The 244,325-nt window shown below is 46.5% G+C and overlaps 3 protein-coding genes across 4 annotated transcripts; 1 reads left to right on the top strand and 2 right to left on the bottom strand.

Annotated features, from left to right (window-relative positions):
* Positions 1–1,110: 1,110 nt before the first annotated feature.
* Positions 1,111–18,741, bottom strand: PSEN2 (presenilin 2). The gene is made up of 11 exons (XM_061991528.1): positions 18,642–18,741; positions 13,074–13,270; positions 12,168–12,397; positions 11,028–11,169; positions 10,040–10,107; positions 9,021–9,241; positions 8,066–8,164; positions 6,231–6,308; positions 4,494–4,613; positions 3,855–3,973; positions 1,111–2,140 (listed from the first exon to the last, which is right to left on the bottom strand). The coding sequence occupies exons 2-11, from the start codon at positions 13,215–13,217 to the stop codon at positions 1,985–1,987; spliced, it is 1,377 nt and encodes a 458-aa protein (XP_061847512.1). The 5' UTR covers positions 13,218–13,270; positions 18,642–18,741; the 3' UTR covers positions 1,111–1,984.
* A 25,622-nt stretch (positions 18,742–44,363) lies between these two features.
* ITPKB (inositol-trisphosphate 3-kinase B) lies at positions 44,364–117,215 on the top strand. Its single transcript, XM_061991526.1, has 8 exons — positions 44,364–44,697; positions 46,030–47,116; positions 99,087–99,186; positions 99,821–100,034; positions 102,264–102,468; positions 109,669–109,770; positions 111,798–111,869; positions 114,792–117,215. Exons 2-8 carry the CDS (start codon positions 46,193–46,195, stop codon positions 115,005–115,007), a joined length of 1,833 nt encoding a protein of 610 aa, XP_061847510.1. The 5' UTR covers positions 44,364–44,697; positions 46,030–46,192; the 3' UTR covers positions 115,008–117,215.
* An 8,350-nt stretch (positions 117,216–125,565) lies between these two features.
* Positions 125,566–175,117, bottom strand: STUM (stum, mechanosensory transduction mediator homolog). Of its 2 annotated transcripts, none has more exons than XM_061990163.1 (4): positions 174,908–175,117; positions 140,921–141,100; positions 130,055–131,069; positions 125,566–127,596 (listed from the first exon to the last, which is right to left on the bottom strand). In XM_061990163.1, exons 1-3 carry the CDS (start codon positions 175,092–175,094, stop codon positions 131,035–131,037), a joined length of 402 nt encoding a protein of 133 aa, XP_061846147.1. In that variant the 5' UTR covers positions 175,095–175,117; the 3' UTR covers positions 125,566–127,596; positions 130,055–131,034. The 2 variants fall into 2 exon arrangements, with proteins under 2 accessions (XP_061846147.1, XP_061846146.1); XM_061990162.1 differs by having other exon boundaries at positions 130,055–130,889.
* Positions 175,118–244,325: the final 69,208 nt, after the last annotated feature.

Genomic DNA, 244,325 nt, shown 5'->3' with positions numbered 1-244,325 from the left:
ATAGAAATAATTTGTTTCTAACAATATCCTTCCTACAACCCTGTTAAACCAAGCAGGACTTTTCTGCTAGTACATACAAATATTTCACACCCTTTCTACACCATGCAATGCAAAGAGTAAAGTCATGTTTGCAAGTGACTATATTCTGATTTGGTTTAGTTTAAAAAACAAACCAAAATGAAACAAGCAAACAGAAAGAAAAAAACCAGCTCTCACAAACATTAAAAATCAGCAGACAGAGCTCTAGTGATTTGTGTTTCCAAAGGAAGTACCTTTTAGAAAGAATTAACTCTGCCTGCAGCTGTTAAGTCCAAACATTGCAAGTGTAAGAAAGGAGGATGGAAAACTATACAAAGAAAAAAACCTACCTATCCAAAGTGAGACACACATAACTCGTAAAAACTCTTACACAAACCCTTACACTTTAAAAAAAATGGTTTGAATCACCTCTGTGATGCCCTTGTTAAATATCAAAATAGATTAGTTTGAACAAGTCTATTGGAAAAAGCACTACCCTAATGTGTAGTTCAAAGCCTTATCTAAAAAGTATTTTCAGAAATGAAATTCTGCATCTCTCAATGGCATTGCTCTATTCACAAAACCTTGCATAATGTTATGTTTTGAAACACTGACATTGATCAACTGTCAGAGAAAACAGAGTTTGTTTGCACAACAGATACTCAAGGAAAAAGAAAAGAAGAATAAATATCACAGAACTTGCCTATTGATTTTAAAAGGTGAAGAAAACAGTAAGGTTCAGTCAGACCTGTATTTTTTTTTACTAGCAACAAGCACTGTGATTGTTTTTTAATGAACTCATTTTTGGGTGTGTAAATATCCCTAGCATTAATGACACATTATGGAGAGTAACAGCAGATTAAAGTTCGCACCCTCGTATTTTGATACAAACTCTGACAGAGAGTATTTCCAAAAGAATCCCTTTGACAGTAAGTAGCTATTTTAAAATTTGCAATTAGAAAATAAACAGTGCTAAAAAGTAGGTAAACCCAAGTCTCAATTGGTGTAAGAGGACCTCTTCATAAAGGGAAGGTAAATCCTCCTTTGTAGTAGTCACAACAAAGCACAGAAATGAGACCAGAAATACACACGAGAAGTTACAAATCTGATTTACTGGAATTGTGCAGTAACTGAGGATTGTGGTATGGACCCAGAAAAAGATTTCCAAAAGGAGAAAATGCTAGGAGGAGGCAGGAAAAAGTATCTATTTTCCCACACTGAGGATCTGATGGGCCGGAATGGGCAGCCCTGCCTTCATCAGCTGTTAGCTGCAGGGTGGGTACGCTCAGAACCAGAAGACTGATGTTTCAATGTCCCACCACTGACATCCTGCCTGGATCTGTTTCATGGCTCACTATGTCTACTGAAGGTCAGAATAAATAGGCATTTGGGGCAATTTCAACAGAAGTTGTGTGCATGGAGGCCATTACATGAAGTTCACAGCCTCTCTAATGCTGAGGGCCAGGTGTAACACACTGCTGTGGTCTGTGCATACTGACTGCAATGTTTTTCTAATTACAAGTCCAACTTATTTGCACCACACGTTTGTGCAATGCTTCAAAAGTGTGAAGCTTTCAAAATTCTAGAATACAGTTAAACTTGACTGCAGTTCCAGGGCTAAACCACCTTAGCTTCTCGAAGCACAGTTTGATTGAACCCTTCACACCTCTCCAGTGTCCCTTGCTACGTGCAGGTTTCTGTGCTCACAGCAGCCAGCATGTACATCAAATAACATAAAAGTAATGCTCTGACATCAGCTATGAGCCAGGCTTTTCACTGGAGTCCAAGAGTCCTGTGAAAAATCTCAGTTCAACATGTAACTATTAGATTTTTAGAACACCTGTCACAGTTAGTGTTTTCCTTACAGATATATGGCACTAAGTGTAAAACTTTAACTTAATCCAAACAGTGTACCATACTTCACAGCAAAGCTTTGAAAAGGATCCTCTAACTCCTGTTTCTTCTTCTAAATATACAGCTGGTGGGAGGCCAGGGTGTCCATGAATGGTCGCACAAGGTTGTCTGTGGAGAAGTAAAAGACCAAGCCAAAGGTGATAGAGATGGGAAGAGCAGGCAGTGCTTTCTTAAAAACAGCCAGTAATAAAAGAGTTAAACATAAACCCTGCCAGAGAAAAGAGAAAAAAAAAAACACAACATGAGATATAGTTAGAAGCCCAGAAATGTATCTGCAATCGACAATCTAATATACAAATAATAAGCTCTATGCATTGTATAGCAAGGCCTCCCTGAGCTACCAGTGGCATCAAGTACAGTTGCCCACAGCTTCACCTTTCATACAAGTTGGCCAGGCATTTTTTCAGCAATCTGGAGCACAGCTCACTGCTAAGAGAGTGGTATAAACAGCTAATGCTGACATACAGCTGACCACGAGAGGTGAATTTATTTACACATTACGTTACATTTTGTTCTATGCCATTATGTATGCACTGATCCAGCAGATAAAACTACTTAAATCCTAGTGAATGGATAAGGAGTTTCACTGGAGGACTCTAATACATAGCAGCAGGTACTTCTAACACCTGCCCAGTCTTCAAGGTCTCTTGAGGTTAAAAAAAAAAAAAGGAGAGAAAAGAAACAAGCCAAAGAAATAACACAAAAAAATATATCCACTGCTATTATTTTGTCTGAATTGCTTAGTACAGAATCATAGAACCTCCCCTGACACAACTCTAGGCTGTTTCCTCTTGTCCTATCATTCATTACTCCCATTACATTCCCCATTACATTCATGGGGAGGAGACCAACTCTCACCTCACCACAGCTTCCTTTCAGGTAGTTCTAGACAGTGATCACGTCCCCGGCTTCAGCCTCCTGTTCTTAAAAGTAAATGACCCCAGATCCCTTAGCTGGCTCCTCAGAAGATTTGTTTTCTATGCGGATATCAGGCTAAGATCTGTTCTTTGGAGCATGTGTGCATTTTGGGTAGACACTATGGCTAAGTGCATTTAGGTATGGATTGCTCTTGTCATCTGAACCCTTTCTAATTCTCCCATAATGACAAAACATCAGGAGAAATAAGGCTCCAAAAATATCCATTTATTTACATTAGCTTATTTCTGGCTCTCATGCTTTTTGATCGACAATCTTCACAAGTAAAAGTCACTGTCTTTCACTGTCTTTGGGATCTAAGTGGGGAAGTGAAGGCCAAATGAAGTGCACAATCATTCTTTTTATTTTACCTTCTAAAATTTCTGCCATTGCCCTTCTGGTAAGTCTCCATGAGGATGCTGAATGTAAACATCAAGTAATTACTTTCTACCTAGGTGAACACTCAATAGCCTGCAGTCATTAGATATGGCAGGACCGAGTCCTTTAGCAGTTACAGTATCATCATCTGCTTTTACTGTTTATTTCCATAGATTTTTAAGTCTACTTCCTTCCTCTTTTTTCCAGATTGAACCCTAGAACAAGGTAAGTCTTCATCCTCTTATCCAGCAGTGCCCCCCACTATAAGGGAGTTAACCTTTTCAACTACACTTGCTAAGCAATCTGGAGTTCATAATATTGACTCTTGTGGCTGAGAGAAGTCCCTGATCTTTCAATGCCAAAGCAAGCACAGTTCAGCTGTAACTGTTTTCCCTGGGGCTTTTTCAACCCCACCTTCTCCCCACTTGTCTCTGCTCTGATGAGTCTGTATCATTCAGCTTCAGGTGCTGTTTAAAGCTTGTCTTTATAAGCAGGGTAGTGGATGGTCTCTCCTAAATACCCAGTATCTTACCTGCAGTGATTCAGCAGTGCTTAGCTGCTGGTACTTCTGACAGCACTGATGTGCTGCTAAACAGGGTATAATAATTTTTAAAAGTTTGCCCACTTACTATGAGAATGGCTACAAAGCAGGCCAGTGTAGTATTCCAGTCTCCACTGGCTGTGGCAGCTGCTTTCCCAACAAGCACACTGTAAAATATGAAGTCTCCAAGGCCCAGCTTCACGCCCCCTGAGAGAAGTAGGAAAAGAAAACAAGTTTTAATTCTGCTGCTCTTCTTTTGCTTCCTCCTAAATAAACTCTTGTTCCCTGGAGGGCAGGTGAAGGTTCCTAGTCCTGGCTACCAACCTGGACCCTTAGCATCCTACATGTTACTGAGGAGGCTGAGACTGCCAGACCCCTCTCCCACAGCTGTTTTCGCTTGGCCTCATTCTCTTAGGTTCTTCCCTGGGCTGCTTTACAGATGTACCAACTGAAGAAGCATGAGGACAGAGAGGGATGGGAGACAGGGGGAAGAAGGAACTGTTTAAATTGTCCACATAGCCAAGAGATGTCACTGGAATCACAATTCCAGAACAGATTCTGCAGCAGCAAGAAGCTACACACAGACTCAAGATCTTTGTTGTTCAACAAGCCACAGCTTTTCAAATTAACTGCTATGAGAAAAAACTGGGGAACAGAACACTAACCACAGTGAGTAAAAACATCGGGCTCTTACTATACTGAGAACAAGGTATAAAGCTTCCCTTACTTTCCTCCTCCTCGAGCTCCTCTAAAGAAGTGATGGGGTGGGTTGGAACAGAACTTCTCATCTCGGGCGTTTGAGAGTCTGCATGTGAAGGGCTCCTGTTGTTCTGTCTCCCATCCTCAGCTTGGTTCCATAAAAACAGGCCAAGAAGAGCAGACCAAAAAAAACAAACAGAAGAGGTAGCTACATTTGTAACTCATTTTAATGTATGAAATCCACACTGATATGACACTTCTCTGGCATGAGTAAACCCTTTGTTTTTTGAGGTGTGATCATCAGGACCAATTCAAGCTCAAACATTTAGTGGCTTTGAGGAAAATATGTTTGTTATTATTTGAAACAGTTGGAAGGGTAAGAATTCACAGCTACTTTGGCAGCTACCCAGGAGTTCAGTGGCTTTAACAAACGAGTACATATGCAGAACTAATAAGCATTGCTCTGCAAAGGCTAGAGTGACAAATAACACCAAGTTCATATGCATTCCCACATTGTTATATCTTTGGGGTGGAGGTGCTCAGGTCTTCTCAAACTGGTCATATGACAAAAATGGATGAGTAAGATGACTCCCATTTATGAGAAAAGTATTACCCTGAATCACATTGACATTGGAGCTGTGTGCTTGCATGTAGAAAGTGGGCCCATTTATTTAGGGGTTTTTTTCTCCCCTCTGTTCAACACATCTAACAGAGCCTTTGGTAGTACTTTTGGAAGCAGACAGTCTGTGATATATTACTCTGGCAGGTCCCATTTTTCAGAAGCATTCATACAAACTTTCCAGTCCATGTCAGTCAGACAGAATCCTGCTGCTGCGGATGTAAGCACACCATGATCTGGGGGACACAGAGCTTCCATGGAGGCATTCTGTACACCTCAGCATGTAGTTTGTGCCTGCTCTGTGCCCAGTTTTGAAGCAGGATTATGTCTCTGTTGTTTGTTAGTATGTCAGCTAGTTAGTACATCATGAAATATGTGGCCTGTTCTATTATCAAACCTTAGCATTCATTTATTGCTTTAACATAAAAAGGTACTGTCATCTCTGAAGTGCAGCTGGAGCAGATAGGAAATCCTCCCAACACCACAAGTCAGATTTTATTCAATCACCTTAAAACTGCAGTTTAACTTGCATTTCAAGAAGATTAAAGCAAAGGCACTCAAATTACCACAGAACCAGCTAGAATGTAAATTTGGAACATATCATCTGCTGTTAGGTAACTGCCCAAACACAAGCCTTTACCCAAGAGTAACCATAAGGTTATCAATTTTCTTTGGCAGGATAAGCCATATTGCACTTACAGGTTAGTAAAAACATGTCTGCTCCATGGCAGTGACCTGAATGCAACAAGCTGTAACACACACACGTCCACTAGCTCATCGGCATTCTATTTATAAGGCTATGTTGTAATTTACCATTCCCAGCTAGTTAAAAATATAAACTCCCACTAGCCCACTTTCAGCTTTGATTTCAATACATCTTGAAGGTGTGTGTTGAGCAACACTTCTGTTCAAGTTTTTAAAATAAAAGCATTCTGAATACTGGAGCTTCCTACATCCTCTGGTCATTTTTGCTGATAGTCCTAACATCAAGTTTCAGATCATCACCAAGTTCTGCAATTAATGTAACAACACTGGAGAAAAACACATCTGTCAGGATTCAGGGGCTTACATTTACTTGCAGTCTCAAGCATACACATTATTTCCATGGGACACTGGTCTGTATAAAAGAATGACATGCAAGCAAACCTGCATCCCATGTGTGCTGACTTGATCCTCTTGCTGCTGTGTCTGGCTTTGCCATTCCAACTGTCCACATCATAGCAGCTAGAAGACGAGACAGAAAGTAAACAGCTACATAAAACATCACTCACTATAGCTCAGAGGAGCTAAGTATTTAGATGTTCCTAAGAACACAAACCCTTGCCCTTGTAAGGGCTTTTAAAACACTCATTCTCAGTTTGCTTCCCTAGGCACTTAACAGGTAAGGTGGAAGGAAATCAAAGCAGTGCATCCATTCATTCTTTAAGAAGGCCTCAGAGCACAAGCAGCTAAAAGCTAAGATAGTCTTCTCTGTAGGCGAAAGAAAGCAAAAACCCAGAACTAGGGTCCTCATCTCCTTTGTTTTCTTCCTGGATTTCTGACTCTTCAAAGGAAACAATTGCCCAGGAAATGATGGTAGTATAAAAGGTAACCAGAGGTTGACATACAGAGCTTATTCCTCATATTCAGCTAGAGGTAAAGCACACAAGCAAGGGAGATGGCAGAGTGGTAGTTTTCTCTGTGCCTGTTTGGTTTGCTGCTTTCCTGTCAAAATATTAGTCATTTCTGTTTTGGTTCCAAGAACAACTGAAGGATGTTTAGGGGTTTATTCTTGAGATAGATCTCTCAATTAAAAAGGAATACAAATCATTCTGAGATCAGTGGAAGGGAGCCCAAATCAGCTGTTTATTTAAGTGTGCATCAGTCTTCCTGTTTTTATAGAAGCTAAACTAAAACGAAGCCAAGGCAAACACGGTGCCTGCTTTTCCACTACAAGTTCAAACAGGGTGATGTTTTTGCATCTAAAGGGAGCCACAGAATGTGGTCTTGCAATGGAGACACTAATGTTCTGCACAGGAACTTTTTGTTCAGCATTTACTGTTTGTTGAATTGCATGGTCCTTTAGAGAAACTCTTGTTTGTTAACTACAACATATGAGAGACTTCATATACACTGTCTTAGATCAGTATAACAGAATCTCCAGTAAAAGGGAGGTAGGCTGAAGCCAACAGCTCTGCTTAGAGCATATAAAGTATTTATATAACATTAAATGCTTCAGGGGAATAAAAAAAATCAATTGGGTTGCAGGCATCCTCAGCTTAGCACCTAACACTTGGAAATACACATTTATCTTACATGTGATGTAACAAAAAAGTTACTGAGGCTCATTAAACACTTGAGTCCAGGTCCCATGAGCATTGAGTCACCTGCCTGCCAACTGTGTTAATCTTATGCACATATATACCTTTGTGAACACAGGCAACAGACACCATCATAGTTAAACAGCCCGAGAAAGCCAGGGAAGAGGTGGCTGATTTTGTTTGCAGAGAAATACATGTACAGAGCCCTTCAAAAAGCAAGCAGCAACACAACAGTAAAGCAATTGTATTCTAAGCACCACCATCCATACAATACACAGAGCACAAGGGGGCTACAGGAAGAATGGAACCTCAGCACACATTTAAAGTGTCTTTATAGAGCATATGCACAAGGAGTAAGTGTATCGATGGAGCATCATCTAATCACATAACTTTGCAAACACTACTGTCCATCTAACACAGATTTTTGTATGCAGAACAGATGGCTGTGTTCTGCACTTCGTTCACAAAAGGATTAATCTACTTTAATCTAACAAGGCAAGTGGGGGGCTCCCTTTGGCTAATTAAAGTTGGCAGCATTGTAACTGATAAACAAGGCCTTCTACATTCCAGAACATAAATGTGCACCAACCTTAGAACAAGGAAGTAACTAAAATAGTGCTCTTTAGTTTTGACACAGAAACAGGTTGTGGCTGAAAACATTAACATTCTAATCCTACTCACAGGAATATATTAATGCTGGAAAAATGGGCTCATTTCTCTCCTGTGCAGTTTCTACCAGCATTCTCAGTGGCCCCTTGGGACAAAGAACAGCCATCAAATCTGCAAAGAGAAAAGGGATGGGCAATCTTACCTCAAACTGTAATGCATATTTTACATTCCTTACCTTTAAAAAGCTATTCTCCTCTCAAAATGACATTTATCAATATTAACTGGCTTATTTCCTGAATGGCAGTTTCTGATACTGTGCTTAACTCCAGCTGTTCTAGTCCTTGAAGATGTTGCTCACTTAAAATACCATTCCCAAGCCTTAATGTAGTAATCTAACAGTTTTCATTGTGCTAATCCTATAAAAAGCCTCATGAGACTACCACATTATTTCTTTGAAAGCAGATGACAGCATTACATCAAGGTGTTAAATTTAATTAGAGGAGGACTGGGGGTATTTTGTTCACATTCCATAAACTATCACTACACACATTGACTCTGTGTTGCACATGAATGAAGGCCTTTGGTCCAGTTCCTCTTTCCCTCCCCTTTCTGCTCCATCAGAGCTTCTCACCAATCTGAATGTTACCTCCCAGCTACCTCTTGTTCTGCAGGTTCTCTTGAAGCTTGTAACTCATACCAAAATCCATGATCTCTCGATAACCATACACAAAACCTGCAGGACTATCAGGTTCCTACCGATAAGAATCCAACCACGCCTGCCACACGGTTAGATGTGGTTCAGTAGTTCCCTGACTTGGTGTTTCCACTCTGAAAGACATGGTAGTACAGTACCTACATGGACAAGTTAGCCAGACACAAGGCAGGGAGTCAACCTAATTCCCCATCTGTCTCTTTCTAAAACTGTTGGCACCATAAAGTTGTTTTTTCAATGACATGCAGAGTCCTGAAATTGGCTCAGAGTAACCTCTCCATGAGCCACACCTTGAGAGTCACAACTCAGACTTACCATAGATGGAGATTGCACCTAGAATCACCCATGCTGACCACTCAGGAAGATATTTAATGAAAACCAGTGCCATTAGAGCACTGATCATAATGAGATATGCTTGCTGGAGCTGCAAGGGACCTTTCCAGTGGATGCAAATCATTCCAACAGCTCCAAAATTCCAGATGACTAAGAACAGAGTAGGGTAATCCATAGCCACGTTGTACGTCTTCAATACTTCACTGGAATACAACAAAAAATATTAGCTACACAATAAAGGCAGCTGATGTCCAAAGCATCCTACTGGCTGTTGTTAAACAAGCAAGCCTCCTTCTACACCAGGAGGAAAAAGGAGAGAAGCAGCTGTCATCGTCCAAGTAGAACCTGCCTTGCAACCCATTGCTGCTCTTAGTTCTCTGTTCCTCCTGCAAGAGATGGACATGCTACGTGTGCAGACAGTAACCACACTGCCATAGTCCTGAAGTCAACAGTGATTCCAAGGGTGTGAGCAGGCAGAACCGCAAGTCTTAACTGAACGTAGGCCTGCAGCAAAGACATCATCTAAGAGTCACCCCACCAGATGCATGATGCTGGCAGTTAAAAATGAAAAGTTTTAATGATTGTCACCTGTAAGTTAAAAGCTTGGTTCTGCCCAAGCTGGGAGCTGAGGGAATGAGCTTAAAACCATCTTGTCTGAGAAAAAGGCAAGACACATCAGAGAACCACCTCAGCACATAAAGCTCCTTTTCACTTGCTTCCCAACATATAATTCAGGGCCTCTGTACCACAAAGTTCAGCTTGTTCATTTCGTGGTCACTTCCTGGTGATTTTTTGTAGGGTAGGCACTGTAAAATCAGACATAGCTTTCTTTTTTTTGAAAAATGGAAAATGGGGTCTTTAATAGGCAATCTCATTCTAACAATTCTTAAACCTACATTTGGAGAAGAGGAGATGTTCCTTTCCTTGTTCAAGCTGGGGATTTTCTGCAAAGAGTTGAAGGAGCCCTGAACTGCCAGGTTACCTGCACCACTCCCACTTACCCAAGATAGATGTAGGTAAAAAGGAAGAGCAGCATCAAAGAGGACAGGATCAGCCAGCCATGGATGAACTATCAAGGGCAAGAAGAGATAGTGATTGAAGGGGCTGTCACCCTTTGCTCAGGTCACAGTGCTGCATGTGCTATTGACAGAGCTGCCCGTTGTCCAGCAATCTCCTACTGCACTCCCCCTCCAGTTTCCAAAGACTCTGCCTTCCCCTCTGCCAGTGAGGAAGAAGGAACAGCCAGTTGCTCCTTGTTCTCCCAAGTTCTTTAATTTTAGATTCTGTGCCTTGGTCTTTGGGTTGGGTTTGTGATTTGTTGGGTTTTTTTTTTTGATTATGGGGGGAAAGGCATTCATATCTTTCCTATCCATTTCCATGAGTATCCATACTCGCTACTAGCTTAGACAGGTACACACATTCTCTCTGCTTCGTGGGGAGGAGGAGGGGTTTGCTAAAAGCTGTACCATAAATCCATTTCAGGGACAAGTTTAAAAAAATCAGCAATAGCCAGTGCTCAAATGCTGGGCTGGTACCATACGTAACAACTCTCTGGACACCACAAAACCTGCATATGTGCCTTTCCCACCAAACCTTGTCCCTTTCTACCAGAGGCAGGAAGAACACCAGTTGTTACAGAGTTTGGATGAAACTTCATAAGAGAAGGTATTTGTAGGAAATGGTATGACTTAGTTCCTAAGTACAAATGGCAGAACTTTCTGGTTGGATGGAGAAGACTCAGACTTGACTAACACAAAGTAGCAGGCCTCATTTTTATGAGCCTGCCATTAGTGACAAAGTAGCAGCAAAACATATTCAAGGGCACAGCTCTACCACCAGTAACAATGGCTTCTGTACAATATGACTCTTGCTGTGACGAAGATGTGGACTAGCCAGTGCAGGGCCTGCATTTCTCACTGACACGCAAGCCTCACCTGAACTCATGTTAACAGCATGTAGGTAGAAAAGGCTTTGGCATGAACACTTTACCTTGTAGCAGCGATATTTATAGAGCACCACTAGGAAAACGGTCATTACAACAATGACGCTGATCATGATGATGGTGTTCAACACGGAGTTCAAGAGACGCTGACCCACAGACGGGGTGTCCTCACTGAAAGGGGTGTAGATCCTGCAGTATAAAGCAAAAGCCATATAAAGTATATATTGTCTCTTCTAACTAACTGCCCCAAGATAAAGCCAAACCTCTCTGTGGGTGGGAAAGAAAGGGAGGTATGACTGCCAAGGACAGCAAACATGAGAGGTAGCCTCTGAAGGGGCTGCAGTTAATTGTCAACTAAAGATTAGTGGTCTCTATCAAAAGCACATTCCTACAGAGAAGCTGTGGTTAGCAGAGCTCTGAACAGAGACATAGAATATAAAATACTTCATTGAAGTTTAGTAACTTTTCTCCAGGCCGTGAATTTTTATTGCATGCTCTGGATCCTCTCCATGATAATTAGGATACATCCTAGGTGCTGTCCTGAAAGGGAGGGACCCTTTCTTTCAACACTTAGTAGGAGAATCTTGGAGTCTTTTTATCCCTTCTCAGCACACTTCACCACCCTCCCATTTTGTTTACTTTGATTCAGTTCAAGGGACCATCATCCCTGTTTCTCTGCCCAACATGTGAAGCACGTTTAAGAACCCCAGGAGTACTCTCAGGCACAGTCAGCAAGAGCTGCATGGAATTATGTATCCACACCATGAGTCTTTAAGAGCCAGAAATGTCATCAGGAAATGAGACACTCATTCAAATGAACATGCTATTCCCTGATTGCTGCCAGCTAGTGGGTGAACAGGCTAGGAGTTCCACTTGGGCCTTTTATGCCACAGTATGAAGCAACTCATTATTACTCTGCTCGCAGGATTTGCGTAGGTCACCCTAATGACACTGCTAACGAGTTAGTGTAACGCAGGTATAGAAAAACTCACACAGATGGACACAGCACACTTTAGTAAGATCTCAAGTAACATCTTTAGTATGTTTACACAGCCACCTTTTGCTGTGTAAAGGTCCTTCCGACCTGCCAAGGGAGCACTCTGCGTACACAGAGGCGCGTGTGTGGAAGGTGTGTGTAAAGCCGGGGATCCCATGTACTCAGAGGCTGTTTGGAAGACCCCACTTACAGCTGCCCGTTTTTCTCCGTATAGAAGCGCACTGACTTTATGGTGGCGACGACAACAATCATACAAAGGGTGACAGGCACAAAGAGCATGATTACATGCTTTGCTCCATATTTCAGAGTCAGTTCCTCTTCTTCATTTTCCAAGGTGCTTCCTCTCACTGGAACACCAGAGTCAGACATTTCCCCATCAGCAATATTGTGCGGGCTACGGCTGCTACCTGTTCGTCTCTTCTGAAAAGAAATATTAGCAAATACATAAGACACCTCTTTTCTCTGTGTTCAAAGCTTTATTCCATCATATTTCATGAGGCTGCTGTAGGCTACCACAGCATCCCAACTTGTTCCTAACAGAAAGGAACCAACTGAACAATACAATTAGAAATTCCATTCAAGTGGCCTCTTCAAGTGCAAACATACAGGTGGACATGTGCACACGAAGGGCAAGAGGCCCAGAACTGAGAGAGAAGAAATGTCATCTGAGGTGGCCTAAACATCACATTTTCGCCACAGCAGTGCAGTGCTTGCTTTACCCTGGTGCTTCACTGGCAGTGGGATTAGATTCTGTTCTAACGTCTGCTGCATTTGACCAGAGCAGATGAACGGTTTCTGGCAAAGCAAGAAGGCTGAAAAGGATACCCTGCAAGAGTCATATGTGCATCAGGTCTTGATTAAAAACCTGTATCTTTACCAAAAGGAAGGAAAAGGGAGGAGTATATATGGAGATTAAAAGGCGGAAAAAGTCACAGTAGAGGAAATAGAAACAGGCACTGCTGCTGCTGTCTAACACCAGAGAAACTACACCGACCAAAGCCAGTCCTAAAGTCCAGTCTGCCAGGAGGGATTGAAAGGACTACACTTCTCATCACACCCTCCATTTCTTCTCTCCCTGGGAAGGACGCACACATACCCTACGTGCTTGCGCTTCCCCTGCTTCTGAGGCTTGCAGGCCATCCTGGTAGGAGGGTACTGGAGGGCTCTCTGCAGACATCAGGGATGTTCTCTCATTGCAGGGCTCCTCCTCGCTGTCCGAGTTGTTCATGAATGTGATCATCGTCACTTTCCTAGGGAGCACTCAGAAGGGGCACAGCCAAGCACTACTCAAGTCTGAGGGAAAAAGCAGAGTGGATGAAAGAGAAACAGTGAACACTGCAGTGCAAACAACTGGAAGTCAGAAGTAGAGGCACAATTTCAGCAGGGAAGCTACAGGATGCTATGTAACTCCACCTCCTAACAGCAGCCTGCTGTCACTTCAGGCATGAGTCTACTCAGTTAAAGTCACTGTGACTTTTGCAGCCAGGGAAAATGGCAAATTGCAGCATTGAAGCAATTTAATACTTTCTTTGCCACAGCTTTCACAGTTGTTGCCTTTATTCTCCCTCTCCTCTTAGTATACCTTGACTTCCACACAGGAGGTATCTTGCAAGGACCAAAGCTTCACCTCAAATACTGGCTGCCTGCTAGCAAGCTGAGTGAGCTCAGCTCTTACACAACACTCCTGCAAGCATCAGCAGGGAGCAGAAGTTTCTTAGTAACCCAGAGCCTTAGCTTTACATAAGCCTCTAACCAGGAGTTACACGCTGTCTTCCCTGTCATGACTGTTTATTAACCAGATGAATTTACTATAAACAGTTCTCTTTGCCCATGGACAAGGAGAGGTCTGTGTAGAAAGGGAAGAGCTTGTCTCCTTAGGTGAGCCACTTTTTTTTTCCCTCCGTATGTTGCCTTGCAATTCAAAGCAAAACTACCTGAACAGGTAAAAACGTGAGAGTTTAAAAGTAAAGGCTATCAATCTTTGGCCTCTTTCCACTTCTGCTCTACAGAAAAGCAAGCAAAGTGGCACAGTGGAGAAAGGACAGGAACAGATCTCCTTTCCAGATGCCAGAAAAAGGAGATACACTGCCCTGGACACTGCAGAACAGCCTTAAAACCAGGATTTTACATAGCTCTAAAGGCAGGTGACAGGCAAATTCCTTCTAGCATTTATTACATCTGCTTAGCAGAGCAACTGGAGTAAATAAGGATGATTCAGTCACGTTCTGCTTTTCAGCCACCAGCCCATAACCAAAAACAGACCTCCTCTACAGTATCTTACCCAAGCCTGTATATCTTGGGAAGTATATCCACCTCAGAAGAGGAAGCTGAAGAAGCCACGTGAATTGAACATAGTCACTTAAATCTGAATCATGCATTCACAGTACATTATGCTGTCTACCAGCTAGCTTGAAAGGTCAGAGTGAAGATACGAGAGATAGTCTTGCTTCTCACTAAAGAAATTTAAACTCACTTTGGAGAAAAGAGAGAGGGAGGAGTGGGAGATTCTTCTTTCTTTCACAACTTCCTCAACATGTGGCACTTTCAAGAAATTTTAGAATGTCAACTCAATCTGCCTAAATGAAACATTTTTTTTCCAGACATTTGTTCCTCCCCTTCCTTCTCTTTAAGCATTTTCATATCATTTTGTTCCTCTTTCAGTGATAAATGTGGTACAGTTACGGGAAACAAATGCAGAGGCAGCCGTCAAGCCAGGCCTGGCAGCTTCACAGTAACACTGTTTTTACAGAGCTGCCTAACAGATGCATTTGTGTGCCCATATCTTACAGGGCCCACTGTGGGTGCTTCTGATCAAGCATGAGTGCTCACAATTTACAGTTGACAGCCTAGATTCTGGTTCAGTTATAGAATTTAGGCCTTTAAAGAAGTCAGGCAAATAAAATCATTCAGTCATGACATACCTCTGAATCTGTGAACGAGCTAAGTTACACGTGCCACAGCTCTGGGGCCTATGGAATTTAAATACCTCTCAAAACCTTCTGCCCACATCAGAGACCAGGGGAGAAATATTTACTCTGACAGCTTGGGACTAATAATTATTTTTTAACAACCCAATGAAAATATTAGAGAACTTTTTCTCCCAGTACTTAATAAACTGCCACACAACTTCTGCTATATGAACAGGGCAATTCTGCAGAGAATTTAAAAAGGACAGACAATTAGCCTACTTTTAACATCCTAGTTATGTTCATTGGAGGAACCAAACCAATAGCAAAAACACAGTGCTAATTACTAACCTCTATGATTATATGGAAAAAGAATCTCATGTTGTAACACAGCTGTTTTGAAGCTGGACGTTTTCTGGTATTCTCCCTCAACAAGGATATGGACAAACACAAAGAAGCAGACTCAGGCCTGAACACAGCTTTAGTATCCCTTATTTACAAGGCTTTGGTTTCAGGGACAACTGACACAAATAGACCCCATCATATCCAGGATTTTTACAGGAGCTCCTGAGGCAACCAGATCTGAAAACAAAATCTTCAGATACTGTACTTACAGTTGCCTTAAACTTAAACTGACCTAAATACATGGTCCTGACTGAGGGCTGTCCTACCACCCTCAGTCTGTCTCTCTCCTGCCAGCATCAGGTGCTAATCAGCTGTCTTTGGCAGAGACAATGGGGACTTGTTTTCCTTTGCTTTCACAGAGCCAGGTTCCAGCAGGACTGGCTCCAAGGCTAACTGTGAGCAGCCCCAGTGCCCACATGAGGAAAAGGGAATGCTGGGCCATTCCCCTTCCAGTAAGGTCAAGCCTTACAGTAGCAACCCCTCTGCTCACTCCCAGATAAGCAGCTCACCTTCACCTCAGGTCTGCAACATCTTTGGCATAGTGGCTTTTAGCCAAGCAGGAGTCTTTGACCTGCAGTTTACGGAGGGAGGAATACCAGCCCTCCTCCTCTGCCCCACCATGGAGTATGACTAATGCCACTATCTATTCATCAGAGCTACACTTTGAACTAGCACCACAGCTGGCCTGGCTGCCAGAGAGCGCACGGGTTTAAGCAGCCCGTCCCTCAGGGAAGGAAGGACCATCTTTGGGCACTCTCACATCCACATACCCAGCACATGAGCACCTTTTGGGTCTAGAGTGAAAGACGAGAAAGCCTGCTCTGGAAGCTAGTTTACCAAACAGAAAGGGAGCCACAGAGCACCAGGCAATCAAGAAAGGCATGTTACAAAGTCACACTGTTTTCTGATATAATTTCACTGGGAAGGGAAGGGGCCTTGCAGAGATGATTCCTGCCTTCTAAGGATGCTGGACACCCTATAATGGAAAGCATTGGAGCCTTTCCTACTCATTCACAGAACACTAAATACATCAGTGCACACTGACTTGTGTTTTCCTAGGCTAGGCTGAAAAAGAGGAAGGACAGTTCAGGAAAGGAAGCATGGAGAGCTGAGATAAGCATGCTTCCTTTCTGGCTACAGCAGCAGGAGTAGCTTTTAGGGTGGAGGGGAAATGCAAGCAGTTATTTGTATTCACAGAAGGTACAGAGCATGGTCTACCACATACAGTAAACAAAGGAGATGAACAACACATGCCAGAACATCGGCAAACTGGCCCAGTAGGTTGCAGGGTATCAGACAAGGTTTTCCTTGGGAGATGGAATCAAACCATTAGGTTCCATTCAAAAAAATCATATGATGTTGAAGAGCCAAGAGACCAAACTCTCAAAACTGTACAGCAAAAATGAAAGGGGATCAAAACTAGGTCAGTAGTAAGTGCTTCTTACAATGGAGCAGCCAAGTTGGGAATACAATGACTCCTGCTTTATAGCAGTCTTGTGAAGCCTGCAGGAGAGCAGGAGTCACCATTTCTCCCTTTCCAGATGTCTTTCGTGCAAAGGGACCTCTTTTCTCAACTTCCATTAAAACCCACAAAGCTGATTAATGGAAGTGGGCCAATTCACAGTAATGTTAGGATAGTTAGTGGTTTGCCTTTTAATTTCGTGCTGCAACATCACTGTGCTGCAAACAAACCTAAACCCTTTGTGTTGCACTTCATCCATCACAAATAATACTCGTATACAATGTACAGCACAGAACAGCTGCTGTAAGATGGCAGAATACTTCACCTGAGGGTTAAAATTCCTGCTTATACATATTGTTCTCTTTAACGGCAATTAGATGAAGAGAAATAGGTTTCCTTTGCTATATTTAGATCAAGAGAAAGCTTTGGGCTCACACTGAGAGCCTGATGTTCTTCTAAGTTTCATCTGTAGTAATCACTGCTGTTTGTAAACACAAAGAGGAGGAAAAAAACTTGTATGAAACCCTAGGAGGTAAGATTTCCAGGTTCTTGAAAATAATTAAAGCCAGAATGTGCATGCTGCTAAAATGACTGGGGACTTGGAACACATCGTCTCAGTGGTCAAAAAAGAACTTGCAATGGCCATCCACTTTCAGTCCCAGAACATAAAAGTGATGAGCTACATAAAAATGAACATAATATGAGCTACTATGGAAAGTTGTAGAGATTTCTAGCCCTCCTTCTCTTTTTCAGGGCATGCTAACACAGCTGAACTAGCACTGCTTTCTTTTGGCCCACAAGAGAGGCACAACACATAGCCTCAAAGGGTTATTTTACTGGTAAAGCTGGAATCAGGCCCTCCCCAAGAGCATCAGGAGGATTATTTTGCCATTGTTAAGCCCAAATACACTGTCTGTTGATCTCTCATCACAGCATAAAGGCCCTGCAGCCCTACTTACACCAGTAAAACCGCAAAGCCGGGGTTAGAAATCATGTGCAGAAGCAGCTGTTCCCCTTGGTCTTCATACAGCTGCGGGCACTTGGAGGTGACACACCAGGGACGCCCAAGGACACCTCTGTTGACGCTGGGTTCCCATGTCTTGCCCTGGTGCCTGGGGCACCCAGCGTCATGGGGGCACAGAGCCTTGGGTGCCCCCACTCCCCCTCGGATGGAGCCTTCCTGTCTGTCCCAAGTGCATGGCCAGCCCGGCCACCCACACAGCCACTGGCAGAGAGAGAGACAGCAAACACTTTAAAACACCAAAAAAAGCCAAAACCCACGCTGCCAGGCAGAGATTTTGCAGGAAGCCAAAAGGAGACGTTGCACCCATGCAGGCGTTTTCCAGAGCCGTCGTTTCTAACGCGTAAAAATTGGGTTGCCGTGGAAGGTGTGCTGGCTGCACTTCCAAAGGAAACCCGGGACTGTGGGCAGGAATGCCACCGCCCAGGAGAAACATATATATATGTTCCACGCACATATTTGCACAAACACATATATAAAAATATGCATTTTACATATACACACACATATATAACATGTACCTGTAAAAAAATATGCATATATGCATACTGCACGCGCACATACACACATATAACTTCCACCAGAACACGCCAGCAAAGCTGATGGACCTCCACCCCACCGCTCCCGCGAGCCTCTGTGCCGGGCCCCGGCGAGGAGCCCAGCGGAGGGGCCTCGCACGGCTCCAGCGGCGACGCGACCCGGAGCCCCCGCGCGAAAGGCGGGTGGCCGCCAACCAGGGCCGGCCCGGGCCGGGCCCGGCTCAGCTCGTCCCATCCCGTCGAGAGGGCAGCCTGAGCTCGCAGCAGCCCGACGGGCACGGAACCAGAGCCCGCGCCTTCCGGGGCACCCCGACCCGCCGCAGCTGTTTACCTGCTCCCGGCTCGGCACCGGCACCTCTCCGCTGCCATTGGCTCCGGGGCACTCTGGCCCCCAGCGCTGCCCGGAGGGACGAACGCGCGCCCCCATTCGCCCCAAAGGCTGTCGCTCGGTGAGCATCTCCGCCTACTAGCCACTCTCCTCCAATGGGACAGGAGGCTGGGAAGAGAGACGTCCAATAGGACGGCGCCTCTCCCTACCCTCCGCCTCGGTCGGTGAGGCAGCCCGTGAGGTGGGCGGTGGCTGGGCCGCCATAGTGGGGCGGTCGTGGGCGGTGACTGAGCCGGCGCTGACCCGCGCGTAGGCGGACGTGCTGAGGAGCCGTGCCTAGGTGCTGGGCTTCTCGCCTCGCTCGTCAGCGGTAGCGAGGGAGACCGACAGCATGGCTTGAGCCGGGTCTCCTCCTGCCAGGTGCCGTTAAGTGGGCAGGCGCTGCGTCAAGGGCCTGTGTGGAAACAGCAAGCGCGCAGGTGCCAGGCGGGAGCCGTCTGTCAGGCACCGACGGCGTCCCTTCCCGCTTAATGACTGCGTCTTCACAGCCGTAGGCGTGAGATTCCAGGTGCTGAGGAAAGGCGGTTTTAAAGTAATTGATTGAAAATGCCAGCCTTTACACCCACAACTCAGTTTTGACAGACCCTGTAAGTAAGAGCCACTGCCGGTTTTAAGGCATTTAAATGCTGGTTAACGGCCCTCTGTAAATGGGAAAGCTATGCGAGTGTGCAGATCCTGATTGAAATAAAAAGGTGAGGGGGAGTCGTGGAGGAGTAAATAGAGAAGCATGAGGAAATGGCCAAAGAACGGTTCTTCTGGAGTTGTGTCTGGAGGTTCCAAAGAAATACAAGGAAGAATTTCTTCACCTGGAACAGGCTGCCTAGACGGGTTGTTAACTCTCCTTCTCTGGAGATGTTCAAAACCTCCTGGAAGAGTTCCTCTGTGACCCACTCTAGGTGGTCCTGCTCTGGCAGGGGGGTTGGACGGGATGATCTTTCAAGGTCCCTTCCAACTGTTAAGATTCCATGATTCTGTGAAAGGAAAATTACAAAGCCAGGCTCAATGAGTCTTTGAGCAGCCTGGTCTAGTGGAAGATGTCTCTACCCATGGCAGGGGGCCTAGAACTAAATGGTATTTTAGGTTCCTTCCAACCTAAACTGTTCTTTAATACTGTAATTTGCTGTGGATGCCAAAAGTTCGTATTGTGATACTGTATATCTTTTCTTTTTTTTAATCTAGCGTGACAGTCCACAAGATAAGCCTGTAGATCGATTAAGCTGTTTTTCAGGCAGCACACAAAACAGTCCTGTGCCTCTGTTGTTCCCATTCCTTTATCAAACAATGACTACATGAAAGTAAGAGTCTGGCAGCTCTGTAGCACTTGCTCATCATCTATGGGGGCAGAGACATGAATTGGAATCATGATAAATTCCCTCTGCTGCCGTTGTTGCTTAGGGAGAACCTCAGACACAGAGTATTAGCAGAAGAGCTTGACCTTCCTCTTTGCTTTATGCCATCTAGGATGGTCTTGCATACAAAAGGAATGAAGGGTAAGATGGCAGTGAAGGAGACACAAGGTAAAATAAGTGAACTGTACCTCTATATATCATTGGACAAAGTGGATTTTTTTCAGATTCTAAATATAAGTTGGCCATCACATTCTTTCCCCCGAATTTCTGACACAATAATGGTGGCAAGGGATACACCTTTATACTCGTAATGTTTCTTTTGAGCCACTTTGCACACAGAAATAAGTTATGTGTAAAATTCTTTAGAGCCCCAGAAAGCTGCTTATCCAATCATAGCCAGCTGTCCTGTGCTAAGGTAAAGTCAGTCTAGGAGAAATGATAAATTGTGCTTGGTGGTGTTCTTCACTAGCAGAGTATTAGAGCCCTTCGTAGCAGGTTTCTCTGAAGGGCTGTGTCTATCTTTGGTCTTTGTGCTGAGCTGTTGAGTCCCTTTTCACTGAATGCTTGATCCAGCTGGAGTTTTCTTTTAAATGGGAATTTCTCTGATGAGTTGAATCCTTTGCATATTGTATCCTCAGCTGCTTGTCAAGTTTGTTTAATATTAGGGGAAGGAACAATTTTGGTTACACTCAGATTTTCCACAACTGATAGTAGTTGTAACACTCCTTTACTTTCACGTGGAGCTTAAGTATCTGACACAAATTTGGGTTAATAGTAAAATATTTAAAAACTATTTAAACATTTTACATCTTCAAAGCCAATGTATTGATTATCTGAACTGCACTGCTTTTCACCTCACTGGCAGATGGACAGTCCATCTGAGTCTGCAACAAGCAGGTTCCAGTGAAACACCTGGCCTGCCATAAATCTGTGCAGGCAATAGATAAATTGTTCTTAGGCTCCCTCTTCTAGGAGATGAAGGGAGGAGAACTGATTTTATTAGCCTACTTAGCCTCTCAGCAGCTTTAGAAGCTAAGCATACAGCTTTTTTACCTCTCTTAAAAATGCTGCTCTTGAGTATGAAGGGCTGTGGGAGATTACATTAACATGAACCATACAGGCCAAAATCTAGCTTAGTTTAGTGTTCTTCTTCTGTACCCTGAAATGGTAGCAGACTTACATTCTGAAGTGATAGGAAGACAAATCGTTGTTTTGGTCTCTCCTTGAGGGCTACTACCATACAGCTTTCAGTCACAATGCCCCTTCACATGTTTTTTTTCCTAACTGCATCACATGAGAAGCATCTGACCTAACAAGCGGAAAGGCTCTTTGCAAAGCCCCACACTGTATTGATATGGCTATCGAAAGTATTTCTGTTCTCTTCTTTTCTTTAAACAGAGCTGGGAAGTCATTTCCTTGAAGGATCTCTCACAGCTAATGGGAATTCTGCCTGTTCTTAGGAAGATCATGCGACATGCCGCATCAAAGCTTTTTGACTTGGGATTTCCATGCCTTTCACCAGTAGTGATTGTTGCCAGTCTGCTGGTGGTTCTCAACTATGTAGGGACATTCTGTGGGATTGCCCTAATGTGCTCCGTTTTAGTGCTTAGACAATTACAGTAGGAGATCTCAGGGGTTTTTTGGTCATAAACTGTTAACAGTCCTCCAAATATATCCAAGGAATTGGGACTGTTTTATTTCAGGAGACATAAATAATATCCGGAAATGGGACTACTGACACAAATTCAAACATTGAGATGCTCCCTTAGTTTTTGAATGGAAACAGACACAACATCATCTGTCAAAATAACATGAAAACTTCTTATGCTTACACAGAAGATAGGGTCAGGCCCAACATCTCTGAGGTTTTCTGCTAGAACAGACAGTACTTTGCAAGAGTCTTGTTCCATTTATTCCACTCTGTCAATCTGCAGTCCCTCAAGGAAAGGTCCTTACAAAGTAGGTATTTTTCTCAGAACTGAATGAGGTCAGCTCATTCCGTAGATTACTTAGCATGCAGCCAAAGTTCATGACAGAGTGCTACCCATGCACAGGTATTGTACATGGCTATCATGCTTCTGTGTTGATTTTTAAAGAGTGATCCCACCTTGGTGTATCTGTGAAACCTCAGATGCAACCAGACAGTTCAGACTTATGCTTCAGTTCTGAAGAGCATGGTATATCCTTATGTCTGAAATTGAGATAAAATACAGGTCCCAGAGTCCCCCAGACTGTGGACAACTGATCTGACTCCTGGAAGCACTCCTCCATCATAAAGGAATACTAACCAGTTTTGCCATGAAAGTTCATTCAGTATATATCTCCCATGGTGTTACATAGACCTGAGATCATCTTGTCGTCCATGCATTGCAGGGTTTGTAGCACTGTAGAAACTGTGTAGATGTCTGCTTTCCAATGCATGTAGAAATCAGCTAAACATGAGATCCAACTCAAACAGAAAGGCCAAAGTGGTGTGAGTGGAACACAAATTAAATGTGGTTAACTGTGCAGGCACAGAGCAATCAGTGATGCACCAAAGTCTTGCTTTAAAGCACAGGTCCTTTGCAGGCCCATCAAGCAGGACTGCTCCAATGGGAGTGCCCTGTGCTCCTGCTGCCGTGGTGCTCTCTGGACCACTGTCTCCTTCAGTTTCTCCTGCCTCCTTATGTCCTTTTTTTTTTTTTTTGTGCAGTTTTGCTAAAGAATCAAATACCTCTTTATAGACAAATGCACCAGCCTGAAAAACAATGTTATGCCTCTCAAGTTGTTGCTATCTCTTTGGCTTTCCAGATCTTGGGACAAATCCTTCAGACAATACCAGTCTCTTGAGAAGTCAGCAGACCTGTTCATGTGACTTGGAAAACTGTGAGTTAACACTGATCTGCTCTGCCTGAAGTCAATGATAAATCAGTAATGACCTTAACTGACATGAGATCAGCCCTGGGAAAAATGAAAATATGTGCCCAACATCTTTTAAAAATGCACGACAGATAAACCAAGACATTCCCCTTAACTGTGCAGATCATAGAATCATGCAGGGAACTTCCGGAGAGACTCCAAGGGCTACCAAGATCATCAGGGGACTGGAACATCTTTCTTATGAGGAAAGGCTGCAGGATCTGGGGCTGTTTAGCCTCAAAAGACTGAGGGGGGACCTCATCAACACTTAAAAGTACATAAAGAGTAGATGTCAGGAGGATGGGTTAACACTTTTTTCAGTAGTGTCCAGCTACAGGACAAGGGGTAAGAGACATCAAGTTAAAGACAAAAAATTCGACTTAAACACACGGAAACACTTTTTGCCTGTGAGGATGAGGGAGCACACACTGCCCTTGAGGGTGTGTGTGCAGTCTCCTTCTCTGGAGGTTTTCAAAACCTACCTGGACACCTTCCTGAGTGACCTGATGTAGGTGAACCTGCTTTAGCAGGGGATTCGACTAGATGGTCTCTAGAGGTCCCTTCTACTATTCTATGATGAACCTGTATGATTTATTTGGGCCCTCTGCTGGTAGTCATCGTGGGGAGGACGTGGGTAAGGCATGCCAACTAAATGTTAAGTCTCAAAGAAATCCTTCCCCGGTTGTACTTCGAAGAGGTTCCCTCATTCCCAGCATATGAGAGAGCCTTGCTCTAGTCACTAGAGGGCAGAGGCCTTCTATGTATGGCCATATCCTCAGTAGCTGAGTCAGCTGTTTGCCATAGATTATCTGCAGTCTCAATTCTGTTACACTGGGTAGTGGTCCTTTGAAGTGATTTTTATCATAATGAGACTCCTGCGAAACAGGTTAGGTGCTCCTGTAGCCTTTTGTGAAGGACTTATCAGTGAAATGCCTCATAATGCAAAACTCCTGATGCTACCAGAGCAATTATTTTGAAGCCACATTGCTTGCTGCATTCCACTGTGCTGTTGAGGCACTCAGATTCAGCCCAGCTTGTCTCATGACCAGCATTCTTGTTGCTGGAGCTACAGACATAGCAGCAATGCCAAGGAATCCGAGAGGATGTAGGCAATGATAAATTTTTCACTCCCCTAAGGGGTAAGAGGGAAAGTGTACTGTTTTGATTTTGGTTTAAAAAAAAGAGCAAGGTTTAATCACTTTCTGCTTCTGAACTTCACTCATGGACTCATGTTAAGCAGCATTTTTCCAAAGAATCCATTGTCGTACTTCTTCAAGGTTTTTTGCACAGAAGCACTTAGAATAGTTTATCTTACTGACTTTTAAAGTAAATTAAGCAAGTTTGTTTTAACCCCCTTCCCTATCAGCAGGAGTGGCCATTCCTAAAATAGCCTTTACTGGCGTTTAGTTTATTTAACTTTGCATTAACACCAGTTAATCAAGCCTTAAATTAGGTTTTGAACTAACTCTGTTAAACTGGCTCAAGAGTCTGATTTTCAGTTATGAAGTAACTGAAGAGTTTATTACATTTTAACATAAATGAAAGAGTTTATTACATTTTAACATAAATGAAATAAGAAAGTTCATAAAAGGATTTTCTACTGATCAAGCCAACCAGTTTTAAGGTAAATCTACCATTAAACAACTGTGATTTTTCAAAGCCTCGGAGCATTATTTTCCTCTTGTACAATGGAACTGTAAGTTGAAGCAAAAAAAAAGACTTATGTGCTAGGGAGGTTCAAGCATAAGGAAGGAAATAACAGTAACTAGTATCTCCTCGTCTTCTTTTTGACTTCCCTCCTCTCTTCCCCATCTGACAAGCAACAATTGCTTTAAGAGGAACTTAAAAAAATAATTATTTTAAAATTCTGCAAGGTCTTGCACTTTGCTAATGAATTCTACTCCTCACCTGTAATGTTTTGTAAGCAGTTAAGTTTGCCTTTTCCATTCCATTGCCATATTTCACCCAAGCCACCCTGATGTTCCCATACATTTTACCAACATTTTCATACAACAGTAATACTTGTTTCCAGAGCAGCAAAACTTTTGCAGGCATTATGAATGACACTCATCCTTTTTCAAAACCAGTCTTCATGAAACACAGTCAAACTGCAACTCCCACAGACAGCCAGAGTTGACTGCTAGTGGTGAATAATCCATTTGAATCCTGTCTGTAGTTGTCTTCCCAAAGCCCAGGTAGAGCCTGGAGATCATTTCAGCCAGGGCTGGGGTGAAGTATGGCAGCTGTTTAACAACTCACCTAGCAACATACAGTGGTCAAGGAGAGACAAATAAAAGAGAACAGCACATTGATCTGACATTGTTGAAGTGAAGTTAGCCTAGCAGAAAGTCATTTCCCAATAGAGAATTCTAGAGGAGAGGACCTGGCAAATAAATACAAGTCACAGAGGTTCTTTTGAATATAAGCTACAGATTTTCCAGAAGGTCTGTGGTATCTGTGGAGGTGTATTTTCTTTTTCCTAAATCCACATAAGGAACAAGACATTTGCACACATAGAAGCAGTGTGGTCCCAGAATAAGGAGGAGGGGAAAATAGCAGAAAAGACAATGTGCTGTGATAGAGCTGATGTGAACACCTGAGCCAAGAGGGGTGTTGCACCAGAATGTGGATCAGTGCTCAGTGATGCAGCCTAAATTCCCTGACGTTGGCTGTCTTCAGAGCAGCTCTGTGAAAATCTAAACCTGAGGCAAGCAGTCTGCTTGTTTTCTATTTGGTTCAGTCAGGAGTTTTTCAATGCTTGTAATCCTTGGTAAAAGAACACTACTGCTCTGTGGACACATTGCCTGACAGTCACCAAGCAGTTCAATTCCAGCATCTGTGCTGTCACTGAAGGCAGAATAAAACTGTAGGCAAGACAGAGGGTGGGTGTAGTTGCAATACCTATATCTACAAGAAAAATGTACATTTCTTCATGACATGTAGGGAAGATGCAGTTTCCTCATCTTCCCTATCAAGTCAGAAGAGTTTACTCATGCAAATGTTAGGAAAAAGCAAATGCAACTCCAGAAATACCTCCATGTTATTTGTGGATGACTTACAGTTTGTATTCTAAGTGGAAATACAAAAGCTGTGGTAAGTAGTATCAAATTCAGATATGTTATTTAAATAGGAGAAAGATGCCTTCACTGTAACTTAGAAAAGGAAACAGTAATGGTGGTGACTTTATGAGCAAGAGTAGCATGTGAGACCAGCATTTCCCGTGTACTCATTTCAGCTGCTGAATCCGAGACACTTTGGTCCTCATTCTATATATGCTGAGCAGATAATATCCCGCACTTCATAAAAGTTATGAGGTTCATGAAAATCATGGCTTGGTCCAGACTGCCCTTTCGGCTGTGCAGAAATAGAGACACCAAATATCACTGGCCAATTTTTTAAATGTCAGTCTTTACCTCTCCCTGCCTTAGTTTTCTCATCTACATGGGAAAGACAATAATTACCAAGAGTGAGAAGTACCTTGAGGCACTTGTCAGTGCCAGGGAGAGGTTAGCAAAGTGCTAATGTTAGTGAAGATGAGCAATGCCCACTGTACTGCACACAATGCCAACGCTTAGATCATTTCTCACCCACCTCTGCTTTCCTCCCTAAACTGCATTTCTGTCTCCTGTCTCTTTCTCAGAGCTTTTCACACTCCTGTTTATTTCAACATTTTTATAGGAGGTTCCATAACAACATCAGATTCATCTCTTTTCTCCACCCAGTGCAGCTATCTTAAATCATTTCACTTAAAGTAATTTCTTTCTTAAATCATTTTACGTAAAGTAATTTCTTGTCTCAGAAGACTGGTGTGACATGCTTCATAAGCTCAAAGCCTACTCTGATTCCTTGTGAATGCTGAATCAAGTCCAGCCTTTAGATCCCAATCTGAAGATAAAACAGTCGATGCCTCAGCAGATGCACTCAGCAGTTGATGGCAGATGACTTTTCCTAGACCTTGAAAATATGAACTTGTTCTCACTGTAGAGGTTATATCCGAACACAGAACCTCTGTTGATTCTAATCTCAGTGCTGAGCTAATATGTTTAGTGGTCTCTGAATAGCTACCTTGTGTACACTTACTTAAGGGCATAAGGAAGCTTGCTCTTCGGATAGTGAGAAGAGCCTTTAACCACTAGAAACGGAGTAGTTTTGCTGCAGAAAGGAAGCAGCAAGAAGAGCTTGTGACTCGGGCGCTGATTTAGGATACTAGTAGTCCAGTCTGGCTTCCTGGTTCCTTCACAAACTTCTCTAAATGTTTATATAACACAAAGATAGGGACTTTTCTGAGGCCTGACTTCTTTCTCAGAATGGACAAAGAGACTCCTGCTCATTACATACATGTGGTTTTCACATGCCAATGAGGCTCTGACTCTTAAGATCATTTGAATAAATTTTCCATTTGCTGGCTGAGCCAAATAAATCAGAGTTGGGCTGAAATCGATTTGAACAAGTCCATAGTAGAGATATCTGAGGTTTATTTGGGTTCACAAGAAAAACTATCAAATGTTGCTCTCAGTTGTGGAACATACTCTATTCAAGCCAAAATGAATTCTTTCCTCCTTAAAATACTTACGAGTGAAAAAAACTATATAGCAGGCTAAGATTATAATATTGCTGATGGCAGTGGCCACCTTTTCTGCAAATGAAAGCACTCGTGTAGGCAGTTTAAAACACAGATCTGTATGTCTTCTCCCTCTGAGAGGGATCTCACCCACATCTCCCATTTCTCACACAAGAGTCTTCCCAAAACTGTTCTACATCCACCAGATTTAGGCAAAGGGAGGAACCTTGCCTAGTGCTGTGATCTGGTTTGTCTTCTGCTTTGATCTTGTTGTAAGGCCAATACATTTCTAACATGCCAAAGTAGTTCTTTTTAATGTCAACAACATTAATGTAATTTTTGGTTCAGACAAACTGTGCTGCAAAGCTGATGGACAGTTATTCATTCTAAGCACGTGCTGAGGGGCCACTTGTCAGAGTCTCTTACTGTTCTTTGTTGGTTTATTTGATCTACCCAATAGACTCCTAGGAATGGGATATAATCTTCTGCTGAAATATGTAAGAGAGTGGAAAAGGCATACAAATGATACCAGCCTCCTGGGGACTTTCAAGAAGGACTTCTCCTTTCTTTATTATAAAGAAATATGAAGCAAAGCTTATGCTGAAGGGACGTACCAAAGACTTTCTTCTGAATTTTAGCTTACAGGATTGGGAGGCTTTTTGCTGTAAGATACTTCTTGTGAAGTCTGAAACAAGCAGAAGTTGACTCATTGAAGAAAAATTGAATCATAACGAATAGCTACTTGAACATACACAGCAATGAACCCAAACACCTCTGTTAGTGTCTGCAAATTGTAAATTGACTCTAAACACCGTGGAAGCTGACCAATCCCCAGCAAAGGAGAAAGAAGAGCCAAAAAGAGAAAGAAAGAACAGCAGATGTGACAGAGCATGGATAATCCAAAAACCTTTTATTCTACCTCCTTTAAAACCAAGACTTTTTTGGAGGATTGTAGCCCAATTTGTGCCAGAAGTCCTGAGAAAACACCTCAGACTTCTGAATAGGGACCATATTGCAAGACAGACCTCTAAACAAATACCTACATGGTTGCATTGCCCATCTCATCCCAGAAAGTAATCCAGCTTTCTTCATTCTTTTCTAATGTATTTCTGGGCCTCTCCTTTTCATCCTAACTCACAATCTGTCCTGCCAGATGCTGAGCTCACTCTGGTGCTCAGGCTGCCTGATGCCTCTTGTGTCAGGCTTGTTGACTTGAGTTTTGTCACAGGGTCTCTGTTTTCTTTGGTTTCCAAAGGCTCTTTCATGGTCACCAGTGTTACGTGGTGGTAAACCATAATATGAGCAACTTTGCCAGCTGTCGTTACACCCAGATGTAATGTAGGATGGGCAGGAGAACTCCAAGTCTGTGCCTTGCAGCCCCTCTCCCTTAGTGTGATCTGAAGGGAAGAAGAGATATTGACTCACCAAGACCCATTTACTCAGCCAGTGATTGGTTTTGTGTGAGTAGCCCATGGTGCCAGTGCAGCCAGTGGATTTGCCACCTGCTGCCCTTTTGCTGGGTTTTGCTGAGTGTGCTGCTTACGCCTGAGGCCTTTGACTTCCCTGGGCTGGAGCAATCCAGTTCATCTCCCTGCAGGCAGCTTCACTGGGTGTAAACAGTAACTGTGAGACTGTAGAGACAGGACAAGACAATTGGAAAATATTTATTTGAATGTCAGATGCAACCAGGGCAATGAGAGTATGCTGGAGCCTGGCAGCATGGCGGGCTTGGCAGGGCGGCAGCAGCACTGGCTGCTGCCAGCACGGACATTGCAAGCCATGGCTCAGAGAAGGAAAGCAGGCTAGCCCAGGGAGCCTGTATAGCTGCTGAAGGTGGATGCCTAAATGGAAAGGTAGGAAACCCCAGCCCTGGTGTAAAAAGAATGTGATGTGGTTCAGTATCAGATGGAGCAGAAGCTAGAGCCTGGACACTAACAGGGCCTTAGCCTCAGTGTTGCAGTGGTAGGAATGGGGCCTGAATGTCTCACTATCCTCTGCTGCAGCAGAGCCTGAAAGTGTCAGAGAAATTGCATGTGCAGATATACAGGCAATTCCAATCTGGATCGATGCTTTATCACATGGCTCAGTACATGTAGAGGTGCTGTGTGCAGATGACTGGATGTCCTCTGTGGAGCTGCTGCAAAAGGGTCATTTTCCTCTGCAGAAGCAGCTTATGCTGCTGAACACTTCAAGGGCTTCTCCTCAAGCAGCCTTTTTCTAATCTGCATCCAGTGAGAATGCAGCTGGTGCTGTGTTTTTTAAACCAGCACTTTGCTTCCAGGTGTGTAGCAGGTAGGGATAATCTCTCTTGAAATGGGGGTTATAATAGAGGAGTAACTGAAAAATGCAAAGGAGAGGAGCTAGCTGTCACCATTTACAGACTGAGAAGGACAGAAATATGATAACTAATCATTAGCCTTCCAAAAGACAAAGATGGATATTAAAAATATAATGTTCTTAAGGGCATTTTAAACCTAAAGTTGAGGATGAATAATATGTTACAATATAGTTCTGCTAAGGCATAACCCACCTTGTGTCTTTGTCATATGGGAGCAGAGAAGTGTAAAATTTTCCAAAGCATAAAAACAGATGTAGAAACCCAAAGGTGAGTGGTTTTCAGCCACCTCAATGTGGAATGGATATGTAGGTAATAATATGCTGCTGACATGTCTCTTGTCAGCATTCAGCAGATGCCACAAGAAGAAGAAAGTTTTTGGTATGGCACGATAGAGAGCGAATACGAAAAAAACACAATATGATGAGACCATCTTTCCATTTCCTGGGCTCAAAGTAACCAGAAATAACCAAAACCTACTTTTTTCAGCATTTGTGCACCTCAGAAGTATTGTGTCGAGAATGACTGAAGAGACAAAATCAGGACATTGACTGCCATCTTTTGTCTCCTGCCTTGTAAAGGCTTGCTGTATATGGGTGTAAGTCTATCCCACCAGAATATCCTGAGAGTTACTTCACATGCAGAGGGACTAACGTATCTTGCCAAAAGCAGAACCCACTGTTGCAGTGCTTGAAGTTCATCAGGTAAAGCAGACGCTGGAGAGTTCCATTCCATTTTACTGAACCCATGAAGATTAAGCTGACAAACAAACATTTTCATGGACTCAGTTTCAAAAATTTGCAGAGGTCTTCTTCCCAGCACTTCCTTTTTGAAGAATCTTTCAGCAACCACTGTGCAGTTTCCAGCATCACTCCACCAAATGGAGTAAAACCATGAAACCAATTGCTTCCAACAATTTTCCAAAATTGCTTCAGGACAAAGGGAGGTGAAAAGCATTTCAAGAGTTCTCCAAAAAATTAGCACCTACACTCATGGCCAAGGGTTAATCAGGCAAAACTTGGTCAGCTATTTCTTCTTGTAGAGGTGCATCACCAATGGCTCTTGTATCACATCCTGGAGGGACATCAGAAGTTGCAAATGCCAACTCAACTGTCTCATCTGGAACAGAAACACAAGATGTTTCTGATGATGAAAGCTCCATTTTCTTTTTTTTCTCGGTTTGACTAAAATTTCCAAGCTGTAGCCATTTATCTGACCAGATAGGCCTTATCCTCCTAGACGAGATGCAAGATAAAAAGCCATGGAACCCATCTGAAAGTTCTCAAATGTCACCATAACACCCACAGCACATCACAGTCACATCACAGCGTGGCCTCTGTCTCCTGGCAAAATGAAGCAAGGGCAGAGAAGAAGCTGCTGAACAGCAGTGGTTGATTTTCATTTATAGAACTGCAGATGTTTTGAGCCAAGGATCAGGAAGTAAATAAAAACTGTGTTTTCATTTTGGAAGTCCTGAAAGGCCAGAGCTGCAGGCCACTTGCCTCTGGGAACTGGTCTCTGGGGAAGAAGAGGGAAGGCTGCATCGTTAGGAGCAGCGATGCCCCAAACCTGAAGTTTTGCAGTTAAGCACCTTTCCCCCATGCAGAAATGTCTGTACTCTCTTTGTTGTTCTGGTGAAGCTCCTGCTTCACCACCTGGGCAAAGAGCTTTGATCAGCAGGACTGGGGCTGCAACCATTGCCTGACTGCTGTGCTTGTGGGGCTGTTCCTCCTCTGGGAATGGCTTCCCCTTCTCCATGCAGTGCCCTGGCTGGCTCCCTTCTGGTCTCCTGTATTTACCTGTGAGTTCACCAGGTGAGCACTGAGGTGATGCTCTCAGCTTTCAGCAGTGTCTCAGTGGCTGCTCCATAGGATAAACTGTAAGTAAAAGGCTACCTAAGTACATTTTGCAAATGAAATAAACAGGAGCCATGCATTGCATCAATTTCTTGTGTTGGCTTTCTATCCTTTCATGTGGTATTTACCCTTCAGAAACCAAACCAGCCAAACTTACGATCCTCTGTAAAGCTGTTGAATTCAAGCCTCTCTGCAGGAGTGGATGCTTTTCAGTACAGGAAGAACTTGATTGAGCATCTCTAGGAGTCAGTGATTCTCTTCTCTTCAGCATTTGGATCAGCCCTGGGAGTATTATGAGACACTGGCAGAAGTGTGAGGGCAATAAGCATGAGCCCAAGAAGCACTGGAATAGTATGGGCAGAGCTTATAAAAGCAGGTGTTTGGGCAAAATGAGAAGGATCTCCTCAAGCTGCCTGAGCACCACTGAAGGTCTGGCCCAGACAGACACATGGAGCAAATCATCTGGACTTGGCTATATGATGGAAAACAAGGGCTGGCCATGTGGGCTGAGAGACTGTGAGTGAGCCGAGCTGAACAAAGAGAGCTTGTAATGACTACTACAACAAGAGCTAATACAAGAACTGTGTTGAAAGAACACCTACTCACAGGAACTAGTACCAGTAATGTACCTGCTGTATGGGCTTTACTGAAGTTCATCATGCAAACACGACCATATGAAAACAGGAATGAGGAAAAAAGGCTTCAGCTATTACAAGATAATTAGCTCCATCCCTCTCTAAACACAGAGCTAAGGCTGCCAGTGCAGTCTCAAGACCCAGATATGGTTCTTGAGTGGGCCAGTGGGCAAGTCAGCCCTTGTTGCTCTCTCTTCAACTGCTTCCCCATGTTGCCTTGGGCATCACATTGTTGCTGCTCCTGCCCTCTGTTTTCTGACCTGAGCTGTGGGGAGGACTGACCTCCCCACTGCCAAATGCTTGTAGTTCTTCCACTTGTAGCTGCACAGTTATCCTTTCATCTTGTTTAGATCACATCAGCTTATTAAAAGATGGATGGAAAAAATGTATCTACCCAGTGGAAACTGGTTTGAATTCAGTAGGTTATTGTATGAATCCTTGCTTTCAATTTTTTAATAGTACAAGTGAAAACAGAAAATGTGGAAAAAGTACTTCCTTGGAGACAGTGCTTGAAGTGATTTTGAACTGAGTTCTGAAAGAGAGAACTTGGATCAGTTTCTACCCCAAAGGCAGCTGAATTTCTAATTTAGGTGAACAATATGAACTTTATGGATCAAGAACTGGTCCATAGCCCATATGGACCGGTAGGTTTTTTCCCTTCAAATGCTACTGGGTAACATATGCAGGCTTTCATTTCTGTTTCTTGCTACACTTGTTAGCCTTTTGAGCATTTCTCATTGATTATCTAAATGCCAGAGAAAGAAACAAAATGTATTTCAGGTGTGAGGTAATCCACTTTATGGGAGTCTTACCAGGGACTGATCTGGTTTATTATTCTCGAATTATTATGATTATTTCAAATGTGACCAAAATTAATTAGAGGCTTTCAAACCCTGCTGATACTCAGAATTGCTCCAATAATTTTACATTTACTTATGAAAAGGCTTCCATAATTGTAAACTCTTAAGCATATTAACAGAAAATATTTTACTGTAATCTCATCCTTCTGTAATGATTTGGAAAATTGATTGCTGTAATAGCTATTGTGAATCCATTTGCCTGCAGTACAGCCAATGTCTCAATTTAACAAAATCAACCAAAACTCATCAACATGTATACTGGCTGCCTGTTAAATACTTTTTGAAGTGTATGAAAACTAAAATGGCAAGTAAAGGAATCAGGATTATTCCAAAACCAACCCATCAAGACTGCCTTCTCAAAGACAGCATTTGTCATTGAGAACAGGTTAGACCAGATAGGTCCTTTTCAAACTGATACCTTCTTGGAGATAGTACTTGGCAAAAAACCACAGGTTTTAGAGAATGGGAGGTCTTACCTTCCCCTTTTACAATGTACTGTACTGGGCAAATGTATCCAAATCACTTCAAACTTGAGAAGGAACCCCTCTGAGAATAATTTTAAGCATTAAGAATGGGAGAGCATAGTTTTGACAGAGAAAAGGACAAGAGTCACTAGTTAGGCTTTTTAACAGAAAATGAAGTGCAATATTGACTCCAGGCATCATCCATTTCTGGTAAACCTGGCAGATGGCATCTATTAACAACTGCCAGGCAGATTTCATCAACACTAAAATGTCCTGCACTCTTCCTGCAAAGATCATCATCCTTCTTTTTCCAAAGTGGCCAAAAGCTGAGACACATTTTGTTTCCATGTAAATGCAATTGTGATGCTTGTTCATATTGACAGCTTGCATTTCAGGGACTCTAACCTCCTTCCATCCATCTTTCGTCCAAAATGAAAGTCTGTCCGATCGCCTTGGGACACTGAAGCTGCCCTAATGCTACTTTTCCTCTGAGGGGAAGGGGATGAATGCCTGGTTTGCTAGGGCTTTAAAGAGCCCTCTGGTCCTTGCAGTATGTTTTTCTTGGATACACTACAACCGTAGTTGCTACTCAGAGCCTTGCCATGGAAGTTAATTTTTCCATCAGAGAGCAAGCGAGCTGGGGAATATGGGAAAACAGAGGCAAGGAGTGTTACATTTCTTTGCAGAGACTCAGCTGGCCACCAGCCAGCAAAGCCATTGCTGCAATTGTTTAGTTAAAAACAAAAAGAAAAACCAAAAAAAAAAAAGAGAAATGTAATATTTGATGACAATCTAATGTCAGAGTCCATGACATCACCTGCTTCCAGCTGCTGATTAATCATGTAAAAGAAATGGATTTGGGCATGGAAGATTCATTGGAATCTAACTACTGGGACAAATAACAGCATTCAGAAAGGAAGTAGGAGGGAAAAATTTATCAAGTATTTGGTCAAATTAAATAATTTCTTTTCAAACATCCTCAACCCCCAATTCTGTCTGTCCTTGTCAGATTCATTACTACATCCTCACGGCCTGGTTGCACTCCTGTATGATTCAGTCTTTTGGCTTCCATGGAATTACTACAGGTTTCCCCATGAATAGAACTGGCTTGAACATCAGCTTGATGGAGAGGAGGTGAGAAAATGGAATGGAGGGAAAATAAAACCACTGACAATTTAGTAGTTTCAGCAAAGCTGAGCAGTGAGAGGGTAACTGGTATGGGTCTCAAGGGCTTTGAGGAGGCTTCCTAGGCCACTTACCACTTCCAGTAACATAGGCCATTTGGTGCTCTCATTCTCCTTATCTCAACTTTCAGAAGTATTCCCAAGAGTTCACAAAACCAGTGTATCCTTGTCACTTCCCATCCATGTGGATTTCCCTGGGAAGGGGAAGGGAAGAGGATGGGCTTGTGGCAGTGTGGGTTCTTCAGGGCTTTCAAACCAGGGACTGGAAAGTGTAAGATGCCACTTAAAAAACTCTGCAGGGGAGATCAATAAATGTGATGGCTGGCATTTTGTTAGTTGTCAGAGTTTATCTCCTAGTCTCCTGCGGTCTCCAAGTGGGCAAAGGAAATCCTGCTGCAGCAAGATGGAAGCTGATTTGTAAAAGGCTAGTTTCACTTGTAATTCTGAAGTCCTTTAGTAACCAGTGTACGATGACATCCAGTGGAGGACTGGACCCAGTTTGCTGAAAACTCTATTCTTTGGTTCATCACTGAGGCACTACTTTCTTGATTACTAAGGCAGCCTCCAAGTGTCCTTCTTGGAGGTTTCAAGTCTGTGTACACTGTGCTCTGTTCCCTCCAAAAACAGGCCCTGCCTGACTTGACAGCCTCATCTAGGGTCTGTTCCTGCAAAGGATCCAAATTTCCATTTGTCTAAAGTCTGTTCCACCAACTGTAATAAGTCTCAGCCTGCTCCATTCTTCCTCCACATCTCTTTTTGAAACAATAAAAATGGTAGATGGTTCCCTGATGACTGCTGTTGCTGGTGACGCAAATGGCACTTGGCTCACTGGATCCTGTTAAGTCTTGTTCAGCCCTATCCGTCACCTTCACAGGGAAGAAGAGATGTCAAGCAAACTGTCTCTTAATGATAGATAGGGCTGTAAATAAGAAACATATTTCATTGTTCCAACATTTTGTTCCTTTTAGGAAATGTCAGAAACATAAAACAGAAGGAAACAAAGTGGTTGGTTTTTTGGTTTGTTTGGTTTTTTGTTTTTTATTTTACGTAAAACACACTTGCAATCCAGTCCAAAAATGACCCTGAGGAGAGTTAAAGAAATTTAGTTGTGTAGCTAAGGAATGAAGTTAGTATCTTTGCCAACAAATGATGGGTGTTTCCAGGATACTGTTTCTCCTATCAAAAAGGGTCACTCCAAGGCATTTCTCTGGCAGCTTTTGTTAATGTCCCTCTCCTGAGCCAGAAGACAGGAAGATGTCAAATGACCGAGCTCTTGCACCATTCCTATTCTTCTATTCAGGACAAGGCTGTCCTCAGCCAGCAGGAGAACACGAGGGAACTGGCAAACCTCAAATATTTTCTCACAGGCAGACACACTCATAAAACTAATCCTAAGCACACTGTCCGGGTGCCTTCTTCCTGCTCCTCATAAACCAGCCCTGAAGGAAACCAATTCCAGTCTGTTCTCGCTGGAGAGAAGACCTCAACAGCTGCCAGCTTTTCCAGTGCCTTCAGCTGAGGGTGCAGGCTGCTTTCACAAGGTGAGCCCTCTCCCCACATGCTGGGCTGAACCCCAGATGGGTGAAGAGGCAAACTCACCACCAGCTGACACTGAGGCCAGCAGAGACACTCCAACTTTCCTGGGCCCCCCTCCTCCGTATTCTTATGCCAGGACAGGTGTCTCTATCTTCCCCTTGCCGGCCAAGTCCTGCTCATTTCAAACAGCAGAAGCCTGTGGGAAGAACAGCAGGAGTGTAGGTGCACAAGGGCCCCGCTGGAGGGAGCTCTGCGAGCTCCCCACCAGTGAGTAGCTGAGCTTCTTTGCCATTCCCCAACGTGGCACCATCTTCTGGCAGCTCCACCTGCCTCGGGCTAGCCCAAAGGCCTGTGTAACCTGGTCCTGAACGCTGCTCTAAGGGACCATGGGAGAATCTGGTTCTGACAATGAGGGCTACAGGTGTCTAGAGAGGAGAAAAGAGGAGAGAGTAAATGATAGAATAGGATTGAAGAACAACGAGGAAGTCAACAGAGGGCTTCTGGCGAGGACTTGCAGGCCCGACACCTCTTCTGCCCTCACTTTCACATCTCACTAAGTTACTTAGTCAATTAGGTGAATTCCTCTGGGAAGAACAGAGCGGCCAGATAGAACTCTGTGGCATCCATCTTCATCTAGCAGGAAGCAGGAGGCCAATATGTAACATTAGAAACCCATTTAGACCTGCGGTCTAGCTCATCAGGTCTCATTCAGCAAGACTGGAAATGGATGGTTAATGTCTCCTCTCTGGGCCAGATCTTCACCTTCCCTGGATGAAATGGAATTCTAGATATCTAATTTCAAGCAGCTGCTAGTACCTGCCAGACCATGAAATATCTTTCGCCTTTTCCAAAGGAAAAGAAGAATGCAGCACAGAAAGCCATGAAGTGTCAAACTTTATGGCAAGGTGAGGGACTGTCCCAGCTCTTCAAAGCTGTCCTCTTAGTCAGGCACCTCAGGGTGGATTTAGATGCTTCAATTTAGTTACAGAGGTGAAAATTCCAGCTGTAGAGACTTGTCCAGGGGTAGAGAGCACATCGTAGTAGAGTGGGAAATTACAATGATCTGAAACTCTCTAGTCTGTATTGATGGCTTAAAAATCTTACACGTGTGCCCTCTTTTAGATAACTAACTCTGCTGATTCAGAAGCAACCTGGAAATACTTGAGAGAAGGAGGAAGGGCAGCACAAGAGGGAGCCTTGTCCTGGACATACTAGCCAAAGTAGGTTGGAGCACAACACGGAAAATGCTGTGTTGCTGGATTTACTGCTCAAATCCAGAACTAGGGAGGCAGCTGGGAGAGCAGTTCACAGCTTCGCGAGTGGATTTCTCCAGAGCAAGGGCAGGGGGCAGCAGGGAGACAAAGTGCTGGGTAGTGCTAGCGCTGAGGATGCAGAAACAGCTCAGGGTAGTGTATAAATGCTCCCTTCCTACACTTGGGCACGCACATCTGTATGTATATAATCTTGTGGTGGGCCTGAACATTTTCCTAGGTGTTCTTTCCATAAGGGCTTCACTTAGATCAGCTGTTCAGAGGGAAAGCATGATCTACCACACGGATCTCAATCTGTCTGGGAAAGATGTTCTTGCTTGAAAGAATTTTATGTGTGGGGACTGGTGGTTTCCAGTAACTGGCATAATACAGCTGCTTGTCAGGGTCAGGGTCTGCTGACCTTTGCAATTTGTTGCATGGCAATGAACAGTGCTACATACAGAAAATAGCACAGATAATAAACTGTCATCTGGCAACATCATTTAGGAATATTTTCATAGCTCTATTGCTTTAGCTAGTCAAAATTATGAAGAATCAACCTAGAGCTGCTTGTTTATTAAACCATGCTACATCCATTTGAAGCTCAGCTTTTTTCCTTTCACAGACATATGAACAGACAAAGGTAAACATCTGTCCATTGTAGAAATATTATGGTAAATCCTTAACGTGTATTATTATACCCCAGGCAAAAATAGATTCTTGGAGACAGCTTTATTTTAAATTAAATGCCTACAGCCCAGGATGGGCTTTAAAATTATTAGTTGTTATCTTTTCAGTGCCCTCTCTCTTCCAGTTTTTCAAAACACAGATATCACTCATTGCAGAGTGGAAACTTGGACAGCTTTTCCTGTGATTCCACATTCAGCGCATCCGTAAAAGGTGCGGTGGAATCTCACAGCCCTGGAGGCTGAATATCCGTGTCTGCTAGCCCCAAAGCAGCCTGAGTGACTCTGAACACTTAAAAAATAGCTCATCTTTTTTCCTGCTGTGATCGTAGCTATCTCAAACAAATGCAAAGCTGCCCAATTATGGTTATGTGGTCACAATCCATGAATAGGAAAAACCTCTCCAGACAAGGAATCGGTATTTGAATTCTAATTGTTTTATCCCCTTGACCACAGATGTAGTTACAACTTTTAGTAGCCTCAGGGTCCAATGGGGAAGGATTTCCCCTTATGATTTTATTTTTACTGAACTTCAATAAAACTCAACAATACGTATTTCAAGTGCTCCTAGCACCTGTAGTTTGATCTCTGCAAAAAAAGGAAACATTAATGCTGAATCACGGGTTACTCCCCGAATATGCACATGTGTTTGTATTCTTATTATCAGCAAATAGCAACCATGTACTCACTTACCAATGGAAAGCCCTGCTGCAGTGCAGAAGACCACAGCTGAGGCACACGTTGACTGCAGAGCTGGGTACCAGGAATAACCAGGAATGGTGGCACTGAAAACTGATGGGCATATCCAGACAGAAAATCCACAGGCATTCACATCAGAGCTTCACACCTTCATCCTAGGGAGCTTAACAGGTGAGGGAAAAATAAAGGTACCCCTGGCATATATGCATTGCATCAAGAGGAAATGTAACTGCTTGTGCTAGGGTTCTTAGACTTTCTTGCCTATCATGTGTGTATATAATTCCTTGCTGGAGTACTTTGCTATGCATAGTATTTTCCATACATAAAATTCAAATCTCTTGAGCCCTGTAACAATCCTCCAAGGTCCTGCTGCAAAACCTGGGGCCTATGAGTCAACCTGACATTCTTAGCCCAGCACTAATGCTCTGCATACATGTGCTGTGCATGGATTTATAGGATGTGTCCATGCCTTCCTCCAAGGACCCCAAGTGTATACGACATTTCAGGCAGGTCACAACCCCAAATACCCTGGGAGACACAGGACATCTTGTACGGTGGGTGAACCCAGGCGGAGAGGCAATAAACTGCCTTGCCAACACCCCACAGCGTGGCAGGGGCAGAGCCAGGAACAGCCTGCTGAGGGCTTTGGCTGGCTTGCTTGGCTGCACTGAGCCTTATGACTTGGTGCAGCACAGGGCGAGGTGCAGGCAGGAATGTGTGGAGGAGGCGCCCAGAGAACAAAATTGGTTCCTTTGTGCTGTAGGTGGATGTACAAGCTCTGGCAGACGTGGGTGCAGTACACAGGCTGCCCTAAATTACTTTGACGTGCTACAGGTGTCTCTGCAGAGCCCTGTGTTCTTGCTCCCTGAACAGGAGCTGGCACAAAAAGTATTAACCAGTCACTGCTTAATTCTGACGTCACACGTGTTCCCGTGGGATAGCGGGAGGGCAGCAAATGACCAGATAACCCAGCTCGGAGGCCACTGGGAGCTGGGAAAAAAAGCAGTTTTCTGACCTGCTTTGCCACTGAAGCAATGCAAAAGGGCTGGTGCAAGACAAACATTCAGGCCTCCACTTCCCCTGCCAGGCCAGCTAGCACTGAAGTGTGCCGTGCCTGTGACAGCCACCTGCCTCAGTCCAGACAATTCTCAGCACATAATCTGGTGTTGTTTCCTCCTGAGCCCTCTGTGGTTCTTTTCCTTTCTAAAATATTAGCTGGATTTATTCTCTTCTCACACTAGCATAAACAAAGCATGAGCCTGGTGACTACAGAATTACTCTGTTTATCCATTTATTTCTGTACTTTACATGATTGCAAGACTCATCTCACTGGCAAGGAAATGCCAGAAGATACTGACTTCCACTGCAAGGATGCTGATGGTCCTTCTGATGCTGAACTGGATGAACAGTGACAGTTTGGACAACTCAGCTTTGAAACACAATGAAGGCTGTCTTGTCCAACCAGTCCAAAACATGACAGAGGGTAAGAATTTTTAAAATGAATCTTACAACAAAGGAAGAATGAAAAGAGGAGAGTATTTCAGGATCATAGTTTATTTATTATTAAATTGTTATGATTTTTTTTCTGTTTTTTTTTACAATTGGATTGATACTAAGTAGACTGTGATTCTTTCCTTCCTGTTCTAGCTTTATAATGCAGCCCAAGTCGTATTAATTGTGTGACTCCAAGGCTTCAAGTGAATAGGATGGCCAATATCTATCATGCAACTGTTTTCCTCTCTCTGTGGAAGGAAGTATTTCTGCAGAATAGGACCTTGTTTTGGTAAGGTGTTTTGGTTTTGGTTATGGGGTTTTTTTGCCTGTTATTGCAGTTTGGATTGGGGAAGGGGTTCTTTCTCAAATACAGTACGCATATTTTTCAGTACATGTCTCTGAGTTTTCCCTAGGGAAAGCAGTTCAGGGAAAAGAATTTCCACTTACAGTGGAAAGTGCTGGGAGTTGCAACACACCTCAGTCTTGGAGAGTCTGTTGCAAAGCCTCTGGCCCTCACAACGATGTGAGCGTCATTGTGCCAGAGGCCACAGACACTATCTTCATGCTCTGGCAACCTTTCAGATACTATCCCAGGGCTCAGCGTGGCAATCTTTGAGGTGCAGACCAGGACCTTGACTCCAGAGGACGACTGTGTAAGTAGCAAAGGACAGTTCTGCCTGTGCTTGAGAGGGTCACCAGCACCATTCTGGTCTGCTAGTGCTTCCCTAGCCCTGGAGGGCCATGTCTCAGAGCAAGCTTTGGCAACAGTCAAGCACATTAGCGAGGGCCACGGCAGAGGCTAAAAGGAGTAAACCAGCCTTAGCTGTACTGCCTGTCTGCTTTTCCTATCCAGCATTGGCTTCCTGCGCAGCTGATCTCCCCTCCTGCCCCAAGAGCCCTCTCATCCGGCTCGGGGGGGACACAGGCACTCCCGCTGCAAGAGCCACCACTCCCACCAGCAGCCAAACCTCTGCCCTCCATGCACTCACCCATGGCAGGGCCAGGCTTACTCCCCTTCCAACAGCCCCGAGCCCCGCTGAACCACACACGCTGCTCACTGGCTACAGCGAGCACATTTGGGACAACTATTTTTAAATAAGACATGATAATTAACGTGTTTCCCTCTGAGTGCATGGAGATGCTGGGACACCACTAAATTTGGCAGCTATGACATTCCAAATGCTTATAGCCAGTGCGTCAGCAGGAGATGTTCCACAGTCAGCACAGCAACGTGCCCTTCTGTAAGGAAGTGTCTGTCCTCCCTTTGTTTCAGGACTAAATACATCCTGCAGTGAACATAATACCCTTCCTAAAGGGAAGATCCTGTTCATTTTGATGGCCCCACTGTCTTGAATGAGGACGACTTGCCCACACAAAAGTTGGCTGGATCATCTGCTTGTCCTAATCCAGCCTGCTCCAGTAGCCTCAAGCACTGCGGGGGTTTTCTTTGGAAGCAGCAAGTATAAACTGAAATGAAGAATATGACTTACACAGAAGCAACATTATTTAAGACTAACATTGGACTTCTACTTGAAGAATGTATAACGAGGTTGCAAGAGAGTCAGAGTGGGACCATCTTTTTGTTCTCTTTGGAGAGGACGCCTCAGCAGCATTAAGCAACTACAGCAGTGCTGGTGCCTGGAGACGCCCGTCTATGTCTATGAAAGGGACTTGTCTCCCTTTGTGCCTCCCTCCTTGTTCCTGGATTGGACAAGCAACCTGTTTCAGTTTGTGCTTTCCATTTAAGCTAACCTCAGACGCTTGGTTTCCACTTGATTGGAAACAAGTGTGCTGAAAGCTGTCTGCTCTTTCTTCACCATACAGTGTGGACTGCTGCCTGGCTCCAGTCTGGAAACAATTATTTCCCTCGTGTACCCACCCATTCTGAAAAGTCAAAGACTTACCTCTAGACATTTTTTTCCTCTTTCCACTTTTATGAGCCTAATCCTTCATAAAGCAAAGCTTGTCATGTATACATATATATATATATATAAAGAGAAGCTGCCCACAGGACAGCTCTAGCTCGAATTCTGGATGTCACGTGTTTCTCTTACAAGACAAAAAATACTGCCATGTTTTAAGGCCAAGTCTCCCTCAGTGAGTTTGGTATCAGTAAACATGGAATTCACCACTCCTTCATCCTGTTCTCATAGGACGAATATATGACGGTGTTTGAATTTATGGGACTTAAAGAAAGGTCTTTAAGCACCCATTGTGGTTACAGTGGTGTAAATACTCTTAAACAACCTCAAAGAAGGGTCAAAACATCCACACACAGCTGTGCAGGACTGCTTGCAAGTACAGGCAGATGCTATTAGTAGAGCATAGTGCAGCTGCTGTAAAAAAAAAGAAGATACCTGCTTAGCCTAGCCCTGGATTTACTTTCAGTTGTTCTTACTGCTTGATGTGTGTATGCACAGTGAGGGAATGGAAGCAACAGATGGCCAGAATCTGCAGATTTTTACACACAGGGGGCAAGCTTATGCCCATGAATAGTGCTATTATACTCAGCAGGGTCACTCTTCTGAGAAAGATTGATCACATACTTTATTTCATGAAAGACTAGTTCCTGACCAAGTACAGACACCGAGGAAACACACTGGAGTGGAAAGAGTCTAAAAATCTCTTTTCCTGTACTGAATTCAAAATAGCATTTCTCTTACTGGAAAAACAAATATAAGATCATTTTGGGTGTCTCTGTCTGTCTCCTGTGGGATTGGCAAGCCACACCTTCTGCAGATTTGGAGACCTCTCTGCCTCTGTTTATGTTCTAAAGGTTCTGTCTTAATTGCAAAAAGCTGATGGGCTGTGACATCAGTTTTCCTCCCTAGGGGAAATTCCTAGCTGTGAAATCCTAGCAGAGATTAATTGCTCTTTTTTTTTTTTTCCTCTTTTTTTTTTCCCTTGGCCAGTCCAGACCAACCCCAAAACTGGCATCTGGGTTTGACCTTGACGACTGCTTTGAGAGCGAATCGCAGAGCCTGCTCTCCTGAAGTGCTGACATACACACAATTATTTCCAATGACTTATCTTGATACAGAAATCATTCCGTATCACAGCCAAGAGCCTGCTCCCTCTGCCAAGCGGGACCCGTGCCTGGGGGCAGCAAGGGCTGAGAAAGTGCAGTCTTGTGGCCTACTCTGAATCAAAAAGGACAGGCGGTGTCCTGGGAACGTTAGTGACAGCGCTGCCTAAACCCGGGCCAACGCTACAGCGAGTGGATGAGCCTATGGCCCTCGTGTTTGGTGCCCGGGTGTACGGGGGTCAGCTCCCTTCCATGGGATGCAACCCAGCAGGAAGGGCTTCGCACCAGCCTTGGTCTGGTACAAATGGCAGCAGACCCCAGCCGTTGTGCCTGAAGGAAAGGGGATGCAGCGCGAAACGGCCGGGCTAGCCGGTGCTTTCGGGCTGGGCGCATCCTCCGCGCCCCTCCGGGGTTCGGGCACCCGCCTCTGCCCAGCGCGCCGTGCCCGGGGCAGGAATGGGAAGGCTGGCGTGTAGAGGCAGGGAGGATGGGAAGGCGGTAGGAGCGCCTCCGACCCCGTCCGGCCCGAGCCCCGCCGGCGGTGCCGGGTCTGTGTGGGGCCGGTGGGCCCCGCCTCGCACGCGCCGAGCGGCGATGGAAAATGGCTCGTGTGTCTTTAACCCGCAGCGGCCAGAACGCGGCAGCGGTGGGGTGCTCTCTTGTGTTTTTTTTTCTTCTTAGGTAACAATGGAAACTTTTTTTTTCAGTATTTCCCTCCAGCCGAGCAGCGCCGAGCGAGAAAAAAAAAAAGAAACTTGTTCCGCTGAGTTCAACCCCAGACAGACTCACAACTTCCTTCCTGCTCTCCTACCCCCTCCCTCCGCTCTCCTCCTCCTCCTCGCCGCTCCTCTCCCTCGCCTCCTCCTCCTCCTCCTCCTCTCTCCGCCTTTCCAGCTGCACCGGGAGCGGGCGCGGGGGCCGCGGCACGGACCTGCGTGGAGCGCGGAGCCGCCCGCGCAGCCTCCGCCGCCGAAGCGCAGAGAGCCCGGGTCAGCCCGCTCCCTCCGCTGCGTCCCGCGAGGCGAGGAAAGGCGTTTGACTCCGCGGAGGGAGCGGGACTGCCGGCCGCGCCCCGCGCCCGCGGAGATGGTCCCCGCACCGCGCTGCTGCCGCCGACGCGCGCTGCCGGGCGACGCGCGCTGAGGGTGGCCGCGGATCCTGCTCCAGGTAAGCGGCGGCCGGGAGCGGGGGGACGCGGCCGCTCCCCCCGCAGGGGCAGCCCCTGGCAGGAAGGGGCGAAGTGGGGGCGGGCAGAAGGGGCTGGCCGCTGCCCCGCGCCCAAAATGTGGTCGAGCACCTTGTACCGGTGCTCGCTTACGCACCAGAGCAAGGGTGCTAGGAGCGTTGCCCTGCCGGGTGGGGGGGGGAGTTCCTGCAAGAGGGGGTGTCTGGGCTATACTGAGCCTCATGCTGCCTCCCAGCAGCACCCGAAGGGATGGGGAGCCTTTTGGTCACTCAGTCACTGGGGATTGCGCTTAGATGTGTGGGCATTTACCTGTCAGGAATCACGGGGATTCGTAGGGTACCCACCGACAACATTGCACACAAGCGCTTCCAAAGACATACATAGTCAGAGTTAACGGGCATGTGTGTAAACAAGCCTACACACTCATGTAGGCAGCATGTTTATTTAGATCTCATAGGTTCCCCCGTCCCAGCATGGGATGGAGATTGCAACTCCAGCAGCAGATGGAGGAAACGGACATGAAGGAAGGCATGCAGAGCACAGAGAGCCACCTCATAGCAGAGTCTCTCTCACACAGATATGCACTCGCACATAACAGGGCAAACAACACCACTTATCTCCATCTCAGTGTGTGGGATCTGGGCTGTGACTTGAAGGTGGTTCCAGCAGTCAGTTGCCCCATGAGGCAGACGCGTGCAGGGAATACACGTTTAGATTGAGCATGTGTGAAGATGTACAAAGCCATGTTATTGCACATGGTAAATTAGGGGAGCAGAGGAAATGTGTTCCCATACTTGTGTGAGCAGGGAGCCTTCACAGGTGTCATGGAACAGAAATCTGAGCTTCAGGTTTCATCTCGGTTGTAGGTGACAAACCAGAAGGTAGCAAATTTGAGCTGTTTGGAGTTTTTCCCTTCCTTCAGAAAATCTCAGCTTTGGGGGCCAAAAGCTGAAAGCCGCCAACTTTCAGCTCACACCAGCCGTAACTCCCTAAATTTTGTTGTGGGAACAGCTGCTGACTATGTGTCCTCTCAGACACCACCGCTGCAGCTGTGTTGACAGGCAGCCTGGGGAGGGGGCAGAGAAGGCAGGAAAGAGGGGAAACAGCCCCAGATTTCCTCTTGGCCCTGACCCTTCTGACAATCAGTTTGGGCCATGTTTCCAGGAGTAGCACACTGGGGATACACACAGGGACTGGTGTGGCACAGGGGAAGGGAAGAGCCTGGCCAGCTGTGTGCACAGCTGAGGGAGGAGTACAGAGAGGAGTGCAGAGCTACTCTCACCTCTTGTCTCTCTCTTTGCCTCTCTCCCCAGCTGTCCTGTTTTATGGAGCTGCAGGCTGGTGCCAGCCCAGCTCCACTGCTGCCTCCCGACGATGCTGCTGGTCCTGGCGTGGAGAGACGCTCGGCAGCCCCGTGGAGCCTGAGAGCCGAGGTGGCAGTGGCGGTGGCCCCCCTGTGTGCTCCAGCTGACTACTATGGCCGTGTACTGCTATGCACTCAATAGCTTGGTGATGATGAATAGCAACAGCGAGGTGACAAGCGGCAGGAGCAAGACACCACCTCCTCCTGGACAAGTGCTGCCCAGGGGCCCAGAGACACCTGGCAGCTGCTGCCAGCTCCCTGTCTTCAGCCCGGCTCCCATGCTGCCCCGCTCCCCGCACCGTGGTCCCACTTTCCTCTTCCCGCCACTCGAGGAGCCACCGCGGCAGCCAGGCAGCCCCGGTGGGCGGCGGGGCAGTCGGTCTGAGGGAGGACAGCCGGGATCCCCCACGGCACGGCAGCTTCAGCGGGAGCTGCACAACGTCCAGGTGAACCAGAAAGTAGGGCTCTTCGAGGCACAGATCCAGGCGCAGAGCTCTGCTGCCCAGCCGCCGCGGAGCCCCCGACTGGCCCGGCCCCGGCCTGCCAGCCCCAGTGCACCAGTGGTGGCACTTGGAAGTGGACCCCGGCCGCGAGCCTATGGGGAGAGTGAGACCCCTGCTGCTGGTGGGGTGCAGGTCTGCCCGAGCACTGCAGAGCCCTTGGTGAGGCCAGTGGTGATGGTGATCCCAGCTATAGGGCTGGCGGAGGGAAGCAGCTCCCCGCAGCCCTCAGGGCCTGCACTGCAGCAAGGTGAGGTGCTGGTGGTGGCCCCCACAGGACTTGAGGGCCAGTGCCCAGCTGTTGGCGGGAGCATCCCTGCCGTCATTGTCACGGACTTGGGGGGCCCGGAGGACGAGGCGGGCGCTGTGCCCCCCGGCAACCTGCCCGTCCGGAAACTATCGTCATCCTCAGCCTCTTCCACTGGCTTCTCTTCATCCTGGGAGGAGTCCGAGGAGGACATCTCCAGTGACCCCGAGCGCACCCTGGACCAGACACCGGCCTTCCTGCAGACCTTGGACCAGCAGAAGCCCCGAGTGGTAAGTCTTGCACTAGACCTGAGGAGGTGGGCCGAGGGCATCATCCCCACTCCAAGACACAGCTGCAGTGGTTTGTCAGAGCAGAGAAACTTCCCATTTGCTTGGCAGTGCTTACTTTTCCTCATGTGAAAAGCACCTCCGTGTTCCCAATGTGAAAATCCTCTTCTCACAGCAGGTAGCAGCAGCACCTGTCCCACCGTGCACAGTCCTTGCAGAGCTTCCCCGGCACTGTGAGCTGCCCACTGGCATGCTTAATGAGCACCCACAGACTGCAGCCTTCTGCTGACATGTGGCTGTGAGGCTCAGCCTTCCCTCAGTAGAGCTTCCCTGGATGCTGGAGGTTTCCCATGATTTACATGAGCCTAAGGGAAAATTTATTTCCTCCTTGGAGTCGAAACTGTGTGGGCCAGCTGTCTGTTAAAATCTATACTGATACCTATCACCATAGTGTGTCTGTGTGCCTTTCACATGGAATCAAATATCTCTAGAATTTCTGGTAATTCCCCTTTTGAATAAAACTTTTTGCTTGTGGGGTATTTTATATTTTAGGTAAGCATATTTTTTATTAAGTTCATTTGTTTCTTGATCTTTGTTGTGGGTCCAGCTGGGAGGCTTCAGGTGAGAGAAAGCATCAGTGTTGTATTAACCCTTAGAACAGAAACGTCTCCTCAGAGATGAGGTCTCAGAGGTGCTCTGCAAAGACTGACACTCAAAGGGTTTCTTGAATCCGCTGTGATGTTTGTTCTGTGTCTGAATGCAACACACAGGTTCTTTTCTCTGAGCTGTCACACCATTTGTCCAGAGGGTTTGGAACCACTTTACCCCAGGGTGTCCGTCACGAGGTTCTCTGATCAGCACATGGTCTTTCCTTGTGCTGTGAGACATTACATTGATTTGCTCAGCACTGGAGCCTCACACTGACAAATCTTGAAAAACACAGGGCAACCCAGTGGCCCATAAACTTTGAGTGATGTGGTTCACAATGTTTAACTTTCCGTAGACATGTTAGCTAAGCTTAGTGGAGGAAGACCGATGCAGGGAAAGATCCCAGTTAAAGTGAAGGTATCAAACTCCAGACTATGGCTTGCAAAACACTCAGCAGGCTGAAATAAATTGTCTTTGTTTTTCTACTTTTTTCGTCCTGTTCCAAAAACTCGGGCTCAGTTCTTCTCAGGATGGAGAAGCTGTTGAGTAAAAGCACAGTTAATGAAGTTAAGAGCCTGTGGCTCATCATCTTTGCAGACAGTTTTGTATTTTGGGTCTCTTGACTGATGAATTGGCTTCTTCCCTGTGGGAGCTGCAACAATCCCTCTGCTGATTAAATTCTGCTGGTTTTGTGTACATGAGCTGTAGTAATCTCTGCTCTATTCTCCATACTAATGACTGTTGCTAGTGCCAGATCCCACTGATTTGCTGCTGAAAACAGTTTGCTGATGGGTAAAATCATGCCTGATGCTCTTGTGGAAAACTTCCTGGAGCCTGAAGAGCTGACTCCATGCAGGCTCCTGTGGCCTCGAGCCATCTCAGCCAGGCTGGTGGCTCGGCAGTGAACAGGCAGGGCTCGTTTGTATTGCCAAAAGGCCTGGATCAGAGCAAGCTCAGATCAGGTCTAACACCAGAGTAACTCTGCTGTGCTCAGTGGGACTACTCCAAGCTAAATGAGATGAAGATCTGGTCCAAAGTGTGTCAGCTTGAGGAGGTGCACTTGATGTTGTGTTTCAGTGCCGGAGCTGTCTCAGCAGGAGTGGCTGGGCTCATTTACAGTGATACTTTCTGCTGGGCTCCATAGGTCCCGTGCAGGGCCAATCACTGGTTTTGGCAGGTCACAGGCAACTGCTCAGCAGGATTGTGTGCAAATGCCCAGTAATTCAAAGCTGATTCATATAAATAACACCCAACTTTGTGTACCGGTTGGCAACCTCTTTTAAATCCATAATGACAGCAGAAGGCGGCTACTGAAGCAGTCTCAGGTTGCACACTCATTTGTTTTCATGAACTCACTATTTCCTTTTAACGACACACAGTCTGGAAATGAGTTGTATAACGATGGAGAATGTGTGAGAAGCTCTCTCCGCCACTCGTGCTTTTCCATCAAAATAAATCCTAGGAGACCTCAGCTGACAGCAACTGACTTTGTGCCTCTGGGTTAAGTAGCAGGGAGCCCTGCCTGTCTGCACCGAATAGTACCTGAAGGAGGGGTAATGCTGAGTGGCAGGAAAGGCATTTCTTGCTGCAGATACGGTCTGCATCATGCATCTCACACAGCATGTTTACAGATTTGATAAACAGCAGACTTGCTTCTGCCCTTCCTTTCTGGAGGCCGTGAGGCTTAGCAAATCTGCTTGGGATGTCCGGCTGTCTATTGTAGCTCCTCCTGGCGTCCCTGGGAAATGGGCAGATCCCTCCGGTTGGCACGAACTCATCCTCCATTTGTATTTCAGGTGGGAAACTTCATTTGCAGTCAGGCCCACAAATTGGCCAGTAAGAAAATGATGTTGACTAGTGAAAGGGAAGGAGGAGTGTGGCCAGTTTTTTGGCCACTGTGACCTGGAGCAGCTCAGTGGCTGTTAACGGGCTCTGCCTTTGTTTGTTGAAACGGTTTGCTCAGTACATGGCCTGTCACTGGAGCGCTCTGATGCCCAGTGGGCTGCGCAGCACTGGGATACAGTGACCCCGCAGTGATAATAGCAGACTTCTGAATTGCAGAGCCAACAGGAGCAATATGATCTTTGGCTGTTGTGTAATTGCAAGGCCACTTAAGCTCCGAGTAAACCTCTGCCTAAGGGCTTTTACAGCTGTGGCTTTCTCTGGGCTGTGGGCTGCTGCCGGAGAAACCCCACACTTGTTTATTGATGCTTGCAAGGTTTCAAAAACACTTGAGTCATTACACTTCTCAGGCTGTATGGGAGAGACGGTCTGTCCGGGGAGCATGATGGGATGGGGACACTGCGGTTTGACCGTACAGCGGGCAGTGCTTGCAAGCAGCTTTGGGAAGGTAACTGCCCCAGCAATGACTGTTGGAAGGGCATCTGTCTCCATCATGGCATGTCTCATGCTGAGGAAGGATTTCTCTTTTGGCTGATCACACAGATTGGGTGCGTAGGAGAGTGAGAAGGTGCTCCCTATCCCAGGCACTGATGAAGCCTGAGATGATGGCCCAGCTCCTAAGGGGGATTTCACACCCAAATTAAGCCCAGTTCTATCTTATGACTGCCATTGATTTCAATGGGAAAATGTGAGTTTATGAGTTTTGCTGTTCCTGAGGACCTTGTTTGCACTTTCCAAGGGAGAGCTGATAGACCGAGATGTACTCAGCAGCATGAGGCTTGACCCTGGTCTTGGAAGCTGCCTGCACCCCTTAAGCGCACTCCTTCAGCAAAAGATACTCCTAATACTGGCCGTTGTCATTGACCTAAGTCCCCTCATTTGGCAATTCCTCGGCAGCTAGAGACAGAGGAACAGGCGAGTGAGGGAAAAGGGAGGAATTGTGCAAGTGCGTACCATAGAAAAATGACACGTCAAGAGGAAAAAACCCAGCCCTCCTGGAAAAACAGCGCAGGACACTGCAGTGTTCCTCTTCCTGGCTTTCCCACAGCCGCTGTGGAAACACAAGGACGTACGGCAGAATAGTAATCAAGCGGCTCTGGGTGCATTGTGAAACCTCAGCTCCTTTTAATGGGCAGAGCAACTTGCTTGGAATAAGAGACTTCCATTAACCTGTGCAAAATGGCGAGACCTTTTGGAAAAAGCTAATGGCCTTGCTGCTGACAGGCAGTTTTAAAAATGGATTTATTTGATTGACTCACAATGACTGTAACGCATTTCTGAAAGGAGCCAAGTTTAGGTAGGGTTAGTGTTGGCCAAGGGCCTGTGAGACCCTTGCTTATTTCTCTTTGAGATGTTCCAAGCCACAAGCTGACAACAGCAGTCCTTATCTGTTCCTATAAAAATAATCAAATCAAATCCGCTTTGATTCCCTTTCCTAGCTGTCACTGTGATCAGGAAGTCTCTGTGTAACAGAAACCATGACCATATGGTTATGGTGATGTATGCAAGCCTTGTGAATGCAAATCTTCATGCTGACTGTGTTCATGTATTTTACTCCTTCTTCTCACCATGTTTGTCTTAAGAGCTCCTAAGCTTATGAGCTTGTGGGTGGTATCACCGATTTAGTATCCATATAATGTCTGGCATATTAGGGCTCTGCTTGTTTGCTCTGGTGAGCGACTGTCACTGTAGTAATGTGTATCATTGCCTGGGAAAGCTGCTTAGCACCACCGGCTAAGCTGCCAAGGGATGCAGCCTCTCTCAGCCCTGCTGTGGGAAAACTAGGAGGAAGAGGAGAATGAGGTGGACACCTCTGTGTTTCCACTCTCAGAGCACCACACTGTGACGGGAGTGAGATGAGGACACGCCGGTGCCCTACGGGCTGGGCAGAACTTCAGGTTCTTCATACACAGAAGCTGTAGGCTATGGGAAGTTGACAACGCACCACTTTCTGTCTGGTGTCTTATTTTCTGCCTACTCATGTGACCTTCTCAGGGAATAAGCAGCTTTTTTATGGGCTTCTACCTGCAGAGGCTGAGCAAAGATGCTGTCACAACCCAGTGGGCAACAAATGGTGTTATTTCAAGTCCGTTTTCATCAGCACTTTTAATCTCATTAGGAAGAGTTTCTTCTCTACTCACATTCTCCATGATTGACAGCACAGGAATTACATAGCACATAGCAGATCCTTTTCATAGCGGGATTTACTTGCTAGCACAGCTGCTGTCTCTTGCATATTTTGATTCTCAAACAATTTCAGACTGAAAGCATTCATAAAAAGTTGCCAAAAAAAAAGCCCAAAGCATTTCCAAGGTGCAGGAAGAACAAACATCCTCCTTAGGGTGCCCAGCTCAGGAAACAGCCATCTTAGTTCCCTTTCTGATGGGAATCGCAGAATGTCAGGAGCTTGGCTGGTTGGACCCGTTGGACGTTAAGCTGAATGTCCGCAGGGTGAAGTTCCCAGATCAGCGGAAAGTTTACAGTTTTGTCTTTGCCTTTGTAGGGCCTTGCTATGAGGAAAAAACCCCAATCAAACCGTAGGCATCACCTGTCTCATGTTTTCCATAATGTTTCTGTACTGCGTTAGGATGGATTTGCATGTGAAGAAAATATCAGCATAGCGCTGAGCTCTCAGATACGGCACCACGACTGAAAGCCAGTGCTGAGCTAATGTTTTCTTTACATGTAAATCTGTTCTAACTCACTCTAGAAATAGTGGCATCTATGTATGATGTTAAATGTTGCTTCGGCTAAGATTAGTCTTCTGTAATTGATAGAGATAATTTTGTTTATACCAATAGGTAAATTTGTGCAGTAAATTTGACCTGCTTTCTTCCAACAAAGGCCAGCCAAGCTTTCTAAGAAAGAAATGTTAATATTTAACAGACTGTGAAAACTAAATGTTAACATTTTCAGATCACTGAACAGCTTTGCAGCCTACTGCCTTTTCCCAAATGTGACTTTTTGGGGAATGTGGGCATCCACACTTGCTGGGTCACTTGAAATAGCCATTTTATATATTTCATCTTGCTCAGCCTCATTGGATGAATTTGTTGATTCCCATGGGATCTCGAGGAGTGTGCTTAAGATGGAGGAATCTGTTTCTAAAGTAGTTGTGAATGTCTTCTATGAAATTCATCAGAATTTCATTGTTATTCATACACACAAAAAGCCAGGTCCTGCATAGCCTGCACAAGGGCTGCAAGTAGTTCAGGAAGCTGCTCTAGTCTGAGGTCTACCAGCTTCAAAAGCAAGTGCCTCTGATTTGGCTTTTAAATCAGTGTTTAAGCAGCAAAATGTGTGATTTACTCTCTAACTGGGTTGATCACCTAGCAATGCCTCTCAGCCTAAGTTGGTGTGGGTATGTTCAGAAGCTCAAGGTCTCCAGCTGCAAGTTTCAGCCTGGGTGTACATGCCACAAGTGCTGTCAGAATTGGTGGAAGCTTTTGGAAAATGTAGATTGCAGCAGCTTCTTCTTTCCTGGACACAGGGAGAATTGACTACCACAGAGCTGCAGTCCTGGCTGCCTGCCTCTGGACATCCTCGCTGCTGTGGGCAGCTCTGCGTTGTGTTGACTGGGTGCTGGTGCTTTCTGACCTTAGTTTCTCAGACATAGCCATTATTGGAGTCTGAACTTCTGCAAGTTGTTAAGACCCACGTTAGCCTTTGTCCCTCTCGTAATATTTCTTTTAACGTTACCCTACATTTCAGCCACGAGAAGAAAGAAGTGAGTTTTTTATAGCAAAGGACATTCCTTTCATTAATGACGTAGAAAAAGAGACAGCGGAGTAGAAGGAATTCAATTCTTCCTTTCAGATCTAAGATTTATTGCTAACCAAAACACAAGGATTGCTTTTGGAAGGAGAACTAAGGGGTAAAACAACAAGTGCTTAGCACTTACAACTTCTTCTTGTTTGCAGTACAGTGTTATTATCTGATCAACACTACACAACAGGAACTGCATTAGCATTCAGCACTGTTGCGGTTTTAAGTAATATTAAAGCATCCCTCGTCTCCCTGAAAGACATATGTGGGCTCTGGAGTGACATACTGACAGACATTTTAATGACTTTGATTGAAAAGACAGATGAGATTCGCTTCATGCATTTGATTTGCAGGGAGGTCAGCACCCGAGGTTGCCATGGCGTGGACCTCAGTGAATCGATGCCTTCGTCTAGGGTTTCACCCTTGGCTTCTGGGCTTTCATCCTCGACCTTAAGACTTGTACTTTGGATTTTGGAAAATAGGGCTCTTGGAGTGTGTGAAGCAGAGAGAAGTCTCAGATTACAGTCTTCATTGTCACCAAGTTCCCTTCAGCCCAAATACTTCGAGCTTTGCCTGAGTGAAGACCGATAGATCACAACCAGGAGTAACCAGTACAATATCTTGGTAGGATGGCTTATGCCAGGGAGCAGGTCCAGCCCTCTCTACCCTATCAGCTTTTGCAGAAGGGGCTGTCAGAAATGTGACAGCGAGTGGAACTTAGTGGAGGGCTAAACAACAGCAGTACCTACCTTCAGCATCACCTCCTCCTCCTCCTCCCCCCCCTTCACTTCCTGTCCCTTTGCCCTTGCTTGGGCAATTCGTCTGCAGCAAGATAGAATCAAAGAACCCTCTTCCTTTGCTAAACAATTTGCTCCTTTTGTTAGGGTCAGATAAAATGCTGATAAAAGCTGTTGTAGCTCCCCTGAAGCCAGCAGGAGCGTGCAGCAGATTTGGCCCTGGATTGGTTTTTTTTTGCCTTGCTCTCCCCTTTAGGTATCCAGTTACATCTTGTGGTAAATCCAACATTAAACTGAATTAAGGTAACAGAGAAGCAGTCCCCGCGGGGGTTTTGCCTGGTGATAGCCTTTGGGGCTTTTATAAACAGAAAGATCTGCAGGGTGGCTTTTTGGGTTGCATTGTAGGGTTGGGTGGGTTTTTTCCTCCTTTCTTGCTAAACAATCTGTGATCCCTGCTGCTTGGGAAAAGGGCAGGAGTGGAGCCCAGCATTCAGCTCTCCACCGAGAGCCTTGTTCATTGCAGCCATACTTGCACAAAGGTTTTAGAGAGGCGTAGGAATTGCTTTTATTCCATTGAGATAAATGCATTCAAACCACTTTTCTTAAATGGGTACTTAAATACCACAGTCAAGGAAGCTTGTGTGTACCCCTCAAAAGAGAGGAGACCAGGGTGCTGAGGAGGGACAGGGGTGAGGGGGAGGTGAGCAGCTGTTCTCACTATGTGGACCACAGGAATTGCTCTGCCAGCAGCCGTGAGCCCCGATAGATATGTAGGGGCATCCTCCCACTGCAAGCAAGGAGAATGAGCAACGTGTCCAAATGGAATATGGTTGCTATTACGGGTAATATATATTTAACACTCTGCAGGGACCGTTCAAGCCTGCATCTGTAGGAAGGGGAAAAAAGTCAGGTTTGCTTTTTTGGCAGACTGCAGATCAGAGTCCAATCTGCAATCTCTCTCTCAATATGTTTTATGTGGGTGGGTTTTGTTAAGTTACAGGCAGAGTTATTGCACCCTTAGGCTGCTCACATTCGATGTTTCTCCAATTTTGGCAACATTCTTCCCAGGCTCAGCTACATTTGTTTTTATCTTCTCTAGGGCAATTGATGATCGAAGTCTAAAACGCATAACTCCGCAGGATCTCCTGTTATATATTTCTTCCACAGCTGTAGCTGAATCAGGACAGTGTAATCCAATGACATGTGGTAATGCCTAATGCTTTCTTTAATACATTCCAGATTACAGGAGTCAGCAAAGTTTACATATCCAAAGTAATAAATTTTAAAAATAATAATGACAAATCCTAAACTATGATTATATCTTGAAAGCACTGGGATGGGTTTTTTTCCCTCCTATCTTCTCTGGTCTGGCTAAAGTCTGTTTGTAGGAAACTCAACAGGACAGATAAAAGATGATGAGACAAACAACTTAATCCCTTAATAATGTCAAGTGGAAAATCCAACAATAGATTGGCAAGGAACTCAAATAACAACTGCAAAGTAGCCCTTTACTGAGGACTACAGACACAATTTCAAAGGCCAAGCTTAGGATATAATTAGAGATGAACCTGAATCAGTGCCCACAGGTTCAAACATTTCTTTGAACTCTGAAATGGAGCCCAGTTCCTGTTTTTTTTAAAAAATCCATGCCTGTGTAGCATCAGCTTAGTTCCACTGAAGCCAGTTCAGCATCACCTCATACCTTGTGCTGCCCTTGGTACCCACAAAAAGTGAGCATGAAAGGCCCCCGGGTGGTATTTCCACCTCTGGGTGCTGTTGCAGATGGGAGGATGGGATAGCACACTGCACAGGTAGGCAGCTCAAGGAGAAGGAGAGCTGGGCGCTGTTTGCTGGCGTCACTCTGGCCTCTTGAGTCCCACCTTCTCATCTTGCTCTTGCTGGGGACTGGCACACCGTTAAGCTCCCCCTGCCCCTCCTGCCGGGCAGCAACCCCCATTCCAGATTCTTAGGGCAGCCATGGGGATCTTTCTGAAGCTGCCGGGCAGTTTCAGAAAGAGCATGTGAAATATTATCTCCTTGTAGCTGTATGTACTTAGAGCTGACAGCCCTTCACCCTGGGGTTTCGTGTTGGGAATGTCTTACTGGGGTGGAGTTCTGGGCATCCAGAAAGGAAACAAAGGAAAAGAGATTTTAGAACTGTATCTTATCTCTAACCACCTGAATTGCTGTTGTATTTTAAAAGAATATGTGAACCCATTGTTTGAAAAAGCCCTGTCAAGTGTGCTCTCCCAGCGCTATTGTTTTAATGTTCTCCTAGGAATTTGTATATAAAATGTTCCTGATCCAGTTTATCTCTCTCAGCTTGACAAATCCTGCATTTCCCTTCCGTACTTCATGCAGAGTGGGAACTAACCTTGATCTTTTTGCAAAGCCAACAGAATTGCCTTGTCAGGTGTCACGTTTCCACCTTCACACACAAACAGTGTGTGTTGAAGTTTTTGAGCCCAAGGTACCACCACTGAAAAAACAAAGGTAAAGCTCATGCTTTCAAGATGAACTTTTATAAACGCAGTTCTGAACTGAACCAGACCCTCTCTCAGAGGAGAGAGAAGCTCATGTCAGCTGGGTCTTGTGGAAGCCCCTTTGCACAGCAAGTTAAAATGACTGGTCTGACACCAGGGGTACAGCTCAGCTCCTCCACTGTTAGCAGCCCCTCATCTATGTCTCATCTCGAGGAGGAAAGACTTGGCTTCTCTCCTCAAGTCTCTGTTTTCTCATTTCACCCTCTGTTACTAGAATGACTTTTTCAAGCCAAGGAAGTCAGCATGAGAGTCCAGGTGGTTGGAAGTGACTGTGATGTTGACCAGGTGCCGGGATGGTAATGAGAGGAAAATGCAGAAGCAGCATGATGCCACCTTGTCTGTCTCTGTATGTACAGCCCGACCAGCTCTGGTGTTTGGTCTGTGGGCTTTTGGGCAGCTCCAAGACAGTTCCAGATCCCAGGTTTGTTCTTGTGGATGGGAACCCTTCCCAGAAGGGAGAAAGCTCGGAGGAGCCTGTTTAATATAAGCTGATCTCATGCTTGAGCATACGCAGGAGTTGACCTTTCAGTACTGAAATAAGAAGTGATGGGAATAGAATAAATCACAGCCTTGAAAAAAAAAAAGCCAAGTAGCTTATACTTGCACTTCAGGAGAAGGAGTCAAGGTCGGGAGGCTGAGAGAGCTGCAGAGGGGCCAAACGATGGATTCGAATAGCGATCTTGCAGCAGTGGGTCTTGTGGATCTTTGCAGAGCCAGCCTGCAGAGGAGAGGCTACTGAGACGTGAAATTGAGATATGTGGAGGTGAGCCCTGGAGGTGAATTTTTAGCTGGGTGGGCAGGTGGGAAGACTCTGTTAGGGATGTTATCCTGGAAAAAAACTACAAGACTTGAAGATAGCTTGGATGTGAGGACTGGCAGAAAGAGATCCAAGATTCCGACTTGCGAAAAGTTTCAGGGTAGGAGCAATACACTCATAGCTGAGAGCAGCAACATTTGCACTCACGTTGCAGAGTCATAAGTTGTTCTACAAATTGCCAGGCTGCAAAGAATCAAGCCTCTGTGTTACATTGCCAGCCTCAGAGCTGTCATGTTTCCATCGAAGCCAAAGCCAAAATTTCCATAAACATGATAGGATGCAGCTCCGAGCCCCCATGCTACACCCCTTTAACCCTCAGGGGACTGCTATTGAGTGCAAGTTTTTTCTGAGAGAACCAAAACTCGAAGCACTCCCCTAATATCCGGAAGCCACAGCCAGATGAGGAACTCCCTGCACATAGTGACTTCTGTTGGAGCTCAGCTCCCTGTGCAGTCTTGAGAGGGGGTGGCTTGGGGCAGCCACATTGGAGGGTCAGATTGCTCTGCGCCACAGAGCCGGTTGCTGCCGGGAGAGATGCACGGGGTTTGCCCTCCTGGCCCGTTCTTCCTCTGCACTATCTGTGTTGTGTCCACAAAGCAGTCAGACTCCTAGCCCTGTCCAGATAAACCCTTGCAGGACAGAAGATTGTAGGATCTGGTTGGAGCTGGAAGAACAGCTTTTTGGCAAAAGAGTAAATTTTCCGGCAAATGTCAAGGAGGAGGGGGAGTCAAAATGATTCACAAATTCAAACACATTTTTTGAATAGTTCTGGCCTAGAAAAAAATACAGAGGTGGGGAAGAGGGAGGGATGTTAAAAATAGCAATGCGTGTCATTCTGACACTTTCAGAATGAACTGTTTCATTTTGGGAATGGTTTGTTTATGTTTTGCAAGCATTTGAAATGTAGATTTGATTCAAAATGCCATTTTTCACTTAAAATTTGACCTCATCTTTAAAACACATTGAAAGAAGGAGAGAGGAGTTTTTTTAGAACTTACATAACACTTAATGAAACACCTTCTTTTGCTTTGGCTCCAGATGAGCCATTTCAGAGTTTTCCTTCCACAGCCCTATGATTTTAGCTGTGTTCAGCCCAACCTGAACAACATCTCCTCTCCCCTAGTTTTTTGGTCAAAACTCTGATGTTAAAAAGATCTGTGCTCCATCCAGCTCCCGTGCTGGACAACCTTGATGCCATGGAGCAAGTACTGTAGTTTAATCTGAGGTCAACCACACGTTGCTGTGATTCAAAGTGAAACCTGTGGTATCAAATGAATAAGAGCTGTAGGTTTTGTAGATAACTGGCAGCTTCTCCGGAAGATGCAATGTCGAACCTCATTTAGAAAAATAACCCAAACTCCTGGGGTGCTGAAATCTGATCTGAAAATCTTCAGAGAAGCCAGAGTTTGCAGACAGCTGAATGGCAGAGTTTCACTCCCCCGACACTCACACTGGTCTCATTTGACTGATTCATTAAAGGGAAATGAGCAAACAGCTAGTAATTGCTTTGCTGTAGCCAAAACGTGCCGCAGAGTTTCCCTGGGCAGAGGGAGGGAATGTGAGCATTTACTGTATTATGAGCCATTGCCAAGTTTACTCTTCCTCACTGTGTTTTCTGCCCGGCTGGGACACGTTGTGCTGCTTCCTCAGCTAAAGTCCATCCCTTGGTGCCTGGAGCAGAGCCAGCTTTGCTGAGATTTACCTTGACTGTCTTCTGAGCCCCTTCCTCCTGTGACTTCGGAGGATTTGGGTGCAAAAGAGGGAGACAAAAGACACTGCAGTGTGGGACAGCAAATGTTTTAGCAGCAGCCTCTTTTGGGCAGACGCCATGGGAAGACCTTTTCTATCTATGAGAAGCCTGTGGGTTTTACCTGCAGTAGGAAAGCGTGAGCATTTTTTCCTGTCCCTCTGTAATTTAAAGTTACTGAAAGGTGGATGTCACGGCGTGGACAGGATATGGAGGTTTTTATCATTGAGGCATGTAGAGGTGAGAGGCTGGCAGTGGCTGAGCAGCGGAGGGGGCTGTGCTCCCCACTGGCCCCAGCTACAATGGGGCTGGATGGCTCAGAGACTCTCTGGCTTGGCTCTAGGTCCCTCTGCAGCAGGGGGGGATTAGTGCCTGCAGCAGGATGAGAAATTGAGGCCAGTGTGCATGTACAAACTGCAGTTCCCACAGCCATGCTTTTGCTGCTAAAACAGTCAACTCGAGCTCTCCCCAGAACAATGAGGATTGCCTTAAAATGCACTACATGTTTTGGAAGGGTTTTTTTGAAGTGCTGGGTTGGTTTGATTTCTTCATTTCTGTGCCTTTAACTCACACTCAAGACAATTTTTTAGTCTTTTTTCAAGTAGAAACTTATTTTCTACCTGAATCTCAGCCACCTGACTGCGAGAGCTGAGGGCTGTGAGAACAAGGCAAAGCTCACGCTAAAACTGCAGGAGTGGGCAAACAGGCTATTGAAATAGCTGCTTCTCTCTGTTGAGAGCTGGACTGAATGGAAAGAAAGGCCAGAAGGGCAGAGCAAGTAAACTGATTCAGCTTTCCTGTAACAAACGGAGAGGCCAGCTCTCCTTTCCCGCCCCAGCCGAAACAAAAAGCCCATACACAACTGCAGCGAAATCTGCCTTCCTGTTTGTATGAGTGTCATGAAGCCTGGGATAGCAGGTGGCATTCGATCCTCGCATCCCCAGTGAAATTCCAGCTCATCTCCCAGGCAAAATCTGGAGGTAGGGGCACAGGTAGAGATACCAGCAGTCACCAAAGAACAGGGACCATACAGACTGCTCATGGATCCTCACACCGCTTCCCTGATGAATTTTTCTATAGAGCACAATTTGAAAACTACAGATAAAGGTGGTTGATTCGCAGATCTTTGACACAATCAGCTGCCAGGAGATAGGAAAACAGCTCAGACTATGTCAGTGTTAAAGTGAGGAGGCAATACAGAGCCCGCTGACCAGCATTTCAGTGCAGATTGTAAGATTTTAGCAAAACTCTTGACTTCCCAACTAAACAATTGCGTCTGGGCAATGATCTATGGAAGGCTGAATGCATCTTTTGATAGGGAATCTTAGACTCTGATAGTGCTCAAAGAATAGCAAGCTGGGTTGTTGAAGCGTCCTAAACTATCTTGGAATGGTGCAGGGGTGCTGTGTGAAGTGATGCCGAGTGCTCTCTAGCTGCTCTAAAGGTGTTTGGATTTCAGTTGATTCTCATCAGATAGGCTGACACGTTCCTCAGTTTGCCTCTTGAAGGGACATGCTGCAGTGTTCACTCTTTTCCTTTCCAGGTGATATATATGTGTCTTTGTTCCTCCAAGGGAAAGGAGGCAAGGGTGTTTTTAGTGTGTCCTTAGAGCCATTACATGTTTGAAGGGGATGAATCCCTAAAGCAAAGTCATAAATGTTGGGTGTATCCCGTTTCCACTTGGTGGGCTGTGCATTTTGCTCAGGTGCTCCATCTGCAGGGTTAACTTCAGCACAGTTGCACCAGGAGGGCAGATTTGAAGATTGTGTATAACACGCAGATGGTCTTTGGGGAGCAGCTGCCTTTGGAAAAGTAGCTAAAACTACTGTTGGCGTAACAAACAGAATTAGAATATTTCCAGGCCATATTATTAAGGGAGGAAAGCAGCTTTACTGGCTATTGTCAGAAGACAGAGGCTGGCGTAACAGCAACATTTTCCATATACTATGCAATTAAGTTACTTACTTGGGAATTAAATTGCAAGTCAGTTTAGACAGGGTGGCCAGCTGTAACATAACACATGTTACAACACACATACTGAATGTTATTGCTCGGTGTCAGTGTTTATTGAGCGGAGTGGGGATTTGAGAAACAAGCTTTGGCCCAGGAAACACTAACAATGTGATGGCACTTAGCGTCTCTGAAGCAGCACAGCTAGCGTTAGAATATTTGGGAAGAGATTCTCTCAAGATAAAATACTTCAGAAAATACCTGATAATCCCTTTAAACCCCCAAGACATATGCATTTTTATATTGGTTAAAGAAAAGCCACAGATCTGGCCACTAATCGTGAAAATCCCCTGTGGTTTTTGGAAAAGCAAGGGAGACTCCAGGTGTAGGTTCTGTGGCTGATTTTGCAGCAGCAGTTCCAGCTGATCTCACTGGAAAGTGTTTATTTGCTGCTGTCTGCTGGTCCCTTGCTGTCTTCTTTTGCTACTGCAGGAACCAGGGCCAGTGAACAGCTCTTACTGACTCTTTGAACTGCACTTCCCTCTCGTTTTTATGCAGAAGATAAAACGTCAGTTTTATGTCAGTTTTGTGTCAGTTGCGAAATTGGGATGAGATCGCGCCGAAATCAGTTGATTGGCTGCAACTCTGTTGAGCTCTGTTGAGTCTGGTGGGCTGGCATGAGGGATAAATCTAATCCAGAGTAAGAATAACACGAAAGACAGATGGGCTGGGTTAGTGCATTGTTTAGATAAATGGCTAGACCATGGAGAGCTGCCCGCATTGCAAAATCCCCCTCCCAGCTGTCTTCATCAGGGCTCCTTTGGAGACCACAGCATGGGCAGACCAGCAACAAAATGTGGCACAGAGACTGAATTTCCCCTCTCTTCCTGCAGCAGGTCTCTTGTGCTCTGAGTTGAGGACCATGGTGGCAGTGGTGCGTGGGCTCAGCTCACCAACTGTGCTGAACTGGCATCTCAGGGAGCAGCAGAGGTCAGATTGCCGTGCCCTCCAGTGGGAGTAAAGTTATAAATACATTTTTGGAACAAAAATAGGAGCTGTCCATCAGAGCTATTTCTGATGATCTCAAAGTAGAGTTTGACTTTTTTTCTCTGCTTCTCAGCAGGGCTGTTGAGCTCTCCAGCAGAACAGGAAGTAGTCTGAGGAGCTGTTTGAGTAACCTGAGTTGTCAGATCAATGGAAAAAAATTGTTTGAGTACATTTTGTGAAAGTGCAGTCAACAATTTTGAAATTACTACCGTTTCTCTTCCTAGATCAGGGCTGCTGTTGATGCCAAGGGGGCTTATGCCTACCCCTGCTGTGTCCGTAAGCAAACAGCGTTTCTTTTTGATGATGTGCGTGATGTGCACCCAGGGGTGAAGCGGAAGCCTTTCTCTTGGTGTCCTTGAATTGGGTTCCAGATGCATGAATCTCTCAACTTGATCAAAGTCCTACATAATTTTGAGATGCCTACCGTGCCATTTGGAAGAAAAATAAACTTGCTTTTACTGGGAGTTGGGCATGGAGAGGTCAGGGTAGGTGAGGAGGGTGGGAAAGGGTAAGAGACACCATTTTGCTGTCAAGGGGGAAGATGCACAGTTTTCAGTCTCAGGGTCGAGGCCAGTCCTACATTTTAGTGACACTTGCAGCTTCTTTCATGTTTTGCAAGCTCACCCGAGAATTGAATGCATGCCAAATTAATCTTTCAAGGGAAGCGGAGCTGAGTTGAAAATATCTCCAGCACAGATAATTCAAAGGAAGCACAACTTTTAGAAAAGCATGTGAAGTGCCTCTAAGAAACTACCTGGCTTTTCCTGTTTTCTTTTTTTGCTTTTTCTCTTTCCTCCCCTTAGTCCCACATCTTGCCTCTTTGCTGTCTCATCATGTCACCATTTCCTTTTTTTCCCCCCTTTAGTTGTTCCCACAAAGGCACACAAAGGGTTTGCGATCCCGTCACATGCTCCAGCTGGAACTAGAGCACGACTCTTTTCTGACTGTATTTTCTCCAGGGTTTTGTCAAGTTTAGCTGCGGACGCTCCCCAGCATTTCTGTGATTGTCTCTTCAGCTGTCCTCTGCTTGCGACACTGGTGTAGCAGCCGGGCAAAGGCCGGTTCAAGCTGCAAAGTGGAGGCGATGCCGTGTGAGTGCGGGGAGAGCAAGGGTCTGCGGGGGTGGCTGCGGCGAGCGAGTGGGGCGCGGCGGCGTGGGAGAGCGGGACTAGAGGGAGAGATAAGACGGACAGGAAGGGAGCAAAGGGGAACGGCAGGTGGAAAAGGGAAATGACCGCGGAGGCCAGGAAGACGAAAGAGAATACAAGGGAAGCTGTGAAGCCATCTGGGAATCTGCTTTAGCCACGTGGAAGTTGTACACGTCCTTGCGGCTTCCCGCTCTGCGCAGAGCACAGCAGCGCCCTGAGGAGGCCGGGCAGAGCCGGGATGGCGGCGTGCAGCTGCGTGGGGTGAGCCTGCGTGGGAGTCGGGCCGGGGCAGAGCACGGGGGGACGCAGGGGCTGGCCCGGTGCAGGTGTGGGGACAGTCCTGTACAGGTGTGAGGGCAGGGGGGTGAGGGGATGGGAGCGAGTGCTCTGAGGTGGGATGCAGGAGCAGGCAGAGCTGTGGCAGAGCTGTGTCCTGCAAGTACAGGGGCAGAGGTTGATGGAGCTGCCTCTGTGTCAGCTTGTGAGCAACCAGGGCAGGGCAGGTGGAGAGACTAGTGCTGTGGGCTGGAGATTGGGGAGAAACTGAATGCAAAAGCTGATCAGGGGATGGAAAAGGAGGGAACTGGAGTGAAGAGTTAAAGGCTTTGAGATTCTGGAGCTGTTTAGCCTAGAAAAGAGAAGACTGAGGGGGAACCTCACCAACACTTACAAGTACTGAAAGGGTGGATGTCAAGAGGATGGGGCAGCACTTTTTTCTGTAGTGACAGGACAAGGGGTAATGAACACAAGCTGGAACATAAAAAGTTCCACAAAAAGTTCCAGATTCCTAGATGTCTGTTCCAACCCTTACCATTCTATGATTCTAAGATTCTATGAAAAATCATGTGAAAAGTTGGAAAAGTGGAAAAAAAACATCATGAAAGGCTGACATAGAAAGGCAGGGAAAAGTGAAAAGAGCTCTGATAAGAAGATTTTTAAAAAGCACTTGATGTGCAGAGTGGTATTTGTGGCAAATGCCTAGATCTGAGCCAGGCTCCCTTTGTGGGGAGAAACAGGCCCCTGCAGAGCACAGCGTATGTGACCTGCCTGCACAGCACAAGAGGAGCTGTGGCTGTAAAAGGAGTTTTAACTATCATAGATGCAGTCATCCACACTGAACATGGCTAAAAATAGGTGAGATTACTTGCGTTCTCAAGGACAAAACGTTACAGTAAATGTATACAAACCATCTTATGTTATCTAGCCAAGTACATTCATACCTCTTCCATACATGTGCACAGTGGAGGTGCATGCTTGAGTGCAGGGCTTGCACACACTGAGTGCACATATGAACACCAGCACATACCTGGCTGGGACATTCACGTGTCATGTGCAAAAGTCCTCTGTGCCTCAAACCCTGGAAAATTGGGCCACGACGCTGGAGCAGTCTGTAGTTCCCCAGGTGCCTGCAGTTGGTATCATAAAATGTGTCTAAGACTCTCAAGGAAGAGCAGGGAGATGTGCTGTGGTGTCAGGGGGGAGGAGCTGCTGCTGACCCCATCACTCTCTGCTTTGCTCCAAAAAAGGGCTGCAGGGTTAATCGTGTGGTTTTAGTTCAGCTCTGCAGGCTGCCTCCACTGGCACAGGGCTCCTGGCTGCTTCTACCACAGGTGTGGGTGTTACTTTGCTTTAACTCATGCTGGGAGGCACCAAAGTGACAAGAAGAAAGGTGCCCAGTCCCCAGCAGTGCTGTTTGTCCTGTGCCACTTCACCAGCTCTCCTGAAGGTGAGACAATTCTCTCCTCAGGTGAGAGAACCTGTTAGGAAAGTGTAACACAGGGACACCTGTGGGCATGTGTGGTGGTTTAGCCCTGGCTGGGTGCCAGGTGCCCACTAAGTCATAATATCACCCCCCCTCCTAAACTGGACAGGGAAGAGAGAAATATAACAAGAGGTTTATGAGTTAAGGCCGGAGGGATCGCTTAGCACTTAGTGTCATGGGCAAAACAGACTCAACTTTGGGAGAAAAGGGTTTGATTTATTAAAGGAACACTAAGAACAGGGAGATGAGAAATAAAACCAAATCTTAAAATACCTCCCCCGCCTCTCCCTCTTCCCAGGACTCTCCTTCCTTCCCCGCCAGTGGCACAGGGAATGGGGCATGGGGATTATGGTCAGTTCATTACAGATGGACTTTGCCGCTGCTGCTTCTCAGGGGGAGGCCTCCTCACACTTCCCACTGCTACAGTGTGGGGTCCTTCCCCACGGGAGACAGTCCCTCATGAGCTTCTCCAGCGTGGGTCCTTCCCATGGGCTGCAGCTCCTCACATCCTGCCCCAACATGGGTAATCCACCGGGAGAACAGTTGTTCAGGTACTGACTGCTCCAGCCTCACAGGATCACAAGTCCTGACAGCAAACCTGCTCTGGCGTGGTCTCCTCTCTCCCCACAGACTCCCAGGTCCTGCTGGGAACTTGCTCCAGAGTGAGCTTCTCACAGAGTCACAGCCTCCTTCAGGCATCCACCCGCTCTGGCGTGGGCTCCTCCACGGGCTGCAAGTGGATCTCTGCTTCCCAGTGGCCTCCATGGACTGCAGGGGGACAACCTGCTTCACCGTGGTCCTCACCACATATCACAGGGGAGTCTTTCTTCCAGGGCCTAAGCTCCCTCCTCTCCTTTCTCCACTGACCTTGGTGTCTGCAGAGATGTTTTCACATTGTCACTCCCTGTTGCTGCTGCAGTTCAGCAACTGTGCAGCAACTTCTCCAATATATTATCCACAGAGGCATTACCTCAGTCACTAATTGGCCAGGCCAGGGTCAGCTGTGGGGTCCATCTTAGAATTGATTTGCATTAGCCCTATCAGCTACAGGGGAAACTCTGGCTGATCTTTGTTTAAAGAAGCCACCTCTGTAGCTCTCCCTGCTACCAAAAACCTGGCCAAGGCAAAACCACTACAGTATGCCAAGAGAAACACAGGTACATGCCGTTATTTTGTGGGAGCCCCCATACACGGACTAGGCTGGTGTGGATGGTCTGAGCAGGGCACAGAGCTGTAACCTGTCTGCTCTGGAGATGTCCTCTGGTTGCCCTAGCCAGCTCCCTGCAGGCCTGTTCTTCTTCCCACTCCCAGTCCCTGAGCTCATCCAAATCTCCAAAATCAGGTCTACAGGTCCCTCGCCTCATCTTCAAAACTCTCTGTGCAATTAACATGAACAGGCACGTCCTTGGCCGAAAACACCCCCAAAGGATGAGCAATGAGAGGATTCCGGCAGCTTGGCTATAGCTGGGGCTCACAGTTATTAGGAGGAGAAGCCGTGAATGTAGCTCTGCACCAAGAAGTAGCAGGTTCCTCAGGGAGGTCCTGGGTTTCTGGTGTTACCTGACTTTTAACAGTCTCCACTGTACATGAGAACTGAGTTTTAACCTGATGAGGGATACATAGAGCAAATACTTTTAGTGCTTGGGTCTGGTTAGTCGTAATTCAGCTCCTCTTTCACTTGGCTTTTTACTGCAAGGCTGCTCATTTTCATGCTGCGCATTTCCTCTGCCTGCAAAAGCACTTAGAGAAGCTTGGATCCCCAAGTCACATATTCTCAATGTTTATGCCCCCTGGACGATTTTCCAGGGAAGTTCTTAATCTTATGAGTCAAGAAAAGGCATCCATTTGTCAGAACTAATATAGCAAGGTGCAGAGTTCATTCTCGGGCAGTGGGTGGGTTAGAAAGCCTTGTTTTTGTGCAGCTAATTTTGGAAGAGCTCCCTCCCCCGTTCTCTGTGCTTTCATTTGTTTCTGTGTCATGGGGTCTCAGAAGGGTTTCCAAGGGCCCACGGGCATCTTGAGATCACTTACTGGCAGTGGCTACAGGAACAGCACAAAGGCAGCCATCCCTGCATTTCCACACTCGTGTTAGCTGTGTCTCACAAGAACTGTAGGGTATCGTCCCACTAAATTCTTTAAACTTTTCTCAAAGAGATTAGTAGCAACCCTAAAAGCCAGTTTGTGATTGCTATGATAGTCTCCAGATTATTTTGTTTAGAAGTCTATGTGAAACATTACTTGTGCCTTCCTCTGTCAGCCCTCAGGCCGAAAGTGAAATCGTCCGGGTAAAGAAGACTGAGGTCAGGAGATACACACAGTTTATATACAGGGGATTATTTAAGCCTGCAAACTAATGGACTTGCAGTGAAGTATTTTAAGATCATTGCGAAAACTCTTCCATTCCTTCCTTTCTACTTTGTCTGGTAATTAGACATACAGTTTGAATGATGAAATTGCAAGGATGTGCACACAGACTTGGAGAAGAAATCAGTTGTCAGCTCTGCACAGAGCCGTCCTAGAGAACCCTGTGCTGCGGGATGCTCCGAGCCCACCCAGCCAAGGGCAGGACAGTCTGGAGGAGCACCTGAGCTGCCCACTCACAGCTTTGCAGGCGAAGGTACACAGCCCCATGTGGGATTTCGGCAGCGACCATAAGCTGATCATGTGGAAGGAACTGGACGGGATTTCTGTGCTGTGTGGGTGGCATTGCACAACAGCCTCCGTGGCTGATGGGCTGGGGCCATCTTTGCTCTGAGGCTCTTCTCCATGCATGCCAATGGGGAGGGGGCTGCAGGGGCACTGCATGCATGGCCTGTGCAAAGGTTTTTCCCCAGCGTTGTTGTGAGCCCCAGCGCACACCGTGCGAGGCTTGCAGCCTTGCTACGTGTCTGCTGCTGGGAGGGTGCTCTCAGCAGGGCGTCTCTGAGCATCCTGCACCAGTGGGCTCCAGGTGCAAAGTCATCCCCTGGTGTGAGGTGCCCAAGCTGCCTTAGCTTCAACTCAGCTCTCATGTTTACAGCAGCTGAGGATCTGTCTGCCATCTCAAACAGTTGCAAAAATAAGGCAGAGCTTGAGCTCTGTTAGAAAGCCCCACCCTTTTCCTGCAGTTTTCGTTAGAAAGGCAGTGCTGCTGGTGATGCTTTATTGTCACAGAAAATGAAGAGAAGCACAGAAAAACAAAGTAATAGGATATTTGGGTTAAAGTAGGCAGGTGGGCTTTTCATCTAGGGAAGGGAAGAAGGTATGATCTCTTCACTAGGTGTATCTAGCTTATGTTTGTTTAAGCAAGGAGGAGTGAAGTAGACCCACTAATTATTATATACAACCTTAATTGTAGTTTTATTTATGGAAGAGTTTAAATGGAAGAGTTCATGTGTGTGCTGTCCAAACATCGCCTCACTTCTGGATGGGATATTCACATCAAAATAGTTCGGTACACATATGGCAGCTGATGAACCAGTGGCCTGGTGTTTCAGCAGGGCTGATACTCACACACCCTCCTGGCCCAGGTGCGTTCTTTGGTGTCCAGAGGTTGCCACTGTGTAGTTCAGCTCGCAAAGAGTGAGAGCAGCACAGCTGGGCTGACATGGTGAGGCTGGGTGGGAGGTCTTAAGGGTGAGTGAGAAGAGTTCTGGGGATTGTGTGGACCACACATAGGTAGCCACAGAGCACACTCTGTGACTTCTCAGGCCGGGAGATCTTTGCACCCCTGTCAGAAGATGCAATGGCTCAGGTCGCCACCCCCTTTGGAAGTTCGTGTTGGCTGGCTGTCCATCCACTCCTCTTAGATGTGTTTGAATTTTCTAATTCATCTGTTTCTGCTCTCTAGCTTCTGTACTTGCTTCAGTTACATCAAGCTGAGAAGGGACTTTATGAATGCTTATAAATACTTTATAAAGAGCGGATGTCAAGAAGATGAGTCTTTTTTTCTGTAGCACCCAATGTCAGAACGAGGGGTAATGGGTACAAGCTGGAACACAGTAAATTCCACTTGAACACATGGAGCAACTTCTTGGCTGTGAGGGAGCCCTGGCACAGGCTGCCCAGGGAAGGGTGTGGAGTCTCCCTGGAGTATTTCAAACCCACCTGCATGTGTTCCTCTGTGACCTGATGTAGGTGAACCTGCTTTAGCAGTGGGTTGGGCTGGATGATCTCTAGAGGTCCCTTCCAACCCCTACCATTCTATGTTTCTGTGAAATATTGCTATGGCAAAGCCTTTAAAGGTGGATGTAGGACCATAAGGTTCCCCACGTTTGTGCATACTATGTGGGCATCATTCAGAGACTTAGCAGCACTGGTCCTGGGCTCTCAGGTGGTTTGTATGTGGCTGTGTGTTGTTCTCTCAGCACAGGGACTTCCATTCTGCTTTGTGTAAGGGAGGAAACTGTGCTGAAGTTTGCCAACTGACCCAGAGATTGCTATGAAGTCTTTAAACAAATTCAATTGAACCTGGCTGCCAGGAAAGTCTCAGGATTGGAATAGGAACATTGTCCAGGGTAGGTCTGAGGCACATTGCAGGGCCTTCAGGCAGTAGTTAGTCCAGCTCATGCTCTTGGATGGGAGCTATGCAGTTGAGGTGCTGGAGCTGTGTATCAGCTTTCACCCCATATACCTGCATGCATCATGTGGATGGCCTGGAAACAACAGGATTTGCAGGTGCAGCTGGGTGATGGTTACTCGTTGATGAAAGAGACATTTTGCAGGGTGAAACTGATGCACTGGCACCAGAACAGAGGGTTGATGGGCAGTCCCATGGAGTCCTGGGAACCAACACATGTCATTATTTGCCAGGGATAGGCTTTACCAGGACTGAACAACGTGCTTTGTGAGAACTGTTCAGTGTTCACTGTTCCTTGCCATTTTTCCTTGCTTTGGGTAGTCCACATAGGCCTGCTGGATGCTGCTGCACGCTGTGTGCTGTGGGGCTGCAGTGCTTCCCATGCTTGGCCTCTCCTTCGCCAGACTTCAGGCAAGTGGTCACCTTTTGCTTCCTCAGTCCAGCAAAGCACATTCCTCCCAGGTGGGCTCTCTGGCCCTGCCAGCTGACAGCCCCCGTGTCTCTCTGTGTGCCAGGATTTCCACAGAAACTCCCCACTCCCTCCTGCACTGGAATTTTCTCCTCCAACCAGTGGGACTGGCTCTTTTCAGCATCCCATCAGGCTGGGAGCTGGCACCTCTCCCAGCCAGGCTTCACTGCCCACACACAGCCAGCATGGGACAATAGAGCTTGTCTCTGATGCCTGGCTGTTTGCTGCTGGGATAGGCAGCCCCAGGCTCTGCTCTGGGGAGAAGTAGCATTTCTCATCCTACAGGAGTTTCATGTCTTTCAATCAAGGGTCTAAACAGCTCCTTGTGATCATTAGCTCTATGATGACAATAGAGTCAATAGAGTTGGCTAGTGCTGGTTCTTCTCCTTCAAGGGTCACCTCCCAAAGTGACTGCCAAAAGAACAGATAGGTGAAGTGGGACGTAAAAGCAGATGTTACAGTGGTGTGTGACCACAGAGATGTACATTGCCTCGCACTGAGGGGAGTCCTTAGCCTCTCATGCAAGAAGAGCGAAGCAGTCTGTTTCCTTCTTCTAATGGCAGCTTGCCAAGGTGAACAGGTTAGCACGGGTAAAAACATCTCTCTCTGCAACCCTCAGCCTGGGCCATGTGGGTTTCCTCTTTGGATTTGCATTTCTCTCACAGCCCCTTTCAGCTGGCCCAATGTGCAGTAACATGCAAGTGGAAGAGCCCTTGCAACATGAGTTGTAGGTGACTTGAGGAGAAGAAGGAACGTGAGCGTGCACCCCCCCCTTCCCCCCCCCCCCAACAGATTTCCTATTAGGGCAGGTGAGCAGTGTTTCTGAGCATGTTGCTTCTCTCACCAGGCAGCTGCTCAGTGTGCTGCAGCCACTGGGAGTGGCAGGAGTAGTTCACTGGCACACATACTGCACACACATGCCACAGCACACAGACACACATGGGCATTGCGTCTGTGTGCCAGCATCGTTGCCAGTGCTTGGACCTTCAGAGCCAAACGTGAGCTTTTTGTCTGGGATGAAGAAAATCATTTGAGAAGGGGTTTACATGTCCTTTGTGTGAAGCTCTTGCATCTCAGTGACCAGAAGTGACATCCTCCCCTGTCAGCTTCTGCTCTGTTGGCAAGAGTGCTTTCATCCACACAACGACAGTGCCTGCTCCATGTTTACACCACGAGGACCTAATTCCACAAATTCCCTCCATCCTTACCAGAAAACAAAGCTCTCACTGAAGTGTAAGTGAAGTTTTTTTCCTAAAAAAGGCTTCAAGATTTGGTCCAGTAGGAAAGTTGCTTGGGTCCCAAAGCTGGGCTTGCAGACTGATGAGGTCTTGTTTTCTCTAGGGGGCTGGTAGGTGTAGCCAGCTGTCTACAAATGCGCTGTGGCACCAAAGGCAGGCTGGGACTGGAACAGCTTCATCCTCTGGAGAAAGCTGAGTGCCAAGCCAGCAGTTTGTGTCAGGGCTGCACCTCTGTAGCCCTCTCCCTTTGCTGCTTTCCCTGTTACCACAGCAGCTCCTACAGCATTGCGGTGGCAGCCTGGCTGCACCCTTCAGGCCTCTGTGCCCAGCCTTAGGGAAGCATGCCCTGGCTAGAGGGCAGCTGGAGACGGGAGTAGCCAGGCACGGGAGTCCTGCTGCAGCAGGAGGTGGGGCTCTGCTAAAATGAGCCACAATATGAAGCTAGTGCAGCCCGTCACCACGATGCTGGTCTAGCATCATCACCGGAAAGGTTGGGCACACCACCCTCCCAGCACCCTGCCCCATCCATGGGCCCAAGGAGAAGGAAGCTGCTCTGGGGGCAAATGTGTCGAGTCTTGGCTGTTGAGTGTGGTTGCTAGTGCCAGGGACCTTCCCTGGACTTGGAGTTTTTTTCCTGGGCATTGTGCTAGTCCTTACTGCCCTCCTCCTTTCTCTAACTTTTAATTACTGTCATCACCAGCTCTCCCCAGCAAATCAATGCCTCTAAACCCAGGCACCAAATTCAGAGGGACACTGGCAGTACTGGTCTACTGGGCAGGCTCCTGAGGGCTCTGCAACCTCCTTGTGAAAAACTCCTGTCCTTTGATGGAAGCAGTTTGGCAGCTTTTGTCAGTCACTTCTGCCTGCAGCCATCAGAGGTGCGCTGTATCTCTCAGGATTCAGTTTCCTTGCCTCAGAAACACGGAAGGTTTTATTAGATGTGCATTTATACTATAAGGTCTTGGTGGTAATAGATGATCTTTTTGTCTTTTTTATTGCACAGGATGTACCACAAACAGGTCCCAATTCCTGTTTACTTCTACTCTAATCACAGCATTACTACGCAAGGATTTCCTGATTATCTCTGCCTCTGCCAGAGCCCTTCCAGGTTTTACAGTGTTTTTTATTTACATATCACACAAGGCAAAGATTAGATTTTATAATAAATACAATGAGAACTGGGATACAAACTTTCCCAATAGAAAAGAGTTTGATGTGGATTTTTTTGTTCAGGTAAGTGAGGAGAGCTGGGTATGGCCCCACTGTGACTGCAAGTACTGGGGGAGCTGCCCTGCTTTTTTGGGAGCCCCTAAGGAAATGCAGAGAGTGGGAGTGAGTGTGAAAGTAGAGCTTCCCAGCATCTTCTCCTGGCTGACGTGGGCCTCTCTGTACTTTTGTTGAAATGAGACCCACCAGGCTGTCAGCACTTGTGTTTGTGAGCACATTTGTGTCTGTGATGAGTGTCTAGGACAGGCATAGGAGCCTTTTGCCGGGAGTTTTGGGGTTCAGCCCCTCAACTATGGACAGCAAACACCATCTTGCTACCAGGGCTCACAGCTCTGTGGGAATAATCACATCCCAGGCATCCCTGTTGGACAATCCAAGCACACTCCATTTTAGAAATGAGGAAGGCTTGGCAGAGAGGTCAGCATTTCCTCAAGCACCCATTCACTTTGGATACCTCTCTTTGGTAGCCTGTTCTGAGAGAGTCAGGGCTAAAGAGTAGTTATTGATTTGGACAGTGCTTCATGCTCATAAACACTGCCTGAAGGATGTCAGCCCTCTGCACTCCAGTGTAATGACCATGAGGGGAAAACTCTGGCTACAGTGAGCATATGCAGTGTCTGTTTAAGAGTACCGTTCAGAGCTGTCTTCTCCTCACTTCTCATCCCCCAGACTCACGCCACAGTCTCCCAGGCACACGTGGCTCTTTGTCAGGCAGCCTTTAACATGAGGCTCCGTAAACTCATTTTTGTTCTGTCTTATTTATGACTGTAAAGTGTGTTTTTTCCAGCCTGGCAGAAAACAAGGTTGATGTTAAAAACAATACGCGATTCAGTTTGCAGTGGTGCATCTAATTTACAGGAACTGGCTCCTTCGTACAGTACATGCTGTGAAAGAGCATGCCTGCCTTGGCACTGGCTGGACAAACAGAGGTGACGAAGCAATCCAATTGATTTATGGCAATAGCCTTGCACAGAAAGTCCGGGAAACCTCTGGGAAAACTACGTATAGCTTGAGGAGTCACCACCTGTGAATTATAAAGCCTCCTGGGCACAGCAGAGACCTGTCCTCAGAGCCTGAGGAGTGAAACATGAGGCAGGAGAGCACCTAGTTTTTGGGGCACTGCTTGTCCCAGAGCTCACCGCAGCTTGGGCTGCCAGCAGGTGAGGGAAGAGCCTTTCCTGGCAGGATTGCAATGCAGGAGGGCCCAAGGCGAGCCAGTGACGATGGGCTGCTGCAGCTGCTGTGGGAATTCCTGTCACAGGTAGGGTTGTTGGGGCAAATGAGGAGGAGGGAGAGGTGCTTGAAAAAGTTGAGGCACAGCTGATTCTTGTAGCAGAGACACAGGAGAAGGGAGGTTCGGGTGGATTGAGTGCCTTAGTGCCACAGGGCAGGGTGATGGGGAAGGACAGAGGTCTGGTCTGAGGAGTGCCAAGTGTCTGTGCTTCCTGGAAATGAGTGGGGCTTCAGGATGCTCATTCCCATGGCAGTGCAGTGTTTTCTGTCAGGCAAATTGTTGGCTACTGGCTACAGGCAGATACAGAAGAGGCTTTCATGAATATGGAGGCAAAGTTATTTACTTGATATGCCTTATTCTCAATGATAAAGCAGCCATCATAGAAGGGAATATCTGTGCAGTCTCTGAACACAAACTATGGTGTCTCTGCGGGCTGCCATTAGACTTTAAATTTGGCTTTTGTTTTGCCTAACCCAAACTGCATCCTCAGAAATGCGTCCCACAGCCCCATCACTCCACAGTTTAGGTTTTACTGGGTCGAGCTGCAGGGAGATTTTAATTCTCAGTGGCAGCCGAGAGTTACTGAACCAATGTTGTAAGAATCTATTTGGCCAGTGCAAGGCTTTTGGGTTAAGCAGAGGAGGGGGAAGTCAGTACAAAAGAAGTGGCTGTTTGGAGGCATTTATTCAGCGGGGAAGATACACACAGCTCTACAGCCCAGTGGGCAAGGGCTGCTCTGCCTTCCCTCCTCCTCCGCCTCCTCTCCCCACCCCCAGCCTCTTCCTGATCCAGTTCTGGGCTCCCCAGCTCAAGAGAGATAGGGAACTGCTGGAGTCCAGCGGAGGGCAACCAAGATGATCAGGGGAGTGGAACTTCTCTCCTAAGAGGAAAGACTGCGAGACCTGGGACTTTAACTTAGGTGAGAGAAGACTGAGGGGGAACCTCATCAACACTTACAAATACCTAAAAGGTGGATGTTGGTAGGATGGGGTGACACTTTTTTCTGTAGCTCCCAGCAACAGGACAAGGGGTAATGGTCAAAAGCTGGAGCACAAAAAGTTCCACTTAAACACAAAGAAACACTTATTTCCTGTGAGGGTGAGGGAGCCTGGGCACAGGCTGCCCAGGGAGGGTGTGGAGTCTCCTCTGGAGGTTTCCAGACCCGCCTGGACACGTTCCTGTTTGACCTGCTGAAGGTGAACTTGCTTTAGCAGGGGGTTGGACTGCATGATCTCTAGAGGTCCCTTCCAACCCCTACCATTCTTTGATTCTGTGAATCCCACCAGTGCTAGCCCTTTTCCCTCATCCCTCACCACTTTACATTGCAGCACAGAGGCCCTTTGTTGCCCTGCTTTCCTGGTGCCTTGCACTGCCAGTTTGTTATGTCATGGCCACCCATAGAAGTGCTGGCAGTGCTAAGGGAAAGTCGCCTTGTCTGAGTCACCACTCATCTCCTGAGCGCTCGGTGTGTCCATGCCTGTGGGACAGCTTGTCAGAAACACCCAACCACATTTCACGAGCAGCCATCGCTGCAAAAGGCCAGGTTTTCCCTGCTTGCCCCTCCAGGGCAGTGGCATCAGAGCCCTGGGGCCTGTGGCCTTTAATGCTCCTGCCTGACTGTCCCACAGGGAGGGAGAAACAGACATCCCACGTCATCAGGGAAACAGGGGTTGAGAAACAGTGAGTGCAGTCATTTCTTCAGAGGTAATGGGAAAACAAAGGGATCAATGCTTGCCACACTTCTTAGGAAAACAGGAGCACAGACTGGGAGGGACTGGCATGTCTGCCAGCTGCCGTAGCCTATGAAGTGGAGGGGCTGCTTCTGGAGATGCAGCGCTGTGTCCTGATGCACAGGGGGCATCATATTTGATAGGGGTGTTTGGAGAGAAAGGACAAAGCTAAAAATGAGGAGTTCACTGCTTGGACTGGCAAGTCTGAGTGCACAGGGTGTGAAATGCAGGATTTACCGGTGGAGGAGAGCGGAGGGCAGAGGGCAGATGCTCTGCCTGTTGATCTGGAAACAGGTGCTGTGGTATGTAAAGCACCTCAGGATTGCTCACAGAGTGGAGGAGGAAGGAGTTTGGCAGCATACCATGGAAATTACTGCCTGTCTCAGAGAGAGATTGATTAATGAGATCAGGTAGAGATGAGGATTGCCAGGTTGTAACAACTTTACAATGCCGTTTTAGTTTCTTGTGAGCCACCACCCAGAAACACAGATGGAAAATCCGCCTCAGGGCTGAGTTGGATGAGTGGCCCTGTTGCACCTCCGCATCCCTTAGATCCAGGGTCTCTGTGCTGGCTGTAAGACACTCGTCTCAGCTGTGAAGTATTCCTGCACATGGGAGGCTCTGCCAAAGTGAAATGGGAGCAGAGGGAGGAGGCAGAGATCAGCAGTCGCCTTGCACATCAGGATTGCCTCCTCTCACCCACATGCGCTGGGGCACTCGTGGCTGGCTCACAGTGACGTCCATGTGCCCTCCCCTACACCCAGGGGCTGGGGTAGAGGTTTCAGTCGGTGTTTGGGTTCCCATAGGTAGCCATTTGTTCACGTCCTGCAGCCCAGAGGACGCCTGATGGCCAAACATAGCTGCATGAAGGCACTGCATAGTTCATCAGCTTCTGCAACTACTGATGTCGTGTAATGAACTGTGCAGAAGGGCACTCGTGTGCTCTGAAACAGCTGATGTGAAGGCTTTAATGCTCATGTAGTCATTTTTCAGACCACAACTCCTCAGTGCATAAACTCCCAGGACCTTACAAAAGTTCTTCAACAAACCTCAAGGAAGCTGTGCAATAGGGAAAACTTGTCAGGTGGGAGTGGTGTTCAAGAGCTGCTTCTCTGAGAAGCTCTAACTTTCTTTTCTGTGCATTTATCTGCTGATAGCTCAGCTGTCAACCAAATCTCTTTCCTTCAAAACCTCCTTTTTTTTTTGCCAGACCCTGGGTGCTGTATCTGCAGAGGTATCTGCATTGCAATGTATGTGCATTTGGTAACTGTCTAGGAGTGACTGAGGCATTGGGAATGGGGAAGCGAGGGCTTTCCAAGCAAGCCAGTGACTTTATTCTTCTTGTTCTTGACTGATTTGAGGGTAGGTGGTTTCATGTTGGTTTTTTTAAAGTAATGGTAGAGTTGAATCAGTCTAGGGGCCAGGCTTCTTACCTACTGATTACTTTTCTTTGAAAAAATGTCGCTCGTGTGAAACACTGATCTCAAACTAGAGCTCTTGAGGGATTGAGGCCTCTTGCCTTTCCTGTTCTCTGTCTGTGTGTGTGTGTGTTGAAAGGAGCTTAATTTAATATGGTTGCCCTGTAGTTTAGAAACGTAGTTGTTCTAAATGGCTGTCTGCTAGATTGCTCTTGCAAAGTTTCCTCTGGATCCCACAGCAATAGCAGATGTTAATGCTCAACAGCGAAAGAAGAGAGCTTAAAGTTCAAAGGAAACTTTGCATCAGACTGGAAGGATGAAGCCAAATCTTGACATTTCCTTGTCAGAGCTTTGTGTTTGATAGTAAATCTTGATGATGCCTGTGACGTGGATACACGGTTCATCACCACCTGGCTTTTCATGTAGCTGTAGCGAGAAATGCGTGTTCTCATGTCTCTCCATTTGCTCTCTGAAGCTGGAGCAAGCATGTCCCAGGAAAAGAAGACAAACTGGCTTTTTCAGACTCAGTCACTTAAAATATGTGCTTTAGGTGGTGGCAGTCCTGGGATGCGAAAGATGTGGGCTCACTTTCGTCTGCTGCAGTATTTTGGTTCCTAGGAAGCTCTTTGTCAATGAATGAGGGCGGGTGACCTCACTTTCAGTAAACTGTGAGGCGAGGTACTTGCAAATTTTTCTGTAGAGATGTCTGATTAAGCCACAAAGTAAATAATAGGAACAAATATTTCAGAAGGACCTTTCCCATGGGGTTTGTTCCCACTGAGTCAGTCCCTGTTACATCAACAAACAATGCCACTTCAGTAAGTGCAGGAGTCAACAGGGCTGAGCGGAAATGGCAACACGTCGGGCCGATTCCTCCTTTCCCCTCAGCTGGGTCATCACCATGGCTTTCAGTTTCCAGCCTGCCACAGTACAAATGTGAGTACACATCACAGCCTGGCATTAAATTCAGAAAGCAGTGATCCAACTTGGATCAGGGTGATCCAGCCTAGTCCTGTGTCAAGGAACTCTTCATGGACATGTCCTGTGAAAGCTTTTGCTCCACATCATCCTCTTCAAGATGAACCCTGGGGTAAGCCACATGCTCCAGCAAGGTTGCCTGCCCCACAGCAAGCTCACTGTCTGGGCACTAGTGCCAGGGCAGCAAGGTTCTTGCCCTCCTCCTCCTTTTCAGTCTCACTTCTGCAATTGAGTATCTGCTCAGCCCTGAGCAGGGAGATGTTCCCTGGTACTGGGAGCATGCATCCGCTCTGGGCTCCTTGTGGTAGGTTTGATGTGTGGCCTTTAGAGGAGTGTTTTTTGAGTAGCCTGGCTGCCTGAGAGCTGCTGTGTATGCTACTTAATGGTTCTTCAAGGCAGGCATTGGTACTATAAACCAGACTTCTGTACACACAGTCTGTGCGGGGCTGGGATGGTGCCTGGTGTATATAGGTAACACACAGTTGTTTGGCTAATGGGCTGGGGACAGGATGCCCTCAGTTTTGTAAAGCTCTTCATCAACTTCCAGTCCTGGAAAGCTGTTCTCTTTCATGGGGAGAGGGACCATTGCTCTTCATGTGATACGAGTGCTCCGCTGGCCTGGCAGGGCTTCAACATGCCTCTGAGCACCAGCTGGAAATACTTGGCACGAAGGAGCCGTTTGCTAGCCCTATGCCAACTCATCTTCCTCGGTCACTGAGAGCAAGCACTGACCTACTGAGCTAACTGCTCTGTCACTGCTGCCAGAATCAGCTGTGGGGAGCAGAACAGAACAACTAGACTGCTGGACCTGGAGAAACTACCTGGTGTGAGGATCTCGCCTGTCTGCTGGACACCAGGAGCACAGCACAACTGGGAGCTGTCATCCCAGCCCTAAGGCCTGACAGCTCATTTCCGTAGGGAGCGAGCCGTCAAGTGAGAACGCTGGAGTTGGCCATCGCTGGCTCCTGCCAGGCAGCCTCAGTGTGTCGCAACACAAGGATGCACCAGGAGACTCCAGACCAGAGGATCCAGCTGAGGCAGCGGCCCCCGGATCCACGGGAAATGGGATTACGAATGGTTTTCCAGCCAAACGCCTCCGTGTCTATGCATTTAGCAGGAATACGATGGGGCAGAGCTTTTTGTGCGTAGATGGACAGCCCCAATATAGGGGCTGGAAATGTCCCATTGCTCTGCGAGAGGATCCCAAGGTGCTGGGTGCTGTCTGCTGTCAGCAGCCTGCGCTGGAGGCAGCTTTGGAACCGGCAGCAGGGGCTCTGGTTTAAAAGAAGCAGAGCCACCACAGATCTGTGCACCTGGACATTTTACGTTGCATTTGCCCCACGTGAAGGTCCAAGCTTACCAGGACGATGTCCTCCATCAGAAAATATCCAGAAAAGCCTACCAAAGAGGGAGGAGAGGTAAGAGAAGGAGCTCAATTGGGGAGGCACTAATAATGGCGTCAATGGAAATTATTTTCCAGCGAGCAAAATGCAGACTCGGGACAGCTCCAGCCTGCAGACTGCCGAGTCAGCGCCTTCTGCTCTCGTCTTGCTGCCCTTGAACCTCCAACCCTGCCTTCCTCCCTGGAAAGGGGAAAGGGCACAGACTGCTTTTGCTACCTTCTTCAAGGGCTTCAGATGAATTTTCCCAGTGTTACTGAGTTCTCAAAGCTCTGTGCAGAGTGAAGAAGCCCAGGGGAAGCCTGATAGCCGCAGGGGTAGACTGGCACAGGTTCAGAGTTAACAGGTTTTTGGTTCTGGGCTCAGAACTGCCTCTAAACATTGCTGGAAAATACTTTGGTCTAATAACATTTTTTTTCCTCTCCTATTTTCCCTAAGCTCACATTCCTTTTGTCTGGCATTGTGGCAGACTGTCAAATGGATTTATTGCTCTAATAGCAGAAAATTACCATCAGCAAATCCCTATGTTTTTGCTGCCTCTAAGGCAAAGTGCTCGTTGTTTCTCCATCCTGTGGAGCACAGATATTTGCAGGGTGATTTTCCAGCCTCCATCCACAGGCTGGCTGTGGAGGCCAGGCTCCTCCAGTGACAGAGTTCCCGTACCTGCGTGGCTGTGGGACGTGGTGGGGACAGCCAGGGCACGCAGCTGGCTCCAGCGTTCTTAGTGACATCGTGTCCTCCCTGATATGTGCTGTGTGCTGGGGAATCTGCTTCAGGCAGAGGTCAGGTTTGGCTTTCATGCAGAAGGATGGGATGTTTCCGGTGCACTTCCCCAAGCTTGGGGAAGTGCATTTCCAGGGCAGCGCTTTGTCCTCTATGAGGTTTTGTACATCCATACGCCGCCAGCAGCTCGAGCCATTTTGGATATACATGCTGGATGCAGCTGCGCTCATGTGACTTCCTGGGCTAAACTTTGTTACAGGGGAAAAAGCAAAGTCTTTGTTTACGTGTCTCAGTGGAAAAATTTAGTTCTGGCCTGAATTGCCAAGGAAGGAGTGTGCCAGAGTGATAGTACAGCAAATTCTGGCTGCTGGTGAACCAGAGAGGGAGCTAGCTGGCTGTTGGGCACGCTATCACAGCCTGCTTGCACAGGGCCACACAAGGCATGGGTCTCTGGGATGCAGTCAGCATCTGGCTCTTGGGTGGATCTCTCCATTGCAAGATACGGCCACAGCAAGGTGCCGAGCAAGTCTCTGGTGTCTGCCCAGCAGAAAATGAGAAGAGGGAGAAGCAAACACTGTGTATGCAGGATAGGAATGGATCAGGGAGGGAAATATCTTTCATCATGTATACACAAAGGACATAGCACAGTGCATGGAGTGTCTCTGATTGAAATGCCATTTTAATTTGAATAATCACAACTATGGTATTAACTCAGTCACTGTGTGCAACTGAGGAAGTGTGCAGCAAATGCATGCAACAACCGTTGTCTGCAGCCACTCAAAGAGCAAAGCTTAAACCCTGAGCTCTAGGACAGACTTTCACTTAAGTCTTTTTATTCCACTTCTTTCTGTCGTCCTTCCCCTTATTGAGGTGTTAGTGACTCCTGACCATAGGATGCTCTCCTGGAATGGCTGTTCTTTCTCAGGGCTGAAAGGCACAAGTTGCCCCTGTGGGTTTCATTTACATGGGTCAAAACTATTACAAGGTTCAATTACAGCTAGGCAATGCACCTCAGTGCTTTAAAAGTTACAGACATGTTTTGTGGCTCCAGAAAGTTGTTCAAATGGGGCTCTGCAAAGGGAAACTCATCCAGAGGCAAATTTACCTTGTGCTCTCAATGTGCAAGTTGCTCTTCTGTGTCAGCATGGATTCTCCAAATTACAGCCTTCCCACCGTGGTCCAAGTGCCGAACAGGAGTGGTGAGGGGCCCCATGCAACCTGAATGCAGTCTGGTGTACAAAGGGCAGGCTTGTCTGAAGAGAGGGTTTGTTTTTTGTGTATGTGTATTTGCCAGTGAGACCAGGAGACTGAACAAGACCCAGGTCTGACTCACTAAATCCAGCTCTCAAAATGAGTCCCTCAGAGGAGTAGACAACTTTTTCTGTTGTCCTCTTCTTGACCTAAGGAAGCGACGGTGCTGTGAAGCAAAGGAGCGTGCCCCACGTGCATTACCTGTCCCACTGCATCTGAAGCTTTCAGCATAAGACTGAGAGCCCACATGGTGAGCTCTGCTGCCAGTCCCAGATTCCAGCATTGGCTGTGTGCACTGAAACGTGGCTGCAGCTCCCCTCCTGATTTTGTCCAGATACTTGGTTCTGTGATTATTTCTGCTCCTTTTCCTTTGAAGCTGCTTGAACTGAAATTAACAGGCCCAAAGGAGACTGTTAGGTGCTTGGTGTAGCTGTCACTTTCCAGATACTTTCAATGACCCTTTTTTTAACTACAGCCCTCTACAGAAACCCAACATTTCCCCTTCCACCCTCCTCTAATCTAGTCACTATCCGTGGTGTGCTAGTCACTGACTTCTGAGTACTTCGTTGTTGTCTGGCACAGCAGCGGTTGTCACAAATAATCACCTCATCAAGAGGTGTTGTACCTGTAACACCCTGGCTGTTAAAAATATCTAATTAGTGAGACACTATTTCCAGCATACAAACTTTTCCATTCCAGAACAACTCACTGTAGTGACCTATAAAAGCTTACAGTTGTTTATCAGCTAAATAAAATAGAACACCTTCCACCTAATTGCGCCATGGCCCTCCCATGACTGCATGAGAGGGACAGACCTGTGCCCCCGTGTGTTGGTCAAGATGAAATACTTCTGTTTATGGGGTTTGAGTTCTTCTGCTGTGTCTATGGTACCACTGCCTGGCCAAGACCAGTTACAGGTGGGTTTTTACATCTGCCCTCATGAGATGGGCTGATGTTGGTGGCACAGCGGGGTGCTGAGGGTCCCTGCCTTCCCATCACACAGGGGTGCGTGAGCTGAGGTAAGGGCCCAAGCAGTCCCTAGCAAAGTGCACTGTCTTCACACAGACAATTACATTTGTGGTAAGGAAAGGAGAGGATTTAGCCATAATATTTGCATAGCTCCTGTGCAGAGCTCTGCAAGTGCTGATGTACAGTTGGTAGCTAACCCTGGGCTGGCAATTGCACTCTTGGCCCAGGGCCCATGTGCAGGAAGAGGGCTGGCAACAGTTTTGCTCGGCCATCTTAGAGATGCTGGCTCAAAGGAAATGAATCCTTCTCTCTGATATTGGCGTGAGGACACGTCCCTAGTTAGCTATGTAGTGCCTGGGTTTCATGAGCAAGGGGCTGTGAGCCTCCTCCACTCGTGTTGCTGTCACTGGGACACAGACATCTTGTGGTGGCCACAGTGGGAAGAGCTTTGTCAGCTGTAAGAGGAAGCACATGAAACTTTTTCAGCGATTCCTATAGCTGGAGAATTGGGAATGCCACTTTCTCCTCAGTAGCTTGTTCTTCAAGCTACTTGTTCTTCATACTGAGGGTGTTGGTGGTTATGCAGGTGAAGCAACAGTGAATCCAAAATGATCTTGCGCAAAAATGCAAATACAGATTTTATTAGTAGCTTGACATTTGTAAAGCAGGACAGCTTATCTGCTGCATATCTCTCCTCATTCCTTGTAATGCTGGGGAGCCTGTAACATTACATCACCTACAGGCCCTGACAGACATGTGCTGTTGCACGTTGTCGTGACTTTGCAGTAAAATATTAGGTCTCATCCTCCACAGGTCAAACAGTTCTCCAAACAGTGCTAACTGTTTAGCCTGGGGAAAGCTTCGTTCTTGTGAGGGTGAGGGAGCCCTGGCACAGGCTGCCCAGGGAGGGTGTGGAGTCTCCCTCTCTGGAGGCTTTCAAAACCTGCCTGGACACGTTCCTGCATGACCTGATGTGGGTGAACCTGCTTTAGCAGGGGGTTGGACTGGATGGTCTGTAGAGATCCCTTCCAACTCCTACCATTCTGTGAATCTGTACCTTGTGATTTTAGTTGATCTTGGTACTATTCAATTTGAGACTATGAAAGTCTCAGCCCTTTTTCTGTGGGGAGCTGGACTTGTTTTTCAGCTGGGGAATCTCCAAGGAAGATAGGGGGAACTTCTAGGGATCATCCCATAGGTGCCTTTCCTTAGCTTCCTTCCATTCCTGACCAACAACAGCAGCAGTTCGGGGGCTTGTACATGTAAATACATGTAAACTAACAATGACTTCTGCAAAGATATTACTAAGGCTTTCCTTTCCTTTCCTTTCCTTTCCTTTCCTTTCCTTTCCTTTCCTTTCCTTTCCTTTCCTTTCCTTTCCTTTCCTTTCCTTTCCTTTCCTTTCCTTTCCTTTCCTTTCCTTTCCTTTCCTTTCCTTTCCTTTCCTTTCCTTTCCTTTCCTTTCCTTTCCTTTCCTTTCCTTTCCTTTCTTTTCCCCCCTTTTTTTACTTTAGGAAAAAAATATTATCTAAACTAATATTTTAGTTCTACACCTGTCTGCTGATCCTTGACTCTTAAGGACAGGATTTTCATGCTGTGAGCCAGCACTCTGCTAAGTGGGGTAGCTTTGCAATTTCAGCTGCTGTCCCTTGATACTTGCACTGTACACCCCAAAGTGGTGCATAAATTAACCCTGCAGGGCAGGAGATTCCTGAACAGGAACAAAACACTGAGATTTCTGCTTCTGCCCACATCAGGGAGGCAGAAACAGGGTTGCAGACACAGCACAATAACTGAAAAGTGGAGGAGACTCTAACCCTAAAGTGATAATCCTGAATTGTCACGATGAATTTATACTGTGAGGAGATGTGTAAAACAGTTCAACAGTTAGTTGGACTTCTAGGGAGGCATCTTCCATATTTTAAAATGTTTGAGCTGTATTTGTAATTGGTATGCCCAAAGGCTGGCTTGATGGTCCCCAGTTGCCCATCTCCAAGGCTCTGGGAAACTTAAAAAACATATAAATTGCTGTATGTGTTGGCTTTTAATAGCTCATAACTCTGGTCGGCATTGAGCCGCTGTGGGAGATAGATAAGGTGTGACCAGAGGTGTCACATAGTGCTGGCTTTCTGCAGAAGGTGAGCAGGCTGCTGCCCCGAGCTGCTGCTTGAGGGACCACCTTCATGGTTGTGAGCACCCAGCACCGGTGAGAGGAGCAGGGGGAGAGGAATCTCGGTGCTGGGGATATGTTAAAATCAGGCCATGAACTAAGATGAATGTCTCCTGGAGAGATCTGACTTACGGCCACCAAAGATGGGAGGGACCTTATGGCAAGTGGCTGCTCCTGAATTGGGTCAAGTTTTTGCTGAGGCTGTGGCTGCTTAGACTCTGCTTGCTGTTTTCCATCCATGCTGCAAGGCAGAGGTCTGCCCCAAGCGTGCACTGAGCCCCTGGGGATAATAGCACAGCAGTGGGGTGGGCGTCTCTCTGCAAGTGGGACTCCAGTAAAGGGACTCCAGTAAAGGGACTGGCAACAGTGCCTGTGCTGTTAGAGCCACATTGCCCTCGCCCCAGCACATCCAGGTACCGCATGTCACACTTTGGAGTGAGGGCTGTGCCAGTGCATCCTCCCCCAGGAGTCACCGCTGTGCTCCCTGGGGGAAGCCACCAGGAATTCTTGGTTTTGTACCCACACCTCGCTCTGCTTGGGACACCTCAGCTTTTCTACGCTAGCACTCCGAGAAGTGTAGTAGTAGGTGTGCCCTGTTTCCAAGCTTGATCTGAAAGCGTGGGCATGTTGATTCTGAGTGAGTCAGGCGCCTGGCTCCATCGTGCGCTCCTTGGTTCAGAGTTAGTGTGAAGCGGCACCCAGCCGTGCCCTGCAGGGTCCCGCCGTCTCTTGCTGAGCTCTCGATAGCTCGCTCAAGAAACCTACCTCCTGCTCTGCAAGCTTCAGCACCATGTAATGGAAAAATATAGAAGTGTGGCCCGGCTGTGCGTCAGCGGGTGTCTTAGCAACCTCCGCCTGCGCTCGGCGATAGGCGTGCGGGACTGTCCGTCTTCGCGCAGGGATGAAATGTAGCATTAAGCTTTCCCCCCCACTTCTCCTTACGAGGGCGAAGAAGGAAATACCAGGGTTTGCTGGCGCTGCTGGAGCTTGCCGGGTGCTAACAAAGCAGTAATTTATGAGCATTGCAAAGAATTTCATCGGTCTTCAAAGCGGGACAGAGGCATCTGGCACTCGGCTGCTGGGTTTGTATCAGTACAGGAAAAAAGCTGAATTTCTTCAAAGCTTCCACAGCATTTCCTATTTTTAGGTTCACAATGCATGTTTTGCTGTACAGCACTAAACATCAAAATAGAATGAAGACCTATTTATGTTGCTTTGTAGTAAAGCTGAGGCAACAGGAAGCCCTGAGCCATCTGGATGCCTTCTGAGCCCTCCAAAACACCCATCCCGAGTCAGTTGTGAAATGCGCCGGGTTACTGCCACACCGGTGGGTTTGCTCTCTGATGGGGGAAGAGGACGGGTTGTGGGGATTGCCTTCCTGTCCTCAGACCCTTTGAGGTGCTTGCATTCAGAGGCTTTTTGTTTCTTACTGTTGTTTGTGCTCTGCCCTTTCAGGTTCAGGTGCAGTGCTGGTGCCTGCATTTTGCAGGCGAAGGGCCCGCACTCGCTGGTGGAAGGGACAGTGCCAGGGGCCCTCTGTGCTCTCAAAGAGCCAGAGGAGTTTGGAAGGACATCAGCTGTCCTGAGTTTTCCTACAGCACTGTTGGAGCAAGCCAGTTTTGGCAAAAGTGTCTAGCCTTAAGGACTCCTTCAATTCAAGAGATATAGTTGGCTTACTAAAATCAGCCTGAAGGGAAGTGTTGCTCTGACATTGGTATTTCTGGGTTGGAGAATGGAGGACATCCAAGCTGAACCTGTGGTTTAGGTGGCAAGGTTTCTTTTGCCTTTCTGCAGGAAAACACTTGGAGCGTGAGCGGTGTGTTAGAACACTGCAGATGATTTTACTGTGAGAGCAGGTACCAGCTGTGTGTAGAGGGGCACGAAGCAGATCTCAGCTCGGCAGGCAGCGGAGGATGCTTTGCACCTTGGCTTGCTGAAGCATCTTCAATCGAGCTGTCAGCGAGCGAGAGGAAATGCAGCGCCTGCTGTCTCTCCTCCTGCACCCTGCAAACACTCTCCTAGGTGTCTGCAGCAGCCGTCTGAGCTGTGAGGCGAAGTCGTGGCTGCTCGCTGCTCACTCCTCCCAGCCTCCTCCTCCACTGGCTGCTTATGTGGGAAGGAACCTCCTCTTTTCTTTTTTGTTTAGAGTTGGAAAAATAAAATCAGAGAAAGCCTGTTGGAGACGAAGTGACTAAGTGTTTCGTGTGCTGCTGAAGTAAATGAACAGCAAGATGTCTGAGGGGAGAAGATGACTAAGTTTTTCTACCTCCTCTTCTGCTTCCCGCAGCCTCTAAGAGAAGCTAAACATAGTCGCCTGCAGCAGGAGGAGTTCGGCAAGCGGCTGCTGCCCACAGACGCAGCCTCAGAGATCGTGGGCTTGTGCCTTGCTGAAAACCCAGTTGTCTGGAGAATCAGGCACCTTCCCTACATTCATTTTGCTTCTCCCGTGCTCTTCCCACATGACAAAATATATTTAGAAAGTCTTAAGACACAATGAGCTAACCTCTGGCTTTGCTACACCCATGTTTGTAATGGCTTCATTGTCTCGCTTCTGCCTGTGCCCTCGATTATATGCCTAGATATAACCACCTTTCATCCTCTTGTCCTTTTTTGGACCAGAAAGTGGCTTGAGCATCCTCTTCAACCATAACAGCGCTGTTCTGAGAAAGACTGTCTGGATTTTAATACGAAACCCATGATCTCCACATCTTTAAAGGATATTGCAGTCTTGCAGCTCAGCAAGAAGCCCCTGCTTGTTAAATCAGTACCTGGGGAGTGGCACTGGGGCTGTGTCCGTGAACAGCGTATCGTGCCGCTCGCCTTAAATATAACCTCTTTCAAATGTTTAGTTTAGATACAATTTCACTTTAAAAAAAAGTAACAGAAGCAATCATATCTCTCTTTATAAATGATGAACCTGAATTGCCTGGGTCATGCTTGGGTGATGCTGTATGCATCTGATGCGTTGCCAGCATCCCTGTGGTATTCAGACCTTCTCTTCCTGTGTCTGGGGAGGGGGATGCTGGGGTTTTGGGGGATGCCTTAGGGCACTCAACAAGTCTGCTGTTGCCTTGTCCAAGCAGATGCCCCCTCAAAACCTTAACGTCTTCCCCCTTGTGCTTGTGCCATCTTCGGCCCCCTAGGGTTATCTGGGGTCCCAAGTGAGCCATCAGCAGGGCAGGGTGTTTCTTCCCGAGCATCCTCTCCCCACTGCATGCCCAAGGATTCACCAGCCATTGCAGAGGCCATTTTCCACTATTAATGCTCAAAAGAAAGTTACATTTTCCTGTTTCAGACAAGGATTTCCCTTTTGAGTTTGAGAAACCTCTTCCTCCCCGGCACCCCGTGAAAGGCTGTAAACGTGTGCTGAAGCAGCACATTTCTTTGCTAACCTCTCTATTCCTCTTTCCACCAAAAGCTCAGCATCCCCCCAGCTGACATCTCTGTGGCGTTGCATGCCTCACCTCATGGGAAATCAAGACCATTTACATAGGAGCAGCGTGGTTTTTTCCTCAATTTCTTAGGAGTTAACTGCTGAGATCCTTTTTTTTTTAACTTCCCCCGCCCCACCCCTGCGTGTCAGCACGTGGTTGGGTTGGAAAATCCAACCCCACGTGCAACACCAGGATATAGGGTTGGGTAACCCTGTGCACGTCCCTGAGGATCCTGTCCCTTTCCCAAAGGGCTCCGGGGTGTGCCGGGGTGCAGCAGGGTTTGCCGGCTCCATGCAAAGGCTTCAAAGGCAGCGCAAAACGAGCAGCCTAGGAAACATCCGTGGCTCGTGGCTGGCAAGAAACCTCCTTGCCTGATGCTCTGACGGCTCCTTCCCTTTGCCTCGCCCCGCTGGCCTTTCTCCGGCTCAGGGCTGCCCAGCTGGCACCGCATGCTCCTCGGATGCTCTGGCAGTGGGCAGGCGTGGCAGGACGTTGGCTTTGGAGGTATGTACCCTGCAGAAGTCGAGCTGCCTCGCTAAAGCTGGCATTTTTTCGGTGACTCATAACTAAAATGGCTGAGGGGCGAGCGGGAGGTTTTAACTCTGAAAATAAAGCCAAGGATAAGATTACTATCAGTGCTGCGCTGGGGTCTGCTTGCTGTCAGACCTGCTGCTGCACTGGGCTGAGGGGGACCTGTCGTGTGCTGCTGACATGAATCCCTCCCTCCGTCCTGTTCTCCAAGGTTAGTCCTACCTGCATGGTGTGACAGGCAACCACGCACAGCCGGTTGTCTCGCTCTGCTGAGCTTGTGCCACCCACCTGTCCTCACCAGGCTGGGTGAGCCTGCTCCTGGGAGTGGCGGTGACAAGCACCCTGCCTGAGGGAACAGGGGCAAAGCTTGGGCCGGGAACAGGGTAATCTGGCTGAAATCCATGAAGGTTTGCTCACTGTTCACAGCCCAACGCTGCCGTAGGGGGAATCGGGAATGAGCAGCTGAGTGTGTGACATGCTCGGTGTTTGAAGGTGTTTAAAAGCTCTGTAATTAGTTTGGCCTTTAGTTTAGTTTGTGCTTGTGGGAGCCCCTGGCTTCAGCACAACTTCTAGTGGTGTGCCCAGTGAGGAAGGAATCCTTGTGAGCAGCTTCTCCTAAAGTGCAAGGTTTGTGCTTCCTGGACCCATTTGAGACAGTGCAGCCAGAAAGCTGGCGAAGGAGAAAGTCTCCAAGGTGCCCACGAACTGGGCACGTAAGCAGTCCATGACAAACTCCTGCTGGTCTCATTCTGGTGGAGAGAAGCCCCACGTGTGCCCACAAGCCCTGGTGCCAGGAGGAGCAGATACTGAGAGCTGTAAAAGCTGATCTGCACTGCCCTTGCTTGCGCATCACCTTGCAGCACACAGAGGGACTAGTGCATGGGTGCACAGTGACTGTCACAAGTCTTCCTTTGCCTTTGGGTCTAGATCACTCTTTTTAAGTAGTACTTGGGCTCAGCACTGTTTTAAGACCAGTGCTGCCAAGCCAGGCCTCCCACTCAAGAGAAACCCTTCAGTCGCTGAGTGAAATCACCCTGGGTGATGCTCTGGGCACTGCACGGTGTGTGTGCAGCAGATCTGCAGCTGCAGGAGGATGCTGTATGGCACGGGAGGTGTGTGCAGCTCCAGCATGCATCTGCAGCAGCCTGGCTGCTTGCATTGCCTCTCTCTGGGCAGAGACTTCTTTCTAATACACTCCTGTAAGGATCTGAAACCAAAGAACATCAAACTGCATTTCCACTCCTGGAGGAGTTTCTCCTGGTTGCTTATTATATCTAGGAGCTGCCTGGGAAAAAGAGCCTGTCCTATGGCAGCATATTGGAGGTCCTGGGGAGCTGTGAGTGAGGCATGCTGGTGCTCCCAGCAGCTCTCTGAGCAGAAATTCTTCTCAGCCACTTAGCAGAGCATTTGCGGTCCCAGCTCCAAAGCAGGAGAGACAATAAAACTCTAAATAATACTTTAAATCATCAAAGTGCTATCCAAACTTGAGGGACTCCAAACACAAATGAGAAGTGCTAAACAGATTTAAAGGAGAATTAAAAGGTCACGCCTGTTGAACATTCAGCTTTAGAGTTTAGTCATGTTTATGAAACTTGTAACTGCTCTTCTAAATCAACTTTTTACACTTCATATCCCCAGTAAATGTGGGTACTTCAGGGTTTATGACTAATTTTAAAAAATTTCTATTCTAAACAAATTACTGCAGTTGTAGCCTGGCCATTTTTTTCTTCTCTTCCATCTCTGCCTTCTCACTCCACCCAGAGGCACTTAAAACACATCTGAACATTTCACTTGCTCAAAGAGGAGGGATGCATTTCTCTCTCATGTCTTGCACAAGGTGAAGTTCACTTACGGTCAAACAGCAGAAGAGCGGTGAGCTAACTCCATGAGTGGGTAGGGCAAGGGGACAGCAGTGCAGATGTTTTCTGTATCCAAGACCAGTGTGAACTGATGGGGATTTCAGCAACAGAACAGCTCAAGTCTAAAAGCCAGACCTTTCTCATCCACCTTCACCTGCAGATTGCCTCATTGCATGACATGGCATGGCTTTTGCATGACCTTGCTTGTGCATCGTCAGTGCTCGTGGGCATTGTGCTCCTAGGGTATTATGTTTACAGTGTCTGTATCAATGCCCTCCGTGCTAATGCCAGAGGAAATACTTCAGATAGCTATAACAGCACTGGAAACCAGTGGCTGAGCTGTCTGGCCCGTGTCTACCCTGCCTGTTAAAAAGTCAGTCCATCTACATCTCTGTTGTTTGGGGGCATGAGCTCCGGGTGTTTCAGCTCATGGCCCATGTCAGAGAGCATGCTAGTCCAGTCCTAAGATTTCTGGGTTGCCTCCTAAAGCAGACAGAAAGAAATCGGTCTGAAAGAACAAGTTTTAGAAGCTGCTGTGTTCCTCTCATTGATATTGCTTCTGTGTTTGGTGTCTGGCCCAAAACGCCTCAAAGCAAACTGTAAATTTAGCATTCTGGTTTAAACTCCTAAAACTTGCTTTCAATTTGTAAAAGAAGCCATTTGACACCCACGTCCTGTTGAATGTATCTACCAGTCTAAATAAGCCAGATTGGAAATAATTGGGACTTTACCATCTCCTGCTGATCTGAGCATCTCTCTTGCTTTCCAACATGTCCTGTGCCAAGGACGTCCCTTTCCAAAGGAGCCAGGGATCCGGGCCACATCTCGGAATGACCTGGCAAAGCCTGCAGCTCCTCTCCCTCCTCCCTGGTGTGTGAGAGCACAGCTCTTGAGTGAAGGTTGTTTCTGGCAGGAAGGCTATGCCCTACCAAACCACTGCTCACCTTTAGGTGGTTGTGACCTTTAGGACTTTAATTTCTTCATGTATCTTAAACTGCAGCCCTGGCCTTTAGGCGGCTGAGCTGGACTTCAAGCAACCAGAGACCGATGCAGTTGTTTGGTGTCGAGAAGGACACGTCTTCTAGTCTCAGAGGGCAGGGGAGCCCACATCCCCAACTTGTGCTGTGCTGGTAGAGGCACCGACAAGCAGAAATGACATTTTGAACCAGAAAGGCAGTGGTGAATACTCTAAAACTGCTATAGGGATCAAACACAAGCGTCCAGATGGAAGCAGAGCGGTTTCCATCACAGCTGATGACAGGTTCCCTGATACAGGGTCACGTCTTTGGACAGCACATGGTGTTTCTCAGCTGGACGCCTGCTCTGGCTGCCTGTGGCTCTGTGCACCGCCATGTTGCACAGATGGGCCGCAGCACTCCGGGCCTCTAATCATCAGCCAGTTCACCGAGGCCCACTTTTGGCTACCAGCAAGTATTTTTATAATCTGCTGGCTTTTTGAAATCTCGCTGCTTGCTGGGGAAGAAACACTGTGAGGCTTAAGGAGCAGTCCACCAAAAGGGATTAGCTCTTTCTGAATTATTCACTTATCTTCTCCAAGCTGAAAATTGCTTAACAAGCCTGATTTGTGTGTGCTTAATGAGTAACAAATACGTTTCCAGAGATCTGGATCGGTTCCCACTCAGGAAAGTAGGCTGAATGTGTATAATGCTGGCAATTGATAGTTCAGCCAGCTTTATGGGAAAGTCAGTTATGGCTCATCTGCATTAAGAGGTTTTCAGCTTTACTGAAGTAAAGGCTCTCCATCAGGAGAATTGCCTCACGGAGACAACCAGAGCTTTGAGGCTCAGTTACTCTGAGTTCCAATGCAAGCTTTGCTTTCACTCTCTCACTTGTGCTTTTTTGTTTTCTTTCCTTCGTAGCCGAATTAGACACAGAGGCCTAACGCTGCCTCTCCTCTCCATAGCCATTAACTCTTAAGCATGGCACTGACTTGGATCTCATGCTGCTCCTGTGCTCTACTTGTGCTTTTGGGGTGAGAAGGTTGCAAACGTCCTTAGACACGATGGGCGCCTTCCTTGCAGCTGGCTCCCACAGTGCTCCGTTTCCTTCCATTGTGATAGGGGAGGTCAGACTGAAGGACTGCTGCTCACTCATCTGCCTTTGCTGCTTCAAATTCTCCTCGCCTCCATCACAAGCAGGAAGAGGGAGCCTGCAACAAGCTCCCGTGTTTTTTCCAATACAGTGGAATATTTTTTCTATGATTTGAGCAGATGTTCCTGGCTTTCAGGCGATTTTACTGAGGCTCCTGTATCGCACATGCCGATCTCTTGCAGTCAGCACAGAAGGCAGGAGCTTTATCTCTTGTGACACCCTACCCCAGATCTTTGGTCTTGATGAGACTGATCTCTGGTCTCAGTGGAGAAAAGGGCATTCCTCACAAAGCCAGAGGGGAGTGGCTTCTCTCCTGAGAGAGGCAAAATCCATGCTGGTTAAAATGAGACTATTCTGAAAAGCAAAGTATCTGAAGTGAAACACATAATGCACATATTAGCTTTTTTTCCTCTCTCTAAACGAGATGATGATCTTGGAAAGTAGCAGAAGCTCCTGTGCCCCAGCAGGAGCTTCTACACCCCAACCATCAAAATAATCTAGCTAGCGGAGCTTGGGGGTGTGGACTAGAATTCCTAGACACTCAGAAGTGCCTTTCATCAAACCGTATTTCCTTATATTGACTTGAGTGAAGTCTGTTGTTGGTCTTTATCTTTCCTCAACAACAGCCCTGGGAGCCTTACTGACGTTGCCTCTGCCAGGTTTTGGGGAGCTGCTGAAATTTTTATTAAATGCCTCGTGTGACTAAACCAGAAAATGCCCACTGATCCAAAGCCCTCCCGTTGTGAGCTGCTCCTCTGGCCAAAATGAGGCTATTTAGCCTCTGTGCAGTACAGGAGCAAATGCATCGATGAAGACGAGGGGAGTTTGCATAGAAGGAAGATGATTTAAAATATGGGCTGTTACTTGCTGCCAGCATTGGGATCCGTGGTTGCAGCTTGGTGCATGCTGAAGCAGTCCCTGGGCTCTTTTTGTTGCTGCCTGGACAGAGGTTGAAGTTCAAGGCAAAGCATAACCTCAGCTCTGCACCATGTGAATGACAGCACTCTGGAGCACGTCACGGGAAGGTTTTTGGCCAGGATCCTGCATTTCAGGCCCCCACATGCCAGGATGTGCCAGGAGGAGGCATCCCCTGTGGTACCTGCCAGCTCTGCCCCGCCGCCCTCTGTGCCCAGCGCCCAGCACAATGAACAAAGCTGGCCTCCTTGCCACTGCTGCAGTGACAAGGTTTTTCCCAGTCAAGGGAAACAATCATCACTAGGGAAACCTTAACTACTTTTTAAAGACCAAAAGAAAACACATTCATTCTTTTAAACGTGGAAAACTAAATGGCCTCTTTTTCCTTGGCAGCCTGTGCGTGGCTGTGGGGTGGGCTGACACAGAGTGAACTCTGTGGCCAAACACTCCCCCCACTTATTCAGTTATTGAGGAAGAGGGCTCTCTGGCACAAAACCTGCCCTTCTCAGCTGCGCACTGAGTTGTTTTTTAAACCAGCAAGGCTCGGGACATGAGGAGTGACTTGACCCTCCTACTTGTAAGCAAAACATCCCAGAGCCCTTCTGAGCTGTGCTGTAAGCCCCTTCCCACAGGGTCCCTTGGCATTGCAGCAGTGCGGGTGTACTTCTGCTTTTGGAAGAGCTGGAACTGAAAGTGAAGAGTGGAGAGGGCCTGTTGCTCCTCCCACCCGCACTGTCCCCACGGGAGAGTGGGGAGCCACCTCAGCACCCGAGGAGCGAGCGAGAGTGCTGGGCACAGGGCCTCTCCTCAGCCGCTGCGCTTGGCGATGGCCAGGCAGCTGGGGATGTGCTGGTGGGGCTGCCTGGCCACACCACCCAGGTCTTTGAGTTCTGCAGGGATTGACAAGGATGATTGAATGTCAGTGTGAGTGGGGCTTTCCCCAGAGTGAAGGGAGAGCCAAGGTGGCACTCACTCAAGTCCCTGGGCTGTAAGCAACTCCATTGAAGCTGTGGAAGCAGTGGACATTGGTGGCAATACCATCTCCTCATAGTTTTCCTCCATCTCTTCTAATCCTAGGCTATTTCAGGAACTTCCTGGGATAAAGGGGCTGCAATTCCTTTCAGAACTGGGAAAATTGTTAATTTAACGGTGCTCCCACTCTTCCATCCCCTACCTCAGCTGCATAATCTCGCCTGTAACGGTGCATGCTCTAGTTAATAAGAAGCACTGAAATGCAGGTCCAGCTCCCACTTTTTCCAGGAATGTTTGGTCCCATAAAACCATAGGAAATGATAATTTCAGCAGATTAAATCAGTTATGGCCTATCTCTGGCTGAGAGCATGGAAAGGGAAGAGCACCCCGCTGTCTCCGCACACAGGGAGTAACACCAGTCATGTTCCACCAGCATCCGTGCTGGGAAAGGGAGGCAACAGGCAGTCCCAGAAAGGCACGTCTCCTTCAAAGAGACATTAAAGGAATGCCATATGCTATAGGGAAGATGTACAGTGAGCACTGAGCTCATCAGTCACTTTTTGTTTAATCTAATTAAACACAGTATATCCTCTGACCTTCTCGGTTGGCACTAAATTCTCCTATGTTGTTCTTTCCATATGAAGCTCTATTGACAGATAGGGAAAGCCTAGAGTTTGCTTTAAGCTTCAGATAAGTAAAGTTAAACATGCAGCAGATAAAATTGTTTTCCCAGCACTCCTCTCCCACTGATCAGTGGTGGGTTCTTGCTAGGAGGGCTTAACTCCTCTGTCCCATATCCCACCCTTGGCTCAGGGCACCGTGCTCTGCAGCGAACAAAAAAAGGACAGGAGCAGAAGCAGAGTGCTGCAGAAACACTTTAAAGTTCATTTTTCAGGTTGGTTCTGATAATTGCTCAGCTTCATTTCCATGTGGCAGGCTATTAGGGAAACTAGTGTCGCTTCTCACTAAGTGTATTTCCAGAGTCACTAAATAATCTGCTACCTAACAGCTAATCAGCCAGCATTTGCCGATGCTGAAATGGGTTTTAAATAAAAAGTGTTGAATTACATCAGACACTTGGTGTTTGTTCACTGCTTATGCAGGCTACATGCAGTAAACATCCGTGTGCAGTAACAATCAATCAACATGACTTCATACGTTTTCTAGGGGGGAAGGCAGCCACAGAGCTGCATTTGGGGGAGAGGAGGACGTCAGGGTGCCTCAAGTAGACACAGACTTTGGTCATGTGAAAGAGTTAGAAGCGTGCTCGGCTTTCAGTGTGATAACCCACATGCTCATGTCCTTGCAGGCAAACAAGAAGAGCACGTGTCTTCCCTTCAACAGCATCACTTGGTAACACCACTGGCAAAGTTTTTCTTTCCAGTATGGTGAAAAATCTATTAGTCTGAGTCTGGGGAGTTATTGCAGGTAACTCCTGCATGTAAGTATAGCTGTGCCTGTGCTCCTCGGCCTACACACAAATAACTCCTTGAAATATAAACTTGAAGTTGCAGAAGAGCCTGTAGGCAATGCCCTTGCGGTACCCCATGGGATGGGTTAAAGAAGATTTCTTTACCATAATTAGCTTTAGTACTCCTTTAGTGCATTAAAAGCATCAGGCAGGGTGGGAGGCAGCAGCCCGCTGAGCACAGAGGGGCTGTTTCTTGCGCATGCCTGTGGAGTCAAACTGGAGTGGTGAATCCCTTTGAGATGTCTGAACGCATGCCAGTGTTTGGACAAATGCAAACCTCTCGCTGGAAGCTCTTAGCCATCCCCAGTGGCTGTCAAGGACCCTGCTGATGTTTCACAGCCATATAACCTCTCTCTTGAAGCTGTAGGGAAGGTACAAAGGATGACATTTTGGAGCAACTCTTAACCTGGGGAGAATTTTGTTATCTTCAGGCAAAGGAGGTGACAGGATGGCTGGGAGCATTGTCCAGTGTTTCTCTTTAATGGTCCAGCCTTCATCTCTCCTCTGCAGCATATTGGCAGCCTCACAGAGCAGGCAGAGGAAGCCAGGTAGCTGCAGTCCCTGGGTTTACTAGGGGACTAGTTTTGCCTCTGGCAAAACGCACCACCTTTTGAGCACCCCCACAACAGAGCAACTGCTCATTTTGTATTGATATGTACACCTCGCAATGCTCTGCAAAATGGGCTGTGCAGTGTGATGTGTGATGGGCTGAGGGCAAGGGAGAGTTTCGTTTCAATTAAGCAAACTGTCCCTCTTTACACTTGGAGGGGGCTCAGGTATAAAAGAAAACCCCAACATGACTCCTGAAGGAATTGCAGAGGGAATGAGGGTCCTTCCTCTCTCCTACAAGTGCCTGTGTGGTTGCCCCTGCGAAGCCAGGAGGGGAAGGGGCTGTGTCAAGTAGAGTTGCTAGTGACCCTGTGGAGGCAACAACTTGCCTCACAGTCTATTTCCAGCAAGCTGGGGGTGGCTTGAGATGGATGAAGCTGCCTCAAGCCTGACTCCATAAAACAAATCCTTAAACGTGTCCTTAAAACTTGGGCTGGAAATGCCTGGCCAAAGGTGTGCCCAATACCAAGTGATGCCTGGATGAAAACATTTCCCTCAATGTAAAGGGATTAGGATGTGGTACCTATTCCTCATGTGGTTGCGTGCCCAGTGGCTGCCTTTCTGCCTTGTGCAGCTCAGCAGAAAGGTTGTTGTGGTGTTCTGTGTCTCCAGAGGCCTTGAGGCCATTACCTGTGCTGGGAGCAGTGCCAGAGCAGGCTCATCACTCCTGGAAAGCCCCATCAGGGGGAAGCTGGAGTGGCTTGCCCTACTTTCAGGGCAGCTTGCCTTCATTCTACTTATGCTTTGAAGTTCCTCAAGGTTTTAGCTATAAAGCTCTAATCACTGAAAAACAAAATCTTGGCTTGGGAAGGCGCGTTGCCTTGGCATGTTTCCTGGGACTGAGTGACTTATGATGCTGTGCTGTAAGTGGGGGAAGGACTCCTTCTTGTTTTAGAGGAGGTGGGTCACAGTCATCTGGAGTCCAAACTCCTTCAGAGACTTTTTCTTCCCCCATTTTTTCATGACATCAGCTGGGACCTGATGTTACTATTTTAAAAACAAAAGGAGGGGACACTCCCCCGCTTCCCTGCCGCGCTCTGCCAAAAGGAGAACAAAGAACAGCTAAAGCACACAAGTTCTGGCACTCTGTTTGGAAATAAAAACATTCATCCTCATGTCAGGTAGGGAACTGCCCGACCCTTCTGCCAAAGCAAGCAAGCCCAGCAGCAGAGCAAACCTGCAGCACAGAGGAGGCTGGGCAAAGGGGATGCCCGGTGTCACCCCGTGCTTGGACAGCTGCTTGCCAAACTCCTCTGCTGTTGTAGCGGTGCCAGGACGCGCCGGGACGCTCCCGGCTGCAGGCAGTCGTCCAGGGAAGGGTCACCCTGCTCCCGTCAGGCTGAGGGGTGAGGAAGGACCTTTCTTCTTCCCCTCTGCCAGCCCCAGTCCCCAGCGTGCGGGCAGCCCATGCATCTCAGTGCAACACGTCCCCTCTAGCCGGCGCGACTGGTGCACGGCGCAGGGGTAACCCAATAACATTTCCATGCTTTAGACACTAACATCTTTGTCTGCCTTCTTCCTGACCATTTAAACATGTCAGCAGTTCCCAGCACAGATTCCTGTGCTGTGAGTTCACCCCCGACAAGCATCCAAACTTCAAGTTGGGGCTGCTGGCTCTTCCCCGCCTGTCTGCAAAGCGTTACTGGAACAGGGGCCCGTTCTCTGAACACGAGGAAGAGATTACTTGGGCTTTCTGGAAGGCTCCCTCCCATGCCTTCAGAGCAGAGCAAATGAGGATAATTTATCTGTGGGCTTCCAGCTGAACCCAACAGCTTGGAGCAGCCAGGGCTGTGCTGTCTGTTTGTCACAGCTCCTGCGAGAAGACAATTTTCCATTGTGACCGTTGTATATTGTTCGCCTGATTTGTTTGTGCTGTAGCCTTCTGGGGCTGAGATAAGAGGCCGTCCCCCTGCCTTTTACTGGAGGCATGTTCCCCAGAACAATCCAGGGAAAAACTCTCCGGAAAGAGCCTTCGAAGGAGGCTCTCGTATGTCTGACACAGCCCTCGTTGCAGTCATGTAAATAGTTCTGCATCGTCTATCTGCTGAAAAACATGCCAGAAGGGAATTGTTCTCTACAGTGTAGTTACGGACGGGCCAAAGCAGGCGGATCAGCCGTGTGCGGGTTGCCAGCTTGATGGACAAAGCAGCTGCCTTTCAGCGCGGAACAAAAGCCAGGCGGTGAGCCTGTGCGCGCTTGTGCGAGCCACGCTCGTTCCCCACGGGAGTTGAGTTCTGTGCCTGGGTAGAAGTCCCGGGCTCCCTCCTCGGCTCTGTCTGCTGTGTCCTAACACGGTACCAAAGGATGGGTTAGTGTCCCTGCCGCTGCTGCAGTGGAGACGAGGTAATGGGGATGGCCGGGCCCTCTGCGGTGGGAGCGGCCAACTGGAACAACACTGTAACGCACCATCCACTTCAGCGAAGTTGCTCGTGATTCTTGAGTATAGAGTTGAGGCCCAACAGCTCCGGCTTGGCACAGGACAATGGGAAAAAAGCAGATTCTCTGTTTGCTTCCATCCTGTGCTGGCTCGGGTGCCTCGTCCCCTGTCCAGAACAGCTGCGTGCTGCCCGAAGTGACTTTACAGGCGGCAAAAGCTTAAAACATTGCATTCACCTTCGTGATTTATTTTTTTTCCTTAGAGCAAATCATGGCGGAAGATCAAGAACATGGTGCACTGGTCCCCATTTGTGATGTCTTTCAAGAAGAAGTATCCTTGGATCCAGCTAGCAGGACACGCAGGTAGGAATGACAGGGAGCAGAGTGGTGGAAAGGCTCTTCGTTGTCTCAGGTTAATGGGTGTTGTTGGCCAGAATTGCTTCTAACCGCTACGCAAATGTTACAGGTTTCAGCTCCCACGTCTCTAGCCCAGGAGAGTGACACACCTAAGTGCTAGGGAGGGTGACACAAAGGTGCAGTGCTCTGTGCTTTCAGTCTCCCAGGGCCAGTAGGATATTACTGCTGCTATTTTTCTCCAGCAGCAGAAAGCTGAGTCCTTTGGGTGCGACCCAGGCCCTCTTACTGATCCACAGCAAAGCAGGGGATGCTGCCCAGCACAAAGACACTGTGCACATGGGCCTAGAGACAAAAATATGAGCCTACTGTGAGGTACACAGAGGCTGTGAAGCAACTGTGTTGGGTGCTGCAGGGCAGCTCTGTTCCCTGTTGGAGGTGTCACATTGCTGGTTATAATAAACCTCCGACACTACGTGTGAGTCTGGCAGCCCGAGCTTGTTAAGTCCCAGCCTGCAGGGACTCTTTTGGGTGCAGGTATAAACGGAGATGCTTCCAAGGTGTTAGGCTGTCCTTCTTGTTTTGGTGCACAGTATCATTCCCCATCCAAAGCAAGCACCATGTTGTCCCTTGTCACCCTCAGGTAGTTTCAAGGCAGCAGCCAATGGCAGGATACTGAAGAAGCACTGTGAGTCAGAGCAGCGCTGCCTCGACCGCCTGATGAACGATGTCCTGAAGCCCTACGTTCCTGCCTACCATGGTGATGTCGTGAAAGACGGGGAGCGATACAACCAGATGGAAGATCTGCTGGCTGAGTTTGACTCCCCCTGCGTTATGGACTGCAAAATGGGGGTCAGGTGAGCAGCTTTGGGGATGGTGTTTTGAGTTTTAAGATGGGCTGTTCAAAGAAAATGCCTCTCCTGGGTAAAACCGTCTGAAACACACAAGTGAGAACACCAGGCTCACCTGCCTTCAGGAGCAGCTAAGCCAACAGTGTGAGGAGAGCCACGGGGAAGCCAGAGTATAGGAAGGACACACTAAGCTCTTGTCTGCTTGTTGACTGCCTCATGTGCTGGGAGAACAGTTTGGTGTAGCAAAGGGTGCAGTACTCTGGGTATGACAATACCAGAATGGCACAGTAGCTTTTACAAGGATGGCAACCTGCTTCTCTCTGCCGCAGGACGACACAGCCAAGGAGCAGGGAGCAAAACATGTGGGTGATCCTGTGCAGAGTGCCAGAAGGGTGAAGAACACCCGCTTGAGTGGCACAACGTTGGTGAGCGAGAAACTTTCCTCTGCTCACCCTTTGCTCCTGTGCACACTTAGGGGGTAGAATGTGTGTGCTTAGTAGTTCAGTGCCTTTCACGCAAAGTTCCTGAAACGTTTCCTAACAGATGAGCAACATTACCCGTGTCCTCCTTGAGAACCATCTACAGATATGCCAAGATCCCAGGCTGCAGCCACTTGGCCAGCAGCAGTTTTTGAGCTAGCGATGCTGCAGATGACATGGGAGTCCCAGAGCAAACACGAGCAGAGCTGGTAATCCCGGGTGGCTGCCCATTTGGGGGCCACCGCTCGGTCCGGGGCCTGCGGCAGGCTAGCGGCACGGCAGGTTGAGACCCCCTTCGCTGGCTCAGGCACAGCCCAGACATGGTGGAGACGCTTGTGCTGCTGGAAAAGCTGATGATTTCTGTGGGAGGGAGGAATCTTTTTTTCCCCTCCATGTGAAACTCGAACTGGCGTGTCGGGCTGTCAGCAGGGAAGAGGCGAGGAATACTTTCCACCAGAGGGGTGGAGAGAAGGGCAGGGGGCCCCGGCGCAGCCACGTGGCCTCTGCTGACACACACTGTGCTGCCGCAGGAAGGAGACAGGACCCACTCTGGACACAGAGATGACAACCAGCAGAAGACCCGCTGGTCATGCTGTCCAGGTGCTCCTGTGCACAAAGCACAGGTCCAGTGACTTGTGCACCTGGGCTTTTGGAGCTAGGACAAGCAGAGCAGGCAAGGAAGCCACTGTGCCAGGGCTCTTCATTGTTAAGTAAGATGGTGCTGTGAGAGGAGCTTGTCAGGGAGGGTGAATTCAGCTAATGCTGGGGAGTGGGGCATCCCCGTGGCCGGGTAATAGAGGCTCTGGCAGATAAAATAACCCTCAGAACTGTTAAACCTGTCCTCTGAGCCAGCAGCTTGCTGACAGACAGATACAAGTTTGGTTTTTTACCTGCCAAGCTGACTTTGGAATATGGGAGCTCCTCCACTTACCCCTAAACAAAACTTTGTCTTTAAGCCCTGATGATAGCTCAAGCCTGGGGTCATGCAGTGAGGACCAAACCACAGATGTATATTCTCTGTCATTCTCATCAAAAGGAAATCTAGCCTTCTGATCAGCGTGAGCAGCACTTGTGAGCACACTTCTGCTTTTTTCTGCTGTTTTATTCCATCTGCCCAAAAGTCATGGGTTTGGTGATCTCAGCTGAAGCTTTTCATCACATTTATCTGCAGTGTTTTTCTAAAGGGCTGATGGCCTGGGGATGTCTGCTCAGTGATCATATGCTACCCTGAGAAAAGACACCAGTCTGCCTTGCTAGGCCTGTGGGAAACACAGGAACACCGTCCCACGTAGTCTGCCAATCATCTTCCCTTGCATTTTGCTTAGTTCTGGAGATAAACGTCACACTCAGTGCCAGGATTTTGGCACATGGGACATGGGGAGAGAACACAGACCTTCTGCAGGGCTGAGCATGCCTAGTGGAAGGTATAGAGCAGTTTGGATTTAGTGGGAAAGAGGTGACAGGTGGAGTCATTCCTGTATCGTTGTACTGGGATGTCTCACCGGCCTTGGCAAGTTATTTGAGGAGAGCCTGGGCATTTGCCAGGTTATCACCCAACTGTTTGTGATTCCTTGATGAACTGAAAAGATACTGTGTTGGTGATGAGGAGTTAATTAAAGCAGGATCAAGCAGGGCAGCTGGCTCCATTATTTCCTATGCTGCCTTACTCCCTAGGGATCACCTGTCCTGGGTAGGCCTGATTTCTGGACGTATTTTGTGTGTGGCCCTGCTAACATCTCCCCCTCACCCCTTGCAGGACGTACTTGGAGGAGGAGCTGATAAAGGCCCGGAAGAAGCCGAGCTTGCGGAAGGACATGTACCAGAAGATGATCGAGGTGGATCCTGACGCCCCCACCGAGGAGGAGAATGTGCTGCGGGCAGTAACCAAGCCCCGCTACATGCAGTGGAGGGAGACCATCAGCTCAACCGCCACGCTGGGCTTCAGGATCGAGGGGATAAAGGTGAGGCTGCTCCAGCTGTGCAAAGCAGGGGGAGCATTTGGTAACCAAACTCAGGCACAGCAGGCTGGTGGGGAAACTATGTCATGGCAGGACCTCCCTGGTCTCTGCAGCCAAACCGCCCTCGTCAGGCACCTGGCCTAGGGGAACACTGCTCTTCTGACAGTGCAGCTGAGCTCAGGGCCTTAGTGCAAGAGGCTGGTTTTAGCCGTAGTCTCTTTAAAGCAGCCATACAGTCAATTCCCCTAACTGTGCAATGTGAAGTGCCGTGCTCCAACGAGAAGGCTCAAAGTAGTTGTTTGCTTCTGACACTGCTGTGCTCCTCAGCTGAACCACGAATCCAAATCCCAGCTTGAACGTGTTGGAGCTCCTGGTTGGAGCCACAGTCAGTGAGGAGGCTGTGTTTACCTCCCTGGCTGGAAAAATTCAGCAGCTGAGCCCTACAAAGTGGGGCAAACACGGGCAGCACTTTCTGCTGTCACCTGCACATACACGTAACCCACTGACTGTGCTTGCTGAGAGCTAACGCTCACATTTCTGGACATACCAGCTGGGATGCTTTTGTGTCTCCTTTAGATGAGGCAGCCCAGGCATTTTTACTGCTGGCACACAGAGGATGTGCCAAGATGGCACCAGAACAGAGTTAGGTCTGTAATTGTGGAGCAGTTGCATTAGTGATAGAAGATTTGCATGAACGTTAACAACAGCGTATTCCTTTTGATATACAGCCAATGTGAATTAAAAGGTAATATCACACTTGAGCTAAGGGGTTTAGTGTGTGCCTGGGCATGGCATTGGCTTGGCAGTCAAGGGGAGCTCGATCAAGTTATGCCTGGAGTAATTCAAGGTTTCAGCATCGTGGGGGCCCAGGCAGTAGCTCAGAGCAGCTGCTTTCTTGATTTCTACATGTATCTTATTTGGAGGAGATTCTTTCTGTTGGTCACAGATCAGTTTTTCCAAGGATATCCATCTGGGTCTCTGTGGCTTTAAACTCTTGCCCCTCTCCTAACCAGAGATGGCAGTGTCAAAAGGACAGAACTAAACCTATTGAGCCTTTCCCTGAAAAAGCCTGTACACTGGATTTTGCACGTTTTCCTGTCAGCAGTTCGCTTGACCTCACCAGCCAAGCAGTGAGCAAATGCAAGCAAATGTTAGACCATGGGTTTAAAAGGTGATGAGCAGGAGGGGGTCACTCAGAAGGAGCCGCTGCTTCTGATTACCCGTGTACCAAACCAAGGATGGGAAGGGATCTGTCTCTCCTGCCGTGTGGGGTGAAGTCTCCAGGTTGTGGGAAGCCCAGCAGAGCGTGTTGTGCTCAGGGAGGACGCCTTCTTAGTTCAGCTGTTTCGTGGGCAGCAGAGGATGGTGCGTTTATCTCTAACTCAGCCACTCTCAGAAGCCCGAGGAGCAGCCCTTCAGCTGAACCCCTGCCCATGTGCCTTCCTGGGGTGCTGCCGATCATGTTCCTTCACAGCAGCTTTTTGCAGTGCCAGCATTGTGTTGGGGCACTCACCTGCTCCAGCAGCTCTTCCCTGATCTCCTCAGCCTTCCCAAAGACCTTTTTGTGCCGTGAGCACCCGCAAACACTCTGTGAGCTGCGCTGGCTCGGGACAACCCTTTGCCTAGTTTCCATTGCTGCTGTTTTGCATTCCCATTGCTGTTGTTTTGCTGGTGCTTGTTATAAAATTGAGGCTGTATAAAAAAGGAGTGGGATGGTTGGGACCAAAGCTCCCATGCACTGTTTTTTCTCCCTGCTTTCTTGCTATAATCAGGAATATCTGTCTATTTATAGTCCAACATGATATATCCTTGGCCTCCAGCGGTGCTTCTCAGCCTGTGATATGGGGACATTTATGGGACCTCACGGCAAAAGCAGGTCATATGTGAACCACTTGAAATGAGAAATGTTAAAAAACAAACTCAAGTCCTATTCCTGTGCAGGCCGAAAAACCACTGGGGAGGGAAATAAGAGCCATGAAGGAGTGGTGAGAGTCGCACCCCTGTTGTGTAGCTGACTCTAAGTGAGCCGCTGCACGATGCCAGCGGTGGGGCTTTTTCAAAGAGGTGAGGCAGCTCTTTAATTGAAAAATGTTGAAAAGTGCTGGCCTGCAGAAGTAATCCTGCTGCAGCTGCTAGGGCTGACTAATTTGATCATGGTTCTAATTACTGTAATTCTCTTTAAATCCCTCAGCTTCTGGATTATTTTCCCCTAAGCTAAAGCATTAGCAGTTCACGACAGTTCCTGGCTGGCTTTTTTTTTTTCCAGCAGGGCTGTAGAGCTGTTCATGTTGAGCTGCATCTCTGCAATTTGCCTTATTTCTGGGACTGGGTCTTGGAGCCCTGAGCTGCTCTTGAGCCCTCAGAGAGAAAATTTTGGAGAATATTGTTTAACAGTAAGTCTCCCCATGTTTTCTCTCCTGCTGCAGAAGCTTGCCTGGGAAAAGCAGGGGTGAATCTGCCCTCCACTTTGTTGGAGGCTGGTACAGGAAAGAACTTTGTCATGGAAGGAAAGGACAGGATTTGGCCCTGGATGTGTGAGCTGTCAGAGGAGCAGCAGTAGCCTTCAGGACAGTACGGGCATGTGAGGTGAAATGGCAGCTCAGGGCTGGGAGTGAGGATGGGGACCCTTTCCCAGCTGAGCTCTCACTTTCCTAGGTGGCCCCACGGATCTGATTCTTCTGTAAAATGGAAATTTTCCTCTGCAAAAGGAGCTAATAACACTCATCTAACTTTCTGGAATGGCTTGGAACTGTTAGAAGTGATAGCTATTAACAAAATTACCATGCTAAAAGTAATGGCTGGAGGAGGCTGAGAGGGTACCTTGTGAACACTTGCAGATACCTAAAGAGCAGGTATCGAGAGGATGGAGTGAGTCTTTTTTTCTGTAGTGCCCGGTGACAGGACCAGGGGTAACTGGCACAAGCTGGAACACAGGAAGTTCCACTTGAACGTGAGGAGAAACTTCTTTCCTGTGAGGGTGAGGAAGCCCTGGCACAGGCTGCCCAGGGAGGGTGTGGAGTCTCCTTCTCTGGAGGTTTTCAAACCTACCTGGATGTGTTCCTGTATAATCTGCTGGAGATGAACCTGCTTTAATAGGAGGGTTGGACTAGATGGTCTCTAGAGGTCTCTTCAAACCCTGATTATTCTGTGATGTTAATACAAGTGATCCCTGGTGTCCCAGTTGAAGCTTACTGGAGCTCACTCCAAGTTTTGTCCGTGAGCTCCTGCTCTGGTCTGAGTCTCACTCACCATTGCCTGGAGCAAGGCCACGGTGGGGTGATATTCCCTGGGCCTGGGGTGTTTGCAGGGTCTCAGAACCAGCCCTGAAAACCCTCACCTGACTCTCTCAACATGAGCAACTCGTGAGCCCCATCTGAGGCCGGACATGGTGCTGGAGGCAGAGCTGGCTGACCTGAACGCAGCCCCACTGACTCCAGCACAAACTGAAATCGCTGATGGGGCGGAGGTTGCGATAGCCCTTATCGGCACGCCTCACATTTCTGCCGTGTGGAAGCCAGCCCCCTCGGGGCCTGGACACCTGTAAATGTCATGGCAGTTGTCAGCCCCGCAGCAGAAGCGTCTGGCTGGGGGAAGAAACCACAGGAGGTGGGTAATGAGGGGAGCAGCACTGCGGATAGGCCATTTGGCTTTCGTGAAGCCTTATCTGAAAGGCCATCTGTGGTTTTTCTTTTATTTTTAGGGACACTTAGAAGTCCATCTCCTTTCTTGGATGCTGTGTGGAAAGTTGTGCTCTTTACATGTGAAATCAGTGCCATGGCACTTCTCCAGATTGATATCTATTGTTCCCTGGGGAGAAGGCGGGTTGATTTCAGTGCTGCCACGTCAGGGCTCACGTGATGGACATGTAGCAGTGTGGTACCCTTCCTCTGTACCTGGCACACGTGCCGCCAGAGCATCCTCGGCCGGGCCTCCTGCCTGCGCTGCTACGGCCTGCATCGTGATGGGACACAGCCAAAAGCAGAGAGGCTGGCTCTGCTTGGCCCTTTGGTGGGCTGGCTGCCATGGCAGGGAGCTGGCCAGCGAGGAGGTAGTCCCTAGCCCCTGCTGATGCATGCTCTGCCACCATAGCCCTTGTTACCTGTGTGGCGGTGGTCTATCTGGGTCCAGGGTGGTCTGAAGCCGGGTGCATCTCATGGAAACAGAGGTTTTTCTGGACACCAAAACCTTCCACATGTTGCTGTCATTATTACCTTTGTTAACACGTGCAGAAAATACAAGCTGGAAGTTGGGAGTGTGCTTTTTGATTCATCCTAAACTGCACAGCTGGTGTGGGTTTGGTGCTGGGCTTACCTTCCCTAGCTCTCCGCAGCCTGGGAGCTCAGCCCATCCCTTCACTGTATTATGGAATCATAGAATGGTAGGGTTGGAAGGGACCTTTAGAGATCATCTTGTCCAACCCCCCTGCAGAAGCAGGGTCACCTAGATCAGGTCACATAGGAGCATGTCCAGGTGGGTCTCGAATACATCCAAGGAAGGAGACTCCACAACCCCTCTGGGCAGCCTGTGCCAGGACTCCCTCACCTGAACAGTGAAACAGTTTTTTCTTATATTTAAGTGGAACTTTTTGTGTTCCAGCTTCATCCCATTACTCCTTGTTCTGTTGCTAGATACTATAGAAAAAAGGGATGTCCCAACCTCCTGACACCCACCCTTTAGATATTTGTAAATGTTAATAAGATCTCCCCTCAGTCTCCTCTTCTCCAGACTAAACAGCCCCAGTTCCTGCAGCCTTTCCTTGTATGAATGATGTTCCAATCCCCTGATCATCTTGGTAGCCCTGTGCTGCACTCTCTCCAGAAGTTCTCTGTCCCTCTTGAGCTGGGGAGCCCAGAACTGGACACAGTACTCCAGATGAGGTCTCACCAGGGCAGAGTAGAGGGGGAGAAGAGCCTCCCTCGATCTGCTGGCCACACTCTTCTTGATGCATCCCAGGATGCCATTGGCCTTCTTGTCCACAAGGGCACATTGCTGGCTCATGGTCAATTTATTACCAATCAGGACTCCCAGGTCTCTCTCTGCAGAGTTGCTCTCCAGCAGGTCAACCCCCAGCCTGTACTGGTGCATGGGGTTGTTCCTTCTCAGGTGCAGGACTCTGCACTTGTCCTTGTTGAACCCCATGAGGTTCCTCTCTGCCCAACTCTCAAGCCAGTTGAGATCCTGCTGAATGGCAGCACAGCCTTCTGGGGAATCAGCCAGTCCTCCCAGCTTGGTGTCATCAGGGAATTTGCTGAGGGTACACTCTGTCCCCTCATCCAGGTCCTTGATGAAGATGTTGAACAAGACTGGCCCCAGAACCAAATGGGTCTCTGTATGGGTCTCAAAGTCTTGCCAAAGCACATAAATCTCCAGGGCAGGTAATTTCCATGCACACTCTTCCTTCCTCAGCCTCTGCTCTGCTGCTTCATCTTTACTTCATGTTCCCCAGACCAGAGGATGTATTTTTGGCCTCTGGCCCTTTGCTCTATTGTGTGCAAACGAACTGTCTGGAGTGGTGGAATGGAACTCTGCTAGCAGAGCTGTGAGCATGAGCATGTGTGGTTTAAAATAGCCCTTGTATCCAGGAAGGGAGTTCTGCCTGCCTGACCTGTGGCCACTCTGGACAATGAAACAGGGCTATCTAAACTTCAGAGGCCCAGCAGGACCAGGGAAATGGGGAACAACCTACAAAGCTTCTCAGAGGCTCTGGAAAGGAGACTGGGTTGGGGTTGTGTGCCATGCTGTTCCCACATCAGCTCAGGCCCAGATGTGCCTCTGGGGCAGAGGCTGAGGAGAATACAAGGCTACTCACTGGATCTCAGTGCCAGGCTGCTGCCTTGGAGGGTTTGCTATCTCATTAAAGGACTGATGAGGTGGGACAGCCCTGGGGCTTGTTCATTGCCTTCATCTGCTTGCTGCAGTGATTTGTGGAGAACTTTGCATGGAGGGGTTTTTGTGCCTGGTCCTGAGATGTTGTCTCCATCCACCATCAGTTTTGTCCTGCCATAGTCATGCTCTGCCCTCCTTCCCAAGCAGGGAGTGTCAGCACGTGTGCTCAGCCCCAGCAGCGATGGGAAGCCATTTGAGCACAGGGTGGTCAGAAATGCGTGGGTCTCCAGCCTCTTGGCAGTGAGTGCTGGGTCTGTGAGAGGTAGCTTGTCCACATTGCTGGTGACCTCAGCAGACATGTGATGGTGGAGACTTAATGTTTGCTTTAGGGGCAATGCAGCAGAGCTGTGAGATTATTCGGGATATGCAAGCAGAGAGCTGCTGCCTCTGCTCACATCTCCATAGACAGGTCCTTCAGCTGCCAGAAAGGCTGGTTGCATCCTCCTCAGGGACTGGCTGGGGTGATGCACCAAGGCCAGTCACATGAGATTCAACAAGGCCAAGTGACGGGTCCTGCACTTGGGCCACAACAACCCCGGGCAATGCTACAGGCTTAGGGCAGAGTGGCTGGAGAACTGCCCAGAGGAAAGGGACCTGGGTATGTTAATCAACAGCTGGCTGAACATGAGCCAGGAGTGTTCCCTGGGTGGTCAAAAAGGCCAATGGCATCCTGGCCTATGTCAGAAATATTGTGACCAGCAGGGCCGAGGAAGTGACTGTCGCACTGTACTCAGCACTGGTGAGGCCGTAGCTCGAATACTGTGTTCAGTTCTGGGCCACTCACTACATGAAGTACATTGAGGTGCTGGACTGTGTCCAGATGGGTAAAAGGTCTGGAGAACAAGTCTTACGAGGAACAACTGAGGGAGCTAGGGATGTTGAGCCTGGAGAAGAGGAGACTGAGAAGAGACATGATCACTCTCTACAACTACCTGAGAAGAGGTTGTAGTGAGGTGAGGGTTGGTTGTTTCTCCCAAGTAACGAGGGATAGGACAAGAGGAAACAGCATCAAGTTGTACCAGAGGAGGTTTAGATTGGAGATCACGATGAACTCTTTCACTGGAAGGATTGTTAAACACTGGAACAGATTGCCCAGGGAAGTGGTGGAGTCACCATCCTTCGAGATAGTTATGTGTAGCTGAGGGACATGGTTTAGTGGTGGGCTTGACAGTGTTGGGTTAGTGGTTGGACTTCATGATCTTAAAGGTCTTCTCCAACTGAAATGATTCTATTACTCTATGCATGACTACCATAACACCGGTCATGCCACAGCTCTCTTCCTCCCCATCCCACTCATCACTCTCCCTTCTTTTCAAGAAAGAGGATGGCACTGTGAACCGGGACTTCAAGAAGACACGGACAAAGGAACAAGTCACAGAGGCCTTCAGGGAGTTCACCAGAGGGAACCGCAATGTTTTGGTGAGTGGGGAATGCTGTGGGGGACTGTCTGGAGAAGGCTACTCACACAGAGGCTGGCCTTGGCTCATCAGCTCCCTGCCCTGAGGGGCTGCAGTGAGAGCACCTTCTGTTAAAAAAGCCTGAAAAACGGCAAAGAGAAATGACATCTTGGCACAGAGGTGAAGAGAGAGCAGAGCAGGGCTGGGAGGGGACATATTTGCTGCAGCAGCCCTGCTTGAGCCAGGCTTGATCTGCTGAGGTTTATCAAGGGTTGGCCCCAAAACTTAGTGCAGAGGCACAGCCATGCTCAGCCCCCTCATCTCTGAGGCTGACTGCTGCCTCTGAGCCTGCTCCTTGTCCCAGTAAGTGGGCTCGCTCTGCAGGAGGGGTGACCAAGGCATGCCAGGCCTGCATCAGGCACCTTGCACATGAGCAAGCTGTGATCTGCGTTTCCTGAGTTTTCCTGTTGCCAGGAGAATAAGAAGTGTAGCTGTAAACAATTTACACTGACTGTGTTAAATACTCTGTTTGACAAAGTGCTCCCATTTTAAGCTACACTCTATAAAGCCTGCAAAGGCAGGACAGCAGCTGGAGCAGCCCTTGGCACTGCCTCCTCCAAACTGGCACATTCGCTTCGACAAGAGCTACGCAGGGATTATTCCTGGATAGGAAAACGAAGTTGCCTGGCTGCATTTTATCTTGAGCTTGGAGCACATTTATACCATCATACCCTGGCTCTGGACAGAGCTCCTTGGCCAAGCCATTGCATTAAGAAGAGTATGTCCAGCAGGTTGAGGGAGGTTCTCCCCCTCTGCCCTGGTGACTACGAGGCCTCATCTGGAGTCCAGCTCAAGAGGGACCGGGAACTTCTAGAAAGAGTCCAGCAGAGGGCCAGCAAGATGATCAGGGAACTGGAGCAACTCAGGAGAAAAGGCTGCAGGAACTGGGGCTGTTTGGCTGTTTAGTCTCAGAAGACTGAGAAGAGACCTTATGAATGCTTATAAATACCCGAGGGATGGGTGTCAAGAGGATGGAGTGAGTCTTTTTTTCTGTAGTGCCCAGTGACAGGACAAGGGGTAACTGGCACAAGCTGGAACATAGTAAATTCCACTCAAACACAAGGAAAAAATTCTTTCCTGTGAGGAAGCCCTGGCACAGGCTGCCCAGGGAGGACGTGGAGTCTCCTTCTCTGGAGGTTTTCAAACCCACCTGGACATGTTCCTCTGTGACCTGATGTAGGTAAACCTGGGGTTGGACTAGATGATCTCCAGACATCCCTTCCAACCCCTACCATTCTGTGATTCTGTGATACAGTGACCTCTACTTTCCCCCATGCAAAGTGTAAAAATTTAGTGTTGCAGTTCCCAGATATCTGCTGTGTGTGTTCCTGTGCTTAGTCCCTTTGTCTAAACCTCAAAATCAAATTTTCAAAGGGGCCCCCAGAGAACATTTAGTACCTTCCAGCAATCTGCTGGATGCTTGAACAGCTGCCTGGGCTTTGACCTGTATGCTGGCCAGTAGGAAAGCTGTTCCACCTACAGAATCAGTTCTGCAGAAGTGCTCATACAGAGTTACAGAAGTGCCTCCTGTTGCTTGACTGACTGATAAAATGACAGATGAGGTGAAAAGTTGACCTATTCAAAAAAGTGCAGGTGAAAGAAAAAAGCAGCCTGTCTGCACAGGCACAGCAGGGGCAGCTGAAAGCTGTTCCCTCCTTGGGAGCACCAGGGAAAGTCTGTAGAAAGCACTAGCTCGGCAAAAGCAATTGTTCTCACTAATTTGTGGAGCTCACAGGATGCTCCAGGGGCCAAAAGGATAAATGAATCCCAAATAAGAGGGGATACTCTCCCAGGGAACAGGTCTGTGGGAGGATGCTGAGCACAGGGCGGTAGAGCGACACTTCCAGCATCCCTTCATGCAAACGTGGTATCACAGAGAGGATGCTGGGAGGGGTGACTTCCTTGTTTGCCCCACGAAGCAGTCTTTATGTAGACTTCCCACAGCACTGACAGCTTGGGTTTTGTTTGTTTTTTTGTCTGTAATTCCAGAACAGCTACCTAAACCGGTTGAAGGGTATCCGCGCCACCCTGGAGACATCCCCGTTCTTCAAGTGCCATGAGGTAATACTCCTGTTTAGATCCACCTGAAAATGCAGATGGTTTAATCTCAGCTTGTCCAAGAAAGAAATAGAAATCAAAGTCAGAGGCTGTAAATTTCTGCAATGTTAAATTTACTCATATATCCGTATTTTCATATCTCTGTCTGATACTTACGTGGAATTACAGCTTATGGCTGATACACTGTTCATGCCTCTGACATGACCTTAAACCTACTGAAAACCAATGTTCGTACAGGTTAAAGGCAATCTAGAGGGAATTTGGGCTGCTCATAGGTTTCTGTGACCGGGAAAAGTCCTCAGTGTAGGGGTGTCTCTGGAGAGAAATGCCTGTCTGAATGCGTGTCAGGTGTCATTTGGCCACCAGTCGTTTCATGTTATCAAACAAAGCTTCGATGTAGCCATGAGTTGCAGATATCCCCAAGCTACCTTTGCTGAGGTGGTTGGGGCACCAGAGTAAGGATTCTTTCCCTGGAAGGACTTTCCTCCAGAAATGAGTGTTCACAATATAAATATTTCCTACAGTGAAAACTGAGTTCAGATGGGAAAACAAAGAGAAGGTGCTGCTGGTTTTGGCTGTTTCAACAGGCATTTGAATGCTCCATAATTTGATTAAATCATTTTAATGATTTAGCGTTGGCAAAGAGCATTTGCTATTGCATCTGCTTAACAAAACATGAGACCACATGTTGTCTACAGGTAACAGAGCCTCATAGGAACCCTCAACTCACAGAGAGCAGGAGCTGTGGCTCCGAGAGCCCACTGTCCCTTGGCTAAAGCCGCCTGAGCCACCTCGGCCTCGGCTGCACACGGAGGGTCCTGCCAGGAGGCAGAGGCAGATGGGGCTGTACCTCCCCATGGCAGCTCTCATCAGGCAATTGTAAAGGAAATGTCAAAACTGAGGGTTTTGGGTCAGTTCAACATGGGAAACAAAATGCTCCCTGAAATGAAGCACCAGGGTTTCGTTTGAAAACACAGGAACAAAACAGCCTTTCAAGGAGGTTTTGAAAGGAGCTTCCACTTCTTAAAAATAAAAAAGTAGCAGCTTTGACTTTCTGTCCCAGTTTGAGATGAAGTGCAGTAGAAGGTCTGCCAAGCTCTGCGTGTCCTTCCACGGGGCCCTCGCTGGGCAGGGCTCCCTGAGGAGCTGCAGGAGAATTCCAGCAACCCAGGAGAGGCGAGCAAAGAACGTCAGCAAAAGGCTTTTCCTTCAAGTTAAAATGCTCTTTGCTGGCCAAGGGAGGGCTTAGAAGAAGAGCTAAAGATAAGTGTTTCTGGGAAATAATACTGGAAGGACCTTGGATATTTTCCCAATGCACTGGAGGAGGAAGTCTCCTCCAAAATGTAAATTCATAATAGCTTTTGCAAACAGTTCATGCTTCTCATTCAAAACCCTCATTTAAAGGCAAACCTCAAACTAAACCCTGCGGTTAGCACAGACCTGAGAGTCCCCGGTAACATGAAGTATTGCTGGTTTTGAGGACTGACACCAACTGAATGTCCCTAGAGCTGCCCTACCATGGATCTGCACAGCTATGGCGTGCTCCTGACTCTCAGCACCCAGCTGTTGCACTCTGTTCACCAACATCCCTCTTTTTGATGTGAGCACAAGCAAGTTCGTGATGCACCAGTTAATCCACATCAGACACAGTTTGGGAAGCAGTCTTCATTTGAGACAGCTCTGAAGTGTGCCCTGTGGTGCTTTTCTGTAGCACTGCCTGCTAAAATCCTCTAACTGGAGGAGCAGATTCAGCACAAGGGCATGATGGTGAGTGGCCTGAAACCAATACATGTTCCCCAAGCACCAGGAAGCCACAGCAGAGCTCCTGCTAGGCACGAGCCAGGGTGGGACAGGGGGTTGAGCTGGAAGTACCCACTGCTGAGCTCCTCTCTGCTCCATTGGTGGTGAGCATTGAGTTCATAGGGTCTCATCCCTGCAGTGATGGGGCAACACTGTTTTCTGTAGCGATCAGCAACAGGACTAGAGGTAATGGACAAAAGCTGGAACACAGGCAGTTCCACTTGAATGTGAGAAGAAACTTCTTTCCTGTGCAAGTGAGGGAGCCAGGGCACAGGCTGCCCAGGGAGGGTGTGGAGTCTCCTTCTCTGGAGGTTTTCAAACCTGCCTGGACAAGTTCCTGTGTGACCTGCTGGAGGTGAACCTGCTTTAGCAGAAAGTCAGACTGGATGATTTCTAGAGGTCCCTTCCAACATCTACCATTCTGTCATTCTGCTGTGACAGACCTTGAGACTTCTGCTGTCAGAGGCGATCTGCTTCACCACCTCAAATGTGCCCGTGGGCTTGCCCACGCCAATACTTCCTGCAGGATTTACCTAAAGGCTGATCAAGCAAAGCAGATGCAGCCGAGTGAACTCACGGAGAAGGAAATTCATGTACGTGCACCTCTGTAACTTGCATCCTCAGAGCACCATGAAAGCCAGGAGGATATTCTAAGGGGAATCTGAGTGCAGTTGGACAGTTTTTCAGGCAGGAGATAGCACACTGCAAGTAATTCATACTTGGAGCGTATCCATCCCTGTGATGATGTCTGCAGGGCTGGTGAGTGTGAGTAGCACAAACTGGTCACAAAAAAACAGCCTTGGAAAAAAATCCCCATCTGAAGGCTGAGACAATTCATCTCATTCCTTCCCCAGGGACCCTGACTCCATTTCCAAAATGACATCTCTGCCTTTCATGCCTGTGTTTTTCTGACCCTCTCCTTCTGCCAAGAGCTGGGATTTGTATAAGTAAATCGGCTTGTCTGAATACCCCATTTGCATGTGCAAATGAAGAGCTGGCTTTTGCTCATGCAAAATCTCAGCATCACCTCTTGCAAATGCAGCCTGAGCTATAGTGTCTGAATGGCCCGCAGCTGGCTGAGAGTGAGCCACAGGAGCAGTGCTGACCGGTCTCTCCTCTCCGCAGGTCATCGGGAGCTCCCTCCTGTTCATTCACGACAAAAAGGAACAGGCCAAAGTCTGGATGATTGACTTTGGGAAAACCACCCCGCTGCCGGAGGGACAAGTTCTCCAGCACAACGTGCCCTGGGTGGAAGGGAACAGAGAGGACGGCTACCTCTGGGGGCTGGACAACCTCATTCAGATCCTGACAGAGTTGTCCCAGAGCGAAGACTTGCATTAAAGCCACGTGTCCAACTCTGCCACTACCCCCAACCTGCCCCGACTGACTCTTCTGAACTGCACTACAAGACACTTTCCAGCCCTCGCCCATCCCATTTGAAAGCTATACTCTCCCTATTTAATGTGGTTTTGTTGTGGTTTTTTTTAGGTTGTCTTGGGTTGTGTTTATTCTTTTCCCTCTCAGTGTAAATAGAGAGCAAACCTGCCAGAACAAAAGCTGAACTTGAAGCCGTCGCTTCGCAGCGCCAGCGAGAGCACATGGCCGCAGCTTCGCCTGTCGATAGGCGCCTCCGTCTCTCGTGCAGCCTGACCTTAACAGGGCCTTTGAGAGGGCTGGCAGAGGAAGGAGCCTCTCCCTGCACTGGGATCGGTAGCTTCACCCCAAAAACACTCAGTGGTGTGCCTGGGACCCTCTGGCAGCCAGGGTGTGTGAGCAAGGCCTGGAGATGGTGAAGGACACTGGGGTGGGAGCTCTTTGGTTGTTTTTGCCAGCACCCTTCGGCCTAGGGAGCTGGCTGTGCCGAGTCCTTCAGAGATGCTAGAAGAGCAGATTTGGGGTTTTCTTTGTCTTCAAGACATCCCTTAGAGGTTGCTCAGTTATTTTCAGGTGGCACTGGAGGGCGAGGGTTTCCCTCCTGCTGCAGGGCCACACCGTTGGGCCCAGGTACTTACCCTGGCCAGGTGCTTCCCACCCACGTTCCGCTGGCATGGTGAGTAACACTCTGAGCTCCTCTCTAGAGACCCAGCTTCCCTGCTAGGAGCTACTTCCAGCCCTCCTTAGCTGGGGTCTCCAGGCCCTCCACAGGGAATAAAAACTTCAGGCAGGGCTGAGGAAGAGAAAAATAGCTTATAAGGGACTACTATGAGACCTAAAGTAGCTGTCTAAGTTGATCAGGCTCTTTTGGCAGCAGGCAGGCACGTGTGTAGGGGTAGTGCCGCCAATGCCCACGCACGGCCCAGGGTGACCCTCCCACCTGGGTAATGTTTGGCAGCAGCAGACAAAGGATTACAACAGCAAAGCAGCTCTCGAGGTGGCAGGGTTGGTCATCTCTGGCGCAGCAGGGCTGGGGTCAGACATCCCTGTGCCTTCCCTTTTTTCCACAGAGCTGTCTGGCTCTGAGGCTGCCCCTGGGTGCTGCCTTCCCAGCGTGCTGGGGCTGCACCGGCAGCCTCTGCGCTCCCGCTCCAGTGAAAACACCCAGTTCCCTGTTGAGGGTGGAGGCTATTTTTTAACTTCCTGGAACATTTGAACCAAACAACTTGCTAAAGGTCAGCCGTCAAGAGGACAGCGGGGAGGGGACGTCACAGGGCAAGCCATGAGGAGAGCCCCTCGTGTTGACGACAGAAGGAGCGTGTGGTGCAGAAGCCAGGCAGCCACAAATCCCTCCCATGCTCCATCCCCAAACCCACGGCCTCATCCAGTTCCCAGAGCCCCTCTGCCATGATTCAGGCAGTCTGGCACCCTCAGGAGTCAGGGAGGTCTTGCGGCAGCAATAAGGAGGAGGAGCTGGCCATCGAGCCATCTGTAGCCATGCCCCAGTCTCTTTCCCAAGGACTGAAGCCTCCCAAGGTTTTTCTCAGTTTGTATCTCACCAGACAGATAACTTCAGCTCATCCGATGCCATTGTAAATGGTTGCACTGTTTTAGCTCCGTGCCAGGCTTTCTAGAATAGCCCATGTGGAAGTGCCTTATAGACTTGCCTCTGTTCCACTAGTGTCATGGGAAAGGTTGGGGTTCGTTTCCTTTTTTTTAAGTTATATTTATTTTCATCCCATTTTAATTGCACAAAACACTAAAACTTAATGCATGGAAACCCTCTTTTGTTTTTTTAAACCGTGTTTTTAGTTTTTAAACCATCCCTTTCCCAGCTTTAGAGAAGGGGTGTGAACAGATACGCATAGATACGTACCACTTACCGCTGTACTTCAGCTTCGAGCCGCTCTTCTATATGTATATTATTTTTTAAGCCTGTTTATAAACCAGATTTCTTGCTTCATGGCTTCGGAAGAGGCAGATTGTTCCTCTCAGATGTCTTATGCCTTTGTGGAGACTGGAATGGTTGCTGTGAGGGATTTTCCCTGCTCCCACCTCCCCTCTTGGTCAGTGGGTAGTACAGAAAAAAGATCCGAAGCAGTCTGAAACACCGACGCACAGTGCCTGTAAAAAAAGTCCTGTAACTTTGCAAATAAAGGCATATGGGAAGCATTTTGGGCGGGTATATGGTCTGTGTCTGCCCACTTAAGTGTGCAGCAGCCTGAGTGATTGACCTGTTGCCATGGTGATTTGGAGGTGGGGGGAATCAGGCTCCAGCGTTACTCCTGCACACCCTGGGAGCAGCCCTATGTAAAAGCAGGAGTAGGGAAGGCCCTTGTGCAGGGGGTGGATCCTGATGCATGGGAACTGGCTTTGCAGGGAGCAGGGCAGGGTGAGAGCAGAGATGGGGCCAGGAGGAAGTCCAGGCTGGGTGGGGGGCACCCCCAAAAGAGGCCCAAGTCTCTCCATCCCCTTCTGCAGCGAAGCCCACCAAAGGCAGCTGGACACCAGGGATTGTTTCAGTCTCTTTCTGGTGTGTTTCACTAGTGCTACGCTGTGTGTGCTACCAAGCACCTGCCCAGTGCTGCCCTGTGATTGTTGCACTCGAGGATATCAAAGTACTCAGGAGCATCAGAACTGCCTGGCTCAGCTGTGTGCTTCTCCTCCTCTTCCTCTCTGCCACCATGCAGCACCGGGCAGTACTTGGGGCCAAAAAAAACCACTCAGATTGCTTCTGCACTGAAGGGAAAATCAGGTTGTGGAGCCTGAAGGCAGCTCCAATCCCTCCTGGTTGTTGGTGCAAGCACAGGCAGCAGGAGCCTGTGCTGGGAGAGACGTGGCTGAGGCAGGCAGGTAGGAAAGTCAGACTGAACTCCCAGACCCCCGGGAATTGGTCCCTGCAGCATCGCTGCTGCTCATCACAGCACCTCTAAAACAAACCGCAGGGGAAACCCAGCATGGACTTTGCTTCAAGGCTAGAAACTTCTTGGTAGAAGAGCTGTTAGTGTGAGGGGTGTGAGGCTGCTCCGTGTGCAGCTAGCGGTCCCTTGTGGGCTGTCAGAAAGCTGTCCGTGCTTCCCATCTGGCTGGCTTGCACACTCCAGCAGCAGCCTCACCGACACCCTGGCTTTCATTTACAGCTCCAGCTTTTGGGGGACACTGAGAGCCTCATCAGTACCTGATTCCTCTTCCCACCCAGGGAGGAAGGCAAAAACCTCTAAAGCTTCAACTGCATGATGTTGTGGCAGAGGTGGGGAGGGGAAAAGTCAGGGAAAGAAACCCCTGGTGATTTGAGCACTGACTTCTGAGCCCGAGGTTTACACACAGGGTTGAAAAGGGGCAGGCCCCATTACCAAGCAACATATTGCAGTAAGAGCCTTGCTTGCCCCTGCAAAGGAAAGCCCCAGGCTCCCTGCCACTTCAGGGACAAATAAAGTCAATACAGAGAAGGGAGAACAGCACTTGTATTGATGCAAAAAAAAACCCCATTAGATACTGCAACATGGAGCCTCCTGGCACCTCCATCAGTGCCATGGGCGTATAAGGCAGTCTGTTCAGGCTTTTGCTAGGGAGAGGACAGCTAATTTTCTTCTTAATTCTCTAATTAGGTGCTACTTAGAAGAATGAACTTCCTATAAATAAGGAGTTGCAGGGGACCAGCTGGAAATTGCAATCTCTGCAAGTGCAGGACTTTGCTGTGGTGGTTGATACACATCTGAGGGTTGTTAGTGACACCTGCTGGTGCGGGTTTGGGAGGTCTCTGAGAAGCCCCTCGAGAGGTGTTTTGCCCCTGTCCCAAGAAAGGGCCAGAAGTTGTGCCACCTGGGCAATAAGACCTTAAAAAGAGGGTCTTAAGTGCTTAAGCAAATTATTTGAGTTGCTGTCATCTAATACTGCTGGCCATAAATTGAAGGTGTGGGGAGGCTGGGGGAATCCTGGCTCTGTCAGAGAGGGTTTTCATATGTCGAGGCATGGAGTGAGGAAATGCTGCAATTTTGGGGCTGAGGCTGCCAGCAATGGGCTTTTCTATGTGGAGAGGTGGGGGTGAGGTGAGCCTGGGAGCAGGTAGCCATCCTTTTGGGTTTTACCTAGAGCCCTATTCACCTGCCTGGCTGCAGTTCTGCCGAGGATGCTGGGTGCACCTGGAGCTGGGTGGGGGGAGGTGAAAGGAGCAGGAATTTGGGGAAGGTGCCAGGTTAAGAAGGCACCCTCCCGGGGTGTTGGTGCTGTGGGGCAGTGTGTGGTGGGGGAAAAGGGAGGACAGCATGGCAGGGGTGGCTCTGCAGGGGGGTGCCAGGGTGGCCAAGGAGCGCTGTGGGGGCGGGGAGCATCCTGGGGATGCCTTTCACGTCAGCCCCTGCGGCACGCGGCTGTGCCCGACGGCTGCACTGTCCTGATGGTTTGGGAGTAACGCGCGTGGGTGGGGAGGGCTCGTCTCGGGTTTTCGCCCCCCATAGGAGCTGTGCTCAGGCTGCTCCTTTCCCCCGTTCCTTCGAAACCGAGCCCGGGTCCCGCGTGAGGTGCACCCGGGCCGGGGCTCCCCGGCGCTTCCCCCGCGGGCCGGGAGGTGGCGATGCTCCCTCGGCGGCTGCCGCCCGGGCTGGCCGCACGGAAACGGTGGCGGCGTGGCACGGCATGGCACGGCACGGCACGGCATGGCATGGCACGGCATGGCATGGCACGGCACGGCACGGCATGGCATGGCATGGCACACTTCCCTCCCTCCCTCCTTCCCTGCCTGGTCCCCGCGCGTGGCTGCTTTGGGACTTGTCTCCCACGTCCTGGCAGTTTTGAAACTTGCCTCCTGGCCATGCTGGCGTTGGGAGATGGAGGAATGGTTCAAATGAATAAAGCTCCTTCCTACCAAGCGCTTCCATTCCCAGAGGATGAGGAGCTTCATGCCGCCCCATCCCAGTTCTAGGTGTAGATTCCCACTTCTGGGAGCAGGAGACTAGGGAAAGATGTGTCCCCTCGCTGGGTCTGTCCCAGGATGTATCCCTCTGCCAGCCCCAGCACCCATCTGTCTCCCAGATGGACAGCCCCAGCCACCCTGAGGGACAGCTTTCCTACTTACCCTTTCTGGTTTTGTTTGGGTGTGTACTTTTTTCTCTTCCCTGACCTTAAGCCACACTTTCTTTTTTTTTTCTTTCATATTGTAATAATAAATAAATTAAACCCCCCCCTACAAATGAGAAAGATGGGCAGGGGCCATCTGTCCGTTTGGTTCTTGCTTTTCCTGCCTGGTTTTAAGTATGTGAACATGCTCAAACTCTGTTCCTGCAAGCAGTGTGAGATGCCCACCGCACATGAGCCTCTCATGCCCAGGACCCTACTTCACTCATCCTTGACAGTGGGGCTGGAGATGCTGATCTGCCATCTCCTGCATCTCCAGCCCCTGAGTGATGCTCTCCATCCAGGCGAGGAAAGTGTTGTGTGGGATTTACTGCTATGAGAGACACCTCAGGGGCTGGTGTTGCTTCTATACTGTCAGGTTTTCTCTTTCTACCCCTCTCCCATCCCTTAGTGGACTTGTCTTGTATGGCTCTTGCTCCTTTCTGGAGAAAAAAATATTGCTTCTACCCAAGAAAAGTCAAGAGAGCACAGCAGAGCTGCTGCTGGTGAGAAAACCTACGGAGGAACCTCCTGAGTAAATCTCACCTGGGATAGCACTGGAGGAAACTGCAGAAGATGCACCTCTAGGGCCCTACCAGCCTGTTCCACTGCCAGCACCTGTCTGCGGCCTGCTTGGGGCTGATGCTTTCTCTTTGCTGAGACTTTGTGTCTCCTGCTGTTTGTTTGATGTGTATTAATAATGTCAGTCTTGCAAGATCTGGAGTCACCTCCATTCCCGTTGCCTGTTGCTGAGCTCTTCTACTCACTTTTCCTAAATTAAAAATCTTACACTTGAAACCACCTGGACAAAGGAGCATGAAGGGAAACAGAGGCACAAAATTATTTACTCAAATAGCTAACACAGGGCTCCAGATGAGGCCTCACCAGGGCAGAGTAGAACGGGAGGAGAACCTTCCTTGACCTGCTGGACACTCTCTTCTTAATACACCTTTCAAATGTGCTCTGATGCTACTGCCACAGCTTGCCCATGCCTAACTGCTTTTCCCACAGGACACGCTTTTGCATCCTTGTCCCCATGGCTTACAGGGAGATCATTAAGGGTCAGAAAGGATGTCTCTTGAGTTCCTGAGTGCCAGGATGGTCCAGCTCACAGCGTTGCAGCCCAGAAAGTATCCACAGGGGAGGTTGGTGCCAACCTATGCTTTGCACTCTAGAGGAAAGTGTGTCTGGGGCTGCACTGGCCAGTGCATGGGTGACAACCAGTGACAGTGGCCACTGTGCTCATCATCTTCTGCAAAGGATGCCTGCCTGGTGGAGGCTATTCCCACAGCTGGGGGAATAGCCTCATCCTGGGGGAAAGCCAGCGAGGGAATTGCGGGGCAGGTAGACATTTTGGCAGGGCAGGTTACAGGATGCTGAGCAGGAAGACTGCGAGGGCCATCACACAACAGTGAGCGCTGGTTATCCCCGCTGGCTCCTGCCACCTCTACTACCCAGGATGGCTGCTCAGCCATGGGCAGGCCTCTGAATAAACTGAATTTAACCCTGGAATTTGGCATTCATTAGGCTGGCCTGAAACCAAGACCCATCCCTTCAAAACCTGCAACCCTCTTTAAAGTCAGTAACAGCAAGGTGCCTGTTTGCACTCACTGCCCACAAGCCCGTATCTGCTGTGGATAACCTGCCCTGGCGGGTTTGGGAGCGGGGAGATTGAGGCTGGGAGGCTGGGCTGGGCAAGGCAGGCAGCATGGGGCAGCCAAGGCCAGCAGAAACAGCCATTCTCTAAAATTAGACTGCCAGGAAATTTGTTTCCTAGAACAGACGTTTTCCATTTGGGGAAGAAACATCAGCTTTATCCTTTAATTCACCTTTCTTCTGGGTTGGAGAAGCTCGATAGGGTTGGAGGCAGCTGAAGGTGCATCAGCAGCTGGCAGCTTCACATCTGCACCCCGGGACAGCTCCAGGCTCCAGGCAGGCAGCGAGGCCCCACACAGCCCCTTGGTCCCCAGGCATGGGCTGTATCCAGCCTGGCATGACCATGAGCAAGCCACTACCATGCTGAGCCCCACTGGGCACAAATTTTGGGCTTCTCAGGTCCCAGTTGAAGGGACATCTCCAAAGTTCAGTGTCTTTTACAGTCACAGAGCAACCTTGAAGGGACAGCCAGCAGAGTCCAGCTGGCTGCTTCCCTCCTGGGACCTAAACACCCAGTAGTTTAAAATATTAACCTTTGGAATAATGTCTGGTGGTGAAAAAGATCCAGACTCTGATGTTTTTTCTGTGTGTTTGCATGCACATGAAGGGGAACTCAGAAGCTGCTGCAGGCAGGCAGCAAACCTGCCCCAGACAGGGAGGACACAGCTGCTCTGTGTCAGTCAGTGGTGGCCACTAGCTGGGCTGTCTGTGGGAGACAGAGCTTGATATGCTGATGGCTGGGCAACACATCCCTGCTGGCACCAGTGCTGCCCCCGGGCTCCTGCTGAAGAGGGTAGCACTTTGGCTTTCCCTGGAGTGTTCAGCCTGATGGAGGTGGTTTGTCATCCCCCTTTGCCCACCTCAGCAGGCAAGACTGAAGTGGAAATGGGAGCACACTGAATAAGTGTGCCAACTCAAGTCCCAGTGCAAAGCTACTTAGGGATGTGGTGTGTTATTCTCTTTTTTGAGTGCATGGATGCTCAGGCTGCCACACCTTCACTTCTAGAGACACACAATGTGCCCTGGACGCAAGTGTGTGCTCCTGGTAGGCTGGCAGCCCATGTCCTCTTCCATGGGTGTGATTTCCCTTTGCAAACAAGCTCCAACGTAGCCTGTAATTGTAATATTAGCTTCTAGGATGAGTTGCTACCAGCTCAGAGCTGCATTCAGATCTGCATGTATATTTGGACTGCATGACTGGAAGATTTTGAGATAATACATGCACACCTTGCAATAACCCTCATTTGCATGGATATTATATTTTTCAATGGTTGCTGAGGCTAGTTTGAAAACAATAGAATTGAAATTGTTTTTCTATATACATCTCTCTAAATGCCACTCTATCCAAGCAGTGTATTTCCCATAGCTGTGCATTGCCACCGGTGAGGGCTCCCAGAAGGCTGACCCTGGCACTTCATCAGTGTGATCTGCCAGCTGGGGCTGACCACAGCCCTCATGCCCTAGATGTTTTTGCCCCATGGATGTAACAGCAGCTGATGGCCTGAAGGCTCCCAGCTGGCCTGATGCAAAGCACACCTGGTTACACTGATTGCTGTGGATCATGCATAAAGTCTCAGCTACCCCCCAGTAGTATGGCAGTGTTATGGGTTGTAGTTCTGGTTGGGTGTATTGCAACAGTATGGTAGCCCTGAGGTAAGTCTGGTTTGGGGAGGGTGGTTCTGATTTTGGGAGGACTGGAGGTGGAACATGCTTGACTCCTTTATTTTTTTTGCTATTGTGCAGTACTTGCTGCAAAGGAAGTTTCCTTGGCCCCACCATTGTTGTGTTGCACTGAGTGAGTGTACTGAGGAACTTCAGCAAGAACTGTAGCTGTACTGTGTGGGCATTCGGGCAGGCTCCGCTCGTGGGTTGGGGGAGTGAACCAGTTTGCACGGGAAATCACGGTGAGATGTGTGTGGTGGGCATGTGCCCCCTCTGGGGCTGCGTGATGTGGAGAATGCTGGGTTGTGTTTGGTGTTTCCAGCTCTTCAGTGGCTTGAGGTTTGCCAGCTGCTATCTCCTGGCAGAGGCCACCATGTTGTGGGATAAGCACCTTGGGAACCTGCTGGTCACTGTATTCCCTGGGTTTTTGGGTGATGGTGCTGTCTGGCTTCAAGGCTGCTCTCAGAACAGGGGGTTGGTGTCTCCTCCTGCAGAGTTGGTGATGCTGCCCATTTGAAGAGCCAGGCTGTGTTGGCTTGCCTCTCTTCTCTGTTCTTGCCTCCTGAAAACCTCCTGGGTTTCTGCCTGCTGATGCCAGAGTAATTTCTGGGATGGAGGTGTCAATAGCCTGCAGGGCTGAAAAACTGCTTGAGCTGATTGCCTCTCTGGATGAGGGAAGGACCTGTTTACACGATGGTGCTTGGGTGAGGATAAAGCCCAGGGCTTGGTTTTCATGGCTTATCTGTCTTTATTAAGCTCCAGTTTTCAACTTTCCATTTGTGTGCCGCTCTATTATACTTTTTCCCCTTCTGAACTGGTTGCATCAGCAGGGCTTTAAAGAAATCTCTTCAGGATAATTATTCCACATCTCTCTAGTGGATTTGCAATGTGACAGGGTGTCTGCATGGGTGTATTAATAGTACTATAATACTGTATATCTCTCTTTGCCCCCAAGTGCTTAACCTGTTGAGGAGTGAAGCCTAAACAGAAAGATGTGGCAAGTGAAGCAGAGCTTTCTGCCTCGCTTCCCAGACACCTCAAAGCCATAGGGTGTAAGAGAGGAGTGGTTTTTCTGCTCCTGACTCAAATCTAAGTTTGGCCCCCCGAGTCCCATGAAAGCCCCCCCAGCCTTCAAGCATCTGCCCTTGCATTTGGGGCTGTGGAGAGTGAATATTACAAGCACAGCTGAGTTTCTTCCCAGACCACCCCTCACCTCCTCCACTGTCTTCCTCCCCTCTGTGTTGCCATGCTCCTTCTACCCCACTGCCCTGCCTGTTCAAAAGACAGGGAGCGGTGGCCAGCCTTGTACCTGCTCTGGATGGGCAATAGATGCCACCAAGCCCTGTGCCGTGGTGCCACCTTTTTGTGTTCAAAACTACTAGGCTGGAGGCATTCGTATGAATGAGCGGTTGCTTAGAGACTTTAGACCCCTGCTTCTCTCAGAAATGGCAGGGAAGCCCTGATAAGGCCGAGGGGGATCTCCCCTGTGCTTCCCCACCTGCAGGGGCTTAGGGGAGGGAGCAGAACAGTGGCACTTTAGGGCACTGCGTGTCACAGCAGGAACAGGGAGCGTCAAGTATGAGTGGTCAAAATGTGCAGAAGTGTCTTGCTGGACTGTCAGCCTTTCCAGTAGTGCTGCCATTCCTGGGAAAGCTTCCCTGTGACAACTCTGCCATCTGCCAAGGTCTAATGTGCATGGAGTAATTTTAAAGTATTAAAACTGCAAAGACAACTAAGTTGAGGAGGTAGGTATGGACACAGGGCAACAGCGGGATGGCTTTTCCCCCTCTCTTGTCTCCATTTCAGAGGTGCAGGTTGGCTCCTCCCCAGGCTTCTGTTCTCCTCTAAGGCTCTGGGTTGTTAATTCCTTAGGAAAGCTGAGCCCTGGCCTCTGCCTCCTCTCCTCGAGTGACATGGGTACACACTGATGGCTAGTGGCTGCTCTCCACCACGCAGCAGGTGGGAAGAGAAAGACCTATTTTGATCCAGGGCTGACAGGGTTTCTCCAGGCCATGGAAAGAGACTCTGCATTTTGTTCCAGCTGTCCAGCAATAGAATATATTTAACTTAAAAAACCAAACAAACAAACCCCACAGTATCAAAACACAGCAAGTCACAATCCAATACTTGGCAATATAAATAGGCATACAAATGGTCCTGTAACCCCTCCGTTCGGGCTCTGGCACGAAAATGAAAGGCAGGTTCGCCACTGGGGCACAAACAGCACCCCTTCCCTTCTTCCTCAGGTGGGGAAACCTGATACACCCAAGTGTGTCCAAAACCAAGGAAAACATGGGCTCAGGTCAGCAATGGACAACTTATCCCCCTCCCAGCCTGTGGAGCAGTGCCTGTGTGGGCCAGGGTGGGATTGTTTGCTGGGTGTTTGGGGGAGTGCTGCCATCACCTCCAGGCAGTGCCCATGGAGGTGAGCCCCTGCTTCGATTCCAAGCCCAAATGTGCCCTTTGACTTGTCTACTGGAAGCATCATTAGAGTTGGAAGCTGGACTGAGCTACTCTCGCCTTGTCGGTTCTAGTCTACGTGGAGCCCTCACATCCCACTGCACCACTTTGGTGGTGAGGATGCGGGGAGCTGTTGCTTCCCTCTGGCTGGTCGGTGGGCGTAAGAGAAGCAGGATTGAATTTTAGCCTGGAACTAGTTATGCATACAGATGACAAGAGGAAGGATGGCTTGTGGGTGGCATGGGGCTCCTGTGGGATTCACTGTAACCACCCCTTGTTCAGCCGCTGCCACTGTCACAGGGTTTGACAGCACTCTGGTCCCGTGGTGGGCATGGAAATGATGAGTGCCAGTTTGGAAAATAAATTGCAGTGCTGCCTGAAAGTGCGTTGTGCATGTGAGTATGAAGTCAGCTAGAAAGTACAGGGGTGTGCTGTTAGCACTGTGGTTAGCAAGCGTGGGGAAGAAGCCACAGTTTTTGACTGGGAAGGACGTCGGATTTAGCCAAGCTCACAACTCTCCTCGCGTCTGGGCTTTAAATGTCGGTGAACTCTTGGTGGCATCTTGTAGAGAATGTGGTTTGGGTTGAATAGCGATAAAATACACTCTGGCTGGAGTGTATGTGTGTAGGTGAACTGCAGGGTTGTCTCAAAACAAGTAAGAGGCAATGGTGGAATAAAACAGCCCCTGAAGAATGATGAGACTGTGACTCTTCAGGCTCCTGTCCATGGAGCTTGGCACTATACCTTGTGTGTCACGGTGAGACTGTGACAAAGGGGAGACTTCCAGCAGAACCGAAGATCTTTAATAGAGTGTGTGACAGTGGCTGCCCGTGGGGAGGAACACGCGGCTTTGTCTCAGGAAGCACAGGCTGTGGCACAGATGGAGGTACCTCAGACGGCTGACGGATCCCCCCGCATGGCTGCGTGCCAGAGCCATTCCCAGCACAGGCCCCACCGACTTTCGCTGTTGTGATGGCACAGGGGCCACAGCTGAGCAGTGCCAGCCCCCGGCAGCAAGGTGGCAAAGGGCCGGGAGGGCAGAGGCCATCTTCCATAGCACCTTTTCCATGGCAAGTACAGATTTGGTAACACCAACAAACTTGGAAAAAACTGTTAATGTGCTCTGCATCAAAGTGGTTGGAGAGACCCACGATGAAACGGGTTTACAACTGGCAACAAATGTCAAAAAGACGTTTGGTTTGGTTCTTACCTGGAATTGCTTTCCACCTAGTACATCAGCTGTTCAGCCCAGCTGGGTTCAAGTGCCAAGGAACTACTTCATTAAAGCCCTTTGTTTTTTTGCAAGGGGAGAGGGAGAAACTCGGTTTTCACAATCAGGAAAGAGCGGCAGCAAATACTGTGGCACTGGCAGATGGGGGCAAAGCAACTGCAGTTATTCTTTGTCACCTGCTCTCGCTCTTTAGCTGTAAAACTTGTGTCTAAAACATCTATATCTGAAAAGCAGAAGATGGTATCAGGAAAGCTGGGGGCCGTGCACCTTCAAGCAGATGGCTAGCTGGCTGGCTGTGGCCACTAGCCATGACAGTGTGGAGGCAGGGGCTGGTTTGCAGCAGCGGTATGGCACGGCTCCCGTGAGCCAGAGGCAAGTTATCCAGCCCCATTGTTGGTGGGCATCCCGGAGGAGGAGGCCTCGCTCTGCAGCACTCTGGAAAAAGGTAGAAAAGCACTGGTTGATTCATTTGGCCTTGAAGAGAAAGATAAGTATTGCTGAGAGAAGAAAGGTCTGAATTAGCGCTTGTCTTCACTGCATGGCTCTTCTCCTCAGTGCATGAATTGTGGGCACCATGCAGGTACCTCTGGCTTGCTGTCAGCTTCCCCAAGGCAGGCTCCCCAGGAACCCCTCAAGGGGTACAGGCTCTGTCTGGCCTGTCCAAGCTCTGCTCTCTTACGAGAGGAGGAAAACCAAGTCATAGAATGACAGAATAGTTTTGGTTGGAAAAGGTCTTTAAGATCAAGTTCAACCACTAACCTCACATGGCCAAGCCCACCGCTGAGCCATGTCCCTCAGCACCTCAGAGGTATTTAAAAGATACATAGATAAGGGTGGTGACTCCACCACCTCCCTGGGCAGCCTGCTCCAATGCTTAAAACCCTCCCAGTGAAAAAGCTCTTCCTAATCTCCAATCTAAACCTCCCCTGGCACAACTTGAGGCCATTTCCTCTTGTACTGTCATTCATTACCAGGCAGAAAAGACAGACCCCCAACTCACTACAACCTCCTTTCAGGTAGCTGTAGATCAAGCAGTGATCAAGTCACAGAGTGTTTGTGTGTGACATTACAGATGGGACTGTGCAGACTACCCTCCTTGTGACCAGTAAGGCCTGAAATCCTGTCTGTTGTCTCCAGCTTCCTCAGCCCTGTGTCTCAGCCTCTGAGCTCACTGCACCCTATGTCTCCCCACTCCTTGCCACAGAGAGAGCTGAAACCAACCTCAGAGGCTTGCTGTTGCCTGAGAGCACACTGCTATTCATGCCTGGGCTGGGGGAAGCTTGGGGGTGCTGGTTGTAATCAGGACTAGTGGAAAAAGCAGAGATTTTAATCATCACTATGACCACAGAGAGGCAGTTTGCAATTTGCTGCTTGCTCCCCAGTAACAAGGCCAATCTGTGAAGTTGCTCCTGTCCAAAAGCAGAGTGGGAATCTGTCTGGTGGTAACTAAAATCAGTTGGGTAAACCCCCACAACAGGCATATATAAGGCCTTTTGTGCTGCCTGTCCATTGGACAGAGTTCAGAGCCCTGAGTGGTGTGTTGGCTGTTTTCTTGGCTTCACCAATCTGCTAGAAAGGTCAAAAAAAACAACAAAAAAAGAAATTGCAGAGTAAAACCTGAAAGGAAATAATAAATCCTGCACCTCTCTGGCACAGTGCTGCTGGTGCCAAACTCCCTCGTGCAATAAATGTAGCCAGCACACAGATGTTAACTGAAGCAATGCTCTCTGCAGACCACTGATAGTCCTGGGGAGGATGGCATTTCCTTTCAAGCCCTTCCCCAATTAATCCAGTTCTCTCATCCTTGCTAAATCCCAGGGACAGACAGCACCAAACATGGCCTGAAAGGCCAGCAAAACCCTGGACAGGCCAGCAAAACCCTGGACATGCCAACAAGGAGCTATTCCTAACACTTCTTGTTCCCAGGGGACCTTTTGTACAGGTGCTGGGTCTCTGGGATGGAGCATCTGCTGCCAGCCTGACATCTGATGCCACGGGAGATACGACTTCTGGCAGTTTAATGCCCAGTAAAAATGCCAGTTTGTTTAACCCTCCCCAGACTGAGACTCCCTGCACTGCCTGTGTCCTAGATTTTTAAATCCATCCTCTAAAAGTGAGTGCATCTTGACAGGCAAATTGTTCTTAAGCCACCCTTGGCTGCTCCTGTTTCAGAGCTTCTGCACCCAAAGACTTTGCCTGGTTTCTTTTCAATGCCTCTGCTGGCTGGTCTAGTGAAACTTTTAAGCCAAGTCAGCAGAGGCTCCTACATGTTCCCTTTTGAGACCATGGTCCAACTAACTCCATCCTCAGGCAGTGTGGACTTTGCATTGAACCACTCTGTTTTGAAAGATGTGAGGAGTAACCATTGCTCCTGGTCATTGTGCTCACTGCAGCTGAGCCAGCAAGTTGTTTGGTGGTTTGAGGACTAGTTACAAACCTTAAAAAAAAGAGATCCCACCAGTCACAGCAGCAGCTTGTGGAGGTGTTTTCTAGCAGTGCTACTAATTCCCTGGTTGCTCACGGTTAGGATCCTGTTTACTCCTTATTTTCCCAAATGGGAAATGAAGCAGAGCTGCTCTGCCTTGCAGTAAATGCTGAAGCTCAATTCTGTAACATCCATACAGTCCTGCAGATGCTACAGCACAGATCACTGAGAGGCCACCCTCTTAAATGCTCCTTTTGGTAGCCCTGCTTGGGTTCCTCTCACCCTGCTGAAACACCAGCTGGGATCAGAGGGGTCACTCCACCTGGATGGCTGATTTAGCTCTGCACATAATGTGATCAAACCACAAAAGCACACCCCTATGCCATTTAGCCGTGGGCCTTCCACCCACGACTGCTACCGAACACCTGGTTAGCACCAGGTCACAACACTCGAGCTTTGGGCACTTACCCGGGGAAGCGGAGCAGGGATGCTGCTTCAGGCAAGAGCACATGCCACACTTGTAAGGGGATCATTTCCAAAGCATGGAGACACTGGCAGCAAGTCCCTCCCAGGTGGACAGGAGGAAATGTCTGGAGCTGGTTTTTTTTGGCTCCCCCAGTACTGTTTGACACTAGAAGCTTTTGACAGCATGTGGCTGCATCTGCCACTCTGGAGGCAAAGTGCTGTGGGCCACCAGTCTCTTGCCAGGTAAAGCCTCCCTAGAGGCCGGCGGGAGGCCTAGTCTTCGCATGGTGCCAGCGGATGGAAGGAGGGAATGGCCCCAGTCAGTTCAGTGGTGCAATATGATTGACAGCAAGCACGTTTCTCAAGACATCTGCAAGGACAGTGCTTTGTTCAGCATCATATATACAGAGACAGCAGAGGAGGCTGGGCTGAGCCCTCTGCTACCGTGAAGCAGTCAAGGATGGACTCTTGGGGTGGGGGGAAAAAAGTACCACTGGTTTGCTGTTCCATACTGTACGTGTATCAATAGCTCCTTGGCATTTGATGTTCACAGCTGGTTTCCTTTGACAGTGAGCGTAAAAAGGAGGCAAAGCATCTTCAGCAACTTCTCTCTGGGAGGAGAGTTCCCTGCTCCCTCGGCTCAGCTGCCTGCCCAGGTGCCACCTTCAGCAGGGGTGTTTCCTTCTCCTGGCACCCTCCTTCTCCTCTTCCTCCTTCTCACCGGCTGCCCACCGTGTGCTGGCCAGGGCCAGTCCTAACCCATGCTGTGCTTGCCCCATCTCCACTGCTCAACGGGATCAGTGCAAGTCTCCATCGGCTGCTCTGCACCTCCGCTCCGCTGGACCGGCAGATGAACCGGGTTCAGACAGAAGGAAACAAAACAAAAGGAAGAAGAGAGACAAATGGTAATGAAAAGGTCCGTGGCCTACAGCTGCCAAAGGAAAGTTCTCGCCGTGTTTCTCTGACCATACTTGTCCCAGCCACTACAGCTGCTGTGGGATCCCCTGTTCCTTGTAGCCTGTGAGGAGGGAGGGGAAGGGAACATGATTAGTGTTAGTTCCTAACAAGGACCCTCGGTGAGACTCAAGCGAGCCACAAGCTTGTTTTACCAGGAGCGGCAAACCCTGTGGGAGAATGGGGTGGGGCTGCCACATAGTCCCTCGTGGCAGGCTCAGCCTGGCGAGCTGCCCTGCTGTGCTTTAGCCCCCACCTGCCCGGTGCAGCCACCTTCCTGGGCACAGTGATGTGGCTGCTGGTGGCCACTGCTGTGATGCTTGCCTGCCTGCCTGCTGCTGGGCCCGGCCTGGGCAGAGGCACCTCTACTTGAACAGCTTAGAAAGGCACAGTCTGTACCAGTGGCCACAGATTCCAGTACAGCCTGACACCCTAAAATCTTTCTGCCTGAATTATTCTGTATGAGAGCATGGTTTTCTGCAGTGTAGAGAAAATGTATGCCCTTTGATGCTCCAGAGACATCACTGTTCCCAAGCACTGACCTGGCTGCTGTCTGGTCATGCAGCTGACACACTCACGTCTCTACTTGGGATATACATCTCTACCTCATCCTTCCAAAGGACTGCCAGGTAGGAGGAGGCTCATTTCCTCTATCCACCTTTTAGTTTCCATGCTGGCTTTTGCTAACAGAGCTCTGCATCAGCAACCAATTTGCACTGCAGCTTGCAGAGGGGAACCTCTTGAAGGACAAGGAGGATGCCTTTAACTGCAGGCTGATAGTGTTCAACCACAGACCTCAGGGTGTCTCTGAACGCCCTTTCCTTAGTGATACTATTGCAGCCTTGTAACGCACTTGCTTTGCTTCAACCTAGCAGAATTACAGGTGCTTTTGTTGGGGCACAGTAGCCATCTGGCAGGAGTGAAGGAAACAGAACTTTCCAGCAGCAAAACCAATTGCACTGGGAAACTGCCCTTATCCCTCTTTGTCCACCCCTTCTCCTCTTCCCCTGGCCATGAGGTCTAACATACCTTCTGACCAAGGCAGCAAATCCCTCAGTGGGGCTCTGTGTCGGCTCATGTTTGGCCCCGGAGGACACCGCAGCCCCACTGTATTGCTGCCACATGGATGCTGCAAAGGCTCAAGTAACCTGTTCCGTTGCTTCTCACAACTCCTTGAGGCACTGCTTTATTTGCTATCCTGTATGAGCTGGTTGAGGGGAGGCTGCAAATCTCATACAGGAGGGCTCCTTTCCCTGAAGGGCTAGGGCACGGAAGGGCAACAGAGGAGCACCCGCAGCTCTCATGCTGACACAGGATAACAAGAAAAATACTAGGTTATTTAACACTTTCCTTGTTGGTTGCAGTGACAGCACCAGAAGCTTTACCTGCTTTAAGAGAAGCTGAGAGTGTTATTGTGATAACATCGATGCAAAAGAACTTTTTAAAGAAGCAAGTGAATGCTCCTTACCTGTGCTGCCTGCAATAGCCCAGATCTTTCAGCTAGAAACCTTTTAAAAATCCAGAGGTTTTCTCTCTTTGTTTAAATAACGTAAGTAGCCTGTCATTGTTGTATCTTGGATTTCAATTGAGCCTGAAATTTCACATCTCAGAAGAATGCTTAACTCTTGTAACACTTTTCCATTGATGCTTTTCAATATTTCTTTCCAATCCTTCTGTCGGGCTTTTGTAAGTCACTTAAAAAAGCTGAACACAAACTACCAGCAGGTACCTCAACCCTTATCTTTAAGGGAGTTTTTGCTGAACTAAGAATTGGCGCCGATAAACGAACTTCACCGTACGTTGGAAAAATCCACACGTTCACTCAGCCTTGGCAGTCTGATCTCCTGCTGCTCAATGGGTGCAAGGAATAGAACAGGAGATTAATGACACTTATCAGGACACGTTGGCCTGTGCTGCATTGCTGCCCATTCCGTGCAGCTGAATGGACAGGCTCTCGCCTCTTTCAAACAGCTTGTTCAAGGAAAGGGAAAATGATGATTTCTTATTCATTTATGTTCTAAATGCGAGTCAGCTCTGAAGGCAAGCTGGCTGGAAACTTGTAATATGGACTGGTCTGAAGCATTGGTTTAATTTGTTTAGGGGGCACAGTAAAAAAACTGCCAACCAACTACATGGACCAGAGAGCTGAGGCATGCCATAAATCCTTAGCTAAAGTAAGCAAGCGAGGTTATGCTTACTTTAACTTGCTTGTGTAGCCATGCCTTTATTAAGATTTAATAGAAATCCTTTCAGTCCTGCTCTAAGTTTTGAAGCTGGGTGGAAGCCAGTTGCAGTGGCAGAGCCTGTATCTCTCCTGACATGACCAAAGTGAGACAAAAAATGACCTGTCCTGTGCTAAACTTACTTATTAAAACACCTGAGACTTATTAAATAGTTTACATGTGCAAATAGTTACTGCATTTCTTGCAGAGGAGGAGCTACTCTGTACACAGCAGCTTTACACTAGTATGCCTGCAATACAGTCATGGTGCAGTTCTGAGGTCAAGATTATGTTGGTCTGAGCATCTGCACACAAAACCAGTGATTTAATCAAGTTTGTTTGTAATTGCACTTCTTCTGTAAACCACTGTAAGGTTCAGGCAAGACGAAACCAGTTTGTGCACAAGCTGTCCTGCCAGGCCTGGATTCACTCAGAGGGTGGCCTCTGGATGCTCTTGAGCCTGAAATGTGTCCCTGTCCTGCTCCAAGGCTGCCCTTGGGACAGCTTGAGGGGCATTTTAGTGCTGGGAAGAAAACATATCCATGGGGCTGTACAGCCATGGGACAGACACCGAGACAGCTGGACAGACAGAGGTACAGGCAGATGGCTGGACTTGGGCTGGGAGCAGGCAGCACTGGCCAAAGTGAATACCAAGTGCTGCTCTCTGCAGGGTGCTGCCACAGGGCGTGAGGAAGAGGAGGAGGAAGAACAGAAACAAACTTACCTTGTGAAACTTTGATGGTGAACAAAAGGAGGCAAAGGAACATGAAAGAAAGAGAGAGGGAGAAATGTAACTGTAGATGATATATCCAAAACACATGGAGAACCAGAAAAGAACAAATAAATTGGGGCTGCAGAGTAAACAGAGAACAGCTGCTCTACCACCAGACATTCACACCAGGGCTAAATGTCATTTTAAACCCTTGTACTTGAAGTGAATTACTTCATTTGGGCCTCTTGTTTAAAGTGGACGGGGGAATCCTCAGCTGCTTTCCAGCTCACCTGTCCTGAGCTGGACAGAGCAGATGGACTAGCACCTCTGAGTTAGCTCCCACAAACGCTTTCCTCTGTGACACTGCTCTTTCACAGGTTTGACTCAAGGGGAACTGCTGAAGGAAGGCAGCAAACAGGAATATCATGGTGTACTAGGTGGCACAAGGTACGTTGTTCATGGTCCCAGAGCTGGGAAAACTATACCTAATTGTTTCTTGGCAGTTTTGCTGATCAGTTTGCTTGTACTCACAGATAACTCGCAACCATGGCATGCCTCAGTCCAGCTGCAAACCCTGGTGATATTTAACATTCCTACAATATTTTAAGGACTTACCCTACCACCACAGCAAAATAAAAGGGTATTTTTATTACCTTCCTCAGGCATAGTTTGGGGGATAGATCTGTGTAGAAAAAAATACCATGACAGGTCTAAGTGGGGAATTTGTCCTCAGAATTTCCTTCATCTCATGAAGGGTCACCAGCTGGTTTAAGATGACATTCTCTTCTGAGCCTCTCAAGCACTTTCTGCTCCCTTTCCTTCCCAGGGCAGCTGCATTACCTGCCCTAGCAGGTGCCCTGCAGAGAAGAAAAGCTCGGAGAAGCTTTCCAAAATCTCTTGATGCCTGAGCATACAATAACTGTATAATCATCTGCTGCTGCTCGGGCAAGGTGTGAGGGCTGCAATTAGCAAAGGATTAACAGGTGGACAGCATGATTACAGGTAAGTTCTTACTACTGGCTGGTGGTCGGTTCGTGAGAGTCAGCTGCGTGCTTAAGATCCAGGGGCTGCAGCAGGAGCCCCTGTCCAGTGAAACCACAAGTGATGGCACCTTTGCTCTTTCATAGGCATAGCCTTGCAAGTCATTAATTCAGAAGCCAGACACTGAGCGAGAGCTTCCTTCAGAAACCAGGCTTCACTTCTCAGCTGGCATTCCTTAGAGGTGAAAAGATACCTGGACAAACAGTCTCTTGAGTTCTGTCCTCCATGCCACCTCACTGTGACTGTGGTATTTCTGTCAATAAATGTGACAAAACCTTTTAGGTTTAGGGAGTTCCTAGAAAGCCCGTTCCTCTGCACTCATTCTGCACAAGGCAGCTAATGAAGACTTGTGCTATGTGGGCTGGGGACAAAGTGTGCCTCTGACAGAGGAAAACTTGCCCAGAAAGCCTTAGGAGGCTCATTTTCCAGTTGGCTGTAACTAGCTAATTAGCTCTGGTTTGCCTGTGCTCTGTGCCTTGTCCTCGCGGCAATGACGAGGGGTTTGCCACCACCAAGGGCAGCTGGATATTTGCAGCAAGGAGGGGAGAGTCCAGAATATTATTTTTTTGGCAAAAGAATTAAGTGCTTCATTTTAATCTACCTTTGCCTTCAGACAGCAGGTAAAGAGAAGGACGGTTCCCAAAGCCATATGGCTGCTTAAAGAAAATATCTGTGGTGTTTAATGGGGCCAGCTGGCAATTCATTTAAATTAGCACAGAAAATGCCCCATGCCATTGTGCTGCCAAAACTAATTAAGTGTGATAGCAAAACTGCCTTCAATTAATCTCCCTTCTGGGATATATCCCTCTAAAGGGCACCTTACAGGAGGTGAAAGCTGACTCCCGAGGTCAGTCAGTCTCTTCCCACATCTCACCTTGTGGGTCTACCTGTTCTTGGAGTTTTCCAGTGACAGAAAGGGCAGATCCTGCCATGCCACCTCATTAGCATTTTGACCCATTAGCATTTTGGAGGGAAATCACCTCCTAATTTCCACACAGATCCCCCCTGCTGTCGTTTAAGTCCGTCTTAGGCTAAACTACCGCCCTCTCGCATTTACTAGCGTGATGAAGCTCCTCATTGCCTGCTGTCTCACTGGCCTCTGGATTGTCTCCAGGCTGTCCATACGAGGCACAGCCTCCAAAACTGGCCACAAGCCTTGCCGCAGCTTTACGTGTGCTGAGAAAGGTGAGGGGGGCCAGCTAACGTCTCACAGGCTCTGCTCCTACCTGCCTGAGAAGTGTTTGTTCCCTCCACAGCAATGTACTCCTGTACAGCTTGTGACTCACTGCAGCCACCACATCCTTCTCTGAAAAACAAGTTGTTCCCTAGTGCGTATTTAGGCTGTTGATTAATCCTTCCTTAGCATCTTGGACTTGTCACTACTGAGTAGCATTTATTTTTATCAGGCCATTTCTTCACAGAATCACAGGACAGTAAGGGTTGGAAGGGACCTCTATAGACTATCCAGTCCAATCCCCTGCTAAAGCAGGTTCACCTACATCAGGTTGCTCAGGAATAGGTCCAGGCAGGTTTTGAAAGCCTCCAGAGAAGGAGACTCCACACCCTCCCTGGGCAGCCATTACCTTCATAGGAAAGAAATTTTTCCTCATGTTTGATTGGAACTTACTGTGTTCCAGCTTGTGCCCGTGATCGCTTGTCCTGTCACTGGGCAATACAGAAACAAACTCACTCCATCCTCCTTCTCAATATCTGCCCTCTAGGTTTTTATAAGTATTGATAAGGTCCCCTCTCAGTCTTCTCCAGACTAAACAACCTCAGGTCTCACAGCCTTTCCTTGTAAGAGAGATGTTTCAGTCCCCTGATTATCTTGGCCCTGCACTGGGCTCTCTCCAGAAGTTCTCTGTCTCTCTTGAGCTGGGGAGCCCAGAACTGGACACAGGACTCCAGATGAGGCCTCACCACAGCAGAGCAGAGAGGGAGAAGAACCTCCCTTGACCTGCTGGCCACCCTCTTCTTGTTGCATCCCAGGATGCCATTGGCCTTCTTGACCACGAGGGCACATTGCTGGCTCAGGTTTAGTTTATTATCAATCAGGACTCCCAGGTCTCTCTCTGCAGAGCTGCTCTCCAGTAGGTCAATCCCCAGCCTTTACTTGTGCTCGGGGTTGTTCCTCCCCAGGTGCAGGACTCTGCACTTGTCCTTGTTGAACCCCATGAGGTTCCTCTCTGCCCAACTCTCAAGCCGGTTGAGATCCTGCTGGATGGCAGCACAGCCTTCTGGGGAATCAGCCAGTCCTCCCAGTTTGGAACTTGCTGAGGGTACACTTATCTGATGAGGGTATGTCCCTTCGCCCAGGTCACTGATGAATATGTCGAGTATGATTTGTCTGAATGTGGACACTGCCCTCTCTATGCGTGCCATCCCTGTAGCCACCAGTGGTGCAGGGCTGCTAAGCCCCTTCTCTGGTCCACCATCAAGCCATAAATGTAAATACTGAACAGAGCTGGAATCAGGAGGGACCTTTCAACACACCTCTCATCTCTTTCCAATTCAGGAAAATGCATTTAGAGAAGAGTTCTCAAGTGCATTTTCAGGCAGGCCACGTCTCCCTGGCTTGCTGGGAGGAATGCTGTGTGAGACAGTGTCAGCGTGTGAAAGTCAAGAGAGATAGCTGACTGCCGCTGCCACTCACAAAATTAATCCCTCTGCCACAGGAGGCAATCAAGCCAGTCTGGCACAGCTTGCTCTGGACAAACCCAGGGTGACTTTGTTTCTTCTTATTTTCTAAATGCATGCAAGTGACTTGTTTGATTGCCTCTTCCAGGAACCGAGGTATACCTGATTGGCCTATAATTCTTCTCCTTTTCCCCCTCATTAAAAACAGTATGACATTATTCCCAAAGCTCTCCCCTTGAAGAATGCTCATCCTTTTAATGGCTGAGAATTAGCACTAGAAGATGAAAAGCTGCAATGAGCCTCCCTAATTCCCACCCAGCTCTCTACAAGCTAATAGATGGGCAGGCCCTGATCCAGGGAGTGAGGCACTCATCCCTCAGGGAAAACTGGAGCAGAGTCCTCAAGTCCTGGCTGCTTCCCATCCTCCTCAATGCTAGCCCCTATCAGCTTAGGCATTGCCTCTAGCCCATCAAAACCCTACAGCACCCTCACAGGGAGGCATGGAATCAGCCATTTCAAGAAGATGACTAGAGATGGGCAGTAGTTTCATACTGTTTAACCATTTCCCAACTGCACGCAGATTTGAGTTGCAAAGGTGTACAATTTCTGTCCAGTGCATCTAATCGTTTGCTTGCACACAAACAAAACCCAACCAAACCAAACTGTTTCCTGGCAGTGGTTTTAAATGAAATGTGTCATTTCTTGCATTTGAATCATTGTTTCCTTTCAGAGTTATTACTCTTTTTTTCAACATGTACACAAAACATGAAAAAACAAACCATTTGGTGTCTGACAGGGCTATTTGATCCAGCTGGGAGAAACTGATCACTTGTTTTGATTGAAAAATTAGTTCTTGCATTTATTTTCCATCCAACAAGATCTGCTTTATTTAGCTGTTATTTTCTCTGCATGGTATGTAAACTTAAAACCCAACTATTTAATGAGATGGCAAAAAACTGCCAAGGGTTCCAGCTTGTCAGATTATATATAGCTGGTTAACTTAAGAGTCATTGGCTTCTCCTACCCTTCTCCATTGCTGGAGAGGCTGGGATGAAATACTGCTGCTGTGGTCAGGGACCTCTTGGCCTGAGCATCCTCACCACATGCTGCCTACCCACTCTCTGTCTTCCAGACTGGTGAGGTCCAGCCAGGTGCAGGGAAGAGCTCTGGGGTGATACTTTCAAAATGTATGGTTTTCCCCAGCAACCAAACTGGAAAAACAGTAAGATCCTCCTGATCCCCAGTCCCTCTATCCACAGGACATACGTGAATAGGACTATGGAGAAAAGCAAGTCACAGTTTCAGCTGTAGCCCTTTCTCTGGACAGATGCTGTAGCTCTTTTTCTGGACAGATGCTTTCCTGCCTTTCCCCATAACTGCAGAACTGGCTCCTGCCAGACAGTGAACTGCACATGGAGGCTGTCCAGCAGAGGAATAGGAGAAGAGTGTATGATTATGAACACATATGTATGGGATTACACACAAATTGGTTGGGTTCTTAAAAGACGTCACAGATGTAGAACAATTCACAATTTATCCTCAGAAATAACTTGGGCTACCCCTGCTCTGTGGGTACTTCTGAAAGGAAACTTGGCAGGTCATTTGCAGGGACTCCAAAGTTTGAAGGGCAGCACTGCCTTCATCCTAAGAAAAGCCTTTAATCTCATGTTTAGGTTTTCAATATCCATCGTTTGCTCTGTGTGGGGATGGCTCTTAGTCTGTAAATTGAAGCAGACTTAGAAATTAGCAGGTGGTTTGGTGAGAAAGTTTAACTCTTGGGCTAGGTAATTGAAGATGTGCACCGTTTTCCTGCTGTTTTTTTCAATTTCATCCACTTCACCTTCAGGTAGATGCCTGGCAATTTCCTGAGATCTCTCCTCTCCTCTCCTCTCCTCTCCTCTCCTCTCCTCTCCTCTCCTCTCCTCTCCTCTCCTCTCCTCTCCTCTCCTCTCCTCTCCTCTCCTCTCCTCTCCTCTCCTCTCCTCTCCTCTCCTCTCCTCTCCTCTCCTCTCCTCTCCATCATGCAGCCACAGATGTCATCAGTTGAGATAGAATCATACAATCATTTCATTTGGAAAAGACTTTTAAGATAATCAAGTCCAATCACTAACCTCACACTGCCAAGCCCACCACTCAAATATATTCCTCAGCACCTCATCTATGCATCTTTTAAATATCTCCAGGGATGGTGACTTCAACACCTCCCTGGGCAGCTTGTCACAATGCTTAACAACCCTCCCACGGAAAAAGTTCTTCCCAATAAGTGACAAAAGATGACAAAGTGAAGCCCCTTCAAACCAAAAAGCAAAGGCTCCTGGTAAGACACTCTCTGGGAAAGACGCTTGCTTTGGGAACTGCCTGCCCTGCCAGTCTGAAGGATCTCAGGCCTGTTTGGTTTGAGGCAATGCCCACTGGCCTCTGCCAGCCTTTGGAAAGGGAGTGGGGTCTTGCAGATGCAACCAGCACTCTGAGTTGTGGGTTTTGGAGGCGAGGTGAGCCTGTCACATAATTCTCAACAATACAATACAGATATGGTACAATTTTTACACCAGTAGAAGTCTTTAGCAGATACAGTTACAGAACCTGTATTCTAGATTGTTAATATAGAATAACTGGGTAACTTAAAGTATGTACGTTTAAAAACCAATTCCTCTCCTCTTCTTCCTCTCTTCTTTCCCTAGACTAACAATTTGGGGGCTGCTTAAAGGGTGTAGGGGAAATCCTTCTAGGAGTAGCTAAATGGTCCTGCTTAGCCTAAGAACGTGGTGTGAAACAAGAGAAAAAAAAATCTTTGGATAAACATGTTTTGGGGAGGAAGAGGAGGCTCCAGAAGAGTCCCATGGGCTTTTCTGGGGACAGCTGGCCCCGTGTGCTCCCTAGGGCAGAACTGGCCTCGCAGGAAGGTCATACGAAGCAGAGAGATGCACCTGGAGTGACAAGGGAGAAGGGGCTTTCTCATTGAAACATGCATGCAGATTCAATCAGGGCAGGAGGCCATCCAGACAGCAGAATTCACAGCACTGCAGGAGGCTCACTTCTTCCCACCCTTTTCATTTTATAAAGGAGACAGGAAGATCCTAACCCATGTGGTGTGATGGCAGGCTGTTCCAGATGTCTCACAGGGCCCATCCCAACTGCCTCCCAGCAATTCCTCTGTCTGATGTGTTTCTCATGGACTTGCAGAGCCCACCCTGTGGTTCTTCTTCCCTACAGTGCAGTCCAGTGACTTGCAGGGGCATTAGCTGGAACCCAGCAACATGGCCATGGAGGAGAGAAGTCAGCAAGGTAAATAAGCTGTACTTACTTGCCAGAATGACCATGTCCATGCCCCAAAATATACTCATAATCCAGCCAACCATCACGATCGCCGTCAGGATCTGAATCAGAGCAGCAGCAATGTTCAGCCAGAAGACACAGCACATGTGCCTGTCAGGGAGATCAGTCCGGGCTCCACACAGAACGGTAAAAGCAGATACAAACGTACCTAGGGAGAGAGCAGCAACAAAACACCCAGTGAAAGCCACTGCTTCATGCCAAAGTTCTTCCCTTAGACCTACTTCTCATGACATACCAGTTTTCATTCTCCCATTGCAGTGCTGAAAACCTAGAAACACTTTGCAGGAGGAGAAATTGAGGCACAGCCACATCTCACTTAAACACTCTATTGTCTCCCATTGAATTTCACTGACATGTTGTACTTGAAAACCAGGACAGAAAAAACACTCTTTGGATTTTGGTTCCTTTCCCCTTACCCAACAGTAACCACTTATGCACAGTGGGTAGTTTACAAGGGATTGTTCCCATGCGACCTGATCTAGGTGAACCTGCTTCTGCAGGGAGGTTGGACTAGATGATCTCTAAAGGTCCCTTCCAACCCCTACCATTCTATGGTTCTATGATGCTATGACTGCTGTGTGTCTCTGGAAATACCAGACTACCTTTTCTCTGCCTGGTGGCTCTCTCTCTGGGAGAATATTTACTATACTGAAGCCCTAAAAGGGTAAATTGCAACCAGACTTAGAGCAGGATTGGCTGTATAAAGCTGTACAGCCCTGGCAGTACGTTACTATTCACAAATTCTGCTCTAGGAGGAGCAGACATTAAAAAAAAAAGGGTGCTAATGTGGCACTGCATCTTTACACAACGATTTCTCCAGTCACAAGTTGTTAACTGTGAGCATGTTTTAACAAAGCAGAAGCAGCTAAACCAGTGCTGGAGCCAGGCAGCCTGGTGTTGCAGCCCTTGCCTCTGCCTGACATCAATTTATAAAACTTGTAAACACCCTTCAGACTTCCCAGAACAATTCAGATGAAGGAACTTGCTGATATAAAGCTGGGGTAAAAATCTACACCACAACAGCCTTCACACAGATTCTTCCTGCATTCACCACATTGAACAAGTCTGACCACAGAATCTTAAGGGTTGGAAGGGACCTCAAAAGATCATCCAGACCAACTCCACTGCCAGAGCAGGACCACCTAGAGTAGGTCACACAGGAACTTGTCCAGGTGGGTTTTGAATGTCTTCAGAGAAGAGACTCCACAACCCATCTGGGCAGCCTGTTCCAGTGCTCTGTCACCCTCACAGTGAAGAAATTCTTCCTTGTATTACTTTGGAACTTCTTGTGTTCCAGTTTATATCCATTGCCCCTTGTCCTGTCATTGGCCATCATTGAGAAGAGCCCGCCTTCATCTTCCTGACACCCACCCTTTACGTATTTGTAACCATTAATGAGGTCACCCCTCAGTCTCCTCCAAGCTGAAGAGCCCCAGCTCCCTCAGCCTTTCATCATAAGGGAGATGCTCCACTCCATCATCTTTGTGGCCCTGCACTGAACTCTCTCTAGCAGCTCCCTGTCCTTGAACCGAGGGGCTGATCATTTATTTGCAGCTTATGTCCTAAGCCCATGGCTAGCTGAAACCCACAGCTCAAGGGAGCCTTGTCTGTCTTACAACCACAGCATGGGCAGAGAGCAGAAGAAACTGTTTCTGACCCTTATAATGTATGAGCCTATTGGCCAGAAGGTTCAGTTACCTGACCTAAGCATGCATTTTGACACCTCTTATCATTATGAATTGTCTTTGGGGTTTTTTTTTAAGGTAGGTACAAAGGTGTAATGTGGATTGTACTAACAATGCAGTTCTATGAAATGCTTTCTTTAATGAACATCTTGAAGTCCTGCAGCACAATGTCCACTGGTTTCTACAAAAATTGCCCTTTTTCCTATGAAAGCATGGAAGCTTGCAAATGGGCTATAAGATGTGACTAAAGGAGCTCATCTTCAGTGCACCCAAGTGCCTTGTTGAACTTGGATGAGAGAGTCCTTTGGTTTGACTGAAGATGGGGAGGAAACACTCAGTTTACATGCTTCCAGAAGATGTCACCAGGTGGAAAGAGCAGATGGACCTGGTTAGGATCAAAATACCATTTTGTCCCACACTGCCAAGGTAGTGGAACAGATAATCTCTTCTATTACTGCCTCTCCTTCAGTAGGTCACAAGGCCAACAGGCAGCTAAGATGCTGAAATGCTGGAGAAGGGTAGCTATGGCGCCTATTTTTAATCTCACCATCCTCTGCAGGCTTCAACTCCAGCATTTTCTTAACACTCCACCAGCTCCTAAAACCCCTTGGAGCTAAAAACTATTGGAGCTGCTGGCTGGATCCAATTTGGTTCTCCCTCCCACCTGCTCCCTTTGCCACACACAGAAACCGGGCGCAGAGCAGCAGAGGGAATGGGGCAATGCTGCATCATCCTCTCACTATTCGGCTTCCACGGGCGGGTTCTCATCCCCTTATCCAACAAAACAAAAGGGTCTGCACAGAGGAAAAGGGGAAATCATTTCAGTCCCAAAGGATGTTGTATCAATCTCCCGATTGCTTGTTAGAAGAAAGGCTGTCTTTTGCTCTGTGGTTTTGTCTTCCATGCCTTTTTTGTCCTCCACGTGGGATTACATGAGACCACCTACCTTTTCCTTCCTTTACAGTTCCTCCAAAGCAGGAGGAAGGCTGGAATATTCCCCCATGCTTCCTGAAACTGTTGCCTGCACAGTCACACCACAGCATTCTCTGACATTGAATACAGGCTGAAGCAAGATCAAAGACTGTGTGTTTACATTTTCCCATCGGGATGCATCATCTCGCCAAACAGAAATGTATGTCTATTTTTGAAATTAAAATTTCCCCCCCCCTCACCTTACCTTTAACTCTTCCATGATATGTTATAAAAAAAGGCCGTAAATTAGTAATAATTTTTAAGATACAGCTTCAAATCCTTCCAGTGAAGCTTTTAAGACTTTTACATCATTACAGTGAGGTGCTGAATTAGCTAATTAATCCCCTAAACACCACAGTGACTAAGCTAAGGTCTAGTCCCACTCAGAAAGGAATAAAGCAAATAAAGCAGTTGAGTATCCCTCTCTGGACAGGGAATTGATATGGAAAACAAAACAAAAAACAACCTCATGAACCCTGGCTTCTGATTACTCCTTCAGGCCACTTTCCTGCTCATGGGAGACAATTTGTTTTCCCATGCCAGTGTGTTTTCTTAATTAATTATCATTAGCTAATCTTTGTGAGGCTGTTGGCATTTTTAAATACAAGACTTGAGACATGCCAAAGACACAAGAGGGAAGTATTCTTCCTCTAGTCTACACATGCTTTAAAATATGAAGCAGAAAAGAGAGTCTTAAATGCATTTGCCAAAGTGGACATTTTCCCCTTAAGAAACCGTTGTGGTTTCACACTGCTGAATAGGGAAGTGTTTGCATCTGGAAGCAGAGAGGAGGAGGAAGGACAGCAAGCTGTGTCTGCTGATACTTGCCTGGCTGCATCAGAGCTGGGGCACTGAACCACTTCCCTTCCTGGCCAGGCTTCAATACCTCTAGCCTAACAATCATAAACTCCCCACACAATCTGCAGCTGGGAAGATGCTGGCCAAATAAATCTGCTGTCCAAAAAGGCCTCGGGCTGTGTGTGGAAGCAGCAAACACAAACTGCTAACTCCACGAGCAGATGTAAACTAAAATCCCTAAGGCTATGCCAGCATGACATAAGTAAATTGTATGGAGCACTTCTTATATCTTCCCAACAAAAAATACTCAAAAAAGCAGTAAAATCTGGGATTAATCTAAATTGTGAATTAACACAGCCTCTTTGGGGGCAGAGGAGAGGTGATGGAGAGAAGATGTCCTGTGCTACCTAACCAGTCTGCTTGTTCAGCCCCATGGAGCATCAGGGCCAGCTGCAATCACCCAGCTGAGATGCACAGCCCAGAGGCTGGGCAGAGGGATGGGAGGGAGCTGAGCTTTACCCTTCTGGAGCAGCTGGCAGGCAGAGGGTGAAGGCACCATGTGCAGTGAGGCTCAGAGGGTATGGGAAGCCCAGCTTGTACTTTGGATTTGTCTCATCTCACTTGGAGTTGTGTCCTCTGGCCAGAGCACTGCCTTTTTCAGCAAGAGAAGTAAATCCTCTGGGAGATGATGTTTGCTTTTGCTGTCAGAAGAATCAGGGTATTTTTTTATTATATCAGTAGATATGGAGGGCTTTTTGTTTTCAGCAGTTTAGCCCATTGAACACAAAAGGGATGTGTTATCTGTAGGACAACACTGTAAAGGGAAAGGCAACAGAGGGTTTTTTTTCTCTTTCTCTCCTCCCAGTTCCATTGTCACACAGGACAAATTCTCTTTTCCAGTGTATGCTGGTACCCTGGCAGCCATGGCCTTCCCAAGAGCATCACCTGCTGGTTCCTGGCCTCACAGTGTACACCAAAATAGTATGACAGAGGAATAGTTTGGTTGGGTGTTTGGTTTTTTTTTCTCTTAGAGGAAAAGCTCAAACCCTGGAGACAGCTGTCTTGGTTTTCTGCTGTGTGGGTCACCCACCTGGGGTGAAAACATGAGGTGAAGCCTATGGCCTGTTCTGGGCAGTCTCCTCTGTGCTATCTGAGTGCTGTAGTGACAGTGTTACAGGGTATCTTAAGCTGCATGACAGAAGTTTTTCTATCCTATTTTTGCAAGAAAGTCTATCCTGGGCAGGAGCATCTGCCAGACACGGAGCTTGGCATGTGGAGGATGTGGCTGTGAGCAAACTTCTGAAGGCAGTTTCCCAGAAACATCAGAAGTGGTAGTCTGGTTGCAGCCAGGATGCAAACCGGAGCGAGACAAGACACCAATGGCCATAGCAAAAGTGTACTTGGAGCACGAGGCAACTTGTTAGCGGGCTTCCCATTAACTACCAAATACCTAAAACTTCATAACTGAAAGAATCTCTGCTGCAAGGAAATCACATCTGATGAACCTCCCTGTAACAGGTGGAGGAACAGTAGAAGCACCAATTACTGCAATCAGGGGCAGCATGTGGAGTTGCTGCTGCTGGTGGCTGTTGTTATAGTCCCTACCTTACCCAAGCCTGGCACCAGGGAGGGGCTGGGAAGCACCTCTTCCTATTCCCACAAGCCTGGAGGTCATTTAAGGTGCTCCCCTGTAGCACTGGGAGTAAATATGGTAACGGGATGCTGCCTTTTCTTCTATTCCCGGAGGGAAAAATGGAGCCACGTCATGGTGCTGGGGCACAGCTACAGGTAAGCACAAAGATAAGAAGGCAAGAGATCTGAGGAGTCTGTGGGAGCAAGGAAGGCTGTTGGATCAATGATGGGAGATGTAGTTAATGACTGTGTGTTTTGTGGGGATGAGATATACCTGTCTTGTGTCAGGGGAGTGCTCTGTGTGGGGACACGTCTGATGTGCTTTTGAATTTTTAAAGTAAAATGATTATTAGCTGTCATTAAACAGTCTTGGCAGGTATATGAGGCAGATGTTGTGGATGTGCTGAAAATTTATGAGGTTCTTGCTTATGTGAGTCAGGAAAAATGCATGAGAAAGGCAATAATGATTGCACTTGTTTCCTTGGTTTTACAGTGAATGTGGTATCTATTGGTTAAGATATCCTCAGGTCCCAAGGGTCTCAGATTTGTTTTTTATAGTCTAGTTTAAACTGTAAGGAGTTGTTACAGTTGTGAAGGCCTTTCATCCTTGGTATCAATCCATACACAAAAGATGTAATCTTTTGGATTATGACAAAGGAAAGAGAGCTACTGAAACTTGCATAAAACAGGGCTCCAGCAGCATCTGTTGATGTCAAAAACCTTTCCCCTCTGCTTATACGGGTAGAGCTTGGATACACAACAACAACAAAATTGCAAAGCATTATCACTCAATTTGACTACCTGCTGAAGTTTTCTAAAGCAGAGAATTGCTTGTGTCTTGGCTTGAGGAAACAGACACATGGTAAAATCCCCTGGAAGCATTCTGGTCAATGCTAGCCCTCATCAGTGTCCCCAGTTTCCCCCTTACTGGAACTCGGTAGGGCTTAGGCTGTATCAGAGAGAATGTGTCAGGGCAGGCATATCACCTAAAACTTGTGAGAGTAAGCTTTCTTTCCAAGCTTACTGCAACTCTTTGAACAGAAAAGGTTGGTCCAGAAGAGTGCTTGATGTACTTGTGTATGAACTACCATGGCTCTTGGAGTTTGCAAGTGCACCACTCTTGACAGGGTCTCCATCGTATCTCCCCTTCCCACAGCCTCCTTGGAGAGCTGTTACTATAGGCAAGAGGCATGCAGGGAATCCTTCTGGTTTGCAGAAAAAGCAGAGGTGCAGAAGCTGGAGGGTGTCCTCTTGAGGAAGCTAACTATTCTCAAGTACCTGGGCCCAGCTGCACAGCCAAATGTGCTAGGAGGTGTATTCCCACCTAGTTTCTTCAAAGGGACTCAAAGCAAGCAATAGCAGGTGCAAAGCCACTTGCCATTCAGCCCTTTCTGAAAATAAAGGTGTATGCAGCTGCCCCTGGAGCAGAGCATCCAGCAGCTCGGGAGTGCTGAAGAACCTGTGCTGCTGCTGTGGGTTGAGGACAAAGCTTAGCCTAGGACACAGAGACTGTCATTTACACAGCAGTTCTCCACCTGTTAGTAGGCGCTGGCCTTGTTTCTCTTCTTGAACTGCAACACAGTGCTGCAACATTATTAAGGTTTAAGTGTCCCACCCAAGAGAACAGGCAACCTGAGTGTCAGTGGCAACCCTGACATCGTTCCCCTTCTAGTTTATTTCAGCCACAGAAGTAAGCCAGGACTCGGTGCAATTAACTTGTTTTCTTCTAGCAAGAATGGTATTTTAGACCAACATCTTAAAAGCTTGGCTTTTATGACAAAATTTAATTAAATGGCCATTGGCAAGCTTTCAGTATCTGTACAGACTAAAGGCTACCCCTGCCAAAACCAGTGCGAGGGGGGCTTGGGTGGAGAGGTGGCAAAGGAGCAGGAGCAGTGGACAACTTAGAAAACAGGAGGCTTGCTTGACCCCAGGCTGCATCTCTTAGAATTGAAAACCTGAATCCCACGCACACAGGCCAGGCAATGCCATCACCTGCAAATGCCAGGTCCCACAGACAGTGATGTGGGCAGAATCCAGGCAAGAACAGCAGGAACCAACGGGTATGGAAGGGAGGAAAGAAAGGGGAGGAGGAGAGAGTGGAGGCAGCAAAAGTGACAAAACCTAGATGTTGCCATGGAGAGTAGCACACGAATTTTCCTCCATGGCCTGCTATTAAAAATCCTTTGTTTAGCTTCTGCCAGCACCTTGTTTTTATTTTCCCCTTCCATGTTGGAAGGACATTCAAAGTGAGTTCAGGCTCTGTCCAGTCATTTTGGCCTCACCACATACAAAAATATACAGTTGCTTGACAAGTGAGAGCTGGCACTTGCAATTCTTGTCTCCACAGGATTTGTTCCAACTCCCAAGTCTGCAGAAGGCGGGCTGTATACAGGATTAGCTTTCTGGTTTCCCTGTGTACTTGAAAAGTGCCCAGCATGTCCTAAAGCATTATATGCCCATGACTTAGCTGCTGCGGTACATTGCTGTAGCTCCGGCACTGAGCTCTGCATCTGTTTGTTACTAGAAGGTTTGTGTCATGTGGTTAGAACAGACTTGACAGTGTTTATGTAGCATCTACAGAAGACGGCCCACGTGCAAGTAAGATAGCACTGCCTTTGCATCAAAAATGAGATTTTTCACATATTTAATGCTTTAGAGAAAGTTAACTCTTCCGAAAATGCAGAGTTTTTTAACATGAGCTTCAAAACTTGACTGCAACAAACTTTCACAGACTTCCAAGGCTAAAAATACACTGCAAAATCTTAAATTACATGGGGGGGCTACATGAAGGTGAAGTGACTTACTAAAGCTTTAATTATACATGGAGCCACGGGCATTATTTTTACTCTGCAGCACTGCAATGTCTTGAATACTAAGAAGTAGCCACCCATAAATAGTGAGATTTCAGTACAGCAATCCACTGTCAATCCACTGTTCCACTGCCAGACATTCCACAATCCTTGAGTGAAGTTTTCCAACCCAGTCCTATGGTTTAATTCTGTTGACTTGATGCTTAAAATTCAGGGTATGCTTGAAGTATTTGAGACCGGAGGACTTCTGCCAAATGGGGATGCAGGGCTGAGACACATAATCCTTCTGGCAGGACTTGCTGAATTATTTTTGCAAGTTGTACCCATCTGAATCACAAACTAATATTTTGCCCTCTTACAGTTAAGACGTGATCCCAGAACTAACACTGACGTTTTGTCTCATGCTTTCTAATAGTATGAACCCTTGGAGAGAGCTTGGTTAAAGCTAACAGGGCCCCCTCGTAGTACTCTGTGGTTTGCAAGGTGGGTGTTTGCTGTGAAGCAGACCACAGGCTCTTTGCATGCTACAGACAGGCAACAAACTGCCAGGGAGGCTAAATGGCAAGTCCCTTGTTCTGCTGCTAGCCAGAGATGCTGCTATGGAAAGAATCAAGAGACTACAGCTCTGCTTCTGCTTGATGCTTACTTTTTTTCTTCACTAATGGGATGAGGAGAGAACTTTAATATGCATCCTTATTAAGTATACCAGCATTGAGAAAAACAATGTAATTGGTTTCCAATTATAACAACAAACATAAGGGACAACAAAAGGCACAACCACCATTTACAGCATAGAGCACTTTGCTTTAAGTTCATCTTCCCTAAGTGAATGCATTCCTGCTGCTCTGTAATTTTATCAGTACCTTAAAAGCTCTGTTTCATGGAAACAGTTCTACTTGCTGGTTTTGCTCTGCTGTCTCCTGCCAAGTAGAACTTTCTGTATTTGTACTGTCTGCTGTTAAACCAGGTGTTTATTCTACTTCTTGATCCCTTTTTCTCCCACCAACTACCTGGGAACACCAGCTCAGGTGCTTTATCATGGCTCTCGTAGTCCCAGGCTGTTCTACATGCTCCAGCTGTAGGAGCTTGGGGTCCAAGTGACAGAGGAACCAAGGAGACAAAAGCAACCTTCTACTAAAATACCTCTCAGTTTTAATCCCAATTACACAATTCTTGATCCTAACTTGCAGTTCTCAAACACCTCCTGAAATCATTTTTCTGGATATACATCCAGAAGCAAACTTTGAGCCACACCATTTTATGCTGTTGATATTAAAATCATTTGGATGTGGCTTTTGATCCAGACTTTACAAACTGGAAGTTTCAAGAACAGTATGTCTGGAGAGAGCTACTACTCACTTCAGAGTGACCATGAAACCACCTGTAATAAGGGGAAGTTTTTCAGCTTTGATACCTCCAGTTCCAGTGTCAGCTTCTTCTCCTAAGTAACAAGTGATAGGACAGGAGAAAATGGCCTCGAGTTGCACCAGGGGAAGTTTAGATTGGATATTAGGAAAAACTTCTTCATGAAAAGGGTTGTTCAGTGTTGGAACAGGCTGCCCAAGGAAGCAGTGGAGTCACTGGAGATATTTAAAAGCTGTGTAGATGTGGTGCTTAAGGATACGGTTTAGTGGTAGACGTGGCGGTGCTGGGTTAACAACTGGATTTGATCTTAAAGGCTTTTTACAACCTAAACTATTCTGTGATAAAGGCCGCTGGAAATAAGCGCTGTGTAACAGTGGGAAAATAATGAGGAAAAGGCCATGAATTCTCAAGACCTTTCACAAAGACTCTTGCCAATTATACAGTGATGGACTGAAGTGTACTCTTAATTGCCCATACCAGGGAAAGCACTTTCTTGTCAGCCACAGAGTGGGAGGCAGGCTTGTATTACCCTCCAGTCTCAACTTCCATACTAATGTAAAGGCTCAGAATGACACTTGGTGTTTTACTGGGTGAAGCTAGATCAAAAATGCTCATTCATTTTTCCTGCCTCTGCCCTCGCACAGGTTAATTAGGTACCATCAGTGCCCATCTTGGGGTGCTCTAATTCAGCAGAAGGAGAGCAGCAGCCTAAGGGCAGAGTAAGGGTCTCTCTCCTGCCCTATCTGCATTCAGCCAGGCACCCACAATTAAAGTCCAGGTCTGCAGCTGTGCTGCCACTTCCTCTGCCTTTCTGATCACTGCCATGTAAGGAATTTAGCCTTTTGAAGCTACCTAACTGCATTTGCTCTGCTCATGGAAGAAGAGATTAACTGTTTCTAAGATTCACTGAGCACTGAAGTGGAGCTTGCTGCGATACTCTGGAGTCCTTAACCATGAAGACAAATCATGTTAATTAGAGACTACCAAGACACAAGACAGAATTAATCTTATTAGAAAGTTAGATGGGGATGCAGAGCAATTAGAGGGTTTGTTACAGCTCAAGACAGCTGAAATGGAAATGTAATACTGTGCTTGCCTCTAAAATCTACCTGATGTACAAGCCATCTTTTAAGTAGCATAGGAACGTAAAACAGAACTGTGACATAAATGTTCAGAGATCTGCAGTGATAAATGTGCAGCAGACTAACAAAAAGACCCTTTTTTTAAACAGAAAACTTAGTGCATGCATTTTATGAGCTGAAGTGTCTCAAGCAGGGGCTTAAAGCAGACATAAGAGTTATACTCCATAGCCCAGAGGTGCAGTGCTGCACCTAAGAGTCTGGAATATGACTTGAAAGACTGGAATTCAGTCCTGGTTTTGCAGCTGCTTGCTAAAGAATTCTGAAGCTGTAACTTTATTCTTTTAGTGCCAGAGTAATATTATTAAGGTGTAACCACCACTATTTTCTGCTGTCTTTTCTATTTAGATAGTCCTTGTCACAGGAAAATTACCATCTTTGCTGCACTTAGCATGACAGAGCTCTATCCCCATTGTTCTGTTCAGTGCTACCAGAAGTCACACAGTGACCAAGTCTTGCTTTTAAAGGACAGTTTTTACAAAAGCACTAATCGTTCTTAGATGGAAGGTGTAGCACTTCATCTACTAAAACCATTGCAAAGTTGCTGTTTTACTCATGTACTTAACATCTGAAATATTTAGGAGATGACGCTGTACACTCTAAGTTTGGCCTTGACTCCTTCGGGTAATTCAGACAGAACAAACAAAAAATCTCATTTCATGATAGTTTACCTAATGGAAAACACAAAGCTGTCTTATCCTACTCTGCAAAACCATAGGGAACATTTTCTTCAGCTTAGCTGACATGCATTTTAACTGAAATTTCCCCCGCTAACGTCCCTAAACAGCAGATTCAAATGTGACCAATTCTGCAGAAGAGCTGTGTGGGATGAAGAGGACAAGGACCCACACAGAGCTGGGCTGCAACCAACCCACGTTCTCTGTGGTGAGGAGGGTGGGTGCTGTAATTGTAGAGGTGAAGCACATGGAGTGAACCTCTATGCATGACCTGCTCTCTACAGGCTTGCTCTGACTGGGAAGATGGGGAGAAGATTTGGACTGTTCCAAAGCCTTTTTGGCTTCCCATGGGAAGATCCTAGGCAGACCAACAAAAGCAAGTCTTTGTTGGCAGTGGAGGAATGAACTGTGGTACTTTATGCCTGACATCACTTCAGTACAGGCTCCATAAATAGAGCAAGCTGGAGCGACCCATGACTTTACAGATTCCGTGAATATGAGCACCAGCCAAGACAAATTAATTCAGTCCAGCTAGCATAGTTTTCTAAAAGGAAGATTTCTTATTAGGGTGTAGAAAATATGGCTACTATGGAGCCTGCTGCACTGTACCTGCATTAGCAGGTATCCCATGACATTGTGGACAGGGACCTGGGCAACCTGCTCTAGTACAACCTACTTGGAGAGTGGACTTAGGTTACCTCCACATGCCTCTTCCAGCCTCAGCTATTCCATGGTATTTCAGTAACTTAATTGCTCTATAAAAAGCTTGGCTGATCTCTCCCGGTTTCTTTTCCCAGAGCCACATCCTTCTGCCACTACACAACAGCTCTTGAACATAGAGTTCTGTGATTTTTTTCAATTTATTTTTTAAGAGCTGCTCTGGTTCTTAAACATCAGGTGCCAATTACCCTCATACCACTCAGTACATCAGAACCATGCTTGTGAGTTGCTGATCAGGACAAAACAGGTGATTTTCAAGTCAGTTGTCACTCTCTTCCACTCCTTTAACACTGTTTCCCTTGAGCACATGCATGCTCATATCAAACAGCTCTGCCAGCCTGAGGGCAGTTGCCTTTGTACCAAGGGGAAATAGCACTTCACATAGAAATGACTTCTTTCTTTAAAGGAAATACTGACTTGGATAAAACCATCATTCCTGCAGAATCTAGTCCTGATGGGTTTTTTTTGGTCTGAAAATAAAGCTTAGATGAGCTGGTCAGAAACACAGACAAATACTGGGTCCTGTTCAGGTGTTGGGTTATCTACAAACTTGACCAGCCAAGTCATGTACAGCAAAGCCTGGGCCTCTGCACAGCCATCTAAGTGGGCCTATGTTTTTTTATCTGAATGCCCCCTGCACACCTCCATCTCAGAGTTCTTGAATTCCCAATTTGCAGGAAACAGCATCTGATTTGCATTTATTTCCATTACAAGACAGATTTACCTTTGCTAAATAATTTCCAATATCTGCTATCTAGCTCTTTGTCAACATTGGATAAAAAATGCATATACATTTGTTTGTAGATATCACAAAGAACCAAGTTCACATCACCATATAGCATGTAATTATTCCGAGTGAAATATGAAGAGTAATACCTCTATTACACAGTGATTCAAGGACATAATTCTTCAGAGGTTAGAGGAGATTTATATGGAGTGAAATGTACCAGGGAAAGTGTTCTACAAAGAGAAACTGGAAATTATCATAGTTTCATCTTGCCCATTGTTCTTTTTTATAATTCTCATGTTGAATAGGTTACAATGAGATTAGGGACAATGATAAAGCTGCTGGAAGTACTTACCTAAATGGTTAAGGGTGCAGCTGAGATAAGATTCAAACTTTTAAATGTATTTTCCTGCCTTACTGAGAGTCCATCAGACTGGGGGCAGGGGACCAACCTGACACTGACATTGTAACACAAGACTTCACAACCTAAAAAAAAGATGTTGTTTCTCTGCTTTTGTATATCCTCCAGTTTGACAAACTGGCATTTGCCGTGGTCAGTTCTTCCTTAGTCTTCCATGATGTTTTCTAAACAGGGCTCTCTTTTGGGGGGTACCAGTCCTGCAGAGGAAAGGGAATTCACATTTGCTACTCGTGTGCCAGCCAAGGCCAAGACCTCCTTGTGACAGACACTGTATGAACCCTAGATGATTCTCCCCATCCCAGAGTTCATACTGCAGTTTGTGAATATCCCCAAAGCTACTTCTGCCACGTCTTGTCAGGAACTGGTGTTATGCATGGTCTCTCTAAAGATCCCGTGAGTCTCTGGAACAGCTCAAAAAGCTCATAACCTCCAACCCACTGAGGACCACGGTTTGTACTTTGCATGATTCCCCTCCAGCAAGCAGCAGGGAAAGGAAAACACATCTCCTTGGAAAGACAGGGTGGGTGTAGCAGGAAAACACTTCTTGAAAGTGAAGGCTCAGCTGAGGGACCATTCATCTAACCTTTATTCATTCCTGTGTCGGTGTTCTTTTCCTACCGCCAAAAAAACCCATCTATATTGGGCCCAGATTCATCTCTGGCATAAATCCATTGACTGCCACAGAGTTACACTGGGGATTAATTTGGCTCATCAGGTTTAACCTGATCTTGGCAGCACTTCAGAAGTACAAACAGCAGAGACAGTTCTTTTAAATAATAGTAACAGTCCATGGCAAACATTGCATGCCTGCTGCTCTGTGTGAGGCTGATGATTCAAATACAAATGCAAACTTGAACAGGGCTAACATAAATATGCATCCATGCAAAGTGAGCAGAATTAGAAATTGTACAAAACTGATCTTATACATGCCCATTCCTAACTTTTTGCAAGTCTGTTGTGCTGTATGAGGAACAGGCTATGCTCTATACAACAGCTGGTGTTGCTCTCCTTGCTCCCTAGCTGAACAGGACCATGGTGCCCAGTGATACAAAAAGGCCTCTTGGAAGTCTTCTACCTTAACAGAGTTGTGTCAGTCATGCAGCTCCATTTGCCCTTTCAGTTAGCCTAACAACCTTCCTCCCTCAGCCCTGGAAATGTTGCAATGTTATCTCATTTTTCTCTTCTTTCGCTAATGAGGCTTCTATCCCCTCTGTTGAAATTGTTCTCACCAAGGTCTGCAAAGAGCCTGGATGAGCATCAGGACTTCTGCCCCATCTTCATTGCTTCTGTCTCCTGAGCTGCTCAGGAGCCCCTTAGGAGCTCTCTGCTCTTTGGAACCTTGCCATCTGCCTTTTTTCTCTCTCTTACCAGATGTCCTCAGCATCTCTCACTCTCCATTACCATTTTTCTCTTTCTATTTCACAGACCTCGTGAGCCTTTGCAATTTCCTGCCCCCTGTTTTCTGTTCCCTTCTTTAAACTTCATCTGCACACAAGACTTCATGGGCCACATCTCCATTTCTATGCCAGTGACACAAACTCCTGCATCTCTTTAGGACACTTCTCCCACATCCTGCCCAGTCTTTCTGGTACCTCTGCTTGCACATCCTATTGATTACACTTGAAGACAGCGAAATCAAACTCCATTTCCCTGCATAGTGAATGTTTTGCACTGATGACCAAACCACCACCCTTCCATCCATCAGGTTTGCAAGTGAAAAGGAAGATAATTACATCCCTGTTTCCTCCTTCTCCTTTTCCTGTGCATTCAGGTAGCAGCAAATACTATTACTTTTTCTCTCTCAAATCAACAAGTCCAACGTTTTTCTTTCCTTACGCTCACTTCAATTGTTATAACCCACTCTCCAGCCACAGTTCTCCTTCATGCACCATAACAAATGCCTTCCACTCTTAAGACTTTACTTTTGGAGCTGATGAAGATCTGCTGCTCTTATCATTTATACACCCTGCAACATAAATCCTCTCCTTATGAATGAAGGAGCTGTTGTACTTCCCGTGTGACACAAGGTAACTTGTTGCAACAATTTATTTCTGTGGTTAACAAAAGTCCCCATCCATATTAGGAATTTTCAAAGGCTAAATCTGTTAAAACACTGGGGGTTTTGTGTGGTTTTTTTTTAAAGCTTAATGAATAGGTCAGATACTTTTCTTACACACAGGTTTATTCTGATCCAACCACCAAAACGACAGAAAGCTGTCCTTTCTCTTGCGCAAAGTCAATGTGGCAGAAAGGAAGCTACTCACTGACAAACTGTAGTGAGTCTGTGCTTTCCCCCCTGCTCTGCCCCTTAAAGCATGGGTTACTGTGTGCTCTCTGAAAGAGCAGACCACTGATATACTGCTATATACCATGATATGTTCTTCCTACTTAAGAATTCCTTACTCTTCTATTGTAATCCCTACAGGTGCCTAAAGTGTTTCCACAATCATTAAAGCTTCCTACATTTGAGCATTAAATAACCCCACATTTCTAGCTAAATAATTCATTTTTCTTCCATTTTAGTGATTAAAATGTTGCACTTCTTCTTCCCTCCCATTTTACAAAATTTTCAGTATTGTACAAAAGCAACAATGTGACACATTAGCTCTAATATGCCACCTTTTATTGTGCCTGCAATGAAAAAAATAATCATGTATTTTTAGCTGACTGCTACACTGAACAATCGGATCGCAGCAGCCTGTTATTGTCACTCAAAGGAACGTTTATTTAACTAGATACAGTCATGAAAAATTACCTTACATTTTACAATTATTATTTTCTAGAGAAAAATGTCTGATCCATGCAAAATCCAAATATATCAATGTATTAGGACAACATCACAAAGTAGCTGCATCATGTTAAACTTTCCTTGGAGACAGATTGGATCAAGACCCACCAACATTTAGGGACATTAGAGCCATCCACAGTAAACTATGTCTCTCTATCAGACACCAGGGTGATTACAACAATGCAATGCTCTAAGAAAAAGGGCCTACTGTAGGAAGTCAAGTCTGTAATGATTATACTGTGCCCTACAAATGGATCCACTATGGCAGCTCCTTGCAGGGAAAGGAAACAGCAAGTTGGCACACAACAGCAGAAGAGAAGTTTAGGTCAAATTACTTACTGAGAAGTTCCTAAGAGTCATGTAGACAGGCTCACTTCTCACTCAGAAAGTATTCCTCATGCAGAAAAAAGAATTTCTGCATAGAGTAAAAACCCTGGGTGCTTGTGTCTGAGCAGCAGAAAATCAGAATCATGGGTGGGTAGGGAGTGCAGGTGGAGCAAACTAGCCTAAAGGCATTATTTGTGAAAGATAACCAAGCACTGAGTGGGCTCAAGGCTGCAGCATTCTCCTGGCAGTTCCTAATGTATTCCCCTGCGAGAAACTAGAGGCAGTCCAGGACTCTCTAGAAACCTTTGCATTCACCTTTGCAACTTACTCTGTACTCAATTGTTGCAGAAGGCCCAAGCGTTTTAGACCCAACACTGATCACTCAGCCCTTTTCAGAATGTGCCTCAAAATCAACCTATTCCTGCAGAGGTAGAACAAATATCACTGATTACCCTAACTCAGTAACTCCATCTCTGCTCTTGCAGGAACTAGGCAAATACGAGCTGTCATCAGGATTTTGGCTGAATGTTTGGGAACTGGAATGATGCTTTGCACAAAGCCTATCATGCCTTATTCGAGAGATGGCATGGGTGGCAGCAGAAAGTTTCAAGTCAATGCATGTGGTAGTAGCTATGGGTCACGTGGAACTAGCTCCTCTTTTTGCCCACCTGTCAGAAAGCCAGACCATATCTGGAGTGGGATGAGAGTAGGAAGAAGATTGGATGGAGGAAGACAGTATGATCAACTTTCCTCATCACTAATTGAACTAATACTGGTCAAAACATATACAAAGCAGAACTTGTGCTGAGGGAAAGTTCAGTCTCATCATTGATAGCTGGGTGGCAATTCATACACAATAGGCACAGTCCACATCATGCAAAGGATCCATGTGAAGCATCACATTTCTAGATCTGGGACTAAGGCAATATAAAACTATTGGAAACACACTTTTAAATCTTCCAGTTAGAGAAGATTAACAGCTGAGCCAAACTGCTCAGCAGGGAGAGAACATCAACATAGTTCTTATACTTCTCAAACGTCTGGCCCTAAACTATTTATAATGCTTCAATATTTTTTAACATACACAAATGGGCATTTTTTCTACTTATATCTTTCTACTTATTCTGTTTTGAACATACTGTCCTTTCTTTTCTAATGTACACACTGACCAACAGCAAGTCTTCACAGAGAACTGGCTGAATGACAGAGCCCAGAGGGTGGTGACCAATGGCACAGAATTGAGTCGGAGGCCTGTGGCCAGTGGAGTTCCACAGGGATCGGTCTGGGGCCAGTCTTGTTCAACATGTTTATCAACAATCTAGATGAGGGGACAGAGTGTACCCTCAGCAAGTCCACTGATGGCACCAAACTGAGAGGACTGGCTGATTCCCCAGAAAGCTATGCTGCCATTCAGTGGGATCTCAACTGGCTTGAGAGTTGAGCACAGAGGAACCTCATGAGGTTCAACAAGGGCAAGTGCAGAGTCCTGCACCTGGGAAGGAACAACCCCAAGCACAAGTACAGACTGCAGCTCTGCAGAGAGAGACGTGATTGAGTCCTGATTGATAGTAAACTAACCATGAGCAAGCAATATGCCCTCATGGGCAAGAAGGCCAATGACATCCTGGGATGCATCAAGAAGAGTGTGGCCAGCAGGTCAAGGGAGGTTCTCTTCCCTCTCTACTCTGCCCTGCTGAGGCCTCATCTGGAGACCTGTATCCAGATCTGGGCTCCCCAGCTCAAGAGGGACAGGGAAGTGCTGGAGAGAGTCCAGCGCAGGGCCTCCAAGAACATCAGGGGACTGGAATAATCTTTCCTATGAGGAAAGGCTGCGGGAACTGGGGCTGTTTAGTCTGGAGAAGAGGAGACTGAGGGGGGATCTCATTAATATTTACAAGTATATAAATAGTGGATGTCAGGAGGTTGGGACATCCCTTTTTTTCTATTGTATCTAGCAACAGGACAAGGGGTAATGGGATGAAGCTGGAACACAAAAAGTTCCCTTTAAACATAAGAAAAAACTTCTTTCCTGTGAGGGTTATGGAGCACTGGCACAGGCTGCCCAAGGGGGTGGTTCTTCCCCTTCCTTGGAGGTCTTCAAAACCTGCCTGGATGCGTTCCTATGTGACCTGAGTAGACTTGCTTTGGCAGGAGGGTTACACTAGATGATGTCTAAAGGTCCCTTCCAACCCTACCATTCTATGATTCTATGTTTCATCTAGTTCTCTTTGTCTTAGCATTTCATAAGTACTAATAATACGCCAGTCTGTGTAATTACATATGCTAGTGTTCTGTTCCTTCTGTTGAAGGACAAAAGGAGGAAGGCAGAGAAGCTGAAGCATGGACTTCTGAAAACGTTTAAGCACCTAATTGCTACTAAAGTCAAGGAATTTCAGGCCAAATCATGCCTTGGGACATAGTGAAAGAGCTGTCAGGTTATTTGATCAAATTCTGTCTTTCCTAGTTCAGCCTCACTGCCCTCCAGGGCTTTTGTCTATAATGAAAGTGAAACAGAAGATGAGGATTACAAATATGTACCAGAAAATTAGAATACTACAGGATATTAAAGAATGCTTGTCTGAAAAGTCTCTTTCCTGTGCTGTCATAGTTTATATTCCTCCCTGTTTAAGCAGTGCTAATGATACGTGCTGTGTTTTTTATGACTTGAGAGCAGAACTGGTCCAACAGCACACTAGCAAGTGCTTATTCTGTGCAACTATACAAGGGCTTTCAGGCTGAAAAGGACCAGCTTTTAGGCAATTAATCTCTTCTAAGTATAGGTTATAAATCTGTATCTGTCAACAGAAGGAAACATGTATTTGTGACCCAGCAGATTCAGGCCAAAGCCTTACCAAAGCTTTCATAAGCTTAAACTTGGCTTACTTTAACCACAGCTTTGCATAGAGTTACTAACAGATGTCTTCATCTGCCATTTCTTGATGTGAGATGGTGTATCTCCAGCTAGGCATGAAACAGACACCGTTACTTCAGCCACAGCTACTTAAATTGCCACAATCAAGTTTGTGATGGAATTGTCACTGTCAGAAGTCAGAAGAAAGGTGAGAAGGGAAACTTTTCCATGTTGGTCATCATAACCAGATATTACTGCCAAGCACCATCCTGGTTGGCTGTGGTGAAGAGAGGAGAGGCAGTGGTCAGTTCCCAAGATCGATCTGAGCTCATCTGTCAGCCTCTTAATATATAGAGCAGCTCTTGAGCTACTGATACATGGAATGATAGGATCTCTCTCATACTTTCTACACGCATAAAGGAATGAACATTGTGAACATATCTTCCAAGGAAGAGGTCTAAATATCACCACGAGCAGTGTAGCTACAACATGAGCTCAAGGTGTTCCACAGTCAGCAAAGCTCACAAGATTTTAGACTCCATTAGAGGTGGGATGCTACGGAAGAGGTTATACTGGCACTATGGAAATCAGTCATGTGCTGTGGCAGGTTCACCTTGGCCGGCTGTCAGATGCCAACCCAGCCATCCTCTCACTCCCCTCCACAGGACATAAGAAGAAAATAAGTTGAAAAAGTTCGTGGGTCGAGATAAAACAAAGCAAAATCATTTACCAATTACAGTCAAAGGCAAAACAAACTGGACTTGCAGCAAATAAATTTATTGTCAATTAAAATAGGTTTGAATAGTGAGAAATGGACAAATTAAAACACCACCTCCTCCCCTTATTTTCCCCTCTTTCATTGCTGCTTTCTCTACCTCCATTCTACTCAGAGCAGTGCAGGATGGATGGGGAATAGGAAGGGAGGTGTCAGTTCACAGCAGTTCCTCTCTGACACTCCTTCCTCCTGATGCTTTTTCCTTGATCTGTTGTTGACCATTCCATGGGCTGCAGTCTTTTGGAACAAATCTGCTCTAGCATGGGCTCTTTACAAGTTGCAGTTCCTGTCAGAAGTACTTGTTCCAGCACAGGCTCTCCATACATGTCTCTTCCAGTTGTTCTCACAGAGGTCTTCCCCCTTCCCTGCAGCCTTCTGTGGCCAAAACTTTGCCACCACCACCCCAATACATATGCTCTGGAAAAGAACTAGCAAGGAGCTACAGGGAAGGGTAATGACAGTAATTAGTTTTATGTGAGGACTCATGAGAAAGATTAGGAGGTCTAAGCTTCAAAAACATACAAATTATATGAGATGCAGGTTTCACAGAATCCCAAGGGCTGAAGGGATCTCAAAAGATCACCTCATCCAACCCTCCTGAATGGGGATGGTAGATGTATAGGGGGATAGATTGTAGATGTATATGCATTAGGAAACAGCATAGAGGTTAGACCTACTTACAAGTTCTTGTAAGGACAAGGTGAGATCCTGAAAGTTATATGGACAATGCACGATGTACTTTGAAACTGTTAAAGCAAACGCCTTATTTTTCAAACAAGTTAATGGGCAGCTTTCATCTGACCCAACTCCAGATATCTGCAAGGGAGACATCTTGATCTGAGCCAGTCATGCTTTGCAGTCAAACAAAAATTACAAAAAGAAATGGAGGCCCCCAGAGGGTGTGATTCACTTAACCTATTTTAGAGAAGATATGAGTCACATGCTGGTAGTGCCTAATTCCTCCCCACAGATTATAATGGCAACCAACTCAGATGCATGCACAGGTAGATGAATCCCATCTACTACATCCAACAAAAGGAACACTTGCCATTAGCTATTTTGACTAAACAATAGTAACAAAAATTATCTCCTGCTTTGGTACATCAGCTAGCTAATCAACCCCTTTAGGTGGAGTTTTGCTACAGGCAGGTTATTGCACTCAACTCTCTTCGTAACAGATGAAACATCCAATACTGGATACAGTGTGAGGTACAACAGAACAAGGACTTTGCTCTGCAGGATTCTTGTGCTCTCAGTGTAGAATACAGCCATGTTATTATGGGTACAGAGGGAAGATGGGACCTAAATTATGGTTTATGATATCCTTGTAACACCAATGCATGTATTTTAACTTATCTTTGCCATTCTTCCCTGTTGAGAAATAGAAGTAAAGATGAGTTCTTTGTTCCAGTCATTACAGTTTATCAAAATGACCTTGGTCCTTGCCTGAAGGCTTTGCAACGCTGAAGAAACGCTCTCACAGCAGCAGGAAGATCTCTAAATTTGATGTTTCTAGCTCTTTTCATATTGCTTTTCTTCTAGAGGGTATCTTTTTCCAACATGACAGTGTTTGCATGGCTCAGATGAGGCCTGTTGCTAAGAAACAAGTCCCAACTGTGCCTTTAAAACTCTGACTTTAAACATACAACTCAAGGAAGTATTTTTCATTACACTGTATTGTATGTTTTTATTAAGATTTCTTTTAACTCAGACCTGACCCTTGGGGTTACATTTCTTTCATAGCCTTCTGGCACAGGACCCATTCTTTTTGCTGTCCCTCCAGTGCCATGGTCATCTATACAGTTGTATAATTAATATATTTTTAAATGTTACATTTTGAGGTCACAGTAAGGCCCCATTTTGAACACAATTGTGGTGTAAACAAAAGAAGGTGTAAAAGGAAGGAATATGGTGCACTCTACTTACTTCAGGTATCTTTTAATACTAAACTACAAAGCACAGGACAAATCAGTGTTCTTTGAAATGGCAACTCCAGAGTGCATCTGTGCTTGCTTGGCTTTGGGTTTCTTATCATGTACTCACTAAAACAGGGTGAAATCTCCCTTGTCTACACAAGACAATGTGTAGCTTTCACAAGCATAAAGCAGACTATACGACAGCATGAGGAAGCAACTAGCACATACAGACTGCCTCATCCATCCTACTCATTCATTGCACTTCCACTAATGCATGGCACATACAACACCTTGCTTCCTGGCAAAGTCCAGAAGTGATGGAGCTCATTCATTAAAAACAGTTTCCTTGGAAGAGATTAATGTGGGGGGCGCCTTCTCTGGACAGTTCTGCCTTGGCACTTAGAGAGTAAATGAGCGCTGAAAGAATATCTGGTGCATTGAAAGCACTGTGTAGAGAGTAGAGCATATACACACTTTGGCCAGATTTTCAATTGTACTAGATGATCTCTAACGGTCCCTTCCAACCCCTGCCATTCTATGATTCTATGTATACCGATATTTCAGATAATACATTGAAAAGAATTCTTTTATTCCTTGCATTGGTAATACTGAGAGTGGACTGAAACTGCAATGAATAATTAGTAAAAGAAGGATTCACTGTGTCATTGCTGAGCAGGAGTGGTTCCTAGGAACTAATACTTGGTCTGAACTCCATTCCCGGCTCCACCACAGGTTTCTTTTAAGTATCAGCTGCACACAGCACAAAGAGGCAGATCCTACTTTTAACCACATTGCCTTAAATCTACCATCCAAAGTGGTAATACTGGGGCTTAATTCTGATAGAAATGAGAATTTCTACGTTGATACCCTTGTGCATAGGAGTTATTTGGATCACAATGAGTTGGTAACACTGAACAGCTTATGGCTGAAGAGAGCTCCCTACTCTTCCACCTGCACCTGTGGCTCGGGTTCAAGCTCTGCTTTGCACTTGTGCAGCTAGCTACACCTCTGCAGCCTGGGTGTAAAAATACACTAGCCTTCTGTAGCAGTATCCAGTGTAAGGAGCAGCTCTGAAGGCACAAAAATCAGGTCACCAAGTACAACTGACCAATGTAAACAAGAGGGAAGTTAGATCACCTCTGAGAGTCAGTTTCAAAGGACTGCCAGCAGAACCCATTTCAATGTTGTTTTTGTGGGATGTGTGGGAGGAGCAGAGAGCAAGTGAAATAAGTACTCAGGTGCAAGTCAATGTATAAAATTACCTTCTGGCTTTTAAAAGAGAAAACAAGAGAGCATTTTTGTACTCACAATTGCCAATGATTGTAGTTACTGTGCTCTTTTCTCTGTTACATAAGACAAGGAACCATCCCACCAGCTCTCTGTAGCCACAATGAAATTTCAGTAGGAGGGGAGAAAAAAAATCTCATGATGCTGCATTCAAAATCCTGTGTTGTGTTTTTTTATTAAAAAAACCCACAAACAACTAAACCAAAAACTAGTATTTTTCTTCTAAAATTCCTGCAAAACCTCCTCTGTTATTGATTAGTTTATTGGGTGTAGAGCTAAAGAACAGAGACATGCAGTAAAACTCATTATCATCCTCACAATACAGATAGGAAGATCTGTCAATGCTTTCACAATTAAATAGATCAAGAGAGATAATTTAACAGCCTAGTCCAGAGAATTCATATGAACTACATTGTCTAATTAGATTAAAACTAATGCACCTACTTCTCCGATGGATTATCCAATAACCAACCTGGTGCAAATGAGTTCAGAAACAGGTCTTTGTAGCAATCACTTCACAAAGACAGAGAGAAAGTATGGGGAACCATGTCAATCCCACAGCTGGAAAGGGATTTTCTTCTGGTTACACTTCATGAATGTCTCAGTTTGTGACCCACCCTTTCTCACAGTCCTAGACAGCAACTCCAGACCAGGACACAGGGCAACAAGATTGCATGTCCCTACAGCTCCTTTGTGCATGCAGATCCAAGGAGGCCCAGACATTCTTTTAGCTAGAATTTAGTTTTCAGAGTCTTAAACCAATTTTCAGGGGAAAGGAAACATGAAGCTTCCTGACTGCAAAACAGTGTTTGCAAGAAGACATGAAAAAAAAAATTCATTTACAGGGAACATAAATGCATAAATCTTGATCAAAGATCTCGATAAATCTTGATCTTTGATCTTACCATAAAGAACCTAGTCCTGACCACTGTCAGTGAAAGAGGTCTGACTATATGGGCCTCTCCAGATAGTGACTTCTATGCTGTCAAGTTGACATCTCCTCTCCCCACCACAGCACAGCAAATACAATGTTGGATATTCACACACAAAAATATCATGTTTATGGAAATCAAATTGTCATGGCAACAGAAGAGGTCTTGCAAGTACTTTAAAAATAGCAAATTAACAAAACCCATTTATGAAATCTAAAATCCATTCTTTTATGAATGCACTTAAACAGATACAACAAATGGTTTTCTACCTACCTAAGGAAGAAATAATTTAAATCCAAGACCTTACCTTGCATATGTAATAGATATATGCACAGAGATAAATATCTACTTTAATCTTAAAACAGCAGATCTGCTTCATCTGGACAGTGTTATACTAGTGTGATAATTGAGCTTATTTACTCCAGGTAAAATATTTTCAGATAAATATTTATCATTCATACTTTGTAATATGACTCAACTTTTTAACATAGCAGACTTTTAACAATATCTCTCTATAATCTAGTTTATTAATCTTCATTAAAATCTCATCTCTTCAAAGGTTTATAACACCTAAAAATGTACAAACAGGCTCCTTAAAAACAACATTTTTATTTGGTTCAGTTGAAATTTTTTCCAACATAACATCAAGAATAATTTGACAATTTAACATTTGCATTCTTTACAAACTTGCTTGAGTTATAACTGAAACAAAATTATTATCCACAAACTTGGAGCATTTGTAAGTTTTGTGTGGATATTCATCAATGCCTGTGGCAAACTGAGAGCTCAGCCTAGATAACTGACAAGCTGGTGAGATGATGGGTAACTATCTGTGATATGTTTAAATTCATATTCCCAAAGATAGCAGCCGTAGTCCCCTGCACAGTTCCATGTGTAAGTAGCATTATTGAAGCTAGAAATGTGGTATGGGTCAAACCCCTGCAGTGAACATGACTATGTTTCCAGGAGTTCCTCTATTGATCATATTCACTCTTCTCCTCTAGCAGTATTTGATCATGATCCATTCTGGGAATATCCTTTGGGTATGCTCATACTGGAACTTTAGTGTATTCACAATCAGCTTTCATCAGTCATCTCATTTATATTTACTAGTCTGGATAATTTCATGATCATATGCTTAAAGATATGACCATCTATGGTTTTGTCTAGTCTGGCAGAGTGTAATTCAGTTAGCAATGTATATGCTTTTTTGATTTAAAAGCTCAGTATAATATTGCCAACATCCAATTCCAAAAAATATTGAATCAGGTTCTCCAAAACTGAGATTTTTTTAAATGAAATTCATTCTTTCAATTCTCCTTCCCTGTCCCATCCTCCCCTCTTTTTGAAATGGGATCATGTCTTCAAATCCTGCTCCAAAGCTATGAGATTTACATTTTTTTATCTTCTTAAAAGCAGAGGTTTTCATCTAATCAAGAGACTCAAGCAACAGGGTTCTAAGGAAACACCAAATATTGTCAGGACTGCATTGCTAGGCCTTTTGAGGGGCTATCAAGTAGTAAGAGAGAAAATTTGGCCTGTAACTCCTTTGACCTTTGAGCTGGTTTTATAATAAGGACTACTTTGCTGGAGAAAGGAGGGTGAGAGCAGCTTTGAGTGGTAAGATGGAGATAAAACAATCTGTGGAAAAAAGTATTTTAAATCAAATATTCAAGTTCCATCTACTCATTTTTCTGTGATTCCACGTGCAATGAAACCCAGTAAATTTATAAGATCAGAAATCAACAAGTGAAATAGAACTAGGCAGAACAACATGTGGTTTTCTTCAAGCTTTTACAATACTTTCATTTTGGGGCTCTTAGTTAATATATATGTTCAAAAACCCTTGAAATAGTAGGAACAGGGATTCACTCCTTCACTTAATGAAAAAGCTCCCATTCTTCAGCAGAACCAGGGAAACAGGTTTCACACTTCTGCCATCTCTAAAGCATGCTCAGTCAACACAAACTTTTTTTTCTTGAGTGAGGTTACACTTGTGCTTATGTCACGTCCTGGGTCTGACTTGTATTCACTGATGCCTAAAGTTGCTGTGTGCTGCTGGCTCCAGATCTCTGCTAAGGAACACTGCTGCTACACCAGCTTCCTGATGTTTGCATCACACAACTGCTGCAGCTCACAGACCAGCATCTAAAAGAGAAATGAGCTCTGACCGCAGATTCAGGTAAGATGTTGGACTGTGAACTGGCTGCAGCAGAGGAGTGCATTCCCTTTAGCTTCCCCTGCTGTTGGAGCAGTAACTTCCAGCAGAAGTCCTGTAAGGTACAGCTCACGTTTTTAATTGCTGATAAGGTTTGACAGATACCAGAACCTTTATACTAGTAAAACAGGTACAACACTCTAAATTGGTTTACCCTCTTCCACATTATGGGCTGGAAGGTACGTCCTCTGAGATGCAGCTGAGGCCTCTGGGTTTGTCTAGTTTGGAGAAAAGGAGGCTGACAGGCCAACTCTTTGCTCTCTAATGCTTCCTGAGAAAATTAAGTGAAGAGGGAGGTGCTGATCTCCATGGTATCCAGTGATAGGACACATGGGAATGGTTCAAAGCTGTGTTAGGCAAGGTTCAGACTTGACATTAAAGAATATTTCTTTACCAATAGGATGGTCAAAAATTGGAAGGGGCTTCCCAAAGAGGTCGTCGATGTCATAAGCCTGTCAGTGTTTAAGAGGCACTTGGACAATATCCTTAATAGGCTTTAACTTTTCGTCAGCTCTGAAGTGGTCAGGCAGCTGGACTAGATGATTGCTGTGGGTCTCTTTCAACTGAAAATGTTCTGCTCTATCTTCATTGATCAGCATCTCTGCACAGGGCTACAACCAAGTCCATATATATCCACTGTAGCACTGCAACTCTGTAACATTGAAGTTGGAAAGTTCTAAAATGAAGACAAGTCCAAAGACAGAAGAAACAATGTTTTATGTCAGATTGAGTTTGTATCTCATAGAAAATAGGAAGAAAGAGTCTTTTCTCTTTCCCTTTTACATGTTACCTTTGAATGAAAGTTTTTCATAAGTGAATTGCAAACTCCATTCTCTTTTACAAACTAAGGGACTAATTCAGAATCCCTTTAAGATCCAATCACTTGTTTCTGTACAAAATCCAAAATTGTTTACAGATTCTAAAATCCACCTTTGTGCTTTATGCCAGCTGCTGCCACCTACGGGCATGATTGTGTTCAGGGTGCTGCATGTGATTTGATGGGTTAAAAACAGCCTAAGGAACTTGGTTTCTGCTTCCCACACCTCCCTCTACTACCCTGACCAGCTCCACAAACTCTCGATGTTCTTTTCATGGTGGAACAGAGATAAAATGGCAGAATAGCTGCAGGCAATGGTGCTTTCTCACCATCTGTAAATCTCTCCAACACCTGATTCAGAGCAGGAACAATTCACCTCCATCCTGCAATCCAGATTAGACAAAATTCATCCATCAAAAGGATTTTCCTCACCCAAGTTATTTCTGCCTTCAGATCCCTTCACTCCTTGCCTTTCTTTCTGAAAGAAGTTCCAGTTCTTTGGCTTTCTCACAAAATCTCTCAAAAGGTACCTTCTCATTCTGAGCTTGATTCTGTTTTTCACCATGTCACACCCTTCATCTGGAATAGCTTTCCAGACTCCTTAAAATTCAATTGGTTCACTTGGCCATTTAACAGCTCTTCTGTGTGCTCCCACCTTAGCTCTTAATATTCAAGTACATCTGTCCAAATTGCATAAAATGACAAATGAGACTGCAAAATGCTGAGCAAACCCTGTCTTCTTACGTGTTCATTAAGTAATGAATACTCGAGGAGAAGTACTTCAAAAACAGCAATGAACAAAAATCAGTGAAGAAAAACGTCACTGGCCACTTCTTTTGTCTTCTATTTTGATAGTAACAGAAGGCGTGAGGGAGGGGAGAGAAACTTGTTTGTATTTAAGTTGGTCTGTCACTGTCAGCAATTCAAAGGCAGCAACACTGGGTTAATGCACAGCTTGACAGTGAAATAAACCACAAAGACATTACGAACACAAGTGGAGCTCAACAGCTGACTTTTACCAACTACAAGCAATGAAGAGCAAAACAGGACCAAAGAACATAAACAGTACTAAATATTTGGACTGTGACAGAGGCTGTAATCAAGAAGAAGGTGTTGCTGTGCTATTGCTGTGTATGCCCGTAACTGCGTTTGTTAAGCACAGGCCAGGCGAGGATGATAAGAAGGCATGTACCTATGTGATCACTATGGCTAAGCAGACAAACCCAAGGAGGGGATACAGAGTAAAACACAGGAAAGGGAGGAAGGAGAAGAATACATAAAGTATTCAGGCAAGAAAAGGGCTAAAAAAAATACAGCTGCAAGGCAGGTAGCAGCTTTCTTCCTAAAATACATCAGAGCATGCCATTGGACACTGGATTAAAACTAAGGGGCCACGCCAGACCCCTCAGTAGAGATGAAATCCTATTGGCTTTTTGCTGATCAGAGACACAGGCAGGAGTTGTCCTATACAAGGAGCTACAAACTTGAAATAATTTGGCATTATTCTGATCGTAAATTACCTGTGAACAACTTCTGAGATTTCTGAGCTTGTTTGTCATTCTGGAGAGATGGTCCAGATATTTCATGACAAAAAAACATTCAAGACTACCCTGTGCTGGCAAGACTGTTGAGTTACTGTTCAATATGATCAGCCAAGTAAGTTACAGAAGACATTTAAATCTCTGTTTAAAAGAAAAACAAAAATAAAAAAAAAACAAAGGGGAGAAAATCAATGGCTTTCTCCATACTGACAAGAATAGGACCTGCAGGACTAGAAACCTGCAGATTCAGTTGGTTTTGTGCCCAATTTTACTTCACCATGAAGAATATCTACAGCACAGCCGATACCACTGCTACCAGCAACGGAGCAGTAACCTGGATGCACACATTTTGTCAGAGGTCTCCTTTCCTACCCTGCACAAGCAGATTAAAAAATCACTATAAAGAGCTTCTTGATCCTTTTCAGTGGAAAACACAAAACCCAACAAAGTGAAGTCTACTGACAGCAAACAACAAATCACTTATTTCTGCAGACTACCACAGGTGTTTGAAAGCCTCCATTTCTTTTCTGCAATGTTCATCCTACAGCAGATAAGAACACGTGGGGTTTTTTCCCTGAAATTCTTTGTTTCAATCATGAACGCAATGGATGTTTGCTTGAGGCATCTATTTACCATTCCAACAACAAAAATAAAAGAGGCATTGCTAATTTTATGCAGATCTCATCCTTGCAGCTTTCGGGAATGTCAGGAGGTTGGGGTATCCCCTTTTCCTATTGTATCTAATGACAGGACAAGGGGTAATAGGATGAAACTGGAATACAAAAAGTTCCATTTAAACATAAGAAAAAACTATTTCATTGTGAGGGTGAGGGAGCCCTGGCACAGGCTGCCCAGGGAGGGGGTGGAGTCTCCTTCTCTGGAGGTATTCAAAACCCACCTGGATGCGTTTCTGGTGTGACCTGATCTAGGCGGACCTGCTTTGGCTGGGGAGTTGGACTAGATGATCTCTAAAGGTCTCTTCCAACCCCTACCATTCTATGATTCTATGAATGTTGTGTTCTGTATTACTAGTCAGCTCCTTGGAAAACTCATTATGCCTAAGACAGCCACGGCTTCTAGTGAGAGCTTTCTGCAGATGCTTTGTTTCTGCAAATCATGCATTAAAAGCATATTTACACAGGTGAGGTCCAGCTCTTGAACTCTATCAGAACTGAAGCAGAATAAACAGATGGCAGTGACATGGAGCTGACATATCCTGGAACAGGAGAGCGGTACACCACAGAAGAGAAAAGTTCAGTGGGTTGGGAATCATCTTTCTTTTTTGAGGCTGTCACTCATGATCTCCTCCACTGGCTATTTCATGGCACATGGGTGGCTGCTCTCCTATCTTGCACTAGCATAATTTTATACTACGTATTTCAATTACTCCCCGCATAAAAATAGTAAACATGTAAAATTCAGGCTATGATCCAAAAGTCCACCCCCTTCCTGACAGGAGGGATTAATCTTGGAGAATACCTCATACTTTCAGATAATTCCCCTCACATCTCACACTTCCTTCAAGTTCTCCCCCTTCATTTTCCCCCTCCCACACATGTGATGTTGAGGGAAAGAAAAATGGGTAGGATGGAGGGCAAGATTCCTATGTATCAGCTCAGGGAATGACAGGGAGCCAGATCTTCTCCCACGCTGACTGGCACACGGCAGCTCCAAGAGAACACAGTCTGCCAGCTAAAGGGCATGGCCAGCCCCTTCTCTCAATTGCCATCTGCAGCACATACCGGCTGGAGGTGCACACTGCTCAATCCTGCAGGAACTGAAAAAGAGAGGATACACCACCATTTATCTCTGATGGTGACATCATCTTCCATTCTACAGAGCTCATCATTGCAAGATTTGGCCCCAAAGCCTCAGAGGCTGCTCCAGAAGCCCTAAGCCAAACTAGAAGTTAGAGTGCCTGAGGCACAGAATGCCTGCCTCGGAATGCTGGTAGCCAATGGCCCAATGGCTTTTGTCACAGTACTCACTGAGAACAGCAGCTCCCTTTTCTCCTGTTCATACTACCTGCTCCTTTTACGAGCCTGAGCTAGGGACATCTTTGTACAGCTCAGTCCTGCAGCCCCATCAGATGCAGATGCGGAAAACTGCATCAGACCATGGAAAATTGTGATCCAGGATGTTTTCAAGTGGTTGCATCTATCACAGTTAGCAGTAGGCTGTTCCTCAGATTACAAATAGATTGGCTAAATAAGCTTTTTTAGGTTGTATTTGGTCTTAATTTTAAGTTTTTGCAAGGCAAAAGTTAACATATCCCCTGGGTATGAAAAATTTCCTATGAGTCTTTTGTAACATATATGCAAAGAGTAATTAAAACCAAGTTTACAATGCATCTTCAGTTCTGGGCTACTGCGTAAAGCCCTGAAAATTAACCAACCGAAAAAAACAAACTGACTATAAACAAAGAGAAAGTGTTACTTCTCCTGTCCAAATAGAGTACTACTCCAAAACAAAAACACCATAAAGGAAAAACAAACTGGATGATTAAAATCGTCAGATATCATCCTCACAGATGACTTCCATAACATCGGAAACATAACTAAAAATGTAGAGGCTTTTCAGATGCTGAGAAACTGTCTATTTAGTAGCCTGCATCAGAGCAGAAGTTCTAGTTCAATATTACTGGTTGAGGTACTGGGCTAAGGAGGTACTAATGAGCATCTCAAATGCACCACTCTCAAAGCGGTAGAACATTTGGTTTATTCAGTCTTGTCCGTTTTCTTGTCTATTCTGGTGGCTTCTGACCCTTCACTGCAATTGCACTGCAGAGTCTACCTGTGAATGACAACTATGTGCAAAAGAGATGAGGAATGAATTCAGGGACTGAATTTCCAGTACCACCTAAACACAGTCACACTCTCCACCAAAGTAAGCAAAATATCCAGCAAGCCTGTGAAATATCATTTTGTGTTAAATCCGGACTACAGGACTCGATAGGAATGTTGCCATTTAGTTCACCAGGAACAGGCTCACATCCTAGACATGAATCCTTCACACCACCACAAATATTATTTATTTCACAATTGTTTCTCAGTTAATCGAGGTGGCTGAAGTGTGACAATGACACAAAGATCTCTTTTTACCCTGATGGCTCCTGTCAGTATATGTGTGTTCCTCCCGTTTCCCTTGAATGCAGGCTATGTGATATATGACAGAATATGGCTGAGACTGTAAACAGCTGTGTTCTAGATGGGTATATGTGTATCTCTAAGCTTTCTATCAAAACACATACATTATTAGCTGCTTTATTAAGAGAATGCTTCATTTGTGTATGGAGTGTCCACTGTGCTGTGCATTCAGAGTTTTGGGTGCATCTCCAAAACAATGCTTTTCACCAGCCTGTGACAATGACACGTGAAAGGACTTAATTTGTAACTTGTTTGTTTTGCTACTTTTACAACAGAAAATCAGAAGGAACAGTGGTGTAAACAGACAGAAAATACCACTGAAATCAGTGCATCAAAAGGAAAGCAAGTTTAATTTTCTGCATGTTAAAAAGAACCCAAAACTGGAATTAAAACAATTTGTGGCAGGTCCAGCCAATCGGCAATAACACAACCAACATGGCTGCGAAGTCCCAACTCACTTCACAAGCTTTCAAGCCACTGTGGTCTGGGAGCCCTATACACCCACCTTTAGAAAGGAAGCACGAGCTGCTGCCACTCATCACTGAGCTCTTCTGTGACAGCGAAGGCAGGCACACCATTGCCTACCTCCAGCAGCCATACAGCTGCAGCCAGAGCAGAGCACCAGGCAGTTAACCAGTTATGGCATGAGAATGGCTTATCTACCCTCCAGGATGAGGGGAAAACACTGATGGGTTCTAGTGTGCTATGAAAAGCACAATAGTAGGAAGTAAAAAATCATTCAAATGAGCAAAAGGGCATCGTAAGTCAGGTCTTTTTCATGTAGGTCTACACTGAACGTGTTGTGACCTCAACACCAATGGAAAACTAATTCACTTTGAAAGCTCTGGCTTCAAACATCTCTCTCTGAAGACAGTGGGAAATGAAGTGCTAAATAACAATAACCTGAAAGCCCGTGAAACCACTAAACTGCAGAGTTTGTTTGATTCATCACCTCAGGTTCTTCAGGTGACTGCACACAAGGGATGTCCAAACAACACACCTGAACACACAGCATTGTGTCTGGAAGCACACATGCCAATGCCATTCTTTCCACAGGAAAATTCTGAGGTATTTCAAAAGGTGGAAGTTTTCTTCTGGAATAGATCCATAGCTCCAGAGCAAATGCAATGGAACAGCAAAAGCTTGTACACATACACAGCGTACCACTCCAACTTAGGTAACACTTTAATCAGAAGAACTTTAAGAATTTCAGAATCATTAAAGAATTAAGGCACCTGAAACACTCGAGGCAATTAAGGGCAGGGCAGCAGCTTTTAAAAACAGGGCAAGCTAGGAGACCCTTCTCTACCACAAAGGTGCCTTTTGCAGTGGGCAGAGTAGAAGAAAGGGGTGGCTAGGAGCAGGCTATGAGAGACCTAAGGTATGAGCTAATGTTTTTGTGTTTTGTTTGGGGTTTTTAAAACATTATTATTTTGCTTGCAAGTTAGAATGCTTGTATTTAGCCTTCGGTTCAAGGTGCCTTTGTAGTGTTCAAACTCAAGGCTCCAGTTGCAGTAAGCAAGTCTATTCTAATTCAAAAGATAGAAATACGGAAGAGATTGCAGCCGCAGCTTTAGGGATGTGTTACCGAAGTCACTCACTAGGGACTTCATAGTGAGAAACTGTGAATCCCCAGTTTCTCCGGACATCGGTTCTTTACGGTAGTGGTACGGGATCAACGTTTTTCAGGAGTCTCCTTAAGAAACTCGGGAAGAAGGGCTCTGAAAGTTCGCCTTTGCCGGTGAGTGGAGTGGTCACTTTGCGTCTCGGTCCTCTGACTAAAATTAGGGTTCGCGAGAGCCGCAACTACTGAAGCCCTTTCCCTAAACCGCACGACTCCCAGCGCCGGGCCGCACCCCGCCTGTAAGATCGGGAAGCGTGGAGATGCTCAGCCTCTCCGAGGCCGGAGATGGGTCACACAGCCAAGCCCCGCCGGGCAACTGCCCCTCGCCTCGGCGATGGGTCCCCGCCAGCCGTCCCACGAAAACACACACTCCCTGCCGCTGCGCGCTCCTCGCTCCTTCTCGCAAGCAGCATGACGGCTGCAGCAGATCCCGCACCTCTCGCGGCGCGCAGACGGCGCTTTTGAGGGACGGATGGCCGCGGGGCCGCTCCTCGGGGAACCCGCGGCGGCGGCGACCTCTTCCCGCTCCTGCCCCAAAACTTTCTGCCGGGGCGGAGAGGCAGGCTGCCCCACTTCCATTCCTGCGGCACCGTCGGGGAAAGTTGCCGTCGCCAAGGCAGACCCCGGCTTCCCGGGCGGCTGCGCGCAGGACCGCGCCGGCCCGGGCGAAGTAGCGGCAGGTGTGGGGAGAGCTCGCCCCGCTACCCCGCGCTTGGAACACCCGCCCCGACCGCACGGCGGCGGCCGCCCTCCCGCCGCGCCCGAGGGCTACGGAGCTTCTTACCCAACCCTGGCACGAAGGTGTTGAGAAAGAGGCAGATGACAGCGACGGGGAACGGCATGTAGGGGATGGCGGCGCGCAGGGGACCCTTCTTCTCCCGGACCTGCACCACCACCCCGCTGGAGGGGGCGGCCCCGCGGCTGGGCTCTGCGGTCGCCGCGCTCTCGCCGTCTTTGGGGAAGGGATCCATGGCCGGCGCGGCCGAGCCTGGCGCTGCCCCGGCGGGCTGACAGCTCTCGCGGCGCGCGCGCGCTCCCGCCGCCGCGCGGCCCCCTCCCTTCCCCCCGCCCCTCCGCGGGCTCCCGCCGCCCTTCCCGCCCAGCCGGCCCCTCCGCCGGCTCCTTCCCCGCCCCTGTCCCGCTTCCAGCTCCCGGGCACCCGCGTCGGGCTTCCCGCCTCATCTTACCCCGCGGCCGGTCACCGGCGGCGGCGGTCAGAAGCGGCTCCGCGCCCCTGAGTCAATTCGAGCCACCCTTTCCGTTGGGGCTGCACGGCCCCTCACTCAGCCCCATCTCCGCCCTCGGCCCGCGCGCCGTCACCGAATTTGGGCATCTCGTCCGAAACCGGAGGGGTGACGGTAGGCAACGGCGGGGAAGGCCGGTCGGGGTTCCACGCCCTGCCCCTCGGAGCGCTTCCCGGGCGCGGCTCCATAGTGGGCCGACTGAAGCGGACAGCCCTCGGCAGCGCTGCTGCTGCTCACCCAGACCCCCCCCGGGAAGTGAGGAGGGGGCAACCAGCTCTTCAGTTTGATCCTCGGGAAGGGGAAAAGCCCTTTCAGTGAGAGAGAGCGTAGAAGCGGTGAAAAAGAATGCCCTGTGCGGTTGGGAAAATAGCTGCACTCTGAAGGTGTAAGAAAAGGTGTAAATTAAACCCTCACTGCTTTATTATTGGAAAAACCCTGCTGTAAGGGAGAAGAGGAAGAAAAGGGAGGAGAGCCACGAAAATTAGAAAGAAGATGAAAGAAAAATGCACCCCTGAAATGGTAATTGCGGTCTGGGACAGTGTGAAAATTTATCTTGACTCACATCAATACCACTAGATGAAATATCCCTTTGTAAAGCTAATAATTATTGTCCACTACACACTTTCATGGATGAAACCGTGATAGAGCTTGAATGTGTCTGTATTTTAAAATGATGACCAAGTTGGTCATTGCAGACAGGGTTCAGCAGGGAAAATATTAAAGGCATTAATCATGATACAAAGTGTGTGACACACAGGATTTTTGCATAAGAGATACAGAGAAGCCCGTGTCTTATTGTGCATTTCAAAGCTGCTTTGTTTTTTGTGGGTGGTTTTTTTTTTTTCTGAGGAAGTCCTGCTCGGAATTTAGACCCCAACAGAAAAATCTTGAAGCACTTTGTTTATGCTATTGGAATGCCACCTGACAAAGACATGATTCAACACTTTGATCCATTTAGTTACAAATTAGTGTAACGAAGTTAGTACAATGAAGAAGTTGGGCAAACTAAATGACACAGATGCAGAATCCTGTTCCTAGATTCCTTTTTTTTGCAGTAGCTGTATTTTGAAGCATAAAAACAACAAAGTTCCATGGGAAAAAAAACCACTTACTTTTAACAACAGGTTTTCTTTGCTTATCTTCCAGATGCCTTTCATCTGAAAAAAAAATCTCCCTACTTCTTTTTTTTATTAAACACATAGTTTAAACAGGCATCTGGAACATATTAGCCAACTTGTCTTGGCTAACTTTTTTTGTGGTGATGTTTATTTCTACCAAAATAGTTCATGACAGTCTAGTCTATCCCCTAGACATAAAGCTATTGGAGGGTTGCATCTTTCTCTTCAAAAGATCTGATGTAACTGATGTGAATTCTGTTTTTCTCTGCTGGTTGATCAAAATACAGTCAGATGAAGAAATCTTCGTTATGAATATTGACTAATTAGAGCCTGTACAAAGCAGAATCTGCAGCTAAAACACTATCAATATTATCAGGCTTGGACAGATAATGACTGATAAATTATGATGACTGGAAATCATCTGTGGATGAGTGCACATTATCTACACCGAAAGCAAGTAAATGACCATTGTGAGAGTAGCCCAAATAGAAAATTAAGGACAAAGATTAATTAAAACAATATTTTCTCAGAAATGCTTAATAACAGGTTATGTTTTTATGGAACAATTCCTCGGAAGATCTCAAAGCGTTTGACAAATGTGAGCTCATTTGTTTCTTGAAGAACAGTTGGCAATAGGCTTGCTCTACCTGCTGTTAAAATGCAGCCACTTCTAGACTGAGCTGCAACATTAATTCTGCGTTGCTGGTGTTCATGGAAGTTCCCAGGCGCCTAAGGCAAAAGTTATGACTGACTCAGAGTCTATTAAAGATACCATCGTGTAACTAGCTGTGACATTTCCAGGCTTCTCTAAACAAGTGAATTGGTGGCAACATTACTCTTCTGTGATTGTTTCACGCTCCCCAAGTGCTGCATGATAACCATGCAAACCATCTCATACTGACATGGCTGTGCTGCGTGCTTTGCCATTACTCAGGAGACAAGATTCTATGTGCTGAAGAGCTTAAATGAGGAAAGACAGCTGTTAACAAAAAAGGTATGCTTGGACCTATGTAAAGAAATGTGACCTGAGGCTGGTTTGGGTTTTTTTGAGAAAAATAAGGTTATAATTTATAAAAAGTAGTAATATTTGTATTAAGAATACTTAGATTGATCTTTGAAATATTCATTTCAGTTCTCAGCATGAAAGCAGCTCACAAACCGGTATATGTAACATTTTTTGTCTTAGACAAAAAAAAAACCCCTGTTTAAAAAAACAAAGCAGCCAAACCTGAATTCAAGTGGTGTTTCAGACCACAGAACTCCCTTGGCATGCCACTGTAGCACCAGTGCATTGACATGCAGGGCTGGGACCACGTCCTCCCCAAGCCTTCTCCAGACTCCTTGCTGTAGTAGTGCTGCAGGAGGCAAGCACTGTCAGACTGAAGACAAGCATTGCAGCTGTGCCTCAGGCACTTGGTAATCTGCAGCATCATCAGTTTAGATACCTGCTCTTTCAACAGATATCCAGGAGGTCAAGGTATTGTAGTTGGCCCAGGTGGCAGCAAGACTGCAGGACCTCCTACAGATGCGGGGACTTTTCACACTGTTGTAGCTCTTAAAACCAAAGAAGTCTGGCCTCTGACTTTTCTAGTCTTGAAAACAGTACCTGTAGTTACCAGGTCCTTGATAAGCAAGCATAAACAGATAACCTGCTTGTGACATAGCCTTGTCTCAGTATCATCAAGGCTTCATCTGAACCTTCTGTTTGATAGAAGCTGGTAGTTTTATTGTGAAGCCTTTGTGGATATTTATATTGCATGTGAATTTTCCTGTGGGAAGGATATGCTGGAGCTTTGATCAGCATCCTGAGAGTTTTATGAGGCAGGCCTGGAAGAGTCCAACATGTAGCTCTTGACCACAAAATTCCCAGTCAGAGGAGACTAGTCTATCCGAGAGCAGGAGAAGACATTTATGTTATGCTCTCTATCTCACTTTCAAGGAGCTGGGAGATGAGATTTTATGAGTGTTTTTTCTCTATTGGTCACAGTAGATAAATAATCTGTATTTCAAACGTTTTGCAGGTACTGGGCAGTTTTAGTTTTACACCAAAGGGTAAGGGAAGTGCCCAAAAGGAACTTCAAGATCAACTATTTGTATGACTTTGAATAACTTTTTCTCCTTCCCCTGCTTGTACTAGTATTTAAATTTGTTCTTATGCAGTCCATGGGGAATTAGAGTTCCTACAACAGGGAAGGATGATGCCTCACTGTTAGAGTGTTCAGAGGGCTGGGCTCACCGCAGCTTGCCTCCGACTTTGAAAAGGGAGAAAAGCTGCAAATCGGATATTGGTGACATACCTACAGTAACCAGGGTCCATCTCTTTGAAATACACCCCACTCCTGACCTGGGATCCTTTCCAGCCTTCTTAAGTATCGTACTAGCATGTTGAGAGATACAAAATAGACTCAAACACAAATCAAATTAGAAGTGTTATTAACAAAGACAATAAGGAGACAAGTAGAGCCACTGCTCAATGACAATCCCTGGGGAGCAGAAGGAGCCCTGCAGTCTGCAGTCCACCACTGTAAATCCAGCAATGCTCCACGTACTGTGACTGAAAGTGGAGGTTGATTCCAGGACTCCATCTTGCTCCTAACAGAAAAGACCAATTAATTTCATTCCTGTGGAGGAGGTTAGAGTTACAGGATCGTAGATGTGACAGTCATTAACAAATCCATTGTATTGGCTGACATTGAGTCTAGGGAGCCCTGTTTCTTCAGAGGCAAATGTACCTCTGTGTAGAGGAACAGTTTATCATGAGGTACTGTTTGTGGCATGTGTAGACTCTGTTCTGGCTGGACTGTTGTGACATTGAGACCTCATAAATTGTTTGCATCTGCCAGATGTCAGTCCCATGAGATTGCATTTGACTCAGTGGGCTCTTCCTGGTGCGAGGGAGAGCTACTCTTGTTGCATGGGTATATCCTGCACATGCAAGATTCCAGACTAGCTTTGTTGCAGACTTCAGAGGGACATTTTAAAAATAAAACTGGAGTCTTGTGACCAGTCTGGTGGAAATCCTGCACTGATTCCCGTAGGAGTGATAGTAGCCTCGTATTTATCGATTCATCTTCTGTTGCATGAGTTTGTCAAAATAACAGGAAATCTTACTCTTTCCATAAGTTTCTGTTAGCCTAAGAGTCTTAATGGTGGCATTTGCAGCCATGGCCTGCTCTCTCATGAGGGTATGTGATGCTACCAAGATCACCAAGGAGTGCTTGGGACTCCAGCACAATCTGTTCCCCTGCCTCCTGCTTTCCTTCCCAGGCTTCTGCTTAAGCAGCCCTTTATCTTTACAGCCTGTGCACAACCAATTGCAGCCATTGCTATGAAGCATGACAGTCTCTCTCATCACTGACAGTCCTCATGTTTTAATGTACATAGCTGTTTTCATTTCTTCCAAGGTCATAGTGTTCATGTAGTTGTTCTTCCAAACGGCTTTGGCCTGTTACACATTGACCTCCACGTGTTTGCGCCAAGCTTTGTAACATCCCCTAACCTTGCCCAGTGTGAACTGTATTGCTCAGAGGGAGAATATCCATAGTAAGTAAATCCTCCCAACACAAGAACTGGGAGAAGATAATTGGGAAAATCTAGCCCTATCATAACAACGACATGATAAGTGAGGAAAGAAGACAGGCATCAGAGAAATATAGTTAGACATACTGGCGTGTCCTAAAGGAATTCTGCAAGTGCAAGATTTTTTCCCATGTTCAGTGTCATGCACGGTGCCCTGAAAGTAGAACAAAAACCCAAGTCACAATAGCTGCAACTCCATTGGGCTCCAGGAGCCCAAACAAAACAACATCTGTTAAATATGCAGTGATACTGAAAGGCACATGGTTCTTCTCTACTGTTATCCACATTTGAAGTCTGGTGCCAGCCACAAGAGCTGCTCTCACATCAGCATGTCAGACTTGTCTAGCACTGCCTTGTTACAGAGGATGATTTCTAGCAGCAACTTAAATGTTTGTCTTGGAGTTTGAGAAGTGACCTTAAGCTAGAGCAGCCACCAGCTCAGAGTTTGTGACTTAAATTCTCTAGCCTCAGTCTTTTGACATTCCACGTTTTCTAAGAAATATGAGATATGAATGGAAACCTGGAGCTCAATCCCTTGATGACTGCATCCCAGATCTATCCTGTTGATAATTCTCTGCCACTGAAGTAATCTTCTTTGTCTTCATCTTTCTCTTATTCTTCCCTGTCATTAATACTTTTATTGGGAACAGTCTTGAATGACAAAATTTAGAGGCAGACCCTAACTCATCTCCAAACATTCCCAAAAAACTGTGGGGAAGAAAAGGAGTGACTTGGTTTGGTCCTTGGTCCAACTTTCATACTATCTGTGGGTTTTTTCTCATTTCATTTCTATCATTGAAACAAACATAGAAGACACCAGGAAGGCTATAGATTCCTGCTATTACACCAGCAGCTGCCAGTGTCATATGTGATGAACTTGTGACACTTTGCATTGTTGCTGCTTTTGAGAGTTCTTTTAACAGTTTTGGATGTTTCTGTCCCCATTTGAGCTTGTGAAGATTCACTTTAACTGTTGAAAAGTTTCTTTTTGTTTTTTTTCTCTTAATATAACCTCATTTCCTTGTTTTACCGACCTTTTCTCTGTGTAACTTTTTGCCTTGCAGCATAGCACAGACCACTTTGTTATTCATCTGGCATTCTTGTACACTTCCATCGTGTCCTTGATTTAAGCAGTCTTTTCCTCTCCAGCATGAAGTAATTACTGATCACAGGCATTATATGATGATGCTGGGCATTTGCTTTTTGTGAACCACATTTGCACATCTTTTGAATAGCTCCTGGTCCACTGCTTTTAAGGTGCTTCAAACAAAACAATCCCATTTACCTAATGTCACCATGTAAGTTCCTTATTGTAGTCAGCAGGGAGGCAGGTCCTCAGATCTTTCAGGAATGATCAAGTCTGCTTAAGTTGAGCATCTGTTTATCTGGTTAAGACTAGGAGGAACCAATAGGAAATATTGAATACCTTCATCCATTTGGCATTCTTAAAGAGCAACAGAACTGCAGATCAGAGATATACTAGTCTCTGTGGAAGAGCACTAATGAGCAGGAACAGGCAACTAAAAATATATAGTAGGAAAATATCCTGTCTGTATAGTGAAGCACCTCAAATTTAAGGTGCCCGAAAGATTAAGCAATCCTCGAAGGTAAGTAGGAATGGATTACTGGGCAGATCTTCGTGGGTTTAGGGTATCTGAGTTCTTAAATATGCTTTCCAGTGTGAGATGGGGCAGGAACCTTTGTGTATAAACTATTTTCTCATGGATTATGTCTGAGGGAGTCACATCACGATCTGTGACTTGAGGACATCATTGGATAACTACAGCAAATCTGTCCTGCCCTGCCTTAAATGAAATTACTCCTCAGATCATTTTTTTTTTGCCACTTATATAATATTTTTTGTTTCTCAATAAAAGCTGGTTCAGACAGGATTAAATGTTATGTGTTGCAAGACAGCCTTTTCAGAAAGCTGTGAAACAGAAAAACATATGTTGCTCGCCTTTCTTGAGATCTGCTTGAATCGTGATGCCGGCAGAGGCTGATTTCTCAGTGTACATACATTTTGATCCTGGAAAAGGGTACCCATCTCTTTGACAGCCGTGAGGAACACAAGCCATTACTTACCAAAACAAGAACAATGGAAATGCATGCTTTTTTCCTACTGTTCTAACCCTTTCCTGGAGGGATCACGTTTAAAAATGAGTTAGAAGTCCAAAAGTATGGGCTATTTGGTCCTTGTTTCTATGCTGCAGTTGCCCATAGCTTTGTAGTCTTAGTTCGGTGGAAATCAGCAGCTACTCTCACATGGATCATGTCTGACAAGGTGTGAGCCATAAGCACTGACAGTTAGTTCATGTATTTCCAGTGGGATGATAAATTTTATGCATGGAGTATAAAAAGCTTTATATTCTTTTAAATGTGGCTACCTATGCTCTGGTCTGTGTTGAAGGCTTTTCTCCAGCCCTTTGAGACAGCAGTAGATCTCTGGTCTGTTCCAAGGCATAGATATCTTCATCAGGAGTTTAAGAATTTGAACCAGACTTGCTGAGAACAGATGAAAGATTTTGCCTGATCTCCAGATCACTGATGGGCTGTGAAATGTCAGGATTTCAGGGTTTTTTTTAGTTATATAACCCAATGGACTTAAAATTTTCCAGCAGGGGTGAGACTTGGTGAGTAACCATCTTGTGAGCTACAAGGAGATCTATTTGGTGTATAAAAACCCATGTAGAATCTATGCCCTCTGCTGCCTCTCAGCAGGTGTTTTGTTATGTTCAAGAGGGAGAAGTTTTATCTATAGACTGGCAAATACTTACTGAAACTTGAACATTCTCTGATGCTGCCAAGTCTTTCTGCCTCTCATGAGCAAGGTAGTGGACTTGATTTTCTGAGTGTACTGGCTCATTTTCCAAAAAGTACATCGACATGCAACAGAGTGCTACAAATTGTAGCAATGTTCCATGGCAATTAGGAATTAAAATAGGAGAAAAATGGTATTTTTAAGGCTGTTCAATAAAAGAAGAAATTACAAAGCTTCACTTGAAGCATAATGCACCCAACTAATGCTGGCAAGAGTTGAACACGTAAAAGTGAAGATTGTCATAATGACACACACACATACAAAGAATCTCAAGGGCCGGAAGGGACTTAGAAAGGCGATGGGAGCAGATGTTGGCACTGTGCAGAGGGACCAAATGTCCTGTTGTAAGTGAACTCAAGGAAGGCTGTGTGGGAAGAGAGGCCAGTTCTTCATTTTGTTTTACCAATTTATCTAACTGTAAAAGAGTTTTTATGCTACAAACATGTAATCAGTCTAAAACACTGCTTGCTGAGACATATTTGTTTTCTTCTTGAGGTCCATCTACTTCTTTCCCACCTCTCCTGCTGGAGCTGGAAATACTTGAAGGTATTTCTTTGCATAGTGAAACATCTTCTTTAATTCCTTTTAATCTAGAATGGGATTCATTTTAGTTAATTCCATTTGTTGGACTCCTTTGCTGGGCTCCTTGCCCACAGGAAGGGTATACCTGGTATATTAGAGACATGAGTCAAATGCAATGCAGACTGGGCAGGAAGTATTCTCTAAAGCCTGAAAGGAATGTTTACAGCACAGAAAATGACTTTTTTAATTTCCCAGGCAAAGAGGTAGCAGGTAGATAGATTCTGGATAGAGGACTATTGCTGCAACGTTTTCGGCTCTTGGCCTAAAAACCAGTCTCGAAGCCTGAAGAACAAAACCAGACTCGAAGTTTGAAACCAGGCTTGAAGCCTGAAAAACCATCTCTAAGCCTACTTCATGTGGCAATCAACCCAGGGTCCGATTCTCAGCTGGGTAGGAAGAAATCCAGTCCTACTCAATGTGAGTGATAGCAGAAATCTTCTTCTTTATTGAAAGCAGGCTCTAACTTATATACACAGCAGCTTCAAAGCTAGCTCAGCAACAGCAGCTAATAGATTACATTTTCTTGTTCATCCTACTTGCGGTTTCTGCGATAAGCAAGCTCCCTCACATTTTCCCTTCTTGTTTTTCCCCAAAGTTGTTTACCACCTTTAGCTGTTAGCTGAAAACAACCCAACCTTGAGGGAGCAGAAAGCGGCCTGCTGTCTATGTGACAGCAACTGCTTTAACCATGGCTCTGACTCTGGTCTTAATTGTGCATCAAATCCATATAACTAGAGCCCAGGCTGCCTTGCCCCAACGGGCCTAACGTTATACCCCGGGATCCATGTCCATGCTCCCTCATTTTTTCTCCACAGACTATGATGAGCTCAGAAAAAGAAAAAAGCGTAGTTGCTTTTGATTTTCAAAGGTTGAGGTAGAGAGGGCAGCCTACAGTTTTCCTCCATGAGTAAAACTGCCTAACTTAATCAGAACTTTGTTTCACAGAGAGGTTATAGTTGTTGATGTCTCCATTCCAAAGTGATTTACTGTGCTGAAAGAGGCCTAGAAGTCTATACTGAGGAAACATGCACTGGGCTCTGTGTCACAAGTAGATGGCAAAAATCTCACTTTGGCATATGGTTGCCCAGGACTCTATAGGAATGCTGGCTGGCTTACTAATGACATGGTTGTAAGGAACTGCCCAGTCATGTCACCAGAGACCAGGAGGTTCAATCCCGTGGTCTCCCCCTAAGCATCCCGGCGCTTTATCTGTGAGACTGGTACACGTCCCAAGTCTCTGTTCTCTCTTATGAAACCATTAACTCTAGTTGAGAACCTTTGCCCCTGTGTGCTTCCTTGTTGAACAGACTTCTATATTAGATTTAACTGCATTTAAAAGAGCATTTCTGATGTCCAATTAAACAGGAATATCCATGCTCAACAGATTTCTTAAGTATGATTCTGCATCTCTAGTCATTATCATTAATGAAGTCATAACTTCCTGAGTGGTTCTTGTGTGTCCTTAATTAGTGCCTTGGTTCTGTATCCACCCCCTCACTGTGGAAGTCAAGCTGTGGGTTTCTTCCCGGTTCTCAAATCCCTCATAAACCTCAATATGCACTAACACCTCTCCAGCATACCAGGTCCTTTCCTCCTGTCATCTCTCTGGCTGTTTTTTTAACACTCTTCTCCCAGAGACAGTGTCTCCACCCTTCTTACTCAACTATGAATAGCAAGTGCTGTGGACAGCAGTGATCCCCAAAGGTGCATACTGCCTTTTGAGATGTAAAGGATGATAATTTCTCTAATTGTGTGAAGTTTTCCCTTGTGAGAAGCTATATCCTCCAGAGTTCTACCTTCCTGTGGCACATTCAGCCTGGTCTTTTGCTGAGGCCGGGCAGGACTTGTTTCATGCAGTTGCCCACGTGAAGCTGGCAGGGTGAGGTATGATGGACCTCACTCCTTTGATTCATACTCTCTGTATTTTATTTAATTTTTTTTTAGTTAATTGCTTGATTTTTCTGAGACAGATCCCATCTGGCCCTGATGTTTTGTCAGCCTTGTGACATTCTAAAAAATTTTATAACTATTTTTGGCATGATCTCAACTTCTGACAGTATTTCTGCTTTCTTCCCTAGAAAATGTATGGTTGTTCTTGGCATCTTCTCCACATTCCCTGTTCCTTATAAACATTATGCAGAAAACTTGTTTTATCAGTGTCTGCTGCTTCTGTGTATAACTTACCCTTCTGAGGAGCTGTCCCCTCAAACATGCCATGTTCTCCACCTATCTATAATTCTTGTTTGTCACAGGAAACATTTGAATGGTTCTGTCAGTCTCTGCTTGCTGCTTTGTTCACTGGCTTCCCATGGACTTCTGATTTCTTTGTCTCTCCTTATAGATGTCTGCTTGCCTCAGGTGGTCTGCTTGGCCTTTTAATCCCTAAATGCTTTCTAGAATATCAAAGGAGGATACTTTTGATTGCAAGCTTTGCAGTAGGCTGCGTATGCCATGTAATATTCCAGCTGAAGCACAATGGACTTAGTCCTTTATGTATGGACATATTGATCTAGTCCTAAATGCCCTTAAAATCACTTCCAAATGATCTAAGAGAAGAAAACAGGCCTTTGTGGGAAGGCCAGCAGAAGATTTGATAACTTTATGTAGATATTTATGCAAAGAGATGCAATTAGAGTGTGGATAAGGCTTTTCAGCCTTGCTGACAAAGGCACAACTCAATGGCTACTGTGCCATCTAGTTATGCCTTTCTTAGGGGAAGCTATTTGACGTGTCTGTTTTGCTCATGAACAGAAAGTTAAACTTGCTAAGATGGATCAGAAATTCCAGGTTCAGGCTGGTAAGTCCCAAATCTCTTTGCTCCATTTTGTTAAAAAACCCAAAATTCTCAAGGTTAATTCTGAGTTTGTTGCTGCTTTACTGCAGGCTCCACTATCCCTGTAAAATGAATTAATGTCCTGAGGCTTTTTGGCCACTTCTTAACCTTTAGTCTTTTTTGAAACAATCTGTCTTCATAACATATTGTCCATATGCCTTTTGTTCAGCAGGAAAGCCTGTGCACGTACAAAGGCATTGTGGCATTACACACTCGCATATTGTGTAGTTCTGGTGTGATGGTTTCCTCATATATGAGGAAAGGCTGAAGGAACTGGGGCTATTTAGTCCAGAGAAGAGGAGACCGAGGGGGGATCTTATTAATATTTACAAATATCTAAATGGTGGATGTCAGGAGGTTGGAACATCCCTTTTTTCTATAGTAGCTAGCAACAGGACAAGGGGTAATAATGGGATGAAGCTGGAACACAAAATGTTCCATTTAAACCTAAGAAAAAAACTATTTCACTGTTCAGGTGGGGGAGCCCTGGCACAGGCTGCCCAGGGAGGGTGTGGAGTCTCCTTCCTTGGAGATCTTCAAGACCAGTTGGGACATGTTCCTATGCAACCTGATCTAGGTGAACCTGCTTCTGCAGGGGGGTTGGACTAGATGATCTCTAAAGATCCCTTCCAACCCTACCATTAAAATGAAAAGAAATTAAAATGGTGGAACTCTCTCTACACATTCATCACTGCCCCCAATTCAGTGGAGAACTAAAAATCTAGCAAGTTTCAGGCTGCGTGCCTGAAAGGTATAGGCAGCAAACAGGCTTTGCTATTATGATTCTGCAGAAGTCTGTCACTACTGTCAAGGACAGAAGAGATTTGATAGCTGTCATCCTAGCAATGTGACAATACTTCAGGAGACTTTTAGAAAACTTCCCCCATATTTATCCATGTCAATAGATTTGTTATCATTTGGAGTTTGCTATCCTTTCTATAGGCATGAGAGAAACTTCTGCCAGAAATATTGTCAGAGTGAACTCCTCTGCTTTCTGATAGAAAGGGTAAGCAATCTGAACACAGAAATAAAATCATAATTATTAAGAATTGGAGGACTTCCTGCAGGAGAGCCAGAGCCCATCCAGTTGCACACTCTGCCAGTCACTGGGACCTCTAATGGCCCTCTTCTAGCTTGGCTTTCCAAAGTTATTTTTGTGAACCTCATTCTCCATGTGCCTTTAGTCTGTGGCAAGATGTCCTACCTATTCTGCCCTTACAGGTGTCCCAAAAAGAGTAGTTTGCATCTGCTACTAGTGTTAATTCCCTAATGACATGTTGTTCATTGTAGTGCTTTTTGTATTTCAGAACTTTCTTGGTAGTGCCAGTTGGAAGGAAAGAACTTTCCATAACAACCCTATGGATCTGTTGATACCAAAGTTGCATCGATGGTATCTCAGCAGGAATGGAGAGCAGCAACAGGAAGAACATTGGGATCCACAGGGGAAATTGTGTGGGCAGGGGTTCTCTCCCTCTCTTCACTTAGTCTCTCAGGAACAACAGGCCCAATGGGTATGGCATTGCTTACTGAGTGTGTGCCCTCCCCTTTGTCAGATGAAGAAGAGCAGAAGAGGTTTAGCACAGAGGAGATGGAGAAATGAGGAGAGAAAGAGTCAGTAAGAGAAGGAATCATATTGTACTATGAGAGAGATGACAAAAGATGGCTTATGTCACACATAACCATCACCAAATAGGTTATTTTAGTAGCAATGGGATGCCAGTGAGAAAAAGGTGTCTTGGGCTTTGAGGAAAAAAAAATGTATGTGTGCAGCCTTGGTCATCTTTGTAGCCCTTCCTGTTAATGATCCCGAGAGGAGTAGATACCACTAATATCTGAGCTGGGCAGCTCACTTGCTGTCTTTACCCTACCCCAGAAATATTGCCTGCCTCACTTGTGCTGTGCCTGCAGAGCAGTAGCGTAAGCCCTGTAAGACCTCTTCATGCTATCCTGTGCAAACTCTTGCTGAGTTGGTTTCTAAGAGTCTATCCCCATGTGTTTCCAGGGCCTGGAGGATTTAATACACAACAAAGTACCTAGAAGGCATGTGTTGCAGCCAAGTATGTCATCCTCTGTGCTGGATGTCTGCTGTAGTGGTGACCTTGGTAATGCCAATACGTATGTTGAACGCAGACTGAATCACTCATGTTATGTCATTTCCCATGTTATTTCTTCTCTGAAAGATGGTTTATGTTTGCTATCTAGCTGTAAAATACATAAGCCTCGGTGTATTTCCCCACATGAATGGGAAAGGAGAGGAGAAAGGAGAAGTAAATAGAAGATGAGATATGAGAGTTAAAATATTCTATTTAACTTTCTTCCTCCTACTGAAAAAAATATTGGTGTGTTCTTTTCTCTGGAACTCTGCCATTTGCTTCTTTATACCTGGAGAGACATTGTGTTAAAGCCATTATGAAACATTAGAGGTGGTAATGGCATGGAAGCAGTATAACTAGCTTCTGAAGAGCCTCTCTTTTTGTAGCCGCCAGGTTGATGCTGAATTGCCTTCAGAATGGAAGTAGTGTTTTTCCTTTACCTTCATAACTTTTCTGTTCTTCTAATACCATATCACCCCACAAAATGAAAAAAAAGATATAAAAGAGTTCTCATTTTTATTTCAAACTCTGTCTTTGCAGCTGTTAATGCCATTGGGAATGATGACATGCAAAGTATGCCATGAAGTTGAAACTAGATCTTGAAGTCAGAGCTGTACTTTTAGACTGACACAGACCCTGAATTCTCTTCCAAAACTAATCCAGATCAAGCTCTGAGAGCTTTGACATACCTCACACTACAGATTTCCTGTTTGACGTGTTGACATTCACTTAGAACTGCAGAAGGTGTATTTTCCTCCACTCACCTTCCAAAATATGCCTTAAATAGACACTTTTAAGATGATTAGTACTACATTATAAGGGCAAATTCTTCATTGCTTGCAGCAAGGATGACAGCAGATGTCTCCCATACCTGATTTCTCTTAGGGGGGAGTATTCTATAGGTACAGCATTTATATCTGCAAGTACCAGTGATTACAGATGTAACTGAGGATGCATTGAATTGTGACGATGCCTGCTTAGCTCCTCTAACTTTGACTGTCCCTAGCAAATGAACTGTTAACAATTCATGGTGTGTTCCCACATATATTGGCCTGCATAATAGCCACAGGTTTTCTACAGCTCTCCTTAGAGTGTAATCTAGCATTGTATTTAGATTGTCCTGTACTCAGTTGCTGCTTTGTCTGACTGTGCTGTGAATCAGACAGCAAGAGCTAGCAAACACAAAGCTGGTGCCACTGGCCTATCAGGTGGTAAAAGGAGAAATTAAGGAAAATGAATGTACTGAAAAAGAGAGAAAGGATATACTTGTATGTATCTTCAGAAGAAAAGCTTTGTGGGGTTAGCTTTGCTAACCCTCAGCAACAGTGAGCTGTGTTAAGAAGCTGAAGTGTCATGGTGGTACTAGAAAAAGCTGGTAAAGGTGAAGGAAGTAAAAATCAAGCTGTATCTGTCAAAAAATTCTGAAAGCATGAAGTCACTTGGCAGACCTGCTAGGACTAAACACACTCCTCCATTAAAACTAGTAGCTCCTTTTAAAAAGCATCCAGTTCGATCCCCATATTGAAAGGAGCCAGATGTGATCCTGAGGGCCCTATACCAGGCTGGCTTTTTCTACAGAATGCAGCAAAATTGGTTTAAATCATAGAATCGTAGATGCTAACTAAATATTCCTCAGTAAGAAGTCTGTAAGAAAATAAGATAAAGAAAAATCAGCAGGTGTTTTAAAAACACAAACATGTTTTGTAACTTAATATGAATTTACACTGCTTCAAACTGCGTTAGCAAAACATTTGACTCCATAATCCTCACATTTGTCTATTAAGATTGAGAAATTGGGGGCTTAATCTGAAAAACATTCAGTCGAACGAATATGGAAGATGACCATGAGTTTTGGAGCATGACTGTGCCATAATGCTCGCTTTGAAAGTACTGAGTCTGTATTACAGCAGAGAATCTGACCCACAGACTCATTCCTTTCCTGAGAAACATGTTCTGTCTCTCACATCACCCAAGCAAGAGAAAATCTACAAATAGCGCTGAGCTGACAGTTCTAACAGTGGTGCCAGAGACAGGACAGAATCCAGCTCATTCCTCCCTGCTTGCTGTTTCATTAGTAAAGATAAGATTTACAAAAACATGTAGAACAGAAAGTGAAGAAGAATCCCTTCTATAAACTAAGATTTCTGACTTGCTTTTTAAGGTGTTCCCAGCAAGCTCTGTTTCCAAAGAGTTCAGAGGAGATGCTGTCAAAACATCCCATGTTTATTGTATTACTCAGGCGGTGTTGAGAAGGTAAGGCCAGTGTTTTCCACAGCATTGTCATGAACAAAGAGGAGTTACAGCGTCAAATCTGAGTCTCTTGGCAAGGGTGTAAAAACTGACTTGCACCTGATATTTGTATCAAGGTAGAAAATAGCCTTTAACTTATATTCAGCATGTACAAGGTCCTATTCTGGAATCCGTACTCAGCCAGAAATACCTGGACAGTGAAAAGCAGATTCACCGTAAGGAACAGAAAGGTCTCTTTGTTGCACACTTCTGTGCATTGACCTGCTACCGACTCTGAGCAAAGCTGCATCACGGCCAGAGGTTTGGTGTTCTCATTTGAACACTCCCAAACAATTCCGGTTTGCATGGTCAGTTAGGTCAGAGGTTGAATCAGAACTCTGGATCGTGACTCTGTGTGACTAGAAGCTGAAGCTGAACGTGAATTATCCAGCTAGGGAGCACCTCTAGGACAGTTTGTTTAATCTAACAGCACAAAGTGAACTTCACAGTGCAACAGCTCAAGGGTGTATTTCTTCAACAGCACAGTAAATGCTCAGCACCTTGGCCTTATGTTTAGCTTGGAAATATCTCAGGAGCCAACAGATCTCATCTAACATGTTTCAGAAACATAAACAGTTCTTTTCGAATCAGGTATCATCTCTTCGCATACATCAGTGCACAAGCTACGTTGTCACTGCCACACACTCGAGTTTTATCTGCTTTTGTGGTCTCTCTTCTCTAAAAGGGGATTTTTTAAAGTTTTGCCTTGTCTAAATGACCAACATAAGCATTTGAATTTCATTCTCTTTCAAATTCAGCATCATCTCTTGACCCTTTAAAGCACAGACACCGAAGCAGTATTGAATCTAAATGCCATTTCTAAGCAAACACCCACAGAGTTATTAGGCATTTGCTCAACACAGTACATCCAAATTACATTAAAAGGACCAAACTGAGACCCATCTGCTTTTTAAACATTATTTGGCTCAGTCCCCAAAGCCACGAGCAATAATACTTTTTTAAGAAATAGTGTTTTGTCTGTAAGAGATTTTACAAGACAATGTTAATTTATCTCTCTAGTAATACTTCACATGACCTGAAACTGTTCCTAACATGACTGCCTCACTAGGAAGATGCATTTTCACAACTACTTTGAAGTACAGTTAGTAGTAACACAGAAGGGATTGTGTTTGGCTTCTGCAGAATTGGGTTTGCCCTCCTAATGGAAGGGAAAGCTCTGCTCAAAACTTCATCTGGGCAGACTTGGAAAACAATATTGCTTTCTGTGGGGGGACCTTACACGTAAGCTGAATACAACTTTAAAAAATGTGGGTTTTAAAGCAAAGAACAACTTGAACAGCTTCAAAATTAAAACAGTCTTGTGGCATTGTCATTTTATCCCAAATTATTTTGAGAATATTTGTGTGACAATGGTCCATTTCTAACATTATCTGAGTTTTCACTTTCAAAATGGTTGCTGTTAGCTTTCATTTTGGAGTAGAAACTCATAAGCTTCTATCAAAAGTGTCTTTACAAAAATCCATCAAAACCCTAACCCTGTTTAAACTTTTGTTTTTCACCTAGAAGGCAAGGAACTCTACTGAATAGTCCTGAGAAAAATGCTTGAGGGAGTAGCTGTGCTTAGGTGAAAGAGTAGAGCTGAATTCAAGTAATTTAGTACCCATTTCTTTGTTCTGGACAACTAAGCTGCACTACCACAAAACAGTATGCTGTACAATGAAATGCTATTCCTTTTGGAGCTAATGATGACTTTGTTTTTTTCTGCAGTGAACCCAGTGTTTTAGCTGTACTTCCTATTAGTGGTGACAGCCCTGGAACAGGGGTGTGCAATGACTTTCCAGAAGCAAAAGAAAGGCCTTTTAATTTGCACTAAATGTATTTTCCTTCAGTATCTTTCCCTTTTGGATGAACTTTCAAAACTAATTCCGACTCAGCCAACATAGGAAAGATCAGCCCATGTCCTTGAAATGTATCCAACTCATTAGACATCGAAAGTAAGGAGACATCTTAATTGCAGGCTATGCAATCAGTTCTACCTAAAGCATCTGTATACACAAACACATACAAATTGTTATTTATCTCTCAGAGAAGATATTCTCTGAGCAATCCCAGCACACATCTCCAACAGCTTACTCAGTAAGCTCAAGCGTGGATTTCTCAGCCAGTTGAACTAAGGCCAAGGGACCAGCAGCTATTGAATCATTTACTGCAAGAAATGTGATTTAGTATGCAATTTCAGCTTGAAAGGACAGAGAAATTGGTGCATCAGATGGATCTGAGCCCCGCCTCCAGGTTTTTACAATCTTTGCTGTGACTTTCAAATCAAACTTCCTTCCTTCCATGTCCTCAGTGTAAACACAGGATGATCCATTTCTTCTCCCTGACATGCAGACACTGGCATGGGTTCAGTGTCATATAGCCTTTGTGTTCACTTACATCAAGTATGTTTGTACTCAAGTTGTAGTGCTTAATTTATAACAGTGTTATCCCACCTGTTTATGAAATTATTGAACCCAGAGAGGGGAGGGAAGACATATTTTAATTATTCCTTAAGGTGGACAATCTGCTGTTTACCTCATACTGTTCTGTGCTATGAACTGTCACATTCCCAAGCAGGTAATGTGCCACAAAAGTTAAAACTAACAGACTTCATCTGTCAGTTTTTAATTATACAGGACTCTTCTAGAAAAAAAGTCTACCAATAATCGCAAATTATCTATCAATAATGTTCAACAGATTGTCTTCTGAGGGCTTCTGCAATCCTAGACCATGAAAATCAACTTCAATTTCCTTATTAATGACAACAAAATCCTGTTGGCATCAATGAGTAGGCCAAATTCATCACTCAATCGGGATCACATTACTGGCTTTTTGTGCCCTGTGACATCATTTTCCTTCTTGGGCCATTTCTTGAAACAATTTACTTTGACTTGTCCTTTCAATTTGGTATTCTCACTTCACACCACTGTCAGACAGCTTAACGTATCAAACGCATTTTAATTTGGGTGCCATAAGGCTTTACACTCAAAGATTAAAACATACTGTAGGAATATTAATTAATTCTATCTGAAAGCACCCAGATTAAGTCAATGAGTAGCACATAGACATCATTTCACTCTGGACATCTGTTCAGTTGATTAGAGCAAAATTATGTAATGCTTTAGGGCAGACGGTAGAGAAAGGGTGAGCTCACTTGAAGTCACACAGGAATTGCATTGCAAGAATTGCATTTTTTAAAGCAACACCAGTCAACAGATGGATTAGATAGCACCTAGTGTGGTTATTTCTCTGACAGGTATTGTGTGCAACATCAACATCAAACACACGTCTGTGGTTTGATATCCTTATGGAGTGCTCAGAGGAAGACAATCTATCTGTATTCCTGATGAGCCTGTATAATCCAAGGAAAGCAGCTCTTCCAGGCTGCTCTCCAAACTCTTCACAGAGAGGTTGGTAATAATTGCTCTTCTAGTGATTCCTCACTGCAGTACCAATTATACCTTTTCTTGTGGCTTTAGTCTGAACAACTGGAAGCTTAGAAAATTTAGAAGCGATAGCTGATCAAGGAGCTAGTAAATAGCATGCTTCTGAGTATTTTTTCTTTTAATGAATATTGTTGTTTTCATTACAAAACAGAAGCATGTATAAGGAGTTTTAAGGATTGAGGTAACAGATATTAATCTGACATATTCAGCAGCAGTAATTTTAAAGCTTCTACTGGGTCTTGTAACTGCCAGTTTGTTATGCTTTACATAGGAACATCAGAGAGGCCATACTTGCTCAGAGTACAGGTCCATCTGGCTCAGCATCCTGTCCCTGGGCAGTGGCCAAGAAAGGAGGCCTCAGAGTGAGTACAAGAACAAAGAAAATCGATAGTGATTCTTCCTCAGAATCCATCTCCAGCCTTCCATTACCAGTGACTCAGGAACTTCCAGTCTTACTGTCTCAGTGCATGTTCTAAGACTAGGTATTTGAAGGTAAGAAAAGAGTATTTTATATGGGTGGCCTTGCAAATTCTGAGATATGTGGACAGGTTCCTGTGCAACCTGATCTAGGTGGACCTGCTTCTGCAGGGTAGTTGGACTAGATGATCTCTAAAGGTCTCTTCCAACCCTACCGTTCTATGCCCACAGAGTGCTCAAGGGGAAAAGTTGTTTGGGTTCCCCAGCTTGTCTGTAACTCAAGGACGGCAGCAGTTCTCGTATGGCCTTCATCTTGTTACTTCCCACAGTTTACAAGTATCTCTTCCTGGTCAAATAGGAGCTAGCCCTCTGTTCAGATACAGGATATATTGCCAATCTGCTCTCATTCTTCCCTCACCACCCCTTTGCTCTCCTCTGTTTCTTTTTCTCTTATCAGGGAAAGATGGACCATTTCTCCTTTGCTGCACGCACCTCCAGGCCAGCTGTAATATGCCACGAGAGAGCACAAGGCCAACCACCCTCACAATAGTTCTACTAAGAGCAGGAGCAGATCCTCCAGGAGATTCTGCACAGGATTGCTGATCTCCACAAGGCTGGAAGACCAAAGCTGGGAATCTCATCTGCCTGTGAAATTAGTCCAAGGAAAAGTAGACCTCCCAGTACTAAATAGAGTCTATTCAGGAGGTTTGAGCCATCTTGACTCAGTACACTACAGGGATGATCCAGCAAGATTAGAGGCAATAAAAACCTTGTAGTGCAGGTGAGAAACGTAATTGCCCAAAGAAATACGAAATAACTCATCTGGAAGTCATATCCTGTGGTGTATTTTTAAATTAACAGCCATTTTTTTTCTGTTTCCATAGAAACCCTGAGGCGACTGAACAACAATTTGCTGTACAGCTCTGAATGAAGACTCCTAAACAAACTAAGGCTTGCAGGTGCAATGTTGACTTTTTTAAGTGAAATTGAAAAGTTGACACAGCTTACAGGTAGAGCAAAGGAGTATGTAAGTGAAGGGGGAGTATGAATTCAAAGGAAAATTTCTCAGCCATGGTGTTAATAAGTCATTAGAATCTCTAAAGGTCCCTTCCAACCCTACCATTCTATGACTCTATTGAATAGGAATTGTTTTTTTACAGAGCTTCCCCTGTTATTGCCTTGTGATGGACGTAATTAAAGTGATGGAATACATATCAGTGGGGTCCCTAGAACAATCTGCTATGTGGCTCATGTTTGATCCAAATTATTGTAATGCTTTTCATTGTGTCAGCAGGACACAGGCAAATAGGCAGTTTGAAAATCAGATCGCTGCTCCAAGAAGGAGCTTACAGACATACGTGTGCATAGCAATGTGTAGACTGTCTCTGTTGAATCTTGCTTTCCCCACACAGTTGACTGCAAGTGAGTACACCCATGATGGATATGGATGCTATCAGTAGACATCTGCTAAGAACTGGACTGAGATCCTCCAGCCTTTTCGCATCAGTTGCTGAACAGATGGTAAGCCATCATCGTTGTTATTTCATATTCCAGATTCATGGAGAGGGGCTGTGAGCTGGCAATTTCTTTTTCTCAGCTTGGGACCAACAGATCTTTAAAAATCACAACATCATCATCACTATTATTAATACTACTACTATTATTATTATTATCATCATTATTATCATTATCGTCTCCAGGGACCTACTAAGATTGAGGTGTCTCATGCTAAGTACATACACAGGATAGAGACTAGTAAGAATTCCTTGTCCCAAATAGTTTAAATAAGTATATACCTAATATTGGCATAAACCTGTGAGCTACACCTAAACTATCCTGACTTCCTTTGCGCCAGTCCCAATGCCCCATTTTGCTGAAGGGGGCATGAGTTGGGTGTGATCAGGTGGTTGGAAAGTTACTGTTCCTGTTTCCAGGTTTTTCTAGCAGTAACTGTTCATCACACACTCCTAATTTCTGTAGTGACCTTCTGAAAGTGACTCACCTGTACTCATTTTACATCATATTGGAAGAGAGTATGTGTGTGCATGCAGCTGATTACTGTATTTGTTGCAGTGCAATGGGAATCTCTGGTTCAGGCAAGGTAACTTTTTAAGTGGCTTTACTATGATATCAAGCATTCATCTGATGATATCATTCATGTCAGATGAGTACAAAAGGCAATTAAAAAAAAAACCACCCTTGATGAGTGATTTATAGTGACAAAGCTGAGCTGAGAAGTTAAAACAACAAGCATTGTCTCTGTTACACAGCAATGTAACAGAAGCTGCAACAAACCGTTCTTATATAACGAAGCAATTATGTTTTCTCACAAGTCTCTCAAGTTTTTGAAAACACAGCTTTCTCAGGCTTTCCACTGGTAACGCTTTGAGGTGCTTCTTGTGATAAATAAGCAGTCATTATTGCAAGCATGTGTTTGATCACCATTTTTTCCTGCAGAAAATATATTACATTTTTTATCTACGCTGATACAGTCATGCCTGAAATAGGTCAAGCAGCTGTCACTGAGGAAAGACTGCCTATAGAATCAGAAATAAACAAAAAGTTATTGTATCTGTGAAGGAAACAAGAAGCCCGAGTTCTCTTTCTAACTATGAAAGTTAGCTAAGTAATGAAGTTGTCATAGAGCTTCTCCAAAACATTTTTTATTTTAATCTTCCTGAAGTATTAAATTGCAAGAGCTGCAGTAGCAGGCTCCCCAGATAAAACTGTGCCTTACATAACAACAATTAAAAATGACTCTATACAGGAAAAATGTAATTCTTCCCATCGAAGCATTGAATGGACTCAGGAGAACACGTCTCTAACTGCTTAGAGGCACTTGAGAAGGCTACCACTTGTCTTGCTAAATTAATGACAAGTCATATTTGTGGCCAAATTTTGCATTACTCTTTGTAAAGCAAGAAAGACATTAGGACTCTTTAAACTAGTAACATGGAGAAACAAAGATTATCCCTAAACCCAAACTCCAGATAGTTGCATGGAGAGTTTCCAGACATGAAATGGCACACGTTGAAATCTGGCAGTTTAAGCACCTCTCTGTACTAATAGCAGAGGACCCCAGATTTCAGCACCCTCTCAGAATGCACTGGGCTTTCAAACCCAGGAACTTCCAGGAGGATGTGCAGAGTGCCCAAGCGCTGCACGTGTGACAGAGCCCTGGCACAGGCTGCCCGGGGAGATTGTGGAGTCTCCTCTGGAGGTTTTCAAGACCCGCCTGGACACAATTCCTCAGTGACCTGATCTAGGTGGACCTGCTTTAGCAGGGGATTAGACTGGATGATATCTAAAGGTTCCTTCCAACCCCTGCCATTCTGTGATTCTGTGATTCAGCACCCACTTTTAGTTATACAGGTGTGTATTTCTGAGAGCACATTCTTCTGATCTTTGTGCACTCAAGGGGAGGAGAAGGTTCTCAGAGTGATATGAGACCAGTGCTCAGCTGTGTCCAAAACTCAAAACCCTTTAGAGACAATTCAGAGATATGTCAAGCAGCTGCAGCTCTCCTTTGCATTCTCTAGAAACTACAGGAGTCTGCTCGATGGTCAGCATTTGGTTCTCTCATAACAGTGATTATTCACAAGTGACTGAGAGAACTTTGTCATTGTTCCAGGCAGATAAAAGGACAAAAATACTGAATCCAAATGGAATTGCTGGCAGCATTTCCTAAGATAAATGAAAGCCTGCTACCTGTGTAAAATACCTATATGCATATTTTTGTTCTTGTGGGATAAGAATTCTGAGCTCTTAATGACCACAGATGGTAAGGCCCTTCTCTGAACATATTTTGAATGGTAAAAACCGGTAACTATAATACCTCTCAGCAAAGAACTGCACTAATTCACAGATGTCAAATCTGCTACCTCAGATAAAAGGTACTGGCAATATTCAAATTTCTTATTGAGCTTTCAGCCTTTTTAGTGGACACAATTTAAATAGGTGAAGGGAGAATAAATCCAAGTTACACATTGAAATTACTGCTGAAAATAGCCTAGAAAAAAATAATCTTAGTAAATAGCAATGTCTTAGTACTATGTGAAAGTCTATTAAAATAATCAGACTTATACATATATCCCATCTAGTCTCAGAGCACCTCATAAACACTAGTTAACCTCAATAAGCAGCATTCAAGTGATATAGAAATGTATTATCTATCTCTTTCATAAAGCTACATTCCAAGCAAGAGATCACACATTTGGAAAGCAGCAGAGGAGAGGCTGTGACCCTGGAGTCTCGGTGACCTTTGTGTATCTGGAAAAGGTTACGACTACTTTGTTGCTCCTTATTCTCCAAGTGGGGAAAACAGAAAAGTCTGTAGCAGAGTATCTCCACAGGAAAACTCAGGCTGCACTCAAGCAGTTGAAGTGTGGCTCATACACACCCCAGTCACATCCCACAACCACCACAGAGACTGTGCAGGCCCAGATATAGCTGGGAAATTTCACTTCCCCAAGAAAGGAAGGAGCCAGGCAGCTCTGGGCTGCTGTTTGTGCTGCAGGCTCCAGCTATGTGCCCATTCCAGTGTCACTTGCAGTGTAACCCCCTGGTAGGCTGTGGTTGTTCACTGTGTGTGAACATGTCCCTGAAATAAGTGACGTGTATCTGATGGATTTGGCTGGATGAGAAATCTGGCAGGTAGCTGGGGTAGGTTGGCTGCTCCTGCCAAACAGCTTGCTGTGGAACCCGCCAGACACTAGAACCTGGCTGTCATGATGTTAGGGAACATTCATGCATAAATAGCTTCTTAATCTTAAAAAATAAATAAATAAAAGGTTGCCATTGGGTATGAGGGCATAATTTCATGCAAATAAGGCACCTAGGGAGATGGATGTAAAAGAACAGTTAAAGACATATACTGGCTTTTTCACCGTGCAAAGGTGCTTGGAGTCAGCTGAGCCCAATTCCTGGCCAAGGTGTTTTGAGTAGGGCCCTGGCTGGGAAGGAAGGGTGGGAACATGTGAATGGCACTTCAGGGTGTAGTTTCTCATCAGTGATTGATTTAACAGCTGCCAGCTAGGGAAGGGGATGTTCTTTTTCCCCCAACCCCTATGTGGTCCCGAGGCTTTCTGTATACCGGCTCTGGTATTTATCTGGCCAAAGAGAAATTAAATTTAGGTGGCAAAGCTGGCAGAGAGCTCAGCTTCACAGAAGATGAAGAACAGATTTCCACTGCTTCAGTTCTGGGATCTGGTTCACAGTAACAACAGGTAAGTGGTGGAGCAGAGCTGGGAAAGGAGTGGAGCAGGTACAGCTCTGAACTGTGGCCAGTTGTGAGACAGGCTGTAATTTCAAGTCCTGGCTGTGCTAAGTCTCCTTGGAATGTTTTGGGGTTTTAATTTCTTTTGCACTTGGATTTTTTTTTTCTCTAATCAAATAATAGTTTGACTAAAATTTGCAGACACTTTGCTGCAATAGAAGCAATTGTCAGATCCTGTAAGTAACTATTGCCTTACCTGAAAAGGTCTTTTACTTCCCTTAGCAACCCTCTGGTTAAAGAGAACTGTGCTGGAAATATGCTCTTGAAACACATTTTCAAGAGATGAAAGTCTTTGATGGAAACCTGCAGCTCTTAAATGAATGTCCTTTTGTTATGCTGAGATTGCCTATAGAAATGCTATCAGAAAGTCTTCAGCCACCGCTGCGTCTGTAGGATAGGAACAATTTAATTGCAATAATAGCAAGGTGATTCTCAAAGAATAAATCATCTCTGCAGAAAGCTATGCCTGAAGTATAGATTATTGTTGCAGTGACATCTCCAAACAATTATTTATTACAGGAGAAGTTGGTTAGTGTGAGCTATGGAGCTCAGTGACCTAACAGATGGAACACACTGGAAATAGGGGGGTTTTTATTTCTTTTCCTGACCTTTTACTGGGAGTGGGAGAGAAATGGTACTGTGGAAACTGAGATTATTTATGTGTGGTTACAACAAGAAGGATAGCCTTTTCTAAATGAGCTGCATAATTCTTGGGAAATGGAAGAGCTTAATTAAATGACTAGCGTGTGTGACTGGGAATGAAACTTGAGTTATCTTGCTTGATAGACCACTAGCTTGAAGCAGCAGTCACTGCAGCTCTTTGTCTTCTGAGAGTTATTGGATGGCTTTTGGCAAAGTGATGCTGAGTCTCTTGAATCAGCATTATGACAAGCTGGAAGGCGTTAATTTACCTTTTTTTCTTAATTGATTATATAACTAACTACAAACTGCACTTGAATGCACTTGTAACATACATTTGCAGAAAAACATTAATTTTTAGAAAGTACAAGTGAAAGCTGTACAAACTGGGAAAGAGTTCAGAATGGAGTTTGGTGGAGTTATACAGTTGGTTTATTTTTAAGGCAAATCTTGCCTTCTACGTAAGCCTAACATTTTCTTCCTGTCTACTGTGGAAAATAGTCCTGATATGAATTATGTTATTAATAAGCTGACTGCTCAGTTTAAAATAACTACTTTAACTTGCAATTCTTGCCTTCTTTTCCACAAATTGAATAAGTAGTTCTCTTGAGGAAAGTCATGGGGGGGCTAAAGAATGATTTGTGCATGTGTGTGACTAATCTTCTTGCATGATTCTTGGTTTCCAGGTGGTTTGTCAGCTCTCTAAACTTCAGAGGGGGTAGGGTTGATTCTGTTCCATCTTGGCTGATCACAGAATTTAGTTATTTGTCCTGGATTTGGATTTATTCCAGTGAGTTGTTTTTTATATGTATTGTGTCTGTGCAAATACATACCAAGAATTTTGTTCTCTTGTACACTGGTAAGTGAATGGAGAATGAATGAAACCAAACTAACTCACGTCTTCATTCAAATAAACACCCAGGTAGTACATATCAGAAAATAATATTAAACTAAGCATATATCTGAGGACTAACCATCATAAATACTCCTCCTAGTCTCCCAAGTGCATACAGCACTATATATACCCTGAACAACCAACAGGGACACATATTATATGTACTGAAATAAGATAGCGTTGAAATCATGCTGCTTCCATCAGCTGCTGCAGCGGCAGCTTATTTACATAAAGGGAGGAAATGTTTTTAAGCTATTTCCTTTCCTGCTGACTCCAAGAGGACCTTCTCATTCTTAAAACATTGAAACAGATCAGAAAATTCAAACGAACTGAGGCAGGCTTGAAATTCGGTATCAGAATTTACATCTGACCCTGTGCCTTTGTGATTAAACAAGCCCATGGAAATTCACTGACTTCTGCTGACTTGGAGAGGAGCAGAATTGAGCACTGAAGAATGAAAAGTTGATCTCGGTGGTTCATTTCTTTACATAGAATCATAGAATGGTAGGGGTTGGAAGGGACCTTTAGAGATCATCTAGTCCAACCCCCCTGCACAAGCAGGTTCACCTAGATCAAGTCACATAGGAACATGTCCAGGTGAGTCTTGAAGAACAGCTTCTTTTTTTTTTTTTCAATTCTGAGTACTTCTTTGCTGTGTCTTTAACCCGATAAAGTGCAAAGAGAGGGCTAATCAGTGCTGTGAGGGTGTGCTAGGGCTGCCAGGCCAATCAGAGGGGCAGATCTCCCTGCAGAGGGACAGGTACATGGCTCAGCTGCTGCAGTGCAGAGCCTCTTCTGTCCCTGTGCCATTATGCTTCTGTGGAATGGGGATAACAACACCCTCTGCCCTCCCAGAGAAGCTGTGAGGGTAAGGGAATTAAAGGTCACAGGAGTGCAGAGACTAAGTTAATCAGTAACAGATAATTTCCTGACATAAATCAAGACATCATTTCCCCTTTTGTCATCTCCTCTAACTACACAAGGCAATTCAAGGACTTTTATTATTCTCTGTATTACACTGGCACATAATCTATGATGTTTATCGGTAGAATGGGACAGAAAAGCCACCCAGCAACAGGCTGCTGAAGGAAAGATTGATTTATCTTTTTTTTTTCCTTTAATTTTGTTAAGATTTCCATTATTTTGCAAGAAATACCAAGGTCTTTTTCACATTTATTTCTGCTGATTTCCTTCTATGTTGAATTCAACACTTCTCCTCTCAGATGTTTTGTTAGTCATACTTCAGCAAAACAGAAGGCCAGAAAGATCTCAGGTTAATGTACTGCTCTAAGATATTCCTCCTCATGAAGCACGATGCTGATACACGTGCCAAAGCAAAGATGGAGTCTGCCACTGTGCAGCAGGGACTTCTGCCTCCCCAGTCTTTTGGAAGATGAGACATCTGAAACTCCAGCTTAAGTGTTAAGAAAATCAGGGTGTGAATGATTACCCTCTAACAAAAAGATAAACTACAGACCCTGTAAATAAAGATGTGCAGTCAAGCAGCTACTTCGCACACGCACAGTACAACCACAGGACCATAACTAAGCCTCTGCCTGCTTGGAGATTAGCTGAAAAAAGCTTTCAGCATAATAGCTACCACTATTTTTAAACATTTATTTTGTGATAGCGCTCAGAAGACAAGGGAGGTCAAGCCTCCTTGTCCGAGGCACTTTACAAACATGCTACAGAGAGCTGAGAGTCTCACCCCTCAGGTCAGACTTTTAAGGTGGCTAAGGCAGATCAGAGAAACATAGCAATGTATCAGTTTAATTAATGTTGTGGCTGTATTCAAAGTGACGCTCTCTGCTCTTTCACGCCATAAGAGATGCTGGAGCTCAGCAAAGTCTCACACGTCCGACCTCTTCTTCCTCGGGCTCCTCTTTGTGTGGTCAGTTATTTTCTGTGCATCTCACTTCTGGGAGTTTATACCTACAGCACGATTCAGCCTCTTTTTTTCAGATACCTTCTTACTTCTTTGTCTGAACCATACATTGATCCAGAAGTAATCATTCGACATGGAAATCTTGAATCTGCTCCATGGAAAATTTGTACAAGTTGGAGGCCACTGAACATATGGTCTTACAAAGGGGAAATAATCAAGACGCATCATTATAAGCAAGGCTCATTTCCTCAGCAATAAGACACTGTGTGCACAGTGCATTCTAGTCCTTTTTTCATGATTCTTTCCCTGCATGTGTTACTGATAGTCTCTGGCAATGCATGTGGAAATGAAGCATTTTTTCTATTATACTTAGAAAGGGGGAAAAAAATGTTAGAAGCAAAGCTTGTGCTTTCTTTTTCTCATACTTTGTAAAGACCCTGTTTCTAATAAAACAAGACATTTTGCACTGACAGGTCTTCCACTGGCAGCATTTTGGCTGTTACTGTTAGCTGGAGTGCTTATTCTATTGCCATTTGAATTGGCCACCTGTCAATGTTGCCTCTCAATCGCGCTAGTTTAATCTTCAGTCTCATTTCATTTTGTGATTATTTCTTACTGCTCTGTGCTTCTGGTTTGATAATTCAGAAGGAAGTATTTCCATCAAGTGTCCAATGTGTGACCAAATGCTGCTTTTGCAAGGTTTTTTAATAAACAATTCAGACTTGTTTCTCCTCCTCTTTTGGGAGATCATACATCAAGACGTTTAGTGGCCCAGATTCATTCCCATTTACCTCCCTAGGAGTGTGCCTGCTAATGGAAGGTGGGTTTATCTTTACCCAGTGGATTTCTTCCTACCCTTTTTTTTCACCACTGCACACCCTTCCATCCTCTCTATTGCTCTGCATCTCTATTCGCTTCTGATTCATTTCTTTGTTTTACGGCCACTCCTTATGTATAGCCCCTATGACCCAAGAGCTGTTGAAGGACTTGGGACCAAAGAAGCCTAGAGGAAAGTGCTTCACCCAGTGTAGCTGTATTTTGTTGCAGATGCATTGGTGTAGCATGAGAGGGCACTGAAAACACTAAACTGAATCTAGCCTGAAAGGCCTGCCAGTTTTATGATTTTTTTTTTTGTACAAAGCTCAGCTGCCTGGGAAGATTTCAGTAGTTGCTGATAAGTTCTCACAAAGTCTTGAGTCAACTGACCACCTAAAATTCAGAGCAGAAGCCAGCCTCCTCAAGGAGGGAAATATCAGCCCTCTGCAGATTGTGAGGCCTCTTCAGTCCTTTAGACTGGCACAGAAGTGGCACCTGGTCCCTTCCACAGAGATAAGGAAGTTGGAGTATGAGCTCTCTGATGTAATCTGGGCCAGCAGCTTTAACGGAAATCAATGTAAATTAAAGAAAACTCATTCCTGTTTAGGATGAAGCAAATGCTGGTTAAGTTGCAGGATTAATCACTCCAGGGCCAGACTGGCATTTCCCATTCTGTCTTGCTCATGGGTAGAAACCGCCTACGTGTTTATAACTTCCAGCTCCCTCCTGTTGCGTGATGGCACGAAGGTGCAGATTTGTCAGTCTCTAGGGACCAGCCATATGAAACTGTTTTCTTTGCTCAGTCATTTGCAGAGTGCGTGTAGGGAGCAGAGCTGTGTGGCTGACTTGCGCCTGGGAAAGCCAGCTGGTATTGTGATGGCTGCTTTAACAATCAGGAAAGAGTGCTATTACTGCTGTCTCTGGAGGAGACGGCAAATATTTTTTGACTCTGTGCAAGTGACTGTCTGCACACGCACAGAGCCAGGAATACATTCCTAGGAAGTCGGGGTCTGTGGGAGAAGCTACAAAAACTTGTGAATGCTGACTCTCCTGGAGAGCACAAGGGTGGAAGGGAGAGAAATCAAAGCCTCAAAAAGGGCTTGTCCATTCCTGACAGATTAAGGTACGTTCACCTTGATTACAGCATTAGTGTAACATCCCTGTGTCTAGAAACCCTTTAAGTAGCTTTCCTCCAGGTTTTCTAGTGCTGCCACCTTTGAATCCCAGGCCCTGGCAAACGCAATTCTGGTGCCTTTTTCCTCTTGCTCACTCTGTCTCCTTGGGCTCAGAATAAGTGTTATTCTTTCCATGCCACTGCCAAAGAGAGCAGGTCACAGTAGCTATGGGAGGGAGGGAAGAAGCGAGGGCAGGAGCTATCTTCTGTGAGGCTGCTCCAGCCCTGATCCATCAACCCCTCTCCCACCTGAAAGCAACAGTGCCCAAGTGGACAAATTTGGTGTCCATCCAGGAAGAAGAACAGCTGGCAGCTGTGAGAGGTGGAGAGGAGCCCTGTGAGGAAGGAAGATTTGTCACTATCTGTTGCCAAGTGGTAGAAAATAACTTACTAGGGCAGGCCTTTTCAAAGTACAGTGAAATCTGGGGTGTTCTGTCAGCTAATGAAGAGAGATAGCTACATTAATGAAGATTCATCTGAAGCTACTCTGTAAGAGATCCTACCAAAAAAAAAGGAGGGGAAGGAGAAAGAAAAGGAGATCAAGTGTTTTATTTGTTGGTTTGGGGGGGGTTCTGTGATTTTTTTTTTTTTTCTAAATATCCTTTTCCAGTTAGCAAATCTCTGTTCAGAATTGCACAGTCTTCCTCATGAGATTTGGATGGATACCTCAGTGGATCTGAAGCAGTGGACAAGCATTTGGACCAGAGCAAGTGGCTGTGATGGCTTTGAAGAGGTAGCCACAGCTACTAAGTAGCAAGCATTGGATGTGCAGTGGGGCTGGGTCTAGGATGGCTGGGGCTGTGCAGGCAGCCCTAGGCAGAAGTGTTCCCTTTGGGTAAATACACACTGAATTGCTTCTCTCGTGAGGGTAAAGGCAGGCATCTCTGGGGCAGAACAAGTGAGGACTGGTGGAAATTGGAGAGAAAAAAGCGAGTGAGGCACAGAGAGGCGGTCAGTGCAAAGCCATGTCTTCCAAGAGTGCCTTCACTGCAGGAGGACTAGCACTGTGAGGTTGTCTGTTATCTTCTGTCCTTCTATCCCACTGTCTCTCCCAGTACAGCCGTCTGTTTTAGACCTTGACTCTCAGCTTCCCTATCTCGCAGGACACTTTATCAGGGCAGTAAGCTGAAATAAGGATGCCTTCCTATACAGGATGAGGGTAACACAGTTCAAATTTCCCTCAGAAGTCCTGGAACCTTGCCCCATCAGACATTTCCATGAGGGCTTCAGATGCAAGTTCAGGTATATTCACCAAACAAACTTTCCCTGTCCTGCTGAGATTATAGCTTAATCAACATAGCCCAAAACCAGACCATCCTAGAGCTGCTTTCCATGCTGCTGGTTTTTGCCAGGAGCAGAATAGCTCTGTGTTATAAACTGTGGCCTTGGAGACTTGTTTGTGCCAAGGCTGTCCTCACTAGCCTGGGAGGGGGAGGAAACTAAAGCCAAGTGCAAACAAGGCAGGACAGAAAGGCTTGCTGTAGAATTGAGCACAGATGGCAAACAATGTGATTGAAAGTATTCCAGGGCTTACTTCTGATCCAGTGGATAGTTTGGAACAGAAGAGGTAACACCTCGTAGCCTATCCTTGGCCTCTTATCAAGAAGAGATTGATTACTGTAGGAGTAGTGGTGAGCCATGGCCATCTGAGAGCCTCACACTAGGCTTCATGTCAACTTTCAGGCAGTTCTAATCAGAATCTGATTTAAGGTGCAAGATAATTTTTTAGGCTGTTCTTGGTATCTCTCAAGTTTTCTTCAACCTTTTAAGTGTCCTTCGCCAAGTTCTATATTTCTTTGGGCATTTCTCTACCTGCCCAAACACAAAAGTTCTTGCAACCTGGACAGGAGAGTCACGTTGTTTTCCTATGTGTCTCACTTGCAGCCTCCTCTGTCTTACATTGAAGGTGACTTTCTCCTTCATGCTACCTACAACAGATGGATAAATTAGATTTGCTTTTGCCCATTTGCTGGCAGCTATACAGAGATTGCCAGATCTCCTGTGCTTGATATCATCAAACCAGCTTTCTGTGCAGTGTAAACTGATATACTGAGGAAGGATGTGCCTAGTAGTGAAGCATTTTCTGGATTACTCTTCTGTTTACTAAAAGCAAGCAAATACCCCCTCAAAAAAGCTGTATTTTGTCTTCCTGTGCAAGATGTGCATTCCAAGAGCTGCAGGTTTCTCAGGCGGCTTTTCAGAGTTACTCAGTCAAAGAGCAGGCAAAATCTGGGCCAGTCAATTTTTCTGGGCAGATTTTCAGTGTCCAATAATAACATCTCAATCACTTGCAGGGTGGGGGAGAAGAGGAGACGTGGGGGGTAAAAGCGAAAGCACTGAGTTGCTGTAAGGAGTGCTGAGTTTTGCTGTACCATGGTGGCTGAGAGAAGGGAGAGGAGTCAAGTTTTCAGACTGGCAAAGCCACAGCACCAGTGTGTGGCACAAAGTACTGAGCAGCTGCTGGAGAGGGACAGTGTTTTGTTGTATGTACTTCTGTGCCAGTGGCTGCCTGTGGGTGCCCCATTGGCACCTGTGATCTGTGTTCGGCCCCAGGGATGACAGCAGAGAGAAGCCCCAGGAGCCACTTTCTTACTCAGGATTGCTGTCTCCTCCCTGCCCTGCTTCTCACCCCAGCTTAATGTGGGCTGAGAAGCTTGTCCACATCATTCCTATGTCTGCTTTTTTGTTTCTGAGATAAATGAGGCACTTAGACCTTTGCTTCTCTTGTAACCTCCAGCATGTGTCAGACTGGAGGGTCACTTGTTACCTGTGCCAGCAGCCAGCAGTGTCTGGGTGCTCAGGAGAGCTGCTGAGTGGTCCCTGGGAGAGGTTTCCTGGCCCATTAGCAACACAGACATACATCTGGGAACAGCACGGAGAGAAGCTCCCCTGTATCCCCGCATCTGTTTGCATGGCAGGTGTGTGATGGGGCCAGCCTACTCCCTTCAGCCAGCTGCTCTCATGCCAGGGGCCCTGCCACACAGTCCTGAAATCTGTGCTTCGCTCTTGCACTGGTGTTTGTGCTGGCAGTCGAACCTGGGAAGATTTTGTGGCGTCAGAGTGCCACTACAGTGGCAAATGCCACTACAGATCCTCCTTGGCCAACTCTGTTTCTCTCTCAGTGGATCAGCAAGCCTCCCCTCTGCTGTTAGCAGAGCTGAAGCCTACAAGCTTGTATTCAGTCCCTCGCTATACCCTCTTTGCTACGTGCTCTTGGAACGGGCTGGGAGGATGTTTTCTTCATTTTGCTGCTCCAATGTCCTAGGAGGAGAAGAGCTAAGTCTGTCACTGAATCCTCTTGCTCCTCTAGCAGCATATTTGGTGCAAGAGATGAGGTGCTGGCAGCTCAGTCTTTTCCCAGGCTTCTGTTGGGGCCAGTCCCTGGCCAAAGGTTGGTGATTGCTGCAGATGCGCAATTGTGTTTGCAGAGTGAGCTCAGCCCTAAGGCTCACGCTGAGCTGCAGTGTGACAGCGGGCAGAGTGACACAGATCCGGTTCTGGCTCCTAGGGATGTGGGCAGAGCCTGGGGTACACTGTGTGCTGTTGATGTGCTTGGCTTGCTGGTCAGCAGTAATGAACGCTTTGCATATCCCTCAAGAGCTGAGGCTGCTGTGCCCAAATGGAGAGAGGGGGATGAGAAGCTGTGCAGGAACAGCTATGTCACAGGATGCACTAGTCAGTGTCACTGGAGGGGAATGGCACTAAATCCACATTTATCCCACACTTTTCCCTTTCAGGTGCAGCCTGTGAAAGGGCTTCCCTTGCTTTTGTACTTGCTTCCTCACAGCTGCACAGTGCTGCCACAGCACAGAACGTGTATGGCAGGTAACGATTTTTCACAAGACTAAGCACTGCCCCTGAAAAATACCCAAGTCTTTAACATTTATAAAGCAAAAGAAATAGGTACTCAAGATTAGCTTCCATGAGACAAACAGCAGCGTAAAGCAGGAATAAATCAATAGCAATTAACAGTGTAGTTATCTAAGTGTTCTCTGGCTACTTCGTTCTTAACCAGGGAAGGCTGGAGAAAAAACTAGCAGAAAAATTGGTTTATTAAGGTGAGATCCATCCTTTCTCAGCCACACCACTGCCCACAGAGGATACAGGCATAAACCAGCCATGCTACAGCAGCTCAGGTGAGAGATCAGAATTGTGAGAGGCCCTGAGGTGATGTCACATGGACAAAATTGCTCGCAAGGGTAGGCTGAGCCTTTCTACCAACCAGACGAGGAGCTTAGCAATGTTAGTCTTCACCATAAACACCTCAGTTGAATGTCTTAGATCCACACAGAGATTCTTACATCAAGCGTGCATCCTCTGAAAGATCTTTCCCCAGTGAGTCGTGGACCACCCTGCAAGTACTTGGCTTATTACTAGAGCTAAGGTGCACTTGGTGAAGCTTGTAGGAAATGGGTTTCATAGAGAAATAATGCACACCTCTCTAGACAGCAGGGAGTGAGCTGCTGCAGGTGTATCACCTGTAGCATCCCTAAGCAACAGCTGTGCATCCTGATAGACTGAGCAGGGAGTAGGTAGCAGAAAGTGTCCAGGCTCAGGTGATCTGAGATAGGATGGAGGGTCTGGATGCCTGTTAGGGTATTTCTTTTATTCTTATGGTTGTTCAGTGAAAAAGAGAAATAAATCACTTTTGTTATGGTTCAGCAACTAGTCTAGTGGATGTTTTATTTTGTTGACTGTCAGATTCAGACAGTTTGTTAAAATCAGAGATGATAGATTTGTGGACCAGAAGAGATCACTGCAATGTGCAACACACCAGACTTCCCTCTCTCATTTCAGCATTTGTTTGCCCTCTTTTACACTATTGGTGTTCTCTAGGGATGAGGGATTCAGGCACAACCCTAAGCAGAGATGAGCAGTAGCCCAAAGACTACCACTTTGTGCCAGATTTAGCCATAGCCACCATGATGACAGCCACCAGGGTGCTGGTCCCTTTCTCCTCTGATGTTTCTGGACCAGAGATCTGCCTCAGCACTTTCCCTTCTCTCCATGTCTGTAGGCCAGGACAGGAAAACAAATATTTGAAGGTTTGAGAAGAAAATGGGGATGAGAACAGAGATCTCTGTCCTTTTGAGGAAGAACTGGCTCACAACTTCTAACACAAAGGGTTTTCCTAGAGGGCCAAACTAGGATCAGACCATCATTCCTCTAGCCCACTTCTAACACACTTTCTTCCTTCTTGAGCAGAACTTGGGTTTCCTCACATCCTCTGGCAAATGTGTATCTCAGCATTTCCTCTCCCATTGCATCGCCATTTCCCAGGCTTCTCTGCTCTACTTTGCTCTTAAATTACTGACACTTTTTGATTGCACTCCTAGTATTTGACACAGTTACTGTCCAGTGAGGTGAAATGAAGCATCAGGTAGTAGCTACGGTCTCTTCTATGGTGTCTGAAGGGCATATGCTGCCACATATGTGTAGCTCCTTTGCAGGTTACACAGCTCCTAATTGCTGTGTGTCTATTGTTTTTTTTCAAGTAATGTTTCTAGCACAATTCTATGGGGTAAGAAAGTAATTAAAATGTACCAAACTATATCATCTTTAGTGCTTTGAAAAATCCCTGCAGTCGGTGGGTGGCTGTGGGGGAGGGAGTGATTGATGCAAAATGTCCCCTCTCCCCAGGAGATCTTTCTCCCCCACACCCACAATCCTACTACTTCGTACTTATATAACATTGTCATCTCATATAGCGCACATGCAATTGATTTGTCACCAGAAGGAAGCTCAGCCAGAAGTTGGAGCAAGGGACTGAGAGTCAGGAGGTCCTGACTTCTGCCACTGGTTTGTGGTGGACTCTTGGCATTACTTTACCTCCAAGCAGAAGAGATCCTATTTTTTTTTTGCCTTGCCCAATCAGCTGATGTGAAATGAAGTTTATGTTGATAGAAATGTTTTGAGATCCCGTGATGGAACATTTATTAATGGCATCTTCTCTAATCAACAAATTTCTTTCAACTGACTAATGAAACTCCCTTGCGAGGGTGCAGTATGCTGTTCAGAAAGCAAAACAAAACCCCTGACCCTCAGGCGGCCCCTAAGTGCCAACAGAAGGGGCTATGCTGGAGTCTGAAAAGGTGGCAAGACTAGGGGTCTGCTGCTGCATGTTGCTAGACTGTGCTGGGGCCTGATAGCCTGCAGCACGAGGGATGGGCTTGTAAAGGGTGGGTAATTTTAAGAAGGAGTTAGGTAATATGGATAAAACAAGTCCAAGCTGAGAGGAAACACTGAGTGATGCTTAAGATGTACGTGCATGTTGCATGTCTGTTATTTTAGATGGCGAGAAAGCTGATCCATCCGTTCTCTAAAACACATGACAGCACTGGGATGCTGCTCTTGATCTCTGTCAGCAGCCTTGTGAAGCACAGGGGGCCACAGCCCCAAATGGAACTGGGGAGATTTTTATTTGGCCCTGAAACACTACAAATGTTCCTCTAATCTTGGCTCCAGGGGGCTAAGGGAGCTGGGGCAGCCTGAACACATTTATAAGAAGTTTTGCATCCACGCAGCAGCAATGGGAGTGTTAAATTACTGGCACCAGTGCCACACAGCTGGCACATGACCAGATAAGGAGCTTGCCCCTGCCCTAGCATGCAAGGGGCAATAGGGGAGGAAGAAAGAGTGTGCAGAGTTGTTGTGCAGCAAGTCAGGACTGAGAAGGCAGAATTCATTTTTGCCTGCTGTACAGTTTCAGTGTAACACCACTGAATTAATCTCTTAGGCTTTAATATTTAGCCCTTTGTGTTTCTGTATATTAAGCCTGGAAAAACAGTTCTTGAGGTAGGAGCAGGGGTTGTCAGTGTTCCTACAGCACACAGGTTGCATAGCTGTGGCACTCAAACAGCAGCAACAAGTATCATTCACTGGTGATCAATATGTCACTCCAACTAGTGTGAGAAGGCTGACCAGATAACAGTTCATTGGATTTGCTGAGAGCAACACAAGCAATGGAAATATTTTTACCCTTAAAATGAGCAGATGTTGCTGCTAGGCCAGGTTTATCTTCCTGGTGTGGAAGAGGGATGTGCCTATGACACCTGAGCTCAGCCTTTGTGCAGGAGCAGGTGGGAGTCGTTGGTCCCTGGCTCCCAAACCCTTTCTGCTACTTCTGCTACTGCTCAGTGAAATACATGCCATTTATCTGCTTCATTAGGGTTAGCCCATCACTGTTGTAAATTCAACATCTCTACAAATTTAGCTTGCTTTTTAGCAGACATTCTTCTCCAGTGAGACTGTCTGCTTTGTCAGAGCCCTTCCTCCTCCCAGTCCTTCACACAGGGCATGCAATACACATGGTCCTCGTGTCGGGACCTCTGGGAGGGCAGCAGGAGCAGCTACTGGCCAGCTGGCCACAGTCACAGTAAGTGAGTGCAGCCTTTTCTCCAAAAGCTCCATCACATGATTTCAGTGCGTGACTATGTTATCAAGTGCGTCATATCATCACATCCACTATGAGCTTTAGTGAGTCTGGTTTATTTCTGGCTTTAGATTCATGAACAGCAGCCTTTTTTCTTACTTTCCCTCCATCCTGTCCCCTACAGATCCTTGGATCTGGTCGTTACTTATAAGACAACATCTCTTCAAATTGAGGTTTTTTTGTCCCGTAAAATTATGAGTACTCAGCTGGAACTGGGGTGGGATGGAACGTGGGAGATTTCTTTCTTGGTTAAAGTAGCATATGTGTTTTGTAAATTCTTTCTTTCTTTTGCCCTGAAACTTTACTTTCTAGTTAGATGTTGGATTGTGATCAGATCCAATTTACAGATACACCTGGCAGAAGGCGTGAAGGCAAGAAAACATCAGATTAGAGGATAAAAGGAAAAAGATAGCACTAAAGAAAGAAAGTATGGTTTAGTTGTAAAAGCCACACTGATCCTTTGGGCCATTGAATTATATTAGTCCAGCTGGGACTTTTCACAGAATCACCGAATGAATAGGGGTTGGAAAGGACCTCTAGAGATCATCTAGTCCAACCCCCCTGCTAAGGCAGGTTCATCTACATCGGGTCACAAAGGAACATGTCCAGGCAGGTTTGAAGACCTCCAGAAAAGACGTCACACTCTGCCTGGGCAGCCTCTGCCTGGGCTTCCTCACCCTCACAGGAAAGATGTTTCTCTTCATGTTTGCTGTTTGCTAGGTCCCATTAAGCACATTCCATGCACCTTTGGGAATTAGCATAAGCTGTAGGAAACAACTCCTAGCCCTTGCTTCACAGGGACAATCCAGACTTGATTACACCTTGCTGGACACTGTCCTGTACTTCTGAAAGGCAGCAAAACAAAATTAGATCTAATTAAACAGGACAGAGTATAGCCTCTAGGCCTGGTACATTTTGGTTAATATCTTTCTCTGGCTGGCACACCCCAGCAGCCATGGGTAACCAAAGTGCTTCCACTGGCAGCTCCTCAGCTCGGGCCGACAGGACCCACTGTCCAAGGACAGTACTGGCACCTGGGTCACCTGTGATGCTGGGCTGAATTTTCTGCTCTTCAGAGCACAGCAAAAGCTTGTATTTCCATCCCAGCATTTGCTGATACTGAATACTGAGATATAGTTATAGGTTAGCAAAAAGCTATTTGACTGTTCACGCAAAAAGTGCTTGCAGTATCATTCCTTGAGGGCTATCAGTGTTACCACCCTCTTGTGCAGTGGGTGTGTTGTGTGGACACATTCACACTTCTTACGTCTCCAGTTGTATTCTAGCTGAACTGTCTTAAATATTGAGAGCTACGCATTCCTCCTCTGCTTTCCAGATCTATAAATTCAAAGTACAGCTGGGCTAACACAAAATGTTTGACTTAAGAATAACTCTAGAAACAGGATTCAGTACTGAAACACAGCCACATCATGGGTTTGGATTTAAAAGCACGGCATTTGAGCTTTTTGTGTGAGTTCTGTCCTCTGGAGTAACAGAAACCAGCCGTTTTCAAAAGCTTTCTGCTAATGTTGAGTGAAAATGCTATCCTCCTAACATTTCAAACGTTTCTACCCAAAAATAACAGCAATTTTAGATTAGAAATGGAGATTTTGGTTTTTAGAAAATTGGATTTGTAGCAGGCTACCTTCTAAAACCCAAAGATCTTCCACGTATTTATTAAACTGTATTATAACCAAAATGGCCTAAGCTGTCACACTCTAAAATGGCAGCCTTTGATATGTCACAAAGCTAAAATACACAGCTGTTTTCCCTTAGCAGTGGAGAACATTAAGCCTAGAGAAGTCACTGGCTGGCTGGACTTTTCCAGCCTATGTGGCTTACTGCTCTTTTTCACAAGCAGATATCAACTGCAATCAGCATGTCAGTTTTGTGGCATCAGACCACCAGGCTTCCACACCAAAGGAGCCAGAAGGTTCCTGCCTAAGAAGTAACATTTTGTTCACTTCCACCTAATAGTCAGAGATGCATCATTAAACTGGATTCAAAATATGCAGAGCTGTAAAGAAGAAACCACAGGCTCAAAGGACTGGCTTGCTACTGCAGTCACGTTTTTTGACCTTGTAGCTCACCTACTCTTGAGCTGTGGGACCCACACATGTCGTGTCACATGTTGGAGGAAATCCCATCCAGGGATAAGGCAGTCCCACTCACATTCACAGCACGCACAGGTGGCAGCTCTCTGTCATGCTAAAGCAGTATTTTTAACATGACTTGAAAGAACTGCCAGCTCTTCTGCTGCTGAAAATGGGGCTATTTTTAGCAATTAGCTGTATTCAAACGTTCCTTTCATGATTTGCACAGGCAGCAAATGGTTTAGTAGATTACCAGAAAGGATCAGATACTCCTCTGGATAAAAGCAATATTTATCATTTCAACACAAATGGAAACCTTCATAGTTTAAGGTACAAACTGACCCTGAGACAGAGTCTGAAAGGAATATAACTTTGAAGCATCCTGTTAACATTTGTTTGCACCCATTCTGAGAAGAACTTGACTATTCATCTGCCTTGCCTAGTTCATGGTACAGTTTTGCATTGCTATAACTTCTTTCAGGCTTCTTTCAGTTCTCAGTCTCAGACCTTTCTGTCTGAAACATCAGGAGATGCACAAGATGCTCAGTAGGTGAGCATAATCTGTTCCTATCTGGCAAACTATTACTGTTGATCGTAGTCCTTGGTAAAATCCGTCGTAGCATGTGACAGTCTGTGCCTTCTGCGTTGTTAATAGTAGGCAATTAATACTTCCAGGATTCACAAAAATACACAAGAGGAGTTCCCAGGGAGGTGCAGGGCTGCAGTACTGACTCTGGTCTCAGATTAACACAGCAAACTGACATAAGGCTTGGTGCTGCACTATGAGGGTGGCAGGCAGAGCCAGCTTTCTACTTGCAGTAGTCAAAGCTTTCTCTTGTTCCTGTAGACAAATGACAAAGGAAGGGGCTGAGGATAGATAAGTATCTGGCATTTTGCGTGTCAGGCTGTTATTTCATTGGCCTTTCCAGAAGGTTCAATCTCTGTCCGTCTGCAGCAGCAGCAGAGCCTGCTGTGGCCTATGCCTTGGGTTAGTCAGTGCCTGTTTTGGGGTCTGAGAGAGCATCCACTGTTGTGACGGTGGTGGTAGAGACCACACGTGGTCATGCCTCAAAACTCAGTGTGTCATACTGAACACGGCACTTCGCTGAAATTAATACGGGTTTCTGAACAGATGTCTGGCCCCAGATGTGGGGCTGCCATGGGATGGCAAGATCCAGCTGTTACACAGACCATCACCTCACACGGGCAGTGCCTCGGCCCCCATTCTGCAAATATTTGAATTGCTGTTATGCAAAGCATGTGCTTATGCTTTAAGTCTGCAGCTGAGGAGTTTAAGCAGAGACACAAAATTAAACAAGTGTTCCACAGATTTGTTATAATTGTAAGTCCTCCGTTTGCTTCAGAGGTCCTGGCATCGGGTACTGCAAAGTGATTGTAATGCCTCTTGCTTAATCTATAAAGCTGGGGAATTATTCAGCTGGGGAAAAATGCAAAGCATTGATTGCATGCAGTTGTCAGTTTTCCCTGACTTCTGGAAAGGAGCATGACAGGGATCTGCCAGACTCAGTGTTTATCTGAATGGAGTGTGTGGGTGCTGGAAGTAAGTGACCTCAGGAAGGACTCTGGATGGAAGAAGCTTCTTTCAGATATAAACCATCTACACAATTAGATAGCAGACCTACAAGACAAATCCTTTGGTATGTATGGCAGGGAAGGTAGGCATGGTCTGCCTTTTCTTTCTTTGAACAAGCATCTACAAATCCAGAGCTTCTTTGCAAGCCAATATGGAAACTTTAAAGTCTGACATTAAGTATTCCTTTTTAAAGCTGTACTCAACTGAAAAAAGAGTCAATTAGAGACTCTGGCAAAGGAAAGAAGAAAAGTATATTAGCTAAAGCAGTGACATTTCCTTTTGATAGAAAGCTGGTGTTTCCAACAGTCTGAGATAAAGGCTAATAGGCAGTCATCAAAGAACACAGGAACCAGTCCTTATGCAATACCTCTCCCGTCTGTTCGGCACAAACCCATGTGATCTTTACCATTAAGGAATGGAATTTAGCTCTGTCCCACAAAAAAAGAAAACCTTGGAGTACGTGAGAAGAATTTTGTCCAGGCCATAAGCTTTCTTCTGGACTCACAGGCACATTTCTCGACATTCAAGCTACGTTTGGATGTAGGATTTGTTTTGACCAGCCATAAATGGAGACCTTGGAGCTAGAGGAGATCTCAGAGCTTAAGGAGGTGCTACAGCCTGAGCTCCAAACCCAAAGTTGTCTCTAAAGTGATGGGGAAAGTGCCAATCTGCAGCCCAGCTCTGGATCTGAGGTTGTCCTTCATCTCTCTCTTCTATGTTACTATTCTGTTCCTTTTTATCTTCCTCCTAGTTCTCCTCTCACCTATCTGCAGATACTTTTTTTCTGTACCATCTTATTCTTTCACTATTTCCTATTGAGGATACTGAACCACATATTTCTAAGAGTCCAAGGTGATAACTTCTTACTCCAAAATGCATTGCCTCTAACATAGGAGGAATGCTGTATTCGAACAGATTTCTGGACAAGATTCCCTTGATGGAGAAGTAGAATCTCATGTTTTGGTGCCAGCAGTGACTTTTTGATTACACACGTTATATCCAAATGGATAAAGCCTAGAGCACAGCATCCATAGGTAGTGCGTCATGGGTCAGGTTCATAAAGTAAAGCCACTTGTTGAGCTAAGTGGAACCCATAGTCCTTTTCCATGCAAAGAAACATTTGCAGTGTGACCCAGTGCACTCTTGTTGGGGGAAGAACTCCAGAACCAGCTGCTTCCCCTCTCTCACAGACTTTAAACTGAGACCTAGGGGTAGAGGGCTGATCACCTGCATCCTTAACCCCTTCAAGCCTGGCAGTCAACTCTTTTTCAGTCACAGGCATGGTCTTGGCACTTGTCTTTTCCAGTCAGACCCAGCAAATTGGGCCTTCAAAAAGAGTTTGGTCGATTTAGTACAGCAGCAGTGTGCAAAACAGCAGCTTCTCCCCAGGCTGTGGCTTGTTACAAAACTTGTATGTCTATTTTCTTCACTTTGCATATGTAAAGAGGAAGCAGAGGACAGTCCTGGTACACTGAAATGCAGAGGGGTTAAGGTCTTTAAACTATGCACCAGCCACTGTGACTTGAAGTGGGGATATTGGTGAAGCCAAAGTTTTGTTGGGAAAGGATGAGAACAACAATACCTACCCTGAAAGCAGAAACAACAGAGAAAACAGAAGAAATAACCATTCATCCACACCCAGTAGAAAAGCAAGGTTGTTCAGCTACAGGGAACCAGAAAGAAATGCCCTGCCAGAACCTTTCCTTGGCAATGTATCCACTGTGATTGTGCTGGGGGATGGCCTACTGCAAGACTTACAGCACGGCTTGTGCTCCAAGACCTTTGGCCGCTCTCTGAACACTGGTGGGAGGAGGCCGATACCTGTGTGCCGAACAAGCAAACACCAAGAGTTTATTCCTTTGGCTCCTTTGCTCATCCCAGCAACTGTTATACAGAGCAATACTGTGTATTTCAAAATATTTTGAAGTTTGGAGTCTACCTCCTGAACTTGATCCAAACAGCAGGATGCACTGATTCCCCGTGAGGAGTACTGTGGCTTTTTTCGTTGAGGAGCAGGTGCAGAAGTCCGAGCCCAGGAAAGGCAGGAGCCAGGTAAGAGCTCAGGATCACTTCTCTGTGCTGCCAACTGCAAGCAGAGTGGGGTGACCCCATAGTTTTTTATGTTGGCTGATAAGGGACAGCCCCCAACTCATGAATTTGTAGAGCAAGACTGTTTTTCACCTGCTCGGTAAGCATGTGAGCAGCCAAAGCACTGTTGTGGTTGGGATTAAGAACCGGGGCAGCACAGCCCTCAAGGAAGGGGAGGACTTCAGCCCCTACTGCCTTCTGACTCAAAGCCTCCTTGAAACCTCTGCTTCTCAGAAAGATAAGGTTAAATTCCTGAGTATAGCCACAACTGCAGGCTACAGTAGGTATTCCTGAGCCTCCTATGGTTAGTTTTCCTACTGTGAAGGTCAGAGGAGCTCAAAAGGGCAGAAATGCACTTTCTCCAAGTGTGGAGATGTTTTTGTATCTTAAAAACAGAGTCTTCTGCAGCTTGTAAAGCAAGTTAAGCAATCTGCTTTCAATCAGTTTTCTTCCTCACCCATGAATGAGGTGTCCAAACAAGCATTTGGTAACCTCTGAAGTTGTATCAAGTGGTCCGGTTCCTTCAGGCATTAGTGCTCTGGTTGTGGTTTCAGGCAGTTTCTGTTTTGAATAGCTAGTGAATTTTCTTTAGAGGAAACACTTTGTTAACCTCAATCAAGAGTAAAGAATCTAATGCTTCATCCTTTGCAGTGTGTTCCTTGATTAAAAGGAGATGGTGTTTGTATCTTTCTTCTATGAAGAAGAAAAGCTTCAGTGGGATTTGAAACCCAATGTGAAAACAGGTTTTACTGAGAAAGTTACTGGAAGTCAGAAAGCCATCCAAAACAGCTGAAGCCATCAGGGAGGGAACTGAAGGGAAATGCTTGTGATTTCAGCCTCCCTTTAGAAAGCAGTCATGATATCCCTTTTTCTAGGTGTGCTTTCTGGTTTTAGCTATTAAAAAAAAAAAGGTACAGATATTTATCAGATTCCAGAACCATGCATATTCTGAGCCTGAGAACTGAGGCATCTGTGCTTGCATCCACTGAACTTGCTGGACATTTTGCCATGTACTATAGTGTGAAAAGGATCTCATACCAGTTCCCTTTGTTAAAAAACTGATTTTACAAAAAGATGAACAGCCTCAGGTTCTGTTAAGCTCAATGCATGTGCTCAGCTACTGGCAGGATTTGGCCTCTTTGCTTGTATACAGTTTATGACTCTCCTTGGTGACACATCAAATGCCATATTACATCATTGTTTTGTTCACCAGACACACAAGATTGCTGCTCCTTTAAAGAAAATGTGGAAATTAATACTTTTTTTTTCCCCCAACTGCTGCTAACAGGCTTTGTAACAGTTACAGATTGGGGTGAGTAGAAAGCGACCACTGCTGGCCTCTGCTCAAATTAAGTCCAGCAAGAAGAGGCTGCTCAAGACCTCATTCAGATGAGCTTTGAAAGTCTCCAAGGATGGAGACGCCACAGCCTCTCTGTACATCTATTCCAGTGCTTACATGTGCTCCAGTCACACTCATGATAATCCCTTTTTCCTGCTATGGAAGTCATATCTTGTGTTTCAAATGGTCTCTGTTGCCTTTTATCTTTCTGCTGTACACCTCTCCAACGAGTCTTTTCTAAACCAATTAACAGAATAGGGGTCACATAAGAAAACACACTTGGGCAGAGTTGTAGAATGTGTATCCACACTGAGACCAGACACTACAGCTCCAAGGAAATTGTCTGAGCTACTGGTTCTGATGACCTTTAAGTAAGGAACAAAAATGCATAAAAATTGGTTTGAACTGAGTCAAACATTGCTCAGAGCCTCCCACAGATCAAGGAATTCAGACCAGACCTGTCACTAAGAGCCAAAAGGAAGTTCCTCTCCAAACAAGTTTCCAAGTAAATCGTCTAATTTTCTTTTGACAAATCCTGTGAGTGTCCCAATACTTTGTGGTGACCACATCTGAGATGGCCCTTGTCCTTCCAGGTGGATTTGATATGTGGCATTAGGTGATGATCCCCTTGGGAACATGGATTCCCTTAAAATTTGTTGGGATATTGCATGAGTCAAAGCCAGAGTAAAATGCTGCAGTTTTGTCATCGTGTTCAGACTTGAAGGTCAGCTATGAATTTGTCTCACTGCATTGGTCACCTGAAGGCAACAGCAGCAACATAGGATCATAAAAGCAACATCTGTGAAACGGGAAACCTTCAAAAACTGTAAGAAAGACATCTCTTAGGAACTGTACTCTCAAGTATCTGCAGAGATGTAGTAGATCTCTTCTGTTGAAACTCACAATTTGAGGTGCTAGGATCACCTCACTAGATCCAATAATGTGCCCTCATGGCCAAGAAGGCCAATGGCATCCTGATAATGCATCAGGAAGAGTGTGGCCAGCAGGTGGGAGAAGGTTCTTCTCCCCCTCTACTCTGCCCTGGTGAGGCCTCATCTGGAGTATTGTGTCCAGTTCTGGGCTCCTCAGCTCAAGCGGGACAGGGAACTTCTGGAGAGAGTCCAGTGCAGGGCTACCAAGATGATCAGGGGAATGAAACATCTTTCATACGAGGAAAGGCTGCAGGAACTGGGGCTGTTTAGTCTGGAGAAGACGAGACTGAGGGTGATCTTACTCCTATTTACAAATATCTAAATGGTGGATGTCAGGAGGTTGGGTCATCCCTTTTTTTCTGTAGAGGCTAGTGACAGGACAAGGGGTAATGGGATGAAGCTGGAACACAAAAAGTTCCATTTAAATATAAGAAAAAACTATTTCACTGTTCAGGCGAGGGAGCCCTGGCACAGGCTGCCCAGGGAGGGTGTGGAGTCTCCTTCCTTGGCGGTCTTCAAGACCAGTCAGGACATGTTCTTATGCGACCTTATCTAGGTTGACCTGCTTCTGCAGAGGGGGTGGACTAGATGATCTCTAAAGGTCTCTTCCAACCTCTGTCATTCTATGATTCTATGATAATTGTGTTATACAGAGCTATGAAGAAAATATGAGTTGGGCATCAGGCTTAAGAATCCATCAAGATGTATTGAGTGTATTTAACTCTAGATGGGCATGGGAGACTCATGTACATAAGTAAGTCCAGAAACATTGCCGAATGTGGACTAGGGAGGGCAGAAAATTTTACTAACTCCTCTTTTTAAATTAAAAAAAACCCAAAACAGTGGTATTTGAAAACTAAAGGATACATCAGTCTGAAGGCCTTCTTTTTTCTTATGCAGCTAAAAAAAGTATGTGCCACTAACCACACAGGCACTGGAGAAAAAATAATTGCCTGTTTCAGCAGCAGGGCTACAGTTAATTATCCAGCTTCAGCGATGATACCGCAGCAGTAGCAGCATGGCCAGAAGAACTGCTGATGTCTAGAAATGGTCTTGGCTGCTTCAGCTTAGCATCTGCGGCATCTGCCTTCACTCAGCTTCTCTCTACCCATGTTGCAGATGCTGCAAACTGGATATGACCAGCACAACCAACAACAAACTTGGTCAGTGCAGCCCCGGGCTGGGTTCCCTCGCCATGTTGTGCAAGTAAGAGCAAAAGTGCAGGGGTGCTTTGCACCAGGGTTCTCCCTGGCTATGATGCTCTGACCTTCAAGGCAGCCATAACAGAGATGCAGGATGAAAGCTATGCCAGATGAAAGCTGGTTCAAACAAAAATATTGCTGTACTTAGTAAATTTTATCTATTTTTTTCTTGTCCTGGGAAGTATACACTGTTATATACTGGCCTATTTTGGTTCCTGGGGATGTGAATAGAAATGTGACGCATGATAACTAATTAAGACTAGTTACAGAACGATTAAACTAAACAGTATTTTCCTTTGGGAGAACCATGACCGTTTCACACCCTAGATAATTGATTCCCATATGTTTTCCCTTGGCTAGGAAATGCAAGTTCCTTGCGACATGTTCCCTGATGGTTTTGGTCACTGGATTCTTGATGTTAGAGAAGGAGATAATGAAAGTTATCATACCCCATCCACTCCTACAGACTCTAGGTTCAGTGGGAGATCTGAGCATTTCTTCAGATCAGCAGCAATGATACTGGGACTCACTTAATGAGCAGACGCTGAGATAAGTAGGAGCATGAGAAGAAATTAGCATCTACACACACAAATCCAGAAAGAGGAAGACCAAAGGACTCTGAGGTCTCTCCCAGAGGTCATTGATTTGCTGTTCCTTTAATGAAGCAGAGAATTATCAGCCTTGGCACTGATCCTTGCAACTAGCTGATGTGGTTAGAGAGACACTGTAAAGCAGGACCACACTTTCCAAAAGCAGTTTGTGAATTGCAACTGTATAACATGGGATCAGGCTGACACAACAGAGGGGACACAACTTGAGGAGGCTGAGAATAGCAATGAGGCCTCTTCCAAAGCTGTCATGGGGATGGGTGGGAATAAATCTCATATTCAGACAGAGCAAAAGTTAGGGATAAGGCAAAGTGCCTGTAAACAAGACCCGGTGAGCAAACATGAAGCCATCCACTTTCAGAAATGCCAAAGGCAGTTTCTCTGCAGCAGCAGGAATAGCCATTGCCAATGCATCAAGGCAGGCAAGAGCTGCCCGTCCTCTGCATCACCCTCCACAGCACTGGAACGAAGCCAGCGGTGTTGCAGGAAGTCAGAGCCATGTCAGCTCTCTGTAGGTAATTGAAAATTAATTGTATCCCGAATTAGCTGCCAAGAACTGAACATGTGCAACATGTCATGAAGCAGGCACCTGGTCTAAGCTCACTTGCAGAAGGGACAAGTCCACTTCTCAGCAGCTCTGGCTGCCAATGACCTCAGCAAAGAGAAGGATTGGTTCCCCTGCTTACCCTGCCAAGAGGTCGGCATGCCCAGGAATAAGAAGTATTGGTGACAAAACTGCCCTCATGCAATTTTCCGCTCAGTTGAGACACTGATACCAGATGCAGAGATTCCCATAGATCTCTCCTCAGTTAACTCTATTTCATAACGCCATTATTTATTTGGGCTTCCAGTTGAGTGAGCAGAGTATAGGAATGAAAGATGTGAGAATTGCATGCAAAGAGTTAAAGGTGCCAGTGCCCCCTCCTTGTCTGCTGTGGGAGGAGAAGGCTGCAGGATCAGCATGAGAAGCAGCAGAGGGATGGGGGCTTTATGGGGCAAGGCAGTTCTGGTTTGGCTATAAACCACTGGACCGAGCAGACAAACACTTTCAAAAGAGTTTCAGAAAGGCCACAGTCTCCAGAGTGAGACCTTTGCCTCATTACTTGTAAAATGAATGCTAAAGTTACACCTTGACACCCCTGAAGTGTCATAATGAGCTAAAAGAGGTGCATGCTAAACATATATGACTGTGTTCCTTAGCTCTTGACTCGAATCGTGTTAAATGTCACCGGGTATTAGGTAGGCAGGTAATTCGTGTTCTGTGAGGTATATAAGGAGTGCTCTTTGGTTTCTGGAGGTGCACGTTAGGAGGAGAGGTCCTCCCTGCCCCCAGTGCTGCTATAAACCAATGTTGGCTTTCTAAACTATGAAAAGTGTTTTGGTGAGTGGTTTTTCATCCCAGACTTTGGTACCAGAATTTGGTGGCTCAGGCAGGACAGGCTTTCCAAATCCTCATCCAACCAGTGGAAGTGTAGGAGACCCAGCGTGCAGCAGATATTTTTCGGAGACACCCTCTAATTCCACGGTCAGGTGAGTTCTTTAGTCAGCAGTCCGGGACCTGATTTTACAACACTAGTTACATTGGAAATTGGTACCTTAAAAGATGCCTGCAAATGTGTCGTATGTCAGGGTAGTACGTGATGTCAGGTGAAGTGCTTTTTGGTTACTGCTGTTGGAGATTTGTGTGTTACTGTGGGGAAGCCAGGAGTACAAATCCTTGGGCAGTCTATCATAGGGTGAGTCACTGTGGGATTGTGCATCTGTTACATTAATTGTTGTTATCCCTTCGGTTATTGTTATCTCGCTTAAATTGTTTTCCAACATGAGTTGAACTCTTGCCTGATGGGGGCCAGGGAGATGGCTTCTAGGCAATCTCTTGAAGGCAGATCTTTAAGTATTCACCCCTGGGTTGCCTACCAAGGCTTTGGAACAAAACTGGTGGTGATTGTGATCATTGGTGGCCGCTGTATACTTTGTGTGACCTGTTTTCTGTGTAAAAGATACCAACTTCAACAAGTGAAAGACTTGTATGCAGTGCAATAACTGGACATCTACCTACCATAAATGAGATAGTCAAGAATGAATATAAGAATTCGAGGAGGATTTTTAGCTGCAGTAACGGGGGGTAACTTAAATGATTGCACTGGCAGACCAGGTCTCTGCACCACACTCCCGCCTGCTCTCCTCACTGTTTTTACAGCCAGTGTGTGTCTCTGTGGAATATTTTACAGCCAGTGTGAGTGTGAGTGGGCGTGAGAGGTTTTAAGCCCCTTCTAGTGCTTTTCTTGTGAGGAAATCAGTGTCACCTGTAAGTCGGTCTTTCCTCCTTCTGTACTGTGAGTGCCTACCCACACAGGGGGGATGTCACCGTCCCTGAGCAGGCAGAGGTCAAAGTCTTTTCAGGAAAGGAGTGATGGCCTTCGGAGGTCCTGGGGGTCTGCCCCTCCCCAGGCTCAACCGAGAGTATCTTTTGTGAGCAAGACCAGTCTTTCAGGAGCACAGACAAGAGGTGAATGTGCAAAGGGGGAGCCACAGGCAGTTCCTGGCCTCACCTCCAAAAAGCCTGTACGGGCCTGGGGCCATCCTTGGTGAGAAAAGGAACACATTTGTTCAGAAGATCCTGGCTGTTTGAAATAGCCCTCCCCCACCACAAATGCCTAGGCATGCCACAGGACAACCCCCTGCTCCCTTGGAGAGGCTGGCAGTGCCCAGGAGGCACTGTGGGGACAGGCTGGGGACACACAAATGGGTCTCAGAGCCCACACAGGGGCAGGCAGGCTGCGGCATCTCCATCCCTGGAGACGTGTGCTGGCCCTGGACACACACCCGTGGGACACACAGCCCCAGCAGACACGGGCACCACCCCAGGGGACAGACAAGGACCCACACACCAGGAGTGCATCACTGCAGCAGGTTTATTCCTGCAGCTGTGGCAGCGGTGCTGCGGCGGCACTGATGCGGCAGCGCATCAGCGGTGCTGGTGGTGGCCAGGAGTCTCAGGGACACTGGCCCCACGGCTGGTCAGTTGCGGGCGCGCTCAGCAGCAGCAGCTGCAGATCTTACAGCGGCGGCTGCTCTTCCTCCGCTGACGGCGGCTGCGTTTCGCAGCCCTTTGTTTGACCCCATGATCCTGGCGTCTGCGTTTGCGCAGGGCTTGACTCCGGCCTCGGCCGCGTCGGCTCCGGACCTCAGCTGTTCTGCGCTGGGCTCGGGCCATGGTGCTCCTGCGGCAGTGCAGTTGTCAGGTGCCGTGTCCTGCCAGGAATCCTGTCTCTGTGTGCCCCGGCCTGCTTTTATAGGGCTGCTGAGGCGAGGCCCTTTGTGACAACCGCAGTCACAGTTGTCTCGGCAGTGACATCACAAGGCCCGCACATCGATCGCCCTGCTACGCGTGGCCTCCATCGCAGTGACGCCTGGGATCAACCACACAACATCCTACAGTGAGCAAAAGACAAAAAAACCCACCCCTGAAATAGTAACAGAAACAAGTGTCTGGCTGGCAGTTAACTTCTTACACCTACCTCTGTGAGTCCTAATTAGGGGGCTTTGTTCACGAAAGAGAAACACGGGAAAAGTGAATGAAAAGGCAGGACTGGAATCAGATGTTACCCTAGTTGTGCAGAGACATCTGACACTGACTGAAGGGGACCAGGTGAAGGCTTGAAAGCATTCCCAATGGAGCCCCCTGCTTACAATAAAATTGGGAAAGAGACATTTTAGTAGCTATTGGAGCTCCATATTCGGTGTTAAATGCTGGTAAAGGTAGTTTAAGTAAACAAAATATTATTGGTGCCATGGGGAGAGAGGAGAACAGGCCTCTCTTCCAAACTATGAGATCTGGGATTGGAAAGCGGGGGTTTAAGCCATTAATTTCTGTATGCCCGACTGGCCTGTGCCCTTACCAGGGAGAGATATATTTGTAGCAAGCTCAACACACAAATTACATTCAACAAGGGGAAAGTCCAAGGTCATGGCCCTGCAGGCCAAGTGTTTGTGTTCTCTATATGACTGTGTTCCTTAACCGTCCACCGAAATCACGTTAAGCATCACTTTGCATTGCATGCATATAGGGAGGTGGGTAATTCATGTTTTGTGACGTATGTGAGGAGTGCTCTTTTGTTTCCTAGGGTGCATGTTAGGATGAGAGATGCAATAAACTGATGTCGGCTTTCCAAACTATAAAAACTGGTTTGGAGAGTGATTGTTTTGTTACCGGTGTCAGCAACAAGAGGACTTCCATTTCCAGGGCTGCTAGTCCCCTGCAAACGTTCACCTAACACCTGGAGAGAGTGCTACAGCTTTACTGAAAACATCTTATTTTCAGCTTTTCTTTTGTTGGCTTCCAGTTTGAGTTCTTGAAAACCTATCCAGACTCTCGAGTTGATGTCTCGTGCTTCTCAATGCATACTTTGGCAGTTGTGCTGGGCCAGAGGATACCCAGACTGCTTGCATGTCTAGGGCAGGTATCTGCCACCCCAAGAGTGTGGTCGTCTGCCACAGGGCCAGAGTAGTGTGGTGCTCTAGTCGGCAGTCACACCTTACTTTCAAGCCTATGTGGGGACAAGATGTATTTGAGATTAGAGCTTCAGATGGGGAAACTGCTAGCCTTAGCTAAACTCCTTCTCCATTACGCTATAGCTTGGGACTGGCACATACATATGTCAGAGCATGAACTTTCCCACTTTCTCTCCTGCTTCGTGCTCTTGAACATTTCCAGTGTTGCAGCTGGTGCTTTCTATTCCTTTGGCAGCAAAGCTTTTTATGATGGCATCCATGCAGGCAGGATGATTAATGGCCACACCACACCACAGGGAGGAAAGATGGTGCTTGGGAACTCAAGCTTCTGGGCAGCATCCACACAAAAAAAATGACCAAGGTAGCCCAAGACAGAGTTGGCCATATGTTTTTCATAGCCCAATGGCTATGGGATTAGCCCAGGATTTGGGAGACCTGACATCTGCTTTTTGCTTGGATGTGATTTCTTGTTCTTGTTGGCAGGTGGCCGAAAACAAGAATGGACCTCAGCTGCTCAAAGGAAGGTCCCACAGTGAGACTGAGGACCATCTCTTCCCCATGTTATGTGTCCCTGTGAGCACTATTTTTACGGTGTGGGCTTCCAGTTGAGTGAGCACAGTAAGGGAATGAAAGATGTGAGAATTGCATGCAAAGGGTTAAAGGTGCCACTGTCCCCTTCTTGTCTGCTGTGGGAGGAGAAGGCTGCAGGATCAGCATGAGAAGCAGCAGAGGGATGGGGGCTTTATGGGGCAAGTCAGTTCTGGTATGGCTATAAACCACTGGACCGAGCAGGCAAACAGTTTCAAAAGAGTTTCAGAAAGGCCACAGTCTCCAGAGTGAGACCTTTGCCTCATTACTTGTAAAATGAATGCTAAAGTTACACCTTGACACCCCTGAAGTGTCATAATGAGCTAAAAGAGGTGCATGCTAAACATATATGACTGTGTTCCTTAGCTCTTGACTCGAATCGTGTTAAATGTCACCGGGTATTAGGTAGGCAGGTAATTCGTGTTCTATGAGGTATATAAGGAGTGCTCTTTGGTTTCTGGAGGTGCACGTTAGGAGGAGAGGTCCTCCCTGCCCCCAGTGCTGCTATAAACCAATGTTGGCTTTCTAAACTATGAAAAGTGTTTTGGTGAGTGGTTTTTCATCCCAGACTTTGGTACCAGAATTTGGTGGCTCAGGCGGGACAGGCTTTCCAAATCCTCATCCAACCAGTGGAAGTGTAGGAGACCCAGCGTGCAGCAGACATTTTTCGGAGACACCCTCTAATTCCACGGTCAGGTGAGTTCTTTAGTCTGCAGTCCGGGACCTGATTTTACAACACTAGTTACATTGGAAATTGGTACCTTAAAAGATGCCTGCAAATGTGTCGTATGTCAGGGTAGTACGTGATGTCAGGTGAAGTGCTTTTTGGTTACTGCTGTTGGGAGATTTGTGTGTTACTATGGGGAAGCCAGGAGTACAAATCCTTGGGCAGTCTATCATAGGGTGAGTCACTGTGGGATTGTGCATCTGTTACATTAATTGTTGTTATCCCTTCGGTTATTGTTATCTCGCTTAAATTGTTTTCCAACATGAGTTGAACTCTTGCCTGATGGGGGCCAGGGAGATGGCTTCTAGGCAATCTCTTGAAGGCAGATCTTTAAGTATTCACCCCTGGGTTGCCTACCAAGGCTTTGGAACAAAACTGGTGGTGATTGTGATCATTGGTGGCCGCTGTATACTTTGTGTGACCTGTTTTCTGTGTAAAAGATACCAACTTCAACAAGTGAAAGACTTGTATGCAGTGCAATAACTGGACATCTACCTACCATAAATGAGATAGTCAAGAATGAATATAAGAATTCAAGGAGGATTTTTAGCTGCAGTAACGGGGGGTAACTTAAATGATTGCACTGGCAGACCAGGTCTCTGCACCACACTCCCGCCTGCTCTCCTCACTGTTTTTACAGCCAGTGTGTGTGTCTCTGGAATATTTTACAGCCAATGTGTGTCTCTGTGGAATATTTTACAGCCAGTGTGAGTGTGAGTGGGCGTGAGAGGTTTTAAGCCCCTTCTAGTGTTTTTTGTGTGAGGAAATCAGTGTCACCTGTAAGTCGGTCTTTCCTCCTTTCCTCCCTGTGAGTGCCTACCCACACAGGGGGGATGTCACCGTCCCTGAGCAGGCAGAGGTCAAAGTCTTTTCAGGAAAGGAGTGATGGCCTTCGGAGGTCCTGGGGGGCTGGAGGTCCAGGCTCAACCGAGAGTATCTTTTGTGAGCAAGACCAGTCTTTCAGGAGCACAGACAGGAGATGAATGTGCAAAGGGGGAGCCACAGGCAGTTCCTGGTCTCACCTCCAAAAAGCCTGTACGGGCCTGGGGCCACCCTTGGTGAGAAAAGGAACACATTTGTTCAGAAGATCCTGGCTGTTTGAAATAGCCCTCCCCCACCACAAATGCCTGGGCATGCCACAGGACAACCCCCTGCTCCCTTGGAGAGGCCGGCAGTGCCCAGGAGGCACTGTGGGGACAGGCTGGGGACATACAAATGGGTCTCAGAGCCCACACAGGGGCAGGCAGGCTGCGGCATCTCCATCCCTGGAGACGTGTGCTGGCCCTGGACACACACCCGTGGGACACACAGCCCCAGCAGACACGGGCACCACCCCAGGGGACAGACAAGGACCCACACACCAGGAGTGCATCACTGCAGCAGGTTTATTCCTGCAGCTGTGGCAGCGGTGCTGCGGCGGCACTGATGCGGCAGCGCATCAGCGGTGCTGGTGGTGGCCAGGAGTCTCAGGGACACTGGCCCCACGGCTGGTCAGTTGCGGGCGCGCTCAGCAGCAGCAGCTGCAGATCTTACAGCGGCGGCTGCTCTTCCTCCGCTGACGGCGGCTGCGTTTCGCAGCCCTTTGTTTGACCCCATGATCCTGGCGTCTGCGTTTGCGCAGGGCTTGACTCCGGCCTCGGCCGCGTCGGCTCCGGACCTCAGCTGTTCTGCGCTGGGCTCGGGCCATGGTGCTCCTGCGGCAGTGCAGTTGTCAGGTGCCGTGTCCTGCCAGGAATCCTGTCTCTGTGTGCCCCGGCCTGCTTTTATCGGGCTGCTGAGGCGAGGCCCTTTGTGACAACCGCAGTCACAGTTGTCTCGGCAGTGACATCACAAGGCCCGCACATCGATCGCCCTGCTACGCGTGGCCTCCATCGCAGTGACGCCTGGGATCAACCACACAACATCCTACAGTGAGCAAAAGACAAAAAAACCCACCCCTGAAATAGTAACAGAAACAAGTGTCTGGCTGGCAGTTAACTTCTTACACCTACCTCTGTGAGTCCTAATTAGGGGGCTTTGTTCACGAAAGAGAAACACGGGAAAAGTGAATGAAAAGGCAGGACTGGAATCAGATGTTACCCTAGTTGTGCAGAGACATCTGACACTGACTGAAGGGGACCAGGTGAAGGCTTGAAAGCATTCCCAATGGAGCCCCCTGCTTACAATAAAGTTGGGGAATGAGAAAGAGACATTTTAGTAGCTATTGGAGCTCCATATTCGGTGTTAAATGCTGGTAAAGGTAGTTTAAGTAAACAAAATATTATTGGTGCCATGGGGAGAGAGGAGAACAGGCCTCTCTTCCAAACTATGAGATCTGGGATTGGAAAGCGGGGGTTTAAGCCATTAATTTCTGTATGCCCGACTGGCCTGTGCCCTTACCAGGGAGAGATATATTTGTAGCAAGCTCAACACACAAATTACCTTCAACAAGGGGAAAGTCCAAGGGCATGTACCTGAAGTTAAGGCCCTGCAGGTCAAGTGTTTGTGTTCTCTATATGACTGTGTTCCTTAACCGTCCACCGAAATCACGTTAAGCATCACTTTGCATTGCATGCATATAGGGAGGTGGGTAATTCATGTTTTGTGACGTATGTGAGGAGTGCTCTTTTGTTTCCTAGGGTGCATGTTAGGATGAGAGATGCAATAAACTGATGTCGGCTTTCCAAACTATAAAAACTGGTTTGGAGAGTGATTGTTTTGTTACCGATGTCAGTAACAAGAGGACTTCCATTTCCAGGGCTGCTAGTCCCCTGTAAAGTTCACCTAACACCTGGAGAGAGTGCTACAGCTTTACAGAACACAGCTTCCTCCAAAATGTGTTGTATTTGGCTGGGCTGGCTTATTTATCAAGCCATCACTGTCATCATTACTTTCTTTAATTTATGCCATATATTATCACCGTCCTTTATGCGTTTGCTCTCTGGTGTGCTTTATGTACAGTTTGCCTACAGATACATTGCAAAGTTAATCTCATTGTACGTGGTTTGCTCTAGAGCAACACTGAAGCATGGGTACTCAATTTCATCATTGCTCTCTAAGATTAGGAGACATGTCAGGACTCCGGAGTTCTGCTTCCAGCCTTTTCGCTCTGTTCAGTCACTACGGGGTAAATTGTGCAAATGGGATCTTCAGAATTAGAACCTGAATGAGATTGAAGTACCTAAATTGATGGCTGAATATTTTGTGGATTTTTTTTATACATCAGATACCCTTTAAAAAGTTCATTTTACTAGGACACAAAGGCAGTGATTCTTTAAGCAACTCCCTAACAGTTATTAGTCACAAAGGAAGACTAAGATTCTCTTTTGGAATTTACAATTTAAAAGAAGGCTACCAAGATAAAATCCCTACTTGGAGATGTTTACAGACGTGAACTTGTGTGATTGTCATAGAGCTGAGAAAGTTTGCTCAGCAAGCAAACTTGGTTAGATAAATGGTCAGTGGCCCTTGTTGTTGCATTTTATACAAGCAATTCATGGTTTTCTGAAACCAGCTGATTACAGAGGAGCTAGACTGGCTTTTTATCAAGCTATGGCCCAGACAGAAATATTTAGCTCTTCTAAATGAGCATAAGCAATATTGAACTCTTAGCTTAACCTGAGGTCCTATGGACAAGAAGAATCTTGCAGTTTTTTGGCAACTGGGGAAAAAGAGCATACGAGTTTTCTGAGACCAGGCAAATGAGAATGAGAGCGAGCCTGTAAGGACGGCAATGAGGACAGGTCTGTCCAGTGTAATGGGACAGAGCTCATCAAGAGGCAAGGGACATGAATTATGAGGCAGCATACATTCATTATGGGAATTAGTCACATAATGGAGGCGCTCAAAGACCTGAAAAAACATCCTGGTCCTCACCTGGACAGAACTGCAGAACGTCTGAACATATGCATGCTGGCCTTTGCCTGATAGAAAGAGCCAATGTGGGTACAACCAAAGTCAAGTCTGTCTTCAGCTGGGCTAGGAAAGCAAGATCTCACTCTTTGTGTCCATCAAAATCAGATACTGGTTAGATTTTGGATAAATTATAATGACTCTCTGGGTCAGTGACTAGACAGGTTTCAATGCCATGTGCAGTTTTTCACTGCTTTTTAACAGAAAGTGGCACGCTGTAAGGAACCACCACTTCAAAGGTGGATTCCTTTCCAATGCAGGTGGTATCTGTGGAAGGGATCTATAGATCTGTGCAGCCTGAACCTACCACACAGCATGCACAAGGCTTCTATAGTCCTCTAGTGCAATGATACTGAGAGTGTCAATGGCTGCTCTGTCCCTTTTAGCCCTCTGGCTCTTATTTTCGGCTTTTCTTTTGTTGGCTTCCAGTTTGAGTTCTTGAAAACCTATCCAGACTCTCGAGTTGATGTCTCGTGCTTCTCAATGCATACTTTGGCAGTTGTGCTGGGCCAGAGGATACCCAGACTGCTTGCATGTCTAGGGCAGGTATCTGCCACCCCAAGAGTGTGGTCGTCTGCCACAGGGCCAGAGTAGTGTGGTGCTCTAGTCGGCAGTCACACCTTACTTTCAAGCCTATGTGGGGACAAGATGTATTTGAGATTAGAGCTTCAGATGGGGAAACTGCTAGCCTTAGCTAAACTCCTTCTCCATTACGCTATAGCTTGGGACTGGCACATACATATGTCAGAGCATGAACTTTCCCACTTTCTCTCCTGCTTCTTGCTCTTGAACATTTCCAGTGTTGCAGCTGGTGCTTTCTATTCCTTTGGCAGCAAAGCTTTTTATGATGGCATCCATGCAGGCAGGATGATTAATGGCCACACCACAGGGAGGAAAGATGGTGCTTGGGAACTCAAGCTTCTGGGCAGCATCCACACAAAAAAAATGACCAAGGTAGCCCAAGACAGAGTTGGCCATATGTTTTTCATAGCCCAATGGCTATGGGATTAGCCCAGGATTTGGGAGACCTGACATCTGCTTTTTGCTTGGATGTGATTTCTTGTTCTTGTTGGCAGGTGGCCGAAAACAAGAATGGACCTCAGCTGCTCAAAGGAAGGTCCCACAGTGAGACTGAGGACCATCACTTCCCCATGTTATGTGTCCCTGTGAGCACTATTTTTACGGTGTGGGCTTCCAGTTGAGTGAGCACAGTAAGGGAATGAAAGATGTGAGAATTGCATGCAAAGGGTTAAAGGTGCCAGTGCCCCCTCCTTGTCTGCTGTGGGAGGAGAAGGCTGCAGGATCAGCATGAGAAGCAGCAGAGGGATGAGGGCTTTATGAGGCAACACAGTTCTGGTATGGCTATAAACCACTGGACCGAGCAGACAAACACTTTCAAAAGAGTTTCAGAAAGGCCACAGTCTCCAGAGTGAGACCTTTGCCTCATTACTTGTAAAATGAATGCTAAAGTTATACCTTGACACCCCTGAAGTGTCATAATGAGCTAAAAGAGGTGCGTGTTAAACATATATGACTGTGTTCCTTAGCTCTTCACCCATATCGTGTTAAATGTCACCAGGTATTAGGTGGGCAGGTAATTCATGTTCTGTGAGGTATATAAGGAGTGCTCTTTGGTTTCTGGAGGTGCACGTTAGGAGGAGAGGTCCTCCCTGCCCCCAGTGCTGCTATAAACCAATGTTGGCTTTCTAAACTATGAAAAGTGTTTTGGTGAGTGGTTTTTCGTCCCAGACTTTGGTACCAGAATTTGGTGGCTCAGGCGGGACAGGCTTTCCAAATCCTCATCCAACCAGTGGAAGTGTAGGAGACCCAGCGTGCAGCAGACATTTTTCAGAGACACCCTCTAATTCCACGGTCAGGTGAGTTCTTTAGTCAGCAGTCCGGGACCTGATTTTACAACACTAGTTACATTGGAAATTGGTACCTTAATAGATGCCTGCAAATGTGTCGTATGTCAGGGTAGTACGTGATGTCAGGTGAAGTGCTTTTTGGTTACTGCTGTTGGAGATTTGTGTGTTACTGTGGGGAAGCCAGGAGTACAAATCCTTGGGCAGTCTATCATAGGGTGAGTCACTGTGGGATTGTGCATCTGTTACATTAATTGTTGTTATCCCTTCGGTTATTGTTATCTCGCTTAAATTGTTTTCCAACATGAGTTGAACTCTTGCCTGATGGGGGCCAGGGAGATGGCTTCTAGGCAATCTCTTGAAGGCAGATCCTTAAGCATTCACCCCTGGGTTGCCTGCCAAGGCTTTGGAACAAAACTGGTGGTGATTGTGATCATTGGTGGCCGCTGTATACTTTGTGTGACCTGTTTTCTGTGTAAAAGATACCAACTTCAACAAGTGAAAGACTTGTATGCAGTGCAATAACTGGACATCTACCTACCATAAATGAGATAGTCAAGAATGAATATAAGAATTCAAGGAGGATTTTTAGCTGCAGTAACGGGGGGTAACTTAAATGATTGCACTGGCAGACCAGGTCTCTGCACCACACTCCCGCCTGCTCTCCTCACTGTTTTTACAGCCAGTGTGTGTCTCTCTGGAATATTTTACAGCCAATGTGTGTCTCTGTGGAATATTTTACAGCCAGTGTGAGTGTGAGTGGGCGTGAGAGGTTTTAAGCCCCTTCTAGTGTTTTTTGTGTGAGGAAATCAGTGTCACCTGTAAGTCGGTCTTTCCTCCTTTCCTCCCTGTGAGTGCCTACCCACACAGGGGGGATGTCACCGTCCCTGAGCAGGCAGAGGTCAAAGTCTTTTCAGGAAAGGAGTGATGGCCTTCGGAGGTCCTGGGGGGTTACCCCTCCCCAGGCTCAACCGAGAGTATCTTTTGTGAGCAAGACCAGTCTTTCAGGAGCACAGAAAGGAGGTGAATGTGCAAAGGGGGAGCCACAGGCAGTTCCTGGCCTCACCTCCAAAAAGCCTGTACGGGCCTGGGGCCACCCTTCGTGAGAAAAGGAACACATTTGTTCAGAAGATCCTGGCTGTTTGAAATAGCCCTCCCCCACCACAAATGCCTGGGCATGCCACAGGACAACCCCCTGCTCCCTTGGAGAGGCCGGCAGTGCCCAGGAGGCACTGTGGGGACAGGCTGGGGACACACAAATGGGTCTCAGAGCCCACACAGGGGCAGGCAGGCTGCGACATCTCCATCCCTGGAGACGTGTGCTGGCCCTGGACACACACCCGTGGGACACACAGCCCCAGCAGACACGGACACCACCCCAGGGGACAGACAAGGACCCACACACCAGGAGTGCATCACTGCAGCAGGTTTATTCCTGCAGCTGTGGCAGCGGTGCTGCGGCGGCACTGATGCGGCAGCGCATCAGCGGTGCTGGTGGTGGCCAGGAGTCTCAGGGACACTGGCCCCACGGCTGGTCAGTTGCGGGCGCGCTCAGCAGCAGCAGCTGCAGATCTTACAGCGGCGGCTGCTCTTCCTCCGCTGACGGCGGCTGCGTTTCGCAGCCCTTTGTTTGACCCCATGATCCTGGCGTCTGCGTTTGCGCAGGGCTTGACTCCGGCCTCGGCCGCGTCGGCTCCGGACCTCAGCTGTTCTGCGCTGGGCTCGGGCCATGGTGCTCCTGCGGCAGTGCAGTTGTCAGGTGCCGTGTCCTGCCAGGAATCCTGTCTCTGTGTGCCCCGGCCTGCTTTTATAGGGCTGCTGAGGCGAGGCCCTTTGTGACAACCGCAGTCACAGTTGTCTCGGCAGTGACATCACAAGGCCCGCACATCGATCGCCCTGCTACGCGTGGCCTCCATCGCAGTGACGCCTGGGATCAACCACACAACATCCTACAGTGAGCAAAAGACAAAAAAACCCACCCCTGAAATAGTAACAGAAACAAGTGTCTGGCTGGCAGTTAACTTCTTACACCTACCTCTGTGAGTCCTAATTAGGGGGCTTTGTTCACGAAAGAGAAACACGGGAAAAGTGAATGAAAAGGCAGGACTGGAATCAGATGTTACCCTAGTTGTGCAGAGACATCTGACACTGACTGAAGGGGACCAGGTGAAGGCTTGAAAGCATTCCCAATGGAGCCCCCTGCTTACAATAAAATTGGGAAAGAGACATTTTAGTAGCTATTGGAGCTCCATATTCGGTGTTAAATGCTGGTAAAGGTAGTTTAAGTAAACAAAATATTATTGGTGCCATGGGGAGAGAGGAGAACAGGCCTCTCTTCCAAACTATGAGATCTGGGATTGGAAAGCGGGGGTTTAAGCCATTAATTTCTGTATGCCCGACTGGCCTGTGCCCTTACCAGGGAGAGATATATTTGTAGCAAGCTCAACACACAAATTACATTCAACAAGGGGAAAGTCCAAGGTCATGGCCCTGCAGGCCAAGTGTTTGTGTTCTCTATATGACTGTGTTCCTTAACCGTCCACCGAAATCACGTTAAGCATCACTTTGCATTGCATGCATATAGGGAGGTGGGTAATTCATGTTTTGTGACGTATGTGAGGAGTGCTCTTTTGTTTCCTAGGGTGCATGTTAGGATGAGAGATGCAATAAACTGATGTCGGCTTTCCAAACTATAAAAACTGGTTTGGAGAGTGATTGTTTTGTTACCGGTGTCAGCAACAAGAGGACTTCCATTTCCAGGGCTGCTAGTCCCCTGCAAACGTTCACCTAACACCTGGAGAGAGTGCTACAGCTTTACTGAAAACATCTTATTTTCAGCTTTTCTTTTGTTGGCTTCCAGTTTGAGTTCTTGAAAACCTATCCAGACTCTCGAGTTGATGTCTCGTGCTTCTCAATGCATACTTTGGCAGTTGTGCTGGGCCAGAGGATACCCAGACTGCTTGCATGTCTAGGGCAGGTATCTGCCACCCCAAGAGTGTGGTCGTCTGCCACAGGGCCAGAGTAGTGTGGTGCTCTAGTCGGCAGTCACACCTTACTTTCAAGCCTATGTGGGGACAAGATGTATTTGAGATTAGAGCTTCAGATGGGGAAACTGCTAGCCTTAGCTAAACTCCTTCTCCATTACGCTATAGCTTGGGACTGGCACATACATATGTCAGAGCATGAACTTTCCCACTTTCTCTCCTGCTTCGTGCTCTTGAACATTTCCAGTGTTGCAGCTGGTGCTTTCTATTCCTTTGGCAGCAAAGCTTTTTATGATGGCATCCATGCAGGCAGGATGATTAATGGCCACACCACACCACAGGGAGGAAAGATGGTGCTTGGGAACTCAAGCTTCTGGGCAGCATCCACACAAAAAAAATGACCAAGGTAGCCCAAGACAGAGTTGGCCATATGTTTTTCATAGCCCAATGGCTATGGGATTAGCCCAGGATTTGGGAGACCTGACATCTGCTTTTTGCTTGGATGTGATTTCTTGTTCTTGTTGGCAGGTGGCCGAAAACAAGAATGGACCTCAGCTGCTCAAAGGAAGGTCCCACAGTGAGACTGAGGACCATCTCTTCCCCATGTTATGTGTCCCTGTGAGCACTATTTTTACGGTGTGGGCTTCCAGTTGAGTGAGCACAGTAAGGGAATGAAAGATGTGAGAATTGCATGCAAAGGGTTAAAGGTGCCACTGTCCCCTTCTTGTCTGCTGTGGGAGGAGAAGGCTGCAGGATCAGCATGAGAAGCAGCAGAGGGATGGGGGCTTTATGGGGCAAGTCAGTTCTGGTATGGCTATAAACCACTGGACCGAGCAGGCAAACAGTTTCAAAAGAGTTTCAGAAAGGCCACAGTCTCCAGAGTGAGACCTTTGCCTCATTACTTGTAAAATGAATGCTAAAGTTACACCTTGACACCCCTGAAGTGTCATAATGAGCTAAAAGAGGTGCATGCTAAACATATATGACTGTGTTCCTTAGCTCTTGACTCGAATCGTGTTAAATGTCACCGGGTATTAGGTAGGCAGGTAATTCGTGTTCTATGAGGTATATAAGGAGTGCTCTTTGGTTTCTGGAGGTGCACGTTAGGAGGAGAGGTCCTCCCTGCCCCCAGTGCTGCTATAAACCAATGTTGGCTTTCTAAACTATGAAAAGTGTTTTGGTGAGTGGTTTTTCATCCCAGACTTTGGTACCAGAATTTGGTGGCTCAGGCGGGACAGGCTTTCCAAATCCTCATCCAACCAGTGGAAGTGTAGGAGACCCAGCGTGCAGCAGACATTTTTCGGAGACACCCTCTAATTCCACGGTCAGGTGAGTTCTTTAGTCAGCAGTCCGGGACCTGATTTTACAACACTAGTTACATTGGAAATTGGTACCTTAAAAGATGCCTGCAAATGTGTCGTATGTCAGGGTAGTACGTGATGTCAGGTGAAGTGCTTTTTGGTTACTGCTGTTGGGAGATTTGTGTGTTACTATGGGGAAGCCAGGAGTACAAATCCTTGGGCAGTCTATCATAGGGTGAGTCACTGTGGGATTGTGCATCTGTTACATTAATTGTTGTTATCCCTTCGGTTATTGTTATCTCGCTTAAATTGTTTTCCAACATGAGTTGAACTCTTGCCTGATGGGGGCCAGGGAGATGGCTTCTAGGCAATCTCTTGAAGGCAGATCTTTAAGTATTCACCCCTGGGTTGCCTACCAAGGCTTTGGAACAAAACTGGTGGTGATTGTGATCATTGGTGGCCGCTGTATACTTTGTGTGACCTGTTTTCTGTGTAAAAGATACCAACTTCAACAAGTGAAAGACTTGTATGCAGTGCAATAACTGGACATCTACCTACCATAAATGAGATAGTCAAGAATGAATATAAGAATTCAAGGAGGATTTTTAGCTGCAGTAACGGGGGGTAACTTAAATGATTGCACTGGCAGACCAGGTCTCTGCACCACACTCCCGCCTGCTCTCCTCACTGTTTTTACAGCCAGTGTGTGTGTCTCTGGAATATTTTACAGCCAATGTGTGTCTCTGTGGAATATTTTACAGCCAGTGTGAGTGTGAGTGGGCGTGAGAGGTTTTAAGCCCCTTCTAGTGTTTTTTGTGTGAGGAAATCAGTGTCACCTGTAAGTCGGTCTTTCCTCCTTTCCTCCCTGTGAGTGCCTACCCACACAGGGGGGATGTCACCGTCCCTGAGCAGGCAGAGGTCAAAGTCTTTTCAGGAAAGGAGTGATGGCCTTCGGAGGTCCTGGGGGGCTGGAGGTCCAGGCTCAACCGAGAGTATCTTTTGTGAGCAAGACCAGTCTTTCAGGAGCACAGACAGGAGATGAATGTGCAAAGGGGGAGCCACAGGCAGTTCCTGGTCTCACCTCCAAAAAGCCTGTACGGGCCTGGGGCCACCCTTGGTGAGAAAAGGAACACATTTGTTCAGAAGATCCTGGCTGTTTGAAATAGCCCTCCCCCACCACAAATGCCTGGGCATGCCACAGGACAACCCCCTGCTCCCTTGGAGAGGCCGGCAGTGCCCAGGAGGCACTGTGGGGACAGGCTGGGGACATACAAATGGGTCTCAGAGCCCACACAGGGGCAGGCAGGCTGCGGCATCTCCATCCCTGGAGACGTGTGCTGGCCCTGGACACACACCCGTGGGACACACAGCCCCAGCAGACACGGGCACCACCCCAGGGGACAGACAAGGACCCACACACCAGGAGTGCATCACTGCAGCAGGTTTATTCCTGCAGCTGTGGCAGCGGTGCTGCGGCGGCACTGATGCGGCAGCGCATCAGCGGTGCTGGTGGTGGCCAGGAGTCTCAGGGACACTGGCCCCATGGCTGGTCAGTTGCGGGCGCACTCAGCAGCAGCAGCTGCAGATCTTACAGCGGCGGCTGCTCTTCCTCCGCTGACGGCGGCTGCGTTTCGCAGCCCTTTGTTTGACCCCATGATCCTGGCGTCTGCGTTTGCGCAGGGCTTGACTCCGGCCTCGGCCGCGTCGGCTCCGGACCTCAGCTGTTCTGCGCTGGGCTCGGGCCATGGTGCTCCTGCGGCAGTGCAGTTGTCAGGTGCCGTGTCCTGCCAGGAATCCTGTCTCTGTGTGCCCCGGCCTGCTTTTATCGGGCTGCTGAGGCGAGGCCCTTTGTGACAACCGCAGTCACAGTTGTCTCGGCAGTGACATCACAAGGCCCGCACATCGATCGCCCTGCTACGCGTGGCCTCCATCGCAGTGACGCCTGGGATCAACCACACAACATCCTACAGTGAGCAAAAGACAAAAAAACCCACCCCTGAAATAGTAACAGAAACAAGTGTCTGGCTGGCAGTTAACTTCTTACACCTACCTCTGTGAGTCCTAATTAGGGGGCTTTGTTCACGAAAGAGAAACACGGGAAAAGTGAATGAAAAGGCAGGACTGGAATCAGATGTTACCCTAGTTGTGCAGAGACATCTGACACTGACTGAAGGGGACCAGGTGAAGACTTGAAAGCATTCCCAATGGAGCCCCCTGCTTACAATAAAGTTGGGGAATGAGAAAGAGACATTTTAGTAGCTATTGGAGCTCCATATTCGGTGTTAAATGCTGGTAAAGGTAGTTTAAGTAAACAAAATATTATTGGTGCCATGGGGAGAGAGGAGAACAGGCCTCTCTTCCAAACTATGAGATCTGGGATTGGAAAGCGGGGGTTTAAGCCATTAATTTCTGTATGCCCGACTGGCCTGTGCCCTTACCAGGGAGAGATATATTTGTAGCAAGCTCAACACACAAATTACCTTCAACAAGGGGAAAGTCCAAGGGCATGTACCTGAAGTTAAGGCCCTGCAGGTCAAGTGTTTGTGTTCTCTATATGACTGTGTTCCTTAACCGTCCACCGAAATCACGTTAAGCATCACTTTGCATTGCATGCATATAGGGAGGTGGGTAATTCATGTTTTGTGACGTATGTGAGGAGTGCTCTTTTGTTTCCTAGGGTGCATGTTAGGATGAGAGATGCAATAAACTGATGTCGGCTTTCCAAACTATAAAAACTGGTTTGGAGAGTGATTGTTTTGTTACCGATGTCAGTAACAAGAGGACTTCCATTTCCAGGGCTGCTAGTCCCCTGTAAAGTTCACCTAACACCTGGAGAGAGTGCTACAGCTTTACAGAACACAGCTTCCTCCAAAATGTGTTGTATTTGGCTGGGCTGGCTTATTTATCAAGCCATCACTGTCATCATTACTTTCTTTAATTTATGCCATATATTATCACCGTCCTTTATGCGTTTGCTCTCTGGTGTGCTTTATGTACAGTTTGCCTACAGATACATTGCAAAGTTAATCTCATTGTACGTGGTTTGCTCTAGAGCAACACTGAAGCATGGGTACTCAATTTCATCATTGCTCTCTAAGATTAGGAGACATGTCAGGACTCCGGAGTTCTGCTTCCAGCCTTTTCGCTCTGTTCAGTCACTACGGGGTAAATTGTGCAAATGGGATCTTCAGAATTAGAACCTGAATGAGATTGAAGTACCTAAATTGATGGCTGAATATTTTGTGGATTTTTTTTATACATCAGATACCCTTTAAAAAGTTCATTTTACTAGGACACAAAGGCAGTGATTCTTTAAGCAACTCCCTAACAGTTATTAGTCACAAAGGAAGACTAAGATTCTCTTTTGGAATTTACAATTTAAAAGAAGGCTACCAAGATAAAATCCCTACTTGGAGATGTTTACAGACGTGAACTTGTGTGATTGTCATAGAGCTGAGAAAGTTTGCTCAGCAAGCAAACTTGGTTAGATAAATGGTCAGTGGCCCTTGTTGTTGCATTTTATACAAGCAATTCATGGTTTTCTGAAACCAGCTGATTACAGAGGAGCTAGACTGGCTTTTTATCAAGCTATGGCCCAGACAGAAATATTTAGCTCTTCTAAATGAGCATAAGCAATATTGAACTCTTAGCTTAACCTGAGGTCCTATGGACAAGAAGAATCTTGCAGTTTTTTGGCAACTGGGGAAAAAGAGCATACGAGTTTTCTGAGACCAGGCAAATGAGAATGAGAGCGAGCCTGTAAGGACGGCAATGAGGACAGGTCTGTCCAGTGTAATGGGACAGAGCTCATCAAGAGGCAAGGGACATGAATTATGAGGCAGCATACATTCATTATGGGAATTAGTCACATAATGGAGGCGCTCAAAGACCTGAAAAAACATCCTGGTCCTCACCTGGACAGAACTGCAGAACGTCTGAACATATGCATGCTGGCCTTTGCCTGATAGAAAGAGCCAATGTGGGTACAACCAAAGTCAAGTCTGTCTTCAGCTGGGCTAGGAAAGCAAGATCTCACTCTTTGTGTCCATCAAAATCAGATACTGGTTAGATTTTGGATAAATTATAATGACTCTCTGGGTCAGTGACTAGACAGGTTTCAATGCCATGTGCAGTTTTTCACTGCTTTTTAACAGAAAGTGGCACGCTGTAAGGAACCACCACTTCAAAGGTGGATTCCTTTCCAATGCAGGTGGTATCTGTGGAAGGGATCTATAGATCTGTGCAGCCTGAACCTACCACACAGCATGCACAAGGCTTCTATAGTCCTCTAGTGCAATGATACTGAGAGTGTCAATGGCTGCTCTGTCCCTTTTAGCCCTCTGGCTCTTATTTTCGGCTTTTCTTTTGTTGGCTTCCAGTTTGAGTTCTTGAAAACCTATCCAGACTCTCGAGTTGGTGTCTCGTGCTTCTCAATGCATACTTTGGCAGTTGTGCTGGGCCAGAGGATACCCAGACTGCTTGCATGTCTAGGGCAGGTATCTGCCACCCCAAGAGTGTGGTCGTCTGCCACAGGGCCAGAGTAGTGTGGTGCTCTAGTCGGCAGTCACACCTTACTTTCAAGCCTATGTGGGGACAAGATGTATTTGAGATTAGAGCTTCAGATGGGGAAACTGCTAGCCTTAGCTAAACTCCTTCTCCATTACGCTATAGCTTGGGACTGGCACATACATATGTCAGAGCATGAACTTTCCCACTTTCTCTCCTGCTTCTTGCTCTTGAACATTTCCAGTGTTGCAGCTGGTGCTTTCTATTCCTTTGGCAGCAAAGCTTTTTATGATGGCATCCATGCAGGCAGGATGATTAATGGCCACACCACAGGGAGGAAAGATGGTGCTTGGGAACTCAAGCTTCTGGGCAGCATCCACACAAAAAAAATGACCAAGGTAGCCCAAGACAGAGTTGGCCATATGTTTTTCATAGCCCAATGGCTATGGGATTAGCCCAGGATTTGGGAGACCTGACATCTGCTTTTTGCTTGGATGTGATTTCTTGTTCTTGTTGGCAGGTGGCCGAAAACAAGAATGGACCTCAGCTGCTCAAAGGAAGGTCCCACAGTGAGACTGAGGACCATCACTTCCCCATGTTATGTGTCCCTGTGAGCACTATTTTTACGGTGTGGGCTTCCAGTTGAGTGAGCACAGTAAGGGAATGAAAGATGTGAGAATTGCATGCAAAGGGTTAAAGGTGCCAGTGCCCCCTCCTTGTCTGCTGTGGGAGGAGAAGGCTGCAGGATCAGCATGAGAAGCAGCAGAGGGATGAGGGCTTTATGAGGCAACACAGTTCTGGTATGGCTATAAACCACTGGACCGAGCAGACAAACACTTTCAAAAGAGTTTCAGAAAGGCCACAGTCTCCAGAGTGAGACCTTTGCCTCATTACTTGTAAAATGAATGCTAAAGTTATACCTTGACACCCCTGAAGTGTCATAATGAGCTAAAAGAGGTGCGTGTTAAACATATATGACTGTGTTCCTTAGCTCTTCACCCATATCGTGTTAAATGTCACCAGGTATTAGGTGGGCAGGTAATTCATGTTCTGTGAGGTATATAAGGAGTGCTCTTTGGTTTCTGGAGGTGCACGTTAGGAGGAGAGGTCCTCCCTGCCCCCAGTGCTGCTATAAACCAATGTTGGCTTTCTAAACTATGAAAAGTGTTTTGGTGAGTGGTTTTTCATCCCAGACTTTGGTACCAGAATTTGGTGGCTCAGGCGGGACAGGCTTTCCAAATCCTCATCCAACCAGTGGAAGTGTAGGAGACCCAGCGTGCAGCAGACATTTTTCGGAGACACCCTCTAATTCCACGGTCAGGTGAGTTCTTTAGTCAGCAGTCCGGGACCTGATTTTACAACACTAGTTACATTGGAAACTGGTACCTTAATAGATGCCTGCAAATGTGTCGTATGTCAGGGTAGTACGTG

This window comes from Colius striatus, chromosome 2, assembly GCF_028858725.1.
Source record: "Colius striatus isolate bColStr4 chromosome 2, bColStr4.1.hap1, whole genome shotgun sequence".
Taxonomy (NCBI): Eukaryota; Metazoa; Chordata; class Aves; order Coliiformes; family Coliidae; genus Colius; species Colius striatus.
The sequence above is the reverse complement of the archived record's forward strand: the minus strand, read 5'-3'. Positions and strand labels throughout refer to the sequence as shown.

Bases quoted from the DNA above. Each gene is read 5' to 3' on its own strand.
- PSEN2 (XM_061991528.1), bottom strand. From the start codon at position 13,217: ATGATCACATTCATGAACAACTCGGACAGCGAGGAGGAGCCCTGCAAT. The intron at 9,242-10,039 runs GTAAGTGGGAGT...GTTGTATTCCAG, and splicing joins TTTACCTACATCTATCTTGG to TGAAGTATTGAAGACGTACA. The intron at 2,141-3,854 runs GTAAGTGGGCAA...TTTCTCTGGCAG, and splicing joins GCTTTGTAGCCATTCTCATA to GGTTTATGTTTAACTCTTTT.
- ITPKB (XM_061991526.1), top strand. From the start codon at position 46,193: ATGGCCGTGTACTGCTATGCACTCAATAGCTTGGTGATGATGAATAGC. The intron at 109,771-111,797 runs GTGAGTGGGGAA...CTGTAATTCCAG, and splicing joins GAGGGAACCGCAATGTTTTG to AACAGCTACCTAAACCGGTT. The intron at 111,870-114,791 runs GTAATACTCCTG...TCCTCTCCGCAG, and splicing joins CGTTCTTCAAGTGCCATGAG to GTCATCGGGAGCTCCCTCCT.
- STUM (XM_061990162.1), bottom strand. From the start codon at position 175,094: ATGGATCCCTTCCCCAAAGACGGCGAGAGCGCGGCGACCGCAGAGCCC. The intron at 141,101-174,907 runs GTAAGAAGCTCC...CTCTCTCCCTAG, and splicing joins CACCTTCGTGCCAGGGTTGG to GTACGTTTGTATCTGCTTTT. The intron at 130,890-140,920 runs GTAAGTACAGCT...CTGCCGGTCCAG, and splicing joins GGACATGGTCATTCTGGCAA to CGGAGCGGAGGTGCAGAGCA.